Here is a 222,579-nt window from a genome sequence, read left to right on the forward strand (position 1 = left end):
GTGGTATATTAAATGTATATACATATCTAATAAATGTGTGCTAAATATATTAGTTGTATACTGTCTTATGTTAATTGTGTAGGGTGCTATATTAAATGTGTATTGTGGTATATTAGCTAGGTATATACACATATCTAATAATTATGTAATGTGTTATATTGACTATGTACTGTATTATATGAAATATGTATTATGGTATATTAACTATGTATTATGGTATATTGATTGTGTACATGTATCTAGTAATTATATATATGAGGATATTAACTGTGTATTGTGTTATGTTAATTATATACTGTAGTATATTAAGTACGTACTTATATCTAGTAACTATGTATTATATTTTATTAACTATGTACTTTTATCTAGTAACTATGTATTATATCTGTGGCATGTTAAGAGCGTATTGAAGATTATACTTATATTTTTTGCACAATGCCTCAATGATGTTCTCCATTTCTTTAAGCTGCATTTATTGGCTCAACTTTACATATTATTACTTTCAAACAATTGCATTGTGTAATGTCTGCACATGTTTAATATTTTGTTACATATAAAAGCTCATTTATTCTAGAGGTTACATGTGAGTATGAAAATTACTATTTTATTATATATTCATTAAATGGAAGTTGATGGGACTATTGCAGGCAGAAGACAATACTATAAAGGTAAGCTATAATTGGCTATTGAGAACTTCAAAGCTGCCCTTGCAATGGAGCTTCGTCATTGTGCTTATAATGCACATCTTCATCTAAGGTCTTGGTTAAACTTGGCAAAAGAAAAGATGCTATCAAAAGTTGCATGGATGGAGCAAGATTGATAGAGAGCTTGTGGAAGCATTGGCCTAGGTTTGCTATGGAGCTTCAAACTTCATGTTCTTTTTGGAATGCTTTGATTAGTCTTTCTGAACTAAATGTATCTTAAGCCTTAATTAGAATTGGTTGGATTGGGTGGCCTAAAACATTATTATCAACTGCAAAGAACTACATGACATATTCTAGCTCATACTATGAAGCAACCTGCAAGAAACTGCATCTATTTAGAATTAAATTAAAAAAAAAAGTATCATGATTTAATAACACATCAAGCCTGTCTAATAACTTTGGTGGAAAATAAACTAGAAAGCATAGAAAGATTACTGCTAACAAATATGGTTTGTCTTATTGCAGCTAGCGATTTCATCCTCTTGCTATTATCTTTGAAACCAGGATTTTGTAACATGATTAGGCCTATTTCAAATCTTTTTATCTTGTTTTCTAGTGTCTTTGCTTCGTTGATTAATTTTCTCTAAATCAGCTAGAGATTTTGTTTGACTGCGTTTCATTGTTCTGTGGAAACCATTGTAACTATTGTCATACTTTTTTCCCTCTATATCCCACTATCTTTGAACTTTTTTTTCATTCTCAATAAATTTAGGTGGCCTAGCCCCCTTTTTCTGTCAAAAAAAAAAAAAAACTCCTACCAAATGAGAAGGGATGGGATAAGTCCAGCACGTGTGTGGTTAGGAATTTTTTTGAGCGGGTGACAGGGTGGGTGGAAAAGATTAGAGTTGAAATTTTTGAGCGGGTGACAGGGTGGGTGGATAAGATACGAACCGGATGTCAAAGAAATAATAGCCATGTGGACCGGCAATTAAATACCACAAAATTTTTTCCTTCTGTTGCTTCTTTTAATTTACCAGTGACCAGCAAGCAAAATGGACCCACTAGTATAAACTGAAATCTGAACTCTCTTGCCGTAATAATTGATGCATAGATTACTTTACTTTTAATCCTAGGAATTACGAGGCAAAAGTGTCCGTTAACGATCGCAGGTTGCTTATGAGTGCTCCCCCAAAATATTCCCGAATTTCAACTTGCCCCGCCGGCGATGCTTTAATGATGTCACCTAAGTTCACGTCCGAAGATTTCCTATCCGGTAGTCCAATCTTGTCCAAATCGAGGGTTTAGACTAAAAAAGCAATCACCGGTGGCCCGTGAGATTCTTTATGCATCAGGCCAATCACATGATGTTGTTCCTATCCATCAATCACCAAGACAAACGCACCTCGAATGATGCCAAAAAAAATAAAATTAATTAATTGGCATTGAGCACAGCTACATAGTGTACGACAGTGTAAGAAATTATTTTTTATATATTTGTTGTGGAAAATTTATATCCTATATCAATTAAGTGCAGTTAAATAAGACTACAATAATGCCGTTGGTCCGAACATCTTTCTCCCGCTGTCAATCAGCTGCTGCCTTCATCCAGCAGCTTTCTCATGACCTCCTCTGCGAAAGCTCTGAGATTGCGATCCGATGACCCTCCTAGAGAAATTATTTGTTTAATTCAGTAAAACAAAGTGGGAGTTTTTTTTTTTTTTTTATAAATGCAGTAATTTATATAGCTCTAATTTGAGAACATTCTATCAAATTATGAGAAAGCAAAGCGTACAAAGAAAAGGAAATATCTCCTATAGATGTTCATAGAACATTTCCGGAATGCCGTGCGACGAAAGAGGCGACCCAGATTGTTGCTCTGTTCGCTTCTCAAAACACATGTGCTGCCTGCAAGCTACCCATATCCTAAACCAGCCTACGAGTGTCTCTGATGAGAGGATGGCCATCACCATATCTGTCGACACCTCGGATCCAATCAATCATCACTGCAGAGTCCCCCTCGAGATACATCCTCTCAACTCCGAGGGCCTTCCTTGCATATGACAATCCCTCTCATGTAGCCTGAAGCTCTGCTCCTACCGCAATGATCTCCGGCGTGTGCCGACCTCCGGTTGCTACCATCCTGCCAGAAGAATATCTGATCACGAATTCGACATCATCAGGTACATCATCCAGATATCTCAGGTTTTTTTTTTTTTTTTGAGCGTACATCTCAAAGAGAATATGAAACAAAGCAATAGTTGCCCTTTCGAGGACAAAAATTTCCAGGCTGGAGGGGATCGCTGCTTGCGTTTGTGCATGGCAAATTCGAAAAAGTGTCGGCATTCCTATCGAGAAGACAAAATAAAATGCTAGATGCTTGAGGGACTCCCACAGAGGAGTCCATTTCATGGTCAAGACAATAAGTTTTTTTGGAAATGAAAAAATTCAAGGAAATATTGGTTTAACTACGCAGACTTGTTGCGCGACAGGAGCGTGATTTTTCATTTCAAGGAAAAGGCGCAACATAATGCGTGCAAGGACATCGGGAGAAGTTGAGGATATTAAAAATTAAACAAATGTTGCGCAACTTTCCTATGAAATATGCAAGTATATTTCATTCGTGGGAGAATAATACATGCGGCAAATGGCATCCAAGTGATGATCAAACCAGGGTCGAACTGTCTCGTACGTCCTATCCAATTGTCGTTATTATCCATCCAAAATATTCACGCACCCTTCCCAATCTCCTCCACGAATGCCCGAAGATTCCGATCAGACGGCCCTCCACTGGCGACGGCCTCTTGCACCCTGTCCCGCCACATCTTTGCCTTCCTCCTCATCTCCGCCCCCTTCTCTCCTTGCCCCATGACGACTTCCAAACACCTCCGCAACTCCGCCCCCTCAAACACTCCCTCGTCGTTCGCCTCAGCCCTCACCCCCGTCCCCCACGCCTCCTCCGCCTGCTTCGCGTTCGTCCCTTGGTCCGAGATCTGCGGTGCTCCCACGATCGGCACGCCGCACGCCAAGCTCTCCAGCATCGAGCTCCACCCGCAGTGCGTCACAAAACACCCGACCGAAGGGTGGGATAGCACCTTCACCTGAGAGCACCACTCCACCACCATCCCCTTCTCTCCTTTCTCCAACTCGACTCCTTCTTCTCGGTTGTCCTTCCGAACCACCCAAAGATACGGCCGCCCGCACTCCTCTAATCCGTTCAACATCTCTTCCAGCTGCTGTTTTCTCATAACGGACAAGCTCCCGAACGACACGTACACCACCGACTTCTCCGGCTTGGAGTCCAGCCACTCCATGTACCTCTTCCCATCCAGCTGAAAAATATCACCATGGGATGTGGTCTCTTCTGGAGACGGCAGCGACGGCCCTATTGGGAGTAGGTGCATCGCATCAACAGCTGAGAGCGCATCAGACTCCAATGCGTCAAAAGTGTTCAACAAAATCCTCGGTTTGTGGGACTTGGTCTTCTCGCGATCCACCGTCTCAAATACCTCGCGCAAAATGATCAGGAACACCGAGTGGAGGGGATCGTCGGCGGAGATGGTGAGGAGAGACGGGAGGTCCCGGATTCGGAGCGGGGGCAGTCCCGGGAATTCCACCTCGAATAGTGGGTCACCACGATTGGAGGCGACGAGGCCTTCGTAGCCGTGGAAATAGTGGTAATAGATGGCGAAGACGATGGCGGGCTGGATCCAGTGTAGGAAAGACCGGATACCGTGCTCGCGTGCCACGTCGGCGGCCCACGGTAAGAGGATGGTGTAGATGAGGCACGTGACGGGCCGGCCGCTGGCGGTGAGGTCACCGAGCAGGTTGGAGAGGTTACGGGATCCGTGGAGCTTGGACTGGGCCATGCAATCGTTGAGCCCGGTTGTGCCGCCCTTGAAGCCGTCGTCGTAGCCGTCGGAGAAGGGAAGGTAGGAGAGGCGACCGTCTGAGACTTCACCGTCGGAGGCGGCGGACGGGAACATGCGGCGGTGGCCGGAGACAGTGGTGGAGAAGGTGACGCGGGCGCCGGGGATCGTGCGGGCGAGTTGGGTGGCGAGGCGGAGGGCGGGGTTGATGTGGCCTTGGCCCGCGTAGGTGGCCAGCAGAAAGTGCTGTTGGGTTGGTTCCTCCATTCTTTTTCGAGTTTGGCGAGGGATTTCAGGGGTTCGAGTATGTGGTATATGGCGAGCTGTCTCGACTTCGGTCTTCGGATCGGCGTGGCTTCCTGTAGAGTGAGAGAGAGTGACGGTGAGACTAGTGAAGACGTCGCCAGGGACGTCAGTGGTTTTGAATCTAGCCAGGACTTACCAAAAAATAATAAATTCGACCCAGGAAATTTTGTCGCGTTGAGCATTAACTTGGTGTAGCACGAAATGTGCCGTTACCATGGTTGCAAATGATAATGGATGATGACTCAGAAGTTGGCACCTCCTATCCCATCAACTTTGACCCGTACTCCTCTTTCTTAATTTTTTTAAACAAATATATAAAAAATCGTTGGTACTATGACCGTAACTATGCCAGATTGATCCGGTCCGATTTGCTATTATGTTGAATCTGAATCTAAAATTAAGACCTAAATAAGATATTTGGATAGGGTTACTTGTGATTCAAACCGATCTAACCCATTTACACTTATACTTAGCATCCAATCATCATGCAAATAGTCAAAGTCCACTGATTGGGGTCATGTCATTTGGACCACCACTATAAATCATCTCTATCTTATTTGTGTGGGCTCCATTCATCATCGTACACTCATCTCGAATTGCTAGCCCTCTCGTCTCCCCTCGAATTCTCATCTCAAATTGTTTTTGTGCATTGTTGACGTGGTCCACACTATATAGAGTATTATTTCTCTCAAGCCTATTTGGACCTGTAAATAAAATGGAACTACTTCAGAGACCCTACGCGTATAGGAAGATACTTACAACCTAAATGACCTTATGTATTACGAAGCTGTCCAAAGTTTTGCTGCCGTTTATGGCTCTGGAAAGCATTTGCTAACAATCAAACTGCCTCATTAGCATACAGTTTTGCATGCTCGGTAACAAGAAGGATATAGTAGCTGTGGGTACTAAAAATTGTGAATAGTAGAGTTCTGTCAGCATGCCAAAAAGGTTTTAACCTAAGCCTAAGAAAGAGGCTTAGAAACTAAAGCTAAGTGCCCTTCAAAAGTAATTTCCAAATTACTACTTGTAAATCTTGAAGGGCTCGTTTGATCCGCGGGAAGCATTTTTCCTTTTACGAATATAATTCCTAAAAAACAGATTTCTAAAAAGAAGATACCTCGAAAAGTATTTTTGACATGTTTGGTAGACTATGAGAAAGTGACAGAGTATTTATGTTTGGTTGATCATCCATTTTTTTGAAAAAGTTATATATAATTCCTATTATATCCTTAATAAAAATTAGGTCTTTAATGTCTCTTTAATACTGAATGGTCTTATTAGGAAAAAAATAAAAATGGAGTGATTTCCGACTCATGGAAAAGTAACTTTTCTATGTTTCTAATGAAAAAAACTTTTCCATGCGGGAATCATATTTCAATAGGAATACAACTTTTTCATCTCTCTCATTTGAAACTTCCAACCAAACAAAAAGCATCTTATTAATTTTCCGTTGACTACACTTTTTCTCCTTCTTTTTTCGTGAACCAAACGCGCCTGAAGAATAACACTCTGAACTGCCGCTATGTCCACATCATCAGTTCTCTCTTCCTACATGGTGTATTCTTAGTATTTGTCGCTACCTTCTGGTATTGGGTGCCTTTGGGATTGCAACAATGGACCACCAACCGTCGAGTGAATTAGGGCATTCACTATTTTGGAGGCAGCAATGTGATGTCCAAGAGGATGTAACCACAACACCCTAATGAAGCAGCACCCAGCAGTCCCTCTCGAGAAACGGCTTGAAGCAGCACCCAGCAGTCCCTCACTAATCTCATTATATTTAAATTGCCCACATGGGACTTGAACGCTATTCGGTGGAACCACAAGATTCCACAAGAAGCCCACAGTATCCAATTTTATCTAATCGCATCTAGATCTATCAAGCTAAGGTGCAGTTTCCTCGCCTAAGGCAGTTTCATTCAGCGAGGCCAATTTTGAAAATGAGAGTTCTTAGTATTCCTTTTTAATCGTTTTTAGGACAAGCCTCCTTCACCGGCAGCCTCTTGTGCCTCGTTTCTCCACACCTCTGCCTTCTTCCTAATCTCCGTAGCTCCCTCTTCCTCCTCCAACTCAACTTCTTCCCCTCTATTATCTCTCTCTCTCACTCTCTTATTTTTTTTTCCTTCTCCTGCAATATTCGCCTCCCGGAATGCATGTAATGTCTGAAAAAAAACTTAGCTCCTAAACCAATCTGCGAGTATCGCGGATAACAGAGTGCCTATCACCATATTTGTCCACTCTCTGCATCCAATCAATCACTATTGACGAGTTCCCTCGAGGCATACACGCTCAGTATCAAACAACCGCGCCTCACAAAGGAGATACTTTCTCAGGTTGTTCGTAACTCAGCCCCAACTACAGTGAGAGCCGGCCCGAGCCTTAGGCGATCAAGGCGGTCGCCTAAGGCCTCGGACCAATGGAAGACCCCCAGGAGGTGAAGCTAGCAAAGAGATTGAGAGAGAGAGAGGGAAGTTTCTTGCATCGTGACCAAAAGGAAGCAAAGGCCCTATATAAAACGGGAACAGGAGCTGGCTACGAGTCTTCCCCCTTGACGGAAGGGAGGTGGAGAGTTTCATAGCCTGCAGAGCGGCAATTTGGGAAGTTGGGGACAGTAGTTTTGTTTTGGGTGGAGAGAGAGAGAGGAGGAGGGATTTGGTTGGCTTGATACACGCCTGAAGCCACTCTGATCCAGCTGGGCCATCGGGAAGAAAGATAGGGGATTGGAGATGGACTTCTTGGAGGGTAGAGAGAGAAAAGGAGGGGGGGGGGGTGTTGAATGGCTGCTGTGTTGTGATGCTGCAGTTGCTGCTTCGGTACTCACTTGAAAGGGAGATGGTGGGATGGGATTTTTATTAATTAGATCGAGTGAATCTCCCATAATGCCCCTACTTTCTTTTATAGAGAGGTTCTTTTCTGGACAAATTCTTTCTTTTACGTTGACCATGAAGTGCCATTGGGATGGCCTTTTGCTCTTGACAGGATAAAAGTATTATCAAGCATTATCTCAATTATTTAATCAGTTTCATGGCTTTTTTCTTAGGATAATTACTTTTCTGTGCTCCCATTCAAAAATTATATTAAATTGAAAAGGCTTCTTGCCTATCTTTGTTAGATTTATGTATCTTTGTTGAAATAGTATACTTGATAGCTATCTATTTTCATATCATTTTTTTAAATATTTTATATTTATTCAAAATTTTATTATTAAAAAAAAAGAGGCCTTATTTATTGGATTCGCCTTAGGCTCCTAAATGTATTGGACCACCCCTGATTACAGTAAGACCAGGCAGACGATGGCCATCCGCTGCTATCATCCTACCGAAATAGTTTTTGGATCACAAATTGGACCTCTCTATTGTCCTTTCGCACCACCCACAGAAAAATACGGCCTCCCGTATGTCTACTTCTTTCTGTATCCTTCAGCCCCCATGTCTCCTCCAACAGCCGCTTCACATGCTTCCAAAGGACACATACACCACCGAGCCCAGTGGTGATTTATTAGAAAAAAAATCACTCCTAGATGTACCCGTGCCATCTATAGAAAGGGGCGGTACCATTGGCCCTGCAGTGATAAGGTCTGAGTCGTAAATGGCCACGAGAACCTCCATCTCTAACGCATCAAAAAGTGTTCACAAAAAAAAATCCTCCGCTTTGACCGAGTTGTCTTCTCTAGATCCGAGGCTGCAAACTCCTTCTGATTGAAGGGATGATCGTCGGTGGCGATGCGAAAGAGGGTAGGTCTCGAAAATGGAGCGACGGCGACCCCGGAAAATTCACCAGAAAAAAAAGGTTCGTCACGGTGGACGGTAATTAGCCTACGGTAGCCATGGCAACGTATTCGCAGTCGATGGAAAACAGGTCGCAAGCTGGATCCAGCGGAGGGCAGAGGGAATGCCATGATCGCAGCCACGTCGATGGCCCATGATAAACGAAATGTGTAGACGACGCACATGATGAGCCGGCTATGCACCAGCCGGATCGGTTCAAAAATAAATTTGAAACCGAACTAATTTAAATTAATTTTTTAAAACAAAAACTAAAATTAAACCGACTATTTATAAAAACTGCTTAAAATTAACACAAAAAATTCAATTTGGTTCAATTCAACATATTGATTTCAAGGGGTTGGACAAAATAGACTGAACTAAATCTAAACATAAAAATTTCGTATATTAATATTCCATAGACCGAGCTAAATAGATTGGACCAAATATAATTAATATATATACACACACACATGTTTATTGGTCAGGTCGTGATGGATTGTTTGGTCAACCAGCTACATCGACAAACATATTAGTCTGTCTGTCAGTCAGACACATTAGTCTACCATATCGTTTTCTGAGTTGTTATATCAACTACTAATCTGCTACATCAGCTTCTGAGCTGCTATAATAGCTCATGTTCTGTCGCATCAGCTTTTGATCTACCACCATATCAGCCTTTGAGCTACTACGTCAGCTCCTAGTCTATTACGTTAGTTTTTGAGCTGTTACTTCATCTCCTATTCTAGTGCGTCAATTTTTAGGTATATTTGTGATCTAGTTTCCAAACTCAAGTTAGCACTAATAATACCATCTTGAATTTGAGAGGAGATGTTAGCATAATTTTAGGGATCACGTAACAGACTGTATCGGTTCATGTTGCTGGAAATTGGACCCGGGGGCGACCGTCGGCCGAAAGGGAGGAGCTCCGCTGCCTAAGTGGCGGGTGGCGGCTCGTCGACGGGCGGCGTCTTCCTAGAGACCTGCAAAAAGCCGGTGGCCGGGCTGTCCGGCGCCGGCCCTCCGATGCTGAAGTCAGTGAGGGGTCAATATGGGGGAAGAGAGATAGAGAGAGAGCCGGAAAGTCAGATCCCGTCCCCGTCTAAAATGGAGGAGTTCCCCTTTTATAGGGGGCGGGTTACCTGTGATGTGACAGAGCAAATGGTTTGTCGTACAATTGTGCATTAATGCCCGATCGTGTAAATCAATGCCATTACTGTAGGAGATTAGGCCGAAGCTCAAGTCGTCGTGGAGTCATGCCAAGCTGGCGTCAAAATGTTCCACCCTTGGAGAAGAGAGTCCGATCTCCAGTGGGATGACGGCTTCTGTTCCGTACGTCAGATTGAAAGGAGTTTCGTCGGTGGGTACACGGAACGTGGTCCGATAAGCCCACAGGACGTTGTACAGGTCTTCGACTCACTGTCCCTTGGACTGGTCAAGCCTGGTCTTGAGCTCCTGCAAAATAGTACGATTCGTTACCTCGGTTTCTCCGTTCGTCTGAGGATGCGCGACCGAGGTGAAGCGGTGATCGATGCCAAGCTCGGAGCAGAATTCTCTGAAACGGGCATTGTCGAACTGGCGACCGTTGTCTGATATGAGGATGCGGGGGAGTCCGAATCTGCAAATTATTGACTTCCAAACGAAGTCTCGCATCTTCTGCTCGGTGATCCGGGCAACTGGCTCGGCTTCCACCCATTTAGTGAAATAGTCGATGGAGACGACTAGGAATTTTCTTTGCCCGGTTGCCAGAGGGAATGGTCCCAAGATGTCAATCCCCCATTGGGCGAATGGCCAAGAGGAGCTGATCGAGGTCAACGGGGCCGAGGGCCGGCGTTGGACATTGGCGTTTCTCTGGCATCGGTCGCATCTTCGGACGAAGTCGAGGGTATCCTTCTGGAGTTCTTCCGACCGAGGCCCCGCCTCGGATGGTATTGATGGTGCCGGCGATGGGCCTATTGGCATTTGGATCTTCGAGCTGCGCGGTACTCTCCACTGGCCTTCTCTCTTCGCGCCGGTTCTGTACGAACCGGTCGAGCACTCCTCGACGGATGAGTGCCTCGATCTCGTCCCGGAGCTGAAAGCAGTCCTCCGTATCATGGCCGTGGTCCCGATGGAAACCGCAGTACTTCCGGGGGTTACGCCAGGCCCCGGAATCTCGTCTCGGGGGCGGGGACTAGAAATAGTCCCGGCCCTCGATCTCCATGAGAATCTCAGCCCGAGGAGCAGTAAGGGGAGTGTAATTTTCGTACCTCCCGTTGGGTATGCGAGCCCGTGGGGGAGACCTCGGACGAGGCGGGGACCTTTGCCGAGGTGGTCCCCGCAATCGGGGTGGACTCTTCAGACGAGGCGGATTCTTGGCTCGGCGCGGGGACGGGCTTCTAGGGTGGCCATGCTCCTCGCGACGCCTTTTCTGCTTCTTGGAGGTCTGCTCGGCCCCGCTCCGTCTAAAGGCAACAGCTTCCTCGGCTTTCGCATACTTCCGCGCCCGAACCAGCATCTCAGTGAGGTTAGCAGAAAAGTTCTTCTCGATGGAGAAGAGGAATCTATAAGACTGGGCCCCAGTCTTCAGTGCTGACATGGCAATTGACTGGTCAAGCTCCCGGACTTCCCATGTTGCGGCGGTAAAACGGTCCAAATATTCCCTGAGGGACTCTCCCTCCTTTTGTTTTATATCGAGAAGGGAGTCCGAGGTCCGCCGCTGGGGTTGGCTGGCGGCAAAATTGCTGGCGAATTGCCTGCCGAGCTGTTCGAAAGAGGAGACGGTGCTAGGCTTCAGCCCGGTAAACCAAAGCCGGACTGCTTCTCAAAGTGTTGCTGGAAAGGCCTTACAAAGCATGGCCTCCGAGGCTCCCTGCAGGGCCATTAAGGCCCGATAGCTTTCCAGGTGGTCAAGGAGATCGATTCTGCCGTTGTAAGGCTCCACCTGGGGCATCTTAAATCTTGGCGGGACCGGCTCATCTTCGATTTGTTGGGAGAAGGGGGACCTCGTGGTGAACTCGAAGTCACCATCGCGTCCCGACCTCCTGCTGTGGAGTGCCTCACTCTGGCGCTCCAGCTTCTCGACCTTCTTGTCGAGTTCATCACTCTGGGGGATCGCCGCGGCGGTCCTACCCGGCGCAGGTTGCCCTGGGACTGACTCGACTTCTGACGGTTGTGGCCAGTCACCAGGACCCCTCACCGGGTGTTCCCTTCAGGGGGAGGCCTGAGCTCAGGGATTTTGACCTTGGGGGGCAATCTGCTTGCAGGAGGCACCGACTGAACTGGGGTTGGAGGGAGTGGTGCCGTTGGGATGCCCATAGGTTGCAGGCCTTGGACAGCAGCAGCCAAGGCCTGGACCTGCTGCACCAGGGCATCAAACTGCTCCGGCCGAACTTGGGGGGTCGAATCGGCCGGAGGTGGCGAGTTCTGGACAGAGTGTCCGGGGCTAGGTGGAGGACGTCGAGAGGCATTAGAAGCTTCCTTGCTTCTCAACTTCATGGTCGCGACTCGAGCCCTTCCTCTAGCGCCAACTGTTGCTGGAAATTGGACCTGGGGGCGACCGTCGGCCGAAAGGGAGGAGCTCCGCTGCCTGAGTGGCGGGTGGCGGCTCGTCGACGGGCGGTGTCCTCCTGGAGACCTGCAAGAAGTCGGTGGCCGGGCTGTCCGGCGCCGGCCCTCCGATGCTTAAGTCAGTGAGGGGTCAAAATGGAGGAAGAGAGATAGAGAGAGAGAGTCGAAAAGTCAGATCCCGTCCCCGTCTAAAATGGAGGAGTTCCCCTTTTATAGGGGGGGCGGGTTACCTGTGATGTGACAGAGCAAATGGTTTGTCATACAATTGTGCATTAATGCCCGATCATGTAAATCAATGCCATTACTGTAAGAGATTAGGTCGAAGCTCCAGTCGTCGTGGAGTCATGCCATCATTCGTAGCCATGCGCGTTTGCCGTGAGAGGCTCGATGTCCGTAGGCGATGGAAGCCATACTTTTTAATTGTTGAGTAGGCTGAGGGCTTGCAGGTGCCATGCGCTTTGATTGTTGAGTGAACCGGAAGTCCACAGGACCCATACACATTAATTGTTGGCGAAGACAAGACGTGGTCTTTTGATCGTACTGCGGGAGGATGTAACCTCAACGCGCAGGTCTGACGTCCTAGGGTTGGTAGGGCTATCCGGGTGTCGCCAGGCCGAAGGGAGGTCGGCTCGACCGCCCGCGGGTCGGAGGGGTTTGCTCGGTCGGCCCCTGCTCGGAGGTGTCTGCTCGGTCGGCCCCTGCTCGGAGGGGTCCGCTCGGTCGGCCCCTGCGTGGCGACATTTTTTCCCCAACAGTTCATATTATTTTTTTTTTATCGATCAGTATTATTTGGCTTTGTTAGCATGATTTTATATTAGCCTATATCATTTTTTATATAGAGTCTATATATGAGTATATATAACCTTTGAGATATACCGAATATGCTCGAGCAGAGAAATAAAATTACTTTTCTCATTCTTTGCTTTTCTTTTTCTCTCCTTCTGCAAATATTTTAACATGATTGGCTCAAGGAATGTGGTGCCGGCTTTGTAGAGCAAGAGATGGCAGGTAGAGCTAGAGAGAGCTAAATAACCCAACCAGGATATGATTTTTTACTTATTATTTTTATGGTTATTAAACATTCAGTTCACGTGCATGTATGATAGTAAACTATAAAAAGTTGACTAAGTTCTGCGGGCGGTTTTATCGTTTTCACTTGTTTTTTAAGGAAAAGATGAATGCGATGGCAAGTAGAATAATAGTGCTGGGCCAGATTAGCTTGATTTGTGCTGATAGTCTGGGATGGTAACGAAGGTGGGACTGTTGACATTTTAGAACTGTAGGCCCATCCATACAAGAGCTATTTTGGAGTACAAATGGGTTGTAGTGATGTACACATGTACGTGATTATTTACAGATTGAAGCTAGAGGTTACAATTCTATAGTAATCAGAACTTAATTTCCATCCAAATATATAGACCTCTCCCGTGGATTCTTTTGCATCTTACATATGATCATCAGATTGCTAAGAGTATAGTTATACAACGCATAGGTACAGTATTACATGTATTTCATCCATATCCTTAATTATCGTGCTGAAGCAGGTCATTGTAGCAAAAGCAGTCGAGCATATTAAAAGAAGCTGGTGTTGCTTTGCTAACTGGAGAACTTCAGGTCGTGGTCTGTCATTAAGAACATATATATTTGCCGGAAAATAAGATCTATTGAAGTAGGAAAATGATTTATTCCATGGAAATTTACCTAGCCTGCCCAAGGAGGTGCTTCTAGCTTCCTTATTACCATGCATGGCGTGGTGAAGGAGAGAATACTGCGCTTAACCATCACCAGGAAATTGATGAGAAAAAAAAATTACCACTACCAGGAAAGGAATCGAGAAAAGATTGCAGACCCATCATTTATGGGTCATGTATTTTAAATTTCTCTTCGAGCAAGCTCAACGTTACTTATGATGCGCTCGCCCTTTATGAAGCATCAAGTTTCGTCGCACTCTAAAAATCTAATAGTCCCATGTAACCGGGCTGCCGTGTGTTAGAGGGGTTACTTGAAAGCTGGAGTGACTTCAAAATTCATGCCTATTGATCTCGGGAAATTTCCGGTTTGTGATTTGGCCTATTTATTTTTTTTCCATAAGAGCGCTTGCCATTTCTTTGATTAGTTTAGATGTCAAGAGGGCATAGATGGCTTGTTTCCACCATCAATTCCTTCTATCATGGTGCTTATTTAGAATGAAAAGATTGATTGAGTAAATTCATGGGGGGTTGCTTACGTCGTAATTTATCATTTTGATGCTATTTTAACATGAGCAAAAAAGTGTCGAATAAACTCCTAAATTTTAAAGTTTAACCATGATATTGTGCATTATGACAGTACCTCCCATTTTATCAATATAAAAGGGAGCAGCAAGCTCGTGGACAGGTCTCAAAGGATCAAGCATCTTGCCAAAAAAATATTCATCATACTTTACTGCATAAGAAGTTGTCTTGGACGCACTTTACAAGGGCCATATAAAGATATCGATCTAGTATAAGAAAATCTATATCCCATCTCAGTGATTTCAATGAAGGGGATTGAATGAATAGACATTCTAGATGCTCTTCCCAATGCAGTCGTTCTTGTAGAAATTTTTTTTTTTTGGCTTAGTGCAGGTTTTACGCAAAAAGTTAAAAAAGTTGAATCATTTCAATATTAATTTTATAGAGATATTATAGTTCTCTAGAAGATAATTCTTCGGTCTCATATGCTGTTTGACTTTTTATGCCGAGATTAATTTAGTAGATATGCGGGGTGTGAATCGCGATTGAACACGAAAAAGACCTGAAAACCCTAGAGAAATTGTTAGAAACCACCCGGCAATTGGCAGGTCTTGTGGGAATCTCCTTTAGAAATTAGCATGGCTTGGAGATAGCAGGTGATATATGGATTCGATAGTCAAAAAAGCGCGGGCTTCAAGCAGGTTATAGGTGTGCAAATAGATTGAGCGGGGTCGAATCATAAGTGACACTACCCGACATAGTTTTTTGTTTGGGTCCTAATTTTGGACCTAAACCCGACCCGATAGAAGATCGGGTCGGGTCTACCGCTACAATTTTTGGCTCAACAGGTCTGGCCGGATTCATGTATAACTCGGACTCAACCTAAAAAATTCGAGTCCAGTTCGGATCAACCCAGTCTTCGGAATGCCGGGCAATGAAGGAGCGACCCAGTCTGCTGTCCTGTTCGCCTCCCGAAACACATGTGCAGCCTGCAAGCCACCCATCTTCTGAGCTAGCCTACGGGTCTCTCTGATGAGAGGATGGCCATCACCATATCTATCCACACATCGAATCTAGTCAATCATCACAGAAGAGTCCCCCTCGAGATACACCCTCCCGGCTCTAAGGAATCTCCTCGCATATAACAGTCCATCCCATGCAGCCCGAAGCTCTGCCCCTACTACAGTAAGCCCAAGCGTGCACCGACCCCTGACTGCTACCAGTCCGAGCAGAGTACAACTTTATTTTTATGAGCTGATTTTTCTATAGTAACAATATCTTGCTATGTCGTTGCACCTCTAACTGGAATTTTATATATGCAATTTTTGTTATAGAATTATGCTCTGCTCCTATGAGGTAGCATACGTGTCCCTTTTTTCCTTAGCAAATCCGTCTGTAGAAAATGAACTTAAAATGATACAACATTAAGTAATAGATAAAAAATGAATTGACAGCGTAATATAAGTTAAGAATATAAAATAAGAACCCCTTCGATGGATGGATGCATCTCACCAACTATTGGTACATTTGAAATTAAATTACAATAAAAAATTTATTCATAGCATTGTCATGTTGTCGGGAGAACGAGTAAGTTGGCAAAGTAGACACGAGCCTAGTTTGTTTGGCTCTAATTTGGCCTGCATATAAAGTACAAATCCTTGCAGTAGATCCCTTGTATCAAGACATAAAGAATATTCAAATTTTTTATGATAGCAATCCTTTCAAATTATATAACATAATATCCTGCACTTTCATCTATTTTTTTATTTTTGTTAATTATTATTATTAGGAGAATATTTGATCTAGGAGAATTTTTACGGTGGATGCAAGCCACTTTAGCCACTATGAATAGGGCTAGATAGCTTTCAGAGTAAGATCCGCCGTATCAGAAAAACTAGTCGCAAGCGAAACTTTCAGAGACAATAACTTAATCGTACAACGTTCGATTTTGATAAAAAAAAACAATTTAAAAAAAAAGGAACAATCTTTTGAGATTTATATCATGACCCCACATCTGTTAGGGGGCAATGCCTCTTGCGATGGGCTCCAATCCTATTGTTTGGGGTCTAAAATGTGCCAGTCAGATCAAAAATTTATTTTTCGAGCAACACTGACATATTTTTCAATCCAAAAATGATTAAGTAAAGCAATAGAAGGTGGAAGTCGAGGTGTGCATTATAAAGAATTTTTTGCTTTTTTAGATTTATTTCTATTAGCCATATCTATTTAAAAAAAAAGAGACTTGAGCAATCCGATCCGAATTGTTAAAGAATAGATTTCACCATTATAAATTGAGATTATGTACCTTAATTTTGGATTATCGATAAAAAAAACTTCAACTCTACTTTTGTAATTCTTTTATTTTTTAAAAAAAATTGTTTAAGATATTTAATTTAAATAAATTGAGCGATTCTTTTCCTTTCTGATGGGATTATTATTTAAAAGTTGGAATGAATCAGTTGGTGGACGCTCCCGGTCGATTGTTAACCACTTTGCTCATATTTTCCGGATTTCCGTGGCAAAATATATGTTAAAAGTTTGGCAGATTAGCATGGAATGATATATGTTGGTTGCATCGGACAATCCTGCCAACTGTATCTTTTCTTTGAAATAAAATCCCACCAACTTTATTGGCTGACAAAAGTTAGTCACTGGACTCGCCTCCAAGCTCCGAACCACATCTCATCATTATGTCTGCTTGCAAAAGGCTATAGCATCCAGTCCCATTGCACCTTTTTATTTTATTTTAATCTTTTTGGCCTTCACTTCCTGTCCTCATCTTCGTGTTCTTGGTGGCCAGAATCCTGTCTCTGGACTAAGGCGCGACGATCATCGATTAATGCACCTTTTGTAAATTATAAATTAGAAAGACAAACATCTTTTGAGGATAACCCTAGAACGGCTCTAATTATGCATAGGTTCTTTAAGTGTCCACAAGAAGATGTGATTATGGGAGTGTGACTAATGAGACTACGTAGCCCATCAAGTCATATATTAAGAAGGATTTTTTTTGCATGAATATCCTTTTAAATATTGGATTTTGAATGAATACCCTTCCAAAATTGATATTTGCATGTATACCCTCGAAAAACACTTATATTGCCAATCTTCTCTTTTTTTATTTTTGTTTTTGCATATGTATCCGTACTATCTAACAACGTTAAAAAATTAATGGTTTCAAATTAAAATAACTAAAATACCCTTAATGGGTAGACATGCAAATAGATCGCGGTCCCGATAGCAGAAAAAGATGACGGAAACAATAGCATAATTTTAAAATTTTATTTTAATTTTTAATTAATAAAAATATGATTTTTTTTAACATCGTTAGAACAACCGTTATATTACGAGAATTTATACAATAACAGAGTTTTACGAGGGTATACATGCAAATATCAATTTTGGAAGGGTATTCATGCAAAATCCGATATTTAGGGGGGTATTCATGCGAAAAAAACCCTATTTCGAAAGAAAAATTGGAATTTTGATGGTCATCATATATTTTCCAACACCATGGAGATACAGTTTGCATCCATAGGGGATATGTATGGATGCAAACAGTATCACTGGCCAGATGATTCCAAAAAGAAGAGGGTGCGGGGAACGGACAAACAGTGCCAGCTGACTGGTCTCCAAGCAAAACAACTTAAAAGAAACCTTTTTATAGCGTTGCAGATGGATTGATGTATTGCACGATTCGACAAACGTTCTTTTAATAAGAGAATCTTTGGATTTTCTTGCAGATCTAGGGATGACAACGGATCGAAGAAATTATCTATACCCTCCTCATTCTTGCCTCCAGATGGAAGAAGTCGGATAGAATTAAAACAATTATTTTTTTATATGGAAAGGAAGATTTATGAAGATATTATATATATCCGAATCAGATTTGAGGATAGATTTTATGCTCCAAATTGATTACGGATAGGATAAATTCTGCTCTATTTGGATCGGATACTCAATAAGGTGCAGTAAATCACCATCCCTATAGGAACCATGGACATACGATTTGTCAAAGGCACATAACCTATTGGCTCTTGTCTTCCTAGTCTAATTTGTTGACTGGGCGAGAATAAAATATCTATGTAAAACAAAAAGGGAGCTAATGGATTCGTGCCGCTCTGCAGCTCTTAGCAATTTCATATAAACTTTTCTTCGTGCCAGCTATAATCATGTTCTAAGATTTAATCTTGCGTGAGTACCTACTCCCATAGAGTATTCCAAATACAACTTTTATTCCCCGATACCCGTGATCATGGCTTCGATTGGTATGCATCATGTTCTTTCCCTAAGTCTCACTTACTGTTTTTTTTAAAAAAATATATGTATATATAAATTTAATAAAATCACATGATGAATTTATATATCAAAAAAGATATTTCCAATAAATTTATCGCAAGGGTGGCTCTCAGGCTCTGTTTACAGATCACAAGTTGGCAATCATTTTAAATGTTCTATCAACAATTTCAAATCAATGACCACAAAAATTTTGGTATATCAGTGCTTCCAAGGGCAATGGATGGTTGTATTCATAGTCAGATATTTTTCACTGCTTAATAATTAATGAAAAATATTCTAAAATAACATGTTGTTATCTTTCTCATGCGGTCGTCGTAACAGATGAGTCTTCCTCCTATATATACGGTTCCAAGGCACAAAATGGCCATCATCATCATCATCATCTCGCCCCCTTCCTTCCTCCCTTCGTTTCCATACTTTTAGAAGCCATGAACGCAAAGATCATTGGGAGTGCCGGGCAAACTCTAGTCCTTGCGCATGGGTATGGAGGCAGCCAATCTGTTTGGGATTACGTCCTTCCCGACCTGGCCCAAAGGTATCGAGTCGTGGTGTTCGATTGGAGCTTCTCAGGTTCCATCGAACCCCCTATCGACTTCGACACCTCGAGGTATTCTTCCTATGGTGCCTTCTCCGAGGACCTCATCTCTCTCATGGACGACATGAACTTAAGAGAAATAACATTCGTGGGACACTCCATGGCCGGCATGATCGGATGCATCGCGGCCGTTAAGAGGCCTGACCTCTTCGCTCAGCTCGTTCTCCTTGGAGCATCTCCTAGGTGAGGGATTTCTCGAGCACTCTCTCTTTTTTTTTTTTTCTTTCTCTGTCTCATATTTATGAATTGCTCAGACTATATATCCTTCTTTATAATTAAAAAAAAAGAAGAATTGCTCACACGCCTATGGATATCTTTTTCTATCACCTAGGAAAAGGTGACACTTAGCTTTATGAGTTAATTGTCGAACAAATCTTTGCGTGCATGCCGCATATTGTGCCCTCAAAATGCATGAAACTTGCGTTTGAGTAAAAATCTATGCATCTTGAGGCATGATGTGCGTCCTATCCTACAAATGGTAAGCATAGAGGGGAACAAATACTCATTATTGCTTCATTTTCCATTGGAGATAATGATTTTTTCTATTGATTAAGAACAAATACTTTCTATTGCCATTTTATTTTCTAGTATATCTTTTAAGAATGGATGGCCAGAATTATTGCTTGATTTTATCAGAAACACTGCAGAAATACTATAGCAAAATCCGAAATATTTTTCTCTAGGTCGACGGCGGTTTCTTGAAAAAAAAAAAAAAAGGGTCTCGGTCCCATCCACACCAGATTTTCCGCATATGGAGCCATCAAAATCTTACACAAATATTGCAGGGTTGTGAAAAGATGGGCACTAAATTTACCAAAAATAATGATAGGTTGTAACAGAAGAATGGATGGAAATGTGGATCTAGCATGTTATGACTCGCCATTTTTCACGGGTCTTACCATCGGTTATTCTATGTCTAGTGTGACAATGACTCCTCTTCTATTTATAATGACTTGTTTAGCTTGCGGAATGAGGAAGGACAAAAGTATGGTCTAAGAAAAAGATTGAAGAAATAACTTATATTTAGTTGGACTTGTCAAAGCAAAGAGATGCTGGAAAAGTAATTTTTCTATAAAAATAAGACTCTCATTAGGAAAAACCTATAGGATATGGACAAGTCTATTTTTCACAAGTTGAAAATTGATATATATATATATATATATTGAAAAATGCACTTAAGCTTTTAAATAAAATTAGATAAGATCTTTTTCTTTATTAAGGATACATTACGTACTCAAATAACTTTTTTTAAAAAGTAGATGCTCGATCAAACATAAGTTACTCTGATATGTGCTAATTTTTCATGATCAACCAAATATGCCAAAATCATTTTTTCATGCTCAGTTTCTCAAAAAAAATATTTCAATAAAAAAAAATTCCGTGAACCAAATGATTCCTAAATATGAATCAATCAATGAAATGATTTGAGGCCTATTTTGAACATCTTTTATATATTAGAAGAATATGTTCCTCTACTGCAGGGATAATTTGTGGGATCGCCTAATATGTAGATATTATACAATTCAATGTTTTTTTTTAAGTTTCATTTTTCTTTTCTTAGATTTGACCATGTTTTTCGACTCTGGACCCTATTTAACTTATTCCATTTTAAGAAAACTAAAAACGCCCAACAAAGTTAGCTTTGGTCCAAAGTCAAAAAGGTGATCTGTGAGCAGGCTTCTACTACCAGATTTAGACCTAAACCTAACCCAGATGGGCCAAAGTGAGTCGGCGGAAACAACATTACTTCGGCCATGTGGGCCTTCCCATTAGTAGCCCAAGTCAGGCCGAGACCCTGTCCGACCCAAGAAAAAGTAGATGGGCCTGATCCATTCGAACCAGTAAACCACATCCACTAGTTAGCTTCGCTTACGTCTTCCAACTATTTGATCATGTCATTCTTCTACTTGCAGGTACTTAAACGCAGAAGGATACGAAGGAGGATTGAAGAGGACGGAAGTCGATGAAATACTCACAGCCATAGAATCCAATTTCCGGACATGGGCTAAAACCTTCTGCCCACCCCTCATTGGAGTAGATCATCCCGACTCCATCGAAAAGTTTGAACGGGATTTCCTGAGGATGAGGCCCGAGATAGCAGTGTCTGTGGCGAGAATGGTCTTCATGAGTGACTTCAGGGACGTCCTTGAGAAGGTAGAGGTGCGATGCACCATCGTTCAGTGCACCGATGACATCGTAGTCCCGATGACTGTGGCATATTACATGCAGAGCAAGATAAAGGGAAGGGTGTCGCTGGAGTTAGTTGAGTCCGGGCATTGCCCTCAGCTAACCGCTCCCCAGCTGCTCATCGATATCCTCGACCGAGTCTTTATAGCAGGAAACTGACCGTGGAGTGCAATACAGTGAGGGTGCCATGTGCTTGGTCTCTAAATTTAGACCTATATTATATATCTTATACTTGGCTTTGAGGGATGTATTCTGCAAAGGGGTCTTGCATGCTTCTTTTTTTTTTTTTTTTTTTTTTTTTTTTTTTTTTTTTGGGTAAAACGGTGCTTCATATTTCTCTTAAATGAGTACAGCCAGCTACATCAGCAGAAAGAAAATAAAACAGAGCATCAGGGACATCAGCATCCCTAGTCCAAATAATCTCTTCAGAATGCCGAGTAACAAAGGAGGCAACCCAATTGACTGCTCTGTTTGCCTCCCGATACATATGTGCTATATGAAAGGAATCTATCTCCCTACCCAATCTGCGGGTCTTCCGAATCAGTGGGTGGTCATCCCCAAATCTATCCACTACTCGTATCCAGTCAATTACCGTAGAGGAGTCGCCCTCTACGTAAACCTCATCTGCACCACGTACCATCCTCGCATAGGAGATGTCCTCCAAAGCTACCCTCAACTCCGCCTCAATAGCGGTCAAACCAGAGGTGCATCAGCCTCCTGCCGCAATTAGCCTGCCCTGGTGATCTCTGATCACAAAGCCTGCTCCTCCGTAAACTCCATCCCTCGACCTGTAGCCATTGAAATTAACTTTAAGATGACCAAGAGGTGGGGGCACCCAAAAATAGGGCAAATCTGGGCACTGTAACAGCAAAACGGGTATCCTAGATGTCCCTAGCCATCTGATAGAATCTCGACGCGGTAGCCGTGGTGATCTCCGCAGCATGCCGAAAGCCCTGTCCACCACCGTCCTTGGAATCGACCTACTGCCCTCAAAGAGACGCGCATTTCTGTCCAACCATATATGATAGGCCAGGTATGCCCTTCTAATCCCCTTCTCGACAGTGCTAGGTCTCCTCATAGACTCCAGTAAATGATGCAATAGATCCTTCACTGACTCCCATGTATGTGGAAGAGGAACAGACAACCTCTCCCAAATCTGCGCTGCCTTAGGACAGCTAAGGATGACGTGGGTCACTGTCTCCTCAATGTCCGAACAAGCCTCGCAGAATGGAGTAGTCTGAACACCTCTCCCTGCTAACATCCTCCGGGGTGGTAGGCAGCCCCAAGCCACTTTCCATAAGAATAAGGCCACCCGCAGGTGGATTCGCATCCGCCAGATCCAACCTCCATCCATCTGTCGAGCTGGCTCTCTACTAATCAGCGTCCGGAGGTCCCTGGCATGTACCCTGGATCGCTCTGTCGGCACCCATGCCAATCGGTCTGGCTCCTCCCTAAACGGAATGCGAAGAGTTAGAATTCGCTCTGCCAAGTGCTCCCCGAATGTCTCCCGAATCAACCCCTCCCTCTATCCGCCCTTCTCAGAAAAAAGCAATTTACTGACCCTATATCCAACTAGCCTATCCGTGTCCACCATGGTCAGTAATCGATAGATAGGCATCTCAGTAACTCAACTGTCCTCAAAGACATCAACAGAACGCCCATCACCTATGGCCCATCTGATCGTCGGGAGCACTACCTGGGTCCTTGCACACATCTCCCTTCAAATAAGTGAGCAGTGATGTCGTACCCAGCTTCTCTTCGACGCCGCTGAGATGGCGAGATGCTGCAGTGACGTCTTGCATGCTTCATCATCAAGTATTTTATGGACAGATTTAATTTGAAAGATGGCGAGAGAGCGGAAATTATGTTTACTCGGAGGTGAATTTGCTTGTGTCAATTTAATGGAGGGATAACAGTGACACGTTACGTCTTGGTATTGGTAAAGCAAGAGATCTGCAGAACATTGAGAAATTAACATAGTTGAGATATCCGAGAAGCCTCGATGAGCTAGCCAAGTGACCTCACCTCAGGAGACGATGATGTGAGCCATGGTTTCAGCACATAAGCTCGATAGAATAAGATACCGCGCTCACCATCTATCCGTCGTTCAGCGTAGTTTTCCTGAATGACTTCATCATAGCTCTATGATATCAGGGATTCCTCATCTACGATACAAAAAAGAAAGCTCCTATACCGTGATGCTTACATAGTTAGCAGGTGGCTGGGAGATTGAGCCAATGCCATTGGCATCCCAAATAAACCGGACAGAGACTTGCAATACGTAAGAGACATAGTGGGACCGAGTCCAGACCATCGTTCCCTTTTGAACATTTTATCTTCCATAATTTGTTCGCGATTACCCACGGCAAGTACTAAGCTTTGGAATGAAATTCTTTACTCTCCTAATATCTTGTTAACAGTCTGACATGGTAAAATATATAGCCTATGCCTTTTCACAATATTTTTTCTATTTGTTCCGAGTTGGATAATGGAAGGTGTAAGCTATCTTCTTGTAAATCGTCATTATGTTATATTAGCAGAGTAGCAGACCTAGATTAGGAGACGTCGCTTAGGCTGTGTTTAGCTACTGAGGAGCTAACCTGGGGGCTGGGGGGTGGATAAAGTTGAGCAACAGTAACCACCCCTTAACCAATTAACTACGGGACTGGTTAAAGTGTTCTTTGGCTGTTGCACAATTAACCACACATTTGCTGAGATGACGGAGAAGTGGTATTTAATTGCAAAAAGCATAGTTAAGATCCTTTTTTGTGATATATTGATAACAGTATCCTTATGCATTATTCCACTTGGATAAAATGGCCAAGGATTTCACCTATCACACAAATTTCTTGTATATCGTTGACCAGCATATATATTTTGATACATGTAAAGCCTAAAGTACATATATATATATATATATATATATATATATATATATATATATATATATATATATATATATATATCACTTACACGTTCTTGAGTCGTCGTGTTTGATCTGTTCAGCCGAAATGCTGAGGGTACCTGGAGAAATTATATCCTGCTCCATGTGCTCCGACATGACTTTGCATCTGGCCAATCGCTTGATGTATCAATTACCAAGACAAACGCAGGGTGAATGGAGCCAATAAAAATAAAATAAATTAACTGGCATTGAGCCCAGCCACATGGTATACCGACGGTGTAAGAAATTATTTTATGTATATTTATTGTGAAAAAATTATATTCTATATCATGTGGCGATGCACAATACCAACCATATATGCTTGCTCATGAGAGCCACATTCATCAAATGCTAATCTCGTTGTATCATCATAGAAACGGATATTTGGGATAGACATGGTGCGCCGTCGTACGGTACAGAATATAATATCTTCCATTGGTGTACCCGTTAGCATATCTGGATCTGGTTTTCAGGGAACTGTTAGAGATAAAATGCATAATAAAACCCTTAATGCACCATTTATTCCGTATATGGCATCCGAAAATTTGATTTGGAGGTCATTCTAGGTACGCCTGGGGTAAGTCATGCAGTGCTTCCGGAGATTACGAGTAAAATATACAGAACAACGGAACACGCAACCTCAATCGCCCACCTATCTGCACGTGCCTCACGAACTCCAAAGTCCAAAAGACAAGCAGGGAGTAGGAGACGGTCACCTTTCTGATTCTCTCATTGGTCACGGGTCAAATTGTTGGTCCTATAAGGACCATCCGGGCGCAATTTATTTTCATGTTAGTTATTCACCGAACATAACTTAAATACCTATACAAAATCAAAAAATAAAAATAATATTACATAGCTAGTCATTTTGAGTGAGGTTTTGGATTACTACAAATAGTATTAAAGCGAATCCGAACTATGACCTATATACGTGGATTAGAGTATACTGCAACATAAGTATATTTAAGTATATTTGAGCTGAGGAACCATATATCTGGATATATTTTGAGTTGAAGACCCATATATTTGGGTATATTTAAGCTGAAGATATGTGCGAACATCTGTTTAGTCCCACATCAGTTATTTGCTATGTGAATTTTGAGTGCATATATAAGATTAAAAAAATTAAATAATACTATTTGGTTATTTTTTTTTGGGTGATGACTGGGTTGCTACAGGTCCAATTCGCCTTGCCTCGTATGGTCGCCTTGTGACTTGCATAATTTACATCTTCTTTTTACAGTGAGGCATGTGACCATGGCATCTCTGCAGTATTCTCGTGGATCGGACCCACAACAGTCTACAATACTGTCTTCCTTTTCTTTCTCCGAATTCTTTCTTATTTCTACCGAAAATAAAAATTATCTCCCATTTCTTTCTTATTTCTATCCAAAATAAAAAATATTAAATTTAATGCAAGAAATATTCAACATCTCAACATCGGATTAAACCGACTACCTTACCCTCGATATTAGTCAAGGTGAACAAATTCGCTAAAAACCAAGGAGTCATTGTGGTCGTACTAATAATGACCTACAGTTATGGAAACACTGCAGCTAATGCACAATGGGCGTAATTACTGCCGCATGCTGTTCACTCGAGACGGTTTTCAAGTTGTAAATGTGCATTTGACCGTTACATTGCATTAAAAAAATGTCACACCAAATCAAGTAACAGATCAGTATGCTATCTCTCGAAGGTTCTCAAGTAAGCTCATTCAAAGACTCATTCTAAAAGTTTTATTTTTTCTATACTGTTGCCTATCCTTCTGGCTTAGATACTGGAGAGTTCCCAATCGAAATTTTTTTGGCAAGTGGATTTTTTGCAAATCAATCTCCAAGGAGACCAGTTCTTCTTTAACTCCGTCACCCCATTAAATTCTGTTCTCACCGATGGAACTTTAACCTCAGTTTAGGATTTAGGGACAACAAAACTGAAAACGGAGGAATCTAGGTAGATGTTTTAAGATCTTTGACTGCATTATTGCAGTAAAACATACCACGTGTACCATTGAATAACGGAGGTAATAACCCACCCAAAAAGGTAACTACGTGACCTAAAGTTGGCATTGAATTTTCAGCGATCTTGGAATCAGGTTTACCATACAATGCGGTTAAATAATGTCGTTGGTCCCAACATCTCTCCCCCGTTGTCAATCAGCCGCCGCCTTCATTCAGCAGCTTTTCTGATGACCTCCTCCACGAAAGCTTTGAGATTGCGATCCGATGACCCTCCATCTTTGATGGCCTCCCTTACATTGTTCCTCCATATCTCTGCTCGCCTCCTGATCTCCACTCCCACCTCTCCTTCCCCCATTACCACCTCCAAACACCGCCGCAACTCGCTCCCCTCCAATACCCCCTCCTCGTTAAGCTCGCCCCTTATACCCGTCTCCCACGCCGCCTCCGCCATCCACGCGTTCATCCTTTGGTCCCACTTCTGCGGCACCGCTACCGTCGGCACCCTGTTGGGTTTTGACCCACATGACCACATCGTGGTCAGTTACGATCCCGTGAGAAGTGGAGGCATTATCCTTGATGGTAGGATAACATAACGGGTCTCACCCTCTGCCTAGATAGGGAACACTGCATCGGTCTCCATCACCGGGTGTTCGAACAGGGGCCAAGAGGGAGATACGAACTAAGGACTTGATCATCCAGAAAACAGTGGATCCAGGTACGCTTCCTTTATTTGAAGACTGGTTCATGATCCTATTTATAAATGTTCCTACATGTGGTATCAGAGCCTGGTTCATCCTAGAACCAGATCACAGTAAAAGGGTAGATCACAGGGACAAGGCAATGATCGTTTTGGCCAATATAGAGGCGATCTGATCATCGCCATGTTGACCGGCCGTCACTGGGATGCCGGGATACTGTGCCGAGAGTCGACCATTGCGTTGTCCCTGGATGGCTTTGGCACCATAGAGGCGATCTCCGGCATTGGGGTTGTTTTGCCGGCCATCACAGGGTCGGATTCATGGATTTGAGAAACAACCCCACTCGGGGTGACCCTGCTGACGCCGGATCTGGCCGCCATATGCCGCCGTGAGCCATCAGAAGATCCGGCGTAGCCGCCGGCCATGGTCTCCCTCCCACTCTTAAAAAAAAAGGGGAAGATAAAACTCACCGGAGTCAGTGCGGGTGGTTCGACCGTCCGGGTGACGCCGTCGGGCGGCGTTTCGTCCGGCGTCGGGCCCATCCCGGTGGCACCGTCGGGCGGCACTTCGTCCGGCGGCATAATCGCCGCCCGCTGCTCCTAAGAGCCGACGGGTTGGGTTCGGCGGAACCCCAACCCGCCGGCGTTGCCCTGCTGGCGTGCGACCGCCGGTGGGCTCGCCATCGGGCGGCGAGTCCACCGGAAGGAGGCGGCGCGCTCGTCGCCCAGCGACCGGAGGCTGGCGGGCTGGGTTCGGCGGAACCCTAGCCCGCCGCTAAAAGAGGAGGAAGACGGGTCGGGATCGACCCGTCTTCAGTTCTTTAAAAAAAAAAATATTAAATTATTCATAACGGGTCCGGGTTTTGAGTTTTAACCCGAACCCGTAATCGTTAACCCGCTGCATTAAAAAGGGCATAACAGGCATAACGGGTTCGGGTTTTTTTTTTGGGTTTCGATCCGAAACCCGAATTCGTTTAGCCAATAGAAGGGAAATTTTCCGTTAAGCCCTTATAAAACATTTTATTTTTTCATACAGCCCTCCCGGGGATGTTGAAAGAATGAAATGTTTCTGTTTAAGTCCCTGTGAAACATTCTATTTATACTAAAGTCTTAGAGGGCTGTTACAAAATGAAAAATGTTTCTATTAAGTCCCTGTAAAGTATTTTATTTATACTGAAATCCCTAGAGGCCTGTTAAAAGATGAAATTGTTTCTGTTAAGCCCCTGTGAAATATTTTATTTATGCTGACATCCTTCCAGGGCTGTAAGAAACAAAATATGTTAATTTAGTCCCTGTAAAGCATATCATTTATGCAGAGGTCCTCAAAATATGTTAATTTAGTCCCTGTAAAACATATTATTTATGCAGAGGTCCTTGTAGGGTAATGTGATTAAAAAAAAAAAAATTGTCATTTATTTTACATTTTAATATACTTGATAGCATGATATGACACATGTACTGATTGTGTAGATTAGTAAAATATTAAATACATGTTTTATTTTAATTTGTCATATTATGAATTGTCAATTATGTGCTATGTCATTATTTTAATTTGATGTCTATATTATGATATAGTTTGGTAGTTGCCAAAGTAACCCAACTAGAATGTTTAATAGACATCAAGTCATCAAATACTCTAATCCCAGGTATTAAGATAATGACTTTGCAAATTATGACTTACAGTTTTTCAATCATGAGATATTATGGATTGGCCCAAAGGTGCACCACTTTCAAATGATTGATTTGCTGAGTTAGGATAATTAATGAGTATCCTTGATTTAATAGGTATTGGATGCTCAAAGGCAACAGACCTATTTAAATTTTGGACCTATATCATTAATTATTCCTAGGTGAATTGGGAATCACCATAATAGTAATTTAGTGTTTCATAATTACTACCCAAAGGTGTATTATGGTAATACTGTTTATGTTATTCATCATTATTGCTAACTCAAAGTGTTAATGTTGTAAGCATTTTCTTATTGTTAATTTTCTTATTGCAGTATCTATTCCTGTTTCGCTTCATTCGCAAGCTTCATCTGTTACGATCTTTAATGGAACTAATTTCTCAGAGTGGAATGAACAAGTCCAGTTTCACCTAGGTGTTCTGGATCTTGATTTAGCACTCCGATCTGAGAAACCGGCTGACATTACTGATTTGAGCAGCTCGGAAGAAAGGTCTTTTTATAAGACTTGGGAAAGATCGAACAGATTGAGCATTATGTTTATGCGGATGAGTATAGCGAACAATATCAAGTCAACGCTTCCTGAATGTGACAGTGCTCAAGCATTATTGAAAACTGTGGAAGAACGTTTCCGATCTGCTGATAAGTCTCTGGCTGGGACATTAATGGCTAAACTTACCACCATGAAATTTGATGGTACTTGTGGGATGCATGAGCATATCCTTGAAATGACAAATATAGCTGCTAAGCTGAAGGCTCTTGGGATGGATGTGAATGAATCCTTTTTAGTTCAATTTATTTTGAACTCCTTGCCTCCTCAATTTGGATCATTTCAAATTCACTATAACACTATTAAGGATAAGTGGAATGTGAATGAATTGACCAGTATGCTTGTACAAGAGGAGACAAGACTTAAGCAACAAGGATATCATTCTGTCAATCTTGTAAGTCATGGAGCCAAGAAAAAATGGAAGAAGCCAAGAAAGGGCATGAAGAGTGGACCATCCAAGGGTAAAGAGCCTCATCATGATACCGAGGTTCATAAGAAGAAACAAAACAAAGATAGATGCCATTTTTGCAAGAAATTGGGACACTATCAGAAGGACTGCCATAAACGCAAGGCATGGTTTGAAAAGAAAGGTAAGCCTTTGGCTTATGTATGTTTTGAATCAAACCTTACTGAAGTTCCTTCTAATACTTGGTGGTTTGACTCAGGTTCTAATGTTCATGTTTCAAATACGATGCAGGGATTCCTTACAACCCAGATGCAAGATCCAAATGAGAGTTTTATCGTTTTGGGGAATGGGGTTAGAGTTCCTGTAACAGCTGTTGGAACCTATCGTTTGCTTTTAAATACTGGTTGTCATTTAGATTTGCTTCAGACTCTTTATGTTCCTTCTATTTCTAGAAATTTAATTTCTGTTTCTAAACTTGATGTTGAAGGATATTTCTTTAAAATTGGGAATGGTAGTTTGCGTCTTTTCAAAGACAATGTCTTCCTTGGTTCTGGTGTTTTGTGTGATGGCTTATATAAAGTGAATCTTGATAATCATTTTGCTGAAACTCTTATGACCTTGCATCGTAATATTGGAATTAAACGAAACATGATAAATGAAAGATCTTCTAACTTGTGACATAAAAGATTGGGTCATATATCCAAAGAAAGATTATAGAGATTAGTAAAGGATGGGATTTTGTCAAACTTAGACTTTACTGATCTCGGTATGTGTGTAGACTGCATTAAGGGAAAGCAAACCAAACACACAAAGAAAGTTGCCACAAGAAGTGAAGAACTTCTTGAAATTATCCATACAGACATTTGTGGGCCTTTTGACTCCCCATCATTTGGTGGAGAGAAGTATTTTATCACCTTTATTGATGATTTTTCACGTTATGGTTATGTCTATTTGTTGCATGAAAAATCTCAGGCAGTGGATGTCCTAGAGGTATACATTACTGAGGCTGAAAGACAATTAGATAGAAAGGTGAAAATTGTCAGGTCTGATAGAGGTGGTGAATATTATGGTAGGTATGATGAAACAGGACAACACCCTGGCCCATTTGCTAAACTCTTAGAAAAGCATGGCATACGTGCTCAATACACTATGCCGGGAACGCCACAGCAGAATGGAGTAGCTGAAAGGCGTAATCGTACACTTATGGATATGGTTAGGAGTATGTTAAGTAATTTTCCGTTACCCATATCGTTGTGGATGGAAGCCCTTAAGACCGCTGTATACATATTAAACCGGGTTCCTAGTAAGGCAGTTCCAAAAAACTCCTTTTGAGTTATGGACAGGAAGGAAACCGAGTTTAAGACACCTGCATGTTTGGGGTTGTCCGGCGGAGGCCAGAATTTATAATCCACATGAAAAGAAATTGGATTTTAGAACGATTAGTGGATACTTTATAGGTTATCCCGAAAAATCCAAAGGGTATAGGATTTACTGTCCTAACCATAGTACGAGAATTATAGAGACCGCTAATGTCAAATTCATTGAGAATGGTGAAACCAGTGGGAGTGATAAACCACAAAATGTGAAAATTCAAGAAGTTAGGGTGCAAGTCCCTTTACCCATGACTTCTAAGAAAATTGTTGTTCCTACAGTTGTCACACAGTTTAATAACAATGAACAACAAATTAATGATCAAACACTCCATAATGAAGTTATCACCACTGAACAAGTTGTAGAAGAACCACAAGGGATGACATTAAGGAGATCTCAAAGAGAAAGAAGATCTGCCATTCCAAATGATTATATGGTTTATCTACAAGAATTTGATTTTGATATAGGGACAAGAAAAGATCCGGTTTCTTTTAAACAAGCCATAGAAAGTATTGATTCGACTAAATGGATTGATGCCATGAAAGATGAGTTGAAATCAATGGATCAGAATGAAGTCTGGGATGTTGTTGATTTGCCCGAAGGTTGTAAAACAGTTGGGTGTAAGTGGGTCTTTAAGACCAAGCTCGACTCAAAGGGTAATGTTGAACGACATAAAGCCAGACTGGTGGCCAAAGGTTTCACTCAGAAAGGAGGCATTGATTATAAAGAGACCTTTTCTCCTGTATCTAAAAAGGACTCATTTAGAATCATTATGGCTTTGGTTGCACATTATGATTTAGAGTTGCACCAAATGGATGTAAAAACTGCTTTTCTGAATGGGAGTTTAGATGAAGAAGTCTATATGGACCAGCCCGAAGGTTTTCCATTAAAGGGAAAAGAACACATGGTTTGCAAATTAAAGAAGTCAATATATGGTCTTAAACAAGCTTCCCGACAATGGTATCGCAAATTCAATGATACCATTATTTCCTTCGGTTTTAAGGAAAACACTGTTGATCGGTGTATATACCTGAAGGTCAGTGGGAGCAAGTTTATCTTTTTGGTCCTATATGTTGATGACATATTGCTTGCCAGTAGTGATCTTGGCTTATTGTATGAAACTAAGGTTTTTCTCTCAAAGAACTTTGAAATGAAAGATATGAATGAGGCAACCTACGTGATAGGCATTGAAATATTTCGTGATCGATCACGTGGATTGTTAGGGTTGTCTCAAAAGGCATATATAGACAGAGTTCTAGAGAGATTTGGTATGGAGAATTGTTCAGCCAGTGTTGTTCCAATTCAGAAAGGGGATAAATTTAGTCTCATGCAATGCCCACAGAATGAATTGGAACGTAAGCAGATGGAAAATATACCTTATGCTTCTACAGTTGGTAGCTTGATGTACGCTCAGACCTGTACCAGACCGGACATAAGTTTTGCAGTTGGAATGCTAGGAAGATACCAAAGTAATCCAGGGATGGATCACTGGAAAGCTGCAAAGAAGGTGATGAGATACTTGCAAGGAACAAAGAATTACATGCTTACATATAGAAAGTCAGATAGCCTTGAGGTGATTGGCTATTCGGATTCAGACTTTGCTGGATGTGTGGATAGTAGAAAGTCAACGTTTGGCTATTTGTTCCTATTAGCTGGAGGAGCAATCTCATGGAAAAGTGCCAAACAGACAAGCACTGCTTCGTCCACCATGGAAGCAGAATTTGTGGCATGCTTTGAGGCCACGGTTCATAGTTTGTGGCTGCGTAACTTCATCTCGGGACTTGGGATTGTCGACTCTATTGCCAGGCCGCTGAGAATCTTTTGTGACAATACTGCAGCCGTCCATTTCTCCAGAAACGACAAATATTCTAATGGTGCCAAGCACATCGAACTTAAATATTTTGTTGTCAAGGAGGAAGTTCAGAAACAAAATGTGTCTATAGAAAATATGAAGACAGAGCTCATGATTGCAGATCCTTTGACAAAAGGTTTACAACCGAAGACTTTTAAAGAGCATGTTGAAAGAATGGGTCTTAGTTGTAATCCATGATATTAGTTGAGGATTGTATTATGTTTATTTCTTTGACACTTAGATATAATTGATTATGTTTCTGATTTTCCTGTTCTTCAAATATATGTACATGTATGGGTTTGAATGTATGATTACAGAAATTGTCTTTGACAAAGACATAATGTTTGACCATTAAAGATACTTCTCATTTATGGACTATGATTAAATAATTTGCTAGTGTTGTAGTACTTGGAAGGAACTATGTCATTATATTGATGTGGAACTGCCTTGACTCGCATTAGTAAGCTGTTTAATTATGGTATTATGATGACCCAACTGACTATGGATTAGAATGATGCGCGCCTAATGTTTATATCATTTCTAACCAAAGTATGGTCATATGGGTCAAGTGGGAGAATGTTGGGTTTTGACCCACATGACCACATCGTGGTCAGTTACGATCCCGTGAGAAGTGGAGGCATTATCCTTGATGGTAGGATAACATAACGGGTCTCACCCTCTGCCTAGATAGGGAACACTGCCTAGATGTTCCTACACACCCCACAGGCCAAGCTCTCCAAGGACGAGTTCCACCCGCAGTGAGTCACGAAGCACCCCACTGACGGGTGCGAGAGAACCCTAGTCTGTGAGCACCATTCAACCACCATTCCGTTTTCCTCTTCCACCAGCTCAACCCCTTCCCCTCGATTGTCCTTCCTCACCACCAAAAGGTACTGCCTCCCGCACTCCTTCAACCCCAGTAAGATCTCCTCCAGCTGCTTTTTCCTTGCGACGAACAGGCTTCCGAACGAGACGTACACCACTGATCTCTCCGGCTTGGTATCCAGCCACTCCATGTACGCCTTCCTGTCGGGCTCAAAGAGATCGGCCGCCGAGGTTAGCTTCTCTGCATTCTTATCTCGTGTAGACTCGGATGGGAGCAGCGGCCCTACTGTGATGACGTCCACCTCATCGTCGACGGCGGCGAGTCCATCGACCTCCAATTCGTCAAAGCTGTTCAACAACACTGTTGGCCTGGGCCAGGCTTTCTCGCTATCAGCAGCCGCAAATACCTGTCGGACGGTGGTGAGGCTAGAATAGAGCAGATCGTCGGCGGAGATGGTGAGGAGAGATGGGAGGTCTCGAATATGGAGTGGCGGCAGCCCTGGTAATCTCACCGTAAAGAGCGGTTCGCTCCGATGGGCTGCGACGAGACCGTCGTACCCGTGGAAATAGTGGTAGTAGATGGCAAACACGGTGGCGGACTGGATCCAGTAGAGGATGGAGGGGATGCCATGATGGCGTGCCACACCGACGACCCATGGCGAGAAGAGGGTGTAGATGATGAATGTGACGGGGCGGCCACGAGCAGCGAGACTGGCGACGAGGGTAGAGAGGTTTTCCGATGCGATTTGCATGGATCGGCTCATGAAGTTATCGACTTCGGGTCTGCTATGGTAACCGTGGAATCCGTCATCGTAGCCGTCGGAGAATGGGATGTAGGAGATGAGACCGTCTTCTATTTCTTGGTCAGGGGCGGCGGAGAACGGGAACATGCGACGGTGGGCAGAAACAGCGGTGGAGAAGGTGATGTGAGCGCCGGCGATCTGAATGAGGCGGGTGGCGAGGTGGAGGGCGGGATTGATGTGGCCTTGGACCGGGTAGGTCACCACCAGGAAGTGCAGTGGCCGCTGCCGGTTCATGGTGACGAGCTTGGAATGCATTGCAAATGTTTTTTTTCTGTTTTTGGGTAGGCAATGTTTTGCGCAGTGCAGGAATTGTAGCTTAATTTATCGAAAGAAGTGGCCTTTTATGGAAACGGATAAGTTTCATGCTGAGGAGCCTACTAAAAGACGCCGAAGACAACATGATTGCTATTTCTCGAGCGTTTTCCTAGAGAAATTATTTGTTTAATTCAGTAAAACAAAGTGAGAGTTTTAAAATTTTTTTTTTTTTGAGCGTGTGAAGCAAAGTTCATCTCAAAAGGAATATGAAACAAAGCAATAGTGAACTTGCCCTTTCGAGGGGAAAAATCTGGAATTCCATTCACGTGACGAGGCAGAAGGAATCGTTGCTCATGACCCAGCTGGACCAAGTGCTCGCCTGCTTGCATGGCAAATTCGAAAAGTGTCAGGCGAGGGCAAAATAAAATGCTAGATGCTATGGGGACTGGGGACTCCCACAGAGGAGTCCATTTTATGGACAATACCATAAGTTTTTCCTGCCACGTGGTAGAAAAGATTGGTTCGACCATGCAGACTTGTTGCGGGACTCTCACACGCGCGGGCACGGTGGGTGTGAACGCGACCAACAAAGTCAAAAAAATAAAATATTATATAAAAGCATTGGCACATACCCATGGTCTACCCAGATGAAGCCTCTAAACTGCTAAGTCACAAAGAAAGCCATCCAGTCTACTGCACTATTCGTCTTCCGATATACGTGCATAGTCTGATGGGAGTCGCACTCTCCCAGTAATCTACGAATATCATGGAGCAGCGGCCGATCCTCGACTGAGCAGCTCCGATCCTAGATCCACTCAATCACTGTGGCCAAATCTCCTTCGAGGAGGAGACGGTCCGCGTCCAGTATCCGTCTCACATAGGAGACACCTTCCCAGATAGCTCAAAGCTCGGCACACATGCACCACTGACGAGTCGAAGATCTGCGCGACCTCCTACTGCCACCAGTCTGGCATCATGATCCCTAATGGCAAACCCCACACCTCCGCCTCTTCCATCTTTAGCGACGCTGCCATCGAAGTTCACTTTAAGAAAACTAGAGGGTGGAGGCACCCAGAAGACGAACACGGTCATGGATGCTGCAAGAGCAGAATGGGAGCTCCAAATATCCCTCGCCAACCCAGTAGGTGATGATTCGATGATGCTTGTAATCTCCGCCGCATGCAGTAGCGCCCGAGCTACCATTACCCTCGGGTGAACGCCGCCACCCTCAAAGACTTAGGCATTTCTATCCAGCCAGCAATAATAGGCTAGGTAGGCAGCACAAGTCTCTCCTCACATCCGGACCCCCGAGCCGAGGCCTCTAGGAACCACAGAAATACCTCGGTGGATGCCCACATCTGCCACTGGTCGGGGTGAGCCGAAGCAGATCTCCATATCTAACTGGACCGCGGGCATCCGAAGAGAGCATGGTAGATGGATTTTGCCTCCGCCGGGCACGTCACACAAACAACAGGATTCCTCACTCTCTGCCGTGCCAGCACACCTCCGGTAGGTAAACACCCCCAGGCTATCTTTTAGAGGAATAAGGCAACACGGGAGTGGATGTGCATCCTCCATATATAGGGAGAAGGAAAAGATGCGGCATTATGCGTGCAAGGACATCGGGAGAAGTTGATGGAGCAGGATTTCTCATTCGGAATTCTAAATCGGAATTTGTAATGGCTGGATGCTATCTATACTACAAGAAACTTGGACATTAGCGACGCTTTTTTTGGCTATTAGCGACGTTTTTAAGCGTCGGTAGAAACCATTCCGACGTTTTCCAAAGCGTCGGTAAAGCGTCGCCAATGCTACAGTGGAAAAAACATTTTCCAACACTTTTAAAAGCATCGCTAATTCTCGACGCTTTAAAGCGTCGCTCTTTACCGATGCTTTAAAGCGTCGCGAATTACCATTTGCCAAGAAAATTACCATTTGCTGTCTGCATCTTCTCCTCCATTCAGAAATACAAACAACTTTCCTAATCGGTACCCTCATTCTATCCGTGCGGAGCGGTTGGGTTTGGCCGATGTGGAACTAAAATAAGGTGGTTTTTTGGATTTCCACGATGCTTTTAAGCGTCGTTATTTAACGACGCTAAAAAGCGTCGTTAAAAGTGTCGTCAATTGTATATTAACTTCGACGACGCTTTTAAGCGTCGTCATTAGCCGACGCTTTAAAAAAGCGTCGGCAAATGTTGACGGAAAATTTTTTTTGCCGACGCTTGGAATAAGCGTCGGCAAATTAGAGTCGGAAGTTTTCTTTTTTTATGTAGTGCTAGATGGTTTTTTAGGCTGAATAGGAGGTAGTATGGGAGCATTCTGTATGTGCAATAACTATTTTCTATCTGGACGGATCATAAGGTCATACTGAAAAGAAACTTCAAAACCGTAATCTCCTGAATTTCTACAGAGGTAGGATACGAGATACCTATTCATCTCTTGTGTTGTCGATCATGCTAGCTCAGTGCTATAAGGGCCTTCCTCAATTCTACCCATTTATTTTTGGGATATTATATTTATCGTTGTATGCACTCTAGAATTATGTAAAGCATCCGGTCTAAAGAAAAAAAAAAAGTTATTCAATATTAAATTACCAAAGCATCAGCTAGAAGGTGAATTTTTTATGTATATTTAATAAGCACCTCAAAATATCCAAATTAGTAACAAATGAAAAATTACAAGAAAAGAACATTCACATTCCTCTTTCATTGTCATGTTTATAATTCCAAATCAGTACAAATAATTTACATATAATTGTTGCTTAAAAGAATAATTTCTTAAACAGCTAATCTCTTTACTTTTATAATAGATAATATATATATATATATATATATATATATATATATATATATATATAATATATATATATATATATATATATATATATAATATATATATATATATATATATATATATATATATATATATTTATAATATATATTTATATACATGCTATATAAGTGTCAGGCTAGGTTGGGTTGGGTTATCTAGCTCAAATCTTCAACCCGAGTTCAGCTTGATTTTCAATCAGGTGAAAAATTGGCCCAACATTCTTATAGTGTGGGCTGGGTCGAGCAAATCATGGGACAGCCAGCCTTGTCCAAAATTGCAACCCTAGATCGGTGATTCTCTGGTATAAACATTCTTCTTATGGCCTTGAACTCCTTTCTTGGTACCCGATGTCAGCTTCAAAATATAACCAATTACTTTGCATCCAGTGCGTCTAGATGGGATTCGTTTAAATGAAACAGAAGCCTTATCAAGAATTTTGTTTTGCCAATAAAAATTTGCCATATGTACAAATTGTATAATGTTCATTGCTTTTAGGATATTGATGTTTGGGCTCTTTTTTATTTTATCTTTATTCTAGTATGGATGTAGGTGGGATAATTATTAAAATGTATATCCATTCTAGTGGACACTGCCTCTCTCTTGGGGGCAACTGATATGTCAACTTCACCAAACTTTTGAGCTCATAACTCATAAGGGAAAGCTCAACAATATACCATTAGACTGAAAAATCGTTCAGGGATTATTCTAAACTCCACAATCAATCGATGTATTGTGTTTGGAGCAACAATTTATCCTACCCTTCTATGTCACTGATCCATACATTTCTACAGCTCTTTTCAGGAACGGCTTAATGTATTTGGGAGCCTAAGGTCATTTTGTCTTTGAAGCTTTTTTTGCAGTAGGTCGGCCTAAGACGAACTCACATAAAGGCTTTTTTTTTCTTTTTTCCCTTTGAGGCCTTTTTCACGGTGGACCTTTTTTGGGTCAGAGCCTTAGGCGACTGCCTAAGTCGCCCAAGGATTAGGCCAGCTCTGACTCTTTCCAACACCCTCCCCTAAAAAATTCTGAGCCAATGACTCTCTGCCACAATATTCTAATTAGATGACTTCCTAAGCTTCCGACAAAATGATCGTCTATTGTTGTTGGTGTGAGAATCTGAGCATATGTTTAGTTTTACATTAATTACTCGTTTAAAAAATTTTTGGACACTTATATAAAATAAAAAAATTTAAATAATATTTTTTGTTTTAATTTTTTTAATAAAATTTTGAATTGCTATAAATAGTATCAAAATAAATTCGGTCCGTCATTTATATGAATTTGGAAATATTATAGCATGATTTTATTTGGATTAACAATGAGCTAAACGTAATGCTTATGTCGGAACTTTTTTCACGTGGTATCGAAGCTCGAACTCACAACCGACATCACATAACAAGACGAGAACTGTCTCGTACGTCCTATCCAATTGTCGTTATCGTCCATCCAAAATGTTCACGCACCCTTCCCAATCTCCTCCACGAATGCCCGAAGATTCCGATCAGACGGCCCTCCACTGGCGACGGCCTCTTGCACCCTGTCCCGCCACTTCGTTGCCTTCCTCCTCATCTCCGCCCCCTTCTCTCCTTGCCCCATGACGACTTCCAAACACCTCCGCAACTCCGCCCCCTCAAACACTCCCTCGTCGTTCGCCTCAGCCCTCACCCCCGTCCCCCACGCCTCCTCCGCCAGCTTCGCGTTCATCCCTTGGTCCGACATCTGCGGGGCTCCCACGATCGGCACGCCGCACGCCAAGCTCTCCAGCATCGAGCTCCACCCGCAGTGCGTCACAAAACACCCTACCGAAGGGTGGGATAGCACCTTCACCTGAGAGCACCACTCCACCACCATCCCCTTCTCTCCTTTCTCCAACTCGACTCCTTCTCCTCGGTTGTCCTTCCGAACAACCCAAAGATACGGCCGCCCGCACTCCTCTAATCCGTTCAACATCTCTTCCAGCTGCTGTTTTCTCATAACGGACAAGCTCCCGAACGACACGTACACCACCGACTTCTCCGGCTTGGAGTCCAGCCACGCCATGTACCTCCTCCCATCCAGCTGAAAAATATCACCATGGGATGGGGTCTCTTCTGGAGACGGCAGCAACGGCCCTATTGGGAGAAGATGCATCGCATCAACGGCTGAGAGGGCATCAGACTCCAATGCGTCAAAAGTGTTCACCAAAATCCTCGGTTTGTGGGACTCGGTCTTCTCGCGATCCACCGTCTCAAATACCTCGCGCAAAATGAGGAACACATGGTAGAAGGGATCGTCGGCGGATATGGTGAGGAAAGACGGGAGGTCCCGGATTCGGAGCGGGGGCAGTCCCGGGAATTCCACCTGGAATAGCGGGTCCCCACGATTGGAGGCGACGAGGTCTTCGTAGCCGTGGAAATAGTGGTGGTAGATGGCGAAGACGAAGGCGGGCTGGATCCAGTGTAGGAAAGACCGGATGCCGTGTTCGCGAGCCACGTCGGCGGCCCACGGTAAGAGGATGGTGTAGATAAGGCACGTGACGGGCCGGCCGCGGGCGGTGAGGTCACCGAGCAGGTTGGAGAGGTTACGGGATCCGTGGAGCTTGGATTGGGCCATGAAATCGCTGAACCCGGGTATGCCGCCCTTGAAGCCGTCGTCGTAGCCGTCGGAGAAGGGAAGGTAGGAGAGGCGGCCGTCGGAGATTTCACCGTCGGAGGCGGCGGACGGGAACATGCGGCGGTGGCCGGAGACAGAGGTGGAGAAGGTGACGCGGGCGCCGGGGATGGTACGGGCGAGTTGGGTGGCGAGGCGGAGGGCGGGGTTGATGTGGCCTTGGCCCGCGTAGGTGGCCAGCAGAAAGTGCTGTTGGGTTGGCTCTTCCATTCTTTTTCGAGTTTGGCGAGGGATTTCGGGGGTTCGAGTGTGTGATATATAGCGAGCGGTCTCGACTTCGGATCGGCGCGGCTTCTTGTTGAGTGAGACTAGGGAAGGCGTCACCAGGGACGTCAGTAGTTTTGAATCTAGCCAGGACTTACCAAAAAATTTTAAAAAAAATTCTAGCCAGGAAATTTTGTCGAGTCGAGCACCATTCATGTCCGCTCCGAAATCTTTGTGGATTGGATAAATTCTGCTCTATTTGGATCGGATAGTCTTGTCTTATATCAAGCCGGCATTTCATTTTCAATAAATCAAGATTGAGTACATCCTGCCAAATCAAGAAAAAATAAACAATGCATCAAATAGGGAACACCTACTAGACTCGTTCAGATGACGTCTCTAAAGTGACGAGCCACATATGAGACGACCTAGTCCGCAGCTCTGTTCACCTCATGATACACATGACTAATCTGGACAGCTAACATCTTCTGAAACAGTCTGCGAGTATCTCGAATCAAAAGGTGACCGTCACCATATCTATTCACTCTCCATATCCAGTCAATCACCGTAGCAGAGTCTCCCTTAATGCACAATCTATTGACTCCCAACACACATCTCGCATGCCGGATGCCCTCCAGGCAGCTGTAACTCCGCCCAACAACAATCAATTATGGTGTCTTCCTAGTCTAATTTGTTGACCGGGCGAGAATAAAATATTTATGCAAAACAAAAAGGGAGCTAATGGATTCGTGCTGCTCTGCAGCTCTGGGCAATTTGATGTAAAATTTTCTTCGTGTCAGTTATAATCATGTTCAAAGATTCAATCTTGTGTGAGTACCTACTCCCATACATTATTCCAAATACAACTTTTATTCTCCGGTACCCGTGGTCATGGTCAAGCATCCGGACACCCTCGAGAACGACATCTATTAGGTAGATCACTTCCTTGAATAATTTTGGCAACAGTTAGATTCATTTTCTTTGCCAGGGGCATCATGGTGGGTCCTCCCACCTTTGGATGCATGCATCTTGAGTAAGCCTCAAATCAGTATATTTATTTTATGAGATGAATATCGATATATATATATATATATATTATCAAATGTAAAAATTAATATCCATATTTATTTTAAACAAATACCAATACAAATTGAATGCCAAATATATATATATAAATACATATATAAATCAGATAATTAAATATTATCACTACAGAATCAAAAATATTACTAAGTGAATGTTAAATCAAGTTAATAGTATGATAATATGATCATTATTCTTCTTAAATTTATATGTGTTATATAAAATTAAATAGGATTACAAATAAAATTAGATATTCAAAAACATATCGGATAGTTGTCTATCTATAGTACTGTTGTGGTTCAAACCTGGCCCGAGGGTGACCACACCAGAGGAGTCGGGAGAGCTACGAAAGTGTAGAAGAAGACGGGGAGAGCCACCTCCTACGACCGGCGGCGTACCTGCACAAAGCCTCACCGGTGTTTCTGGTGAGGATCCTCCGACGCTCAAGTTAGTGTGGAGTTTTGTAGATTCAACCCTGAAGGTTTTCCCTAGGCATTACCTGTTGGGATCCTTTATAGTCCTAATAGAAGAGCTTAGGTGGCGAAGGTATGGCCCGTCCCCATTATGAGAGGGAGTGGCGTGCAACTTGAGCTTACTTGTGGCGTGCAGTGGAGTCCGCCCTGAGAAATGGAGAAATATTGATAGTCGTAGTAGGGCATGCGTTCCCATCATGAGTGGGAGTGGCGTGCAGCTTAAGCTTGTTTGCAGCGTGCAGTGGAGTCCGTCCTGGGGGATGGTAAAGCGTTGCCCTTGGCTGTCGTGGGCTGATAGGCGAAGCACGGCGTAGTGGCGTCACAGCGCATAGTCTCGTAGGAGGGCGAAGACGTACATGGGTGCAGTTGTTGGCGAGGCCGAGCTCATCGAGAGGCTGGTTAGGCGGGTGCTGAGACCAGCCTATCATTCTGGGTTCTGGGATGTACTTGGCGGAACGCCCCAAGGTCGAGGGCCGGGGTGCAGTACTGGAGAGGGCGCCCGAGCTTGGTCAGGCGCGTCGGCGAATAAAGCAGGCACCCGAGTTTGGTCGAGCGCGTTGGCGAATAAAGAGGAAGAGGTGCCCCGAGCTTGGTCGGGGCGCATCGGCAAATAAGGAGGGGGGCACCCCGAGCTTGGCCGGAGCGCGTTGGCGAATATCGGAGGTTGAAGGGGCCTTTGGCAGAATCTGAGGCCAAGTTGATTCTGGGCTAGACTGAGAACACGTTCGGTTGGCGTTGGTATTCATTTGGCCGAAATTGGGTGTCCTTTCTTTGATGTAGGCTGGACGATCCATTTTGCCTCCTATCAAGTACATTTCATTTTTTTATAGATATAGATAGCCGCCCTCCTGGCTCCCGATTTTAAGTGAAGATGTTTTCCTGTTCAAAGTGTGGTAGTTATTTTCTCGTTTTTGTCAAAAGAGTACTCAAATTTTATCTATATTTAAATTATTTCTAATACAAACGAATCCGCATGATTGTAATCTGTCCGCTTTCACCCCTAGTCTGGAGGATATGCCGAGGGATAAGGACGAACCACATGCTACAATGACGTATGTCCAAGGAATATGAATCCTGTGGTCCCTGCGTTTACCCGTTCCTGGATGGCTTCCTTTGGTATCCATCATGTTCTTTCCATAGGAAACTCTTGCTTACCCTTTTTTTTAATATATATATATATATATATAATAATAAAATCACATGATGAATTTATATATCAAAAAAGATATTTTCAATAAATTTATCGCAAGGGTGGCTCTCAGGCTCTGTTTACAGATCACAGGTTGGCAATCATTTTAAATGTTCTCTCAACAATTTCAAATCAATGACCAGAAAAATTTTGGTATCGATCAATGCTTCCAAGGGCAATGGACATAGTCAGATTTTTTTTCACTGCTTAATAATTAATGAAAAATGTTCTAAAATAACTTGTTGTAATCTTTCTCATGCGGTCGTCATAAGACTCATAACGGATGACAGTCTTCCTTTTACATATGCGGTCCCAAGGCACAACATGGCTATCATCGTCGTCGTCATCATCTTGCCCTCCCCCCCTTCCTCCCTCCGTCTCCATACTTTTAGAAGCCATGAACGCAAAGATCATTGGGAATGACGGGCAAACTCTGGTCCTTGCGCATGGGTATGGACGCAGCCAATCTGTTTGGGATTACGTCCTTCCCGACCTGGCCCAAAGGTATCGAGTCGTAGTGTTCGATTGGAGCTTCTCAGGTTCCATCGAACCCCCTATTGACTTCGACACCTCGAGGTATTCTTCCGATGGTGCCTTCTCCGAGGATCTCATCTCTCTCATGGATGACATGAACTTAAGGAGGCATTTGGTATGGGATGATCGTCTCAGGATCAAAGATAATGTGGGTAGAGGTGATGAGATCACCGCATTTGGTTGCACCACGGTGATTCTCAGGTTCCATCGAACCCCCTATTGACTTCGACACCTCGAGGTATTCTTCCGATGGTGCCTTCTCCGAGGATCTCATCTCTCTCATGGATGACATGAACTTAAGGAGGCGTTTGGTATGGGATGATCGTCTCAGGATCAAAGATAGTGTGGGTAGAGATGATGAGATCACCGCATTTGGTTGCACCACGGTGATCCTAAATCACCTCCACTTCTCAAATCATTGTCCAACTTGGTGATGGGATACTTGTTTTTGAGGTCAGAAATCTAAGATCACTCCAGAGCAATGATCCTGGGGTGAAAGTTAAAGACAAAAAATATTCCTCAATTTAGCAGAAAAATTGATATATCAATATACCATCAATATATTATGTTAATGTTATATATATATATAATATTATGTTGATATTATATATTATATTAATTATATATATTATATTATAATATATTACTAATCATATTATTATCCCATTATTATTGAAGGATAATTTTAAATTATAGTAGAAATATATTAATATATTTTATATTTTATAATGAAAATATTTACTATATTACTCCTATTTACCTTATTTTTCTAATCAAAATAATTATTAGTATTAAAAAATCTATTATAAGTATAAATAAAAATATTAATTCTATAATGAAAAAATAACATATTTTTATAAGGTTAATAATTTATAGAGTAATAAATATATTTTTATAGAATATATTAATAATTAATATATTGATAAAAGTAGAATATGTGACAAAATTATAGAGCTATTATAAGAATTAGCATATTGACTTACATTTTTGATTCATGAGAATTAAAAACACATAAAAAATCCATTTAAGATATATCAGGAGTATTTGTGGTATTTTGTGGTCGGTGATCTTAGATCTCTGTACTATACCAAACAAGTTACTTATGGATATCTAGAAATTTTTAATCAGTGGACCATGGCCTACCAAACACATTGATCTTAGATCACTGGGATCAAATTACCCCACCATTCGGATGACCGGAGATCTTAGATCACCATGGTGACCTTGTTGGGGTTACCAAACACTCCCCTAAGAGAAGTAATATTCGTGGGACACTCCATGGCCGGCATGATTGGATGCATCGCGGCCGTTAAGAGGCCTGACCTCTTCACTCAGCTCGTTCTCCTTGGAGCATCTCCTAGGTGAGAATTTCTCGAGCGCACTCTATTTTTTTTCTCTATCTCATATTTATGAATTGCTCAAACTATGTATCTTTCTTTATAATAATAAAAAAGAAGAATTGCTCACACGCCTATGGATATCTTTTTCTATCTCTAGAGAAATGTAAATGAAGTGTGTGTATAAAACAAGTTTGGCTGACACTTGCTATTTGAGTTAATTGTCGAACGCATTGTCGCATGCATGCTGCATATTGTGCCCTCAAAATGCATGAAACTTGCATTTGAGTAAAAATCTAGGCATATTTGAGGGTAGAAGGTCACTTCCGAGGCTGCTGGTAGATAGAGCTGTATTGCAGGCAAGGGAGGTCACTGCAGCTACCGCGTTGTTCACTACTAAGATGGCCAGAGACATCTGAGGCACTCTTTCCACTATTCTAGTGCCTAGGTTCACCCTTGTTTCTTGGGTGCCCCACCCCTTGGTCATCTCAAAGTGAACTTCGATGGTAGTAGATCGATGGATGGTATAGCTGGAGGTGTTGGATTTGTGATCAGAGACTTCTTTGGCAGGCTAGTAGCAGCTGGGGGTCAGTGCACACCTGGGATCACTGTTGTAGGAGCAGAGCTTCGGGCTGCATGGGAGGGATTGTCATATGCGAGGAGGTCTCTTGGAGCCGAGAGGGTGTACCTTGAGGAGGATTCCTCTGTGGTGATTGACTGGATCCGAGATGTGGATAGATATCGTGGCGGCCATCCTCTCATCAGAGAAACTCGTAGGCTGGCTCAGGAGATGGGTAGTCTGCGGGCAGTACATGTATTTCGGAAGATGAACAGGGCAGCAGACTGGGTTGCCTCATTCGTCGCCGGCACTCCGGAGATTTTCTGTGGATATCTATAGGAGAGATTGCCTCTTCTTTATACTCTTTACTTTTCCACGACTTGGCAGGATGTACCCAAGTTAGAGCTATATGAATTGCCGCATTTACCAAAAAAAAAAAAATCTAGGCATCCTGAGGCATGATGTGCAGCCTATTCTACAAATGGTAAGCATAGAGGGGAACGAAAACTCATTATTGCTTCATTTTCCATTGGAGATAATGAATTTTTCCATTGATTAAGAACAAATACTTTGTATTGCCATTTTATTTTCTAGTATATCTTTAAAGAATGGATAGCTAGATTATTGCTTGATTTTATTAAAAATACTGCAGAAGTAGAGTAGCCAAATCCGAAATATTGGTTCCTTGAAAAGGCATTGGGTCTTGATCTCATCCGCACCAGATTTTCCACATATGTGGCCATCAAAATCTTACACAATTATTGTAGGGTCTTGATCTCATCCGCACCAGATTTTCCACATATGTGGCCATCAAAATCTTACACAATTATTGTAGGGTTGTGGAAAGATAGTTGCTAAATTTACCATCAGTTATAATGTATAGTGTGACAATAACTCCTCTTCTGTTTAGTTTGCGGAAAGAAAAAGAAGAAAAGTGTGGTCTATAAAAAAATAAAGAAATAATTTATATTTAGTTGGACTTGTCAAAGCAAAGGGATATTGGAAAAATAACTTTTCTATAAAAATAAGATTCTCATAAAGGAAAACCTATATGGAATATGGATAAGTCCAATTCCCACAGGCTGATATTGATGTATATATATATATTTCAAAAGTGCACTCAATTTTTAAAATAGAATGAGATAAGTTTTTTTCTTTATTAAGGAAATATTAGGTCCTTAAATAACTTTCTTAAAATGGTAGATGCGCAACCAAACGTAAGCCGCTTTGAAACATGCTAGTTTTTCATGATCAACCAAACATGTAAAAATTATTTTTTCAGACGTTAGCTTTTCAGAAAAAAAATGTTTCAATGAAATTTTTTTTTCTGCGAATTAAATGAATCCTAAATGAAAAACGATCAATGTAATAATTTAAGGCCTATTTTGAACATCATTTATATATTAGAAGAATATGGGTCTCTATTGTCGGGATAATTTGGGGATCGTCTAATATGTAGAGATGATACAATTCAACCTTGTTTTTTATGTTTCATTTTTATTTTCTTAGATTTGACAATGTATTTCCAAGTCCGGGCCGTATTTTACTTGTTCCTTTTTTAGCAAACTAAAAGAGCCCAACAAATTTATCTTTGGTCCAAGTCAAAAATGTGATCCATGAGTAGGCTTCTACCACCAAACCTTTACCTAACCCAGATGGGCCAATGTCCAAGTCACTCGGCTTAAACAACAGTACTTCGGCCATTTCGACCTGCCCATTAATAGCCCAAATCAGGCCGAGACCCTGTCCGACCCAAGAGAAAGTAGATGGCCCAGATCCATTCGAACCACATCCACTAGTTTGCTTCACTTACGTCTTCCAACTATTTGGTCCTGTCATTCTTCTGCTCGCAGGTACTTAAACGCAGAAGGATACGAAGGAGGGTACGTTGAAGAGAACGGAAGTCGATGAAATACTCACAGCCATAGAATCCAATTTCCGGACATGGGTTAAAACCTTCTCCCCACCCCTCATTGGAGTACATCATCCCGACTCCATCGAAAAGTTTGAATGGATTTTCCTGAGGATGAGGCCCGAGATAGCAGAGTCTGTGGCGAGAATGGTCTTCATGAGTGACTTCAGTGACGTCCTTGAGAAGGTAAAGGTGCCATGCACCATCGTTCAGTGCACCGATATGACATCGTAGTCCCGATGATTGTGGCATATTACATGCAGAGCAAGATAAAGGGAAGGGTGTCGCTGGAGTTAGTTGAGTCCGGGCATTGCCCTCAGCTAACTGCTCCCCAGCTGCTCACCGATATACTCGACCGAGTCCTTATAGCAGGCAACTGACCGTGGAGTACAATATAGTGAGGGTGCTATGTGCTTGGTCTCTAAATTTAGACCTATATTATATATCTTAGCTTAGAGGGATGTATTCTGTAAAGTCGTCTTGCATGCTACAGGAGACGAAGATTTCCCCACATTCACAGCCATCTATGGTGGGCCGACGGAGTTTTGTTTCTGGCCCAAGACCATTGGCCAGTCCAGTCTTGTGTTGGCTGAGAATGTAAACTGACAAGCCTCGATGAGAATGATGTGGGCCATAGTTTCAGCCCATAAGCTCGATAGAATAAAAGATCCATGCTCACCATCTACGTCGTTCAGCGTAGTACCTGAATGACTTCATCATAGCTCTATGGTATCAGGGATTATTTGTCTACGATACAAAAAAGAAACCTCCTATATCGTGATGCTTACATATATAGTTACATAGTTAGCAGGGGGCTGGAGATTGAGCCAATGCCATGGACATCCCAAATAAACCGGACAGAGACTTGTAATACGTAAGAGAGATAATGGGACCGAGTCCAGACCAGCCTTCCCTTTTAAACATTTTATCTTCTATAATTTGTTCGCGATTACCCACGGAAAGTACTAACCTTTGGAATGAAATTCTTTACTCTCCCAATATCTTGTTAACAGTTTGACATGGTAAAATATATAGCCTATGTCTTTTCACAATATATTTTCTATTTATCCCGAGTTGGATAATGGAAGGTGTAAGCTATATTCTTGTAAATCGTCATTATGTTATATTAGCAGACCTAGATTAGGAGACGTCGCTTAGGCTGTGTTTAGCTACTGAAGAGCTAACCTGGGGCCTGGGGGTAGATAAAGTTGAGCATAGTTAAGATCCTTTTTTGTGATATATTGATGACAATATCCTCATGCATTATTCCACTTGGATCAAATGGCCAAGGATTTCACCTATCACACAAAGTTCGTGCATATCGTTGACTAGCATATTTTGATACATGTGAAGCTTAAAGTACATATATCTAAATCTTCTCTCTCCTCAAAGTTTGTGCGTGTTCTCTTGATTATGCTTAAGGGTCATTACAAACGAACCAACATATTAATCAATAGGATAAATGAAGCGTACGTCTTGGTGTTTACTTATTAATTAGCTAACAAATCAGCCTTGGTAGCCGACCTAACAAAATGGAGTTGAGTCCGGACAGCTTGCTTGCTATTTTTTTTTTTTTTTTGCAACGTCCATTGCATTTGGGATACATGCCCAATTCATAGCGCTTTATACATATTTGACCGGCATATCTATTGAATTACTTAAAGTAGCAAATTTTTAAGGGACATCTTGGACTTTTGAAGCACGATATTAAGGATGTTGAGGGGTTGAGGGACAATTGTATCACATTTCAACACATATATTATAATTTTTTTATAGACGAGGGAGTGCATGTGCAAATCAAGTAGATTTGAGAGGGCCAAAAGATTTTTTTTCCTGAAAAATAGAGTTGGCATTGGGTTTCTTTGATTTCTTATCTCCAAAACAAAGCATAGATACTACCTTGATTCTTCCAAGTGTTTCTTTTTAATTCTTTCTCATCAGTATAGCACCATCCATCTTTCCTTGAGCATCGGTACTTATGTCCACCTAGAAAATTAGCCAGATCAAACTCTTAAATATTAATCATTAGGTTATTGCACAATCTATTTAAGTAAGGCCCATATCAATTCAAACTCTCTCCGGCCAAAATTCTACGAAAAGGAAAACAAACTTTATAAGTCTTTTTTTTTTTTTTTATCCTGCAATCCAACAAGTTCATGGATGGAATTTAGATCAAAATTAGAATAGATTTTTAGAAGAAAATGGGCTGAACATGCTAGCAAGCCTCCATTTTTATAGAAAATTCAGTCTAACCCACTGAATTTTTTTAATATTCTCTTAATATTGCTGTTTATGTAATTTGGCTTGTTGATTGCAATAACCTGCACGAGGATGACCAACTTTTAATTAAATAAAATAGGGATCTGATATTTTATCACTATTGTATATTAAATCTTTCCTTATTTCTATTTTAAAATGGGGATAAATAATATTATATTTATTTACAAAACGACCATTCTGTTATGAAATTGTCGTCAAGCCAACCAAACCCAACCATTATTGAAGCTATTTTCGTACCACTTCGTCCCTACCCGCATTACGGCGTGGCTTTCGAATCACGTAACCACATGGCGTTGGAACATCAGAGGGTAAACTCACCTACGGTGAGTAACTGAACCTAAACTTTTGCATCGCGCTAATGGGAAGGACGATGATTGACTGCTCTGCGGACCTACCCATCGGTCTTCTCTGGCCCCGAATACAGGGTATGACCCATCTCATCCGTCCATTCCGGAAAGCGGATGAATTCCGACGACAGATCATATTAATTCGCATACAAAAAATATACGGAAAGCTGTATCTTACTGCCTTCTCTCTCAGTTTCCGTTACCCTGAGAGCATTTTTAACTTGTGGGACCCAGTCCCGAGCTTATTTAATCAAATCAAGAAAGAGCCTCAGATCGGACGGCGTTGCGGCCGCAAAACCTTGAGATAAGGGGCCCACCGTTCCGGGGGAAGCTTAGACGTTCGGATCGGCGCATCCGTCCAGCAGATAAAAGAGTATATCTCACCCACAATTCTGCCACGTATCCCCCCTTAGTGTGGGTCCAGAACTTTAATTATACGTGTCAAGCTCGCATAGGTGGGCAAAACGCAATTTGCTTTGGTAAGGCCGGGGCTTTATTTAAACGTTTAACAAGCATTACAGTTGCTGGAGGGATTAATTAAACTATGAGCTGTCATCGAAACAACCCCCCCTCGCGTGCGCTGCATGTGCGAAAGGCAAGAGCCTTTACAAAACCTCGCCCCCCTCGGAAAGCGAGGTTTTTAAACCCCAATAGCGTCCTTCCCGAGTGCTCCAACCAACCCCCCCTCCTGTTTCTCTGTTTCTTGGATAACTCGGAATAATTTGAAGAGATCTCCGATTCTTCTAGTCTTCGAGACCTAAAGCATCTCCAATCCCAAACCCTCGGCTCTTCACTTTTCCGTTGTATCGATCTCCCACTCCGGGATCTTGGAGCTGGTGCGAGCTTTTCTTGGATCGATCGTTCGCTTCTCCGGCATTGCTAGGGTTTGATCTCTCCCCTCTACTTCTGCTTCTCTTTCTATTGTAGGATCGGCGTGGAGGATGGTAGTTTGTTTGATCTGTTCTTGATAGTATTATGGTCGGCAAGAATCTGCAGACATCGCAGCCGAGAAGGTCTTTTTTCCTGGTTATGGGCTTCTTTTTTGCGATTCATAGGGTTTCTTGAGTAGTGCTTGTTGTTTTGCAGCTTAGTAAGTGGGCTAACGAGAATTCTCACTGGGTGAAGCTGAGGAGTGTTGGATCCTCCTCTCCATATTCTTGATCTCCAAGAAACTTGAAAGGAGTCGTTCTTGATCCTTTCTAATTTTTCTTTTCGTTGTTTTGGTTTGAAATACGCTAAAGATTGGGTAGAGATGTCCCCAAATCTTGGTTTGGTAGCGGTCGGACAGTAATTATACACAGTGGGAAAGGGAGTTAGATGGAGGAAGGTGGTAACAAAGGGGATTTACATGCGAAATTAGTGAGGCAGCTATCCGTTCGAGCATCGGGGAGCCCGAAATCATCCTTGTCTGGGAGATCAAGTTCAAGAAACTCCCCTTCTTTCCGGCGGTTGAGTTCCAGCAGAACTCCCCGAAGGGAATCGAAGTCCACCTCGGGCAAGTTCCCATGGATTCGAGGCAACCGTCTGGTGCTTTTTTTAATTCTTATAACCCTATGGGCCTACATTGGCTTTTATGTGCAATCTGGGTGGGCTCACAATGATGAGAGAAAGGCAGAATTTGTTGGTTACAAGAGCGAGTCAGGTAGTCCTAAGCAAGAGAAGGATGCAAGAATAACTGCATTGTCCCTGGAAGCTAATACCACTACTTCTTTGAGTAAGGAGCAAGTGGTAGTGGAAGGCAAAAAAGAGTTAGATTTGAATAAGTTTGGTGTTAGTTTGACAAAGAAAGGAAGACAGGTTTCATCCCATCAGAGTGCTCCTAAGAAGACCAGAAGAAGATCGGGGCGTAAATCGAGGAAGAATGCTCTGAAGCCAAAGGTTGTCAAAGTGGAAAATAGGACAGGCGAGATGGAAGATGGAATGATACCAAAAAGGAATACTTCATATGGGTTGATTGTAGGGCCATTTGGGAAGACAGAGGACCGTGTTTTGGGGTGGAGTGCTGATAAGAGGAAAGGGACATGTGATAGGAAAGCTGAATTTGCTCGCATTGTATGGTCTCGGTCTTTTGTGTTGATATTTCATGAACTTTCAATGACAGGGGCGCCACTTTCAATGATGGAGTTGGCCACAGAGCTTTTAAGCTGCGGTGGCACTGTGTCTGCTGTAGTGCTTAGCAAGAAAGGTGGATTGCTGGCAGAGCTTGATAGGAGAGGGGTCAAAGTGCTCAAGGACCGGGCAGAACTCAGCTTCAAGGCTGCCATGAAAGCTGACCTTGTTATAGCAGGATCAGCTGTCTGTTCAACCTGGATTGGTGAGTGATGTACGTCGCATGCTTAAGGATTTAATATTTTTGAACAACATAGAATGATGCCCTGTTTTTGGGGGGTCATCATCTGAGTTCTAGTATCATCTGTGGATGTGTTTGTCCATCAATTTGATTTATCATTTTGTCAGGATAAATTTTGATATCTCCTTATTAATACTGTTTAAATATCAAAATATTCACCAATCATAAGATTTACTAGCATCTAAATAGAAATTTTGAAGAGGTTTTGATGCAGTGAATGTACTGTTTATGAATAACCATATAAAGGGTTGCATCTTGGGAACAATGCTTGCCCATGAGAAACCATTGTGATGGTGATTCTTTCCTTCTACATCATGTATAGTTTACCATTTAGATCGTAGTATGCTCCATTTATATTAACAGACGTTTGAATGTCAATGTAAGTTCGTGTATTTGCAGTTTCTGTTAATGCAGATTCTAGGAGGAAATATAATTTGACGTTACAGGTTTTGAGATGACTTCACTATATAATTGCATCGAAATGGGGATTGGTTGTTGCTTCTATTCTGTAACCCATAGTTGTCTATCTGATACCTATCCCTTTGTGCCCCTTGCTAAATAAGCAGAAATATGCATGCTATATTTTTAATTCCTGACCGGTTCATGATCAGACACCCAGCATGCAACAGTTTATCACCAGCGGTAAGTCCATCATGACCATCTTCATACCCATTCTTGATGTGAAAACAGGATTTCAAGAATGGAAAATCGTGCTTCTCTGTGGCATCTCGCTTCTCAATTACTAAGCTTTCTGAAGATCAAATGACTTTCTACACTTTAGGCTGATGTGTGATTTTGTGTATGCAAGCATTTCATTATAATATCTCTTCTTGGAGAACTGCTAACAATTGGTACCCCGTTGTTGTCTTGCAGAGCAATATGCGGCAAGGTTTCCAGCAGGATCAAGTAAAATTGTTTGGTGGATCATGGAGAATCGCCGAGAATACTTTGATCGGTCAAAACATTTGCTGAACCAAGTGAAGATGCTGACATTCTTATCTGAATCACAATCTAAAAGGTGGTTATCCTGGTGTCAAGAAGAACATATTCACTTGAATTCAGAGCCTATGCTAGTGCCTCTTTCTGTGAATGATGAACTGGCGTTTGTAGCAGGCATTCCTTGTTCCCTGAACACTCCATCATTCAGTGTTGAGAGCATGCTGGAAAAGAAGAGCTTGTTAAGAGGTGCAGTCAGAAATGAGATGGGATTGGGTGCCAATGATGTGCTTATAATGTCTTTAAGTAGTATAAACCCTGGTAAAGGCCAGAGATTGCTTCTTGAAGCATCTCTTTTGGTGGCTGAGCACAATGTTTCTGTAAAAAATTTTAAAAGCAATGGTTCACTGGAGGAGAAAAAGCTGTCAGAAGTTGCTAATAAAAACCAAACAACCATGAACAGCGAGCTAAATGTTGGTGCTTTGTCTTGGAAACAGACTGATAAGCCAGCAGCTGATACCCACCAGAGCAACACTACTTATGTCACTTCTAAGAAGAGGAAGAAAAGACGTTCACGACTGGCTAATATGCTTCCCTTGGGTAATCACACTTCCAAGAGTATGACACAAGGAGTTCATAGAAAATTGAGAAACTTGCTGTCAGATAGAGAGGATGGGGAAGAGCAAAACCTTAAAGTTCTAATTGGCTCTATAGGATCAAAGAGCAATAAAGTGCTTTATATTAAAACAATTCTTAGATTTCTATCTCAACATTCAAACTTGTCAAAGCTAGTGCTATGGACTCCAACAACTACACGTGTTGCGTCACTCTATGCTGCAGCAGATGTTTATGTAATAAATGCACAGGTAATCTTATACATATGCACTATTTCATTTCAAATTCCATAGTCTTATTGATGTTAATTTTGGCTCTCTTTTGCAGCATGGAATTATAATTCAGTATTGGGGCAACTTATGGCCTTATTAGTGCCCTCATTTTCATTATTACTCTGTAGATCTTAGAGAGAGTTGCTCTAGAACTTCTGATCATATTCAAGCATCTACCATTTTTTTAGAGATCAAGATCTTGTTGTTGCGTTTAACTAGTCAAACATGCTATCACAAATCCTCTCTTGTTTCTCTTAATCTTCTCTCACTGAAAATTTCTTTTATAAAAAAATGATTAGCTACGTGCGTTGGATAGTTGATATATCGGAAAAGTTAAAAGTTCCTTCTATGTTTAGCTTCTCTTTTCATAGGAATCTATAGTGAGTTCTTGAAAAACACAAAACTTCATGGTCTATTGTACTTTTTTCTCAGTCTCTTCTATGAATTTTACTGAGTGTGATTAAGTAATTTTTAGCGGTGTTTGTGCTTTCAGGTTATAGATAAGCTGGCCTGTTTCTATATGGGTTTATATGCTATATATTCTAGTTGCTAGAGCCTGATATGACGTTTATTCTTTGATTGAGATTATTCCCTTCATAGTCTTTGATTTGGTATCCAAGGATAGGTCTTCGAAAATTTTTATAGTGCTTTTTTCTTTAACTAGAAAATAACAGTGCTTTTGAAGATGACTGAACAGGTTTATCCAATATCAAGAAAATTTCATCCTCTTTTTTCAAACCTATCCTTGTTTAGGAACTATGTTTAGTACTTCGGAATTTATGTATTCCATTTACTCCTTATCATACTAAATCAATTTTTTAAATTCTTGATCTTGTCCCCTCATGTCAATATTATTTCACGTCTGTAAAGCAATTTTTTATCTGAAAAGGTTTAAATTGGCTGGTTGTCCATGACCAAGATATGATTGTGCTAACAATGTGGTGTTTATAGATTGCCTTGGGGTGAGAAGCGAAATTCAGAATGAATGTGTAGGCAATAAATCAACATGTAGTTACTGAATGAAGCAAGTTTAAGGAGTCATGTCAAATATGTAATTTGCCAACAGAAATTAAATTCCTCTGGTGGACATAACAGCTGCATGACATGAAGATCACAAGGAGTTATTTTTTAGAGATTACTTGCTGAAATAAAAAGTTCTCAGAGACCTATAGATGGTTTAGATCAGTTGGTAGCATAATCCTTGTCAGGCACTATCACAGAGACTGTCAATTACTGATTTGAACTTTAGTTAGAACTTTCCTTTGATTTTACGGCTATTGAGAGTTATTTTGGATTAGCTGTTGGGAGCACAAGATTTCAGGGGTCTCTGGAGATGGTTGAGACTATTTGGCAGTGTCAGATATTTTGAATGTGATATGATGATATAATCCAATGAAGTTAGATTCAGTGTTCTCTCTCTCGCTCTCACTCTCTCTCTTCCTCTTCTGTTTGTGCGCGCGCGCGCGTTTCAGGTGGGCGGATTGGGGGAGGGGTTAGAATGTTGGCTATTCAATAAAGAACGATGCAGAGTTGGAAAGTGGTGCCCGGCTCCTTTTGTCTACTCTTTGGGTATTGCCCATACCATCCAGACACTCCTCTCTCTTAAGCCTTGTCTTCTTCAGTGGCAACCAGTGCCATCTTTCCTTTCTTTTCCCTCTTCTCAACCTTTTCTTCATCTTCTCCTTGTCCTCCTACTTCTAATTTCTCCTCCATTCCATAACATCATGCACCTTAGGCATCTAGAAACCCTCAAAAACCTAGGACTATATCTTTTGGCTTCAAAATGAGTTATGCTGGAATTTGTGGGCAGCAACCAGAAGCTTCCATAAACATTTTCTAATTTCCTATAAAGGCATCTCTGAAATCTACAATGATCAATTCTTCACTTTAGATCAGTATCACCTTATAAATATAGCTGTAGCAAATTATAAGTAAAGGAGTGAAATGAGAAGAAGTACCGAGATAGGTGCCAACTATGTACAAGTTCTTTTAAATTATTCAATAATTATTGAGGATAGAATTTTTTTTAACTGGCAACACAGCACTCACTGCTCACAAGCACCATACCGAGGAGCAATATGTAATCATAAGTCAAATGTACTCAACGAAGCTCATGGAAGAAGTTGTAGGGTGTTCTTAGAGCAAAAATTGGACTGTGAAAAAGATGATGACTCATGCAAGTATGGTTAATTAGGGTGTCATAAAGGTTACTTATTGTAAAGAACAAAATATTGAGTGTAAAGACGCTAAGGGCCTAGACGGTATAACTCATTCCACCATAATGGTAGAATAGGTTATAGTGTGGAATAGGGGAAGTTATTCCTCTTAATTATTTTTTTGCCCCTATCTACTCTTTAATTAACCAAAAAATGGGAGGGCTATTTTGACTTTGTAATAGATCAATATCTGTCGAGCTTGGGCCGGTCAAATGGACTGGGCCCAGTAGGCTTTCACAGGTAGATGGAACCGCGTTCGCCCTGCGTATCAGCCAAGGAAGACTCTTGGTAGGAGTCTTCCTCCTCTCCTCTCCGATGATCTCGGCTAGGAGTCCTAGGGTCGTGGAGACCCTAGAGGCTCCTCTATAAGAGAGAGCCATCCCTCTCTTGTTTCTCTCTCTTATTTTATCTCATCTTTCTATTTCTCTCTCTAAGAAGACTCGTGAACCCATGAACCGAGTCCTATGTCCCTGTCTTATGGACCCAGGTGGACCTCTGCAAAGAGGTCCTAAATTGTCCGGATGCTCGGACAACCTATCACACTGACCGCCCCACCCCAACTTTGTAGAGTGTTCCTAAAACCTACTGATGATGAACCCTGTCGAATGGCCTTGATCCTGGTCGAGTCCATACTCCATGATTCATTAATCGAGTCACTTAGATGTGACCTACCCAGAGCCTCCGAACACTGTCACCGGACCGTCTTCTTTTCTTGTTATTTTAATTCAATGAAAATCATTGAACAAAAATTAATTTCGTTTTTAATGTTTTTAATAGGGTTAACTGATTTGCCTGCCTAGTGAAATTTGACGGTTTAAGGTGGAAGAAGTAGATCTTACACTTTTTATTTTTCAAATTATCATATTTTTCATGCATAAGATATTGTCAATAAAGAAGTCATGTTTTTTTTTTAAATTACAGATCAGCATGTGTTATGAAAATCATGCTTTATTATGAAAAATAGTTTTATGAATATTTTGACGAAAATAGCTAAGTAATTATCTAAATTTTGAGTATTATGGGTTTGGTATTTATATTTAGATTGAGATGCTCTGGACCAATGTTGGTTGCATTTAATAGATAATGAAATTGAATTCCTATTTATTCTATTATATTTGAGGTAGATTTGAAAGCTAAACGTAATATTGGCTTTGTGTTTTTGTGCATTGGGTTAGGGCATAGGACGAGTATAAAAGAGTTGGTTTAGATCAGAGTTGCGCAACGGAGTATGGTAGAATAGAAGAGTAAGTATCCTTATTTATTAAAGAGTGAAGGTGCGTTAAGTTTCGAGAACAAAATTCTTTTAAGGGGGGGAGAATGTGAAGGCTTGGCTGGGTCCGGCCATTTGACCGGCCCAAGCTCAGCCCAAGGGGGGGCGAATCGTGTTCGCCCCACATATCAACCGAGTCTTCCTCCTCTCCTCTCTGACGAGCTTGGTTGGGAGGAGTCCTAGGGTCGCGGGGACCCTAGGGGCTCCTCTATAAGAGACAGCATCATCCCTCTCTTATTTCTCTCTCATCTTCCTATTTTTCTCTAAGAAAACCCATGGACCCATGAATTGAATCCTATCTTCATGTCCTATGGACCCAGATGGATCCCTGCAAAGAGGCCCTAAATTGCCCGAGTGCTTGGACAGCCTGTTGGATCGACCATCTCGGCTTTGTAGCGTATTCTTAAAACCCACTGATGATGAACTCTGTCGCACCACCTTGGTCTTGATTCGAGTCCATGCTCCATGATTCATTGATCGAGTCGCTTAGACTTGACATGCCCGGAGCCGCCAAATACTATCACCCAACCAACCATCTCCTTTTCTTATTATTTTAATTCAATGAAAATCATCAAATAGAAATTAATTTCGCTTTTAATATTCGTAATAGGATTAACTGATTTACCTAGTGAAATTTGATGGTCTAAGGTGGAAGAAGTAAGTAGATCTTGTACTCATTATTTTTTAAATTATCATGTTTTTCATGCATAAGATATTGCCAGTAAAGAAATCATATTTTTTTTGAAATTACAGATCAGCATATGTATTATGAAAATCATGCTTTATTGTGAAAAATAGTTTTATGAATGTGTTGATGGAAATAACTAAATAATTTTCTAAATTTTGAGTATTATGGGTTTGGTATTTATATATGGATTTAGATGCTCTGGACCAATATTAGTTGCATTTAATGAATAATAAAATTGGATTCCTATTTGTTCTATTATATTTGAGATGGATTTGATAGCTAAATGTAATATTGGCTTCATGTTATCGTGAGTTGTACCTTCGATGGCATGGCCGTGTTATGTCCCGGTTTTGGGGCGTGACATTACTATACGCAACCAAATGGAAAAAGATGTAGATGGTGCAACGCTACCATATGAAATGCCTAGTCTATGAAATAACTGCATTTAGGTTATTATAAATGACATCCTTTTAGGTACCTTTTAGGGAGAATAGGAGAAAGGGATGATTTACATTTATTTGATAGTTGGACAACAATCTTTATTCTTGAAGGAAATCAAATCAAATCCTAATGACAGTTCGGTTTGTATGAATAACAATTTGTTTAATAGGTTCCCAGATTTTGAGAAAGAGATTGGGCAAGCCTGCTAGAAATGATATCTGCACAAAGGACAGAGACGGAAACCCCAGTGGTGAAGATTGGCAGAGGATAAGCTGATGACTTATGATAACAATTTCTGTGCTGATCCCTTGTAACTTTTGATAGACAAGTATCTAGATGATGCTATGATGCAAAATGAATATACTAGATTGGGGCAGTGGAAATATACAGCTCACCACTCACCTAAAACTCATCAATGGAGTATGTGCATGTGCAGTAGATAAGTGCATTAGCAAATAAATCATGTTGATCATAACCAAGACCAAGACCACCCCAAGAAAAAACCCCAACGGAAGTTGGTTAGTCAATTTGACTGTTGTGCAAGAGCTAGGCTCATTTGCAGTTTTCTGTATGATCCAAGTCAGAAAATGTTTCAGCTCCATAAAAGAGAGAGAGAGAGAGAGAGAGAGAGAGAGAGAGAGAAGCCACAACAAACTTTACTAGACTGGTTTCCATTTAGCTTCCAAGTTTTGATTGTTACCCAAGAATAAGAGAAATTTGCATTATTCTAGGTGTTATGGCCATCGTGTCCGGTCATTCTTGATCATATTTTTTTCTTTTGAAATGCTTGTGGTCCTTTTTCTAATGGGAGAATAAATGATTCTGCTTCTATATCATTATGCAATTGACATTTATCTCTTTTTTTATCTTGCTTCAAAGATATATGATAATTTATTATTTGGCTTATAGGGTCTCGGAGAAACATTTGGGAGGGTGACAATTGAAGCTATGGCATTTGGCCTGCCGGTATTAGCAATCATCTTCTTCATTTAAGTATAAAGTCTCAGTTTATATGACGTTACCAGTACATAATCTAGCACTTCCTAATTTTTTCAGAAGAAATTATGTTATCTTTATCTACATGGTCTAGATTAATTTATGTAATATGTGAGTTATGTGAAGTTGCATACTTGAAAGACTTTGATGTCGTTTGACATGTTGGCTTGATTCTTATATCAATTTACCATATCAAATTCTTGCCTGTTTGATGGTTGCCAAAAACAATGTAAAAGGAAAAAATTATCACGTTTTTTTTAGAAAAGAAAAAATTGGAATGTCATGCTACGAGTCCAAGGCATCTAAGATAGTTAACTGAAGCCCTGATTTGGTTCTCTCTTTTTCCTTTAACATCTAGGATTAATGTTGAACTTATTTTCCATCATAAGGTTAATACATGTCATTCACACCCATTTAGAAAATTCATGTTGAGATGATGACTGCAACAAAGATCACAATGGTGATGCTTGCTGGGTTGGTAAATTTTGACAAACATTTCAAAAAATGGTAGGAATTTAAATCATCATGATGGACTCTCCAAAATCACATATAGTTTATCTTAAAATATTATATTAAAATTATGAAAAAGTTCATGATGATTTTGGTGATATTTCCCGTTTTCTGGTTTTTCGGAGGCAAGCTAGTAGATACTTTCATCTACAATATCCTTCCAGCACTACTTTCATCAATTCCATCATTTCCCTCGAGTATATGGAACATGCAAAACCAGTATGTGGATAAAGAGAGGTCTATTTAAGACCTTCGTTATTGTTTGCGCACTTTGAGAAAGAAGGTGATACGAGTTGCTAATGTGTTGTTAATGTTTGGATTGATATATGCTTCTTCCTCTGGTAGGAACAATATAAAACAAAATTGATTTTTTTTTTCCTCTGATGTAGGTGCTTGGAACAGATGCAGGGGGCACGCAAGAGATTGTTGAGCACAATGTAACAGGCCTTCTCCATCCTGTTGGGCGTGAAGGGACACAAACCCTTGCCCAGAATATCCAATATCTATTAAACAATCCATCAGCGAGGGAGAAGATGGGTTTGAGGGGAAGACACAAGGTTCAAGAGAAGTACCTGAAGAATCATATGTACAAGAGATTTGCAGAGGTCGTTGTCAAGTGCATGAAAATCAAGTAGCAACGTTGATGGAACTAATCCTTTTTTTTTTTATCCTCCCATATTGGATTGTGAGGTGCTGTCATTTTACATGACTGGTAAGTTTTTCAAATAGCCCATCTATTCCAGCCCCCCAATAGTCGGGTAAGTGGCAGATTTTGAGCGGCGAATTCCTCATTGTATTCTTGGCTTTCTTCATCCTGGGACTGTTGTATGGCCATGTCACTTGGGTAAAGCTAGATCAAGTTCGCCCCAGCCTGTGATCACCATGAGTCCTACCCAGATAATTCAGTTGCAACTTACTGGCGCATTGTTTGTTCCCTTCCAGACTGGAACCAAAATTCTAGTTTTGCCTGTTAATAGCGATTGATGCACTATTGCTTCAACAGACGCAAACTAAGAAGTCTGGTGCATCAAAAACCGTGGTTGCTTAATCTTTTTTGTCACGATTTAGTGAATATAAGATTCTGAGAGTTAATGTTATAATAGAAATTTATGGAACTAAGTCTGCTACCATTTTGGACCGGAAATTTTTTTTTGATTTGAAGTATTGACTGAGGAAACTACAGATGAGCACTGCCATATTCCTGCCTCAAAATTTCTGGGGAAGCAATCCCATGGAAATCACAATGGAAGCAAATGATAGCCGTCCGTCTGGTAGTTCCTTGTGCTTAAAAAAGAAATCATGATGAAACCTTTCGTGCAATCTGGACATTAATTCTGCATGTGCGCCTGCTTCAGCTGGGGCATTGGTCGACGCCAACAACAGAGGATGCCATTTTGCTCGTGAAAATAAATCGTGCCTACATCACGACATGTCCGTTGCATCTGTCACTTGCAGATGCAACATGGGCTTAGATTTGACTGTGTTCTGTTGGTCATGAAGGATATTCGTAATATTTATCAGATGCCTTGCAGAAAACCTATCAGCTGCATCCTGTTTTTACTCCAAGCACTGAAACAGGTGAAATCACTTTTCATACTCTTTACAGAAATAACTCAACAACCTTGAGAATATATTATGATTATATTGCTCCCCAAACTCCAGAAGCTCAGAAGTGAACATTTGATCATGATCAGTAGTCAGGGCAACTTCAGAATCATTTAATATCTGTGTGCTGGAATCGGAAATGATGGTCTGTGAAAATGAATGCTAGCACTTAAAGAGTGTGTTGCAAGGTTCCCATCCAGAGTTAAAGTGCTTTGGTAATCAATTAAATGGAATTCTCGCTTGCATCACTTGCATGAAAGACCGAAGCAAGAAACAGCATTTCCAGCAGGGATGTTAGCCTTTCCATTTGTCCCAAGCCAAATGAAACCACTGATGCAAGTACAACACCCCCCCCCCCCCCCCCCCATCTTACCATCTGACCGCATCTCCAGCCTTCTTTTGCAGCAATCAGATACAGTAGCCTGCAGCAGGTTCTTCAAATGTCTTTGATTGCTTATGAATAAAAACTGTGTATTTTTCTTTTAGTAAAACAACAAAATGTGTATTTGAAGTTCTTAGATAAAATAATGTATTAGTTTTGACATTGATAACACCTCCACACCCCAAGCCTTCTTTTGTAGCCAATCAGATACAATCGCCTGCAGAAGGTTCTTCAAATGCCATTGACTAGTTGTGAACAAAAACCAACTAATTGTTTATTTGAAATTCTTAAATAAAATAATGTATTAGTTTTGACATTCATAACATGTCCACATCTCTGGCCATATTTTTCAGCAATCGCCCAGCCTGAAGCCGAGTCTCCAAATGCATTATGTATATATGTATATATATACATGCATACTAAACCAGAACACACGACATTTTCAGGTACAATACAGATATGAGGATGTTAACATTCAAACTCATGATAAGCAAGCTCCAACTCATGATGTTAACAATCAAACTCATGCCTCCTGCCCTTTTTGCAACATAGAGTAGCTGAAATTTCAAATATGCCCTGCAAAACATTTTGACACACAAAAAGAAATATACTAAAGACAGCAAGAAAATGTTGCAAAGGAGAAAGGAAGCAGCTGAGGCAAAACAATAAAACACTAAAGGTATCAGGTGTTAGTGAAAATTTTTGGGTAAATGATCAGCCAGGAGGTCAAGAAGACTATCAGTATAAACCTCTACTGCCCTCCATGACAGATCCCATTATAGACATGAGTACCCAAAAGGCCAGACTATCAGAATGTACTCTTAATAGCACTCTACCTAGGATCCAGTGATCCATTGGTTTACAGGCAACCCCCTTTTCTCAATCTCACTCTATATAACCATTTTCAACCTGTAAACTATATAAATGATTTATCTTTCATGCTTCCACCCCACATGTATGGTGCACCATCGAGTAATAGTTATCAAACTGGATTGATGTTCATCTCACTAACCACACTTGCTAATTTAACGACTTAAAAGCCACATAAAAACATTCTCGCCTCACCTAAGCATGCCTCACCCTCCCCTACTTTTCCTTCTCTTTCCGAGTTCAATGATACCTACTTTCACCTTTTAGACAACAACACAACATAATATGCATCAGGCATATCCCACATCAACCAACTTAGAAAAGCAAGAAGGTGGCATGAAGAGAAAATAACCCTCAACTTGAGCAGCTGATAACAATGAAATATCAAGCGGCTGAAAATACAGCTATTGGTTGAATATTTGAAACAGGGATAGATGAAAAGAAAAGACACCTGTTCCCTACTGCTGCAGCAACTAGGTAGATGAAGACTCGAGGAGTATATACTAAGCACTAAAGACTTATCATCCACCAATTCTGGTTGTTACATTCATAACATACTAAATGGAAAATTTATGCAGTGTTCTCTAACATATCTCTTGCTTGCTTCATGCGAATTATAATCATGCTGTAATATTTAAGGTTCAAGTGGAGCAGTTCTTGAAACAACCAAAAGTGCCATTAACCCTTTTCAGGATTCATTCCCAAGCCTGATAAGCCTCCCTGCTTAGACATGAGAACACACGCTAAATAAACAAGAAGTCTTTCTAAGATGTTGCATAAACACTAAAATAAACCTTTAAGTACTTGATCTCTTTTAAACTAATAATATATAATTTCTGACTATTTTCCCAGCAATCAAGTTGATTTTATTGTTAATAAAAGTTCAGCGCTACTAACAGTAACTATATTGTTTTAAGATCTCTGAGTAATATAAAAACAGTCAGAATTTTAAATTCCACATATATAATACTTACGTAAGGCATATACACACATGTACAGCAATCTTCTCAAACTAAGCGGAAGGTGATTTTAAAAGGAGAACTAAGGACATTCTTTTGGCACAATTTGATATTTTCCATCATACTTGCCACTAAGAACTTATCATCCACCAATTCTGGTTGTTACATTCATAACATACTCATTGAAATATTTATGCAGTGTTCTCTAACATATCTCTTGCTTGCTTCATGCGAATTATAATCATATTGTAATCTTTAAGGTTCAAGTGAAGCAGTTATTGAAACAACCAAAAAGTACTATTAACCCTTTTCAGGATTCATTCCCAAGCCTGATAAGCCTCCCTGCTTAGACATGAGAATTCGAGCTAATAAACAAGAAGTCTTTCTAAGATGTTGCACAAACACTAAAATAAACCTTTAAGCACTTAATCTCTTTTAAACTAATAATATATAATTTCTCACTATTCACCCAGCAATCAAGTTAATTTTATTGTTGATAAAAGTTAATCACTACTAACAGTAACTATATTGTTTTAAAATCTTTGAGTAATATAAAGACTGTCAGAATTTTAACTTCCACATATATAATACTTACGTAAGGCACAAACACGCATGTATAGCAATCTTCTCAAACTAAGCAAAAGGTGATTTTAAAAGGAGAACTAAGGACATTCTTTGGCACAGTTTGAAACTTAATGGCATAGAATGGAGTATATTAGTTATAAATGGTCATAAAATGGTACATAGAACCAGGGATAAAATATTGAAAGCAAAATAAACTTTCAGCATGGATACTGAGAGAAAGTAAAGAAATTCGTTGTCAAGGAAGAAATTCTTTCTATGGTGTAGGAAAAACTAGAGAACTTGCACAAGAATGTAAAAACTTACAATCTGTGGTGATAAAACCACAAATTACCTGATATTTGCTGGAACATAGACCAAAAACTGACTTCCATGGAACAACCTAAATACAAAATTACATTAACAGCAGTATATTCGAGATGAGAAAGGCACTCAATCTATGGTTTGTGTCATGGTTTAAAAAAATTTATTATGAGGGAGCATATAATATTCAGATTCTAAACCAGAATGGAGGTTATGCAATCTACTTACAGTTGCAGATATCAGCATTAGCCACTAGAACAGCAGGATATGCTTCACCTGCCATTCAAAACTTGAACCTGCCCAAATGGCCCTACATATCACCACATTCATTCATCAGATAAGAATTGAGCATCAAATGTGAAAGAAAACTTCCATCATGTGTATAATAATTCGGAGCCAAATGTACTATTGTTTGAGAACATTTTCCACAATAAGGTAGAAGTGAAGAGGGAGAATTTTCTGTACAAAAAGATTAGCAACCAAAAAAAACTACACCATCTACTTAATGGAGTGATAGACTCCACCGTCTAATGACAATAACTATAGCAGAAAGCTAAAATGGTTAAACGAAGCAGCTGAACCAAAAGCTCAAAAACATTTTATCTGACTCGGCACAGCCCCAATGCAAAAGTTCACTTGGAAACCACCATTTATGACTAAAATGTCCTTTCTTGAAGGAGATACATGAGCCAATCTCCATGAAAAGTCTTTGTCCAGCAAAATGGTAGAACGTGTTAAAAATCAGGTGTGATATTCCTATGCTCAAGAAGCCCCATGATTCTTTCCAATTTCACCAATCACCAATCAAATCCTTTTCAGATGCTTTTATTGCCTCTGCAGTCATAACTGCAGCCAAGGCTCTGCGAAGTGCAACATCAGCCCTGTGCAGCAGTCGCTCAGCTTTCTCTCTTTTAAGCTTAGCCATATTTGACGCATGCTGAGCTGCACCTGATGCATCCCGCAACCTGAACTCATCAATATCTGCTCGATGATTTGGATACCCATCACCCTGTGACTGCTTTGTGTTGGGCCAACCATGCATGTCAAGACCCCATCGGTGAAGTCCATTTCTCTTTGATTTTGGATTATATGAGAAAGGTGTTATTTCAGAATCCTTGGGAGATGGAAGCATTACCATCTTCTTAGAATTACTTTTGTTAAGCTTTGGGTGTGGAAATCTCTCTAAACCATCATTTGTCAGCAGAGATTCTGTTCTTGCACTATCCCTTGGCGAGAAACTGGTTGGAGACTGATGCCAATGAAAAGAATCTGAAGATTCACAGCTCGGGATAGAAAATAAGGCCCTCTCCTCTCCAATGAAAGGTCCATTCAATTTTCTTCCTGATACCACAAATAAACAAGAAATACATAACAAAGAGTTATAAACATTAGAAAAATGAGATAAATATAGAACATGATAAAAGACAGGATAAACAAAAATGTACCATGAGCATGGAAAGCATCCTGCTCTCTTGCAAAAGCATTATGGTGGCCTGTGAACATTAGTTTTTTATGAGACCTCTGCTTAGACCCTTTGTTAGGTACTTCCAAGCCTCGTGGCCTTAAACAGAAAGCAAACATGGGAGGTTTCTTGAGCAAACATGCCTTATCTTGACACCCATCAGATGAGCTGTGCATTCTGCTCATAGCTAATTCCCATTCTTTTAATTGCTGCTTGTAAAGCTCCCATAATGCAGGCTGCACAAGCAAACGAACAAAATTTGTTAAGTTCATGCAAGTCACTAAGGGGAGGGGTGGAGGAGCTTAAAGAGTATCTTCTGCCTGGTCTTGCACAAAAAAAAGTGTGTCGCTGCAAATCTGCTACATGACGCATGTGCTGCTGACAACCAGAGGTACAATGTGTCCAAGCTTTTCATTAAGAAAAAAGGAGAAAAAACGAAGCAAACATAAGGTCAAAGGATGGAAATTCCAAAAATTTAACTCGCATCGCCATGATGGGACTTCCAACCGTTATGGCATTCCATTTAAAGCCATCAATAAGTCATTATTAAATTAATGTTGCTTTAAGCTTGGCCAAGCCATTCTTGTTCTTCTTCTTCTTCTGGAAAGAAGTCCACTAGGAATGCTGCCTTCTGGGTTCGAACCCAGAAACTCTCACTGGTTGCCTTGGCAGCCAAACCACACATCTTGTTAAGCAACAATGTTCAGAAAAATTCTAACAAATGGATCTCCAAAAAACAATCAAAATATAAGATCTTCTGAATTACTGATCCTTTTACAGTGAGAACAGGTTCACACAGCCAAATGATCTTGAAATCCTGGCCCAGGTCTAGGATGGGGACATAGGCTCATGATCAGCACTCCTGCCCGAGTTTGCTGACCCATCAGGACCTTGCTTGTATGGTCAAGAAGAACTTTTTAAAGAAACATATCTTCATGACACCTCAATGAAAATGCTAATACATCTTTAGTAAAGCACATACATTTCAATGTCAGTGCTCACCCTCTTTCTCATATGTCAATAGCCCAACAACCAAATATCCCATCAAAGGTTTGTTGTGCTGGTACCGAAGCCCATACTGATTGTCAACAATATGGTACGGTACGGTAAGCAACCATGCGGTTCTATTCCGAGCCCATATCGACACAATAGAGCCGCTTTTGAGCCCCCTATCTTCTTTGACACACAAGAACAGAGGTTGAGCCCCTATTTCAAAATGGAACAGGAGTGGAATTGTGCCGATCCACCTCCGGTATGGCTCGGTACACCCCGATCTAGGCGGTTCAGGGCAGTACAACATTCCTTGTTCACATCCAAGCTAAGAAAAGGACCAAAATCTTGGAGGCAAATGGAAGGCCTAGTTTGACCTAAGGCAATGCAAGTTATTGACTAATATAGACTAAGTCCAAGGCGGATGAATCATGCATGAACAACGTAAAAAAAACATGGGCCAAGCTTGGCATTGTTGACGTAAGCAAAAGTCATGAAAACATCTAGCACCATCAAGAGTGAGGGTGCGATCAGCTGGATAGAACCCTCGTTGGCCCAATGGCAATCCCTAGTTATATATTATACAACACAAGTAGAAAGAACCTAGAAAAGTACCTAAAATGGAGGAAAGCCCTATATTCCCTAAGATTTAACAGGGAGCAAAGATGAAAGATAAGAAAACAAAAATTATCATGCAAACACAGTAAAAGATAATATATCAAGTTCATGATAAAACAAAAACCATAAGTAAATTGCACGTTATAAAATGTACCGAGGAAACCAGCAGAATACAAGTTTCATGATAATATAAACAAACAATTTGTCGGGTATCATAATAGAACTGCAACTGTAAGTAAACTACAGCACACTTTAAATCCACCAAGGAAAACAATACAACATCTGGTCAGACAAGGTGACAGCACCACAAGAGATATTGGAGACAGAGGAAGGAAATAGTCATTATTCCAGTAACACTCAGTTAAAGGGGTCTATTGCCTTGCCTAATCAGCAAGATCCCTTATCTAAGATATTCTTGAGCATGTACACAATAGCAACGGCAGAGCTAAAGTTTAAGCTTAAGTGCATCATAGATTACCAACATGCACAACAATAGAATTTGGGTTGTATGAAACACATGGTAAAAGAATATATTAGTGCATGATGGTTTTACGCCAATTTCTTGAATTGACAAATAATCAAAACAAAGTAGGCATTCCAAAACATTCAGCATGCATGAATTTTCAAATGGTAAAAAGTGAAGGAGTAAATTAGTCATAGAACCTCCAACTAGTGAAGACAATAAGGAAGCAAGATCCATGTCAACCACTTCATGTGACAAATCAGATGACATCAGTCTCAGGAAATTAAGATGTTTCTTAGCCTAGAATCAGATGAAAATTGTCTGGGCAATGTAAAAGAGAGAAAGGGTTGGGTGGGTTGGGGCGAAGCTGAATGCCAAATCAGTTGGTGAAACTGTTTTTTGTTCTGTGGACAATAGCAGATAGATGTGATATGATATATAATTTGATAGCGTAAATAAGAGAAGGCATCATTTGCAGATCTGTTATTATAACAGCCAAACATGATTCAGAAGATCTAATTGGAAATAGAACACATGTAATCAGAAACCATGCAGATAAAATACTGTCACCCAGACATCAGCAAAGTTAGCACTTCCAACCTTCTGAACAAAACAACATGCTGGCAGTCGGTCACTATGATAACTCAACTCAACTAAGCCTTAATCCCAAACTAGATGGAATCAGCTACATGAATCTTTTTCCTCCATTCTGCACAGCTTAGGCAGTCAATCAATATGTATGAACAAGTAAAAAGATTCATTGCTGACGGGAGAAAACATACATATTATGCTGTTATGACTACTTACTGAAAATTAAAACAAATAGCTAGAATTACTTGAAAGAAATTGTTGCAGAAAAATATACAAGATAAATTAACTTAGTTTCTCAACATTTGAATCAAATTTCTGGGATTTAAAGCATCCATTATAGGATCAGAAAAAGTAAAGTAAGCAGATGAAAAATCACCTGAAACTGCCGAATCAGAGGCAAGCCTTTCTTCTGTCTCTTTTGATGCCAGTGCTCATGAATAGCTTTGACAACATCTAGTGGACCAACATCAGCCATGAATTCCTCTATTTCATCACTTGTAAACACATTACGCTGTTCAGCATATGCAAATTTCTCAAACATGTCCATGACCCTTTCAAACAAATCTTCCGTGATCTCAATCATTGTACCATCATTAGAATCAGAAGAATTTCTTCTTGTTGATATCCACTCCTCATCACCACTATCCATGTCATATAACACATGAGCTGGATCCAGCGCCATGTCAATCTCTGTCACATCTTGCTGAAAATATTTTGATGGATTTCGAACAAAAGGCATGTCAACAATGGTGTCATCACCATCTGCAGTCAAGCAAACACCTGGGATAGGAATATTTTTAACAGAGGCAGCCCTAATGTTCCGATTGTAGCATGCTTCATGCATTTGTTTGAAAAAAGACCACTGATTCCTGTCAGTAAATTCCAAGGTCCAATCCTTTCCTCCTTTCCACATCATAGCATGAGTGTACCGATTTGTTGTCCCAGGCTGCAGGAAGTGGTGTACCTTATGGAAATATTTGGTAACCCCTGAAAATTTTACACAAATCCTCCAATTCTGCTGATCATCAGACTCAAGTACAACCTGGGCTCCACATTCTCTCCACCCTCTATCTGAAAGCGTAACAAGGACATTTGCATCACAGGTCAGTGACTCCCAATAGCTCCGAGGATTTCCCAAGCAACCAGAAGACCTCTTTACATTATTGTTTTTCATTTTGTTAATGGTATGTGCTTTGCGGTGATTGCTTTGGGGTTTTAAACCATGTTCACAGCCTCCAGAGGACAATGAATAAGATACCTGTGTTCGAGGCTTCTTGGAGCCACTAGCAAAGCCATTTTGCACAAAATCTTCTGGCCATAACTTTTCATGGTGACCAAATGCACATGAAACTGAAGAATGACGATTGCGATGCCATATGCTTCTTGGAGCTGTTGGATTTGCACTATATATTGCATGCTCATTCATTTCCCAGACCAGATCAGATGCAGGCTCAGCAGCTTGTGTTCTCTTACCAAATGAATGTCCCTCCTCCACTTGGTCAAGCAATTGCACTTGGACATTGGTAGCATTCATACAAGAATTGCACCCACCTTCAGACTTGTCTGGGGAAAAAGAATCTTCAGGATATGAAGAAGATGACTTATCAGCACCTTTCCATGACTCAATCTGGCATTGTAGCCTTTCACGTACATTGACAGTCTCACCATGACTGCTGTTCTCCACATCTCCATGACCTACAGAATTTTCAATCACTTTAACCTCATTACTGCCAGCAGTAATGAGAAGGTCATGAGAGGATTTCATCCAGTCACTATCACTGGTAGCAGAGAGAACATATGTTTCTTGCCTTCCAGAATTGGCAGCAGCCTGGCTCAAACAGGTTCCCCGGTTCTCATGTGTGACTTCAGAAACTTGGTCAGAAGGTTCCTGAACAAGAGAGGAACCATCAGCTGCCAATTGGTCACCATTATCTGGAGGTTCTTGTGAAGAAATTGTAGTGGGCTTTTGAGAGAAAACAGAGGCTGCATTGTTCTCAATCAGAAATTTGACATGAATGCTCAGTAAAAAGGAAGGTAGAGCAGGTAAGAAAGAGGTGCATTGAAGAGGACCACCATGTTTCTCATCAAGGTAACAAACTGTAGGATTTGTATTCAAATAAAATAATTTATTGGGGATAAGCCCCTGTACAAGGTCTGAGCAATATCCTTCTGAGCAATCCTGCATACCAGAAACATACAGAAATTTACTTGACAGCCTATGAGAACTTGCAAAACCAATACCCCAGGTCTTGACATGACTACATTCTTAGTTGACTGACAAAGGTAATAAGAACTTTCATGAAAAGAACAGCATCTTTTCTAACAAAGAGAAGAATTTAAAATGCAAACATATATAGATGCTAGAGATCATTTGAGCATAACAACTTCTCAAGACTCAAATATAAATCTCCCTGCTCCCAGAACACATCAACATATTGGCTGCATCACAAAACAAGGTTCATAAACTAAAACTTTGTTCAGAGGTTCTATAACAAGCACTAAATCCAACTTTGCCGAGCAGGGACTTTAACACCTCTTCACTTTTCTTTTTTCAAAAAAGGGCACCTTTCGCAATCCGATCCCCAATAAGATTCCCTTCACTTGTAAAAATAGATTTAGGGCATGTTTGGTTAGGAGGAGTTGGACTATAGAATGGGAATGGAATGAGTGACTCCCATTCCAATTGTTTGGTTGGGGGGAGTCCCATTCCCATTCCAATTATAGGGGTAAATGGAATGCCCCAATCCCCCAAAACCCAATCCCTACTCTTCCCTAATTTTCAAATTCCATTCCGATTCCAGTCACGAACCAAACACGTTGAGGGATATGGCCATTCCGATTCCGATTTTGGTTGTGAAACAAATGCGCGCTTAGGACTTCGACTTTGGTGAATGGGACAGAAACAGTTATTGCTATCCAACAAACAACTGAGTATGTTGATCTTTCTCTCTTAAATGGCAGTTGTAACCATAATTTTTTCTATTACAAAAGAGAATAGAGACATGGCCATCCATCTGAACAGTTTCTGATATGAAAGAATAAGAGATTAAGGTCATAACTATCACTTAACAGAAAGAGATTAATGTAATTAGTTGATATGGAAGAAATTATTTTATCCAATTTACCAAAAATGAAGTGCTAAATATCTTTTTTATAACAAAAAGGGACTGTTTTGAGATAGGAATGGGAAAGGGGGACTCAATATGCCAAAATCACTCTCAGGGATGGCAGACACCACAATCTTCTGATCTAGTAATAACAACAATATGGTTTCAGAGACGATGAAGGTAATTGTATCAAGTTTGTCATGCTACTTTTTTGGGATAGGATTGTTTTGGGATAAACATTGTCAATGCTAAATATCTTTTTATAACAGAAAGGAGCTGTTTTGGTAGAGGATTGGGAAAGCGGGGCTCACATGCCAAATCTCTCTCAGGGATGTCAGGCACCACAATCATCTGATCTAGTAAAAACAACAATAAGGTTTTCAGAGACGAAAAAGTTATTGCATCAAGTTTGTCATGCCACTTTTTTGGACATTCTTCCTCAATTATGTAGAACCAGAATGCCATAGTTCAGGTTAAAACTACAGGCATAATGCACATTGAAGTTTTATAGATCCCACAGTTGGTTTTTACACTTAGCATGCTGGCTTCACTCGGTAACAGCTCTATTGCCAGGTACAGAACATGTGAAGTGGCACGAAGAATGAAACAAAACAAGAATATGAAATATGCTTGGAGATTTATAATATTTGATATCTGGTGTTTACTTCACACACATATAACTAGATGAAGCTCAATTTGTAGACTGGAAAATATTCAGTAATTCAAACTCATCATGCAAAATGTAGGTCTCCTATCGAGTCACAATTAAAAAAAAAAAAAATTACAGCTAGAAATAGTCAAGCTTTATTGGTTAATGCTGATCAGAGATAATTCTACATTTTAGCAAACAAACTGCATAACTTACCAGCAATAAGTATGGCACCAGAATAGGAGTCCATGTAGTTGCGGACTCGACATACGTAGTTGGCATATACACTCAAAAAAAAGAACAGACAATGCATAATTCAATATCAAGTAGAATATGCTGTAATAGATACAACATGAAATCCACCATACCATAAGCAATGGCCAGATTATCTCTAAAAATCAGAACATATCCATTATTAATATGCTTCAGCACCATATCTGTTTCCCAACTATGAATTCCTCATTTCAGGAACAGCTTAGTTTTCAGCAAAACTACCAGATGAAGTGAAAATGTGTTTCCAGGGAAATATGCACCAATTCTCAGCAAAGCTTTCCATGAAGACTAACTGAAGGTGGATAAGCTAACAAAACAAAACATTTTTCAACAATTTTGTCCTGTTTGAATAAAGCATAAAGTGCCATAAACAATAGAAAACGCCAACAAGGGCTGGAACGTGCCAACCCTAGTTGCGCACAGTTTCAGCTGATGCCAACTATTTCAGCAAATGCATATGGTCAATCCAACAGAATCAGTCAATTAAAACTTGTCTGAATAGATTGTGCAAACAACAAAAGTAAAGGTTTTCTTTCTCCTAGATCTTTTTGACAAAACTTCACAATTTATCTAGTAGAAAATTGAAGATTTCATCTTTTAACCACAGAACAGTATATACACATCATCTATTAGTTGCAATGACCGAAAATTAAAGATATAATGATTGCAAAATTTCTGCTATCTTTTTCCAACTATTTGAGTGTATTTTAATTTAGTTCTTCAGTTAACGCGCCAAAACATACATCATAAGAATCAGGCACTTGAACGAAAGGTCAGAATCAGGATAATGCAGCCCTAGATGACACAAATTATATTTATATTTGTTGTGCCCACAGCACAACCTTCATATCCACTGGATCAGGATATTGCATTATCTATCATATGCTAAATGATAAAATTTCTAAGAGTAAGTGAATGGTGCAAATATTTCAGGATGCATTACAAATGCTTATGAAAGTTAAAAGGGAAAAAAAGAAACAACAGAATACCTCAAGGGAAGCTGGGTCCTTAAAAACCGAAGTGCAGAGTATTTGATCACTTTTTCTTGGGAGATTCTTGATGTTAGAATATGTGATCTCCGCTACAGGTAGCTCCCTCACTTTCATGCAATGCAGTTCAAGTTTATCTTCCAGGCATTTCCATTTCGATTTATTCAGCTTGAAGAAGCTGTATAAGATGATAAGAAGCTCCCCTCCTTGATCATGCAGGCCTGAAATCTTGAACCCAATTGAAGTGCAGGGCATATCTAGATCTATGAAGTTGCTTCGATCAGTATGTTGATAAAATGTGCTAATGATTACACACAGTATAGATACTGCCCACTTTAAACACCCCTCAAACAAGAAAATCCTTAATCCTTGAGCATCATCAACAAAAATTAATTCCATATGAACCATTGGCCACACAAGCATCAGTTTACCACACTGCAGAAGAAAATGGGTCCGGCACAGCCAAAAGCTTTCAGCTCCAAATGCAAGCTCATGAACATACTGAGTTGGCAACCTCAGTTTCAATGTAACTTGGTTCACTTCTACTGATGTGCTGATTACATTCAGTCCTATAACTGTTGCCCTGTCAGTGGCAGAAGCAAGAATGCTGATTGCCCCAGTTGAACTACCACAAGCAAAGTCCTGCTCCAGCATATTGTTGCCCAAACCATCCTTTCTATAGCGAAAACGCTTCCTGAAATAAACATAAGATAACTTCCTGTCTTCGAAACCAGTTTTGCCCTTCAGCACCGGTGCTTCAGCAATGCCCTTGTCAATTGACCTCTTTGAAACATCAGATTTGGAAAATAATTTATTTGATCTCAAATCAGATGGACTCACAGCCATGTGTTTCTTCATCTCCAACGAAATGGATGGCTCAAAATCCTTAAGTAGATTAGCTCTACCCTGCTTCTTTATGATATTAGCTGGGGTTGATTTCACTCGGCGAGTTGACCGAGCCAACCACAAGATAATGGGTTCCGACTCCATCAAGCTGCCTATACCACTGTCATCCATAGCATCTTTCTCTACTTGTCTACTCTTCAGTTTCTGTTCCAACCCAGAATTCTCAGAATTAAACTTGCTTCTGACTTCACTAGGGAAAAGCAACAGCTTGAATCTCTCATTTTGAAGATTAATCCATTCTTCATCACGATCATCATATTTGACATGGTGCAACTTTGTTATAGGATCATAATCCTTAACCAGGCCAAAATACCAACTCTTGTCCAGAGGCCAAAATACTTTAATTCTCTGTTTGACAATGCAATAGGGATCCATATCCTTAGAGCAGACCTCATAGAAATGACGACGCTTCCTGACAAAACTTTTACCATTGCATTTCCTTGGGCGCAACACCCTACCTGCAGCATCCACAGGAGAAGTTTCTATCACTGGATCCTTCAAATTCCGATGAAATGATTGCAATAATGATGACCTGCTTGCTGATTCTGTTGTAGGCAACATCCTGTTCCTTGAGAATCCTGTACACCTTGGATCAAACCGAGATGAAAGCATTCTGGCAGCATTTTGTTCCAGGTTCTCCTCATCGTCGTCCTGAAAATCCCCAGCAAATGGCTCATCATTGTCGATCAAAGGTGCTTCATTCTCAAGATTAATCTCTTTGACCACTGTGGGCTGCTGCTTCTTCCTATTTTGGACCTTTCCACTGCTAACCTGAATGGAACTGGCACTTCCACCTTCAATGTGAGGAACATAACTATTTCTACTGGATCTTTTCTTAAATTCATTAAGTTTCCTCCTCTGCCTACCATTTGACACCTGAGACTGAGGAACTGCAATGATGGATGGTTCCTTGTTCCAAACTTCTGCACTGCTCTTACCACATTTGAAGTTACTCGTAGCTCTCTTCAAGCTGACAGGATCTTCAGATTTTTTACACCTTGAGATGCCTCGTGGTCGCTTTGGTATAACTACACTGTCAACCAACCCACTCGAGTTCTCTAAGTACCCAACTTCCAGAGATTGGCGTTTTTTCTTCTTTGATGATGCTAAGGTAAGATCATTTCCCAAATGTCTTGCCTTACCCTTTGCAATATCCAAACTGTGCGAAACACCACTTATAGTGCTCGCTTTCTCACTCGTTCCACCAGCAAAAACAGAACCATCCTGCTTTGGTCTTGCCGTTTTCAGATTGTTGCGGTGCCTCTTAATGGCAGGTCCTAAACTGCTCAAAGAGACCTCCTTTCTAGTCCTTTTACTCCTTAATTCCTCAAGAACAGAACCACCATTATCATATGAGGAACTCCTTTTCCCCTTCAAAGCTTTAGCGATCTCTCTCGCCCCCAAAAGCTCCTTCTGAGCCCATGATTTTCTATCAGAACCCGTTGGTTTCTTCACATAAATGCTGTGGAGATTAAAAGGTCTCGAGTTCTTGGGAATATCGGGTACCACAGGCTTCTCGATGCTGAGTTCCATCTACAGACCCTCAATCCAAATGAAGGCAACCAAAACCCCCAAATTTTAACATCCATCATACATGAGGCACCGATGGAAACCCTAATTCCGGATCTAACAATATCATTCCAGCCATATGATCCCAAAACGCACCGCAATAGAACACTGAAAAGCACGGATACCGATCAAAACCCATTTTCCGACCGATCTCCCAGCAAAATCGAAACGATCAAAGCAAAAGGGGGAAACCACATACCTGAATCAAAAGCGCACATCTGGAACAAATTCTCCCACCGATCGGCTCCAGACTGTATGGGGAACCTGGTTCCCCGATCAAATCCGACCTCTCGCGCGAGGAAATCCTTCGATTTATACGACTTCCTCCAAGGTGATTTCCGAACCTAACCCTAGATGGAAAAAGACGAGCTAGGGTTTCATCGATTTCAAGAGACCTAGGGTTTAGAAACGGAAAAATAGGAAAAAAAGGGAAATAAAAATACAACTAGCCCCACCACCACACCCCCACCCGAGGACTACGCAAGACTTGTACGTCGGATCTTGATCCGACGGCCCGTACGTTTTTACGACGAATGAGGGCCTGATGGCATTAATGATGGTCGAGATTTTCTGGGGCGATCTAAAAAGAAACGGACGGTTGAAATCAATTTCGTGGATGACGTCGACGGTTATGATGCGAAAGAACGTTAGATAGATTTGCGCGGGGCTGACATTATTTACCTAAAGGTTCGTCGACGCTTTACCTTTTCCGGTCGAATCTCGGAAAGAAGTGCCGCTGGTTTTAGAGTTAATTACCCTTGATGCCCTTATTATCTCTTTCAAGCAGCAATAAGGACAGCCCTCTGATTTTAGAAATTTACAAAATTGTTCGCCTTTCCTCGAACGAAGTCTTTGGTGTACAGTGTACAGCGATCCGGCGGACTCGGGCTGGGCCCAGCGGGGCCCGGGTCTCTCTCTCTCTCTCTCTCTCTCTCTCTCTCTCTCTCTCTTTTTTCTTTTTTTTTTTTTTTAATGCATCCGTAATCCGGATGTTGCAGGTGTGGGCTTTGATGGCCGGACCCTGAAACGGTTGCTTGCTAACCGCAATTCAAAAATTTGAATCCTTCTTATAGCTTCCATCTATTATTACTTACAATATTTTTATGAAAAAAATCAAAAAATTGAGTCTTTCATTAATACTTATTCATATAAATTTTGCTTTTAATTAAAAATAAAATAACTTAATCATTACATATGTCACATCCAAGTACATACTTAGAATACATGCGACAAAGAAGAATAAATAGCTTGATCTGCTTATCTCCTGCCATCTCATGCAAGTCTTTTTCCATATGCTCCTTTCAATAAATGTGCTACTCTTGTTTCTTCTTCTGAAAGAATTTACATGAAAAAAAAATTTAATTATTAAAAATAACAAGAGTAGCTCGGGAGATTATTCTATATCATGATAATACTTAGAAATTGTACGAGATAGACATGTATTCTTGATATAGCTGCAGAGATATATTAAAAGTGAAGATACGGAGACCATGCCCTCTACATCGACAAACAGTATTGTAATATATTAGGGTTTAAAATCATCTAGCCAAGCTTCAAGTTATTTAGTTGACCTAATTCGTCAAAAAATATTCATATCTTAAGTTGAGTCGGGCCATAAATGTTCAAGCTCTATTTTTTTCTTACATAAACATGCATGAGTATTGTTGTGGTTCAAATTTGGTCCGAGGATGACCACGCCGGAGGAGTCAGAAGAGCTGCTGGTCGGCGCTGAGGTCTGCTTGGCAGGAATGGAACGGTTCGATCCATTCTGCCCTCTATTAAGGATATTAATAGGTAAATTGTGGATTTTCACTATTTTGGGAGCCAGAGACCATCCACAACTAGCTTGTTCGTAATCTAGAATCAGTCATGATGCGCCGTGCTCTGGCTCGTTTTGTAATCATGCAAGCTTGAACAAACAAGGTAACAAATTAAGGCCAAGCGATTCATGAACGACACAATTCACCTGCAGCCCTGGCTTGTTTTGCCCCACCTGGTGATGTGGCCTATAGCTTCTGGCACAACATACGTGTGGTTTAGGGATTGGAATTCGTGTGACCAGTATGTTCGGATTTTGACATAGGTTTGGAGTTTCGAATAAACAATGACTTGCAGGTGCATGATATCAACGGAAGCCACATAAGCATCACAAGGAGGTTTTGCAGGTGGTTCTCTCTTTTGTTCTACAATACAGCTCAATAAGGCCTGATGAGTGTAGAATATATAGCATTATTGTTTACATATGATAGTAGGTGGCCTAAGCATGCATATAGCTATAAAAGTAAAATTGTTTACTTGGTTTGCAACTTGCTCATGGTGATAAGGTCCTAACTGCAGACAATCTTCTCAGAAGGAATTGAAAAAGACCTGATTCATGCCTACTCTGCAAATTGGAAGATGAAACAGACAAATCGTGTGTACTCTCAGAAGGAAGTCTAAGGACTCAAATAGTAGAATAGATATGAGAGGAGAAAAAGGAAGTCTAATGTGCATGCGATGGAGGCACATCACTATTGTTCTTTTTTTAATGTTCGGGCTCGGGCCGGAGTTTTTTGCATGAAGGAATAATTGATTTTTTTTTTAACATTAATTTATATACTTGCACATATCTTAAAGCAAGGGTTCTGCGATCTAATATTTTATCCGTGCCAAGAAATATGAATTCTTGTGAAATGTGCATTAGTCTTACGACAGACAAGGTGTATCTTTTGCACGGAAAAATAATTGAATTTTTTTTTGTGACGTCGGCTCCCATTTTGCACAAGTCTCAAAGCTCTCCAATTTTTTATTTATATACTTTTACAAATCTTAAAACAAACCTGCACAGCTCTTAAAGCAATCACTACACTTGCACTACTCTTAAAGCAACCGTTGAACAATGCAAGAGTCTATCGTGAATCCTTGAGAAATAACCCTCGTCCGCCCACTGGAAGGGAGCTATCAACGCAATGACCATAAATATCTAAATCTGTATTAGACTTGCACCAGACAAGGTAGGGATAAAATTAGTATCCGTATAGCGTCGGTATTTTCGGACATGCGTATATTCTATATGAGACGGAGGCAGAAGGGCAAGAGGCGGAAAGAGCCAAGAAGCGTATGTCGGTAATAACATTGCAGAACTTCCCACAAATTTATGGGGCACCTTTTCGACTCCTTTCTCCGCCTCCTTTTTTAAAAAGGCCGGAGAAGAGCGGTTCCGGAGAACTCTTAACCAACCTTTTATCTACCTCCACCACCATGCGAGCCTTCTTCTCTCGGTTCGCCATCCTGAAACACTCTCATTCTCCTTTCTTTGCGATCCCCCGCTCCAAATCCAAATGCTTCTCCCGAAACCCTAATTTCGTCCCCGTTGATCCCCGAAGAACGTCCGGCTATCCTCGTGCTTTCGCCGCCATGCCGGGCTCTGCAGAAGATTTCGTCAAGGGGTGCGTCTTCCCCAATGGCGTTGCCGTCATAACCCTCGATCGTCCCAAAGCCCTCAATTCGATGAATCTTGGTTCAGTTCTGCCTCTTTCTTTCTCTACACTTGTTTATTTTTCAAGAATTTTATGTGCATGGTTTCGGTTTGAAATTAGGGTTGAAGATCTTCTGTTTTACGAGTTCTTGAATTATAGACAAATACGAAGGGCTGGGCTGGCTTCCATGTAGGGAAACATTTAAGCGAGGAGGTGTGAGAAATTGGGTTCAAAATTAGAACCTGGCCAATTTTTGAAACGTCGTGTTCTCAGTGAAATGAGGCATTGTTTTGGGGCTCTTGGAGTTCCAGAACGAAACAACACGGGCTGAACTATTGGAAGTGATCAGGGACAAGTTCCAAGTTATGTCTCAGTTACTCTTGGAGTTCTTGTTTACTTTTCTTTCTTTTTTTTAATAATTTTTTTAATTATTTTCTTAGAAAAATAATTCGATCACTAAAGCCCTTAATGCAGTGGACTTAAAAGTACTTCAATATTTCTTTTTCTAATTCCTTATTTCCAATTTCTTCTTGATTTATTTATTGTCTTGCCAATTCTTGAATACATTGAAGAATTCTGCACGTCAAGGTCCCCTTTGAAGCAAGGGTTTATGATCTCCTGTTTTACTACCTCTAGATTTGATAGCAATTATGAAAAGCTAGGCCAAGCAAGAAAGTTGGAAAATTCAGGATTTGAATTAGGCCAGGTTTTTGGGTTTCCACATTTTTAGTAAAAAGAGGAATCTTTTGGAGCTAAGGCAGTTGTATGACACAATGATGTTAGCCGAACTGTTAGAAGTTTTGCAGCTCATATTTGCAGCTATTGAAATTGCAGTCACGTTCCAATCACTTTTGCGATTCTTCTTTATCTTATCTTTTTCTATAAATCGAGTCAAGACTGATTAGATTTGTCTCACCTTTCCAGTTTAAAGGACAAAATATAAAATTAGTAGTGACCCTCTAGACCCATTAAATTCAACTAACAATTCAAGCAACAATATCCAGATGTTTTCCAGTATCAATTTTTGATTTGGCTTGTATGGAATGGGAGAAACTGCGAGTGATTAGATGAATAACCAGTTATTTTTCATTTCTTTTTTGTCTGCTTAAATTATATTTCAAGGAAAGTTAGATACTTGTTTATTACATTATGAGTTGGTCATTAATACCTGAATATTGGAGATTATGTTTGTTTAGACAGTCACATGGTGGGTAGCTAGTGTTCCTCCTAGAGGACATGTGATCTTATATTGATTGTTGAGATCATATTTGCTGAATTTTGGCAGTTATGGATGGATGCATCATTATGTCTGATATTTGCACGACTTTCTCGAGTGTGTACTTATGTAATCCTATATTTTCAATAATGCTGTTGAGTAACAATCATACAATTATGCAGAGATGGATGTAAAGTATAGGAGTTTTCTTGATCAATGGGAAACTGATCCGAGTGTTAAATGTGTTCTGGTAGAAAGCAGCTCTCCTCGGGCCTTTTCATCAGGTAGCTTTTCTTTTGGATGACTTGACTGTCATCGCAGCTTCGATGTATTGGTATTTCAGGATTTTGTTCATGATATATAATACCAGACTGAACTCCCCAGTTCAGTCGGTACCCTACTGCAGCGACCATGAATCGAGATGGTTTATGGTCTCGGAACAAATTGGGGTGCAAACTGGTATGAACTGGTCCTTATCATGCCAAATAGCTTGGAATGGAACGGTTCCTGGTAGTTCAACATGGTAAGAGCTTGGTTCAGGCCTGATTAACACCTCCTCAATAATTGAATTTTGCCACACCCTTTCTCCCTCTATTTCACCCACAAGCAATGTAAGAGAGGAGAAGGAGAGGAGAAAGAGAGGAGGAGAGGAGAAAGAGGAGAAAATGGAAGGGTGAGCAAGGAGGTCAGATCTTTAGCTCACTAAAGCATTTTCCTAGTTTCCCTCTTTCATTTTCTTTTTTTTCCCATCCCATAAATGGCAAAAATTGAAAAATATGGAAAAAATCATACGAAAATTTTGTATTTTGGCATGATTTCATGATATGACGTAGATCTTAGTCAAATCTACATAATGTTCTAACTTTTTTGGATAAAAAATTAATAAAACGTGAAGATGGTAGATTTCAAAAATTAGTATCATTATTGGAGTCTAGCATGCTATCTGTTATATTTTTTTTGACAGTAATTTGATTAATTTTCTGTATATTAGTTTCTTCTCAAATAAAAGCCTAACTAAAGTAAATCCTATATTAATTAGGCTATGAGGTGAAAAATATATATGCGATCTCCTATGAGAGACTATTACAATCATACTTAAAATTTAATTTTTGAGATTCAATTAAAATTAATATTATTTCTACTAATAATTATTATTTCAAAAATTTGTGAAATTTGAGTTGCATGTAAAGATATTTCAGACATATATTTTGAAGCATGTATCATAATTTTCTGGTAATTATGCAATTTATATATTATTTTATAAATCTAATATAAAAATATTAATGCAATGAAAAATTGTGAAAATTTGGAATTATATAATATATTCTAGTAGCAATTTGTATGTAACTAGCAATTTTTTAGTAATTTTGGACGAATCAGGATCCCTTGAACTCAAGATCATCATTCTATACCAATATCCTCCCGTGCTAGGTTATGACCCATATGGATATATGCAGTCTCTGAGTCTACATGTTTGAGTAGGAATCATTTTTCCTAGTCTCTGTTAGATTATCGATCAGACATTGCTCGGTCTCTTTTTTTGGATTTCTGCCACTGTACACCATAGGGCAATAGCATGATCATGGCTCTTTAGTACAGATGGCCTACCAAGATCCTGGATGGGTATAATACAAGATCCTGGAGGGACATCGACACTCAACTTGGAATTGAGTAGATGCATATATGTTACTTTTCTAATTTAATATAAGTATTTTACATTTTCAATATTATACGTAGTTAATTTAACATGTATTATATAGTCACACTATTCTTTAGGCATGTAACATATGAAATTAAAGTTGATTACATTTCGACATTAGAATAAACTAAAAAAATCCAATTTCCTCTCAAAACTAAATAAAGGGAGCTTCAAAACTGTGAAAATAATTTTTTTTTTTGTGTGTACAGTATAAGGCGGTATGGTACGGTAATCGTACTATACCAGTCTCCCACTGATGTATAGTCTAATACCAAGACTGCAAACCTTGATTTTATTATGATTTTTCTTTTGTTTTTTTGTATTCCGGAGCATTGGGCATGATTTGGAGATATTCTTCATGGCCAAGGCAGGAATGGATATTAAATATGTTGGAGAAGAAATTCAAAAGGACAAAACCATACTACTTGTGCAAAAGGTCTTTCAATGGGCATTAGTTATGTAATTTGTTTGAGGCTCTGGTGCATGGTTGTCTAGTAAAATATAATTTTTCTTAGAAGCCTTGCTTATTTGTTGTATGTTTGATAACAAGAAAAGTTAGCATAAAATGCAGGTGGTGATGTGAAGCGGATTGCAGTCAGATGCGAAATGTCAGAAGTAATTGAGGTTTGTTGCTGTCTCTATGTGTTATCTGTCAGCAGATTTAAGTATCACTTCATATTTCTGCAAATAATATGAAATGTTGCTTGAATTCATTTCGTATCTATGTCATAACAACACTTTATTGTCTGTAGTAAAAAAAAAAAAAATCTTACTGATATTTCTGAAATGTTTTCTATTGTTATAATTGTTTTGATCACCTTCTTATTTAATCCTCACATGCCTCCTGCCGCTACCTACTTATGCTCATATGTAACTGAACATATTCATAAATTTTGTTTTGCCTTTAATATCAGGCAGCACAGGAATAAAATGTTCATTACAGCTGGTGCTTTTCTCTGTTTAAGATTGAAAAATTAATATATATCATGAGACGTTTATCCATTAAACATGATTTTCTCAAAAAGGAAGGCTTGTATTGCAACCAGGCTATCTACTCAGCTTTCAGAGAACAAACTCTTGGTTCATCTCCTGTCCTGCAAATTTTGAAACATAAATATGTTTTCTAACTTTCACGTCAATGTATTACTGCCTACCAGATGTGATAGGTCTGAGATTCTCCATAGGGGGAATAGAGAACAAGGATGGGGCAGTATGGTAGTGGGTTGAGAATTATTTTTGGTGATTTGAGAGGATGGGAGAAGGGGGTACAAGGGATGCTCCAAGGAGAGAATCCCCAGGACATCTTTTAAGCTTGTTATGCTTTGTTCACAAGAGCCAGATAGGTGATTGTGACCAAAGCCTGTGGCATCACAATGCAATTAATGTTCCAAGGCTTGGTCTTTGTTAAAACATGTTGAATTTTACAGCAATTACTACCATGTCTAGTGCTGAGGATACGATATAGTTGACATTTTTTTAAGATAGAGCTTTCCATTCATCTGTTTTTAAGGAGAAAGATTTTGGGTTTGTGAGTGTGGAGTTGTCAGCCAATGAATTCACTAGCATAGAGATCATGGATCAAACTTAATGGCATGTTAGTTGGGTTATGCCTTATAGGTAGGAGGAAATTTAAGCATGCATAAAGTGAAAACTGAGCTGCAAAAGCATTAATTTCTGCAGGACATTTGAGTTGATTTGTATTTATAACTTCTTAGTCTAAATTTTACAATCTTGCTACGCCTTTTATCTAAGAGCTGGGGTGGTGGTTGTTGTTGTTGTTATTCAACAATAAAAATTACACAGACATATTTCTGATCCAATCTCTTATGCTTGATTCATGGAGTCACAATAAGGAACTAAAAAATAGTTTATATTTTAAAGGAAAGAATCTGGTGCATGAGCTAATTTTTTTAAAGAATATTCTCTATGATGGAGCAATGGAGATTGGCAATGCTGAAGAGAAATTTTATCAACTTTGCCCAACTATTATAGAATCTGGCAAATTAAAGAGGGGAAGGCCAAGGAACTGGAAATAAATTTTATTAAGAAGAATTGAGAAAGTTTAGACACAATTTGGAAGGTGAGAAGCATAGGGAACATGAGGATTTATATTTTGTTCTTTGGACATTTGTTCAAATGTATAATGAAGACCCAATGTTGGATTTTTGACATGTAAGTCTTTCAATTGAGATTTATGAGATGATTATAATAGCTCCATTAGCGTTGAGGAAGTTTCAAAAGATGGTTCTCTTCGATGAAATTGAGTATGTTCATTTGAATCTTTCAGTAACTAATTGTTACGTAAAATCAATGGATGCATTGTGAACGTTGAAAGACAGATCCCCAATTTCATTTTTGAGGTTGAAGCATGCCTGGGTAATTAGACTCTTATCTGCATTCATGGAGAAAACAGTGGTCAGCTGGGTATCCAATCCGGAGGCTCAGGCTATCAATACTCATTAATTGCTGTCTGATGTTTGGCGGATCTCTGCCATATTTGATTCTTTTGAGGCCACCCATATCTATCGATTATCCAATGCTGGCACTGATTGGGTTGCTACTTATGTGGTCAACCATTCGGGCTATTCTGTTCCATATAAGTGTTGACATTAGTTTCTTATTTTGTTAATTTCTAGTGATAGAAAAAATTATTCCTTTTCAGGTCTTTACTGCAGAATATTCGCTGATATGTAAAATTTTCGAGTACAAAAAGCCTTACATATGCTTCATGGATGGTGTGACTATGGGCTTTGGAATTGGTTTGTCTGGCCATGGTCGATACCGGGTTATCACTGAGGTATAAGTTTTCCTAGTGTTCTGATGTTGCTGATGGACATCAATGAATTTTATTATATCTGATAGCATTTTTGGCATTTTTTTGTACTATTCTGGTACTTTATCTGATTTTGTCCATGCCAGAGGACTCTTCTAGCCATGCCAGAAAATGGAATTGGCTTGTTCCCAGATGCTGGATTTGCTTATATTGCTGCGCAGGGTCCAGGAGAAGGGGCAGTTGGTATGTCCTTGATATTCTGAAGCATGCATCACATGTAGCTAATTTGATACTCATCTTTCTGAAAATCTTCAGACTTCTTTTTAATGTCTATGTTTCATGAACGTGCGTATAGTGTTGGATATGGCTTTGAGGCCAAATGTTGGGTCCTCATAGGTATATGTGGTCACGCACATGTCGGACGTGCATACTTCTGTATAAAGGGCCAGGTAAAATAGGTATCTCCATTATGTGAATATGGCAACTCCTAAATGCCATAATTTTGCAAATGTACCTCTTTCTCTTTCTCTACCTTGATTAGAGTTTCCTTCTTTTTTTGCCGATATTCTTATCTTGTAAGCACATTTAAGATTTGGATAATTATTTTTGTTAGAATTTTATAATGTTTGATCTTGTGCAATATATTATATTGGATGTTTAGTTCTTTTGAATATCTTTTCTTCACTTATTGGAATTTTTGATGTTTCCATTGGTTTCCTGCTATATCATTTATGTGGAGCCATAACCAAAAGCATAACCATAACCAATAGGTTTCCCTATTTAACTTCATTTTTCATAGTATGATTTGCACAATTTTGTCACATCAGTTATTAGCTTATATGGCTAGTACAAGAGCTGTAATTTCAATGTTCTTGCTGTATCATTTTGGGAGGTCTTTTTTATTACTTTTTTCCCTAAAAATCAGTATGGAATGACTTGACCTTCTTTGAAATGTTCTCCTTTTTATTTTTTATTTATTATGTTTTCCTTTTGATCTAGTTTTGCGAAACTTCACTTTCGAAGTGATGCAATATAACACTCTATGCTGGATGGAGCTTCACTTGTTGATTTGGTTTGTCCAAAATATCAATCTTATTTTGTTTTATCCTAAGTGGATTACCTAGACCACTTTGAGAATTTTAGGTTGCATGATAGTGAGGACTTGTGTGGGTGTGTGTTTAGTCCCACATTTGTTATGTGTTAGGAAGATCTGGGGTACTTATATAGGGCCAAGGATCCAAAATAACACCTTTGGCCATCTTTTTTTAGATGAGGTTTTGTGCTATTGCAAATGGTATCAAAGCGTACCTAACCCATAGTCTATGTGGACTAGGGGATGTTGCAGCACGAGCTCTTTTGAGCTGAACCATAGGCCAATCATGGTGTTTGTGATAGGATTGGATTGGATCTTTGTGATTTGACCCTTAGCCTAGAGAGGATCCAGATCTTAAACGAGGGGAGTGTGTGAAGACCTATGCTGGTGTGTATTTAAGCCCATATTAGTTGTGCATTGGGTACTTATATAGGGCCAAGGATCCCAAATAACACCTTTGGCTAGCCTTTTGGGTGAGGTGTTGGATTGTTACAATGATATTTTTTTAGATAAAGAAAAGTATTTGTGATGTTGGAGGCATTTGTGATCTGATTGTTCATAGCATGGAGGCTGGTGGAATTACTGGGCTTGTTCTGGTTCTTAGTGAGTGGCCTTCTGCTTGAGGCAAGTCAAAAGGAACTTCATATCATCCTTTAATGTTTAATTACCCAAATTCTTTTTGAGGGCATTAATTGTGGCATGCCATTATACTCATGACAAGAATTCCTTGCCAATGGCTTGAGATGGGCTTCTTAAAATCTTAGTAGCTATTTTAGGACATATATTGCCTTTCCTCTTGTGTTTGGACATGCTTATGATTGTGTTCTTGTTGACACCCAAATATTTTTGTCATGGATCATAGTTTTGGTGGTAATAATATCAATTGTAATAGATAAAAAACAAGGAGGGAATGAAATATAAAAGCACACCTGGATCTAACAAGTAGGAGCTTACTTAATAGGGGATCTGCTACGATTTTAATCTTGCTCTTTTAAAAAGGAAAATTAAATGTAGAATACCCCAAGTATAGGGTGTAGCAAAGTAATATTCTCGATGAGTCCGAGATCGAATCCACAGGGATTTGACAGTGAACAAAAACTAAAGGCTAAATAATATTCAGATTGACAAAAATATAACTAAGGCATTAGGATTCAGCCTAGCACTTAATCATGCTTTTCTTAAAATCATCTATTAATCATAATAAAATAGATTTAGTTTTATGGGCAGCATTACAGTAATTCTATTCTAAACTACAGGGGATTTCTAAGCATCTGTTATACCCGGGGAAAATAACAAATCAAAGAAAATATATAAGTTTGAAATACTTTCTATCAATCTACTGCACCATAAATCAAATCAAAAACATTAAAATCCAATTGATGATTAAAGGAAATACATGAAGAAAATGCTAGGCTTTTTCCTAGCCTTAGCTAAAAAAGATTTAGCTATCCATATGAGATGCAAGCATTTTTATAAAAGGGATTAGCATAGAATAAATAAAATAAAACATAAATCCCTTTTTTTTTTCTTTCTTTTCTTAAGAAAACAGAGTGCTCTGTTTTCTTTCTTTTCTTTTTCTTTTCTCCTCCCGATGCTTCTCCTCCTTCTCTCGCCCGGCTGAGAAGACGGATCGGAAGAGGAGTTGAGATGTTTTGCTTGCTGGTTCCCTTGGCCTCTTCCTCCTTCGTCGCATGGCCGGCTGTCCTCTTCTCCTCTCTCCCTCGGCTGAGAAAAATCGGAAGGACTGCGGTTGTTTGGGAGACCTCTGGTTTCCTTCTTCCGTCCCTCGCTCCGTGTCCTCCTTCTTTGCTCCGTCCTCCCTCCCCCTCATCCGTGGCCTCCCTCTGGTTCCTTTTATAGACACCTTCAGCGTGTTGAAGGTGTGGCTGGGAAGATGAAAGGACGATGGAAGATCGCCGTTGCAAATGGATGGAGGACGCGGCTGAAACGCTCGGAAGGAAGTGAAAACGTGGGATGAATGAGTCTGGAATGCGTGGAAGACGAATGGTTGCTGCTGCTGAGAGGTCACGGAACGGATGGGGAGCGTGGAACGCGGAGGTGACTCGGCTGATGGCTTGAAAGCGGATGGTTGGCTTCGGAGATGATCCGGTTGCTGTGATGCTTCTGCTGCTGGGATGGTTCCGCTGGAACATGTGGATTTTGTTCTCGAAACAGGGGAGACGGAAAGGGCACTGGAAGATCACCTCAATCCGGTTGCATGCTGCCACGGACGGTTGGAAAACGCTGGGAAGAAACGCTTGGAGATGATGAATGCTGGGAAGCTCCTCACAGATGCGTGCTCGAACGGATGGAAAGTTGCTGAGGCGGGATGTAGGGAAATCACTTGCTTCAGCCTGTTGATGTGGATGCATGGGAATTTTAGGTTAGGAACCGTTGGATCGCCTCATCACGGATGCTGGGAAATTTGTTGAGCTTGGGCTGCCGGGCATTGGGCTCAAACCCAGCATTATTGGGTCTTTTAAATTACTTGCACTCAGACACAAATAAAATATTAATTAATCAATTTTATTAATAAAAATTAGCTATAATATTAATTAAGATAGTATGAAAATTTTATTTTTGTACTCTCATCACACCCTCCAACTAGCTTATTGCTAGTCTCTAGCAATTTAGTGTGAAAATGATAAAATGAGGGTGCAAAAGTATTGTTTATTAATATATATCAATATGCATGAATTAAAATAAATACTCACTTTCGTAGAGCATTACGATTGCACTTAGCACGTGCAACAAGCCGTTAAACCCCTAGGTTACCCTAGTGGACGAGTGTTGTCTCGTGAGGATTTGCAGTGATGATACCCACAAACATCATTTTAAAAGATACTCTAAAACATAGCAACCCCTTAAGGCAAATGTAAATGTGACGTCTCAGAATACCTATACCTCCACCACAATTAGGTATCGCTTGAGTTCTAGGTGCACTACTCAAATTCACAAGTGTTAACTACCATTTGTTAGCTCTCGACCCACTAAATTTTTCGAATATCACATGTTATTTGTCCAGAATGGTTCGCATATAAAAATGAAGCTATCAATCCCAACTAGACATCCCAGGTACACAGAGTTCTAAAACAATGGAGTCAAACCAGTCATCCACATGTCACTTGGTTTTAGTTTAACTAACCCACTCATGTTTAAAATATTTTTGCCTGCTTTTTTTTTTGCACAATGACTACAACAGTCCAACTCCATTAGGCTCTAGTAAATTCCATGTAGCGAGCTTTGGGTCAATGATTCTTGATCCAGTTGGCTCAAGGCATTAGGTAAAACACCCCTCAGACTTAATTACTCGAACCAGACTACGCCACGAGGCCAGACTAGTCACTTATTTCAGTCATTTTCACCTTTTTACGCGAACACTCGCTGCGTTGTAGGCAAGAGGCCTGGTTACTAAGTGAAGACAAACTCTTTTTTTTTTAATGTATAATGTGACTGTATTGTGACTATAGGTTAACCAAAGTCAGAAAATAAAGCACCCAGGTGATCTAGCCGGAAATTTTAAAACTCTATCTTTATGTGAAAACCAATTCATAAACTTTAGGACAAGGATACTCGTACTTCTCTTGCGAATAAAGTCAACAAACAAATAGGTAACACAAGTGAACTCTTAAGGCTTTCCTATTGTCATTGAATACTTGTGTGAAGATCTAATAATTTATTATTACTATTATTTATTATTATATATATTATTTTATTTATATATATATATATATTTTAATTTTATTTTTTATTTTTTTAATAGATTTTTTTTAAATAATAATAATTTTTTTTGGAAATATATGACAATTGGTATGATATATAGAAAAATACAGTAATCTCTCCCCCCAACTTAAATTCAACATTGTCCCCAATGTTGCAACATGAATGCATGAAATATGGCATTAACGATTGTATGAAGGATAATAAGGCTGAAGGTTAGAATTTACCTGATAGAATGACTGCTCACTGTTGTTGCTCTCCAATTGTCATATTAACAGAAAATGAAAGAAAGATAAATTATGATACAACCAGAGGATCTCTAGCAGATATAGAGATCAATTCTGATAAACAGGATCTCTCAGATTGGTCGATTCAACCTCTGGGGTAAAGTTGTCCAAAAATAACTTCAAACGTTGGCCATTTACTTTGAAAATATTACCGGTGTTTGGATTTTCTATCTCAACGGTTCCATACGGATAAACAGTTTTAACTATAAATGGGCCGGTCCACCTAGATCTCAATTTTCCTGGAAATAAATGAAGTCTTGAATTATACAATAGAACTTTCTGGGAAGGCTCAAATATTTTCCTTATAATATTTCTATCATGAAAGACTTTCATTTTGTTCTTATAAATTCGAGCATTCTCATATGCTTCATTCCTTATTTCCTCTAGTTCATTAAGTTGAAGTTTGCGTAGTGAACTAGCCTTTTCCATATCAAAATTAAATTTCTTAATAGCCCAGTAGGCCCTATGCTCCAATTCCACAAGCAAGTAGAGTTGGGCACTGGGCCGGGCCGCCCACGGCCCGGCACGAAGCGGGCCGTGCCTGGCACGGCCCGATAGCTACAGTGCCGGGCCGTGCCTGGCACGGCCCATTTAAGGGGGCCGTGCTGGGTCACAGGTTACTGGCCCGCGGGCCGAGCCCGGCACGGCCCGCTTCGGGCCTGGGCCGGCACGGCCCGCTATAGGCCCGCGGGCCAAGCACGGCACGGCCCGCGGGCCAGCCCGGCACGGCCCATAAGGGCCTGGGCCGGGCTGGCCCGCGGGCCTGGCACGGTCCGGGCCTGGCACGGTCCGGGCCTGGGCCCGGCCCGGCCCGATAAAAATTAATGCTTCAAAATTTTTTTTAATAAATTAATAAATATTGAAAACTAAGGATTTATGAATATAAAGCCACCGGAATGGTGGGGGGTTTGGCATAGACCCCTACCAGTTTATTAATTTAAATCAAAATGGTACATGAAGGGAGGTTTGGACCTTGGTCTGACCTCCAGAATACAATAAGAAAGGGCCGAGGTTTGGACCTTGGTCTGACCTCCAGAATATAATAAAAATGTACAATTATAAAAAATTAAGAAATCTTACTAATCATCAGTGATTCAGTGAATCAGTATTCACTCTTCAGTCTTCAGTAGTGTTTGTATCATCATCATCAGAGGATGTTGTATTATGTCCACCTTTATCTTGAAGTCTTGCCTCAGCATCCAACCAATCTTTGAAGCAGAGAAGCATCTCCACCGTTTCGCCCGTCATCCTACTTCTCTTTTCGTCAAGAACACGCCGCCTTCACTAAAAGCGGATTCCGATGCTACCGTGGACATCGGCACAGCTAAAATATCGCGTGCAATTGCAGATATAACAGGATATTGATTTCTAACACTCTTCCACCAAGATAATACATCTAGATTCTCTATTTGATTTTCATCATATGCAGACTGAAGATCATTTCGTAAATAAAATTCTAGTTCACTACTTAAAGATGAAGAAGATGAAGATAAACTTGTAGCATGTGTGTGTCTTCTCTGTGCAATGAATGAAAAAATAGATGACGAACGAGAACTACTAGAAGAAGAAATAGAGGTTTGTATTTGTGTTCTAGATCCACGATTTTTTTATCATATATAGCATAAATATCATAAAGAAGTTGTTTTACCTCATTTTTAGCAGGTTCAGGATCTTTAATCATATTTTCACAGTATGCATCAAGTAAAATTAGTACGCCATTTAATTTGACTCTAGGATCAAATACAGCAGCTAAGTTATGCATAGAACATATCTTGTCCCAATACTCATTCCATTTAGATTCCATTAGGTCAATAATAGGCATTAAAACATCATCATATCTATGTTCTGAAAATTTTTGACTAATTATATATGCTTGTTGTAAAAATGAACATGAAGTTGGATAATAAATACTAGAAAGAACATTGGTAGCATTATAAAAACTAAGCAAAAAATCTTCCAAAATTTTTCCTTTATTCCAATCAGTTTCAGTCAATGTAAAGCCTAATCCACGATCATTAATATATGCACTTAATAAGTTTTTATATGGGTATGCATCATGTATCATGCTATATGTTGAGTTCCAACGAGTAATTACATCAAGTTTAAATTTTTTAAAACGTTTACCATGATTTATACATAGTTCCTTAAATTCTTGAAGTCTTGATCTTGAAGCATGAATAAAAGAAACTGCATTTCTAATTTTTGAAATCACATCTTGAATCATGCCCATGCCAGCTTGAACAGAAAGATTTAAGATATGACATGCACATCTAATATGCAATAAATTTCAATCTAACATGGGATGCAATGAGTCTTTTAATAATGCAACAGCAGAATTATTATTAGATGCATTATCAAAAGTAATAGACATAATTTTATCATTAATATTTTATGAACATGCAGTTTGATAAATGATATTTGAAATTTGTTGCCCAGAATGTGGAAAATCAAAAGCACGAAAAGCAAGAATACGTTTATTTAATTACCAATCATTATCAATATAATGAGCAGTAATGGCAATAAAACAATTACTACCTACAGATGCTGACCAAATATCAGAAGTTAATGAAATTTTTACATTTAAAGTAGAAAGTGTTTCAATTAAACTTTGTTTCATTGCTAAAAAGTTAGTCATAGCTACTCTTCTAAATGTACGCCTACTAGTTCTTTTGTAAGCAGGTTGTAGGTTTAATTGAACATATTCTTCAAAATTAAAAGATTCACATAAACTGAAAGGTAATTCATCCTTAATTATCCATTTTACAAGTGCTTTTCTTTGATTTTCATGATTATATGCAAAATTACCTACAAGTAATCCCCCTTGTATATTAAGGGTACTTTGAGTTTGAGCATGAGAATCATGCATCCTATGACTCTCTTGATGTCTTTTTAAATGCCCTGTTCCCCCACTACTACTACAACTATAAAGTTTGTCACATTTTTTACATTTAGCTTTCCAGACTCCATCAACCATAACTCTATCAAATTCATTCCATACAGCACTAGTCCTCTTACGAGAAGAGGTTTGATCTTCACTTGGTTCACTAGTTCTAGAGGAACTAGGAACATGGGGTTGGGGATTAGTTTCTTCTCCCTCAGAAACAGGAGAAATGCCAAATTGACTTTCCTCAAAAGATGACATATCTAAATTGATGAATTCAAAAAATAAAAACTAACCACAAGGAGGATTGGAGGAATTGAGTAGAGGGTCGGAGGGCAGAGGCAGAGCTGCAGAGCCGAGATTCTGAGCTTCCTCTTGTGCTCTCAACAGGAGTGACCTTCTCTTCTCAACAGGAACCTCCTCTTGTGTAGCACTTGAACACTTGCTAAATGCAAACTAAAAATTAAATTGCTAGAAGAGCACTTTAGAAGAGAGAAATAATAGTAGTAGAGAAGGAGAGAATAGTTGGTTTGGTGTGGTGAGAATGAGGGAGGAAAGGGCTATTTATAGAAGCCCCAAAATTTTTTTCCCAAAATACCCCTCAATTCAGCCGTTATTGGACTGTTGGGAGGGGTAAAAATGTCATTTTCCCAAAATAGCCGTTGGAAACGGCTATTTTTCTCCCCCCTCTCCAGACGGGCCGTGCCAGGCACGGCCCGTTTGCGCCCGTTACGGGCCGTGCCTGGCACGGCCCGTGGCGTGTCGTGCCCGGCCCGGCCCGCCAATAGACGGGCCTGGGGCCGGGCCGGGCTTCCTTTTGCGCCCGAGACGGGCCGTGCCGGCACGGCCCGCTTCATAAGCGGGCCGGGCCAGGCACGGCCCGTTTAGACCTTGGGCCCGGTGGGCCTGGGCCGGGCCGGCCCGGCACGGCCCGATGCCCAACTCTACAAGCAAGTGACACAGTTTACCAAAAATAAGACGGTACGGAGACATACCAATCGGGCTTTTAAAAGCAGTACGATAAGCCCAGAGTGCATCAGTTAAACACAAAGACCAGTCTTTGCGATTTGGGTTAACCGTTTTTTCCAGAATATTCTTAATTGATCGATTTGATACTTCAACTTGTCCACTTGTTTGTGGATGATAAGGGGTGGCGACTTTATGGGTGATCCCATATTTTCGCATTAAAGCCTCAAAAGGCTTATTACAGAAGTGTGAACCCCCATCACTGATGATGGCTCGAGGCGTTCCAAATCTGGAAAGAATGTTTTCTTTTAAAAATTTTAAAACAGTTTTATGGTCATTATGCTTGCAAGGAATTGCCTCAATCCATTTGGAGACATAATCTACAGCTACTAAGATGTACAAATTTCCGAATGAAGGAGGAAATGGACCCATAAAATCTATTCCCCAACAATCAAATATTTCGATAATTAAAATTGGGTTGAGGGGCATCATATTCCTACGAGTTATCCCACCTAACTTTTGACAACGCTCGCAAGCTTTGCAAAAGTTATGGGAATCTTTGAACAAGGTGGGCCAATAGAAACCGCACTGTAAAATTTTTTGCAGCCGTTTTCTTAGTAGAGAAATGATTACCGCAAGCTTCAAAATGACAAAAGGAAATGACACTAATAAATTCGTCATTAGGTACACATCTCCTAATAATTTGGTCTGGGCAGTATTTGAAAAGATAAGGATCATCCCAGAAGAAATTTTTTATTTCGGTCAGAAATTTTCTTTTGTCCTGTTTATTCCAATGAATCGGGAGTTCACCCGTGACAAGAAAATTTGCAATGTCTACAAACCAGGGTGACGACGTGATCTCAAAGAGTTGCTCATCAGGGAAAGTGTCTCTTATGGGTGAATTGTCTACGGAATCTGGAAGAGTGAGACGGGATAAGTGATCAGCTACTACGTTCTCTACCCCCTTTTTATCTCTTATTTCTAGAAAAAATTCTTGGAGCAGAAGGATCCACCTAAGCAAACGCGCCTTAGCATCCTTTTTTGAAAGAAGGTACTTAAGGGCAGCGTGGTCAGTGTAGATAATGATTTTGGATCCAATCAAGTAAGACCTAAATTTATCTAGTGCAAATACTACGGCGAGTAGTTCCTTTTCCGTAGTGGTGTAATTCATTTGTGCACTATTTAAAGTCTTACTTGCATAGTAAATAACATAAGGCTTCCTTTCTTTTCTTTGCCCTAAAACTACCCCAACTGCATATTCACTAGCATCACACATGATTTCAAAAGGAAGCGACCAGTTGGGTGGTTGCATGATGGGAGCAGAGGTTTAAGTTTATCAAAAGCTTTTTGGCATTCTTCAGACCACACAAATTGGGTTTCCTTTTGAAGGAGATTACATAAGGGTTTAGATATTGAGCTAAAATCTTTAATAAATCTCCTATAAAATCCTGCATGACCCAAAAATGAGCGTATATCTTTGATAGTTTTTGGGTTGGGTAAGTTAGCAATTAAGTCAATTTTAGCCTTGTCTACTTCAATTCCTTCAGATGAAATGACGTGTCCGAGAACAATTCCCCTAGTTACCATGAAATGGCACTTTTCCCAGTTTAAGATTAGATTCTTCTCCTCACACCGAATTAAGACTAGCCTTAAATGGTCCACACAGTTTTCAAAAGAGGAGCCGAAAACTGAAAAATCATCCATGAAGACTTCTAAAAAACGCTCAACCATGTCAGAGAAAATACTGAGCATGCATCTTTGGAAGGTTGCAGGAGCATTACATAATTCAAAAAGCATTCTCTTGTAAGCAAATGTGCCAAAAGGACATATGAAAGTGGTCTTTTCTTGATCTTCAGGATCAATTGCAATTTGGTTATAACCGGAATAGCCATCTAGGAAGCAATAAAATTTATGACCTGCCAACCTTTCTAAGATTTGATCAATAAAAGGTAGAGGAAAGTGATCCTTCCTTGTGACAGAATTAAGTTTTCTATAGTCAATGCATACACGCCAACTAGTGGGGACCCTAGTTGGAACTAATTCATTGTTGGCATTTTTGACTACAGTAACACCAGATTTTTTCGGGACCACTTGGGTTGGACTTACCCATTTACTATCTGAAATTGGGTAGATCATACCCGCATCCAGAAGTTTCAGAACTTTTGCCCTAACCACATCCTTCATGTTTGGGTTTAATCGACGTTGAGGTTGACGAGAAGGTTTGGCATCAGCTTCTAGGTGGATTCTATGAGTGCAAATTGAGGGACTAATTCTCTTGATGTCAGCAATTGTCCACCCCATTGCTCCCTTATGCTCTTTGAGAATTTCTAATAATTTTAGTTTTTGACTTTGTTCGAGTTGGGATGATATGATCACAGGAAAAGTCTCTTCTTGACCAAGGTATGCGTACTTGAGCTCAGATGGCAAAGGTTTTAGCTCAAGTTTAGGTGCTTGAACACTAGATGGTAGAGGACTATTGTTGCGTGTGGGCAATTCTTCAAAACGAGATTTCCACCTATCTGTATCCAACAAAGGAGCTGAATCTAATATAGCACTGATTTCTCTAAAGTTTTGGTTGATATCTGTATTTCCGAAATGAGTTAGGCATGTTTCTAAAGGATCAGAAGAAAGAGATGGGACAAGAGCATCTTCTACAATGGAGTCGATCAGATTAACTCCATGAATCTCATCATTTTCGTTGTCATTATCGGGTTGTTTGCAAATGTTAAATATATTAAAATCTATAGTCATATTCCCGAATGACATTTTCATTATTCCATTTCGATAGTTGATCAAAGCATTGGAAGTAGCTAGAAATGGGCGGCCTAGAATGATAGGTATTGGAGTGGTACAATTCATGACAGGCTGGGTATCTAATACTATGAAGTCGACTGGAAAATAGAATTTATTAATTTGGACAAGTACATCCTCGACTACTCCTCTTGGTATCTTTATAGATCGATCGGCAAGTTGGAGAGTAACCTTGGTGGGTTTTAGTTCACCAAGTCCTAATTGTTCATAAACTGAATAGGGCAGTAAGTTAACACTTGCACCTAAATCCAGAAGGGCTCGTTGTATCCTGAAGTTTCCTATGATGCAAGATATGGTAGGACAACCAGGATCTTTATATTTAGGTGGGGTGTTATGTTTGAGAATAGCACTCACCTGTTCAGTTAGAAAAGTTTTCTTTTGTACGTAAAGCTTTCGCTTTATGGTACAAAGATCTTTTAAAAATTTGGCATAAGATGGGATCTGCTTAATGGCATCTAATAAAGGAATATTAATCTTTACTTGTTTAAAGATTTCCAGAATTTTTTGGTCAGGTATTCCCTTTTTAGCTGCAAGCAAGCGCTGAGGGAATGGAGCAACTATCTTGTGATGGGGTATTGGATCATCTTGTTCATTATCATCTTCATCCTTCTTTTCAATAGATTTTTCATGTTTGTCATCTTTTATCGGAATTTGTTTGTTAATTATTTTTCCGCTACGAAGGATTGTGACAGACTTAACTTGTTCAAATTTAGGTTGGGATGAACTTGTTTCATGGACCTCATGTTGACCCTTTGGGTTAGATTGAGGTTGGGCTGGAAATGTCCCTTTTTTCCTAACATTGAGTTGAGCCTCAATTCTACCTACAGAATTTTTAAGTTCTTGGAGTGATTGCATTGTATTCTGATTTATTTGAGTCTGCCCTTGCATGAAGGTTTGCAAAGTATCTTCAAGGGATTTCCTATGTGGTGGCACATAAGGAGTAGGAACAGAATTTCCTTGAGATTCATTGGCAGTGGGTTCATGTCTCCAACTAAAGTTAGGATGGTTTCGCCAATTAGGATTATATGTTTCTGGAAATGGTCTTTTATAAGTATTGGTGAAATTTGCTTGATCATGTAACACTTCTTGAAAAGCAGGGATTGTAGGACAATCCTTGGTCACATGTGCATTACTCTCGCAAATTCCACATATACTTTCAACAATAGTTTGTGCTTTTCCTAAATTGGCCTTGCTTAATTCCATGGCTTCAACCTTCCTAGTCAGATTAGCAATTTTTACATTGACATTATCATCTTTAATAAGATATATTCCTCCTTTTGCATTAGGTGCTATTTTAGATTTTTCATTTTTATCTGTTGTATCCCAAGCTTGTGCATTTTCTGTTAAAAGATCAAAATAATCCCAGGCTTCATTTGGTTCCTTACTCATGAATTCACTGTTACACATCATTTCTACAAATTGTCTCATATTGGAGGACAAACCATCATAAAAGAAACTAATGACCCTCCAAATTTCATATCCATGATGTGGGCAAGTAAGCAGAAGGTCCTTAAATCTTTCCCAACACTGAAAAAATGTTTCTCCATCTTTTTGTGCGAAGTTCATGATATTTCTTCTAAGTGTGTTTGTGTTATGTGTTGGGAAGAATTTCTTTAAAAATTCTCTTGTCATTTCTTGCCAGGTAGCTATGGTCCTAGGCCTTAAGGAGTGTAACAATGACTTAGCCTTTTCTTTTAAAGAAAAAGGAAATAACTTAAGTTTAACTACCCCTTCAGTGACATCATTGAAATGAAGTGTTGAACACACTTCATCAAATTTTTTCAAATGCAAATAGGGACTTTCAGAATCAAGTCCGTGAAACTTTGGGAGTAATTGGATTATTCCTGGTTTCATATCAAAAGCTCCCGCAGCAGTAGGAATAACCATACAGGATGAGGTACTGGTCCTAGTGGGTTGTAGATAATCATGAAGCGTTCTAATAGGTAAGTCATCTTGAAATTCATTATCTCCCTGATTACTACCATTATCTTCCATTTGATTATTTGAATTTTGAACAATTAAATTTTTATCTCTTGGTTCAACTCAAAATAATCTATTCGTTTTATCTCTCTCCCACAACAGCATATACTGAAATTTTATTTTTATTTTTATTTTTTATTATTTATTTATTTATTTTATTTTATTTTTTTGGGTTAGTACAAGTACCACCTAACGAGATCTAAACAAATACCCTAACAAAAAATAATAATAATAATAATTAAAATTAAACATGCATTAAAACATCATCCAACAATTTCTAATGTTTTTCTAAAAATTCTAGACAGCTCCTAACTGGTTTGAAGAGAACACTTAAGCCTCCAATCCGGTCTAGTAACCTTAGTCGACCAGGTAAGCTCCCAAGTAAGTGGAGGGGTCACGATGCGTGTAGCAAAGGTCCTACTTAAAACCTACTTTCCTCGAACAGAAACTGTCTCCCTTCAATCACTTAGAGGGACAAAGCTTACCTAGACATCGACCCGGGCCATAGAGCGAAATTGGTGCAACTTTCAGTGGTCTTCGTCCTATTGAGCTCGAATATCCTTAGGGGCCAATGTCTAGTTGATTTTAATTAAGCTTAGGATATTTATGCACTGGGATGATTTTTGGGCAAGGACGAGTGATAAAATCCCGACCTTATCTTTTTAATGGGTTCAACCCTTAGATTATTTTATGCAAATGCTTTATACTATATGCAACAATCAAGAAGATTTTTAACATTTTATGTCATGACATTAAATTGCATTTGAATAGTTGATCAAGCAAACTAGCTAATTTTTTTTTTATTTTTAATTTTTTATTATTTTTATTATTATTTTAATTAATATTTTTTTAATTAATTTTTTTTAAACAAGAGTAAAATTCTAATCTAGGAAAAATAGAACTAGTATGAACAAAACTGGAAAATTAATTTAAATACTCACGGCCGGAGTTCGTTCACTCCGGGAATCCAAAAATTTGATCTTGATCTTCCTCGTTATCGGTCCCGCTTTTTGTCGTCCTTGAATATGTAAAGATTTGAAATTTCAGCCGTGTTAAAAATAAAAAAAAATTGAAGAACTAGAAATTAAAAATTAAAATTTGCAGCCTTGTTCTCGTTCACACGTTGCAAATTCCCAGCAACGGCGCCAAAAACTTGCTACGATTTTAATCTTGCTCTTTTAAAAAGGAAAATTAAATGTAGAATACCCCAAGTATAGGGTGTAGTGAAGTAATATTCTCGGTGAGTCCGAGATCGAATCCACAGGGATTTGACAGTGAACAAAAACTAAAGGCTAAATAATATTCAGATTGACAAAAATATAACTAAGGCATTGGATTCAGCCTAGCACTTAATCATGCTTTTCTTAAAATCATCTATTAATCATAATAAAATAGATTTAGTTTTATGGGCAGCATTACAGCAATTCTATTCTAAACTACAGGGATTTCTAAGCATCTATTATACCCGGGGGAAATAACAAATCAAAAAAAAATATAAGTTTGAAATAATTTCTATCAATCTACTGCACCATAAATCAAATCAAAAACATTAAAATCCAATTGATGATTAAAGGAAATACATGAAGAAAATGCTAGGCTTTTTCCTAGCCTTAGCTAAAAAAGATTTAGCTATCCATATGAGATGCAAGCATTTTTATAAAAGGGATTAGCATAGAATAAATAAAATAAAACATAAATCCCTTTTTTTTTTTCTTTCTTCTCTTAAGAAAACAGAGTGCTCTGTTTTCTTTCTTTTCTTTTTCTTTTCTCCTCTCGATGCTTCTCCTCCTCTCGCCCGGCTGAGAAGACGGATCGGAAGAGGAGTTGAGATGTTTTGCTTGCTAGTTCCCTTGGCCTCTTCCTCCTTCGTCGCACGGCCGGCTGTCCTCTTCTCCTCTCTCCCTCGGCTGAGAAAAATCGGAAGGACTGCGGTTGTTTGGGAGACCTCTGGTTTCCTTCTTCCGTCCCTCGCTCCGTGTCCTCCTCCTCCTTCTTTGCTCCGTCCTCCCTCCCCCTCATCCGTGGCCTCCCTCTGGTTCCTTTTATAGACACCTTCAGCGTGTTGAAGGTGTGGCTGGGAAGATGAAAGGATGCTGGAAGATCGCCGTTGCAAATGGATGGAGGACGCGGCTGAAACGCCCGGAAGGAAGTGAAAACATGGGATGAATGAAGTCTGGAATGCGTGGAAGACGAATGGTTGCTGCTGCTGAGAGGTCACGGAACGGATGGGGAGCGTGGAACGCGGAGGTGACTCGGCTGATGGCTTGAAAGCGGACGGTTGGCTTCGGAGATGATCCGGTTGCTGTGATGCTTCTGCTGCTGGGATGGTTCCGCTGGAACATGTGGATTTTGTTCTCGAAACAGGGGAGACGTAAAGGGCACTGGAAGATCACCTCAATCCGGTTGCATGCTGCCACGGACGGTTGGAAAACGCTGGGAAGAAACGCTTGGAGATGATGAATGCTGGGAAGCTCCTCACAGATGCGTGCTCGAACGGATGGGAAGTTGCTGAGGCGGGATGTAGGGAAATCACTTGCTTCAGCCTGTTGACGTGGATGCATGGGAATTTTAGGTTAGGAACCGTTGGATCGCCTCATCACGGATGCTGGAAAATTTGTTGAGCTTGGGCTGCCGGGCATTGGGCTCAAACCCAGCATTATTGGGTCTTTTGAATTACTTGCACTCAGACACAAATAAAATATTAATTAATCAATTTTATTAATAAAAATTAGCTATAATATTAATTAAGATAGTATGAAAATTTTACTTTTGTACTCTCATCAGGATCCATGTGGATTTATCAAGAACAAATTATGCACTAGGGCACCATTTAACGAAAGGATAAAGAATATAGAAGATCAACAAAAGCCTGCGTAACTTGCAGTGTTGTACTTTACCGAAAACCACTACTTTGAATAGCTAAGCAAGTATTTCTCCACTTTATGCATCAAACCATCATTCTAATATTTTTAATTTGCTTCATTTTTTGTCTATGACATTGGTGACAGAGAAACTCAGTATTTGGCTATTGATTTCGCTTGCAAAAGGGTGGAGTAGGCAATGACCTGTCCAAATCATCAGTATAGACCCATCTGAAATTTGTGAAGGAAGTATGGCCCCTCTGGTTTCAATTTGTAGCATCAGCCTGATTTATATCAAAGGCTAATTGTTGCATCACTAACTTGAAGGCTGATAGGCATTGATTTCACTAATTGTTGCATCTGATGCATCACTGATAGGCAAATTGTTGTTCATGAGGGAAGATACTGTATTTTGTTCCTCTTAAAGGCTGGGCGGTGTTACAATGTGTTAGGAATTAAGGGCATTCAAAGTGTACTGCCCCTTCTTGTATGGACCTTGCTACTTCCTGCGCCTTTTTTTTATACATAAGCTCCAGCATGTGCACTATATTTTTATTAGACTGAGTAGATGTTGCAGATGACTTCCCATTCAGTTTGTACAACCTGATTAAAAGTATCATTTTCATATTTTGAAAACATACCTTTATTATCCTGTTTGGACTTTGGGTTGTCAGCATCTTTACTTTGTACACTTTCATTCTTCTAGACTGAATTCACCTGTTAAAAAAATTCACTTTCATTCTTTTAGACTGAATTTATCTGTTAAAAAATTCCTCTGCATACGCTAAATGTTAGGGTCTCAATGTTACAGAACTTCGGCAAATATAAATGATGATTTATCTGTCCCAGGAACTGTCAATTAAACATATATTACTGCTGATCACTAACTTTCTGTAAATACCACTTCTTTTATTTGAGTTTGGCAGAAATGTCCTCCTTGGTGTATATCCAGTGTTCACGGAATGCTGAACAAGTGCTTGATTATTTTTTTTGTTTGACTTTCTTTCCACTTGTTATTCAAATTTGATCATGCAACCAGGCATCTTTGTATTATCATTTGTTTTTAATTATATATTCTAGCCACATATATTCTACTATGTATACAATAAATAATTAGCCTATTAATTCATTTTAGATGGAAACTGACTTGAAAGATTAAGGATTATTCCTGATCAAATTTTAATTTGTTATGGAGGTTTGTTTATCCAATTTCCTTTTCCTTCTTAAACTGTAATTTTGTTACAGGTGCTTACCTTGGAATGACTGGAAAGAGAATTTCATCTCCTGCTGATGCACTATATATAGGTCTTGGAACTCATTATGTCCCATCTGGAAGCTTGGTCTCACTCAAGGAAGCTCTTTTAAGTTTTGACTAGTATGTCTCTGGTTATTATTTAATATGTAATTTGTATTTGCTTTTGAATAAGTAACTATTTTACATAACCATTGAATATCTTGAAAAGAGTGTATCCTTTGTCTTAACTTTTTTGTAGTGATTGCATTTAAGATAGCCTTTTGGAAATGTAAGTAGTGCAATCAGTTTTGTCAAGATTTAGCATGGTTGCTTTCACTTGTCTTCTGCTTGGAGAAAGTTACTCGATCATTGTATTAATTTGACTTCACTAAAAGAAAGCATGGCTTAAAAAAGATAAATGCTATTTGTCTTTTGGACATCGTATTCTAGTATTCCTGTACGGTTTAAAAATATTTTATTTTCTGATTTTGATGCATGTATTCATACCAGGCGAGTATGAGCCATCCGGTTTATCAAAAAAAGGGAAAATATAATGCTCTTTGATGCTGAGACAGACTTCAATTTGTTGTTTTGTGGCCTGTTACTTTTATGTAAAGATGAGGCCTCCTATTTTTCATGAAACTCATGTTTAAGTTTTTCCTGAACTATCCTTTTTCACAGTAGGGTTCTTACAAAAGAAAAACCGAACTATGTTTTTTGTAAAATTTCTTTATCTTTTATTTTTGAGTAAACTGTTTCCATAGCCATTGGTAAGCAAGCAACTTTCAGAGTTTATGTTAGAGGTGCTGGTGCAAAGTGTGAAGCAGCTGCCATGCTGGCATATTTATTTATGTCTTTAAACCCATGTTTGCTAACCTCTGAATCCACATAATTGCTGTTGCAAACTGTGAAGCAGCTGCCATGCTGGCATATTTATTTATGTCTTTAAATCCATGTTTGGTAACCTCTGAATCCACATAATTGCCTAAATGTTAGATATGTTAAACTCTTATTTTTGTGCTGGAAATAACTAATTCTTGGTTCAACCATTAAATTTTAGGGGAAAAGGGAATCAACATTGGTAGCCACTGTTGCACTTTTTATTAATCTGAGAGCATTTTTGTTTTATATATTGTGTAAAGTGCATGTGCTGATTGCCTACCTGCAAAGAGAATGTGTAATTTAGTTCATTCAAGAGTGTCTCAATTTGGTTTTTATGGATTTTATTGGAAAAATTTATAATCCACATGTTGTGTTAGATATTGATATATGACACAAGCAAATCAACTTGTTCTAGTATGTCTGCCCTGGTGATCTATTACTAATTTTGGTATTCTTTTGGAAATTTGACTGGTGTGTGCCTCACTATTTTCCACCTGTTTGATATCCGGAATATGGGTGGGAAATAAATCCTGCAGTTGTTAATTTAGCTGAGAGGCAGACAAAGGGAGAAGCATGGGGGGGTTAGTGAGTCTGCTATACAAGATTTTTGGTATATTTTGAGAAGGAAGATTTTTGGTTATTACAAATCATATTTTGAATCAATGCTATGTGCTTTACAGAGATATGTTTGTAACTTTAACTAAATGACCAACATAAAATTTTGAGATGTAGATTCTGTCAGTGTTTGAGGTATACTACAAGTAGCATAGTAGGCATCTTTTACTGCTTCCTTATCATTGATCTGGTTATAGTCTTGGTGTTTGTTGTTATAATGAGTTTATTAGCTGGTCTGGTGATCAATGCTATTTGTTTCTTTGAGGATCCTCTTATGATTTTCTTTAGTTTATCAATGTGTGGTTAAAGTTAACCTGATTTAAAGCTGGAAAAATGTCTCCAAAAGGTGGGCATTTTGTGGATTTGTCTTCCTCATCCTATGCTTGCGATCTTCTAGGATCTGATTTCCGATATGTAGAATTTAGATCAAACAAATGACTGGGTTGTGCTATACCATGCACTGAGAATAGTGTGGGCACGAACTACCAAATTAGGAGAGTGTGTAACATGTATCAAAGAGTGCAGTCCACCAGATCAGGGTCTTGCTTATATCTGCAGTAGACTTTTAAGATTTGAAACAACTACCGAAGTTTGTTTTTTTTTAAAAAAAACAAAAAAATATTGCTGAGTGGGTCTATAGCAATTGAAATTGTGAGATAGGAACACATTTCATCTTTGCCGTGTTTCTCTTTTTGTTTAAATTAATTGAGAAAGATGGATGCATTTGCACCCATTTCATATGTTAATGGTTCCCAGGGACATTGTTTTCTGGTAAGCACATTTAGATTGTCTTGACATCATGTACTTTGTGCCTGCAGCTCTGATGACCCGCACAAAGATGTCCAAGCACTACTATCAGGATATGAGAAGGAACCTGAGTCAGAGGCTCAGCTGAAAATTCTTTTGCCTCATATCGTTTCGTCTTTTGGTTCTCATAGTTCAGTCTCTGAGACAATAGAAGAGTTGAAAAAGCATCAATTCAGCACTGATGCTGTAGGTATGCTTTTATTCGGGTTGCTAAAAAAAGTTATTGAGTGAAGCAGTTCTTGATTTCTGCAAACTGTACTGTCACTGACTGCTGTTGCACAATTTACATATCAGTTAGATCTTAGATGTTTCATCTTCTCACCATGTGAAAATATTTATAAGTGCAAGCATTGATGGAGATGATACAAAGAATTAAATGCAAATTTTGTGTTTTAACACCACATTTGACAAGTGGAAAATCCTTAGTCATATTTCCTTCTATTTTTTTCATTTTTCCAGTATGATAGATGCTGAGAGTTGTAATTTATGATTTTTTCATGAAGTCATACTGCTTACACTTCTACTAACATGAAACTAGCGCAATAATATGGGGACATTAAGTGATAGTAGGAGGTATCACATTTTCATGAAGTCATAATTTTTTATGTTACATGCCTAATGTGGTCTTCGATAGGAGGCACCACATTTTTCAGCCCAAATTAAATGATGATGGCCTAATTAATCCATGAATTACTTTAAAGTTGGACTTTTGTTCAAGAAGCAATTAATATGCTGAAATTAATCAAATTGCTATAAAAAAAAGACAGTAGATAGGATGCTAATATGATAGTAATTTTTGGAATTTAACATCTCCTTTACCTTTTTCTATTAGTTTTATTTAAAAATATATTTTAATAAAAAATAATATTAAGATTATACCACTGTGTAGATCTAAGATCTATGATATATCATTGCATGATAAAATACAAAATTTAAGCATATTTTGATGCCGGACCAAGTTGTAAATGGAAGAAGGAGAAGAGGGGAAGAGAAGGAGGAAGAAGAAGAGAAGAAGGAGAAGGGAGGAGAAGAGAAGAAGAAGAAACGTGGGGGAAAGAAATCTTTAATTCTTCATTAAAACCCTAATCAACATAAAGTTCCCTTTAAATAGGGCCCCATAAGAACAATTAAAATAAACCCCTTACATAAAATAATTCTCCACAAATAAGCCCTAAAATGCAAATAAGCCCAGAATAAAATAAACCCCAAATAAATCCTAAAACACAAATAAACCCAGAAATAACAATAAGCAAATATGCAAATAAAATGGGGACCTAGCTGATGTCCCCATCAACTCCTCCCGGGTGAGAAAAACTCGACCCCGTCGAGTGTAAATCGGGTCGGCTGTCGTACTGCTCCAGAAGATCCAGGTCAAGGCGCTGCAACTCAGCTCGCGAAATCCACGACACATCTGATTCGGGTCGACCTTTCCACCGAACAAGGTAACGTTGGTAGCTTCCTCTCCTGGTAGATATAACCTGCTCATCCAATATATGTTCTATGTGTTCTCTGCGTGCATGAAACTGTGGAGGTGGAGGCTCACTAGCAGGTGCTAGAGCAGGGTGATCAACAACAGTGGATGTATCAACAAAAGGGTCAGAAGGAATGAATGTTGATTTCTTGTATGGGACTAAATCTTCAATATTAAATGTCGCACTAATCCCATAGTCTTCAGGAAGATCTACAACATACGCATTCGAACTGATTTTCTTTAGGACTTTGAACGGTCCCGCACTACGAGATTGCAACTTTTTGAACGTCCCCGAAGGAAGTCGTTCAGGTCTAATTCTTACCATGACTGAATCACCTACATTTAATTCTTTATAACGGCGGTGCAAATCAGCAAAGGATTTATATTTTAAGTTATTAGAGTGAATAAGTTTGCTGATCTCCTGATGCAATGAATGCAGGTGTGAAGCAAATGATTGTGCAGACTCAGAGACTCTATGTTGATGAGACATGGGAATCAAGTCTATAGGTTGCCGAGGTTTATAGCCATTCACCACTTCAAAAGGACTCATGCCTATGGTCCTATTGACCGAACTATTATATGCAAACTCGGCAGTTGGTAACACGAGATCCCAAGTCCTAGTATGCTCACCTACCAGACATCTGAGAAGACTCCCTAGACTTCGGTTGACCACTTCGGTCTGGCCATCAGTTTGGGGATGATAGGCAGAGAAAAATTTTAATTTGGTACCCATCATGTGCCAAAGAGTTTTCCAAAAATAGCTCATAAATTTAACATCCCTATCGGACACAATAGATTTAGGAAGACCATCAAAATAGAGTTTCGCAATCCTAGAAGCATCAGAAGTCTTAGAACATGGGAGAAAATGAGCCATTTTAGAGAATCGGTCCACTACTACAAAAATGGAATCGTGTTTGGTCGAGGTACATGGAAGCCCTAACACAAAATCTATGCTAACATCTTGCCACGGACAATCAGGAACAGGTAGTGGAGTGTAAAGCCCAGTGTTCTGTTTACGTTGTTTGGCTAATTGACATGTGCGGCACTGAGCGACGATCTTGGCCACGTCTCTCTTGAGACTCGGCCAGAAGAAACGTCTTTCCACCATCTCAATGGTTTTATCTCTCCCGAAATGCCCAGACAGTCCTCCAGCGTGTATTTCCCATACTAGAAAATCTCTCAAAGAAGTTCGAGGAATACACAAACGGTCGGAGCGAAAGAGATAATCATCGTGTAAAAAGAAATCATCGTGCTCTCTCTCTACTCCATCTCGTAAGGTCAGGTATACATTACTAAAATCGGGACGGTGGTATATTGTTCCCTGATCCTTTCAAAACCAATTACTTCAGTGCTTATCATGGATAGGAGGAAGATCCGTCGACTGAGTGCATCAGCAGCCTTATTCTCAACTCCAGCTTTATGTTTCAGCACAAAAGTATAGGCTTGTAGAAACTCAATCCATCGGCCATGTCGAAGGTTTAATTTCTTTTGAGAATTGAGATACTTTAAAGCCTCATGGTCTGAATACAGAACAAATTCTTGCGGTAGCAAATAGTGTCGCCAATGTCGCAAAGTTTGCACTACCGCATAGAATTCCTTATCATAGGTGGAATAACGCAACCTGCCATCACTTAACTTTTCGCTAAAGAACGCGACAGGGTGACCTTCTTGGCTTAACACACCACCTATGCCAACGCCAGAGGCATCACATGCGACCTCGAATACCTTAGTGAAATCAGGGAGGCGCAAGACAGGTGCTTCGGTCATCCTATGCTTAATATCTTTAAATGCTTGGGATGCCGACTTAGTCCAGATAAAGTCTCCTTTCTTCATGCAATCTGTAATGGGAGACATTATTGAACTAAAATTCCTAATGAAGCGACGATAGAAAGTAGCCAGACCATGAAAACTACGTACCTCGGCTAAGGTCTTGGGCTCAGGCCAATCGACTATCGCGCTTACTTTTTCTGGATCAGCAGAGACACCCTTGGAAGACACTATGAATCCTAAGAAAGTGACGTGATCAGTCAGGAAGGCACACTTCTTAGGGTTTGCAAAAAAGCTTTCTTTCCGCAGGACTTCACAAACCTGCCTCAGGTGTGAGAGATGGAGCTCTTGAGTTTGACTATAAATGAGGATGTCATCAAAGTATACAACGACAAATTTGTTCAAGAAAGGTCGAAAGATCTGTGTCATCACCCTCATAAAAGTACTTGGAGCATTTGTTAATCCGAAAGGCATTACTAACCATTCGTAGAGTCCATCTTTGGTTTTGAATGCAGTTTTCCATTCATCCCCAGGACGAATCCGAATCTGGTGGTACTCACTCTTTAGGTCGATCTTGGAAAAAACTGTAGCACCAGACATATAGTCTAAAAGGTCGTCCAGCCTAGGAATAGGAAAACGATACTTAACCGTGATTTTATTGATAGCACGGCTATCGACGCACATCCTCCAAGAGCCATCTTTCTTGAGAGTGAGGAGTGCAGGTACAGCACAGGGACTCAAACTCTCACGAATATACCCTCGAGTGACTAGTTCGTCAACTTGGCGTTTCAGTTCAGTGTGCTCGTTTGGATTGAGTCTATGGTGGGGAAGATTTGGCAGTGACGCTCTAGGAATGAGATCAATTACGTGCTGGATATCACGCATTGGAGGGAGTGCCTCTGGAAGATCAGTGGGGAAGACAGAGTGAAACTCCTCCAACAGAGGAACTACGGCGGCCGGATGTTCGGCATTTGACTCCACATTGATAACTCTAGCCACAAGGGCGAACACAGGTGAGTGGCTTTCGATATCTTTCATTACCTCTCTCGAAGTAATGATGTGAAGTGACTCATCTTTTTGTGGTGTAGCACCCTTCTTCTCAGGGCCGGGCTCTCTAGGAGGCAATGAGTTCAGTATAATTTTCCGACCCTGGAACATAAAACTACACGAATTTGACCGACCATGAAGTGTGACGTCCCTATCGTATAACCAAGGTCTTCCTAGAATGACTTGACCTACGTCCATCGGGAGGCAGTCGCACCAAATCTCGTCTTTGTAGGATAGGAATTGAATCGGGACAAGGCATCTTTCTGAAACTGAAATGGACGTCTTATCTACCCAGGCTACTTTATATGGATTAGGATGAGGGGTAGATTTCAGGCCAAGGCGAGAAACAACTCCAGACGCAATGGCATTGATGCAACTCCCGCTATCAAATAAGATTTTGCATGTTTTACCATTGATCTTGATAAGTGTATAAAATAGGGAGGTTCTTCGCCAGTCTTGTTCGGTCTTTGTTTGGGCTAGTGTGCACCTAACCACATGGAGCCTATGGTTTTGGTTATTCCTATCAGTGGGCTCATTTTGGTATTCAGTCTGAACAAACTCTAACCCAGTCTTTTCGTCTCCAAAGTCATCTACAAAATCCTCAATATTTGGTTCATAGACTTCTTCGACACATTCAGTATCCTGGGTTCCTGCTTCCAATTCAGTCATTAAATAGGTCTTGGCGTTACATTGGGACGCAATATGGCCAAACTTTTGGCACCTGAAACACTGGGTTTGGTTTCTTAAAGGCGGGTTGGACCCTAATATGCCTTTTCCTTTATCAGTTGATGTACTTTGAGCAGGCACCGGGAACGTCCTAGTCGGTGTTTGGCTAGAACCGGGCTGGGAAGGATGGTTGGAGAGTGGTCTGGGTTGTGGAAGATGGCTTTGATTAGGTCGGGCTCCTGGGGGTAAGAACCGAGAGTCGGTACGTCTCACCACAGGGACTCGTAAAAAACTATCCACATCTTGAGCCAATTGGTATGCCTGGCCAAGGGTAGTAATCTCTCGGAGGATCAATTCTTTCTGGATCTCCTCGCGGAGTCCTGCTCGAAACCTAGAAAGAGTAACAGTCTCCTCTTCGATTACACCGCACCTCATGTGAAACTCCTCAAATCGTGCAATGTAATCGGCAACAGTTGAGGTTCCTTGAGTTAGTTTCTGCCACCTATCCATAAGACGTTGTCGGTAAGAGAATGGCAGATACTTCTCATTCAGTTTTTCTTTCATATCCTCCCAAGTGGTGATACGTGGAAGCCTTTGGGTCTCACGCCGATGTTCAACGTTATGCCAGTACCAGTGAGCTTGCCCAATAAGCTTCATTTTGGCAAACCGTACTCTTCTATCATCGGTCATATCGTACCACTCAAAATAATTATCCATGGCTGCTCTCCAATCAAGGTACACGCTCGGCTCTAATTGACCAGCAAATATGGGGGCTTTTACTCGCACGGTACGAAGTAGTCGCTCGTCAAGATCGCGCTGGTGATCAGGATGATGTTGGTTCCTAGGGGGATGGGGAAAAGCTACAGGCGGTGTGGTCAAACCAAACTCGGGATAAGCTGCGATTGGGGATGATGGTTCCGGAGTCCTAGGGTGTTGTACTAGAGCACGGATCTCACGTTTGAATTCGTCATGATCAGCTCGTATTGCAGCTAATTGTTCCAGAATATCTTGTATAACTCTGGGGTCCATGGTGGATAAAGGGGTCTGAGAGTCAGTGAGGAGGTACTCTCTACCACTACGGGTGGGCATACAGGAACTACTCTAGTTGGTGATATGATATGCAATGCTACTAATGAACCCTAATTGTCCAAATGTAATGCAGGACAACCTACTGATGCAACCCACTAATGCAACCTACTATGAATTCGGAAATCAGCAACTTTTCACAAAAATAACTTAAAATTAAATGTTACTAATTCGTACTTTGGTTATTTCAGAATTAAAGTAGAAAATTAGTCACTATAAGAAGTTAGGTTGCAAACACGTTTTACAGTCATTCAAAGTCTGAAAGTAATCTGATCTATGGATGTTGATGATGTCCTGACACTAAAGTGTGCTAATTTAATATTTAGATTTAATTGGTAGGTAGGACGGGTGTGGTGGAAAATGTTCTAGGTTTTGCAGTTTGACAAGAAAATAAGTTTCAAAATAGGGCTGTCATGCAAGAGAACTAGAACATATTTAGATAAGCAAGCCCAAAGGAGGAAGAACCTATTACCTGTGGTGAATGCAGTGGACCAGAATCGTCTGCTCGTGGAGTCTCGAACACGAAGTTGGCGCCGGGCAGAGCTAGCTGGAGTTTTGGACCTGCATCTACAGCACAAGGCTTCCTGGGCTGTTGAAATGGGCTGAAGAACACCCTGGCTTGGGCCTGAAACAGGGCCTGCGGCCAAGGGCCTTGGGCTGACGGACAGAATCGGGCCGTAGAGACAGACTGGGCTGGTGGCCTGCTGGACAAGTGGCAACAGGGCCAGACGGGAGGGTTTGGTGAAAGGCGGGCCAAGGAAGCCCGCCATGGTGGCTTGGATGACTGCAACAGGGGGTGGGGAAAAATGGAGTTAGGGGAAGGGGATCGGTGCCTCTCGGCGAAAGGAGAAAACGGCAGGCGGCGGTCGGCAGTGGTAAGGAGGAGGGGCGGAGCTGCGGTGGCGTGCGACGGCGATGGAGAGGCGGTGAGCAGAGGGGCAGCGGCGAAGCAAGGAGGGTAGGATGCAGCGGTGGTGGCAATCGGGCGGTCGCGGGAGCGGCGGGGACGACGGCGGCAAGGCGGTGCAGCTCGGTGGGGAGGGAGAACACGGGAATCGGGCGATGGCGGATCTCGGCGGCGGCAAGAGGCGGCACGGGCGGAGACGGCGAAGACGGAGCGAGGCCGGCGGCGACGGCGAAGGCGAAGACGGCACGGACACAGGGGCGGCGCGGCTCGGTTGACGGAGGAGAAGGCGTCGGCAGCAGAGACGGCACGGCAGGGGGCGGCGGCAATGGCATCGGCGGCGGAAACCCTAGGGTTTCCGTTCGAAAGAAACAGAGGTTAGTTTTTTTTTTTTTTTTTGGGAACACGTGCAGGTCACGTGATCCTACGGGATTTTTTTTTTTTTTTGAACCTTAACGGGTTCGGGTTATCGGTTTCGGGTTTCGAATGAAACCCGCTCCGATAACTGTAAAACCGGCACGTGCAGATCACGTGATTTTTTTTTTTTTTTGTTGGAGACCCGGTTATCGGGTTGGGTAACGGGTTTAGAACTGACCCGTTACCGTAACTCCTTCTTCAACCTCCCGATCGATTCGGGAGGGCGTTCCGGCCGCTTCGGCGGTGGTTGCGGAGCGGCCGAACGGAACGATGACAGTGGCTCCGTTGTCGGCGGCGACAGGCGGCGGCTGGTCGTGGTGGTGGCCGGGATTTCCTTGTGCACGGTGGTCGGCGGGTGCGTCGACAGGGCCGAGGGACAAGGTCGAGAACAGGTCGGCGACGCTCTTCCTCTTTCCGGCAGCGGGAGTCACACGTGGCCCTTCGACGCGCTCCGGTGTCCGTGGTCGACGTACGGCGTAATATTCGTGCGGCCATAGGAATCCGGGAATCCGGCGACGATCGGCCATACACCGGCTGCCGGTGGTTGCAGGTGGTGGGGCAACGGCGACGACCGAGGGATCAAGTCAGATGGACGCGAGGGGGAAATCCGGCGCAGGGACTGTGGCTCTTTCTTCTCTCTCGGCTGCAGACTTTTTTTTTTTTTTTTTTTTTTGCTATTTGCCTGTGACGCTTGATCCCGGACGGCTACGGCTTAACTTCTGGGAGACCGCAGAAGAACCACCGGTGGTCTGGCGGTGGGTGGTAGAGGTGTTCACGGTGGTGACGGCTGGTGGGAAGGGCACGCAGACAGGGTTTCCCTTTGCCTCTGATGAGAACCGAGAGAGAGAGAAGCTAGACCCCGGGCGTTGGCAGATAATCTGGCTCGTGGCTTTGGCAGCAGGGGCAAAGCCGACGGCTCTGATACCAAGTTGATGCCGGACCAAGTTGTAAATGGAAGAAGGAGAAGAGGGGAAGAGAAGGAGGAAGAAGAAGAGAAGAAGGAGAAGGGAGGAGAAGAGAAGAAGAAGAAACGTAGGGGAAAGAAATCTTTAATTCTTCATTAAAACCCTAATCAACATAAAGTTTCCTTTAAATAGGGCCCCATAAGAACAATTAAAATAAACCCCTTACATAAAATAATTCTCCACAAATAAGCCCTAAAATGCAAATAAGCCCAGAATAAAATAAACCCCAAATAAATCCTAAAACACAAATAAACCCAGAAATAACAATAAGCAAATATGCAAATAAAATGGGGACCTAGCTGATGTCCCCATCATATTTTTTTATAATTTTCAATTTCTGTCCATTTTTGGGATGTAGTAAAAAAAGAAAATGGTAGAGAAAAGTACCTGGAATAGAGGAACAGCTCACCCTTCCACTCTCTCCCTCTCAGCCTCTCTTTCTCCTCTCTTACCTTGTAATAGGAGAAAAGGGTGTTGAATCCCTTTCTACTAACATGAAACTAGCGCAATAATATGGGCACATTAAGTGATAATAGGAGGTATCACATTTTCATGAAGTCATAATTTTTTATGTTACATGCCTAATGTGGTCTTCGATAGGAGGCACCACATTTTTCAGCCCAAATTAAATGATGATAGCCTAATTAATCCATGAATTACTTTAAAGTTGGACTTTTGTTCAAGAAGCAATTAATATGCTGAAATTAATCAAATTGCTATAAAAAAAAAGACAGCAGATAGCATGCTAATATGATAGTAATTTTTGGAATTTAACATCTCCTTTACTTTTTTCTATTAGTTTTATTTAAAAATATATTTTAATAAAAAATAATATTAAGATTATACCACTGTGTAGATCTAAGATCTATGATATATCATTGCATAATAAAATACAAAATTTAAGCATATTTTTTTATAATTTTCAATTTCTGTCCATTTTTGGGATGTAGTAAAAAAAGAAAATGGTAGAGAAAAGTACCTGGAATAGAGGAACAGCTCACCCTTCCACTCTCTCCCTCTCTTTCTCCTCTCTTAACTTGTAATAGGAGAAAAGGGTGTTGAATCCCTTTCTCCCCCAAATATTAAGGCCTTAGACAACCAGTACAGGGCCCTTACCAGGCTAAGCTGCTGGAAACCCAGTGGTTCAGGGCAGTTCAATCCATCGAGGACCGATTTGCACCGGTTTGACCAAAATCTTGTACCGAGATCATGAACTATCCTTGTTCATGGGCGTATGGTACAATACGACCATGAATGGTTTGGTATGATATTGCATTCTTTGGTAGAAATATTATGTTAGATTTTTCGTCATTGTTTTGGATGAAAAACAAGTAGCACTTGGTGTCATCTTCATTGCATACCTTGTCATGATTGTTCATTTCTGCAGTGGCAGAATGGGCAGCTGATTCTCTTCTAGGACTTGGTAAAGGTGCTCCCTTTTCGCTTTGTGTGACCCAGAAGCATTTCTCCCAAGTTGCATCTGCACATCGAAATGATGAACACCATTTGTCAAAAGTACATCCGCTGATTGTTTTCTTCTAATTTTAAGCTGTTTATGCATATTTAAGATGTGACTTCCATTTATGATGCTACATTGCAAATCCAGCTAGGTGGTGTTATGAAGACTGAATATCGCATTGCCTTGAGGTCCTCAGTTAGAAATGATTTTGCTGAAGGTGTTCGAGCAGTCTTGGTGGACAAGGACCAGGTAATTCATGTGTAGAAGATTTTTTTTCTCAATACCATCCTTGACATCCAGGGAGCAGTAAGAGCATGCTCATCTAGTTTGAAGAAGGATGCATGTGATCATGTTGATGGTCCTTTCTTCATGCTTTAGAAACTACTAAATAAAGCAGGTACCAAAAAATGATAGCTGGCAACTTGCAATCTAGTTGTTGAGTGCTAAATAATGTAAGAGTAATGCATAATGGAATTCTGTAAGGAGTTAAATAACAAGTTGTGTTGTTGTTTTGATAGTTTTCCCACTCTCGGTTTTCCATTCGTCGACTAAAAGACTATCTAATGGCAATTCCTAATGCCTCGCGTCACTTGTTTGTAGAACACATTCATACGGATTCTTGCTTCCATAACAAGCAAGATCAACTTCTTCTATCTGCGTTGTCTGATTCATGTACACTGACAAGAAGATTAAACTAATACCAACAACGATGTGAGACTTGTGCACTGATCTTTCAAATGCATGTATGTTCTCCATCTCATATGTCCATATTATCGATGCACCAATCTCATCATCCCTAGTACATGTTAGACTCGGAGTTCCGTCTTGATATTTGGAACTGCAGTTGAACTGAGAGTCGACATATTTGATTCCAATGGAGGATCTCAAAGGTGTATGCTAGGATGTCCCGCAATCTTAATTCAGGTTTGATCACAATCAATGAATACAGAATAAAAGAGAATAAACACGATCTCTGTGAGCCTGATTCTATACTATATGAGGGTCATGGCCTTATGGGTGCATTGATCTACCCTCCAAATCTGTATTATGGAGGAGCAATCATGGAAACAAGGATTCCACATGGGAGATCATAATCTCTCTTTTTCTCTACCTGTAGATTTGATGGGGCCTCTGCTCCTCAGGGAGTAATCAGAATAATCTGCTGAATCTCCTGGTCCTTTAGGGCCTTTTTGGACATAGGATCATGTTATCTGGTGGCATGATCTATTCATGTGGGAGTGGGAAGTCTTGAGAAGGAAGCAAGCATATCCAGAAATTTTGAGGATCGAAAGAGGTCATGGATTCAGTTATTCCTAAATTTTTTAGGGATAAAAATAGCCAAGTTTTAATTGATGAAAAGCAATATGCCTCTTCATCACCTATCCTCAGATGGGAGAAAAAAGGACCAGGGGGAGGGTAGGGTGGTTCAGTGTTACTATTTGAATCCATTATTCGATATGAGTATCTTCTGCTTCTCATGATCCGTACAATTTCTATTGCGTGCAGCACCTTATAACTTCAAAAGCATTGGGGATGTATTGGATATATAAATTGGCAATCAGCCAAACAGTTTCTTAGGGGATCCATTCATTCCCTATTCCCTTTCCAGGTAACTTGGAAATTTGCTGCTGCAAGGATTGAGAAGTCTGGGTTTGTCAATGTTTCTGCTGGGTTGCTAACAACTCTCCTGTGCTTCAGAGGCTGCTTTCTGGAATGACTATTTAAGTGCTGTCTGGTGCTTGAGTAGGCCTGGTTGGTGTTTGAATTTGGATCTATATCTGCTATATATTTTTTTTAATGTTCTTTTTGATGGAAGCAAATAATTCTGTGCTGGTTGTAAGTTAGGTAACAAGTTTGTGGCACCCCATGAACAGCAGGGTTTGGCAGTTTGCTACTCGGGTATTTAATTTGCCAATTGGTCTCGCTCTGCTAGATATCTGAAGATGTGTTTTAAGTGTGAGACTAAAACAGAATTGCTACTTAGCTAAATAGCATTTGATGATATTTACTAGATTATTGTGCTAAAGTAAAGGTTTTCAAATAGAAATACAGCTTAGTGTCCTTTTAACAAGACAGTAAGTGCTTTGCATATTTATGAAAACTGGATCAGCTACTTGATCTCTCAAGCAAATGAGAAGCAAATTGTCTGTTAATATATGAAATGTTCTAGATGCACATATTCATTGATATGAATGCTTATCTTCTCAGTGTATATAGTTCCATATTCATGTTTGTGCTCTTAATTACTGTACATTGTTTCTTTTTGCTTAGTTTTTGTTTGGGTTTTATATCTAGGGAAAAAGGAAAAGGTATTCTCATGCTATGTGTTTTTCGCAGAAACCAAATTGGAGCCCCTCAAGGCTGGAGGATGTTGATATGACTGAAGTGGAGTCATTGTTTGAGCCGTTGCCTCCTGAAGATGAACTGAATGTGTGATCGGTTAGAAGTTTTGAAGCCGCATAGAATGCAAGGAAAGCTTTGTTTGTTTGAACTGTCTGCGGGCATTCATGGAATAAAAAGATAGACATGAACAGGATTTAAACGTTATAATTCCATTTATAAGAGCTTGGTCCATGCTAGGATATACTTCAAGTGGTAGAGATTGCGTGCGGTAACTTGTTCCAGCATCCCATGCCGTAACTGCTGGATTGTGCAACTTGGGATATTGCACTGGTAATGTGCCTTAATTTATTGATATTTATCACAGCCAAAGTTGAAGCCATCTATCTGGGGGGGTTGCCAGTTTATTGGTTACAAGCTAGTCGAAAAGTTTGCATATACAGGACAATAACGACGGTTGACAGCGATGACAAGAACTATTATAGCCTTCTTTAGGACTTGGTTCAGTGGATTCAAGCTAGATTGGAGTTATAACGACCGGATTCAAGCGGAATGCACGGGCAAGGTATCAGGTTTGCTTGGGGTATTTGAAGACACCATTTTCCTTCGAGGGAAACTGCATCTGCTTGATGGTCCTTAGTAGCGTGGTACCCATCGTTGGGTTTTGATGGTCAAAATATGTACTCCATCTGGCTTCGATGTGAGATAGCAAAATCTCCACGTTACACTCTTTCACAGATAAAATATTTATCTATGTGAGTTGTTGAGTTGATCTTTAATTTCTTGTTGTTTTCTTGGTAAATATGTTATATGTTTCTACAATAATATAATTTGTTCAACTATATATTATTGCTATCTTAATGTGTCTAATCCTTTCCCGCATCGGGATTGTCTATTTTGGACAGCGCAGATGACCGCGTAACTTACACCACCAAAGTTTCAAATCACTAGAAATTTAGAAATTTTAGTTCTGAGCATGTCCTCGGGGGGAGCGTGGATATGGTTTTTGTCTGACAACTTAAACGGGTTGCAAGATTTTTGCCCTGTCATGCTCGTACTAGCTTCAAGCCAAGTCAGATCTGAAGTTTTGTGTTTAAGGAACTCAAGATTCATAAATGCATGTGTTTTTTCTTTGTTTTGCTATCTCTTGATCTAGCCTATTTGCATAATAGTCACAAATATAAAAAATACATTTGTTATATGTATATGTATCAAATTTAAAAAAAAACTTTCTCAGTGTTATATAATTGTTAATGGTGCTGATTTAACATTATCTCACTTGAAAATTTAATATTTTGACATTGGTATTCTAAAGTATGCTTCTACATTATTAATTGAAATAATATTACTATTTAGATACGAAAGATCTTCGGCCATATTTTAGAATAGAAAGGATAATATTACTATTTGAAATAATATTACATTATTAATTAAAGTAACTGGAACAAAAGTAGTTTTCAATCTTCAGCCAAAAGATGGTTCTGGTATAATAGTATAAAAAGTTGTAATGGTCTTGAACTGTAACCATTATATATAGCTATTGCAAAACCGTTAATACCATGGTTTTTCAAAAATGGTTGTATTATTTAAGTAATATTATGATAACAGATATTTTTTGTTGATCCATAAAATAATTTCACAGTATGTTTAGCGATGTCTACAGATCTTTCACAAGAGGAAGGACACCTCGAAGTCCATATAATTCGTAGCGTCATGTCATTTCTAAAGCCAAGTTTCTCGCCATGTATAAGATTTTTGTTGTAAAATTTCCATATCCATTTCCATTTCGTTAAACTCCCAAAAGGAAGCTCATTTAAGTGGTTTCAGACGGTTCATCTCGGGCATCCAATTTCCATAGATCGCTAACCGATCTGCAGCATGATTATCTCATCCACAGATGTGCACGACTTATGAGAACCCTCAAAAGAGCAGACTAAAACTTCTAATTTCATCGACTGGGGATATTACACAAATACTCTATAAGGATTCGCATCCAAAATATATACTTGATTGTGGACGTATTCTAATTACTTTGTGTGCAAGGAAGACGAGACGCCGCCCTCATTATTTAGTAGAGAAGATAACATCAAAAATATTATACACAATCCGATTGACTTCCGTCAACTTGGTATCCTTAATTATCATCCGGTTCGGCCCACTCAAGGTTGATTAATTAGTTTACACGCTAAACTAATTATCCACTTGCTTCAACAAGAAACAAACCGCTAGCTTCCAGCTATTTTTATACTGGGGATGAGCTCCGTCGAACTCGCTAAATTTCGTGCACACATAACGCGTCCGTCTTTGAGAGAGGAGAATCGAAGCAATGGCTTGGCTCGAGGCCGTCACCTCCTTGGCTACACTGGCGTATCAATTTTTCCGGGGTGGCTCGGGAGAACGTAGGGAACGCCGGAGAGAGGAGGTAGGAGTAGCAGTACTTCCCTTTTTACTCTCTTTTTCTCCTCCTGTGTGTGTGTGTGTTTCTGATGTTGTTTCGTGTACCAGTACTACAATTCCTACGGCACAGAATGGAACTCTCAGTATCCATATGGCTCGCAACAAATCGATTCTGTGTATGGCCATGGAAGAGAGCGTTACGAGCAGAGAGGTTCAGGGAAGCACCACCGTGGCGAGCCTCAAGAAGAGTGGTACTCGTATCGGATACGGGACCAGAGCGGTGACACGGAGATTGACGTGGTCAGGAGCCGGCGCGCGGAGGAGAAGAAGAAGAAGAAGAAAGGAGGCAGGTTTGCCCTGTGCCGACGTGTGGATTATGAGGAGAGAGGGATGATGACGAAGAAGTACGTGGACTCTAGAGGAAGGCAAGTCATAGAGCAGAAGCCTTATAGCTCGAGGATGTATGAGGAGGACCAGTACCTCCCAGTAATCGGAGATTATGAGGAGGGCATCGGGAGGAGAGAGGGGTGGTTATCAAGTGCTTGATCATGGCTGCCTTCTTGCTTACTGTGGAGGGTTGGGTCTTGCACAGTAAAATTGTGTCCCAGCTTTGTCTTTAAAAATAAAAGAAAAAAAAAGAAAGAAAAAAAAAAAACTTTCTCGTGCAAGACAATTTCCATCTCCTACTGTTTCCTCTCCTGTAAACTTCTGTTTCCTCTCGTTCTCTGCATAGGCTATATATGTCCATCTTGTTCTTCTTTATTTTTGCGTTAAAGGAGAGGGAAAAAAAATCTCTGTTAGTTTGCTTGTAGATTGGTGGACTTGTATTTTAAATGTATCTAATCTTGCATAAATAACGAAATTTGCGTTCTCTCCATATTTTTCCTACGTCTGGCGCGCATGAGTTAACATAATAATATGATTTTTTCGGCCTTTTTGCCGAAGCGATAGGCTGAGGTTACTCGTGGAATCAATACTTGTTCATATAGATGATAAAACTTCTGCTTCAGTCCAAGTCGAGCAACATGTTGGTTTGATGTATTAGACAAGTGAAGAGGAAAAATGAATAAAAAAAAAGGGTTTGAAAGAGTCGGTCATGGGCTAGACGTGTGCTCGTGATGGTCGACTTGGTCCATCCCTTGTTGCATCCTTTAACAGTGATGTTCTATCGCAACTACATATATAATTATTGCTGACAACTTGTATATGAGAGGCAATAGAGGTGGATGAGCATTTCTAATCTAAGTTTTGTTACTTGATACGTACACCTCCATTTGAAAGGTACATTTCTTTTATTTTTTTCAAGCTAAGAATTAAACTAATTAAGATGTATTTATTAAAAATGGCAGCAGTTATAGAGATCGGAAGAATGGTGGGATATGCAAGGGGGTAGTTGGTGTTTAATATAACTCAGGCTTTTGTATTGTACAAATATATAGAGTCTAGAGAGTGTAAGAGTCTCTAAGGATTAGCTTTATCATGTCCTTTCTTCTTTTACGTATGATTTGTTGTTGGAGCTACTAATTATCGAACATGTGCCATGTACGTACAAAAATAAATTGATAAAAAAAGTTCAACAGATTAATCAATAAGATAGATACAATACGTAAGCTAAACAAAGAGAGTATTTACATTTTTATTTATTTTCAAGTTTAGAAAGGGCATGTGGAGGAGAGATGGGTTGAGATTTATTTTTTTCAAAAAATAGAGTTCAAGTGATTTGGAATGCCTAGAAAAAAATGTTTAGATGAAAGAGAAAAGCACAAAAAGCGCATGCACGATTTATATATCTAACTTCTTGATTATGTTTTTCAAAGGTGTTCATGAAGAGAGAAATTTAAGACATTCTAGTAAATAAACTTGCGAAGTGTCATAAGGAATATTCCACGCTCCGAACCTCTTGTTCTATAATCTATAATCTTTACCAAATGCCCTCTGTTTCTCCAAAACTACAAAACTAAGCTGCACTCGGAGGAAAAGATGCCGCCTCTGCAATTTGATAGCCAAGATCAAAAATAAAGTATGCAGTCTAGTTGACTCAGGTCAACCAAAAAATAATTAAAACCCACTCTCCGATCCTCGTTCTCCCCTTTGATCACCGTGGTGTGGATTGGCATGAACCCATTTTTATTTGGGATTCGGCAGAGATCCCCTTTCACCTCTAACCTTTAAACCTTGCTAAACGAAAAAAATCTTTTAAAATAATTTTTTTTCAAAAAAAATAATTATAACGACATTTTAAGGCGTCGCTAACTAAAAAATAGCAGTTAAAAACCGACGCTTTAAAGCGTCGCTAACTGCTTGACGCTTATAAGCATATCTAGAAAACGTCGCTAAAACACTAAAAACTACTATTTAGTGATGCTTTTGAAAAGCATCGGCAAAAATTTTTTTTACACTTACATAGCCGATGCTTTGGCGACACTTTTAAGAGCGTCGAAAAAAAATTTACCAACGCTTATAAGTGTCGGTAAAGATCTTAAAAAGCGTTGCCAAAGCTTCTTTTTTTTGTAGTACCTCGACGCTCGCCACAAAAAGAAAAAAAAGGAAAGAAAGAAAAATCTTTAGTCCAGATCGAACAAGTTGCTTTTATTTATCAGATGAGATGAAATGGGGTGTTGAAAAATTAGTTAATAGGAGCTTTTTTTTTGTTAGAGTTCGGTCTACGCCATCAAGTTTTCCTAATTTGTATGTAACCTAATACATGGACTCCAATTTAAAGGTGCATTTCTTATTTATTTTTTCAAGCTAAAAATTAAAGTAATTAAGATGTATTTGTTAAAATGAGGAGGGGCTAGAGAGGTGGGTGTTGTTGTGAAAATCCCATCCGGTGGTTAGAAGACTTCTAGCCGATCAGGCTCTAGAAAGTTAGCGATTCGCAACGCGCTTGTTACTCTGCATACAAAAAAAGAGAGAAAAGCTCGACAGTCGCTAGAGCTGATCCTCCCGAAGGCTCTCTGATACTTAAGCTATAAAGAGATGTGGATAAGAGTAGAAGGAAGGAGAGTAAAAACTAGAAAAGTAGAAAGTAGAGAATATGTATTGCTATGTGTCTATGTACCTAGTACCTGAGCCTTCTCTTATAGATAAAGCGTCCTTATCCTACTGGATTCAGGTTTTAGAGTCTTCGGCTCAATAAAAAGTTATTGGGGCCTTCTTTATTTGGATCACTCCATGAATTTGAATATGGATAAGACTGAATCTCCATTATGCCACATGTCGTCTCTTGATTGGCTGATTTATTTTGCTCATATTTTCGTTGAATCTTTTTGTATGGTAGGAACTATTAAATTGGATAAAAAAAGGTAGGTTTTAGTTAGTAGGCTATATATGAGACTCAAGAATTAGCTCAATTAAGCCTTAACTCCAAACAGACTCGAGTATTAGATAACCTAGCTATATTGTCTGTCCATTGTAATAATATGAGAAGTGGATCGATAGACAATCCTAGTTGTAGCATAGCATGGAGGAACTATTTATTTAAATCCAGATTATGCAATTCCGCGTGTGACTTAATTATGAGATGCTTTGGTACCTCAGGCTAAGGTAGAGCTTGTTAAAAAATATAGATCAAATATTTTATGTAAGAAGAAATAATTTAGTACATAAAAATCTTCTACAACTCCTTTCTGACAATTGTATGTGGATAAATAGAAAAGCGGCAAATTAGGTATCGTTTCACATCATTTTTTTTTTATTTTGAACAATAAAAATAGAAATTTAGTTTTATTTTCTTTCTAAATTTTTTAAATAAATATATTTAGTGTTGTCAATTATTTTGAAATATGAATATGATGATGATGATGATGATGATGATGATGGCGGCTAAGAAAGTGGCAGCGGTGGCCGCCCAAATAAATACTTAAATTCTCACTGTGGTTAGAATTAATGTTGCAACAATTTCATTTTGTTTAACTTCCATATGTAACCGAGATTTCTCATTATGATTAAGATAAATCTGAAATAATTTTAGAGTAATATAATACTAAATTAATACAAGGTTATAACCCAGATTAAGAAGATCACGGGTGAATTCTGAACATGTCTTCGGGCAGCAGGCAATATTAATTTATTTCTAATATTTTTCTGATCATCAGGACATGCTTTATTTTGTGTTTTAAGTTAGGTTGGTTTGAGGCCTTATTATTATAGGAATAAACCTTGAGGTGCATGGTAGTGCATATGGCGTGTTTCCTAGGCCCACATAATAGGCTTGGCAACTTAGCATTGAATTATCTCTCGACTTTTTCGAGCTATTCTAATCTCCCAGTGCCATATGATATACAGAGCTTTTTGTGTGCATGAAATTGTCACTACGGGAAAAAGCGATTTTAACGACATGTTTTTGCCGACGCTTGCTGCAAGCGTCGGCAATGTCCCGCAGAGCGCCAAAAATAGCCGACGCATTTTAAAAGCGTCGGCAATATACGACGCTTGATAGCGTGGTTGTAGAGTTGGCCTATAACGACGCTTAGTAGCGTCGTTGAAAACCAAACCCGCGTCCGCCCCCCTCCTCCATCCTCGATCGATATATCAAGCCCTCCTCTGTCTCCTCCTCCCTCCTCTGCCTCCTCCTTCTTCTGCCTCCTCCTCCCTCCCCTCCGGCCTTCTTCTGTTGCAAGAAACCGGTTCTTCCTCTCCCTCCGCCCGCACCCATCCCGCCTCTTCTCTCTCTCTCTCTCTCTCTCTCTCTCTCTCTCTCTCGCTCGCTCTCTCGCCCTCTCTCGTTTCTTCTTCGCCCCGATTCTTCTCCCTTCCCCCTTCCCGCCGCCTCGATTCTTCTTCATCCTCTCCCTCCGAACCCCGCATCGCCTCCCATAAAAAATGACCGACGCCGAGCCCTCCTCCCCCTCCTCCGCCGCCTCCGCCGACTCTTCATGCGCCGCCGTCTGCTCCACCTCCGCCACCGCAGCCGAGGCCAGCCCGCCGCCGTCGTCGGTGTGCTCCGCCTGTGGCGGCCCCACCGCCTCCATCTCCTCTGCCGCCGGCCGCCACTTCCTTGGCTTCGTCGCCGATCTCTCCCACTCTGTCCGCGGCCGCAAGATCTCCGACCCCGTTCCCCCCCTCCCCCAAACCGTCACCTCCCTCCTCTCCCTCCTCCAAGCCCTAACCTCTTGGATCGATGAGATTCCCCCACTCCCCCACTCCGCCCGCTACGGCAACCCGCCCTACCGCTCCTGGCTCGCCCACCTCTCCGCCGAGACCCCCGCCCTCCTTCTCCCCCTTATTACCTCCGAGGAGCTCCTCCCCGCCGCTGACGAGCTTCTCCCCTACCTCCTCGACTCCTTCGGCAACGCCTCCCGCATCGACTACGGCACCGGCCACGAGACCAACTTCGCCGCCTTCCTCTACTGCCTCGCCCACCTCGGCCTCATCAGGGAGGAGGACTACCCGGCCCTCGTCACCCGGGTCTGTGTTCAGGTTGGTTATGGTTTATATTTATAATTTTTTATGATGTAGTCAATGATTTCCAGTTTATGAAGATGGTGATAGCATACCGTTCTAGTGCTGGTTCCCCCAAAAAAGAAAACATGTAAGGTTGCTGGGGTTTAAAGATTATCTTGAAATTTGCTGTTCTCTACTGTTGCTGGCTCACTTGTTGGCATTTCTTTAGAGCAATATAATATGAAAATTGTTAAACCTAAGCTAGAATGAAATATGTCCACTCAAGAATTGATACTTCCAGCTATCATTTTACAATGTCTTGATAAGCATCACTCATGTGCAACTTAATGTTGGACAGATAGGGGTTCTTTTTATTTGATCTGAATTGGATCATAGTAATTGGTACGATCAATTTGCTTTTTATTTTTGAGAAATACAGTGGCATCTTCTGATAGGTCCCAGCCTGTGGAGGAGGAGAAGAGAACGATGGAATAAAAATACTTTATTCCATTTAATAGAGCACGTTCTTCTTATCTCTCCCTCCTCCTATTAGTTAACCCCAAGCCCAGACTTCTCCTGCCAGACTCTTCTCATCATGGAAGCCCTTCTCTTCTTCATTGGAGTCGTTGGTGAGCTTCAGCTATCCCCTCCCCCCAAGAAACTCTCCCATAGCTATCTCCCATATATTAAATGACCATCTCATAACTAACTGTTTTTTCTTTCTCTTAACTTCTATTCTTGCAGGCAATGTTATCTCTGTCTTGGTCTTTGCCTCGCCCATGTAAGTATTAATATTTTAGATTGCTCTCTCAGAACTTCATAGGCTATCTATCTTCTATACCTCCTTGTCAAATGATGTAGTGGTCACGATTGTTGTTTCTGGTGCATAGTGTTTAAATTACTATAACATGGTGGCAGCTATTTTGAGACTTCCAGCTATATAGAGGTGACATATTGTATATATGCTTCATTCTAATAAGGCCTCTAAAACTATTGGTCTACACATCATGCTGATTTTCCCCCTTAATTCCGTGATTCTTAGACATGAATTTCTAAATGCAGGCAAGCAAAAAGATAGCCGATGCAAAGCATGCAAAAGATTTCCAAGCAGTTCTGAAAGAGTTTCAGAAAGCTCAAAGGCTTACAGTTGAGAGGGAAACTGCTTATGCCCCTTTTGTTCCTCAAGCAGTTCTTCCTTCGAGGTACTGATTTACTCACTCAGCTCTTATTAGGTCTCAAGAAGTCGTGAATAATGATTGTCAGTCATGTATGTTTGTCTTTTTTTTTTTTTGGTTGTGCGAAGCTATTTAACATAAATTTGATGTATTCTCATGAATTTTCACTGGTAAATAGTAGTTTTCATGGTAATTGGTGTATTTTCAATGCTGCATTTCTGCATATTACAGTATCAATACATGATACATTGCGATCTTTGTGCCCTGCTGATCATCTGATTGCTGTAGCCTGGTTATTTTTGTGCAGCTATACTGCTAGAGAGAGAGATGTTAGTGCTGATAAAACATCTGAACAGCGTGCTCTGCTTGTGGAATCTAGAAGGTGAGAAGTCTTTCTATTTTAATCCTTTGATGCATAATGATTATATAGTTGAGTCCGTTTGTGAAATTGCCATGCTTGGCACAAAAGACTGTAGTACTGATATTTAAACACTTCTAGATGCTGTGCCAGGTATTATCTTTTTGATAAGATTCTCTTTAAGTTAATTGTTCATATCAATCATTATATAATTCATTTTACTACATTTAGCTTCTAATTAGATGAAGAGTTAGGTCTCTCAACTACATTTAATATTTATTAAATGGATTTTAATTCTTTCTGCTGATCCTGAAAAGTTGGGTTAGGTCTTGTATGGCTATGAATGCTCCATCTTTTTGACCCCTGTTCCTACTCCCCTTTTCATTTCCATTATTTCTTTGTGCCACTGAGTTATATTTCTGGTTTCATAAAAATATACTAATTGGACCTGGCTAGTATCATATTTTTAATGGTAATCAAACCCATGAAATCATCAATATAGTCCATATACTACATCTTAGCTGGAATGGCCATGAGATCCGTGTTCTTGGAGTATAGTTTTTATTTCAGTTCTGTTTGTTTGCTTAGAATATGAATATATATATATATATATATATTGTGGGAATTGGTGTTTGTTCCTGGTTAGTAATTGTCACTTCATCTATTCACCGACGTGTGGAGCCACCAGAAACAGGTTGTAGATCTGAGACTCGGAAGAGCCGTGTGGCAGCAGTTTCTTCAGAGCTTATCTGTCCTCTCACTTGCAGCCCATTCCCTTCTGTTGGCATCCCCTCCTGCACCTGCGACGATGACCCATGCCCAACACTCGAACCTGAAGGAGAAACTCAAGCACAATCCCCTTGTCACTCACAGGCCTTCGCAGAAGGAAGCAGAAGAAGCTGAACTCCTCTTCTGCTTAAGTGCTTAAGAACTGCAATGCTCCAGACTTGCTATCCATCGAAGTCTCTGTGGCTTTGAGGGACAATGAGTGGAATAATAAGTTTTCTTTTGGGTCAATAAAGGAACAAGGTCTATTCTTGTCTGTCTTGTTTCTGTTAAAGGGAGGTATGGGTATCTGTAATGGCTTTTGGCTTGTAGTTTTATAACCTGGGTGACTCTCTTTTCTTGACCAGTTCTCCTTGAAGGAGGTAACTACCCTTACCCCTGAATGAACCTGCAAGCTTTCCTCTTATTCTCTTGGTACAGCTTCTCTTATATGAGATGTTCTGCTATGTTCCATGATGAGTAATGCTAAGGGTGTTCTGAAAAGCCCTGCCGTGTGTGCAGGAATTAGTGCAATTTACAGGGATATAGGAATTCCTATAAATTGCCAAGCCAGCATTTGTGAGCCCGGGGGACTTTTTGTGTGCAGAAAATTTCATAGAAATCTTCAGGATGCTGATGATGCCTAGCAGTTCAGCCCATTTCAGAAGGGTACACAGAAGGCTCCAAACTTTTTATGATTTTTGAGGACCTCTGTTATCAATTGAACTAGTATGATTATATCATCCTTACAGCTTACTTCCCCAGCTCAGGTACAGATTAAGCTCAGTGCAAAATTTGTGCTGAGTACTTGGTTGCAGGTATACTTGATGGATCAATTCTAATTTTATCTAGATATTAGAATTTTCTTCTTTCTCAGTGCAAAATTTGTGCTGAGTACTTGGTTGCAGGTATACTTGATGGATCAATCACAATTTTATCTAGATATTAGAATTTTTTTCTTTCTTATTTTTATCAGTTGGGAAAATACAAGCCATGAGGCCATACCATGTTATATTAACTGCTAGGACTTACAGGCACTGTCATTAGAAGATATAACCTTCCTGACCTAAATACAACTGGTAGTTCAGTCATTAGCATTTCCCAAAGTAATTTAGGACATTAATTGAAAACAAGAACTAGGCACTGCTCGGCAACTGCTGAAGAGGCATGATCCTAAGGAGCATATATCAGAAGCGTCGGCAACTGTTTATTATGTTAGGTTGCTATACTCATGGGCTTTATTTTGCCAAAAGCAACAAATTTACATTCGTATTTTTTTTAAAAAAAAAATAGCAATCCCGACGCTTTAAAGTGTCGGCGAAAACGCTAACTGGATTGGGCTTTATCGACGCTTTAAAGCGTCGGGAAATTTTTGCCGACGCTTTAAAGCGTCGGCGAAAACACAAAACTGGATTGGGCTTTGTCGACGCTTTAAAGCGTCGGGAAAGCCGTTTTTGCCGACGCTTTCATTAGCGTCGGTAAATCACTGTTTTTGCCGATGCTTTCTCTTAGCGTCGGCAAAAACCGGACCCACGCCCACCTGCCCGACGTCTGACCCACGCCCACCTGCCCGACGTCTGACCCACGCTTTGAGGTGCGTGGGCTGGAAATTCGCCGACGCTTAAAAGCGTCGGTAGAGACCAAAAAAACTGCCGGGAGATATCATTTCTTTTGTAGTGTGTCACCCCATGGCCTATAGCATCATACGTAGTAATATAAAATAAGCTTCTTGGTTGAGTGGGGTGATAGGACTTCCGTCTTCATGCTGGCATCCCTCTGTAAAAACCTTGCTCAAGTGGGAGGTCCGAGCAGGTAATGGAATCCTTAGTAACTGTCCAAATTTTATATATTGGAGTAGTCTACGAGACTACGAGCGACGTGGTAGACTAAATCTATCCAATATATAATTTCTTTGTGGAAAGACCAAGATGTCCCTCCCTCCCATGCTCTCGTTCTATAATCTATAATCTTCATCACCAAATGCCCTCTTTTCTCCAAGACTACAAAACTATACGTACGCTGCACTCGGAGGAAAAGATACCGCCTCTGCAATTTGATAGCGAAGATCAAAAATAAAGTATGCAGTCTAGTTGACTCAGGTCAACCAAAAAATAATTAAAACCCGCTTCCATCTGGCTTTATATCTGATCACCAACCCAAATACCTTCCCCTCAAGCTCGCATAATTCGTCCATCTAAGAGAGGAAAGAAATATCGAAGCAATGGTTCTGTTCGAGTTGTTCTCCGCCTTGGCTTTACTGGCTTCGAAACTTCTCCCGCGGTGTGACTCGGGAACACATCGCCAAGGCGGGAGACGAGAGGTAAGGAGTAGTTTTTAAATTTACATGTCGATCTCTTTTGCCTTCTCCGGCGGTGCGTCTCACTGGCGTAATTTTTGCATCACTTGTCCGATGCTCCGGAACGAAACTTTCAGCATGCACCTGGACACAGCTCACGGCATGGGGACCCTGGGCCACAACGCAATCGGAGCGGTCGCTCCGGCGAACAGAGACAGCGTGTCCAGGTGCAAGGACCTGGAGCTGTTCAACAAATTGCATGGGAGGAGAGAGGGGTAAGAAATAGGAAGTACAAGGACTCGAGAGGAAACACGCGGGTCATCGAGCAAACGCCTTTTCATGCAAGACGCGTGGAGCAGCGCTTCGTCCCAGTCGGAAATCCGGAGATGAACAGGAGGAACGCTGCTGGTGGCCGCGAGATAGCCCATCGAGAACATCGGAAAAGGCGGTGATTAATTAAGTGATCCGAGGATTGATGCCCGCTAGCTCGCAGATTCAGCTTTTAGTCCTCTGGACGAATGCTTGGAGTAAGGGTCTCGCACCACGATGAAGTGATTTTTTTCTCTTTCTTTCATCCTTTTGTTATACCTACGAGGAAAATAAATATCGCATGCATGCATGACAGCGTATCCAATAGTTCGCATCTCTTGTTTAGATGGACTGCCCATCTTGTTCTTAATTTTTTCAGTTAGATTGAGAAGAAAATATCTGTTGGTTTGCTTGTAGATTTGTGTGCTCGTACCTTATAACATGTACGTACGTCGTGTAATTTTCCATAAATGGCAAAAAATCGCATTCCCCCTGCATATTTTTTCTATGCCAGCGTTGTTACAAAACGATGGGCTCAACTTACCTGTAGCCTATATTAAATTTTCTTCGGTCCTTACCAACCCAACCCGAAACCCCGGCGCCCACCACAAAAAAGAAGGAAAGAAAGAAAGAAAATTCTTAGGTCCAGCTCCAGCAAGTTGCTTTTATTTATCAGACGAGACGAAATCGGGTGTTAAAAACTTAGTCAATAGGAGCTTTTTGTTAGAAGTCGGTCTACGTAGGGACCCGCCATCAAGTTTTCCTAATTTCTATGTAACCTAGCACATAGACTTTATTTTAAAGGTGCATTTTTTTTTAATTTCTTCAAGCTAAAAATTAAAGTAATTAAGATGTATTTGTTAAAATGAGGAGGGGCTAGAGAGGTAGGTATTGCTGGAAAATCATATCCGGTGGTCGGAAGACTTCTGGCCGATAATGCTCTAAAAAGAGAACAATTCGCAACGCGCCTGTTGCTCTACACACAAAAAAGAGAGAAAAGCTTGACGGTCGTCGGAGCTAATCTGTTGGAGAGCCCTCTAATACTTAAGCCAAAAAAGATTTGAGGAATAGTAGAAGGAAAGAGCGAAAAGACCAGAAAAGCAGAAAGTAGAGAGTATGTTTTGTTATATATATGTCCCTGTACCTGGTACTTGAGCCTTCTCTTATACATAAAAAGTCCTTATCTTGCTGGATTCATGTTCTAGGGTCTTTGGCTCGATAAAAAGTTATCGGGGCCTTCCTTATTTAGATCACTTCATGAATTTGAATAGAATAAGACTGAATCTCTATTATGCCACATGTCGCCTCTTGATTGGCTGATTCATTTTGGGCCACATCACTTACCGTTGCTTCCGAGACCGAGCCATCTCTCCCCTCCTATTTTTTTCTCTTTTTTTTCTTCTTTTTGTTTGATTTAGGTGAAGAAAGTAACCTTGATCAGCTAAATTAGGCTTGATCCGGTCTGGGCTAAATCCTTTTGGATTGGATATGGGATAAATTTGATGAGCTATCTCTACAAGTATGACAAACTCCCCGAGTAGGTTTCCTTGAAACTCGAAGAGGTGCTCGATCCATGTGATTGCCTGATTGACCAATAGAAGAGTAGCATGGGCCGCACTTCTTTGGGCAATCTGCACCATTGGAGCGGCTATATAAGGAAGGTGAGGTCAAGGCCCTGGCCTTACAAGGCTCGGTTCTTGCCATGATTGCTTTAGAATTTCCGTGTTCACCTCGCGCTCTCCCACTTCTCTCCTTTCTACTCAGCTCCTTTTAGGTATTCTGTAAACTCTTTCTTCTTTTCTCCTTTTAGGATGCATAAGAGAGGAGGTATATATTTATGGTTGCAACTTTCTACCAAAATTAGCATATGACTTGAGAGATCTTAAATTGTAGTTTTAAAAACAAATAACATTTATTAATAAATGTTGGGATAGATTTGAAAAATATAACAATTGTTATTTTCATTAGAGCAGGTAATCATAGTAATGGAGTGGTATCCTAATAAGACTATTAGTTTCTTTATTAAAACTTTACTAATCAATGATTTCCATTTTCTTCATAATATAACTTGAGCAAAAGGTAACAATTAAAGATTTTTGAGGCTTTAGCTAAGAAAGCAAGAAAGGGGAAGGAGAGTCGTGATGAGGGGTACGTGAAGTATACAAGCTACATGGGAGTAGGTCTAGTGAATGCAGCATAGGCAAGGAATATGAAGAGAGATTTAATAAGAAATCTAGTATACTTAGTATAGATACTTGGGATTGGATTTCAAAACATGATCAAAAAGTATCATAGTTAGAGTTTTTTAAGAAAAAAATGAAAGGGACTTATCACCAAACATTTGATCAACAGGCATTATCCTTGCGCCTTGAGCAAGGGGATGGGGATTTGACTCATACTGGAATCAGTCCTCGAGGATGAGTGGGAAAAAAGGTAGGAGAGATGAGGATTAGCCTATTTTAATCTTTATTTATATATAAAAAAAGACTTGGCAAAGTTAGTTTAAAAATGTGAGATGAAGTAACGTGAGAAGGCGGTGTTGACAAGAGATCTAAAACCATCAAAATGGGTGGAAATTTGAGAAAAAAAATAGAGAATAGGGGGTGGAGAAGGATTTTTTTTTTTTAATGATGATGAAAAAGATAGAGAAGGATCTTGAGATAAGAAGGCTGCATGACTATAGGTAGAATACAATTTATAATATATATTTATATATATTTAGAGGAAGATGATGTATATAAAAAAAAACATCCTGATGCTCTATTTTTATTTTATTTTTGGCTTAGGAACAGGGATGCTCTACTCTTTCCTTTTTGTAAACATCCTTTAATTATTTTTGCTGCGATCTTTAATTTTTTTTTTAATGTGATGTGCTGCATACTTGATTGGTTGTCAGCGAATCATTTTTTTTAATGTATAATAATCATAATTTTTTAACAAAATCATAATCATAATATTTATAAGTCATGAAGCAATATTGTTTTTCATAGGAGAAAAAGCAAAAAAAAAAAAAATTCTCCTATCGAGGCAGAATCATACGGCCCCGATGGTGTCCTCAGAAATTGAAAGTCGGCACGCTGAATATTCGCGGGAAACCTGAAGTCGGCGCACGACTCATCCCGCGTGCGGACCGCGTGCCTCGAAGGCTCGAATCTGCGTCGTCCCGAGGTTGGTGAATCTTCCGCAGGTGCACGTTAAGCACCCCAAATTCGGGATCTCTCTCCCACTTCCTCATCAAATCCGAGAAACGGGATCTCTCTCTCACTTTAAACTATCGTTTCTTTTTCTCTCTTCGATCGAGTCTCGCCGCAAGGTGCTCTTCAATGGAGGATGAAATCCAGACGAGGAAGAACGTCGACGGTCGCGTCCGGTACTTGGTCTCTCCTCTCACCTCCAGAAAGGCTCTTGCATACCACTTCCCCTTCTTTTATTCCGCTGCATTTTTTTCGTTTGCTTTGAGCTATTATCTCTCGTAATCCTTACGTATTGTCAGACCTTTGAATCTTATAAGCCGCACATTTGGCTTCATCTTGGATTGTTGGAGTCGTTTGTTGCCCTCTTGTTCAATCTGTGGTTTTAATCCGTTGTGGTTCTAGTTTCGTGGAGAGGAAACGGAATGTGGCTGTTTTCGATTACCTTTGCTTCACGATAGGTTCCTGAATTTCTTTTCTTTTCTTTTCTTTTTGTTTGTTTTTCTTTTCACCAGGGTTACTTTTCAGGTTGCCTCTGTTCGATTTCTAGGTTTTCCCTTGGTTTCTTGTAATCGTTTATTGGTTTCTTGTTCGATCTTTCTAATTTATCTCATTTTTTTATTTATATGTTCGATACCGGTCAGAGCTGCTTTATCATGACAGGCTCTTCAATTAAATGTTCTTCGTTTTTGTTTTTTCCTCTTTTCCCAGGTTTCTTCGTGGGTTGCCTCTGTTTGATTTCTAGGGTTTGAGTTTCTTCGTGTTTTCTTCCAGGCGATCGAGCATTCATGGTAATGTTGCAATTTTGCTTTTTCTTGGGTTTTCTATTTGCCTTACTGTTCTGTTTCTATGATTTTGGCTTTTTTTGGATTCTGTTTTCCAACGGAGATGGGGAGTAGCTGGGTAGGTAGTCATAGTTAGCAAACTTTTCATTTCATGTTACTCTGGGCTGATAACTTTACTCTTATTGTTTTCTCTTCATATGGTATGAAATTTGTATTCTAAGGAAACAGTGACGACGATTTGAATCTAGTAAAAAAGGATTTTGGTTAACACAAGCATCCTCTCCCTTGGATACCCATCACGTGTATTCCATGTGTCATTTGCTGGTAGTTTTATTGAATCCCAGCACATTAATTGCTGATGGATTTATACCTTGCTAATGGATTTGGCCATGTTAAAAAATTAAGCCAAGAAAAAAAAAAACTTTTTGATGCTATGACTGATGTTTTTCTTTTGCTGGTCCTTTCTTCCTTTCTTGTGAACAAATCAATAGTGTTTCTTTCTTGATGATGGACATTGGAGTAGCTGACATATATGTTCATGACATAATGTGTTGTGTAAAGGAAACTTTAGTTTTAAAATTCTTTTATAATCTCTTGGCCCGTTATTGTATGCAATTTGTGATAATCTTGTCGTCTGTCTCTTGACATATTCTTTGGAAGAGGACCGGATGAATTATTTTTTTCCAAGTGGAGCTCCCTACAGGATTATTGTCCTGTGAGAGAATACTACAAAATTGTCGAGAAACGTCCTTAGCTTTGCTTTTTGATTGACATATGAATTAGTTTATCGTCCATTTCTTAGTTTTTAGTAGTAGCCTTGGTCCTTGGCTCTGCATATGTTGCCATGCATTATTTCCTTCTTTTGCAAAAAAAAAATCACCAGGTTTTGTGACAAGCACTTTTGCGAAGAAGAAGACGAAGAAGCAGGGACAGACTATGTCCTTTTCTCCCCCCATCCTCTCTCTCTCTGCTTTGTTCCACGTTTAGTTGTATGCCATACATCAAACTGAAGATGCTAAGTATACAAATATCTTTTTCTATTCATATGTATAATTCCTTTTCCACCCTTATGATATATTTTTTCTGAGATGATTTCAGCAATCCCATTAATAGGTTTACTACAAGATATGCATAATGCTTTAGCATGAGTCTCAAGGATTCACTTGCATCATGCTGTAACTCTTCTTTATGAAATTGGTTGTCTGGTTTTGCAGAAAAGAGCTCTAGAATTATTTAGTTTCTTGATCTAAAATTTATATGGAATCAGAGGACAAGGATCTTGCTAAGAATGCTGCAAAATTTGTGGAGGGGGGATTGGAGGCATTGATTTATGGAACCATGAACAAGGTCAGGGTTATCTCATTTATACTGGCTTTTCACTTCATGCACGTAATTTCTTCATTTGCTATCTTATTTTGGGAGTGTTCAATAGGATTTGGGAAACTTCCATATAAATAATGGCAGATTAAGGTTTAGGAATGAAAATGCTAATTAGCTGGACTTTTGGAAGCCTATCTTTCAGCAACAATAAACAACCAATAGTTATTTAATTGTTTGGTGAATTCTTCTGTTCTATGTCTTAGTTGCCTATTGTTTTGTTCTCCATATATCATTCCGTTTTTAGTTGAACTTCAGCATTTGTTCTTTTGGTTGATTGGCTAGCTGCAAATTATAGTTGATACTTCAAACACAAGACTGTAAGTGTAAAATGTCCTTGTCTACCTACTGATTTTATTATGATGATTGTTTTTACAGATGCCTCGTTCATTATTATTGTACTTTGATATGGTTAGACTGCTTGTTACTAAAAAATTTGTTAATTTACTTCCTTTTTTAGTCCTTGGAAAGAAATTAATTTCACTTCCTAGATGATTGGTTTTGATGACTTGCATGAAACATATTCTTACTTTATTCTTGTTAGATTTTGAGGTGAGAGCACTAAATATCAAGAGAAAAATCTTGAAAAAAATTACAACCGAGGTTTGTGTCAATCTTTTTTGGAGAAACCAACAGGATCTAGAATCTCTTGATGGTAGACATTTAAGTTAGGTTTTTGATTCTAGTGAAATGCGACTGAAATGCAATATCTAGAATGTTCTTTGAGGTGTTCTTATACAGGAGCGGCTCAATGCATTTGGGGGCCTAAGGCAAACTTAAAAGCCCCAACATAAATGCACTTGGGGGCCTCAATGCATAAATAAGGAAAGAGATAATAAATTTTTTTAGATAAAAGATACGTCCCAACATAAATGCATTTGGGGGCCTTAATGCATTTATAGCTATAAAGATACGTAGCATTTGAGGCCTCCAAATGCATTGGGGGCCTCAATGCATTTGGACGCTCACCTTGGAACTCACTATAATAAATGCATTTGGGGGCCAGGACCTTAGGCGATCGCCTCAGTCACCTAAGGGTTGAACGGGCCCTGTTCTTATATTTTAATATTTTTTGTGCCTTATAACTTTTACTTTCTATTTTTGAGGAGTGCCACTCCATATGTTTTTTGCTAGAATGTTTTTGATGGATGAAATAATATCTTGTTTTGGTAATGCATCTGATCTGATGCAATTTTAGTAGGTGCAGATATATCTGTTTTGTTATTTCTTTTTTTTCTTGAATTGAACACTGGTTTGCACTTTGTTTAGTTTCCATTTAGTTTTGTTTGTTTGGTTTAATGGTTTAGCTATCTCTAGTAAATTGATTCCAAGGAAAAATTCTCGTATCAAAAGGTTCTACATTTTAAAAAAAGGCTGAATGGATGTCTTTTGCCAAATGTAGTATGCCAATTTTGCCCATACTAAGACTGGATGCTGTTAAATTATCACTTATTTCTCATTAACTTCTGAAACTATATAATTAGTTATGCTTTTAATTTTTGCTTTCTTACTAATTTATTCTGTCTTAATTTAGAAGCTACTTGTTCTTTCATTAAATCTTGTAGTGTTTGTATATAGAGCATATGGAACTAAAGTGTGCTAAGTGAACAAATCTATGATTTAGATATTTAAACTTTACCAAATTTATCATAAAGGTTTCAGGAATTGGTGCTGGTGGAAGTGCACCATGTCGTGATGAAAGAATTATTCTTTTTGAAAAAAAAACTTGTTATCATCTGAAAGAAGGAATAGTTTATAATGTAATGGATTCTATTGCTGATCATTAGTATATATTAAAGTGAAGGTTAGGATGTATCTAAGAATACTGCAATGTTCTGGAGTGTTTGAAACTTTGATTTATATGTAATATTGTTATTTTTAGTGTTGTTAATTTTGTAGCATCTGCCTTCTTTTTCTTGGCTAACTGAATGAAACCTTTTGTTGTTTCTTTTCTTGTGAACTATTTGACATGATGTAGGATCACTTCTTATGATAAGCAATGTGCTCAACTATGTTTTAGAAATGGAATTTGTTGATGGGTGCAGTTTTCAAATTTGTCTAGTATCTTTATTATCTGTCTTGGTATGTTTAAATTACCTTGTTACTGTTATGTAATTATTTTGTAAAAAGTTATACTTTCTTCAGGATTTCATTGTAGAGGATTGGTTATATGATTGCAGGTTGACTTTTTCCAGTATGTCAATCATAAATTTGATGGCACTCTTTGAACCAAAATTGGAAGGTCGTAAATATCCCTATCAACCTATTTCCCCGTTTGTTTTTGCAAATATTTCTTTCCGTTAATATCATATGTTTGCATGTCAAGCAACTGGACTATTGTAAAATTATACAATTTTCAAAATTCTTGACAAGAATTTGGTTTAATCAAGAAAGAAAATGGTCTATTAAATTAATTTAAATTTTCTTATATTATATGGAGTTCTGAGTTTTATAGCTTTAAGGATTTTAAGGTGGTTGGCTCAACATTACCAAGCCAAAATGAAGTTAAAACCCAGTATTTTATTGATAGTCTCTCTCTCTCTCTCTCTCTCTCCCTCTCTCTCTCACACGCACGAATAATTCATCAGGATCTCGAATTTCTTGTTGATAAACGCTGGGGAAATTGATCTTTTCCTGAATGTATGCTCGTCTGCACTTTTTGAAATGTGTAATTTCTTTGCAGTCAAAATTTTCTATTATCCTCTGTTATTTGTAAGAATCTCCACCCCCCCTTCCTTTTTCTTTCTTTTCTCCCTTTAGATGATAAGTTGTTTGTGTTGAAGGATGACATGATTGCTATTTCTGGATGTCATCAAATATAGACTATCAATTGTCTTCAGCTGGATGTATCTACATGTTATATTTTTCTATTTAAGATCCGCTCCTTTACTTGATGGTTTATCGGTATTTTTGTATTCTGATCTGAAGTAAAAATATCATCATATTAGAAAATATGGCCTTCAAGAAATTTATAACTGTCCTATTTTATCATATTGTGGTTGACTATATTTATGTAGTGGTATTGTATATTTAATTCATCAAATTCTGTAAATGGGTTTCTGAATATTCTGTTTGATGACTTAAATAGAAGAGACTTTTATGCTGCTTTTGCAGTTTTTATTGATAATTGCACCTTGAAATATCATTTGCTTGCTTGCAGGCAAATGAATGTTTTATTCAGTTTACTGGGAGTTGATGCCATTGGATACAAAATCCTGATCTCAGGGCACCAATGTAGTGCTGCAACTTAGGTGGCTTGGGTCATGCTCGGGGTTAATCCTATCCATAACCCAATCTAATCTAGCCTCGGCTTGAGATTTCCCCAACCTAACCCAGTGCAACTGGAACTTAAGCAAAATTTGGATTGGGACATATGACTGTTGGGTCAAGTTAATTGTGTTGGGTCATATTTGAAGATTGGGAAAATGTTTGGAATGTTCTGATTTTACTGATATTGGTTTGGTCGGGATCCCAATAGGGTGTAACTATGCAATTTATAACTCAATAGGATTAAAGCTGTAGCTAAATGATGGTATTTAATTATTTTTGGGGTTCAGTCAGGTACTCGGTTGGGTCACACTTGAGTTGTGTTGTAGTCGGGTTTAAGCTCAACCCCTGTCCGAGCCTAATTTAGGTACAAGATGGGATTTTTCATACTCAAGTGCAACCCCAAGGTCATAAAGCGTCAGCCCAACCTAACCCAGCAAGCAGTTTGGGCTGGGTGGGTTCAAATTGAGCCCCCACCAAGTGCCACCCATAAGTGGAGCCAAACTTGGAATCTTCTGCTTCATTGTCAATGAGCTTGTGTTGATCTTGTTGAGCTTCATGGAGGAATTCTGCTGGTTGCCTCTCTTTGGCAATTTTAAACAATTATAAAGTTGCATAAGCAATCATTGGGCAATATGATGCTCTTTGGATCAGCATCAAAAGTTCTGGCTAATCTGTTATAAAACTAGATCCAAAGGATGGACATAATGTGTGGGTTGCTTATTGAAGTTGATGCTAAGGGAAAGAATGGACTTAATCTTAGATTTGTTTGATAGATAGGATGCCAGCCTTGTTGAGTAGCAATTCTACTCTTAAGTAGGAAGAAGTCTCTGCAAACAAATGTAATGAGTTCTGTGGGCATCAAATCAATTAAATGCAACCACATTCGTGTTGACATGGTCTTTTGCAATGTTAAGAATGGAAGTGCACTATAATGCACCAAAAGCAAAGTTCAGGAGAAACTTCAATATTAAAGTTGGGGTGCCACCATCTAGAAATGACGAGTGAGATCAAGAATACCATAGCAGTAGCTAGAAGAATTAGGCAAAAGTGTAAAGCATTGGAAAAGGATGCAATAATCTTGGAAGTAAACAGAAATTAGTTTATGGAAATGGGGAGAAATAATTGTAGATACTCATGCATGTGACTAGTATGGTGGCTCATGGAAGGATCAATATTTGGCCTCCTTAGACTCAACAAGAAGGTAACTTTGTGCTCCAACAGAATCTGCACAATAGTTTGCAGAGAGTCAACATCACAACAAGTGATAAAAATTGTATTGCAAACTGCTGAATTTTGCCTCTCAAAAGAGGTGAATGCAGCATTTAATACGGCTCTAATTTTTATTGGGTTTTCAAGGTCCTGTACAGTTAAAATTTGTCTTGCAAATAAATTTCTGAACCCCAGAATGCTATCACCCTCCTACTCCCACCACACTCTCCCCCTCCCGTGTCCATCTGCTGTGAAGAGGTGCTACAAAAGCTGCAACTCTGGCTTCTACTACCGAGTGTTCCGCTTCTACGTCTCCTACGTTTTTGGTACCATATGCCCGGGCTGTAAGAGGCCGATGGAGATGGAGCTCGGCTACGTGGTTTCCAAATCTGTGAAGGTTGTGGGGGCTAATAAAGTGGACGAAGGTAGTGGTGGGGGTTTGGGAAGGTGGTTGTTATGTATATCATCATGGATGATGTGAAGGTGATGCCCATGCCTACAATTTCGAGCATCATTTTCTTTCCACGTTCAATATTAAAGATCTGAGTGTGGTAAATTTAGGGTTAGAAGTGGCTATTCTTCTCTCCCATTTCATACTGATTGCCGGTTATGCTCATGTCGTTGATATTTTGCTATATTCTTTTTTCCCCCTTATACCTTTTTAGCTTGCGGTAGGTAAGATTTAAGCCTTAAACAAAGGAGGATGTCACCCTATATCTGTTGGAAACTAATTTTAAAAATTATGCTAAAAATGCTAATTATTGTATAAAAAAAATCAACGTATGGTAAATAACTGCAAAGTAATATAAGAATTTCAAGAAGGATTTGGAGCTGCGTCTGCAAACATTGCTCTAAGAATGAATTTTGCCTTGCAAAGTGCACATGCACGTCGCAGCAGGTCTATTGAATTATAGGGAGCATGCGCGGTTGCCACGTCAAGTCAAATCCCATATGGTCCGATTGAGTTTAGAAAATCTGGACTGCAATAAAGGGTTGTTTTGAGCTTTATAGTTGAAGATGCATAACTTATATTGGTCCTTAAATTACAGCAGTTGACTTACAAAGAAGTTCGTTTCTCATTTTTGAAGGAGAGTTTAGAGAAAAAAGAGATTTCTGATCAACATTGTCAAATACTTTGTAAGTGGATGCTATGTTGGAGCACTTGATGTATAAGAGGATAAGAATGTTTTGGATAAAGAGATTGGTGTTAAAGCTTGTGTGAGACTTGGGCATCCATGAGGAGGGAGCACAGGGGCGTGGAGGCCTGGAGGAGGGTGGAGAAGGTGAAGGACGGAGAGGGTGAGGAGCTAGAGGCACATGGTGGCATTGAGATGTAGAGGGTGGGTGAAAACTAGATTCATAGTAGAAGAGAGAGAAAGGGAAGAGAGATTTGTTATGAGCTATTTTGACGTTGACTTATCCTAATATGGTCAATATGGTCTCACCATGCCTGGCAAACAATTTAACTCACTATGCATTTTGAATTGTAGGCATCCAAACAAGCGGACCAAACTGTGTAACTTTCATGGCATACAACTTGACTTATAGGATTCCACACAACCTCTAAATATAAGTGTACTTACATTTAAACAGACATCATGAATTATTAATATAGAATTTAAAATTTTGAACCTTCTCAAATAAAAAAAACAAGTTTCTGATAATATTGTTGGATGTTGTACGCACGCCATGGAAACCGGCTATGCCCGTGACTTAATAGGTTTTTACTGGAATGCTACCCATAGTTTGGTGTACTTTTAGCCCTGCTTACATCTGGATCCACGCTTGGTAGTCCAAAGATTGCGGTGTCGTGGGCAGGTCTGCCCCTCGAGACCCTCTGCTAAACCCTTCTCTTCCCCACCCCCTAACCACCGAGTCTCCTTAGACAGAGAAGCAGCGCTGCAGGGAGCGCCAATGGTCAGAGTGGTCCGGTGAAGGCCTAGGTTCAAAGTCATCATGGGTTGAAACATTAGGTTTGAGGCGGCCAGCCTTGAACCCGAGTCCGGAGTCATGTATTCATGTGGTGTTATTTTTGCGCTGGGCCAGATTGAAGTAGGTTCTAGTTTCGGTCCATATTTCCTCATCTTCCAGCCCAGAAATAGTGCCAGGACTTGTGCAGTGGCTGTACTTAAGCCCATTCTTTGGACCGTTGAGGCTGGTCCGGCCCAATATAGCCTCAAATACCCTCAACGGAGCCCCAAAAGTTGATGTTTTATTCACGAAAAATGTTTGGCTTAGGGTAGAGGTGCAATCTAGCCGAGTCAAGCAGCTAGAGCCTTGAGCTTGACTTGATTCAACTTGCTCGGGCTTGAAGTTAGACTCAAGATCGACTGAGCTTTAATATTCAATCTTGAACTCAACTCGATTAAAAGAAAAAAAAAAAAAGAGGAATACTTGAGATCGACTCGATTCAACTTGGATATCGTTCCAGCCATGAGCTTGAATTCGAACTTGGATCACAATTAAAAAATATGGTTAGAACAAAATATAACATAATATTATATATTAATATTAAATTAATAATATATATTATAAATAGATTATAATATATATATTATATTCGATTAGGCTTGTGGGTTTTCGAGCCAAAGTATTTTGTTACTTGAGTTTTACTCAAAAAATTATTTAAGCTATTCGTGAGAATGATGCAACCCCATGCAGTTGGACCTGAAGGGTCGGTCCATCTTTATCTTCTGATCCCAGTCAACACGCGATCATCCTTTGGTATGGATTGATTGCGCTTAGGCCCCAAAATTTGGACCCGAACAAATCAACAGAAAGGAATAGTATACCGGGAATCAAATCAACAAGGATTGTCCCCATAAATGGGACGGTCATTTGAGATGTGAAGTTTGCTGTAGAAATAATATGGCATATGCTAAAACTTGGATTTCAATCTTCTGTCTTCATTTACCAAGCTATATAACAAAATGCTTGGCGCCTACGCGCATCTTGGTGCCGACATGACTGCCGCATACAAGCTATGCAACAAAATACTGGAGTTTTCCATGATCTCATGGAACACTCTGGTCGTCGGCTACTCGGTGAGAGATGTGTTTGATGAAATGCCCATCTAGATTGTCATCTCTCAGATGAAGATGGTCTTGAATTACTGCAAGGTTGTTTTCCTATGTGCATAGACGCCACTCGATCCCTGTTTGATTGCTTGTTGCCCATAGTGTGTCCATCCGCAAGATGTTAAGAGACGAGCTTGAGTTGATGCAGCCATCCTGGCTGGTGTCATCTGGACGGCGGTAAATTTCTATCGAATAGGAGAAATTGGGATAAAAAGAATGTAAATCGTAAATAAAAAAATAGATTTATCTATACGTTGTCAGGAAACTCCTCGTGTATCATGCAGTGGACTGAAGGAGCACCAAGCTTTGAGGGCGTTTAGATTAGCGGTTGGAACCTAAAATTCAAACCAGACAGCATATGGATAAGGCTATCGGTGGAGGAAAAGTGCAACGGCGGCCGGGAAGAATCCCGAATTGTCAAGTCGGCGACAGAAAAGCTGGCTTTTTGTCATATCACCATCACATCTCCTCCAGTCCCCGAGCCGGGTCCGGACCGGCTGCAGCGTCGACGTTCCTATCCAAATTCCGCCACGAACAAGGGAGAGAGACAAGGCCTGGAATCCGATAACCAGACCCCACTTCCTGGCGTAGATGCTCGCCCTTATCCTCGGTCGCCCCTTTCTCTCTCCCAAACTTGTCTAATGAGAGAAATTATTAAAAGTTTCCTGCGGCCCATGTGCCCCCGGTTTTCCAACCGGGCCCCACCGAGGTACCATCCCCCACGCCTCCTCTCTCAAAAATATTCAACGTACGTTGTCCCCCCTTCTTTTTATTTCATCTTAAAAAAAATACAGCCAAGATCCACCGTGTTGGAACTCCCAGATATTTCTCCTTCCCCCAAAAACCCACCAGTCTTTCTGACTTCCGCCTCTTCCCTCTCCCGTTGGTCCTCCTTTAATAATTGGCATAAAATTCTATTTCAAAAATTCTAATCACTTTTATACTTCCAAAATAGACATTCTAGAGTCCTATATAAATCCCTCTGTCTCGCCAGCTTCCTTTATTCCTCATCAGATCGAGTGAGAGGCTTTCCGATATCTTGAATTTGTTCGTTCGCCTTTTTTTTCCTTGGTTTGATTCTCTCTCGGAATTATAAAGGAGGAGATGCAGGAACTGATACCGGGCCTTCCGGACGAGATAGCCCGCGATTGTCTCCTCCGCGTCCACTACGAGGCCTTCCGCACCGTCCGGTCCGTCTGCCGGCTCTGGAAGCAGGAGCTCGAATCGCCGTCCTTCCACCGCCTTAGGAAATCCAGCGGCCTCTCTCGCCCGGTCGTAGTCTTGGCCCAGGCCGAGCCCCCATACTCCTCCGGCGGCCCGGCCCAGAAGTACGCCGCCTCCGCGACTCCCTCCTACCGCCTCGTCCTCTGCTCCCCGACAACCGCCACGTGGGATTCGCTGCCGCCCATCCCTGTCCTCCCCCACGGGCTCCCGCTGTTCTGCCAGATCGCGGCGGTCGGCCGGGAGCTGGTGGTCGTCGGCGGGTGGGACCCGGACACGTGGGCCGCCTCCGACGGGGTCTACGTCTACAACTTGGAGTCCGCCTCGTGGCGCCGCGGGGCCCGCATGCCGGCCCCGCGGCGGTCCTTCTTCGCCTGCACTGCCTCGCCGGACGGGGACCGGAGGGTGTTCGTGGCGGGCGGGCACGACGAGGAGAAGAACGCGCTGAAATCGGCGATGGCGTACGACGTGGAGAGGGACGCGTGGGACCCCCTCCCGGACATCGCCAGGGAGCGCGACGAGTGCAAGGGCGTCTTCCTGCGTGGCACCTTCCACGTCATCGGCGGGTACGCCACGGAGGCCCAGGGGCTGTTCGGGAGGAGCGCGGAGGCCTTGGACGCCACCTCGTGGAACTGGGGCCCGGTGGAGGAGGACGTGCTGGAGGGCTCCACGTGCCCGAGGACGTGCGTGGCGGGTGGGGACGGGCGGCTGTACGTGTGCCGGGCGGCGGGGCAGGTGGCGGTGCGGGAGGCAGCGGGGGGTTGGCGAACGGTGGCGGAGGTGCCGGAGGACGCGCGGGTGGCGCCGCAGCTGCTCGCGTTCGACCGGGAGCTGATGGTGATGGGTTCCGCCTGCCACGGTGGAGCCCAAGCGTGTTATATGTTGGACCTGAACGGGAAGACGACGTGGCGGCAGGTGGAGGTGCCGCCGGAATATTCGGGCCACGTTCAGGCTAGCTGCTGTCTGGAGATCTAGAAGGAAAGACTGTGAAGGGGTGGTTCGTCAAGTACGGTGCTTTCAAATTTGGATATGGCCTTTTCTGTTTGTGCTTGTATTTGGATCCGGCTTTCGGGTTTTGGATGGGTGTACAGAGTCATGGTGTCTAGGCTACTTTACACACGCAGAGTTTTGTATGTATAAGAGGAAGTCTACACGTATTAGTACTGAAAATAGGCGATCCGTCATCCATGTAAATACTCGATTTCTAAGACGATGGTTAGCTAGCCCTTCTTCTTTTGCCTTTTATATGCTTTGAGATTCGATTCTCGACCGGATTGATGCGGTTTGCGAGCTTGTGATGGTGAATCCGGCCAGAGTCATGTTTTGAGGAGGACGCGGCTAATAAAGTTTTCTTGTACTTGCACCAAGTGATTTAAGACCAAATCATATCTTAAACCAGGATTCGAACAGTTAGAAAAGAACAGCCCACTCTCTATAGACCTTTTCTTCATAAATAAATTGTTAATTAGCCTAAAACTCCTCTCTTTTGTTTTTTTTTGGCCGAAAAAATTAGGGGGGGAGCCCACACTCGCGATGCGGACAAAAATGATCATGTATTGGGCATCCTGAACGGTTTTACTCATACCCTCCCCACCCATGAGTCCGGTTTGGCTATTCCTCTAGGCTTCGACATGAATACCATGTGTGAGTACGTCACATCTGGCACCACCAAAGTTACCAGCAGAGTGATACGCTCTTTCAGATCCCGTGTCCAAGCAGGGAGCATCCGGTCTCCACAATTTAATTGATATCTGTGCGTTTCGAACTTAGAATCATGTGGTTGGAAGTAAGGCCACATTTTCAATGGGCTACCACTTCAATGGCAAAACTCTCGTCTCTTTGAAGCAAGGATTGAGAGAATGAGCATATGCAGTGCCCAAACATAGTATAGATGATGGGGAAACTCTGCACGGATACATAAAATCAGTTTGAGTGTCCGTCCGCAGACGGTGGTAAAGCATGGCATTGATCTGTAACCATTTACCTAAGTCTAGCTAGTTAATAAAAAAGTTATCGCGTGCCCCCGACTTATGCATGAGTTGCAAAAGCTCTGCATTGACCTAATGGAAACTATTTAAGTAATTGCGTTGCCCAAAGGTGCACATAACAAATCACTTCCTGTGCAAGACAATTTTACTCTCCAGAAATTAAAAAATTGTCTTCGCAAATAAACTTATTAATTGAAAAGGTTACTTGAGGGGGAGGGATCTAATTGACTTCTCACACTCGGACTTAATACATCTTTTGTGCAATTAATCAATAGAATTACCATGACTCAGTATTATTTTATAAATTAAGTCCATGAAAATGACAGAATTATTTTCTTTTTTTTAATACACCGCCCATACCACCCTATGGGCAATCACTGTCCCCACCCTTTAATAGAAGTATTAATTTCTCAGCAAACGTGTATTGTACATGTCAGACTAGTCTAACCGATTTACACAAGTGGCTGGCCAGGAATTTTGAGCAAGAGCCCCTAGAAGTGACATTTACAAGGTCAACTGCGCCTTCTTTTGGTAAAAACTCTCATGCTGCATATATTACTTATCACATTTGATTGGTCAGAAATTTTTGAATCTTTAAAAAATACAATCTGACATCAAGGCTTTTTATGAAAAAGGTGTGCGTGCAGGCTACGGAGATCATCCATGCAAGTCGATCAGAAGGCCTTTCATAGCTCAATGGAAGAGGTTTCTTTTTGAAATTTGAAACGTCTCTCTCATCAAAACGGTTTGAAACCGACCCTCCATTTAAACACATTAACGAAGAGCTACCCATTGAAAAACTCCACGGACAACTCAATTAAAACGTAAACGTTGGAGGCGTGAAGCCTATAGAAGGCTACACCGAGAAAAAAAAGAAAAGAAAAAGAAGAGTTCTCTCATTTTTATTTCAAAGTTTTGTTTCTTCAATCTATGGGTACGAGCAAACAAAAAAGTCTCTACCGAGTAAAGAGAATTTGTAGTACCGTGCACGCCTATAAATTCAATGGTTCGTTATATCTTGGGAAGGGATCGCCAGAATCCGGTGCACGTAAGAAGACGAATCTCTTTCAAAGACAGTGACTACATGCTTCGAATCAACTATAGGTACTATTTATTTTATTGTGGATCGAAAGAAAACGATGTCGAAGAGGTACGCATCGGAACTGGTTGTTTCAGTGAAATTAAATTACTTGTGGTTTATTTGAGTTCTTTTGAGGTGATTTTTCTAACACTCAGGACACCTAGGACTCTACTTATGCTCTTGTAGCATCTCGGACAATGTATATCACTTGGGAGCTCCCACCCTCGAGCTTTCTCAAGATCAACTTTAATGGTGGTAGGAAGAGTGGTATGGGCTTCGTGATCAAAGACCCGGATTCTAGAGTCGTGGCAGTTGGAAAAAGTCTGATTTTTTGACATCTCGATTTTTGGGACGAAGCTGAGGGCTGCTTAAACGGGAGTTAGTTATGCTCGACGTATGTTGAGGGCTAACGCTATTCTGCTTGAGGGGGACTCAATTACTGTGGTTGATTGTAACCAAGGACAATCCAGAGATGTAGGGGGCCACTGCTTTGGAATATTTTGGGTATGATTGGTGGGAGTATCGTTTTCGGAACGAGATATCTCTACAGAGAGGTGAATGGAACGGTAGACTGGGGGCTTTCTTTGTGGTAAATCATTTGGGTGAGGTTGTTTAGGCTGCTGAGGCGGAATTGTCTTAGGCGTTTTGAGACTTGCTTTATTTTGACTTTTTTGAATGTGTTCACATTAGAATTGTGAGAGTTATCCATTGTAGCCAAAAAAAAAAAAAAACTCTCACGCCACAATTGTGGAGCTTAGCATGTTGGAATAGCACTCTATTGGTGTTGTGCTACTAAAACTATTGTGTTGTTATTAAGGCACACTTCAATTACCCTTTCATTGGTGCTATGGTCGCTCTCCCCACCGTCACCCCCACCCCAATAGCCTTTTTTTTTTTTTTTTTTTTTTAAATGCACCCCACCTCCCAAGGGCCCAATGCTAACAATTTATGATTCAATCTGCAAATAACCTACTTGAAGCAGATTCAAATTTAAGTCAAGATAACTCGTCTAAACTTATTTATTACATGGCCAAGTTCAAGTTTAAACTTTTGTTCTATTTAATTCATTTCAATATATTTAATAATAGAGTCAGGTCATATGCTTAATCTATTTTTTTCTATTTAATTTGATCTATTTAACTTGTGTAATCCCTTTAAATTTATTTAATTTGTCAAGGGACAACTTTAATTTATTTAACCTGATTTGACCTATTTAATAAATGAATTGTGCAAATTGAGTCGAATTATCTATTCAATAAGTAGAATAGGTTTATATTTACATTTGATTTATTTAATAAATGAATCAGATTTGGGTTAACAAAATTTTGACTCAATCTTTATTCAATCCATCCAACCCATGAAGGTATAATTAGAAGGTATTAACAACTTTCACAACAGATAAAAAAAGAGAGAGGGAGAAAACGGCATTAACAACAAAAATTAATGCCACTAGGTCTTGCAACAATTGGCAATTTTGTTGAATTAGGCCTTTCTATTTTCCTTCTTGGATAAACAGATCATTTCTTACTCTATTCTTAAAATAAGCTCTATAATTTCTTCTTAGAAAAAGAAAGCTCTATAACTTCATCCGATCACAAGCTATTTAACATCCAACACGAGGGATCATACTTGGCACACAATGCAATGTGTCATATTTGACAGCAACCCAATCTTCTCAATTGGATGATATGGCAGCAGTCAAGAGCTCTTTTGTACCATAGAGGCTCCAAACTCAAGGGAACCCAAATTTGAAATAGGTCAAGGAACAGCCAAATTCCACTGCATGCCTTAGGAACGCCATTGGTAACCAGCAGTGCGATGCTTTGGAAATCCTGAAAGAATCTTTGGTCTACTCGGAGAAATGGAGCTAAATGGTCCAATAATTTCTCCAACACGGGACCAGATAAAAGGTCCTTCGGTGACTGCGTCTTCAGTGCTCCCAGCCTGCACATTTTAGCTGCTAACCGTCTCCAAACTTGCAATTAGTGCTCTCGTTAGACGATCTCTAATGTCAACTTTGCCGCCTCAGTTCTTTGTTTCTCCAGGATTAGTCCTTTGGTAATCAACGAGAAGAACGTTGTGAAGCCTTGTTATTGGGCTACATTCAAGTAATCACATCACATTACTTGGGCTGCTAACTGTTTGTGACTTTGGAAACTTCCATAAATATTGCCGTCCGAATAAATGCCGGAGTCGTCTTCTTTTTTTTTCGTTTTGTTTTTGTTTTGACTCCAAGTCCCGTAGCCAATTTTGTTGCCCATTTTACTAATCCAGGTCCTGTGTCTTTCCGCCGGAAGATAACATTATTTAGGAGCTTCCTTCCATGGACCATATTATTTAACACACTAAACGGCAAACGATGCGATGTTGACAACGAGGTGAAACGAAGCCTCAAGCAGTGTACGTATTAACGTGTGGGTTTTCAAAGCATTTGTACATAGACTTGTTCAAAGAACTCTCTCTTAAGAAAATAAGCAAAGTAGCCATCAGGGTACATAACTTCAAAGCATTCTCTCGTGTTTCTTGAAACAGAAGACGTTCGCTAGAGAAACAACCATTCCAACAACACCAAACTCTCTTAAACCCGGTAATATTAGCCATCCATTCGGAGGCCGTAGTTGTCTTTCAAATCTTGGTACTTTTGGAGTGGGTCAACGCTGCCTAAAACTTGAAAGAGTTGCTTGCTTGCATGGTGTCTCTCGTGGTTGACATAAAGGTCTGGAAATCCACAGACGAAAGTTCTAATATTTGGAGCCTAAGGTTAGTATTTGGTTCCGTGACAGTCACAACTTTCTCTTTGGAAAGGATCACCTCGAAGGTAGTGTAATGGTCTGAATTGGCCACCCGAACTCCACGTAAACCCAAATGCATTCTCGTGTTGAAATCTGATACTTTTGCCTTACACGACCAATCTATGTTGACAGTTCCAACATTCTATCAATCTTTGAATGATACCGGTCAGATTTAATTTTTCAAACGATCCAATTAGACCAGAAGACACGAGCCCCCCAGGATTTGATATAGATCCCTTACCAAGAGACCCAATAAATTAAGTTCGGTGGGATTTGCCGAAGCTAGATCTTGATCGACTTGATTGATCCTCACAATATTAGTTCTGAAACTTTAATTTTGTTATTAATTCCCTTCAAAATAAAGAGTTAATGTCATGAATTAAAAGTTTAACTAAGTCAAACTTGGCAGGAAAGGAAATCTAAGTTGACCTGACTTGCTAATTGAAAGAAACTACATACAACCTATGGATGCATGGGAGGGGCTCTCCCATACAAAATATGTTTTGGAGGCAGGCTACATCATCCTAAAGGGGGACTCAGCCTCGCTGATTGAGTACCTATGAGAGAAGAGGCCATAGTTGGCAGAGCACCCTCTTCTAGGTGACACGTTGGTTGCTGCGGGAGTGTCGTGTGGTCCAAGTCAGGCATGTCCTTCGAGAGGTGAACCAGGCTGCTGACTGAGTCGCTTCATTTACTGCTCATCATTTGGGAGGTGTTCTCTAGACCCAGCTGTCTTTCGTTTTTTTTGCTTTGTGTAAGGTTGCAAATGGGTCGACTAACTGAGTCGCCTTATTTACCGCTAGAGCTGATCAAAACCCGGGCCGGGCCAGGCTCGGGCCCGGCTCTACAGCAGAAATTAGGCCCGATGATTATGCCCAGGCCCGGTCCGACTGTCGGGCTTAAATTTTTATGCAGGCCCGGTCCGACTGTCGGGCTTAAATTTTTATGCAGGCCCGACCCGACTTTATAAATTTGGTTCTATGCCCGTCTAGCCCGGCACGACCCGACAGGTCCGATTTTTTCTTTGTTTCGAATATGAAAATGGGCCAGAATGGCCCGGCCCGATCCGATCCGATCTTCAACCGGGTCGGATCTGGGTCTAAAATTAGAACTCGAATAAAAAATTGAATCGGATCGGAATCACTCAGGACCCAACCCGACTGGACCCATTTGCACCCCTAGCTTTGTGTAGCCTTATAGCTAGTGATGCAGCTTACTGTGCTCAGAGCAATATGTGCAACCGATATACGGAAAGAAGAAGAAGAAGAAGAAGAAACTACATACAACCTGTGGATGCTCATAGATCAATCCGAATGAAACCATTAATCGGCTGGCAATTCATTTTTACCCTCAAATATATTTATTTTTAGCAGTGTTGTTGCTCAGGTTTATAATAAACCAAAGGAACTTACCCTTAATTTATGATTAAAGTAAGGGTGCGTTCGATAAACGATCCGAATCGGAGTCGGATAAGAATAATAAATTTTACGATTAAAATATCAAATCTCATGTCATTGTAATATAATAATAAGAATATCGACGGTCACTGGACGCTGAATCACCGCAGTTTTGATATGTTCCCACCTGGCATCCTAGCAGCCGATGGGCGGCGTGAACTGCGGTCGCCTCGGTTTCAGGCCCCCCGTGACCCGATAAAGGAAGGGCGGTCCCGCCCGGTCCCGTCAACTTGCCGTGCAAGGCTCAGGCGCAATACCTCATCCATTTGGCATGCACTGCGACGTGATTGGTGACGACCCGTAGCCATCTCAAGTCATCCCACCCCTTAAAACAAAAGAGAAACGTGGGATGTCCCCTCATTTAACTGTTGTCGCACTTTCTAAAATAACCAAAAATAGCAATTACTAAGAAAAAAAAATAACAATAGCAATTTTATGCAAAAAAAAATAACTAAAATTTTTATTATTGTATAAATATTATGTAGCCTTCTATGGTCACCATCAATAGCTATCAAATGGTATGCACCATGTATTGACATGGTACATATTCACAAGCTATTTTATTTGATGGCCGTCAATTTTTTACACAGCATTTGATGGCTCGAGCATTCTAGAAGGTTTGTGCTCGTCAAAATTTGTCTCTTTTAACCTATAATGAATTATAGTCCCCAAGAATAATATAAAATTATTCTAAGATTGTTTTAAGATTTTAATTGACTGGTAGTTGTCTTAGATTTTGCCAATATTTGGAAGTTTTGATTTGTACTCCTTTGATCAAATCAATTTGGACCAAGGCGTATAGCCTTTTTGGTGCGGAGCTGTACGAAATAAAATAGGTTGTCAGTTGTCACTGGAGAGGGAAGACACGTTTTACTTGTTAATTTGGGAAAGTTGAAAACCAGAAAAAAAAATATGTGAATTGAACAGAAAAGTGTAAGTACCAAGCACTATAGAACATTCTGAAGCGTCTCAGACGGTCATAGCGCCGTATTGCGGAAATTTTTATTAAAAAAAAAAGAAAGCCTTCTGGGTCCCGTCAGGAGTCTAAAATACGAAAATTAAGAAAGATATACTACTCAGATTTTTGCTGCAAAAATTCTGAGTTATTTTTTTATAAAAGCATAAAACAAAATTATTTTAAAATTTTAACTTATTTAATAAATAAATTGAATTTAAGTTGATAAATATTTGACCGTATCTCCGACTTCGACTCCTGTTGGCGGCTACGGTGACACTGCAATAGAGAGTGGAGCAATGTGGGTATATCATGGGAGAAGAAGAGAGCAAAGTGACGCTATTAACCTGGATAAATTCAAAAACTCGATAAATTTAAGATGTACTTTACGTCGTTGCCGGTTTATCATCCGTAATTTGATCTCAGCAATGAAAATTATGAGGAATCCGTGGGAGTATTCCGCAGGTCTCTTTTTGGGGACTCGAGGCAGGAATGCTGCGGACTCCGCCCATCTATTCTTGCCTCTACTTTTCCGCCTCTCAACTTTCTAGAGCCAAAGCAATCAAAACCGCTTAAGCCTTATCATATATAAATATATATATTCCCACTCCCCTCCATTCCCATCAGCAAACCATTCAATCATCACAAAAGAAGTCGTTTCCAAATCTCTCACTCAAATTTCCAGCCTTCTTCTTCTTCTTCTAATCTATCTTCTCCTTTGAGAATTAATTTTCTCCCCAATCTCTCTATTGGATGATGGAGGATCTGATACCCGGCCTGCCGGAGGAAATTGCTCGGGAGTGCCTCCTCCGCGTACCGCACAACGCCTTCTGCACGGCCCGCTCCGTCTGCAAAATCTGGAAGCAGGAGGTGGAGTCGTCCCCCTTCCACCACCTCCGCAAATCCGCCGGCCTCGCCCGCCCCCTCGTCGTCATCGCCCAGGCCGAGCCCACGCCGAGCCCGCCCGCCACCAAGAATCATGCAACCCTCGCCCCGATCTACCGCCTCGCCCTCTTCGACCCCTCCGTCGCCGCCTGGGCCCCGCTCCCGCCCATCCCGGGCCTCCGCCACGGCCTCCCACTCTTCTGCCGGCTGGCCGCTGTCGAGACCGAGATCGTGGTCGTCGGCGGGTGGGACCCGCGCACCTGGGCCGCCTCCGACGAGGTGTTCGTCTACGACTTCGTGTCGGCGGCGTGGCGCCGCGGGGCCCGCATGCCGGGGCCCCGGCGGTCCTTCTTCGCGTGCGCGGCGTCGGATGCGGATCGGGCGGTGTTCGTGGCGGGCGGCCACGACGAGAGCAAGAACGCGCTGCGGTCCGCGCTGGCGTACGACGTGGCGAGGGACGAGTGGGTCCCGCTCCCGGACATGGCGAGGGAGCGCGACGAGTGCCATGGCGTCTTCCTGCGTGGCACCTTCCACGTCATCGGCGGCTACGCTACGGAGGCCCAGGGCCGCTTCTCCCCCTCCGCGGAGGCCTTCGACGTCGCCACGTGGAAGTGGGGCCCCGTGCGGGAGCGGATGCTGGAGAGCGCCGCGTGTCCCCGGACCTGCGTCGCGGGCGCCGACGGGAAGCTGTACATGTGCACGGGCGGACACGTGGCGGTGATGGAGGCGGATGCGTGGCGGAGGGTGGCGGAGCTACCGGGAGATGTGAGGGTGGCGCTGCAGATGGTGGCGTGGAAGGGGAATCTGATGGTGCTGGGGTCGGGCATCCACGGTGGGTACATTCTCGAAGTCGGCGAAGGGAAGGGGCCCGCCGCGTGGAGGAAGGCTGAGGTGCCGGCGGAATATTCCGGTCATGTTCAGGCTGGGTGCTGCCTGGAAATTTAGACGGCTGCGTTCCTTTCTATTTCATCCTTGTTTCGCGAGTGTTCTGCTGTACATAAAAATTTTCATATATAATATTATTATTTTGCATAATTATAGAATTGTCGAGGGGGTCTGTGGCTAGAGAAAAATCAAAACCTCCCCACGGGCACGGACAGCACGCGCGCGCGCACACGGACAGCACGCACGCGCGCGGAAGCTTGTGTTTTACTTAGCTGGTTCATGGCAAGATGTCTTCTCCATTTGGAAACAAGGGATCCGGTTCGAGAGTGACATCCAATTCCACCCAATGGTGAGTGGATGTCACGGCCAAGTTCAATGCCAAGGCGTTTCCGCCATCACAAAGTCTCCCATGGCCTCAAATTCTTGGGTTTGATAGGGAGTATTAAGACTGGAGCTCTAGTGGCGACAGTGCATGAATAGATAGTGTTGATGCCCAAATCTCCGGTCTGATGGTCCAAAGGTGCCAGTGCTGATGCCCAAATTGCTTGTCGGACAAGATATTAGAAATAATAGAAGAGAAAAGAGAATATGGTGCAGAATAACTTGTCTTTCCTATGCTTAGGATAGAAGAGTCTCTGTTCTATAGGAGTTTGGACTTTCTGGAGTCTGAGTAGGCGATTATCTCTCGACTTTTTATATCTAAATGAGCTGAGGAATAAGAGTCCCATTGAAATTGACCTTCTACCAATAGGTAAATTAAATTTAGGTTATATCTCATAGTTTCATGATGATTTGGATAATAATGATACTAAAGAAATGGACAACAAAAAATCTGCAACAATATGCAATGCCTAAGAAAATGAATTCACCATTTTGAGCAAGAGTATGAGAATACAAACTTTCAACTACAAATGATGCAAATAAGGAAGATAAAAATAAAAGATTTTGAGCACTTGGATGCTTTTGGAATCCTAAGCGGTGTGCAAAATTAGACATTGTATCCGTGTATGCCACCAATCGTAGCTACTTGTTCCCGTGGGCTCTATTCATCAAGCAATTATTTCGGTGCATCGCTAAGAAATGAGTTGTGATTGGCAGCATGGACAATCATGTGGTGCACGCCGTAAAGGATATAATTTTCTGTGCAAAATAGAATTCCTATAATTCATTTTTTTGAATATAAATTGAATCATCAGCACATCGGTAAAATTGCTCCTCTATTTGGAGAAGCTCCACAGACCTAGATGAGTTCTAAAGAACGCTACCATCAATGCGGACACAGGCAACATGCAAGCACGTGAAAGCGCACCAGAAAAACGTATTTTTTTCTATAATGAATGACTCATACAATTTTAGTATGAATACATCTAAAAAAGTCAAAAAATAACAAGTCACAGTGCTCTAGACAGCTCCCTCTCAGTAGTACATGCTGAGTATGATACATACCAGCCCAAGCTACCATCAGCGCTGCCCCAGGGACAAAAATACAAAAATGCCGTTGAGTATGACACAGACCAATCCAAGCTGTCATCAGCTGTGCCCTAGGGACAAAAATACAAAAATGTTAAAAATTGGGCACCCACAAGTTGCCACCATTCTAAAGTCCGAACCTCTAATCACAAAACCAGCTCAACCCCTCCTGTCATCATCCAAAATACATCCATCGAAGTTGATCTTGAGAAGACTCAGAGATGGGGGCTCCCGAGTGGTGTTTTCCTTCACTAGTTCATTGCCAACATATCTTCTCCGCTTGGAAACAAGGGATCCAGATTGAGAGCGACATCTCCAATTCCATGTAGTGGTGAGTGGGTACCATGGCTAAATTGAAAGGGAATATAAAGGCTGGAGCTCTAGTGGTGACAATGCATGATTGGATAACTTCATGAAGATTTGGACAGTAATGATACCAAAGGAATGGACAACGAAAAATCAACGACAATATGCGGTACCTAAGAAAACAAATTCATAGTTTTACGCAAGAGCATGAGAATGCAAACTTTCAGCTACAAATGATGCAAATAAGGAAGGTAAAAACAAGAGTTTCTGAGCACTCGGATGCCTTCCACGTCGAGAACGGTGTGCAAAACAGAGTTCCTATAATTCATTTTTTTAAAAAAAAACTATCCATTGGATCATTGGCACGACGGTAAAATTGCTTCGTTATGATCCGCATGCTACAGGTTCAAAAAACATAAGTGTGCTCTTGGTATACCCAGATAGAGATAAAGAGTGTGTATATCTAAACCCCAAACATGGAGGAGATACAGATGAGATTTTGCAAATGTAACCCTCCCCATACACATTTGGACTAGGCTCCACAGTTCTATGCCACCTCCGTGTCAAACTAGAGCTATTTCCCCCGTGTTTTAACTCAGATGAAGTCCGAAAGAAAGCTCTCGCCCATCGGTTTTCTCAACTAAATGATTGGAGTAGTAAAAGTAAAACACTACCATCGACCGCACTCAGGCGAGGAACTCCCATGAAGGGCCTCAACCCGTCGCAGCTACCCAAGCATCAAAAGGCTTCTCAATGACAATTCGTGGCGACAGATACCCACACAGAAGACAGCTAATTGAAAACAACATCCATGCCAGGTTCCAGAAGACGGCCGTCTGTAAAGCGGAAAACTACTACCACAAGCAGAGCTGGCATCAAAAAGTGACTTGCTGGCATTACAATTACTCCATATAAAGCACCTACAAACGGATAACGTCAACCAACGACCAGTAGCGATTGCATAGACCCCATCAATCTTTAATCGAGAAATTAAGACGGGCACCAATTAGGTACCATGACAAGCAAAACTCCAAAAACCCTCCAAAAATTTCAGCTATGCCAGATAAGCAGCACAAAAAAGAGACAACACGCATCAAATCAAAACTCAGGCGCCCATTTTCCAGTACCCCATCAAGCAATCGAGGCAGCAGAAATTATCAATGGGAGAAAAGTAGGCAAAATACAAGTGAACAGAGCTACAAATTCCACAGCAACTGTCTGCAGTAAAGCAGTAAAAGTCCATAAGGTTTTGATAAACAGATTCCTGAAACATTTGCATTGACAGACTGGAAAAAGCCACAAGACTTTTCAAAGTGAACCTGAACAATCTCATAAGGTCTTTCCTATAAGATAGACTGATGTTTATTTTGGAATTTAACAAACGAACAAGACATATGGAACTCATCATCCACAAAAAAGCTTTACCGCACTGGCTGTTGGTTGTAGTGGCTCTTCTCTTTCTTCTTTGCAGCAGCAAGCTTGGCACTCCTTGCAGCAGCCTCGACCGCAGCAGCTTTTGCAGCAGCATCCATCTCTTTGTTTGATTTCTTCTTCTTCATGGAAGCCACCTTCTTTATCCGCCCCTTCACATCAACAGCAGCAGTATCCTCTTCTTCAGGTTCAGCAGCTGCTTCATCAGGGCTTTTATTAGTTTCCAAGCCATTAGGCTGTTCCTGTGGCTCTCTAGCTTCCTTTGAGGATTTGTCCTTCTTCGCCTTTTTCTTCTTTGAACTTTTGCTCTCTGAAGGAGCAGGTGCATTCTCCTTCTTTTCACCATCCATATTTTGCTCCTCTGGTTTCTTGCCTGCCGCAAAATGGACAAATCAGAATACTAAATTTTATGTCTGATTAATTATTCTACCATATATAACAGAAAGTAACCGGATAATACCGGAATTATTCAATATCATACATCAGATTAGGGGTAGGATAACATCATATATCAGACATGTCCCAAAGAATGTGAGGATGTGATAAACCCATGTGGCCAACAGGGGAGCAGATTAAGGGATTATGTACACGATGCACCAATACATCTGTCCACGCATGACATGCCTAAGAAAATGAATCTAATTATCTCAAATGTAACATTGTTACCATTTGTTTCATCTTTCACAGCATTGCTGTCCTTGCTGCTGGGAATACCCAGCTCAGCCAAAACAGACTCCAGTTCTGCCATTTCCTTTTTCTTCAGCTCTTTCTTTGAGAGTTGCCTTTCTGTGTCTTTAGCTGGCACTGCAGCAGGGGGAGGTTTGTTGATAACTGGTTCAGTGACAACAGGAACCTCAGGTTCATGTTCAAGTTCTTCCTCAGCATCTTCATCAACCTCATCGAGGCCATCATCTTCACTTTCAGTTTCCTGCAGCATGTATGGACCATGTAAAGCATAAGCAAAACATCTAATGACTATCAAGAGCAAAATTGATAATTCAAAGAAAAAACTTAAACAACTTCTATAGAGAAGTTCAAACAGCACATTCAATATTCATCAGTTCTGTAACTGACTAAAGCTTAGACCCTTATGGTTTTCCATAAACATCCACGCCGTACTTATCTCAGTTATTATTTTTTGACATCTTTATTTTCCGTAAATTCTTCAAGAGCTCTAATTTGAACTCCACCTAGTCTGATTAACCAACAGTAAACAATCCATCGTCAATCAATATGCACCAAAACGTCTATTCACATTCCAGCAAATATATCAAGGTAAAAAGGGCTTAAAAGCAATCCCTTGCGAAGGCCACTTATTATAGCTCATGCCATATCCTTTCCAGTGCAATTCATTCTTTATTTAGCCCCTATATGCATGAATTCAACATTGTAAAATGTAAACAAATGCACTTCAAGTCTCATTCATCATCACCCAACAAATCAGCTCCATAGATACTTGGTCAAGGCATTTCACAGTCAGTTAAAAAAAATCCAGTACTTGCTAATCAAACTAGCTTTATCTTCATCTGTATCCATAATAAACCATAAAGCTTGAGGGATAGACAGCATGGCTCATTTTGCAATTTTCATGATTTCTGCAAACGATAAAAGAAAACAAAGTAGAACAGGTCAAGAAACGACTAACATCCACTCTACTCCTGACAGATCTCTCCTCGACTCCATTTATTTAATTGATAGCTATCTCAATCTATATCTCAGAAATACTCCACCAACCTCAACAAGTCATCCTTCATTTATCTCAAGCGATCTGTATTCCTGCTCCTCAAGCTGAATCTAACTAAAGTCCAAATAAATCTATTTTCAGCTATTTTATTGAAAATATCATCATGAGAGCCATGTATCAAGCTCATCCACTATCTTCATAGCATATCCATTCTCAATTTGTATGATCCTGCTAAAAGCCACTAGATTTACATTCCTTGAAAGCAAAACCTTTTTTACACTCAGTGAATGCCTCTTGACTTTTGGATACCATTGCCAACTTTTGTTGCAGTTAGTGAATACAGTGTTTTCTTGTGCCGCTCCAGACAACTCTGAAGGTACATCAAGAGACAGCAACCTCCTCTAAAGTTACACCACCGATAGGCATGAATGTCATTTATTTTCTCACTACTCTTCAGCTCTTACAAGGAAAACTATACTCTATATTTGGTGGCTCAATTTTCTTAAAACATATCCTCAAAAGACAAAATCAAAAAAAATTATATATTGACACCTCTAGTGTCTCCATGTTAGAATTGAAGAGTATGCAATTCAATGGGACAATCTAATCTAAAAAGTTAAAAATATTGCAGTTGAAACAAAACAATGGTTTAAAAATTTAGCAACATAATGTTCCTTCCCAATCAGGCAGATGCCATATGAATGTTTTTATATAATAAGCTATTTTCCAAGCTTCCTAGAAATATTCAGGACACTGCAGATAATCCGACCACAAGACACATGCCAGATATGTTATATTAATTCCTCAAAATAGATTCAATCGTGCTTCTATTAGGCCTGTCATCATAGATTGCAGCATAAATTTGATTCACAATTCAATGCCCTTGGGAACAAATCGGGTGGGATCAAAATTGGCTCATTAGTTCAACTTGATTCATGAAGCAGCATCAGCATGAACCCTCAATTTCAGTAGATAATAAAGTAACTAAAGATATAACTCATTTTCATCACAAATACTACAATCGTTTTTTCCCATGGCTGCAACACAATAATCAACATGTGCAATAAATACGTTAGGATTTAAGGATGAACCACAAAGGAAAAACATAATTATGATATCTAATATACAGAAACACCACTTCAAAATGATTCCAGATCAGACTGTTTTTGAAAAAAGGTGATTTTCTTATCCAAGTTACCCTAATAAATCAGATCAGATCATCCAGAATATTACTTGAGCATGGATTAGATGCTCTTAGATATGAACCTAACAGTTCAATTAATTTAATGAGGTCATTTTTTTGGTAAAACCCAGGGTTTTGCAAGAGTAGAACAATAAAAGGTATGTTGTCCATCAGAAATTAAAGATAGAAATGATGCACATCATCGCTACCAATTTTCTTGGGAACCAGTGAGATTGAATTGCAAGAAAATGAACCCCAGAAAAATGAATAAAGACCTAAATCACATAATGAATCTCAAACAAATAGCACTCACATTAGGTGCTGACCAGCCCATGTTGCTAACTGGGCAGCCAGCTCTAGAGTTGCAATCAAGAAAACTACTTCCAGTACAAATTAAATATCTATTGCAACCAACGACTCTTCTTTATCCTTAACTTCTAATACCATTCTTTTCTTGTTTGATAGCTGTCAAACACCCATTGGTGAGTGGGCAGCAACAATTGAGAGGAAAACAAGCAGACTGGCAGATCAAGCATGCGCCCATCAGGATACAGCATTATCTAACACTGGAAATATTTATCTAAATATCACAATATAACTGCACCATTAATCATCAATTGTTCTTTGTTTTGTAGGAGCATTATGAAAAACCATGCTGATCTGATGTCTTAGGTGTGTGTAGTAACTGGGTAGCTTGCACTACCTGCAAGGTGCTCCAAGTAAGCAACATTATATATTCCTTATATCTAATGTACAAAATCAGATTTAAAAGCAAATTTCCTAGTGAAACTAGACTCACCTCACAACTGTGCAACCAACATGGTGCCTCCAGTCCATCATGAAGTTGATCCAAGAGATCTTGTACCCAAATTATTGGTAAGGGTAGGGGATGAGATTTAAGTTGGATGCAACTAGAATTTTTGAAGAAAATCCCAGGCCAAACATCCTTACAGATTTTTAAAGGGGTACAAGGGTTTTATTTGGTTATCAAGTAAAATAAAGGAAAAGGTTTATGTGAGAATGTTAAATAAATCAAACAGATCATTACTAGAGTATAAAAAAGACCATGCCTTATATTATTCTCTTGCTCTCCAAATTTCTAGCATTTAGGAACCCTTCGACAGCTTTGATCATCCTCATCCTCCACCTGCCCCCTTCTTTTCTATTTAGTTACCTCCCTTTCACCACCCGGACAAGATTTGCCAACACATTTATTCACCTTTAAAACTTTTAGTGCCACCGACCACCATCGCCAGTCTCCTACATTCTCCTACATCACCACCACATTACAACCCACATTCTCCATATTGAAGTCACCAACATTCTCCATCACAACCTCAAAGCAAACTATAAGGATAATGGAGCTTTTTCGTTAGATCAAACATTTTTGTTAGGTCAAACATTGGGACTAACTATATCGACCAAAAGTTGGACTCTCCCCATAAAAAAGTTAATATTCAAATTCATAACCATCACCAACGACATCCATATTGATTGAGCCAAGCTTATCCAAATACAAATAGTTGTTGATGTCAATCATCATTAACCAATCAAGTTTACCAACAATTAGACTATTTCATTATATGTTCTTTCCAAAGATAAACTTTTCCTTCCCTTCTAAAAATAAACTTTTATTTTGACTGCTCATTGCAAACATTATGTGCCAAAATTCACATTCAATTGAACCTTAAGGCCCACTTTAGTTCTCAAATAATTTAGTGAGGCTCCTTGAATAACTTAGAAAAAATTGCATATTCCCCATTAACCAAGTAAAAGTATTCAACCCCCTCCCTTGAATAGATTTAAACCGACTGCAACTGAATATGTACCAAAAGGTGCTCTTTAGTTTCTCTGAACTCCCAAAAGTACCCCTCACTTAAGACCTTATTCGAGATCCCAAAAAGTTTGTCCAAAGCATGGTATGTTGTACCATACCGTACATACCGAACGGTACCGAACATACCATACTGGTATCGGTACCGTGGTGTACCGCATACCGTGCCGTACCGACACTATAATAGTGTGGCATCGGTACAAAGTTCGAAACCAAGACGACGAACCTTGGTCTGAAGAAACCAAATAAGGCTGAAAAGGTGGATTTTATTCAGGTTTAGCACATTTATTCATGAACGAAATATGGCTTAAATGTTAAGTTCTATAATTGTGACTCGACACCAACTTCATCAAGGACTATGAGATATCTTAATAAGAAATGAAAAGCCAGTAATAACATATTTAGGGGCATGCAAGTTGCGGAAGGAAGCAAAATAGATAGTCCTCATATGTTCAACCTTTCTACATGCATGAAGTATGCCTCTAATGTAATCTTGAGTAAAACATTACATAACTAAAATTTGAATAGCCGCAAAAGTCTTACAAAAACATGCTTCTAACATGCATAAAATAAAACATATATAGTGCCTTAACAATCAAAAAATTCATAAATAAACACAAGTTCACTAACCAACAACCATATGCCAAGCTGTGTAGGTTTTCAACATATCTAAGGAGCAAAAAAAATGGGAAAAAAGAAATCAGAACAATGAAGAGTAACAACAAATTTGTGATGGCACACATCATGGAAGATCAGCTGGTATGAGCCATTATTTCCAAAATTATGCCATCTTAGATTATTTATTTGACACTGAACTGAATAAATAAGCACAGAGTTGTACAATAAAGATATAAACTGGAGTAAAAATGTCAAAAATAGACGTTCAACATAAATGTTTCGAAAATGTCTTAGAGGACCATATTCGATCGTAAAATTGTTCAGTGAATATGGAATATTGCTGTAAGATTTGAAGTTAAAAAAAAAACAGGTGCACTTCAAATAAACATCATTCGAGATAAAGAAAAGCTGATGCATTCCCGAAAATGAGGCATGATCAGATCTTAGAATTTCATTGCTCAAGAATCAGAACTTCACATTTACCCATCTGCAATAAACCATAGTCTATCATTAAATTATTGATCTTCTAAATCATAACCCTAAATATAGCCCCTAGTTACCTCAAAGAAACCATGAGGGAAAGTTGCAAAATAACGAATTAGTAGCAAATACAGACATTTTGTCATCAATGTGCAATAAATGAGGTGCCATAAAAGTATATGTAAATATAAAAAAAAAGTACTTGCATAAATGTCACCAATTTATGCTATATTTAGGAGAGAAAGTTGGAGTTATTAGGTCAATCAAATTTGCCTTAGGTAGAAAACTTAGTAAGTTCACTTGGAGAACTTTATCATATAATAAATATAAAAAAATGCTGGGGATCACCTCTCATATCGCTGCTCAATTCACCTGTCCGATGTGGCAGTCGGGTATTAGCTAAGCAATACATGGGGCCCTAACTAACACCACCTACCCCCATGTATCGCACCAATTTCTGATTGCCATATTGGACAAACAAATTGAGCGATAAATGTATGGATGAACGGTAGCAATACTCATAAATATAAGGTATGTTTTGGACAAAAAAATTTGTAAGCCCACATGGTGTCGCTAACCCCCCCTCCCCCCCTCTCTCCATCTCTTTCCACTCTCGTGTCGCTAACCCCGCATAATGCCAAAAATATCTATTGTGCATTTACTACAACTCATGCCAACATTCCAATCCAAGGTTGGATCAACCCCCTGCCCCTAGAGATTGTCTCTTTCTCCCCTAATACTAGATCGGACAATCTCTCTACCCAATCTAGGAAAGGAACTCCTCTTTTCTCTCTTTGACACGTGCCAAACAACCATACATCCATGAACCAGTCTCCTAAGGGATAAAGGGTAAAAGAGGCGGACACTTTCTCCTCCTCTCATCATGATCATACAAGTATTGTTAGAGAAAATGTCGATTTTGAATATGTCCCCAATAGAAATTACTCTTTCAAATGAATTTATTTACCAATAATACCATGTTCTGTTAATTAGAATATTTCACCAAGGAAAAGATTTAACAATCACTTATCTAATAAATGTGGCTGTTGTATCATATACCTTCTATGATTTATAATATTTGCAGCTGATTTTTATTATTATCTCTTATTCCATCTAAGTTTTTATTTTAATTCTTTTCATACTGAACATGCAGAGCATGTGACTATGCCTATGTCCTAGGAACATGGTATGCATGGACATATTGTGTATCATTAAACTACTTGTCATGTCATTATACTTTTATCAAGCTTTAATACTGTCAACAAAAGTAATATCACTATCAGTTCAAAACCTTACAACATATATACACATATACACACACACACACATACATACATACATACATATAGATACATGCACACATATATATGTATATATAGATATGTATACATGTACATATATACATACATACATATATATGTTTATATATACATATATATAAATACACACACACACACATATATATATAGATATATACATATACATATATATATGTAGAGAGAGAGAGAGAGAGCTTTTAGAAATCCTCAAAAAAGTGCAATAAATGAAGAGCCATAAAGTATATGTAAATAATAAAAAAAATGCATGCATAAATGTCACCAATTTATGCTATATCTAGAAGAGAAAATTGGAATTATTAGGTCAATCAAATTTGCTTTGGGTAGAAAATTTAGTAAGTTCACTTGGAGAACTTTATCATATAATAAATATAAAAAAATGCTGGGGATCACCTCTCATATCGCTGCTCAATTCACCTGTCCGGTGTGGCAGTCAGGTATTAGCTAAGCAATACATGGGACCCTAACTAACACCACCTACCCCCATGTATCGCACCAATTCCTGATTACCATATTGGACAAACAAATTGAGCGATAAATGTATGGATGAACAGTAGCAATACTCATAAATATAAGGTATGTTTTGGACAAAAAAGATTTGTAAACCCACAGTCTCAATCCAACAAGAGCCCCATTTTCTCCCCCTCCCACCCACTCTCTCCATCTCTTTCCACTCTCGTGTTGCTAACCCCGCATAATGCCAAAAATATCTATTGTGCATTTACAACAACTCATGCCAACATTCCAATCCAAGGTTAAATCAACCCTCTGCCCCTTAGAGATTGTCTCTTTCTCCCCTAATACTGGATGGGACAATCTCTCTCCCCAATCTAGGAAAGGATCTGCTCTTTTCTCTCTTTGACATGTGCCAAACAACCATACATCCATGAACCAGTCTTCTAAGGGATAAAGAGTAAAAGAGGTAGACACTTTTTCCTCCTCTCATCATGATCGTACAAGTATTGTTAGAGAAAATGTCGATTTTGAATATGTCCCCAACGGAAATTACTCTTTCAAATGAATTTATTTACCAATAATACCATGTTCTGTTAATTAGAATATTTCACCAAGGAAAAGATTTAACAATCACTTATCTAATAAATGTGGCTGTTGCATCATATACCTTTTATGATTTATAATATTTGCGGTTGATTTTTATTATCTCTTATTCCATCTAAGTTTTTATTTTAATTCTTTTCATACTGAACATGCAGAGCATGTGCCTATGCCTATGTCCTAGGAACATGGTATGCATGGACATATTGTGTATCATTAAACTACTTGTCATGTCATTATACTTTTATCAAGCTTTAGTAATGCAACAAAAGTAATATCACTATCAGTTCAAAACCTTGTAACACACACACACACACACACACATATATATGCGCAGATATATACATACATACATACATACATACATACATATATAGATACATGCACACATATACATGTATATATAGATATGTATACATATACATGTGTGTATATATATATGTGTGTGTGTGTGTGTTTATATATACATATATATAGATACACACACACACATATATATAGATACACACACACATATATATAGATATATACATATACATATATATAAATATATATACACACACAGTAAACATATAGATAGATGCACATATGCATATACATATATATATATATAGAGAGAGAGAGAGAGAGAACTTTTAGAAATCCTCAAAAATGCTCGTTATTGACTCCTAAAATTCACTATACTCAAAAGCATACATCAAGCCACAAGATTATAGACAGATGTAGTTAGCGTATGACATTATGCAGCACTACCTGATAATTTGATGAACAATTAATAGATACAGCTAACAGAAAGGGAACGCATGATTTTCATTCATATAGAAGCACGGTACGAACATATGCAAGCATGAAAAAATAGAGATAACTCAACCTACTAAATCAGCAGACAGTTATAGAAACAAGGAGCAAGCAAACGTAGTAACCGGAGAAGGAAATGGTGCAAAAGAGAAGCAGGAAGCATTTCCTATGGCATGGCTTTTCCACAATAGTAGATGCATTATAATATATAACATGGAAGGTATCACAAAATTACTGTTACCATTCAAATAAACAGAATCGTATTGAAAAAAAAGGAGGGAGGGGGGGGGAGGTCGTCGATGCATGAAAAATCAAAATAGAATCATATACAAGATATAGAAAAACAATTTCACCAGAAGAAACCAATGAGGACATCGAAAACAGGATGGCCATCTAGATAAATCTTAAATCCAATTCATGAATAGCAGTTTCCAGTTGATAATTTCAAGAAAAATAAGTCTGAAGACTAAATGTGAAAGGGAAAAGATTTTGCCACCAAAAAGAATCAAAGAGCACTTACCTCCTCTACCACAGCCGAGCTTTCGTTGTTTTGCTGCGTGTCCGAGGATCCCCAAACGGACTGGGGCGGGGCTGTGGTGGCAAAGTAGTCATCATCGTCATCGACATCAGCCCAAGATTTAACTGTCAGCGGAGTCGGCGCCCAAAACACCTGTGGCTCGGGCTCCTTAGCCCGGTTCTTGGACGATCCCTTGTTCTTATCCTTGTCCGACTTCTTCTTCTTCTTGAGGGTCTCGAGCGCGGCGAAAACGTTGTTGCTCCCAATCTTCAAGGACCCATCGTCCCTTCTGCTTCCCCCTCCGACCATTTCTACCGCGATCCCAGGTGAGCCACAGCTAACAGATCCAGGCTAGGGTTTCAAACCAAGAACCTCCCTCGATCCGTGAAAAGACCGAAGCTTTCGCAGATTATTCTCCCGGAATCGAAACAAAAACTTATTCCTATCAAAAGAATCCGTGAATCAAGATCAACGCTCTAACGATCGAACAAAGAGCAACGCTTCGACTCCCGGCACCTTACAACCTTCGGAAAAGAGAGACAAATCACCTCAAAACCAAAATCTCTACAAAGATTAGGGGAACACGAGCAAAACTGCGGCTGTCGAAGCGATTTGAAGCAACAAGATAAGCAAAAAAAAAAAAGAAACTACGGTTGGAAAAAAAGAATGGAAGGAGAAAACTAAGAAATCGGTCACAGAAAGCCGGGAGGAAACGATCAACAGGAGGAGATGAGATTAGGGGTTTCTGGATCGAAAAAGCCAGCCCTAAAAGATCGATTTAGGGTTTCGGTAGATAAGGGAGCTCTCCGCGGAGGATAAAGAGGAGGCCGTAAGAGCGAGAGAGAGAGAGAGAGGGGGAGAGGAAGAGATGGATTAGGGTATTAGATAACGCCGCTGAGAGACGAGTGCGTCGACTTCGTTTCTTTACATCAACGATAAGAGCTCCTCTCTCTCGCCGTGAGGAAGCTTCTTACCTTGTCCACGCGGTTGGAGGACAAGTATCCTACGCCACCTGGTGCGACTGGCCGGGAAGGAAAAGCTTACCCTTTCCGCCTCGCTTAGAAGGCTGTGGGATACGTTATCGTAAAGTGTTGCCGCGGAGCCGTAGGGATCCGATTGTAAGGGAAGATGAAAGCCGTCCGATCTGCATCAGACGAGGAAGAGTTTGCTGGGAATGGGGTTTATGGTAAAATAGTCCGCCGGATACGGAATCGGGTGACAGGTCGGTGGCGGTATCGTTGCGATCCTAGGAATTGAGTTTTGCTCGTCAACAGGGAGCAGCCGGTAAAAGTACCAGGAAGCTACTGTAACGTTTATACTATTACCTTTCGGCATGACAGGACGCCTGTTTACAACTCGTGAAAGTCGTGCAAAAGATCGTGTTCAGGAGAAAAACTGATCGAAAGGGAAATATTATTCTTTTTGACGGGGGAAAAATTAGAGATGTTCAAAGGAGGCAGGTGATACAGTTCTTCAGCGCCACTGCAATCAATACGTGATCGGCATAATCACAACTGCAACAATGCATGATCGACATAATTACCATCGCATATTGCTCACGCAGAACGGTTGCCATATTGTTAACGTGCAGCCGACCGTTATCATACAGTTAAGGCACATGGCGCTAAATCAGGTAACAGATTAATATACTACGCTATATGAAGGGTGGCCTGGGATCCTTAAGTAAGCTTATTTGGAGACTCCTCTTAACAAATTCTCTCTTCCATACTATTATTTTATTATTTTGACATAGGTATTGGAGAGTCCCCCGCCAAAAACTTTCTGACAAGTGGACTTCTAGTAGGTTGGCATCGAAGACGATCAGTTCTTCCTCACCTCGGTCTCATCTAACCTCATTCAATTCGGTTTTCACTGACCTCGGAGCAAGGCGAGCAACACTCGGCACTCCGACCTCGATTTAGGATTTAGCGGCAATAATATTTCTTTTTTTGGAATACAAAGTAGGAGGTTATGCCGATCTATTGTAAAAATCAACCACCTCAAAGACTGCCGACCTGACTAAAGCCACATATCTCGAAGTTCTGGAGATGCCAAGCATTGAATAGCCCGGGTTCATGATTAACACCACTATCGAACCGAGCTGAATGGAACCTCTCATCGACTTTTTAAAGAACGAAAAATTGCCTGCAGATTGGGCGGGATCCCGACGGATAAAGCATTAAGCCTTACATTATGTTATTCTTGATGACAAACTATATCGGAGATCATTTTCACTACCGTTCCTCAAGTGCCTCCGTCCAATCGAGGCAGATTATGCACTTCAAAAAGTTCATGAAGGAATCTATGGCAATCACTTGGGGGCAGATCTTTGGCCTACAAGATTCTGCAATAAGGATACTACTAGACAACTTTATAGCAAGATGCGGCCGACTTTGTCAAGAAATACGACCGCTGTCAACGCCGCATAAATATCCAATGACGCCCAGTGGTACTATTAACATTGATCAACGCCCCTTGGGAGTTTGAATAATGGAAAATTGACATCCTAAGACCTTTTTTTAGTGGCAACTGGATAGCACAAGTTCCCCATCGTGGCTGTGGATTACTTCACCAATAGGCGGAAGCCGAACCAATAGCTTGGATTACCGACGTAAAAACTCAAGACTTTGTCTAGAAGGCTATAATTTGCAGGTTTGGACTTCCTCGAGTAATCATCGCAGATAATGGGAATCAATTCGACAATGCCCGGTTCAAAGAATTTTGTGATGAGCTTGGAATCAATCACCAGTTCACTTTAGTAGCGCACCCATAAACTAATGGAGAATCCGAAGTGACCAATCGAATAATTCTACAACAACTAAAAGTAAAATTGGACTGAGCAAAAGGACTATGGGTCGAATAGCTCTAAAATGTCTTATGTGTGTATCGAACAACATATCGAACTCCTATCGGGGAAACGCCTTTCAACTTTGTTTTTGGAACAGAGGAAGTGATTCTGCTAGAGATCAGACTTCCGTCACTTCGAATAGAGAACTTCAACGACCACACAAATTCAGATCAGCTCCGAGCTAACCTTGATCTTCTAGAAAAAACTAGAAAATGGGCTCAAATTCGTATGGCAACATATCAACAGAAGGCAGCTCAGTATTACAATTTAAGGGTCAAGGGTAAGCTCTTCCCACCTGGCGACCTCGTCTTAAGAAAGACCAAAACGTCACAATCAAAAGAACTAAAAAAGTTGAGCCCAAATTAGGAAGGCCCATACCGAGTGGCCGAAGCAATACAACCAAAGACGTATAAGCTGTAGCATCTCGACAGTACTCCGATCTCTCATACTTGGAACTCTGAGAACCTGCGTATATATTACCAATAAGGTTCATTGTATTCCAAGCTCATTCCTAATAAATATCTTCTTGTTATATTTTTATCTTTTAGATCGGACAATTATGACTAGCATGTCCAACTCCGATAAAACAAGGGATACCCCAGATACACTTAGGCCCCGACCTAAGACCTCTGAGGTTAAGATTGGCTAGGGATCACCCTAGATAAATCATACGACGAACCCAAGATTGGCTAGGGATCCCCATCGATCCTCTGATTGGAATTAAGCCTAAGAAGAGGCATCAAAAGAAAGGAACTTTGGTACCATAAATCGAACTCAAACAAAAAAGTAAGTTCTGCAAGTACAACTTAGTCTAAACCAAAGTCAAGGACTTGGAGAAATTTCCATTTTCATTACTTTTAGAAGTTTGTACAAAGACCTCGGAATACTTGAGTAAAAGCAAAATACACCGAGCTCGGTAAATTCGAGTAAAAACAAAAGGAAAGGGAAGAAACAAATACTTCACTTCTCGTCATCGTCATCCTCATCCTCGTTCTCCTCTTCATCATTGAGGTCAATGTGAACGCTGTTGAAGTCCATCTCTGGATAAAGTCGAAGGACTTGAGCTCGGCAGTCTTTGAAGCCTTTTGCAAAGGTGTGGGTGGCGTTCTCAAAGGACTCTGCTTTGAATTATTCCAAAGAGAAAATCCTCGACCGCCTTAGCAACCCTTTCCTCGTCCCTACTAGCCATCTCCTTGGCCTCAGCAGCCTCTTGCTCGGCCTAAACAATTATCGTAGACAACTCTACTACTTTTTGTTCAGATGCTAAGAGAACCTCCCTAGACTTAGACAAATGACTGTCTAAAATCATTGGGCGAGTCCATGCAGCTGAGCTTGAGCTTTTGCCAATTCAACCTTGTCCAGCAACTTCCTTGCTCTCTCCTAAGCTAGCCGAGCTCGCCCCTCCGCTTGACCAAGATCGGCCGGCCACTTTTTGCTCGGCATCTTTCCATTTTATCTCAAACTTCGAAGCATGCCACCTAAGCGATACAATCGCCTCGTGCAAATAGTTGATCTCATGGCATGCTGAAAAGAAAAATAGTCAGTAACCAAAGTAAAAGGACAAGGTGAAAATTACAAAACGAAAGCTTACTTGAATAATCGAGGTGAAGGCTCCGTCAATTAGGTCAATGACTCGGAAGGAGTGCATGATACTCTTATCGGTGCATAGCTATATAGCTCAGACCACATCCTTGGCCCTCCGGGGGGTTGTCAAGGCCGAATTAGAGTCATTAACAAACCACCTCGAAATGTAGACCCTAGAAGAGCGAGCCAAGGAATCTAGTGCAGGAGTCAGAGCTGAAGGGTTGTCTTCTGCTGGAGCTAACAAGCTCGAACCAGCCCGTGCTGAGGTATTAACCTCGGATGATGATGGACAAGAAGAAACAACAGCAACAAATGGCCGGCGAGGATGAGAGGAGCCAACCTAATAGGTGACACAATCTTGACCTCCGGGTCGAGCTCCACAACCTCTGTTCGAGTTGCTGGCACCTCGAGAGCAGAGACCTCAAGAATAGAGGCCTCAACTATTGCTTTAGTAGGAGCTGAGGTAGATTCTCCCTTCGACTTCTTCCTCTGAGGGGTTTCACCCCCAGATGTCATAGTTGTTCTCTTGCACATGGCCTTTCGGATAAGCATCAGATCCAGATCGGTCTTCATAACTGCAACAACTACAATGTCGAAAACAAGGTTAGATAAGAACATAATGACGAGGAGAAAAAATAAAAATTCTAAAGAAGTTTATCTTGAAAATTGGCTGGGCTCAAACCAACGTTAATCAGTAATTCCTCGGACAACAATTCTTGTAAGGGAGGAATCTTGAATTTAAGAAGAGTGTCCAAGGATCCTTGATCATCACCAGACAATCTCGGGGTTTGGTTTAGAGATCTCCGAGGTGTCTTCCACAGGGTTTAAAACTGCCATGGCTGCTCGGAGGATACAAAAAAGAATCTCTCTTTCTATTCATGAATAGAAGAGAGTGCCTCGGAACAACTGGCGACCTTTCTGAGGAGAGAAATACTACCAATCGCTTTTTTGAGAATTTCTCTTCGGAGTAAAGCATCCCCTGAAAAGAGAACCTTAGTCTTGACTATTATAAAAAAAGACGTAAAGAAAGAAAACCTACAATTGCTTGCTAGGAGTTTGGAGCAAGCTGGGTCCCGATGAGGCTATAAACCCTTATCAATTAACTGATGAAAGGGTGAAGAGGTAGTATAAGCCCAGCGATGAGAGTTTTAGCATCCAGACCAAGTCGAGATGGAGGATTTGTCACTCGGTCCTCATGACCGTCGAGCTCAAAAGTGAGCTTGAGAGGGACAAAGTGCTGAGCATGGAGCAAGTCTATCTCCTCTTGGGTGAGGACCGACACTTCATATTCTAGGCGAGAGTAAACTTCGGACTCAGCTTCACTTGGAGGTGAGGATTGTCGAGCTCGAGGAGAATGGTCAGATGACCAACTCTTCATTGAGACTTTGATCTCAGTGTCGCTCATGGTGTACAAAATAGAGAAGAAAAAAAAAAGGCAAGAAAGAAAAAATCTGAGTAACCAAAAGCAGAAACCCACCAGTGATAAGAAGAAACCGAGGAGGACACCAAAGCCGGAGGGAAAAAATTTACCAGAGAAGTGCCCGCTGGGGAGTTCGCAAAAGAAGCAAGAAGTCCGAAATAAAGTAGAGGGTTACCTTACATAGGGGTATGAACGGCCATTATTAAAATAACGGTTTGACTACCCAAGCTGATTCATCTATGTATCAACTCGGGATACGACGTGAGTGATTCACCTTGATCATCACATTAATAGCACCTCAAAAAAAAATTAAAATAATGACGTCGTGGGACAACCTCGATATGATGATGCTTCGAGAAGATCGATCGACATGTTAGAACTCCCTTTTAGATGTCTTGTCCTCGTTCAAAATGGCCGACTTCTGTCACCCGAATTAAGATTCAATTCAGCCTTAGAAGTCAAAGACAAGTGATAGAAAAAATATTGGACATCTTGATCTCATATTAGATTGACTTTTTTGCCCTCGGTGTTAATTGAGGTGAACAACTTCGATGAAAATCGAGGTGTCAGTCTACTCGCACTAATAAAGACCAGCAGTTAAGGCGACACTGCAGTCAATCATGATCGGCGTAATTACTGCCGCGAGCTGCTCACGCAGGACGGTTACCATGTTGTTAATGTACAGCCAACCATTACCATAAAATTAAGGTACGTCGCGCCAAATCAGGTAACCGATCAGTATACTGCCCTATATAAAAGGATGGCCCGGAGATCCTCAGGTAAACTCATTTGGAAATTCCTCTCAATAAATGTTCTCCCTTCCACACTGTTACTCTATTATTCTGACTTGGATATCGAAGAGTCTCCTGCCTAAAACTTTTCGGCAAGTAGATTTCTTACAAGTTGGCCTCGAAGGCGACCAGTTCTTTCTCATCTTGGTCTCATCCAACCTCATTCAATGCAGTTCTCACCGACCTCACCGCAAGCCGAGCAGCGTTCCGACCTCAGTTCAGGATTTAGCAGCAATTTTTTTTTTTTTTTTTGAATACAAAATAGGAGGTTATGGCGATCCACCGTAAGGATGAAGCTGATCTCCCTTGCAAATGGTGAAGTCTCCTTCTAGAGCTCATGCTACCAGCTAATTAGCCATTTGTTTGGCCTCTCGGTAGATATGTGTCGTCTTGAAAGTCCATCCTGTAGCCTTCCATTAGTTGATGTTCTTCAATAGACCCGTTAATCCATGAGATAACCATAAAAGAGTCCACCTCTGCTGCACATATGAAGACAGCCAAGTAAAGTCCCTTCCAAGCTTCCACGAGCTCTGCAAATGGTACTGAAGATATCGGAAGCCGCTTGCCACCAGCCCATAGAAGCTGATCTTCAGTGCCTGGAATAATATATCCTACAGGTGCCTGATTTCCTCTAACAGCATTATTAAAATTGACCTTTAATACTTCAAGGGCAGGCAGCCAAGAGATAAAAATCCCATAGCTGGGACCCCAGTGCCTTGACCGAGTATTGAGGCATCATGTAATTGGCACTTTAATATGTCAGCAAATAGACTATGAGACTGCCTTACCACTTTAGTTGGAGAAGAATATGAATATTGCAAAGCCCGTCGATTCTTTGCTGTCCGGATAAGCCATGCAATTAATATAAGCGACAATAGATCGATATCCTTTCTCTACCAAACTCGGGATAAATAATCCACACCAGGGGCCACAGAGAAGAGGGATAAAAGTCAGGCATTATTCGTCTTTTAATAAAGTGGAAACACGAGCACAATTTGGCCTCATCTCACCGCCTTCTAGGGCGGCGGTGGTGCACCTAATAGGCACGAGTCATGACATTAGTTGTTCCACCTCGCTTCCAAAATCTTTGGCTGGGTGCTTGCTACCCTTTGCTCCAAGACATCCCGGCCATAATTAGTGGCAACATAGTCTTTCAGGCCAAGCATGTTTATAGAAAAGCTAACGGAGTCATGGATTAAGTGGTCTCGTATAAGGCCGATCACTTCAAGAAGCTTTGTGGGTTGGAGGGAGGGAAACGTTCCGAAACTTGCCGTTTTTTAACTTTTTTAGATATATCCGTATTGAAACTATATGAATCGTCCATTGTAACCAAAAAAAAAAAAAAACTTTGGCCAAGTCTTCCCTTGCCTCTTTGACCGGTGAAATTAGTCTCCAGCTTCTCACTCCTTGGATCCCATGATATCAGTTGCATGTGCGGTCTTATCTTCATATTTTGAGTAGAAAACACCACAATTTTTCTTAGCAAATAATTGCTGCCGTGGTGACAAAAATCAAAATGTTTGGTTTGGTAATGAAAAAGGAAAAGAACAAAAAAAATTTTTAACCATTAGGCCGTCATGAGCTTAGGAAGATGAACTGAACTGGGAATATATGCCGATGTTTACCTCATATTTATCGCTATTTGAAATTCGACTCTGGATGATAAGATGTCTGATAGTTAATTTATTATATAATTTTTGAACAGAATACATGTTGGACATATCTCTCTTTCTACATGCCTAAATCTCTAGCTGGATGTAAGTCTTTTAGAGTTAAAAAACTTATGCCAAATTGCATTTGCTTTGATTGTTGTACACTTACTAGTAAGTTACATGAGAATAGTTCCATATATTGCCTTTTCATGTTTCGCTTGCAACTTTTTCAACTTTGGTCTTCTGGAAATCGATCGAAACCCCTCCAATCTACTCTTACCACACCTTGATCTAAGTATACATCACGTTCATAATAGGCCCACTAATAATAACATCAAATAACCTTACGTTCTTGCTACGCAAGGAATCACCTCATATTAACCTCCATGGAAGGTAGAGCTCATTTCAGTGGAAGGGAAAATAATGGACTCTGGTCAAAAAGGAGTCCCTATGGAAATTTGTAGAGAGAGAGAAAAAGGAATGTAAGGTATAATATGTCGATGAAAAAGGTCAAAAACCTTTAAAGAACCAAAATTTTATTTCTTCTTTTATGAGAATCATTAATTATATTCAATGATTAAAGAAGACATCTTCATTTGTGAGTGCTGCGCGTCCTCCCAAGTAGTTTTGAATCAAGCTGCAATCAAATTTGGTACCTTAGAATCTGCTAGGATTACCACGAGCTGATTACATGAGTTTTAGAAATTTCATTCGTTTCATGATTTCATCTACCACCATTATTAATTTTTCTTTTGGGAAGAACTTCATGAAGCCGGTGGTGGGGAATATTGAGAAGGTTGCTAATCACAGAGCAATGTTGCATACAGAAAAAGGAGAAAAAACAAAAGAAAAATGACAATGCTTGAGACCTATAATCACATCAAGGTAAATTGCTACATCAAACGTGACCAAGGGTATGATTTCCCAAGGTGGGGTGGTTCGTTTTGGATTTACAGCGCTATCGCACTTGTCTGCATCTAGCATCCTAAAAGCTTAAACCAGATATACGGCACCAGGCCAGTTACTTTAACCTTAACATGTGTGCTATTTAAACAAAATTTTTGGAGGAAAGGAAATCTTACCTAAAACCTCAAAATCATAGCATCACATTGGCAAATAGTGAATATCTTTCAACGAAGCAAAACTAGCTCAAACATTCCAAGAATTGCATGGGTGCTACCCGGTAACATCCATCGCACAAACTGCCTCCTACTAAGCAAACTTGCAAGGAAAAGCATAGGGCGAACTTGATCCCTTCTTTCTTCCTCAAACTCGAAATATCTAAACATCCTCTACCCTATGCATGCATGCGCAAACAAGCAAACACCAAAAACTATTTGTGAAGAACCACGCTATCAAAAATATAATTATGTTCTTCGACTTTTACTCGCACTGCAAAGCCGTCATGGTACTCAAAATAAACTCGGATCAAGAATGACAAGATATATGATACCAAGGCAGATATATTAAGAATAATAAATTTCAGGCTTTCTTATCAAAAAAGCATATATAGTTGCCTAGAATACAAGAAAGATCGTAGCATTCTAACCATGCAACTATTCAAACCCAGTAGGACAGTGAAGCACATGTATCCCAAACGACGCAGAGATGAACATAGTCATCCTCGATAGGGGCTGGTTATCATGACGCCATGCCTCGAAGTCTTGAAGAACCTATGCACTTTCTGCTCAGGGAGCAGGGCCTTGCATCAACTACCTCATCAGGAGAAACAGGACAAGCTCAACGAAAGCCATGGTAAATTCGGCAAAGCTGCTAATCACTTGGCGGAAAAGATGCGGCAATAACTTGTGAGCAGGGGGAAAAAATTATATACTATGCATAGCCAATTATCGGACAAAAAGATGGTGCTCTTAATGTCTCGATAAGAATTATGCAACAAAAAATAGGAAAATCATAAGAAAAACCATCAGCACAAAGAATATCTTGATCATCAACCACCTATTGGACGATATGCTGTTAAGGTACTTTAGCAGTGCCCCTTGTGCTCCTTCTACATTAGCCAACGTGTCATCCATGTTCTCATCAATCCTGTCATAGTTTTAACATCAGTTAGTAAGAAGTGCCACACTGGAATCATATAGAATCATAACAATTAGGGTCAGTTCTATGTATCCAAAGCCATCATTGTCTATCACAAAACCAAAAAAGAGGGTTAAGAAAAACCAACACATTTGTTGTCAAACTGAATTGCATCAGACACTTTCCAGGAGACTTTCTAATTTGTTGATTCCTTTTATGCTGAGATCTTTTTGCAAAATAAATCTAGGAGCCCTTCTTTGCTTGGGTTGCCCATGTGTGCAAGCACGAGATTTGGTGGGTTGTGTGTGTGTGTGTGTGTAAATATGTGATGAGAAAGCAAGATATAAAAAAAGGGGAACAACTAACAAAGCAGCAAAGCAATCCAGGGAACTGAGTTGCAAACAAAACAATCCAATGAACACAAGCAAATGGTAGTGTATATAACATGCACATAACCTAGCATTAGTTTAATTACAGGCACACGATGCAGATCTTCCTACAGTTTTTGGCACAGAGCACCCTAAAGAGCACAAAAAAAATTCCATCTTTCTACATTCAATCATGACTTCCTAAAAGGGAAGAGTCAAGTATAAGAATGTTGTCAAGTACAAGAAAGCTGGAATGCACCTATATAAAAAACGACCAAAACATTTGAGAATTATATGTCATAAATGCTAGGGCAAGACGATCCAAACCGAATCGAATTAAGGTCTCAATCACGAAAAAAGAAAAAAAAAAGGTAGCTCAAAATGAAAAATAGAAAGAACAGAACCTGATGGCAAGCTCTCCCTGCTGTGACACCATGGTAGCTAGTTGTGTAAATATGTTGCTCAGCTCATGAATTGTTGATTCAACATTTTGAAGAGCCTCTGCTCTGCTCTGCATGTAACTATCCTGTACTGGAACCATTTGCTGCTGCTGCTGCTGCTGCAACAATGGCTGAGTTGATGAGGACGGGTCCCCATTCATCTTCTTTCTAGCAATCCAGGAAAACAACAGGAGCATATCAATTAGCGGCAGACATCAGAGAGAAGATTCTGTAGACTGAAGTGGGGAATTGTCAAAAGTAATAAACACTTCAACAAATAAAAATGCCCTGACACAGCTAGATCTAACTTTTTTATTGAAAGGCCCCAAATTCTATTCCCTCTATAAGTGGCAGCTTTCTGGATCGAAATATAAGCTTACAAAAGTTTGAGAATAGCTAGACAAAGGCGAGAACAAATAAAAGAAGAAAGAAATCATTTTCCCAGGACAACAACACTTACAAATAGCATTTCACAAGACTTCTCAGAAAGATTCTAGATGATTAGAAGCGACATATTATGACCCCTCAGCTTGCAAGAAGCACGCATAGAGAGAAATGTAACTTCTCTTTCTATGTAAAAAGAATAAAAATTTCCCATCTCTTAAATGATTTGACAAATTACAACACGAGTAACAGTTACCACCATTATGACCCTCAACTTTCACACTATTACCTGGGAAATAATGGAGAAGATGTTGAGCTATTTGCCCATGGTGCTGGGGGTGCAGATGAATCAGGTGCTCCCCTGGACACCAGAGGGCGTTGTCGGATGAAAGGATTGGTTGAATCCTTTGAAGCTGATGAAGAAAACAACTGCCTTCTATTCTCATGAACCTTCAAATTCTATATATACAATAAATGCGAGAGTCAGATTCCATGCTCCGAGAGAATACAAACATTTAGAAAAAACGAACCAAAAGCAATAAAGAAGGTTAAGCCAAAGATGGAGGTAAATTTTTTTAATTTACCTCTGTTCGCATGGTCAGTACTTCTTTGAATTCCTTTGTTGCACTCATCAAGCGGTTCTTCAAATTATCAACCACCGTGGATGAATGATTGGTAGTGTCACTGGAAATATTACCGCTTTCATTCTGTGAATTGCAGAGAAGTTGCAGGTCTATAACCGCAGAATTTAAAGCACTAATATCCTGTTTGATAACTGCTGTCAGTTCTTGTATCTCTATGGTGGGGTCATCAAAAACTGATGTTCGCTTTGCCACTGCAAAAATAAGAAGATTTTAGCAGCAGTTGACCATCTCCAATTGGAAAGACATACGGCAGGACAACCAATATCTGAAGGACTTAGTCCCAGGACATATTTCAAAACAGAAAGATTGTGTAGAGGGTGGTTAGTTATAATGATATACATGATGCTGATGGACTTTGATGTTGTGCATTGACTTGTAGAACAAAACAACAGGTAAGGCAAAAGCTTCCCTAGCCTGTAAACCCCTAAAAATCACAAGCATATACATGCTCGCCAGCAGGAAAATATAATGGCCATCATATGATTCTCAATCCGATAAATCTTCTCGCGCACAAAAGCAACTAGCTTTTACTCTGCCATTAGCTAATGACAGCATTAACTGGTAGAAATAAACAATCGTAAAGGCAAACGCTTCCCCAGACTTAAACCCCTAAAAATCACAAACAAACATATACATGCCCACCAGCAGGAAGATCTAATGACCATCATACAAGTCCTGATACAATAAATCCTCTTGTATATGAGACCAATTGGCTTTCGCTCTGCCATTATCAAAGGAGAATCGTCCACATTATTGTAGGACAATTATAAGTTCATCTCATACGTTGTTATGCCTGTTACGTTGTGCATCAACAACAAATAGGAGGTCATCAAGTCATGACTAATGATAAAGTAAATTGACTGGAGAAGATAATAGCTCTGATTTGAAGTTATAACATATCAGTTAGATCTGTCCCAATAATCTTAACATTTATATCTAAAGGTTGATTAAGTGCAAAATTTCCTCTAAAATGATCACTCAGAGATCTTGTTCCAAAAATTTCTAGAATTTAATAACTGACGTTTCTACTAATGAATATGACAGACATTAGTAAAAAGGTTCAGGAACCGATCAGGTTTAGACATGACCTTCTCATCTTTGAACTCTTTACTGGCTCAGTTATCTATTCCTTACACACTATTCTTGTCCCAAGACCACCAATTACCAGAAAAGTAAAATCATGAAAGGCAAAACTAGATATAAAGTATCTGCAATTCTTTCTTGGTGCTTAAGATGTAACTCTATCTTGGCCTTATAAAATTATGAACGTGGGCTACAGAAAGATTAATGCCCACCAAAGAACATGGTAAAACGTTATTTTTTAGGTAATAGACAAGAAAAATCTCACTGGTGATTCTGTAAGTTTGAGATTCTTTAAACATCACACCGAATTTAAGAAAAATCACAATTTTCGAAGCACTGAACCAAACCCCATAAGATTTTAAAACAAAAAAGTTTCACCATCTTATACGTGAGAATTCCGAATAATGTGGAACAAAAATCAAAGATAAGAGCATGAAGCCATGAGAAGCAGGACCGGAGCATGGTATTAAAGCCATTTCACTCTCTAACTCCGAATAGCTTCTCGCAGCTTTACCTTTATATTGCTTCGCTCTTGATATACGGGACTTGCATTTCATGCAATGGGAAGAAAAAAAACTAGGAGTAGCGCCACGACAATACCCAAGCATACCATTTTTTTCCCTCTATCAAAAGTCAAACCAGACAGAGTATACTCAATTCTTCACAAACAGTAACATAGAAACTCGCAGAGGCAACGCAACTCCCACTAATTAAAACCTTGCAGGCCGTGCCATGTGATAATAATTCATGATTTTTCCATCACTCATGGGACCTTCACGAGAACCAAGTTGTAGGTTGTTCACGTAGTACTACTGTTAAGCACACCATAACACACCATGCAATAACTAATTTTGACAAAATTGAGCATCATCTTTTTATTTGACGATCTAACATTCTTTCTTCCTAGAGCACCATTCAGTTAGGGCCCTTACAAGGATGTCAGAAAGTTTAGGCTAGTTTCTAATACCCGCATGGTGGAAGCCTTTGGACAAGAAGAAACCGAGATAGTGCAAATCTCTAGTAATTCTAGCCCTGTTCTTTTCTAACTTATGGCGATCATTGGAAAAGGGTAGAGAAACACGAAAGTATAGTCCTCGGGCAACGATAAAAGACTATTCACGCAAGAAGCAAGACCATCGGTGAATTATTTACTTACACTTTGCAAGTTTCGAAAGCTTTTGCGAAGTCTGATGGATCCCAAGGCCAATTTTTGAAGCCCTCTTGTTGAATTCCGATTGAATGGAGACCGCGGTTTTCTGCCCCTCCCATTTCGATCCAGCGCTACTGCTCGGCGCATCAGGCGCGGACGAGAAAGACTTCTTCAATCTTTCGACGACGGTGAGAAACTCCTGCGTCCGATCCCGATAAGACGCCTGTCCTGATCTCGGACGCATCTCCAAAAAGAAACCCCAGTATCTCCGAAATCCAGCACCAACGGAAAACAAATTCGGTCAAGAAGCACCGCAAATCTCTTGAACTACTAGGGTTCCAGCGTCAATCTTCTACCAATAATTTCTTCCAAATCGTCGTAACTCCCCCCAAACCTCCAGATCTGACGCCAATCACGCCCGGAACCGATGCAAATCGCGATTTCAAGAAGAGAGAAACCCTAGATCCGGCTCAGCGTCTCGGAGTGAAAGGGGGGACTAGGATTTCTCGGGATCCAAAAGGGGAAGGAGAAGGGATCAATCGCGAAGATTAAAAGAAAACCGGAAGAACCTCTTCCAATTTGCGATTAGAAACGATGGATCCGAAGAAGACGAGCTTTTTGCGCACCTTGGAGGTGAAGGAGGAAAATGCCCCCGACAGCTGGAGAGGGCCGTGACATGAAAAGCTATGAAATTAATTTATCTACGCTGACGCTCAGATACACGGGGACAAACAGCGGGCATTATTACGTGGCCTGGAGAATCTGGCACGTCCGATACAAGTATATGATATTGCAGACGGTTGTGATTTTCTGATCCCAGCATATTTTTTTAGAAAAAATAAATACGCACTTAAAGCTACAGCCATTTATATTTACGGTATATATTCTAATTAGAAATTGTTACGAGAAACTATTGGACAGACCAGATCTAACCGACTACTCCAAATCCAAGAATGCATGAACGTTACGGCTGTAAAATTATTTAAAAAAATTTATTAAATAGATAAGATCCTGTAAAACACTTCAATTTGGAGACATAGATTCTCATCTATTTTGATCTTGAATTATATAAATATTGGACTGATCCATTGAATCTGATCATTCTGATAATTTATTTTTTTTAATCTCGATAAAGATATATTCTAGTCGGTTCTAACCGGTTCCGATATGTTCTGGCTGGTCCAATAAAAATTTCGGCCGGCAGGTGTTGAAACCGAATTGAAATATCGGCTTAGTACTATCTAAATTAAATAATTCGGCTCAGTTTGGCAAACCCTAATTTAGGTCCTATTAAGCTTACCAGTAATGGGCATTAAAGTGAAGAAACGTGGTGGTGGGTGTTGGGGGAAAAATGAATCACCCAAGGCGTGTGGTCAAACCGCTGGCACTTGATGGTGAACGCAACAACAACGATCATGCTCTCAAAACGCCTGACCTCAGAGCGTCCGGTCTCGACATCGACAACCACAGAACTCACGACTTCGATCTCGGCATGACCTTTTGCAGGCATAGTCTCGGCAGAGTTGAGCCCGGTCGACCTTATGACCAGAAAAGGCCGAGACAAAGGAAGAAGCAGACCTCCCCGCCACATCGAAAATCAAGCCCTCCATATCCGGAATCAAATCCCGCGATCTCCGCCTCAACGGCTGTCAACATTTGAATATACCCGATCTCAACGGATCACCAGCTAGTCCGAAATCTCGGGCCGTTATGGTAACTTATTGATTTACGCAATCACGCCCGATCACAGGTAACCGCTACACTCCCTATAAAAAGGGGGAAGAGCTCTAGGTAAGAAATCTCTTCTCTAGCCCCAGCCAATACATCCTCCTATCAATCCTCTCCATTACTTTTCTCCATAAAAAATCTCCTCTGACTTAAGCATCGAAGGGCCAGCTCTGGAACCCCCGGCCACCAACTTCTTACAGGTCTCCTGAAGACAGCCATCCGCCGCTGCACCACCAGCCGGAGCTCCTCCTTCTCGGTCCGCGGTCACTTCCGGGTCCAATTTCCAGCAACAGTGGGATCAATGCAAGAGCAAGCAGGTATTCTTTTTAAGGAGAAATGCTACCGAGTATGTATTTTTATGTCCACGTAAATTCTCATTTCTAGTGGTAGGTGCAAGCTACCTACAAATGGACCACGTCGTTAAGTAGGGAGGACCCTACTCGCCAATAAATAATTAGGATCTTATCTGGATGTCTACATGTGGCGTTAATGGAATATCTCTTACTGGGACCAAAGACGAGGTATTTAGGAGCATGAATAGAAACAAATCATGTGACTAGAAGTTGATAGGGTTGTACAAATCAAAAAAAAAAAAGCTTTGCTAGTTTTGTTTGTCGAAGATGTTTTATGCTTTATTTCATTGTAATTCTTTTCTTTTTCACAAAAATCAAAAATAAAATTTATTTATGTACTCTTTATGATATTTTCCAAGTTTTATTGTTAAAAACAATTAAAAATTAACTTTTGTGCATCACGATGTTCATATATAATTATTTTACAAACTCTTTAAATAATAGTCAATTCATGAATATTTTTATTTATGCTATAATAAAAGGTAATAAAAAATTTTGATGCAAAAAAATTTTGTACAGTGATCTTTAAAGACAACGTAGCTTTACTCGCGTGTGCAACGTGACTTTTTCTGTGGTAAGTCTCTCTTAGTACGTAGGAGCAAAGAATTGGCCCAAAGAACCAGCAATTAGAAGCCCAAGGCTGGTTAGTTGGTCGCAGGCCCATAAAACTAAGCCTGCTCTACTTCGGGAGGCCATGCTCGGTTGCAAGTTGTCAATCTCTGAACTAAGGACTATGAGAAAAATTATACCTTAGGCTGAGTTTGGTTCAGGAATAATAATAATAATAATAAAAGAGCAATAAAAGTTAATGTGCATCAGAATTGTGATGTCATAAGCTATACTAATTTTTATTTGACTTAATTTTGAATAATAAAATATATGTTTATGGAATTTCTTTTGAATGGTGATTTTTTAATACATAATAGGTAAAAAGTAGTGTAAAAGTTGCTTTCATATCAATGAGTAGCTTGTGACTGTTCCTATTCAAATAGTTATGCCGGTGGTAAACAAATATGACTGACATAATTGTTCCTTGCTTATGTCACCTTTAAAAATATCATTTGACTAGCATACTTATTCCTATTTTATGCATGAACTAAATGCAACCTTAGAGAACCAGCCAACAAAAATTGCAAAGTAGCATTAGACTAAACCTGTGTATAAAAAAAAAAAAATTTGTCACAGGTACTCTTTGCAGATATGCCTTACGATATAACTTACTACATATTTACTTTCCAAAAATTACTATATATATAATCATCTTATCTTTTCATGTTATCTTTGTAACAAGAGGGGTATTAAGTAAAAAATAAATTATTTAAGGATATATATATATATATATGCAAATAATGAGTTTTAAATAATAAATATATAATAAACTATATTTGTAAGAGTACGCGCATGCTAAGAAAATCCTTTGAAAAACATGAAAAGATACAGTTTCCATGGTCTTTATCAAAGTTCAGTAGATGGAGAGCACTTGCAAAGAAATAAAGCTTTTACTTCAGGCGGCAAACTGAGAGCTTTAGCTCGCGATTGCCAAATCCGTGCAATTATGACGTTGGGCATCTTGTCGTTGTGATCCATGGACTGGTTCTTGACGTAGCCTAAAGGGAAAGGAAAAATTCAGTGCAAAGTATCGTGGGGCCAATTTGGTTAGGTTTGGAAGGGGTCCCTGGTTTCAGCTTTGGGTCGGCCCAGACTTGTTTGATTGTGGGCTCTGGACCACTGCGTTAATGAATTATGCTGCTCCCAATCCAAGGGGAAACTATGATTAATGAGAAAATAAAGAAAGACCACATATTCAACCAGAGTTTTTCAAATAAAAAAGATAAGATTCTCACAATTCATAAAAAAAAAAAATCATGTAAGACATGGAAAAGCCCGATGACAATTGGGATTTTTTTTTTAATTATGCATAGAATGAATAAGATCTTTTTCTTTATTAAGAGCGTAACAAGTATTTTACACAACTTTTTCAAAAAAGTACATGGTTCACCAAATATAAATGACTCTATAATATGTTATTTTTTTTATGGCCAACTAAACATGTAAAAATTATTTTTTAAAAAATATTCTAGTAAAAAAAAATTTTCGCATGAACCAAACCGGTCCTGAATGGATGCGTCAGGCACGACATATCAATGATAACAGCATATATCGGTAAGTTTTATCATATTCATGTAAGAAAAAAAGAAGATAGAGAATGAAAACTTGGAACTTTTGTTAAAGAGGCTAGAATTGAAACAACCCTCTCTTTAATAAGAGAAAATAGGCCCAAAAGATACATAGGGACATGCCTGTACAATCATGATGGTATCAACTGGCACTGGATCCTCCAATTTAAGATATGACAGGAGTTCTTCTCGAGAAATCCTCAGGTCGCTCCAAAATCGAATAATTAACTTCTTCAAGGCTACATCCGGCCTTTACTATTAGTTAACACGGCTCCACACGCTTTGGATCCCCTTTACCATTATCCCATGCCACCTACCACTTTTTCGTCTTCTTAACTACCAAGACAAAACCTCTACTTTACTATTGGGCTCGTTTGGTTCGCGGAAAGTATTTTTTCTCCTAGAATATGATTCCTAAGAATCAGATTTCTAGAAAGAGGATACCTAGGAAAGTACTTCTGGCATGTTTGGTTAACCATGGAAAAGTGACAAATTTCCAAAGTGCTTATGTTTGGTTGATCATCCACTTTCCTAGGAAAGTTATGTATAATTCCTATTATGCCCTTAATAAAAATTAGGTCTTTAATGCCTCTTTAATGCTTCTTTAATGCTGAAGGGTCTTTTTGGAAAAAAATAAAAAAAGAGTGATTCCCACCTCATGGGAAAGTAACTTTCCCATGTTTCTCATGGGAAAGACTTTCCCATGAAATATGGGAATTATATTCTCATGGGAATACAACTTTCTCATCTCTCTCCTTTGAAAACTCCAACCAAATAAGAGGCATTTCATTACTTTCCCATTGACCACACTTTCCCCCCTCCTTTTCCTGCGAACCAAACGAGCCCTAAGAGTAAGCAGACCTAGCTACAATTAAGAACATCTCAAGCAAGGCATCGACCAAGGTACGTACGCGACTTCATTGAGGCTTCGACACGCCGTAGTTGCCAACTTTTTTTGAGCATTCTCCGTTATTTCATAACTACAGAAAAGTTGATAGTGCAGATGATTGTATGTCACCTTATGCAGCCAACTATTAAGAAACTATCTTATTAAATTCTACTGCTGATCTTTTATAGTACAATCGAGTAATTTTTTCTGATTTACCAAAAAAAAAAAAGCTCTTAGAAGAGTCCGAACTGATCTTTATGATGAAGCTACACCTGCTTGCTCGACAAAGTGATGAGTCCAATTAAGAGCAACATTATATAAAATGTCGACATCTTTGTCGCTTTTTGCATTTCAGACGCTACCCGTGAATGGTGTCTTGCCAGCCAACCATCGGCTTTTCCTTCGGCCTTACTCCAAGCAAAGTTTCCATGTAGCTCTCGGGACACGAGCAACTCGGAGAAGAGGTTGGGATGTCCGGGGGATCGTCATCCTTTGGACACTATAGATTGAAAAGGGATAACAAAATTTTAAGGACGGTAGCTCTGAGGTTGCTGATATCATTAACAGTATCAAATTTTTCTTTGCTGACTGGTTTGGAGATTGCATCCAGAAGAAATTACAGAAAAGTTCACCTGCTTTGAATTGCATTTTGTAAGTGACGAGCCTTATAGCTCGTATATTTACTTATTGTTGTCGTTCTCTTTTTTCTCTTAAAAAAAGGTACTTAAACTAAAAATTTTAAGTACATTTTTGGAATCAGAAAATTTAAATAAATAAGTTTTTAAATTAAAAAAATATACATACTTACAGTTTTTGTTTTGAGCAGATCAGCGATCCGAGTCAATCAAATTTTAGAATCATCTTTTTAAAAAAGGTTCGATTTATATCAACAAGCATCACGAGGCTTCAACTGAAGAGGTGATGAAGATGATCATGGATGTGAAGAAAAGGCTACGGCCGAGTTCTTCAAATCGGCGAACAAGAACTCGATACCAGCTGAGATCGTTCTGCAAATCGTTGTTGGTGTTGGATGGACCTGGTTGGGCTTTAATGAAGTCAGCAATAAGTGTGACAACATTGCCACTTGCATTCTCACTTAGCCAACTTCTTGCAGACAAGGCGCTCATTTAATGAGAAACACTTAGCAGCATTCCGTGATCAAATGATGAACCTAGAGCAATTCACTTGCTCTATTCATGCCCTAAAAGTTACACTTGAGGGCAGTATATATACTTATTCTGATCATTAAACAGAATTAGGAACAACTTCTTCTCTTTTTTCTAATAAAAAAATAGAACTAGTGTACATATCTCTCGTTGCTTTATAAGCAAATAAACAGACTTCGGTTATCAGTTTAGAAGAAGAAGAATAAAAAAAAAAGCTAAATGATAAGGCCACATATATCATATGGCAATTATGCCTCCACACAGCTTATTCTTCAAAGTAGAAACATCTACTCGGTCTCAATACACTTCAATCCAAGTTCATGATAAGGTCATTGAAGGCCTCTATGTGTTCCTTGGAAACGCATCTTGTCATCATACGAGCGCCCTCCAATGGCGCCGGCGACTTCAAAAGGATCAACGAGGCGATGAAGTCATTGTTCGTCAGGGGACCAGCGTACATCGGCGTACCCCATCCGTAATCCACCTCGGAGAATCCCAGCTTGGTCCAATCCGAGACATATATCGTTTCATAGTTAAATGTCATGCTAAACGGATCCCCGTCGACATCTCCCTTTGCCCACGCTGAGACCTCGGCCGCCATCCTGTCCTTGGCATCTCTGATCAAATCCACCACCTCCACAAGCGATGACCGGACGACCTTCCCACTGGGCACCATCATTTTCACGGGAAAGATGCAGTTGCCGTAGTAACCCCTGTCAAGCTTCAAAATATGGCGAACGCTTGCGAAGAAACAGAGCCGGACGTCGACTTCGGGCGACAGTTTAAGAGCTTTGGTCCGGCACTGCCAGGCCTTGGCGGTCAGCACGTCGAAGGTGGAGCATCTTCGGCCGGTGTGCTCCATGAAGCTGTTCTTCAGCTGGTTGATGTAATCCAAGGGGAAGTCGACTGCAGAGTACTCCAAAGCCAGTTTGGGGAGGTCTGGAAGAGGCCCAGGCTTGATCTTTGGGTTGGGGAAGGCCTCTCGGTTCCAGACTGGCTTCACGGCGGGCTCTGGAAGCCCTCGGGCAATCTCTCCGACCGCGTTGATGAACTGCGCCGCTCCCAGTCCGTCGGCCGACGCGTGGTTGAACCTGAGACCCACCACGAATCCGCCGCATCTGAATTCCGTGACCTGAGTCCACGAATTCACCGGTCAAGCGATGACAATCATGTGGCCTATATACATATACGTATGCATTACCCGAATATAAGATAGATAGGGGCTGTATCTTTGCGCGAAAGAAAGATTCATCTTCCTTCGAACGAACCCACCATTGGATCGTTGCAGTAGCTACTTTGAGATCCGTACAGATGATGAAAAAAATTGGAGTGCTTTGAGATTTGTGTGGGTTGCAATCTAATGGTAAAAAGATCGATTGTTCTTTCGTACCAAAGGTTTTCCTACCGTGGCGATCGGAGGACGGCACATATACGATGAGTTAGTGGGGCAGAATAGAGAGCAGCTCGGGCAGATATTACTTATGCTAGGACGGTGGTGAAAGCATAGTATATCTACCTCGAAGAAGATGCTGCAATGGTGATCGATTGTATTTAGCAGAGTGTTGACACGCACAGATGGTGTGTTTGGCACCCGCTGCATGACACGTGTGAGCTTGTGAGAGGCTCGTGGTATTATAGGTCATTTATATGTTCGAGAGGCGAATAGTGCAACAAACTCAGCCGCTTTCTTCATGGTACACCATTCACCAGAACTTCTATGGGAGAGTTTTGGGTTCACCTCTTCCCCCCTCCGTCTTTTTCTTTATGACTCTCATGGGAGCACTTATGGTTGTATCAACAAAAAAAAAAAAAAAAAAAAAAACATTCAAGACCATAAACTGGACCCGGCCCAAGCCGGGCACTGCGATAATGACTTGCAGGCGGTGGTCCACGGAAGGAAGTGCCATGTTTGTATCCAATGATGGACTCTACTTTGTTACGGTGGGAACAATGAACATGGGCATCTAATGTCATTTATGGTCATGCGATGGGAGTAGGAATGCATGGGACGCGGTTCGTTCTCCTATCTCTGCCCTTGGATTTAATTTTCTTCAAGGGTTGGCAGTTGTTTTTGTCGCCGTACGACGGGAGTTAGGTGACGGTAAAGTCCCGAAAAAATAACATTTCTCTTTTGCGTTTCTGTTGGGAAACGGGATGGTGACATTTTCCAATGCTGGAATCACGGTCGCAGTCTCCATCCTCGTCCGTCGGTGACTCGGGATGACACGGACGGGATAACTCAGCATCAAAATCGGGGATAAATTAAGGCTCTATCTTCTAAGCAAAGAATTCTGTATTTAATTTTGCAATCCAAGCTTAATCTAAAATCCACAAATCCTTCTCTAGTCTACATTGTTGAAATAAATTTAGAATAACACGGTCGATCAAGAACTGAAAAAAGAAGGAAGAAGGAAGAAGGAAGAAGGAAAAATCCAGAGTTAATTTATGTAATATACCTGAACCATCATGATGGTATCGGCTGGCTCGATTTCCAGTTTGGTGTAGGGCACCAGGTCTTCTTGGGGTATGAGCAAGGGGCGCTCAAGGTAATTGACGTCCTCCAGGCTGCAGTCGGCCGACGCGTCCACGAACCAGACCCCTTCGCCGGTGCACTCGATCCGCGCCTCTACCCCCTCCGGTTCGACGATCCGGCCGGCCAGGGGGTAGTAGAGGACCAGCGCCTTGGCCATGGCTTCCCTTATCGACCTGGCCGGTTCGCGGCCGTGCTTGAACACGTGGAGCGACTCCACCAGGCCCCGGTGCGTCGGGTACCGGTCCAGCCACGAGAGCGGCAGCGTCCCGGACGGCGTCGGCTCGGCCGGCCGGACCGGCGATTCCGAAGACTTGGTGATGGTAAAGCCCATAGCGGTGGGAGGGAGAGTTCGGTCGATAGGTAAACGGTGGAAAGCTCTCCTTTTCTCTTCCCCAACGCCTACGGCCGGTGTGTATATATATAATAAAACTGGGGCCTTTTCTGGGTAAGTGGGTTTACAATACCATACCGAGTCACAGAAGGGGGTCACTTTTCTGGGTGCTTAATCTAAATCAACGGCAACAAGGGTAAGGGGCTGCCCGTGTTTTGTCGTCTTCTTTTGGGGCACAGCTGTCCGTGTTGTTTTCGAGTTTAAAATTCCAGGTTCGGTACGAGATGTAACGGCTACAATGGCTTCCAGCGATGGGGTTTGGTACGGGAAAACATGGCGGAGGAGTCGGCAACTTGGCATGGTGTAGTTTAATGAAATTATTGCCGACACCGGTGTCCCACCGAAGCCTGGGCATGTGCCTTGGAATATAATGCTAATGCTTTCTTCGAAGTTAGGGATTGCTTGATAAAAAGCCATGGTGTGACACATGTTTGAGCTTTTGAAAGTTTTATTTATAAAAATACTAATCAAGAGTTTAAGTTGTAAATTTCATGTGGACCATTTAGTGTGTTTTTTTTGAATAAATTCACTTGCAGCGATAATTGGCAGTCGTAAACATTCTGCTAGCTTTTTTTTCTTCTTGACGAAGTTCTACATAGTTCTATTTTTATATATATATATATTTTTTTGCTAAACCGGATACAGTTAAAAAAATCAAAAGATATCAAACCACAGAGCGCTCTGGATAGCTCTCTTTCTCCAACCACATGGCACTCCTGGGTTCTATTTTCTTTTAACATAAGATACTTGCATACTTGGCCAGAACATCTTTCTTTTTTAAAAAGATGATGTGAAATGCTTTTATATTAATTTTATTGCTGCTATTCAAGAATGCTAACATGACAATAATTTGTTATTTTTGCTTCATCTTTTAAGATTGGATAGTATTTTTGGTTTATCCTGCTATCATATATAATTAATAAATATGCTGGGATATATCAACTATCTAGTTGGCACCACTCCCATGAACTAGGAGAGATCTAAACTCAAATCAACAGAGATGGTGGCATTTTAATCATATTTCTTACTAAACAATAACGATGATGATGCTATAGGTACAGATAGAAAAAGTATATATGTCCTATTTTGCATACCTTGTATTACTTTTTTTACATTGACTCTTGGACTTATTCAAGAAACTATGGAAGGTCTCTCTCCCCCTCACTCTCTCACCCCCAATATTTTTTAAAATATTACAAAATAAGCTTCTATATAATTAAAATTACAACAATTAAATTTTACATGATTATAGAAGCTCACTATATACTTAAGCAATAATCTAGAAAGGCTTGGATGAGTTCAAATTTTAGACATTCATTTATACATAATGCTGCATAAGAACCATTTTTTCTTATGAGTGCTGCATCGAAAAATGTTGGAAAGGCCGCAAGTCGTAAAGGTCAAGTTGGTGACCAACCGAAGTCGTAAAACGAATGGTACGGGATGCATAATAAATTATCTATGGGTACAAGACCTTGTATGTCGGTGGCCTTCTCATTATAATTTTTGTCGGTTCAAGTGAAGCTTTAATACCTTTTCCATAGAAACTCTGGATCAAGATGACACACCCTTACAATCGCTTGTAAGAGTTGATATTATCTGTGTATGAGAGTGATATATTATTATTCATTGTATATTAGAATGAGACAGGTAGATCCCCGTGTGCCACACAGAAATTAAACAGAAAGAGACCTATTCATATATTCCATAGAATAGGGCTCTTTCTGATATATTGATTAAAGGTGATTGTTCTACTTAATTAGCTCGACGCGTCACTCTCCCTAAAGAAAGGATTGGGGGTGTCAAATGGACTCTTGTGCCCTTCTCTTGATGGGGAGAGATCACATGTACAAATATGTGTTTTTAAAAAATTGAAATTATTTAGAAGCGAAGTTTTGTATGTAAATAAGAGTTTAACGAGAAAAAAACACTTGTTATAAGATAGATATTTGTACTGTTAACAAATTAATCTTTTTTTGAGAAAAAGATGAAGGATATTGGCCATACTTCAAGAAAAGATTAGGCGGTTCCAAGTCAAGGGCTTTACCAAAATATCCAAAGTGAACTTAACATAAGGACTTGCAGAACAAAATACTCTTTGAGATATCAAAGGCAGCTCAAAAGTTAATCTTTTCAGTAATTTTCTATCAATTCTTTTTTCTCTTCTCCTTAATTTACTTGTTGGACATCAAGTTTGCCTGAGAAATGCTCAACATTCTAAACGCTTTTGGTATCTGCCCCTTTCTCGAGCAAAAACAAGGTGCGATGGCTCTGGTTGTGAGATTCCACGCTTGACTTCCGCTTAGACCCGTACCTTTTGATATTTTCAACTCCACATTGGTTTGAAAAGAGAAGATGGAATAACGTGCCCGGCGGCTAGTAAGTTGATTTCAAAGACCTTTTTATCCGCATTGAGTCATGGTATGCCACTAGGGTAGAAGTAATTATTAAGTGGACTAGGTTCATTATAATTTAAAGATCTAAGATGAATATAATTGTTTTATTATATGTAATGGCAATATATCCTGGAGCTAAGTTTGCGGTAGATCGGATCCATCTAATAACTTTTTCTACAATTTTAATGAAGAAAGGATTAGGTGGCTGGCCTATAAACAAGTTGCTAAGTCGACTGACTATTAAGTTGCCAAGTCTTCTCTTTTCAACTCCACATTGGTTTGAAAAGAGAAGAGGGAATAACGCGCCCGGCAGCTATTAAGTTGATATCAAAAGTTTTTTTATGCGTACCAAGTCGGGTAGAAGAAATTATTAAGTGAATCAGATTCATTAGAGATCTAAAATAAATATAATATATATATATATATATATATATAGAGAGAGAGAGAGGGCTAAGTTTGCGGTGGATTTGATCTAACCTAATAATTTTTTCTACAATTTCAATGGAGATAAAAAGTAATTTTCACCGGCCTTTTCTTGGGTGGTTGGCCACTAAACAAGTTGGCAACTTCACACTACGCAACTTGACTGGCCCTTTTATTTGGTGGCAGCGACTGGAAAAATATTCGCTACCAGGCCATTAATTTCTCCATTTAATGTAAGGTTCCACGCATTGAGAACGCTTACGTGTTTGAAAAAAAAGGGGGAGTTGGGGTTGGGGAGTCACCTTCGCTTAGCTATGTAGTTGTCTTGATGAATTAAATTATCGTCACTGATGATGTAGAACACGTGGTGCCACACCAACCATCTCATATTTTATTGGTGCAACGAGATCCCACTAATAATGATTGATCATCAAGAAAAGTATTGCTCACTCTCTTGTAGAAGCAAATATATACCAAATTTTGTCAAATGTAAAAGAAATACCTTGTGACTCATCAAATGGCATCTTACTATATTTTTTCCATATAATTAGACAAGTTGTATAAGAAACCACTAACCACTTTAAAGCTTTGATCTTCTCAAAATCTTGTAAAGCTTTGATCTTGATTGACTTGAAGCTTTTACATTCAACAGCCCGTGATATAGAAGCTTCTAATTGTTATCATATCACTAGACCACTGCCATTATCATATTAAACCTCCATATGCCTCCCATGTAGTTCATGACTCAAATCGACTAACTATATCTTTATAGCCACATTTTGGAGAAGTCAAATGAATCGTCTCCTTTCAAGCAAGATCTCAAGCAATTAAAAAGAATAAGCTATGATCTTATTTTATCAATAACAAATATCTAACTCAGAATATCTAAGCGCACTTCACCTTTTCTCTCTCTCAAGAAAGGTGATGAGGTGTCATACAATAACCTCTTGTGCATGGTTTGCTCCCGAGAGTACTATGCAGTATTTGATAATCAAAAGATGGACGGCTATCAACAACGGCATGCTATATATGTACGGACCAAATTCTTTTTTGAGAATGCTATCAAGAACATGGGAAAAGAAGAAGAAAATCAAAGGGAATGGATGGTGAGAGGGGGTGACGATGGTTGGTGAAGTTGGTGCGCCAAGCACTCCTGTTAAAGAAAACTAGATGGTCGTCGTGACAGGCGCACCACCGGACCCAATGCCTAGTTGCTTTATGCCTCACGTTGACTCATACACAAGCACTTCGTGCAGTACACCAAACCATTCTCTTTGATCTCCACAATGTATTCGAAGGCTTTAAGGTTTAGTTTTCTCTACATGCATTTCGTTTATGGGACAGGTGGGATTCCACATACTAAAGAAAATGTAATCCAGAGTTCTTCTCCGGTAGAACCGATGAAGCTGAAATAGGTTGTTAATGGGACCGGTGAGATTCCACATACCAAAGCACGAAGAAAAGAACTGGAGACGTACAGTGAGCAACTTTGAAGAGAATTTTCTCTCTCTCAGATCTCTCATTATAAAACGAACGTTTGGCACTTCTTTTTTTTAATAACAAAAGCGAATGACCACAATAAAAGTCAAATGCATAGAATCTAGTAAGCACCTAAAGGATGGAGAGTGAAGGAGAGAAATGGGAGACAACAAGACTAGAGCATGCTCAACTGGACCGACAGATGTTAAGAATGGGCGAACATTACCGTTCCTAAGGGAACAAAAGAATGGACGAATGGCGATGGAAGACGAATGCTTCGAGCAAATGGAGAATGAAAAAACGGACGGATGATGACAGAAGATAGACGCTAAAAATGGACGAACAAATGGATGGAAGAAATGGTGAGAGACAAGTTACTGGAGAGAGAGAGAGGAGGGCGGTGACGGCCTCAAGCAGGCAGAAGAGCGGACCGAGACTAGGAGGTTAGAAGGGGGGATGAGGGATTGAAGAATTCTTATTTTTTTAAAAAAAAAACTGGAAGTAAAAATTTTCACTATTATTTTTTTCAAAAATAATAAAAATTATTTAAAAAATAAAGAATAGAAATTAAGTAATCAAAAATATTTTCTGTATCAAATTTTATGTTCTTATATAAAATATTAAAAATAGTTTTTTCTTTTCTAGGGAGGAGGAAATGTGACCCCCACTTAGGATATACTGAAAGCAAACCCAGCAGACTCGAGCCAAACATATTGACTAGCGAGAGAAAGTTGAAGAGCCAACTCTTTCCTTGTGGATATGGGAGGCGTCAATGTCTCTTTTTGTTTTCAGCCAGCTAATCACGGTGGAAGAGTCACACGCAATCCATAAATTTCTTTGCATCTATGATTCTCAGTGCTGATTTGACACCACACAAGCAGCAATTAAATAACGCCATGATACGAATGGAACCCAAACACAGTGGTATTGCCTCGGTAGGCAGATGCCAAACTTTCCCTTTGGCAGTGGAAGCCATTAGACGGCAGCGACTGACGACCCGTTGCTGCGAGAGAACAAGGCAGCTGCAAAAGTGAGCTTTCACATTTCATTTGATGCCGTGATTAAACCTCCTCGATACATCCAGTGTTCGTCGGATTCTCGATGTGGTCCAATATGCTTCGTATTTCTTTGACCACCAAGCATGCCATTTTTCTGAAAAAGAGAGGAATAATTAAGTAACAGATTAAGTACACAAGGCTTTTAGAAAGCAAAATGTGACATGGTGCAAGTGAGAGACGTGAGAACAGTGGGTAAAAGGCATCATTCATTCCGGTTGAATGATAAATTTACCACGCGAAGCTTTAATATTCATGCCCTTAATGGCTACTTTCGATCGAGTAAGGGGTGGGTAACCAGAATGGCTTGCCATAGTATAAGGCCGGCGAAGGGGTCCTCGGGTAATGAGGACCGGCCGAACCAAGGGAAAGGTGCGGACAATCGGATGTGATCCGCTGTGGTACATAGCATTCTCCGATAACCGTATGGACGTACCATCGGATCTTTGAGGAAGAGATCGAAAACCTCCAATGGTACTTTATAGAGATTTTGGAGCTACCAGAGGAGCGAGTGGAGGCGGCAAGGCATGCATGGGAGACAATGGCGATCGCCACTCAAAGTCTCAGACAGAGAGTCCCTGTTGAATAAATCATTCGGGATCTCATGACTCCGAAAAAGTTGAAGTACGAGGTGGAGACTTTTCCGATGGTGGAGGACTACAACGTCTTCCAATTTCGATGTGAGGACGACCGGAACGGGGCTCTGGCAGGTGGACTGTGGGTAGTGGCCGGGCAACCACCGGCGATGGAACTATAGGCACCGGATTTCATCTCTAATGTGGACAAGGCAAAGAGGTTGGTGGTTTGGATCCGGCTACCCTGTCTCCTGCTGGAATACTAGAAGAAGAAATTGATCATAGAGATTGCAGCGATAACGAGCCAGCCTCCAGCTCTTGACAGCTTCACTAAGTAGTTTCGAAAGCTTGGCTATGCTTGAGTCAAGATTGAGATGAATGCTCTAGATCAGCTCAAACCGAGGATCTTAATCCGAGGGCGAGCTAGAGTGTTCTCGCAAAGCTTGGTCTATGAGAATATTCCGGCTTTCTGCTATCAATGTGGCGGAATCGACCATAAAGATGAAGATCGTAGCAAGCCGCTGCCGGTGCCGATATTGAGGAAAAAAGGGCGAACAAAGTTTCCCTAGCTTCGATGATGGAGGAACGGAGGTGGTTACCCTGACGGAGGAAGGGCCGAGAACTAAAAGTAGGCTGATGTTCGGCCCGTGGTTGGCGACGGCCAAAATCCAGCAACCAAGAGCTTTCGGGAGTAGGTTGCACGTAAGGAAGACAGACGAGTAGTCTACCTCCGAGTCTACCTCAGGGCCGGTCTCGTCCCAGTCTGGACCGAGTTTCCTGAGGAATAGACAGAGTTCGCCGGATTCGCCATCTGATTCCGATGGATAGCAGAAGCTGCCCAAGGTAGCTCGCTGCCACTTGCCAATGAAGATAATTCTAGTTCTTGAATAGGTGCATATTACTCCATTGGTAGAAAAGATCCCTAATTTTGGGCTTTTACTGTAATATAGGTACCTGCAAAATAGGAAGCTTGCCCAATATTACCATCTCCAGTACCCGCCCCGTATAATTTTTTTTGTTCCCTCGGTGATTGACAACTGCGGAATACACAAGCGGTGCCTTCCCGCGATCTCTAGCAGCTCAATGGGCAACATAACATATATTAGTACAGAAACTGACAAACGGTTATTGCCAGATATTATAATTATAAGCAGCAGGAATCGTCCTACCAAGAGAAACAACACATTTCACATTTACAATGGGGCACATATTATTTATTTACATCGTAATGATTCCCCAAGGGCTTATTTGCAGTAACGTGTCGCAAAACGATTAAAAAAAAAAAGCTAACTACTGTACAGGTAGGTGGGCCTTTGCGGGCCACACATTCACACTAACCAAAATATTGACAAACGTAGGTGGAGAGAAGACCGAATGCTTAACGGAACAACATAACATAAAATGAAGCTAGTATCCATTCTCTTCTCCGAAGATTTCACACTGGTGCCAAGGGAGTAAAGGAAGAGAGAGGGGAAACACCTAAAGCAATCGGCCCTATAAATTCTCCTCCTCCGTCCCTGTTCCCCGTAACCCTTTTCCAAAGCAACTCACAGATTTGCTTCCCAGAAACAACTAGCATAGCTTACCACCCGTTTGATCACCATGACCATCTCTGTGAACAGGCTCTCCCAGAACCTGGTCGTCCCCTCCGAGCCCACTCCCACCGGCATCCTCCGCCTCTCGTGGCTCGACCGATACCCGACGCAGCGAGCCCTCATCGAGTCACTGCATGTATTCAAGGAAGGGCACGAACCGGCGACGGTCATCAAGCGGGCGCTGGCCAAGGCATTGGTCCCCTACTACCCTCTCGCCGGCCGGCTCGTGGTGTCGGACCGCGGGGAGCTCCAGGTTTCATGCACCGGTGATGGAGTCTGGTTCATGGAGGCATCGGCCAACTGCAGCCTCGAGGACGTGGATTATTTGGAACACCCTTTGATTATATCCAAGGATGAGCTCCTGCCTCATCCCCGGCCCAAGCTAGACCCATCTCAAGAAGAGGAATTGCTTTTGCTCGTTCAGGTACCTTCTTTTTTTTGTCCCCCTTCTCCCTCTCTCTCTCTCTCTCTCTCTCACCAAATAGTTAAACAGAGTCTTTTTTTTAAAAAAAAAGTTTTCTGCCTGGTTTTGTTTCATTAACCGATGCAAATAGGTTATCCCGATTCAGGACGAACGGAATTCCTTGAATTGAAACCAAGTTCTGTGACCTTCCCCCCTCCTGCTTTCCGCTTGCAATCAAGTGGGAAACCGAGACTTTGCAGCTTCAAGCGAGAATTCCCATGTCTTGAAGTCACTGGTGCAAACCATTAGATATATTTCTAGCTAGAGATGTAGATCACCAGGCATATACGGATGGAAGAGTGTTCTCCAGCTAACAAAGTATTTTACTCAGATCGGTGCTGCCGACAAGCAGAAAAAGGCCAGTGTTCTGCCAACCACCCAGAGAAATAATTGAGTTGCACATGGGAAAGTACTCTTTTCAAAGCCACAAGCTGGCAGACCATTCTAGAGCTGTACCACCGCCACCCAGATCAATTGATCATTTCCGTGTCTCGACGGATGGACGTCCAAGTTGGAGTCCTCCAAAGGGAGTGGTCCAATTCAATCACCCGTCGTTGACGATGGGTGATGTGATTTAAAGTAGATCCTGAAAATGATGCGTGAATTATAATATATATCTTTTACTCGTTTTTGACAATCTATGTGCTTAATTAGGTTTTTGCCCTTTATGAAAAATCTACGTGCGAGCATCCGAGCGTCACCTTGGACGGCCTAGTAATCTAGAATGCCACTTTTTCCTCCTCCTCTTCTTTCTTACGTGTGATGGCTGCAATAAATTTATCAGTAGTCTACGGTAAACCTAGCCTAACTAATAATTTTCCATTCTTGAAAGACTTAAATTAAATTCAGACGGGTCGTGCTCCAAGATGTTATTATTATTATTATTATTTTTGAAATAGATGATATATCTATAAAAAAATATTAAAATATGGTATATTTTGGAGCACACCATGCAGTTTATTATTTTTAATTTAAAAGAGTGAGTGGTTGATCATGTCATGTACGATATTTTTAATTTAAAAAGTGCCTTCAGGGTGGTTGGTCATGTCATGTACGAGGCCAGTCTGCAGCCTCTGGGCTTCTAAGATGTTCTTAGTTTTTAAGAACTTTTTCTAGTAGCATGATGCAATATCCATACAATAAACTAACATTTCAGCCATTGCAAACAACTTCCAACTCAAATTTCCAATAAATCCAGGTCACGGAGTTCATTTGCGGTGGATTCGTGGTCGGCCTCAGATTCAGTCATGCCATCGCGGACGGCCCGGGAGCAGCACAATTCGTCGCAGCCGTTGCAGACTTCTCCAAAGGCCTCGCGGGGCCAACCGTGGAGCCGGTTTGGAGCCGGGACGCCATCCCTGATCCCCCAAAATTGAAGTCGGCCCCTGAACTTTCCCCCTCCGACGTCCGCCTCCAGTATCTAGTAATGGATGTCTCCTTGGAGTACATCAACCATCTAAAGAACCAATTCATGGAGCAAACAGGTCAGAGATGCTCGGCTTTCGAAGTCCTAATCGCAAAGGCTTGGCAGAGCCGGACGCAGGCGATTAGGTTCGAGCCCGAGTCCAATGTCCATCTTTATTTCGCCATGAATGCTCGCCCATTGCTGCACCAATTGCTGCCCTCCCAAGGGGGTTACTACGGGAATTGCTACTACATCATGAACGTCACCACTACAAGTGGGAAAATCTTGCAGTCCCCAATAATTGAGATCGTGAAGTTGATTAAAGATGCTAAGAAGAGGCTTCCTGTGGAATTTTCCAAGTGGGCTAAGGGAGAGCTAAAGGAGGACCCATATAAGTTGACGACGGCCTATGATTCGTTGCTGGTTTCGGACTGGACCCACCTGGGGTTCTCCGAGGTGGACTATGGATGGGGATCGCCGGTGCATGTTGTCCCATTGACGAATTCTGATAGCATAGCTACTTGCATCCTTATCAAGCCATCCGCCACAAAGCACGGTGCCCGTTTGATGACGCAGTGTGTTTCGGAGGAACACTTGATGGCATTCCATGATGGAATGATGAACCTTGCCTAAAACTCTTTTTTTTTTCATCATCATTATTGTTAGTTTTTTTTTCTTTTTCATTGTTATTGTTAAATGTATGATTAAAATGCTCGATTTGATTTTGATTACTGCAAAGTATATTATTTTAGCAGCCTTTGCCGGTCCTTCCGCTTTTTTGTCGCTTTCTCTTAGCTTGGGCCTGAATGAGAAATGCTAGTATATGGAAGCCTCTGCTGAAATTGATGCGAATGAGACATCCTATTCAGTCTTATTGGATATGTCATTGAAAGAAATCTGTTTTATCTCTGTTTTCTTTTCAGATTCTGAGGATGAGCTGGCCGATCCTAAAAAAAATTATGAGGAGCCGAACGACGAAGCCTCCTCTTCAGATAAAGATGTCTCCGACACAACCTCCCTTGAACTATTTTTCTTTTTTAGGCGGGTTCGGCCAAGAGGGACAAAATAGATATGCTGCTTTCTATTAGTCTCAAGCGGATACCCCCTGCTTTCATGGTCTGCTTACTGAGGAAGAGATGCGGGAGGACCCGAGGCCAGAGCAAGTTGGGTTGGGGTATAGTTTAAAGATGAATACTTGTGTTGGGTCCTGCAAACCAGGATGGCCTCAGATCAAAACCTAAATGTGCCAAAGTTTGATCATAACCTAAATGTGCCAAAGTTTGATCATAGAAGGCAGGGCAGTAACGATGAAGGAATTTGAGCGCTTATGTAGCTAATAACTCTGCCACCTATCAACCTGCATAATTTTTGGGATCACATAAAAACCTGCATCACCTATAATATTTTTCTTTATTAGCATGATTCTGTATCAACTTATATTATTTTTTTAATTAGCATCATCTTATTAGAGTGATTTTAGGGATCAAATAACAACTTGTATATATAATTTTTCATTATAGTGTGATGCTATATTTTCCATTATTAGTGTGATGCTATACCATGCTATATTATTTTTCTTATATAGAGTCTATATACGAGTATATATAATCCTTGAGATATACTGAATATGATGGAACGGAGAAATAAAATATTTTAATAAAAATGTTTATTTTGATTTTAATTACCGCAAAGTATATTATTTTGGTGGCCTTGGCTAGGTCGTTCCGCCGAGTCTGAATTCTCTTGTATGTCGCTCTCTCTTGGCGGGCGTTGGGCCTGAATAAGAAATGCCAGTGTATGGAAGTCCGGATATCAATGTCATTGCGTCAATGGAGGGGATAAGGCCAAGTGAATTCCTTTCAAAAAGGCCATGTATTGATGTCTAGCTTCGTTGCAGAACATCTAATTACCGTGGAATTCCGCAGAAGATGTCAAAAATATGCATGCCGTGTCTTGTTACGGGAACCAATCATGGCACCAAAAGAAAGCATTGGGACCAGCGTGATTAAGGGGTGAAGTGGAATTTACGGCAGGATTGTAGTGAAGAGCACCAATCTCCTGACAGTGGAGCTTCTTTAATTTTGATAACCAGGATTGGGCCCCAAAGCATGCATTTATCCAAATATAACACCAATCTAGCTAAGATCGCAGTCACCTCACAAAGTTAACACCCATGTAATATATACCTAACTCTATCTGGGATCCATGATATCATAACCTTTTTAGAAATTTCTAATACTTTAAGGTAATGATGCTTGATCTAATGTCTGTGGGTCCTAATATAGATACATTTCCCTTTTAAACAGCTAAACTTCTCTCGGAGCTCTATAGTCTGGGCAGATTATAAAACATACAAGCAAAAAATTAATAAGAGATAATAATTTATACGTGTATTTGTTTAATTCGTAATGCGCATGCCACGGCCACTCTCCATCAAGTGCCCAACGCTTCCACCCTCACGATCCTTTGTTTTCTAAACACCGACAACTTGTTTGGTCTGTGGAAATAATTTCTTCTCACTAAAATATTTTTCTTAAGAAGTTGATGTTTGAGCATATGACGTCTGAAAAAGTGATTTTTGTATGTTTGGTTAACTATGAAAAAGTAGAGCATTTCAGAGTGGCTTATATTTTATACCCTTAATATAGAAAAAGACCATACCCCATTTTATCTAAAAGCTTAAGGGTATTTTTAAAAAAAAATTATCCCAATTTTTAGTGGGTAAAATTGGACTTTTTCATACCCCATATGGGTTTTTCTTTTCCATTAAGACTTGGTTGGTCCTCACAAAAATGAGAAAAGCATGGTCAACAAAAAAATGAAGAAAGACCTCTTGTTTGGTTGGAGTTTTCAAAAGAGAGAGACAGAAAAATAGCATTCCTATAAGAATAAGATTTTCTTATTTCATGAAAAATAAAAACTATAAGGGACATGGGAAAACAAACATATGTCATCCTGGAATGGTCACTTTTTATAAACAAACATGCCAAAATTATTTTTTCAGAAAAAATATTTCGATGAGAAAAATTCTTCTTGCGAACCAAACGAGTCCAGAATGTAGGAATCTTATTCTCATGGAAAATCTATTTTTTCATATCTCTTCTTTAAAAACTCCAACCAAATATGAGGTATTTTTTTATTTTTCTATTGATGCACTTTTTTTCTTCTTTTCCCACAAATCAAATGAGTCCTAAAGAGTGTTCAAAAAGCCTTGAATTTGTCGGTAGGGACCGAAACATCACCGTCTAAACCCAAAAGAGAATTATTTCATTACCCAAACACACCCTAAGTGGAAATTGATGGCTGGAAGATGAACCTAGCTTGGAATTTTCTCTGGAAGCAAACAACAAAATAAGGTAGGAGGAAGGTTCTTAGTTTGAATAAACAAATCGAGCGTTTAATTCAATACATGCGTGTCATTTTGTTGGCATGAATTGTTTGCCAGATCGCTCCTATAAGTCCTGGTTTTGTTTGTATTCCTCCTTTTGCTTGGTCTAACGAACGGATCAACGGATGGTGGGAAGTCATTTTTCTGTCTACTTCTTAGCTGTTTAGTCTGACTTTTTTTTTGGAGATAAGCTGTTCGGTCTTGACTTGAACATTAAAACTCGCAAGATTTTAGTTTGGAACCCTTGGTGGCTGTGGAAACTGACGGCCAACCTGCTCAGTTTTGCCTAACGTTTTGTTTGTTAACAAAATCATCGCCGGCCAAACCCTGCTCTTTTCTCAGCATGAAGTAATCCTGGTCTTGTTTCTTCGATCTTCTTGGCCCCTGAAATATTAGGAACCCACCTAATGATTGATATGTTTTGTTTTATTTCTGATTGCGTCGCTGTTTCCATACTTACTAAGGCAAACTAATCTAATTCTAGAAGACATTTTTTGGCCTATGGTTATGAGTTTGATAATTTTATAATCCAATTATCACGGTCAATAGTATATATCAAGCTAAAAATGTCTTAACAAAGAGTCGTGTGAGAAGCTACATGTTTATTCTCTTAGATGAGAAGCTGATGTTTGCAAGAACTTACTAGTGCTGTTTGATTTACAGTATAGCGTGGAGCTCCGAATGAAACTCAATGGTGGCAACTAAATATGAGGGTTACGCTTGTTGAAGGACTTAACCCAATACCTTATGGCAAGGGCCGACGACAGCCATGCACCATCTATGTTCACAACGTTTCCAAAAGCACCCCTCTCTTTTGTTAGGTTTTGCGGCAGTCGAGATCCAGTAAAATTTTTCATTTTGCATCAAAGTGAACAACATGATCAAGCCAGTATGGCCCAAGGCCCATTCCATTAATTAGACTCTATCGATTGGTACTAGAAATAGCCTTGTTTGGAAAGCTGTTGACAATAGAACTTTTGGAAGTAGAGCTTTTGGAAATAGAGCTTTTGAAAATAAAGTTTTTATAAAAAATTGTTTGCTATTTAGTAACTATATTTCTAAAAGAACATAGCATTTTAAAATATGTTTAGTAAATAAACTGAGAAAGTACTTTTGGTATGACAAAATGACCATAAAGGACATTGCATAGTATTATACAAGAAATCATAATAAAATATAATATATATTAATACATAAATATATGATATAGTATAATATTACTGTAATGTCATATATTATTATTATAATATAGTAATATAATATTGTATACTATTGCATAATAATTTAATATTATTAAATTATTTAATATAGCATATCAATGTATTATGATATAACGTAATATAATATTATATTTATAGTATAATACAATAATAAAGGTATAAAATATTATAATTATTATCATAAATTATTTTTTTCATAATATAACATAATATTAAATTATTTAACTTAATATATTAATGTATTATAATACAATGTAATATTACATTATATTTATAGATAATATAATAATAAGGGTATAAAATATTATAATTATTATTGTAAATTAATTTTTCACCCTCTTGATGACCATTTATTTCTATAACAAATTTTCTAGTAGATTTTCAGGATTATAAAAGAACATTTTATGTAATTGTTATATGTTATCACAGGTATGTTGGTAAAAAAAAAGTACTTTTTCGAAAAGCTCCAAAATGGAGATTCTTCCAAAAAACTGTTTTTAGCTTTCTGAAAAAGCTAAAATAGTTTTTCAAAATTTTTATAAATACCCCTATTCATCTAAAAGTATTTTTGGAGAGTTAGAAAGTATTTTTTAGTCCTTCAAAAGCTCTTCAAATGAAGCCATAGTAATAGGCTTTATTGCCTGCTTTTCTCCATTGCCTGGTACTAGAGGTAGCAGATAGCCCTTGCTCAGGTTTGAAGAGATGACAATGAGGTCATCATAGAGCCAATCCATGCCCCTTTCCATAGGAAGGTTGGCCAGCATTATAACTGTTGCTGGAAATTGGACCCGGGGGCAATCTTCGGTCGAGGAGAGGGAGCGGGGAGTGAGTTCTCACGGCGGGGCGGCGGTCCGTCGGCGAGCGGCGTCCTCCATCTAGGGCGGTCGGAGAGAAGGGGCGGCAGGTCCTCATGGCGAAGCGGCGATCCGTCAGTTGGCGGCGTCCTCCGTCCGGGTGCCTGCACACGAACCGGTGGCCGGGTTTTCCGGCGCCGGCCCTTCGACGCTCAAGTCAGGGAGGGGGCAAATAGTGTAGAAAGGGAGATAAATAATGTCTGTAGAGTGTATCCATCTTCCCCCCTCCTGAGAGGCCAAGGCTCCCTTTTATAGGCGGGGGTCGGTTTACCTGCGATGTAACAGGGCGAGGCCGTAGTACGGCTCGGCATGTTGTTCAGGTCGGCGCATGGTCAGGCGAATCATTGCTCTGATGTCGGCGGTGAGGGCGTCGTATAACCCGAACTAGCACGCTGTCAGACGAATTATTGCATTGGTGTCGGAGGTATGGCCGAGATCGGAGACTTATCATAGTTGACTAGACTCTGCTGGGTTGATTTGCCGTGGAGAGCTGAGAGTCCGTAGATGACAGGAGCCATGCGCATTTATGGTGGAGTAAGCTGGAGATCCGCATTTATTGTGGAGTAAGCCGGAGATCCGCATTTATTGTGGAGTAAGCCGGAGATCCGCATTTATTATGGAGTAAGCCGGAGATCCGCATTTATTGTGGAGTAAGCCGGAGGGTTACAGCGACCATGCGCAATAAATGCCAGAGGGGCGTCAGGGTATGGTCCTCGGCCAGACCTCTGAGGCGCACGGCCGTAGTAGGTGGCTGACAAGAGTAGACCTCGAACATCGGGGTTTTTCTTAGGTCGGAGGTCTCGAGGTCGGGCGTTCCGAAGTCGGACGCCGACTTCGGCCGTCCGGGGTCGGAAGTTGTACGGCTTCTTAGGGGCATTTATGTCATTTGGGAAAAAATCTTATTCCCCCCAACACTACCCCCCGACTTTCGAGTTCGAGCGACTTGTGGGCTCGGACGTGGGAAGTAAAGTCTGTCACTGAGGTTGGGGGGCGAGTCTCGTCCGCCCCCTTGCGCTTCTCGGAGCTTTCATGGTGAAACCTGCGCCCTTTGGCGTCTCGAGGCTGCTTTATTCAGTGAGCTTATGATGAAGCTCGTATCATTACGCTTCTTGAAGCGGAGGTGGCGTCTCTTGAATCGCCAGGATCGCCTTACGGCGGATTAATGATGGGGGTCCTCGAGCTCGTCGAGGCGGTGCCTCAATCCCGTAATCGAGGCTTCTCGCTCATTAATGAGTGTGCCGTTACGGGGTTTAAAACGGACACGCGGCGTGACCCAAGGTCGGACGCTTCCGATTTCGTGTTACTGGATCACAATTCCGGAGAGGTGGAGGCCACATCGAGGCTCCACGTGTCCCAGATCTTATTAAATGAGGGGAGCGGGGCAGCGTCCGCTCGTTCGTCAAGACGATTTGATTTTGCAGACCCATGATGAGGCCCCGAGATCCGATGGGACAACGCTTCGATTTCGTACCCGATTTATTAATCCGGAGTGAATACGGTGCTTCGGCTTCCGAGGTCGACACGTGGCGCAACCCGATCGGGGGATGGGAACCGACCCCATCGATCTGGGCCGTCAGGGGGGTCTATATAAACCCCTCGAGGTTGCCCTAAAGGTCTTGTTTGGCTGCTTCTTATTTTCGTTGCCTTTCTCCCTTGCTTCCTTTCTCAACCGAACCTTGCTCTCGGTGCCCGGAGCGATTTCCGGCGATGTCCAGTAGGTTTTCACCCTGTTTTCACTAGGGTTTCCTCTTTTCTTCTCCTCCCCAGCTTCCATTTTCCGCTTTTTTTAACTTTTATTTCGTTCTTCTGTGGGAATGGGTTTGGGTCCTGAGGAAGTGGGATCGAGCCTGTCGGGGGAGGAGTTGGAGCTGATCCGCTCCCGGTTCTTCTTCCAGCCCGGGTTTGGTCTTGAAACTGCGGGGCCGGAGGACAGGGTGACGCAGCCGCCCCCAGGTCGGATCGCGGTCTACCGCGAGACACTTTGGGCTGGCCTGCGTTTTCCCGCCCACGAGTTCGTGAGCCAGCTGCTGGCCGAGTACCAGCTCGTCCCGGCGCAGTTGGCTCCGAACTCGTGGAGGACCATAATCGGGTTCTTGTCCCTGTGCCTCGGGCACGGGATCCCGATCTCGGTAGGCCTCTTTCGCCGGTGTTTTCTGTTCAAGAAGATCCCGGCGGACGCAGGGTGGCTATACTTCGCCTTTCGGGGCGGTATGTCACTCTTCCAGGGTGCCCCTTCCTCGATTCATGAGTGGAAGGGGAAGTTTTTCTTCCTGGCGTCCGAGGCGCCTTGGGGGTTCAACCCGAGGTGGGGGAACCCTCGGTTGAAGACCCTCAATAAGCTCTCCGAGCCCTCGAGGAGGGAGCTGAGGACCCTGGACTCCGTGCGAGCCCTCGGGAGGGGCAACGACCTGACCGAGCTCCTGCGGGAGGACGCCCTGGCGAGCGTAGGTCTGAGCTCGGCGCGCCCCGAGGGTAAGGGTGGTTACATTATTTTATTTTTTCTTCGTTCTTTGCTTTTACTGTCACTGGTCTGACACTTAACGAAATTTTGATTTCAGATATTCCCCGCCTGCCGACCAGCAACACATCACTTTTCTCTCGCCTGAGGAGGCGAGAGGCCGAGGCCGGGGGAGCTAGGCCCCAGCCCCGGAAGAGGGCGAGGTCGGACGGCGCCTCCAGTTCAGCCGGCACGAGTGGCCCCGAGGCGGGGGCCCCTGCAGCCGACCCGAGGCGGGAGCGGGTCGTTAGTGATGCGGGCCCGTCGGCCCCTCCTTGCCCTGCCCCCCTTGCCCAGCGGGGGGAGTCGTCCATGGCCCCGCAGCAGCCAGAACCCGGGCTTGCTCGAGGCCCCGAAGCGAGCAGCTCCGGGACCTCGGGCCCGGTCGTGCCGAGCTCTTCCCGGGCTTTCCGAGAAGAGTCGGTCGAGCCGGACTCCTCTATTCCCGAGGGGAGCTCGGCCTTTCAGGATGCCGAGGTCGCGCGCTCCATGTTGCGGCGTGCGGTACTTCCAGCGGACCGGGCCGTGTTCCGGAATGTTTCGCTGGAGGAGGTCGTTGGCAGCGCTTACTGCAACACCGCCCGGGTAAGCTTCCTTCTTAATTTCCTTGAGTTACTAGCGTACTTGTGTGCTTTTCAACTCACAATACCCTCGTTTCTTTCTTTTCAGCATATTCTCGAGCTCGACACCTTGGCGTTCATCGCCCACGGGTGTCGGGAAGAAGTCCGACAGCTCGGCCGACAGCTGGAGCCGGCCAAGAAAAGAGTCGCCGAGCTGGAGGCGGCGTTGGCCGCGGCCGAGGCTCGGTGGGCGGCCACCGAGGCTGAGCGCCTCGCTATGGCGGAGGGGCTCGGGGAGGAGAAGGCCGCCCACGCCCTAACCAGGTCGGCCTTGCGCGGCACGGAGGCGCGCTTAGGGGAGGTCCAGGCCGAGGTCGCGGCCCTCAGGTATGAGGACGGGGTCTCCCGCCTCCGAATCGAGCAACTTGAGGCCCGGGAGAGGAGGGCACTCGAGCGAGCCGAACATGCCGTGGAGCTCTTCAAGGAGTCGCAAGAGTTCCGCGACATGTTGGAGGAGGAGACAGTGGACGGGTTCCTCCGAGGTTTCGAGAACTTCCGGGCTCAGATGCGCCGGTACTGCCCTCAGTACGACCTCTCGACGGTCCGTCCGAGGGAGGACCTGGGCCTGGGGTCCGACGTGGAAGCCCTCCCCGCCATTTTGACATCCGAGGCGGGGATATACGAACAAGACCCCGCCGAGCCTTCGACGGGGGCGGCCGAGGCGGTTGGCACCATAGAGGCGGCTCCGGCGGCCGAGACGGACGCCGTCCCGGAGGCGGTACCCGAGGCCCCTGCCCCCGACCCCGAGCCTGTGCCGACTGAAAACCTCGAGATCATCAATGTGCCGGACGACCCTCCGGACGTTGCTCCCGCCGCTTAGGACTTAGCGTATTTTTCCTTTCTTTTTCATTGTATCCGAGGTCGGCTCTTAAATGGTCGACCTCCAATTTTGTAATCGGCCTTCGGCCTTCTGTTAATGAAAAACACTTTCATCATTATGTGTTTGCCTTTCTTTTTTGTTGCGAACGAGGCTAGAGCCTTAGCTAACTGCCTCGACGACCTCTAACTTCACATCTTAGTTTTCGGGTTGCTTAACGAAGTTGTCCCCTTTTCCCGGGCTATGTCTTAGCCTTCTCGGGTTCCAGTCATTCCGACCAAAAGGAGCTCCGAGTCTTAGGTTTTTTAGAAAATTCCTCTAAGTCCCATAGCTCGGATCTAAGAATCGTGGAAGTCATCACGTTTAGCCTTTAGGAAAATTCCAAGGCATCGAGGTCGGGCCTTAGCCCTTCAAGTAAGACCGGACTAGGTCTATGCCTGCTGCTATTCGGAGATTTTAGTCGGGTTTCCGAACTTAACCCCGAACCCCTCGTAGGGAGCGCGGGCTAATAAGTAAGTCATCGTCGAAGGTTTTCGTAGTTATCGTTCTCGGACTCTGCCGAGATCTCGGTGAGCAAGGCTGGGATTTCCAAAAATTGCCTTGGTATCCATGTTTGGCTGATACACTCGTGGTCGGGACCACTTTCTCAGCTAGATGTCGGAGTTTACGTAGAAGAGCCGAGTTGGGCCCTAATTTATGAAGCCTTCGTACAGATTGCGGAGACTTGACGAACGGAGCCTGCATAATGTAGTTAGGGGGTCGATCTTAAGCCGACCCATTGGAGAGGCCCGACTTTGGGGCGAGATAAGACTCCAACGTTGGAATTCCGCTCAGCAATATGTAGATAAAATTTAACAAGGAGGGCGTCTAGTTGGATGTACCTCTTGCATTCTCCGAGTCACGCTTCGGATGGTGGAGTAGGTTGCCTCCTTTCCTCGTTGACCTCCGGAGTCATTTTGACTTAAAGGGGGGCTCGGGTTTCTCACGGACCCAACAGCGCCCACCGAGGTTGAGAGGATTTGGCGAGGCTTTATTGAATTGTAGCTCTCTGCGAGGTCGAGGGAGTTTCAGACCCCATGGTAGGACCTCGGGCGCCTCAACTTTGGTCGAGGGATCTTGCGTCAGGTCGGCGAGTCCGTGGACGCTTTGCTGACCTGTGGTGCCTCCCGTGGTCGAGGGAGTTTGGGACTCTACGGTCGACCCTCGGGGCATCCCGACCTTAGTCGAGGGATCATTCGTCAGGTCGGCGGGTCTGGGCACGCTCTACCGACCTGCGATGCTTCTCGAGGTCGAGGGAGTCTGGTTTTCTACGGTCGACCCTCGGGACATCCCGACCTTAGTCGGGGAATAGCTCGGTTTGGGGATCGGGGATCGTCGACCGCTCCCGGGGGTCCACTTCGTAGCGCCCCGGGTGGAGCCACCCTTTCCACCCCTTACGGCTTCTTCCCGAGGTCGAGGGAGTCTGGTTCTCTACGGTCGACCCTCGGGGCATCCCGACCTTAGTCGAGGGATCGTTCGTCAAGTCGGCGGGTCTGGGCACGCTCTACCGACCTGCGACGCTTCCCGAGGTCGAGGGAGTCTGGTTCTCTACGGTCGACCTTCGGGGCATCCCGACCTTAGTCGAGGGATCGCTCGCTTCGGGGATCGGGGATCGTCGACCGCTCCCGGGGGTCCACTTCGTGGCGCCCCGGGTGGAGCCACCCTTTCCACCCCTCACGGCGCCTTCCCGAGGTCGAGGGAGTCTGGTTCTCTACGGTCGACCCTCGGGGCATCCCGACCTTAGTCGAGGTAGGAGAACGAGCCGAGCTCGTCTGGTCAGAGAGGACCGTGCTCATAGGGGGAAGTTGATGGAGAACGAGCCGAGCTCGTCTGGTCAGAGAGGACCGTGCTCATAGATGGAAGTTGATGGAGAACGAGCCGAGCTCGTTTGGTCAGAGAGGACCGTACTCATATCTTGACGTCTCGAACATCCCTATAGCCGGGGCATCCCGACGAACCGGGGCATTCTGACCTTAGTCGAGGGAATTTCGCGCCAAGTCGATATTTCGTCGTCCTGCGATTCTTCCCGAGGTCGAGGGAGTTTGGGACTCTACGGTCGAGCCTCGAGGCATCCCGATTTTGGCCGGAGAATCTGAGTATCACAGACGACCCAATATTAGAAGAGAATTACAGCCATCAAGATAAGAGAATTGTTTGCGAAAAGGAAGCTGAGTCCATTGTCCTGATTGTCTTGAACTCCTAGGGGTTTTACTGGTAGTACATTCGTAAATTCTCGGAGTTCCAGCTTCGCGGGATCAGGGTCCCCTCTAGGGACTTTAATTTATACGCCCCTGGTCGTTGTACCCGGGCGATCTGATACGGCCCCTCCCAATTTGGGGCGAGCTTTCCTTGCTCAGTCGGTTGAGAAGCCTCGGCTCTCCTGAGGACGAGGTCCCCCACTTTGAAGAGCTTGGGCTTGACTCTAGAGTTGTAGTATTGGGCCGTTCGCTGTTGGTATCTCGCCATGCGGACTCGGGCAACCTCTCTTGTCTCTTCGACGAGGTCCAAGTTGCTCCTGAGCTGGGAAGAATTGGTGTCGGGGTCGTAATGCTCCACCCTTGGAGAAGGCAGGCCGATCTCCAACGGGATGACGGCCTCGGTGCCGTATGCTAGGTTGAAGGGGGTCTCTCCCGTGGGCAGTCGGAACGTGGTCCGGTACGCCCAAAGGACATTGTACAAGTCCTCGACCCACTGTCCTTTGGACCGATCAAGCCTAGCCTTGAGCCCCTGCAAAATAGTGCGGTTAGTTACCTCAGTTTTTCCGTTTGTCTGGAGGTGAGCGACTGAGGTGAAACGGTGATCAATGCCGAGCTCAGAGTAAAATTCCCTGAAACGAACATTGTCAAATTGTCGACCATTGTCAGATATAAGGATACGGGGTAGTCCGAATCTGCAGATTATGGACTTCCACACGAAGTCTCGCATCTTTTGCTCGGTGATCCGGGCGATGGGTTCGGCCTCGACCCATTTGGTGAAGTAGTCGATGGAGACGACCAGAAACTTTCTCTGTCCGGTGGCCAGGGGAAAGGGCCCCAGGATGTCGATCCCCCATTGGGCAAACGGCCAGGGGGCGATGATGGAGGTCAGCAGAGCTGAAGGTCGGTGCTGGACATTGGCGTTTCGCTGGCACCGATCGCACTTCCGGACGAAATCCGTTGCATCCTTCTGGAGTGTGGGCCAATAATATCCTTGTCGCAGGACCTTATGGGCTAATGCCCGACCCCCCAGGTGATTTCCGCAGATCCCTTCATGGACCTCTCGGAGGGCATAGTCCGCCTCGGAGGGGCGGAGGCATCTGAGAAGGGGAGAAGTAAATGATCGCCGGTAGAGTCTATTCTCGTATAAGACATACCGGGGGGCCTGGCGCTTGATTCGGCGAGCTTCCGTCTCGTCGTGAGGTAGGGTTCCGTCCTGAAGGTAGCAGACGAGCCCATCGATCCAACTTGGCTCGGAGTCGATGCACATGGTGGGCTCGGGTTCCTCCGTGCTGGGGATCCGAAGATACTCAAGCGCTGTTTCCTTGGGAAGCTCGCTTATGCGGGAGGTTGCCAATTTGGATAGTTGGTCTGCCCTGAGGTTTTCCGCTCTGGGGATGTATTGAATATTGAAAGAATTCAGGGCAGATATGAGTTCCCGCACCTTTTGGAGATACTTTTGCATGGATGGCTCTTTAGCTCCAAAATCTCCTTAGACCTGGTTCACCACCAGCTGGGAGTCACTGAAGGCCGTCAGGTCTTCCACTCTTAGTTCTTTCGCCAGCTTGAGCACGGCGATGAGAGCCTCATACTCGGCCTCATTGTTCGAGGCCGGGAATTCGAGGCGCAAAGCTTGCTCGGCCACCACTCCGTCTGGACTGGTGAGGATAAGTCCGGCCCCGCTACCTCCCGAGGTCGAAGACCCGTCCGAGTGCAGGACCTATGGCTGCCTCGGGGCCTCCTCTACGGATTCGTGTGGCCTCTCGGGGTTGTCCGGAAGGGTGCACTCCACGATGAAGTCGGCGAGTATCTGAGCTTTGATAGCCGGCCTGGGCCGATATTCGAGGTCGAATTCCCCGAGCTCGACCGCCCATTTGGCGATCCTCCCCGCACGATCCGACCTTTGCAATATCTGCTTCATAGGCTGGTCGGTCAATACAGCTATCGTGTGGGCTTGGAAGTAAGGCCTGAGTCTCCGAGCCGAGATGATGAGAGCGAAGATGGTCTTCTCAAGTTTAGAATACCGGGTCTCAGCATCCCTGAGAACCCGGCTGGTGTAATAGACCGGCTTTTGGAGCTTGTCCTCTTCCCGGACGAGAACTGAGCTCACTGCAGCTGGGGAGACGGCCAAGTATAAGTAAAGAATCTCGCCTTTCTGGGGCTTGGTGAGCAGCGGGGGAGAGGCCAGAAGGCTCCGAAGCTCCTCAAAGGCCTGCTGGCATTCTTCCGTCCACCGGAAGTCTTTCGGCCGTTTGAGGCTCTCGAAGAAGGGGAGGCATCGCTCGGCTGACCGAGAGACGAACCTTCCCAGGGCGGCAACCCGCCCCGCGAGCCGTTGCACCTCCTTAACAGTCTTTGGAGGCGACATCTCTTGCAGTGCCCGAATTTTCTCCGGGTTGGCTTCAATTCCGCGCTGGGTCACTATGAAACCCAGGAACTTGCCCGAGGTGACCCCGAACGCGCACTTCGCCGGGTTGAGTTTCATTTGATATCTTCTGAGCTTGGCGAATGTCTCGTTGAGATCGGCTATGTGGTGTTCCGCCGCTCGGCTCTTTACCAACATGTCGTCCACATAGACCTCCATGTTCCGGCCGATCTGGTCTTTAAAAATTTGGCTGACCAGTCTCTGATAGGTGGCCCCAGCATTCTTCAGGCCAAAGGGCATCACCTTGTAGCAGTAGGTGCCCTTGTCGGTGATGAAGGCCGTCTTCTCCTCGTCTTCTGGCGCCATTCGGATTTGATTGTACCCTGAAAAGGCGTCCATAAAAGTTAGCAGCTGGTGTCCTGAAGTGGAGTCGACGAGCTGGTCGATGCTCGGGAGGGGGAAGCTGTCTTTCGGGCAGGCCTTGTTCAGGTCGGTATAGTCCACGCACATACGCCACTTCCCGTTGGCCTTCTTTACGAGGACTACGTTGGCGAGCCAGTCCGGGTAGGAGACCTCCCGGATGAAGCCGGCCCCGAGGAGTTTGTCCACCTCCTCAGCCGCAGCTCGTTGTCGTTCCGGGGTGGAGCCTCTTTTCTTCTGCTTTACAGGCCTGCTGGTCGGTCTCACCTGGAGTCGGTGGACCATGACCTCAGGGTCAATTCCTGGCACGTCCGCGGGCGACCAGGCGAAGACGTCAGCGTTGTCCCGCAGGAAGCTGACGAGGCAATCCCTCTCGCGGGCGCCGAGGCCGGAGCCGACCTGCACAGTTAGCTCGGGAAAATTTTCTTGTAGTGGGATTTGAATAAGGAGCTCACCGGGCTCTACTTGCTTCTTCCAGAGGGTGTCCCTCGCATCGAGGATTTCTATGGGCAGCGAAGGGCCCATCGGGTGGTCCGGCGCCTCGGCTGGTTGCTTTACTGTGTGGGCCGCCATGTAGCATTGCTTGGCGACCAGCTGGTCTCCGCGGACCTCGCCTACTCCTTGGTCGGTGGGGAACCGCATGAGCAAATGGCGAGTTGAAACCACGGCTCGAAGGGCATTTAGCCCTGGGCGCCCAAGGATGGCGTTGTAGACCGAGGGCAGACGGACCACCAGGAGGTCCATCCTCACTGTGCTCTCCCGGGGGGCGAGGCCGACTGTGACAAGGAAGCTAGCCTCACCTTCAACCGGGACTGCATCTCCGGTAAACCCAACCAACGGGGCATTGACTCTCCGGAGATGCCCTTCTGTCAATCCCATTTTTTGGTAGGCATGATAATACAAAATGTTGGCTGAGCTTCCATTGTCAACTAGGACACGCTTTACATCAAACCTATTTACAATCATAGAGATGACCACAGCGTCATCATGGGGGGTTTCGACCCCTTCTAAGTCCTCGTCCGAGAACGAGATGACTTCACCAGTACGTGGGCGCTTCGGGGGTGCTCCCACGGCGGCCGTTCCTGCCGAGGCCCGCCCGATCATGTTGATGGTGCCGGCGATGGGCCTGTTGTCGCCCGGATTTTCGGTTGGTGCGACATTCTCCGCCGGCCTCCTTTCCTCATGTCGGTTCCTCACGAACCGGTTGAGTACTCCCCGTCAGATGAGCGCTTCTATCTTATCTCGGAGTTGGTAGCAGTCCTCCGTGTCGTGCCCACGATCTCGGTGGAAGCGACAATACTTCCTGGGATTCCGGGGGAATCCCGTGTCTCGCATAGGAGGCGGGGGTCGGAAGAAGTCCCGACCCTCGATTTCCATCAGGATCTCGGCCCGGGGAGCGTTGACGGGTGTGTAGTTCTCGTACTTTCCCGGGTACGTCCGAGGCCGTGGTGGGGACCTCGGCCGAGGAGGGGTCCTTTGCTGAGATCGCCTCTGCTGTCGGGGCGGACTTCTCAGTCTGGGGAGGTTCTTCTCTCGGCGGGGGGATCGGCTCCTTTGTCGGCCGCGCTCCTCGCGGCGTTTCTTCTGCTTCTTGGAGGCGGGCTCAATTGCCCCCCGCCTGGATGCAACTGCCTCCTCGGCCTTGGCATACTTCCGGGCTCGGGCCAACATTTCAGTGAAGTCGGCCGGGAAGCTCTTCTCGATGGAGAAGAGGAATCGGTAGGAGCGAACCCCAGTCTTCAGAGCCGACATAGCCATCGACTGGTCTAGCTCGCGAACCTCCCATGTGGCGGTGGTGAAGCGGTCCAGGTACTCCTTGAGGGGCTCCCCCTCTTTCTGTTTGATGTCGAGGAGGGAGTCTGACGTCCGTCGCTGGCGCCGGCTGGCAGCGAAGTTGGTGGCGAACTGCCTGCCGAGCTGCTCAAAAGAGGACACCGTATTCGGCTTCAGTCCAGAAAACCAAAGCCGAGCGGTCCCTCGGAGGGTCGCTGGGAAGGCCTTGCAGAGTATGGCCTCCGAGGACCCTTGTAGGGCCATGAGGGCCCGATAGCTCTCCAGGTGGTCGAGAGGGTCGGTCGTCCCGTTGTAGGGTTCCACCTGAGGTATTTTGAACCTCGCGGAAACCGGCCCATCCTCGATCTGGCGGGAGAAGGGGGACTTGGTGGTGAACTCAAAGTCTCCCTCTTGTCTTGCCTTCTTGCTGTGGAGCGCCGCAATCTGACGCTCCAGATGCTCAACTTTCCGGTCGAGCTCCCCCACCCGTGGGATTGTCGCTGTGGTTTGCGCCGGCTCACGGTGATCTGGGGCTGACTCTGCCTCAGAAAGTTGGGGTCTCCGATCGAAACCTTCTCCCGGTAACTCCCTCCGGGGAGAAGCTCGTTCTCCGTTGTTGGCTCTAGAAGAGCCATGCAAGTTTTGGCTTGGGAAAACCGGGCCGTTGGGGAGACACTCCGGCGGGGCCTGAGCCCGTGGGGGGAGCGTAGGTAAGGCTTCCTCGCGCCGCAAACTCTGAACGGCGGCGGCCAGGGCCTGGACTTGCTGTACCAAGGCGTCGAACTGTTCCGGCTGGACCAGAGGAACTGGGTCAGCCGGAGTTGGAGAATTCTGGACAGAGTGTCCAGGGCTTTGCGGGGGACGCCGGGAGATGTTAGAGGCTCTCTTACTTCTCAACTTCATGACTGCTACTCGGGCCCTTCCTCTAGCGCCAACTGTTGCTGGAAATTGGACCCGGGGGCAATCTTCGGTCGAGGAGAGGGAGCGGGGAGTGAGTTCTCACGGCGGGGCGGCGGTCCGTCGGCGAGCGGCGTCCTCCGTCTAGGGCGGTCGGAGAGAAGGGGCGGCAGGTCCTCGTGGCGAAGCGGCGATCCGTCAGTTGGCGGCGTCCTCCGTCCGGGTGCCTGCACACGAACCGGTGGCCAGGTTTTCCGGCGCCGGCCCTCCGACGCTCAAGTCAGGGAGGGGGCAAATAGTGTAGAAAGGGAGATAAATAATGTCTGTAGAGTGTATCCATCTTCCCCCCCTCCTGAGAGGCCAAGGCTCCCTTTTATAGGCGGGGGTCGGTTTACCTGCGATGTAACAGGGCGAGGCCGTAGTACGGCTCGGCATGTTGTTCAGGTCGGCGCATGGTCAGGCGAATCATTGCTCTGATGTCGGCGGTGAGGGCGTCGTATAACCCGAACTAGCACGCTGTCAGACGAATTATTGCATTGGTGTCGGAGGTATGGCCGAGATCGGAGACTTATCATAGTTGAGTAGACTCTGCTGGGCTGATTTGCCGTGGAGAGCTGAGAGTCCGTAGATGACAGGAGCCATGCGCATTTATGGTGGAGTAAGCTGGAGATCCGCATTTATTGTGGAGTAAGCCGGAGATCCGCATTTATTGTGGAGTAAGCCGGAGATCCACATTTATTGTGGAGTAAGCCGGAGGGTTACAGCGACCATGCGCAATAAATGCCAGAGGGGCGTCAGGGTATGGTCCTCGGCCAGACCTCTGAGGCGCACGGCCGTAGTAGGTGGCTGACAAGAGTAGACCTCGAACATCGGGGTTTTTCTTAGGTCGGAGGTCTCGAGGTCGGGCGTTCCGAAGTCGGACGCCGACTTCGGCCGTCCGGGGTCGGAAGTTGTACGGCTTCTTAGGGGCATTTATGTCATTTGGGAAAAAATCTTATTCCCCCAACAATAACCATGGAAACTTAGAGGCTACGTTTGGCATCGTTATATCTTTTTTTAAAAAAATTAGAAATAAGAATTATAATTTTAATTTTTTTCAAATATCTGACAACAAAAAAAAAGTTTAATTAGTTTACTCTTTTTTTATTTTTTTTTAACAACAAGGATCATTGAAGAGGAAGGAGCTGAGAGGCAGCCATGAAGGTTCTTCGAAGGCAAGGATAGAGAGGCGGTTGAGAGAGCACAGGAGGAAAAGACCAGCAACACGGCTGGGGATAAGGGAGAGTTCGACGTCAAGCATTTTAATATGAAAATGTCGAGAAAGAGAGAGCCAAGAAAGCGGTGGAGGGAGGGATTGAGGCTGACGAAACGATCGAGGCTTGGTTTCTTTTAAGAGCATTTGGCAAAAACTATGGATATATAGAAGATAAGAGAAGTGAGAACACGTAACATCTATTATTTATTTGTTTATTTGGTACACAACATTTATTTATTCATGCGGGAGCACGTAACATCACGAGCACGGCACCTCTCTCTCTCTCTCTCCTCCTTCTTCTCTCTCTATCTTTTTTTTAAATATATTTTTATGTTTTTTTATAAATACCCACCTAAATACCAAATTTTGCATAAATAATCTTCCAAATTGATATTTGCATATATATATATATATATATATATATATATATATATATATATATATATATATATATATATATATATATATATATACTCATAAAATACTTATTTTGTTATTTTATTTTTTTTCTTTTTATTTTTGCATACGTACCCATGCTATCAGCGGAAAGATCTGTGCCTTATAATGAGGAGGTCCAACTTTTCCTCCCAAGGGCTTTTTTGTGGGACAAAACCGTGAGGGGTCGCCCAAACCCCCTGTGCAAGCTCCGCGCCCGCAGGTCGGGTGTGCGCCCTGTGCGAGCTCCGTGCCCGCAGGGTTAGCCCCAAAGCGGACAATACCTCGGGAAGGGACGCAGTCGCTTTTTCTGCTCGGCCGATGTGCGGGCTGTTGTCGGGGTGAAAATCTCGCAACAGATAGATGTGCAAAAGGAAATATTTATAAGACTATCGTCATGGAGAACAAAAAAAGTAATTTCAAAATTTTATCTTATTGTTAATTAAATAAATATAATTTTTATTAGAGAATCATTATATTAAGAATATTTGTGTAAAAATAATATTTTTTGAAGATATTTATGTAAATTTGAATTTGGAGAAGGGTATCCATGCGGAAAAAAAAATTCTATACTTTATTTTTACAAATTTACAAACTGAGCATAAGCCAAAATTACAGAAGTTAGAAGTGGCCTGCAAATACACGTCTCTCCATAAAAGACAAGCACGGCAGTTCCTTAACTTCCTTTAAACAAAGTCCAAGTCAAGAACTCTAAACAAAATTGCCGATCCCGGATTTTTATTCACTAACCGCTGATCCAACGCGTGGAAGGCGGCTGCTACAAGAAGCTACCAACCCAGACCTAGCTCTGCCCGGTCCTCGAAAGCTCGTCCGCCGAGCGCCGGTGAGAACTAGCGGAGAAAAAATCGAATTGAAGTCTGCAGGCTACCAGCATCTGATGGCCTGCCTCGCGCGTGGTCCCTCTCGACGCGGCATAGAAAAAGGTGAGAAAAATGCGAACCAAACGCCAGCGCCTCCAAGTGGGACACCAGTTGATACTGTGTTATTACTTTATATTATCTATATGCAGGTGATGGTCAAAGGGCGATGGAGGACTATATGCATGGGCCATACTATAGAGTGCTATGCAGCTTCCGATGAATTTCTGATATCAGTAACCTAATTCACCTTCAAGAGTAAAGATTTTTCTCAACATGCTCAACTAGAATCTCTCTAAAAAAAAATTAGAAAAAAGTCAAAAAAATATAAAAATAGAGTTTACGTCTCATTTTCTTTTATTGATGATCTATAACTAAGGTACACACCTTTATTTATAATGGTGAGGTCCGTCTTTACACGATTTGAGTCAGATTTTTCTCCTAATTCTAATAAAACCCTCATTTCTAAAATAGACATAAGTAGTACAAATTAACTCGAAAAAATAAAAAACTTTAAAAGGTATATCTCAACTTTTACATCAACTTTGTCTTATATTGCTCCACCTGATTCTTTCCAGATTGTGAGATACATTTGCTCAAAATCTTATCCGAATTTTGTTTTTTTCGATTTGATCGGTCCTTCAAGTCCTAAATGATGAAATTTAGGCCCGAACATTAGAGGCATCGCCCTCTAAAGTATGTGGCGTCATGGCGTAGATCTCGGAAAGTTGTTCGATTAAAGAAGAAGTCAACTCAATCAGACGCCGTATGAGCAAATTATGGCATCCGAAAGTTTAATTTGTGACCCGGCTTTCCGATGTAGCGGATCTTGCTCCGAAACCTTGTTCAGCCATATTTGTAGCGGCCAAAGTAGTCTACATCTACTCTAGAAATTCTTCTAGATTAATTACTATGACTATCATGATGATGATAGTTAAATAGTTAATACTGGATAATAGTGCCTATCTGCTTTGAACCTATTAATTAGGCTTTTGAACTTCAAAAACTTGAGCTTAAATGAATATTGAATCCAACCTAACCTAAAACCATACATTGGGGAGAGGTCTTGTTTTGATAGTCCTAGTTTTTTAAATTCTTAAGCTGGAAGTGAGACTATTTGCAATAGACTAACCCTACTTCAATTCAGAAAATTTTTTATGCATGCCAAGTTCATAATAGGCCTGAGCTTAAGGCCAACCCAGCCTTATCATATATTTTTTTCTTATCATTTTTCTTTCTCTATTTAATAAGCCTTTAAATGCTAGATCAAGGGCCCCTTGGGCTCCCACCCAGACTCATAGTTCTGCAATATTAATTCAGGCACCAAGATCCAAGAGTTGTCTAAATTAGCTTCACAATTAAGTCTCCATCTTATACACATACCTCATGAACAAGTCTACCAGCATGCCACATAAAATAATTCAACAATTCCAGAACAGCAAAACAAGATTCGAATTCACGACTTCCCTTTTCCGAAGGAGAAGTACCAACATCGTTCATACTATACTGATCGTTTAGGATGCGAATTGAGCGTACATCTTTGACAACAAAGGAATTCAAGCTAACATTGGGCAATACTGAACCCCATCTAATTAAGCTGGCTCATTTGAAACCCCGTGCCGAAGAAGATGAAATGTCTCTTCTCCAATCAAATTTTGTTTCTCGCCACTACAACCTCCCATCCAAAGATATAGTGGTGTGGTATTTCCTTTTTTCCCCCACCCTCCTTTTCTCCATACGGAGGGTTCATGCCAAAGAGACCCTTTCTCCATCCCTCGGATGCAAGCCCAAACGAAGATTTCTAAGACCATAGCGTCTTGCATGCGGGCCCCATTAGAGACCTGATATTGTTGCGACTTTGATGGCAGCCACCGTACGCGTGGCTTCTCTCCATCCCGGTCATTAATTCGCTCGTTTTGAAGCCATGGAGGGAGAGGGAGAGGGAGAGGGCCAGCAGACGGCCACAAGGGTGGGCGCGTAGGCTGGCCGCGGCGGAGCAGGAATCAGTCGGACGGATCGTGGGCGTGCCAACAGAGGAGCATGGACACGCAGCGGCCCAGAATATAGAAGCGGGTCTTCTGCTGCTTCACCATCGCGAGGCACTTCCGGCGGAGCCCGGGCTTGTGGGAACG

At 41.4% G+C, this 222,579-nt stretch overlaps 14 protein-coding genes, 2 long non-coding RNA genes, 1 other non-coding gene and 4 pseudogenes across 32 annotated transcripts in view; 13 read left to right on the forward strand and 8 right to left on the reverse strand.

Annotated features, from left to right (window-relative positions):
* The window catches only part of LOC103709730 (crocetin glucosyltransferase, chloroplastic pseudogene), a 3,768-nt pseudogene extending 2,807 nt beyond the window's left edge, over positions 1–961 (forward strand). Inside the window, exon 2 of the transcript XR_016413436.1 lies at positions 648–961. The product of XR_016413436.1 is annotated as a crocetin glucosyltransferase, chloroplastic pseudogene (transcript). The remainder of the gene's footprint in view (positions 1–647) is intronic.
* Positions 962–3,003: 2,042 nt separating this feature from the next.
* Positions 3,004–5,414, reverse strand: LOC103709729 (crocetin glucosyltransferase, chloroplastic-like). Its single transcript, XM_089931029.1, has one exon. It carries the CDS (start codon positions 4,775–4,777, stop codon positions 3,371–3,373), a length of 1,407 nt encoding a protein of 468 aa, XP_089787155.1. The 5' UTR covers positions 4,778–5,414; the 3' UTR covers positions 3,004–3,370.
* A 13,493-nt stretch (positions 5,415–18,907) lies between these two features.
* LOC103709728 (strigolactone esterase D14-like) lies at positions 18,908–21,767 on the forward strand. The gene is made up of 2 exons (XM_008795215.6): positions 18,908–19,419; positions 21,150–21,767. The coding sequence occupies exons 1-2, from the start codon at positions 19,070–19,072 to the stop codon at positions 21,580–21,582; spliced, it is 783 nt and encodes a 260-aa protein (XP_008793437.4). The 5' UTR covers positions 18,908–19,069; the 3' UTR covers positions 21,583–21,767.
* A 4,625-nt stretch (positions 21,768–26,392) lies between these two features.
* On the reverse strand, positions 26,393–34,879 carry LOC103709726 (cyanidin 3-O-rutinoside 5-O-glucosyltransferase-like). Its single transcript, XM_089931030.1, has 2 exons — positions 33,607–34,879; positions 26,393–26,831 (listed from the first exon to the last, which is right to left on the reverse strand). Exons 1-2 carry the CDS (start codon positions 34,770–34,772, stop codon positions 26,537–26,539), a joined length of 1,461 nt encoding a protein of 486 aa, XP_089787156.1. The 5' UTR covers positions 34,773–34,879; the 3' UTR covers positions 26,393–26,536.
* A 3,098-nt stretch (positions 34,880–37,977) lies between these two features.
* LOC103709727 (crocetin glucosyltransferase, chloroplastic pseudogene) lies at positions 37,978–40,725 on the reverse strand (annotated as a pseudogene). Its single transcript, XR_016413437.1, has one exon. The product of XR_016413437.1 is annotated as a crocetin glucosyltransferase, chloroplastic pseudogene (transcript).
* Positions 40,726–43,601: 2,876 nt separating this feature from the next.
* Positions 43,602–47,926, forward strand: LOC103709786 (strigolactone esterase D14-like; annotated as a pseudogene).
* Positions 47,927–50,808: 2,882 nt separating this feature from the next.
* On the forward strand, positions 50,809–61,606 carry LOC103709725 (uncharacterized). 3 transcript variants are annotated; one of them, XM_089931031.1, is made up of 5 exons: positions 50,816–51,057; positions 51,260–52,487; positions 53,397–54,325; positions 59,871–59,927; positions 60,857–61,606. In XM_089931031.1, the coding sequence occupies exons 2-5, from the start codon at positions 51,491–51,493 to the stop codon at positions 61,100–61,102; spliced, it is 2,229 nt and encodes a 742-aa protein (XP_089787157.1). In that variant the 5' UTR covers positions 50,816–51,057; positions 51,260–51,490; the 3' UTR covers positions 61,103–61,606. The 3 variants fall into 3 exon arrangements, with proteins under 3 accessions (XP_008793434.3, XP_088578917.2, XP_089787157.1); XM_008795212.5 differs by having other exon boundaries at positions 50,809–52,487; XM_088722791.2 differs by having other exon boundaries at positions 50,809–52,487; positions 59,871–59,954; positions 60,857–61,582.
* Positions 61,607–62,799: 1,193 nt separating this feature from the next.
* LOC148703617 (uncharacterized) lies at positions 62,800–65,282 on the reverse strand. Its single transcript, XR_015987610.1, has 2 exons — positions 65,200–65,282; positions 62,800–63,030 (listed from the first exon to the last, which is right to left on the reverse strand). It is a non-coding gene; the product is annotated as an uncharacterized LOC148703617 (long non-coding RNA).
* A 244-nt stretch (positions 65,283–65,526) lies between these two features.
* Positions 65,527–77,256, reverse strand: LOC103709724 (uncharacterized). 2 transcript variants are annotated; one of them, XM_088722789.2, is made up of 5 exons: positions 76,985–77,256; positions 74,311–76,893; positions 69,669–71,471; positions 66,614–66,866; positions 65,527–66,509 (listed from the first exon to the last, which is right to left on the reverse strand). In XM_088722789.2, the coding sequence occupies exons 2-5, from the start codon at positions 76,747–76,749 to the stop codon at positions 65,959–65,961; spliced, it is 5,046 nt and encodes a 1,681-aa protein (XP_088578915.2). In that variant the 5' UTR covers positions 76,750–76,893; positions 76,985–77,256; the 3' UTR covers positions 65,527–65,958. The 2 variants fall into 2 exon arrangements, with proteins under 2 accessions (XP_088578915.2, XP_088578916.2); XM_088722790.2 differs by having other exon boundaries at positions 69,669–71,180; positions 76,985–77,189.
* Positions 77,257–79,870: 2,614 nt separating this feature from the next.
* On the forward strand, positions 79,871–119,045 carry LOC103720862 (3-hydroxyisobutyryl-CoA hydrolase-like protein 3, mitochondrial). Of its 5 annotated transcripts, XM_088722792.2 has the most exons (11): positions 79,892–80,284; positions 81,642–81,743; positions 83,730–83,782; positions 85,821–85,955; positions 86,078–86,174; positions 103,776–103,905; positions 106,080–106,258; positions 115,779–115,906; positions 115,998–116,099; positions 117,460–117,602; positions 118,188–119,045. In XM_088722792.2, exons 1-10 carry the CDS (start codon positions 80,026–80,028, stop codon positions 117,565–117,567), a joined length of 1,293 nt encoding a protein of 430 aa, XP_088578918.2. In that variant the 5' UTR covers positions 79,892–80,025; the 3' UTR covers positions 117,568–117,602; positions 118,188–119,045. The 5 variants fall into 5 exon arrangements, with proteins under 5 accessions (XP_088578920.2, XP_088578921.2, XP_088578919.2 ...); XM_088722794.2 differs by lacking the exon at positions 81,642–81,743 and having other exon boundaries at positions 79,871–80,284; XM_088722793.2 differs by lacking the exon at positions 117,460–117,602 and having other exon boundaries at positions 79,881–80,284.
* Positions 99,167–99,273, forward strand: LOC120111812 (small nucleolar RNA R71). The gene has a single exon (XR_005513207.2). It is a non-coding gene; the product is annotated as a small nucleolar RNA R71 (small nucleolar RNA).
* A 139-nt stretch (positions 119,046–119,184) lies between the features above and the next one.
* Positions 119,185–121,462, forward strand: LOC108511788 (uncharacterized). Its single transcript, XM_088722797.2, has 2 exons — positions 119,185–120,612; positions 120,696–121,462. Exons 1-2 carry the CDS (start codon positions 120,517–120,519, stop codon positions 121,131–121,133), a joined length of 534 nt encoding a protein of 177 aa, XP_088578923.2. The 5' UTR covers positions 119,185–120,516; the 3' UTR covers positions 121,134–121,462.
* A 3,680-nt stretch (positions 121,463–125,142) lies between these two features.
* Positions 125,143–128,697, forward strand: LOC113462156 (uncharacterized). Of its 5 annotated transcripts, XM_089931035.1 has the most exons (5): positions 125,143–126,601; positions 126,717–126,753; positions 127,035–127,174; positions 127,455–127,529; positions 128,194–128,697. In XM_089931035.1, the coding sequence occupies exon 1, from the start codon at positions 125,412–125,414 to the stop codon at positions 126,030–126,032; it is 621 nt and encodes a 206-aa protein (XP_089787161.1). In that variant the 5' UTR covers positions 125,143–125,411; the 3' UTR covers positions 126,033–126,601; positions 126,717–126,753; positions 127,035–127,174; positions 127,455–127,529; positions 128,194–128,697. The 5 variants fall into 5 exon arrangements, with proteins under 5 accessions (XP_089787161.1, XP_089787159.1, XP_089787160.1 ...); XM_089931033.1 differs by having other exon boundaries at positions 125,143–126,753; XM_089931034.1 differs by having other exon boundaries at positions 126,717–127,174.
* A 5,176-nt stretch (positions 128,698–133,873) lies between these two features.
* LOC113463629 (uncharacterized) lies at positions 133,874–139,348 on the forward strand. 2 transcript variants are annotated; one of them, XR_005512689.3, is made up of 3 exons: positions 133,877–134,245; positions 134,778–134,857; positions 136,066–139,348. It is a non-coding gene; the product is annotated as an uncharacterized LOC113463629 (long non-coding RNA). The 2 variants fall into 2 exon arrangements; XR_016413438.1 differs by lacking the exon at positions 134,778–134,857 and having other exon boundaries at positions 133,874–134,245.
* A 5,229-nt stretch (positions 139,349–144,577) lies between these two features.
* Positions 144,578–146,250, forward strand: LOC103720857 (F-box/kelch-repeat protein At1g80440 pseudogene; annotated as a pseudogene).
* A 7,435-nt stretch (positions 146,251–153,685) lies between these two features.
* Positions 153,686–155,198, forward strand: LOC103720858 (F-box/kelch-repeat protein At1g80440-like). Its single transcript, XM_008810802.6, has one exon. The coding sequence runs from the start codon at positions 154,032–154,034 to the stop codon at positions 155,106–155,108; it is 1,077 nt and encodes a 358-aa protein (XP_008809024.3). The 5' UTR covers positions 153,686–154,031; the 3' UTR covers positions 155,109–155,198.
* Positions 155,199–158,005: 2,807 nt separating this feature from the next.
* Positions 158,006–168,703, reverse strand: LOC103720856 (uncharacterized). Of its 2 annotated transcripts, XM_088722798.2 has the most exons (4): positions 168,311–168,690; positions 167,766–168,204; positions 158,922–159,183; positions 158,006–158,628 (listed from the first exon to the last, which is right to left on the reverse strand). In XM_088722798.2, the coding sequence occupies exons 2-4, from the start codon at positions 168,069–168,071 to the stop codon at positions 158,246–158,248; spliced, it is 951 nt and encodes a 316-aa protein (XP_088578924.1). In that variant the 5' UTR covers positions 168,072–168,204; positions 168,311–168,690; the 3' UTR covers positions 158,006–158,245. The 2 variants fall into 2 exon arrangements, with proteins under 2 accessions (XP_088578924.1, XP_008809022.1); XM_008810800.6 differs by having other exon boundaries at positions 167,766–168,703.
* Positions 168,704–177,504: 8,801 nt separating this feature from the next.
* LOC103720855 (syntaxin-32-like) lies at positions 177,505–182,921 on the reverse strand. Its single transcript, XM_008810799.5, has 5 exons — positions 182,173–182,921; positions 179,874–180,124; positions 179,579–179,748; positions 178,870–179,073; positions 177,505–178,106 (listed from the first exon to the last, which is right to left on the reverse strand). Exons 1-5 carry the CDS (start codon positions 182,408–182,410, stop codon positions 177,947–177,949), a joined length of 1,023 nt encoding a protein of 340 aa, XP_008809021.4. The 5' UTR covers positions 182,411–182,921; the 3' UTR covers positions 177,505–177,946.
* Positions 182,922–188,568: 5,647 nt separating this feature from the next.
* LOC120111670 (acyl transferase 9-like) lies at positions 188,569–191,523 on the reverse strand. Its single transcript, XM_039129424.3, has 2 exons — positions 190,936–191,523; positions 188,569–189,611 (listed from the first exon to the last, which is right to left on the reverse strand). Exons 1-2 carry the CDS (start codon positions 191,341–191,343, stop codon positions 188,787–188,789), a joined length of 1,233 nt encoding a protein of 410 aa, XP_038985352.3. The 5' UTR covers positions 191,344–191,523; the 3' UTR covers positions 188,569–188,786.
* A 7,188-nt stretch (positions 191,524–198,711) lies between these two features.
* Positions 198,712–201,548, forward strand: LOC103720853 (acyl transferase 7-like). Its single transcript, XM_008810796.6, has 2 exons — positions 198,712–199,350; positions 200,588–201,548. The coding sequence occupies exons 1-2, from the start codon at positions 198,934–198,936 to the stop codon at positions 201,425–201,427; spliced, it is 1,257 nt and encodes a 418-aa protein (XP_008809018.1). The 5' UTR covers positions 198,712–198,933; the 3' UTR covers positions 201,428–201,548.
* A 7,650-nt stretch (positions 201,549–209,198) lies between these two features.
* Positions 209,199–210,193, forward strand: LOC149753579 (uncharacterized). The gene is made up of 2 exons (XM_089923572.1): positions 209,199–209,338; positions 209,423–210,193. The coding sequence occupies exons 1-2, from the start codon at positions 209,243–209,245 to the stop codon at positions 210,191–210,193; spliced, it is 867 nt and encodes a 288-aa protein (XP_089779698.1). The 5' UTR covers positions 209,199–209,242.
* The last annotated feature ends 12,386 nt before the right edge of the window (positions 210,194–222,579 follow it).

The sequence above is a fragment of the Phoenix dactylifera genome, chromosome 5 (assembly GCF_051530095.1).
Source record: "Phoenix dactylifera cultivar Ajwa chromosome 5, Ajwa_hap1_PhDact_Kaust_v1.1, whole genome shotgun sequence".
In the NCBI taxonomy this organism is placed as follows: domain Eukaryota; kingdom Viridiplantae; phylum Streptophyta; class Magnoliopsida; order Arecales; family Arecaceae; genus Phoenix; species Phoenix dactylifera.

Excerpts from the sequence above, each read along its gene's own strand:
- LOC103709729 (XM_089931029.1), bottom strand. The coding sequence starts at position 4,777 with ATGGAGGAACCAACCCAACAGCACTTTCTGCTGGCCACCTACGCGGGC.
- LOC103709728 (XM_008795215.6), top strand. The coding sequence starts at position 19,070 with ATGAACGCAAAGATCATTGGGAGTGCCGGGCAAACTCTAGTCCTTGCG. Across the intron at positions 19,420-21,149 it reads CTCCTTGGAGCATCTCCTAG|GTACTTAAACGCAGAAGGAT; the intron begins GTGAGGGATTTC and ends TTCTACTTGCAG.
- LOC103709726 (XM_089931030.1), bottom strand. The coding sequence starts at position 34,772 with ATGCATTCCAAGCTCGTCACCATGAACCGGCAGCGGCCACTGCACTTC. Across the intron at positions 26,832-33,606 it reads GAGAGCTTGGCCTGTGGGGT|GGTGCCGACGGTAGCGGTGC; the intron begins GTGTAGGAACAT and ends AAAACCCAACAG.
- LOC103709725 (XM_008795212.5), top strand. The coding sequence starts at position 51,491 with ATGGAGGAAGGTGGTAACAAAGGGGATTTACATGCGAAATTAGTGAGG. Across the intron at positions 52,488-53,396 it reads TGTCTGTTCAACCTGGATTG|AGCAATATGCGGCAAGGTTT; the intron begins GTGAGTGATGTA and ends GTTGTCTTGCAG. Across the intron at positions 54,326-59,870 it reads TTTATGTAATAAATGCACAG|GGTCTCGGAGAAACATTTGG; the intron begins GTAATCTTATAC and ends TTTGGCTTATAG.
- LOC103709724 (XM_088722789.2), bottom strand. The coding sequence starts at position 76,749 with ATGGAACTCAGCATCGAGAAGCCTGTGGTACCCGATATTCCCAAGAAC. Across the intron at positions 71,472-74,310 it reads AGGACCCAGCTTCCCTTGAG|GATTGCTCAGAAGGATATTG; the intron begins GTATTCTGTTGT and ends TCTGGTATGCAG. Across the intron at positions 66,510-66,613 it reads GGATGCTTTCCATGCTCATG|GAAGAAAATTGAATGGACCT; the intron begins GTACATTTTTGT and ends TTGTGGTATCAG.
- LOC103720862 (XM_088722793.2), top strand. The coding sequence starts at position 79,885 with ATGTCGGTAATAACATTGCAGAACTTCCCACAAATTTATGGGGCACCT. Across the intron at positions 83,783-85,820 it reads AAATGTCAGAAGTAATTGAG|GTCTTTACTGCAGAATATTC; the intron begins GTTTGTTGCTGT and ends ATTCCTTTTCAG. Across the intron at positions 115,907-115,997 it reads ATGAACACCATTTGTCAAAA|CTAGGTGGTGTTATGAAGAC; the intron begins GTACATCCGCTG and ends TTGCAAATCCAG.
- LOC108511788 (XM_088722797.2), top strand. The coding sequence starts at position 120,517 with ATGGCTTGGCTCGAGGCCGTCACCTCCTTGGCTACACTGGCGTATCAA. Across the intron at positions 120,613-120,695 it reads GGGAACGCCGGAGAGAGGAG|TACTACAATTCCTACGGCAC; the intron begins GTAGGAGTAGCA and ends TTCGTGTACCAG.
- LOC113462156 (XM_089931032.1), top strand. The coding sequence starts at position 125,412 with ATGACCGACGCCGAGCCCTCCTCCCCCTCCTCCGCCGCCTCCGCCGAC.
- LOC103720858 (XM_008810802.6), top strand. The coding sequence starts at position 154,032 with ATGATGGAGGATCTGATACCCGGCCTGCCGGAGGAAATTGCTCGGGAG.
- LOC103720856 (XM_008810800.6), bottom strand. The coding sequence starts at position 168,071 with ATGGTCGGAGGGGGAAGCAGAAGGGACGATGGGTCCTTGAAGATTGGG. Across the intron at positions 159,184-167,765 it reads GCTCGGCTGTGGTAGAGGAG|GAAACTGAAAGTGAAGATGA; the intron begins GTAAGTGCTCTT and ends TACATGCTGCAG. Across the intron at positions 158,629-158,921 it reads TGTGAAAGATGAAACAAATG|GCAAGAAACCAGAGGAGCAA; the intron begins GTAACAATGTTA and ends ATTTTGCGGCAG.
- LOC103720855 (XM_008810799.5), bottom strand. The coding sequence starts at position 182,410 with ATGCGTCCGAGATCAGGACAGGCGTCTTATCGGGATCGGACGCAGGAG. Across the intron at positions 180,125-182,172 it reads GCTTTCGAAACTTGCAAAGT|TGGCAAAGCGAACATCAGTT; the intron begins GTAAGTAAATAA and ends TTATTTTTGCAG. Across the intron at positions 178,107-178,869 it reads CAGGGAGAGCTTGCCATCAG|GATTGATGAGAACATGGATG; the intron begins GTTCTGTTCTTT and ends AAACTATGACAG.
- LOC120111670 (XM_039129424.3), bottom strand. The coding sequence starts at position 191,343 with ATGGGCTTTACCATCACCAAGTCTTCGGAATCGCCGGTCCGGCCGGCC. Across the intron at positions 189,612-190,935 it reads ATACCATCATGATGGTTCAG|GTCACGGAATTCAGATGCGG; the intron begins GTATATTACATA and ends TCGTGGACTCAG.
- LOC103720853 (XM_008810796.6), top strand. The coding sequence starts at position 198,934 with ATGACCATCTCTGTGAACAGGCTCTCCCAGAACCTGGTCGTCCCCTCC. Across the intron at positions 199,351-200,587 it reads AATTGCTTTTGCTCGTTCAG|GTCACGGAGTTCATTTGCGG; the intron begins GTACCTTCTTTT and ends CAATAAATCCAG.
- LOC149753579 (XM_089923572.1), top strand. The coding sequence starts at position 209,243 with ATGTTGCGGCGTGCGGTACTTCCAGCGGACCGGGCCGTGTTCCGGAAT. Across the intron at positions 209,339-209,422 it reads CTTACTGCAACACCGCCCGG|CATATTCTCGAGCTCGACAC; the intron begins GTAAGCTTCCTT and ends CTTTCTTTTCAG.